The sequence below is a fragment of the Melospiza melodia genome, chromosome 11 (assembly GCF_035770615.1).
Source record: "Melospiza melodia melodia isolate bMelMel2 chromosome 11, bMelMel2.pri, whole genome shotgun sequence".
Lineage (NCBI taxonomy): Eukaryota > Metazoa > Chordata > Aves > Passeriformes > Passerellidae > Melospiza > Melospiza melodia.
This window is the reverse complement of record NC_086204.1, coordinates 31,031,121-31,315,095: the sequence shown is the minus strand read 5'-3', so window position 1 is coordinate 31,315,095 and position 283,975 is coordinate 31,031,121. Positions and strand designations below refer to the sequence as shown.

The window sequence follows — 283,975 nt, the reverse complement described above, 5'->3', positions numbered from 1 at the left end:
TGGGAAAGGACATTGTCCCCCCAGAGCTGGAATTTGCAGTTTGGCTGGAGGGGTAAAAAATTCACCTCTGGGATTTGGGCTGGGAAGGGAAAGGTGTTACCAATGAAAAGGGAATCGCAGTTGTAGCCCAGATGACACCCATGAAGGCTGCAGGCAGGGGAAGGGAAGCAGCACCAGTGTGCTGCTGGAGCAGCCACAATGCACACACTGGGGCTGAGCCCAGCTGGCAGCTCCCTGGCATGGGACAGCTCATGGAAATGGAGGGGTGGGCGATCTGAGAGGGCTCATCCTGGAGACCAGACCCCTGGGCTTGGCCTTGGCACAGGAGGGGTCCCAGGGGCTGGTGCTGGGTAGGAGCTGGACTCGGTGATGCTCAGCTCTCCCCTGATTCTGTGGTTCTGTGGTGGCGGTGTCCCTTTATCTCAGCTTCCTCTCCGTGTTCTCGCCCAGGGAAGTGACTGGCAGGTAGGTAAGAAGGAGCCCCACCGTTCTGCAATGTGTGTTCTCACCTCTTTTGTTTCCCTTCCCACTCTCCCGCGCTCCTCACACTGAGTGGGCTTTTCCCCCTTTCCATTTAAAATGTAAAAGTTTGAGAAGTTGTTTTCCTGCAAATAATTAATCATGTTCATGCATTCCTGGGTCTTCACCTCTTGTCACAGAAAAAACAAAATGGAAAATATAACCATATGGAGGAGGCAGTAATAGCAGCATAAAATATCGCTGACCTCTTCATGCCTTCACTTGAAATTAGCATTTATTTTTTTCCTTGTTTGATGCTCTGTCATTACAGGGTATGTGTGTGTTTTAGTTTTTTATTAATAAACATGGTAATTTAACAAGCAGGTTAATGGTGGTTTTAATGAGAAAGAATATTAATTGGACAGGCTGAGGGGATCTTGGGGCAGCTGCAGCTTTTTCCTTCGAATCCCACTCACCCCATCCCTGAAAATACCCAGCATATGTGCCAGGGGCTGGGGGTTGTTTCCATGTTGACAGTTAATGCCCACAGCTTGTACTATTTTGTTTCGTTTCACAGAGCCTCTTGCACAAATGGGGTTTTGGGCTGCCCCAGCCTGGGATTTGCACATTGCCAAATCTTCAAAGGTTTGCATAAACAGGAGCCTTTCTCTGGGTAAGGCAGACAATGCGGCCATCTGCCTTTCTTCTGCAGCCAAATGGAAATGACGGCAACTGTGGGGCTTGTCAGCTAAAGCAGAGCCCTGGCTGCCTCTCCTCTCCCTCTCCTGTCCGGGACAGGGCGCAGTGGTGGCTTTGGGGACAGGGGTCAGTGTAGGGACAGGGCGCAGTGGTGGCTTTGGGGACAGGGGTCAGTGTTGGGACAGGGCTCAGTGGTGGCTTTGGGGACAGGGGTCAGTGTTGGGACAGGGCTCAGGGACGGCTTTGGGGACAGGGGTCAGTGTTGGGACAGGGCTCAGTGGTGGCTTTGGGGACAGGGGTCAGTGTTGGGACAGGGCCCAGTGGTGGCTTTGGGGACAGGGGTCAGTGTAGGGACAGGGCTCAGTGGCGGCTTTGGGGACAGGGGTCAGTGTTGGGACAGGGCTCAGGGACGGCTTTGGGGACAGGGGTCAGTGTAGGGACAGGGCGCAGTGGTGGCTTTGGGGACAGGGGTCAGTGTAGGGACAGGGCTCAGTGGTGGCTTTGGGGACAGGGGTCAGTGTTGGGACAGGGCTCAGTGGTGGCTTTGGGGACAGGGCTCAGTGTTGGGACAGGGCCCAGTGGTGGCTTTGGGGACAGGGGTCAGTGTAGGGACAGGGCTCAGTGGTGGCTTTGGGGACAGGGCTCAGTGTTGGGACAGGGCTCAGCGGCGGCCCTGGCGGTGCTGGGCGATGTTTGTACTCCATGGGGACGGTTCCAAAATTAACAATTTTCTGGTTCCTCGATTCTCCGGTGGCTCGGTGAGCCAGGGCAGGGCGTGGGGCAGTGACCGCTTGCGGCAGGTGAGCTCAGGGCTGTGGCTGTGTCCGTCTGTCCCTGTCCGTGGTCCTGCTGCTCCACAGACACCTCCAGCTCTTTCTCTGCCTCTCTCCTTGTCTCACCCTGGCCCTGGCTGCATCCCTGCTCCACGCTGGTCCCTAGAGAGGACAACCCCTGCCTTGCTTTGCACCAGTTCGCTCCAGAAAGCTCTGTGTCCAAATGGAAATAAAACCAAACCCCTCCCTCCGCATCAGATTTATGGAGCTGTTTGCTTTCCAGAGGTGCTGAACGGACAGCAACAAGTCAGACCTACATGGAGATACTCCTGCAGAAAACGAGCTTTCTGCAGTGGAACAGGGAATCCCCATCTCCTAAAAGCAGCTTGCAAAATGAGCAGATTTACGGTGATTGTGTGATAACAGCGCACAGTTTATTCTGTACAGCAGTTTTACAACATTGCCTTAATGCTGCCATCAGCGCGCCACAGCCCCCGATGGGCTCCCAGGCTCTCCATAAATCTCCCAGGGCTGATAGGGCTGGGGCTGGAGATTCACCACGCACAGCAATTCCTGGGGAGGGCTGGCTCATTATCCCAGGATGGCTGTGCACGGGAAACGCCCAGGGCCTGCGTGCACCATTCCTGTCACCGCACAGGGGACGTGGAGAGGCCACGGCCTCCTCCCCTCTCCCCATCATTACCCGATTGTCCGGTCTTGGTGTGCTGCTGCAGCAGGTGCCTTGTGCTGACAGCTCACCCAGACACGGGCTGCATCATTGCTGAGATACCAGGGCTCTTCACATCTTAATAACAACAATAATGCTATACATATATTATAATATATATAATTATACGTATCGGGACATCAGATAGCAGGACTCTTCAAATCATTAATAACAATAATAATACTATCTATTATTATATATATAATTATATATATGTCAGGATATCAGGACTCTTCAAATCATTAATAACAATAATAATGCAATATATTTATATGTTAATATGATATATGATATATGATAAATATGATATATGATATATGATAATTGTGTATATTCATTAATTATAATAATTGCAAATAATAGTAATAGTAGTAGTAGTAGTAGTAGTAATAATAATAATAATAATAATAATAATAATAGCAATAATAATAATAATAATAGCTATCTCCAGGTCCTCTCTCATTCCCACTCATGGTGCCAGTGCTGCTGGGTGTGCAGGCCCCACCTGAGTTTAACCCCGCCGGCACTGAGCACCTGCAGCCCCGGTGCACTTCAGGGAGGCAGAAGTGCCTGGTTTTGTTATCCCCAGCTCCCCTGCTGCCGCTGGACCCTGCCTCTGCCCACGTCCCGTCCCACTGGTCTGGTGTGGACAGGGTTCTGCATCCCTGGCACAGAGAGCTGTGGCTGCCCCTGGGTCCCTGGAATTGTCCCAGGCCAGGCTGGATGGGCCTGGAGCAGCCTGGGACATGGCAGGGTGGGATGATATGAGATCTAAGGTCTGTTTCAATCCAAACCATTGCAGGGTTTTATGGCATGCTCCTCCGTGTGAAGAGCTCTTGAGTGCAGCAGCAGGGCACCTGCCTGCAATCAGGTCATCTCCCAGGTGTTGTGAGACAAGGGAACCTTTCTTTTCCATCACCCAAGTGTTTGTGCTGACATTTTGCTGTGAAATACAGAGAAAATTATGTAATGAAACAGTAAATAATGCAAAGCCTTCTGAACTCATCCAAAGTCTTCTGAATTCATCCAAAGCAGATCTATTTCACTTCAGCCTAACCCAGGTTTTCTCATTTGCTTTCAGAGCTGGAAAAACCCTCCAGTTTGCTGCAGACCACTTCAGATGTGTTCCTGTTTCCCACCTGTGCTGAAGATGGTCTCTGTAGCACCCTACACATCTCCCAGGCAACCCAGCCCTGCGAGGGGAACGTGGAGAGGGAAGCATGAACCTGCTTCTCCAGGACCTGTTCACAGCAGCCCACTGTGGGAATTTACAAAATTGGAGGGGAAATTGGAGAGTTTCAGGGAAAGCTGCAAAAGGCAGGTTTCAGAGGCAGCAGAACTGTGAGCAGAGCCGAGCAGCAGCCATGAGATTGGTCAGCAGAAAAATTATTTAAACTGTAGAAAAGCAAGGGCAAATAGAACAATGGTCTGTATTCTGGCTAGAATAACTCTAAGCTACAGAAAGTTTAACTAGCAAGATATTAGGAAGGTTAAAGCTTAATAATGGAGCTCTGTGCGTTGTGTTTAAGGCTCACAAGCAGGTATTGTATTTGAAATAAGTAACCATTGTTTAACCAAAGGTACCTGTGCTTATAGTGGCCGGATAGAACTACTGTCAATATAGAATATATACTATACAGATACAAATACTGTCAGTGGGCTTTTGCTCTGTGTGATTGGTCAAGAAGCTCATAAAGTGAGTTGTGACGTTGAGTTGTGTGCCTGCTGCCTGGGATGTGAGCTGCTGCTGCTGGCATCTTCCCGTTGCCATCACCATGGAATGAGAGTGATGCTGGCTGATGCTGAGGGACCCCTTTTCCCCCTGCAGGTGCCCACCCCCAGCCAACACCTGCGATGCTGCCCCAGCAGAGCCAGGGAGCCTGGCAGGGCACCCAGGGCCCTCAGAGCAGCCAAAGCTCCTCTGGAGACACAACCCTGCTGTGGCAGGGAAAGGCACTGCCCAAAGGAGCTGGTTCTCTTTGGGCAGGGCTTCCAGTGGCACTGTCTCAGCAATCCCTGTTTTAATCCAGGAGAGGATCCCCTTCAAAGCCTGGCTGTCTCCTGAGCTCCAGAATCAAAGCAGACTCGCCATTTCGGCTGATCAGAAGGCAAGGAAGCAGCTTCAAGTGAAATGCCCAGAAAATTAGATTAATCAGAGGTGATAAGAATCAAGTGAGACAATTCTGCAGTGTGAATCCGAATGAAAATTGTGTGATAACAGATAAGGTATTCCAATGGCAATATCTGATTAAAATAAACAAGTTATTATTTTCACAATAATTTGTTTGGCGCTGTCACACCATGCTCTGAATGAGGAAAGACAAAAGCAGCTTTGTGATCTAATTACTTTAAAAAATCCTATTAGCAGAACAATTTGATTCAACCCTTTTGGAGATGTCCCTGTTTAGAGCATTCATTCCTATGACAACTGAACCCTTTCTTAAATGTTTCAATTATTTTGGGGCAGGAAATCTTTTGAAGGTGATGTTCTGCTGTGGTATGAAAAAAGTCTGGCAGCAGCTTAGGAGAAAAATAAAGTTCATAAAATCCTCTGTAAATGGCTCTGAGTCTGGGACAAAACATGCCCAATATTCCTGCAGGTCACAGTTAGAAAATATGATAAATATTAGGTTTTAAAAACATATTTTTAACAAAATATCATGTGGAAATGTGGCTTGGGGCACTGCCAGGTAGTAAATAATGTTTAATTACTTATTTCTTAAATACATGCAAATTAAATATGTGTAACATTTTCTATTCTTACCATTTTTCTCCTAACATTTCCACGGATAGATATTCCATTGGAAATCCACAATATGATGCTTTAACACTTTATTTTGAGGATCTCTGAAGTAAAAGTTCAATTTTCGGCTGGAGATTAATCATGTCGACTCTTTTTTCCCCCCAGAAAAGACAGGAGAAAAGGCCAAAGCAACAAAATGTAATTTCCAGCCCTTTAAATACAAATCCTGAAGCTCATCAGCTTCACAAAGAGGGGCCATAAAATGAGGGGAGCCTCAAGGTCAGCGAGCCCTGGCGCTCAGTGATGCAGTGCCACCCTGCCCAGGTGCCAGGGTTGTGCCAGGGATGGGCGCTCAGCGATGCAGTGCCGCCCTGCCCCGGTGCCAGGGCTGTGCCAGGGATGGGCGCTCAGCGATGCCCAGCCAGGGCAGCACCTGAGGAGGAGCAGCAGGTGCAGCGGCTCCGTCTGCCCCCGAGCAGCCCCTCCCTGGGCACCAGGCCCATCAGAGGGGTTCTGTCACCCCTGTGAGACTCTCCCTTCTCCCCGTGACCTTCTCCACAAGCCAGCTCTCATTAGCTGCCCCAGCTGGGAGGTAGATGATCATTGTTGGCTGTGTTTGGGTTCCTGCAGCTCGTTCATTGCCTGCTGTTTCATCTGCCTGCAGCAGAGGACGGGAGGTGCTCCCAGCTGAGCGTGGTGGGGCGCAGGGAGGTGGCACAGGGAGGGACAGGGACAGCTCCAGCGCCCTGTTGGCCTGGGTCTGCGTTCCGCTGGGGAGATCGGGCCCGTAGAAATGAAAAATAAAAAAGTCACATTTGTTCTTCAAAGCTGAGAAGGGCTTGTGAAGAAAAACCATAAAATGAGTGGTGAAAATGCCCGTAAAATGACCAGGGAAATTCCAGAACCTATTAGGGAAAATGTACCAAGACGATAAATTAATCTTTGTGAGCATGTCACTACGTGCTGCTTTTATTGTGAGGGTGAGGAGGGACTTTGGAGCTGTGTTTGGGAATCCAAAAACCACCAGTGACTGACTCCTCTGACCTGAGTCACCTGAGCCCTGAGCGTGGGGCAGAGCCCGTGCCAGCCCTGTGGGTCACAGCCTGTGCCAGCCCCGTGGGGCAGATATGAGCCCTGAGCGTGGGGCACACCCTGTGCCAGCCCCGTGGGTCAGAGCCTGTGAGCCCTGAGCGTGGGGCACACCCTGTGCCAGCCCCGTGGGTCACAGCCTGTGCCAGCCCCGTGGGTCACAGCCTGTGAGCCCTGAGTGTGGGTCACACCCTGTGCCAGCCCCGTGGGGCAGAGCCTGTGAGCCCTGAGCGTGGGGCACACCCTGTGCCAGCCCTGTGGGTCACAGCCGGCCCCTCTGCAGCTCCCAGGGAGCAGCAGGAGCCTGCCCAGCTGTGCTCCAGCTGTAATTGCTGTTTGCAGAGCCTGCCCTGGCTGCCGTGCTCCTCTCACAGCCCCTGCACTGGAGCTGCTCGCCTTGGACACTGAGGGGTCTCTCCCCTCTCCTGCCCAGACCTTTGGCTTTTAGGGCATGGACAATTTGCCAAGAACGCCCCCAGATGCCACATTCAAATGCGGGAAATGTGCTGTTATTGATGTGTTATCTTCTAGAGCCTGCTTGCCCAGGGTGAGTGTGGCACAGTGCAGACACAGCTGGTCAGGCTGCTGGGGCAGCTCCCGTTCCCTGGGCACACAGCTCTTTGAACAAGGGTGGAAAACCAAGGGGAGGAGAGCAGGTTGGCTGGCGGGGGCTGCTCTGGCCATGGAGCCCATGGGTCCCACACGAGCCTGGTGCAGCGGGACCCCCAGTCTCCCCCGAGGGGCTCAGGGAGGGGCTGAGGGCCAGGGGACAGCCCCAGCAGTGCACATCCCTGCGCCTCCTGTGAGCCCTGCAGCCCTGAGGTAGCAGCAGCAGCAGCAGCAGCAGCCTCTGCTCTCCCCCTCTGTGGCTGGGAGCACAGCTCCAGCCCTGCTGGCTGCCCTGCTGGGGAGAGGAGCAGGGTGAATCCCTGCTGCGGCGCCGGGACCGGCTCCGTGCACTCACTTCTGCCAGATTAGGTTGATTTACAATGTGCTTTAATGAAGTGTGTTGCTATGGTGAGGCTGGTTTCAAGGGTGTCTGTTTAAAAAAAAAGCAGCAGACGAGTAAATTGTCCAAATCAGATCAATAAGTGCCCGTTTCCAGCAGTGCAGCGTTGTTTTTGCCAGTTTGGCCTCAGCTGAAGGAGGGGCAGCCCTGGTTCCAGCAGGAGATGATGTGCTGGGGGCAGCAGTGGGGCCAGGCCAGGCTGCAGCAGGGTGTCCAGCTGGGACCTGCTGGGCCATGGGGATCCTCCTGGTGTCCCTCCAGCCCAGCACCCCCAGTTCCTGCTCCCGGGGCTGCTCTCAGTGTGCTCACCCTGTGCCAGGGCCAGGGGCTGCCTGACCCAGGGCTGGCACCTTGCACGCTCCTCATTGACCCTGCTGAGGCTCCCTGGGCCCATTCCTGGAGCTGCCTGGGTGCCTCTGGATGTGCCCACAGCCCCCTGGCCATGCCCATGGCCCTCTGGCTGTGCCCATGGCCCTCTGCATGTGCCCATGGCCCTCTGCATGTGCCCATGGCCCTCTGGCTGTGCCCACAGCTCTCTGGATGTGCCCACAGCCCCCTGGCCATGCCCACAGCCCCCTGGCCATGCCCATGGCCCTCTGGCTGTGCCCATGGCCCTCTGGCTGTGCCCAGGGCCCTCTGGCTGTGCCCATGGCCCTCTGGATGTGCCCAGGGCCCCCTGGCCATGCCCATGGCCCTCTGGATGTGCCCATGGCCCTCTGACCATTCCCAGGACCCTCTCTGGATGTGCCCAGGACCCTCTGCATGTGCCCAGGATGTTCTGCCTGTGCCAGAACCCTCTGGTCCTGCCCAGGGCACTCTGGATGTGACTATCCAAGCAATTCCTCGCCCACAAACAGCCCAGGCACCAAATCCCTCTGTCTGGAGTTTCCAGGGAAGGCAGTTGAGCAGGCCTGTGTCACAGCCCTGGAGAGGCCCAGAGATGGCACCTGCAGCTCTCCCCTTACCCACTGCTGGAGTCGTTCTGTCCTAGAAGGCCATCAGGTCCAGGTGCCTTAATTAACTTTGCTGTTGTGTACCTTGATTGAATTACTTTTCTGCCTCTGGGCTACTTCTCCCAGTCTACAGCCTCCTTAAAATGCGGCTGCAGAGCTTACTCTAAACCATCCAGCAGAATGGAAATTGGTTTTAGCAGTTTCTCTGGAGCTTTAGAACACCCTCCTTGCTGCACCTGATGCCGGCAGAGGAGAAATGAGAGGGATGCAGGCAAATCTGGGTGTGAGCAGCCCCCTCCCCGACCCCTGGGAGATGGGAATGGGGGCTGGACAGGTGGGCAGGAGCTGCACCTGGATGGGAGACAGAGGTAAAGAGCAGGGAGGTGTCTGCCTGACATGGCCCACATTAGCTTGACAAAAAACCAAAAAACCAAGAAGCAAAACAACAAAAAAACAAACAAAAAACTCAAAACAAAACCAACATCAACAAAGAAAAAAACCAAAACCAAATCAAACCAAACAAAAAACAAACCAAACAAAAAAAAAAAAAAAAAAAAAAAAAAAAAAAAAAAAAGAAAATCTTTGATTTAGTATCCAAACTTCCAGCATTACTTTGTCACCTGGTCAAACTAATCATAGAGGTCAGGGCATTTGCAACATAAAAGAGCAAATATCAATGTCAGAGAACACAGGAAAGGAAAGGAAAGGAAAGGAAAGGAAAGGAAAGGAAAGGAAAGGAAAGGAAAGGAAAGGAAAGGAAAGGAAAGGAAAGGAAAGGAAAAAGGAAAAGGAAAAAGGAAAAGGAAAGGAAAGGAAAGGAAAGGAAAGGAAAGGAAAGGAAAGGAAAGGAAAGGAAAGGAAAGGAAAGGAAAGGAAAGGAAAGGAAAGGAAAGGAAAGGAAAGGAAAGGAAAGGAAAGGAAAGGAAAGGAAAGGAAAGGAAAGGAAAGGAAAGGAAAAAGGAAAGGAAAAAGGAAAGGAAAAAGGAAAGGAAAGGAAAGGAAAGGAAAGGAAAGGAAAGGAAAGGAAAGGAAAGGAAAGGAAAGGAAAGGAAAGGAAAGGAAAGGAAAGGAAAGGAAAGGAAAGGAAAGGAAAGGAAAGGAAAGGAAAGGAAAGGAAAGGAAAGGAAAGGAAAGGAAAGGAAGAAAAAGAAGGAAGGACCCATCACCGTCTGCAATTCCAGCAGGTGCAATTGAAAATCCCACTGAGGCATTTGCTACCCTGACAATATAATTTCTCACTTTTTGGTCACAAGCTCCATCTAATTCACTCTGGCTGGGGCTGGCAGGCAGCACACCGTGGCAGGGCTGTTTCCAGCTGTGTCCTTTATGCTTTTTCCCATGCTCCACTGAAGGGCTCAGACTGTTTTTTCCCTCTTGTGCTTTCTTGCGTAGTGGAACCATTATAACAGAGCAGGTACCCCTTCCATGGGCACCCCTTCCCTGGGCTCCCCACCCCAGCCCTGCTCATCACGCACGTCCTGGGAGCATCCCGTGGTCTGTAAAGTGAGCACAACAAAGAAAAAACAAGTTTAAATAAATTATAAATCCCCAAAAGTGAGTATTTATTCAGAGTGAGAAAACAAGAGCTGGTGAATGGAGGTGTTGAAGCTCAGGAGCACAGCTGAGAGCAGGAGCTGCTTCAGAAAACTGACATGGAGAGACAATACAGGAGTGAAAATCTGGAAACTACAGATTTGGGTCAACAAATCTCAGTTCAGTAAGAGAGCTGGGTTTCCATAAAGCACCGTGATTCCTCCACTTAGGGATAATAATCTACATTGGTTCTTAAAAGGCAGGATGTCAGCAGCACAAACCAAATAATAGACCCTTCTTAGGCAGCGAGAGGATAATGGCTCCCAAGACAAAAGGAGAATTTATTTATCATAAAATACTCTTGAGAATCAGGTAGTCACCTGGTGTTTAATGCAGACATTGCAGACCCAAAGGAATTTTGCTGGAGTGTGACAGGGAGTGGGAAAGGTTTCTGTCTCATGAAAATTCATTGAAAATTACAATAATGCTGCTGGGAAGGCGACGGCATCCAGCGGGAAGGGAGGCACTGCCTCATCCATATGGATCCCCTGTGCTGAGGGCTCAGCTGTGCCTGCTGATGGTCCCGTCCCATCCAGGGCCCACTGAGGAGACCAGGAGCAGCCCCGTGTGGGCTGGGGTGCTGCTGGGCCCCAGGATGGACCCACCCAGTGCAGGGAGCCCCATTGCTACCAGCAGCACCCGCAGGGGCTCTGCTGGCACCATCCTGGCTGCAGGGACCATGGATGGGGCCCTTTGCTGCAGGACAGTCCCCTAGGAGCTCTGCAGGCTGAAATGCCTCAGTGCTCTGGCACAGACAGCTTTTATGGAAAATCCTTTCCTTGGGATTGTTCCTCCTGAGAAGCTGGGAGGCCTCAGGAACAAAATGCAAACAATGGTTATCTGCTGCTGTGGGATGCAACAGGTGCATCTGGGATTGGGCTCATGGGTTGTTTCTGATTAATGGCCAATCACAGTCAGCTGGCTGGGACACAGAGCTGAGACTCAAACCTTTGTTATCATTCTTTGCTATTCTATGCTTAGCCAGCCTTCTGATGAAATCCTTTCTTCTGTTCTTTTAGTATAGTTTTAATGTAATATATACCATAAAATAATCAATCAGCCTTCTGAAACACGGAGTCAGATCCTCATCTGTCCCCTCACCCAAGAGCCTGTGAGCACCAGCACAGTGCTTCTCCTCGATGTGCCCAGTGGGCAGCAGGTCCTGCATCCCTGGACATCTCTGGACATCCCAGGGGCTCTCAGTGGTCACTGTGGGTGGCAGCAGGAAGCCTCCAAGAGCAGATCATCAATACCAATAAATCAGGATTGGAAAAACAGCGTGCACATGCTGCACCCATTTCATAGGCCAATGATTTTCATTTTGAGATGCCCACAGTGTTTGATTTGCTGTCTTTGCAGGAAGGCAGACAGGAAGGTAGGGTGCTGCTGCCATCACCCCCTGCACTGCATCACCCACAGCACAGCACAGCACCACGAAGGACATTCAAGAGCACTCCTGTTCTTCTGTCTGTTGGTTCTTTTCCTGCATTTCTTCTCAAAAGACTTGTTTATACCTGACTTTCCTGATCAGATACAGGAAACAATGATCTATTATTAACCAATCAATCTAAACCTGTATTTGCAGGTTCTGTTGAATTCCTGGCTTTGCTCCTGCCTTGAGAGAATTCCAAACACCTGCTGTGCACCTAAAGCACAATCCAGGCAGCACTGCTGCCACACAGCCACTGCTGACCACTGCTGACCACTGCTGATCCCTGCTGACCACTGCTGACCACTGCTGACCACTGCTCATCCCTGCTGATCCCTGCTGATCCCTGCTGGCCACTGCTGACCACTGCCTCATCCCTGCTGATCCCTGCTGACCACTGCTGATCCCTGCTGACCACTGCTGACCATGCTGACCACTGCTGACCACTGCTGATCCCTGCTGACCACTGCTGACCACTGCTGACCACTGCTCATCCTGCTGATCCCTGCTGGCCACTGCTGATCCCTGCTGACCACTGCTGACCACTGGGCCCCTTGCCTCCCCCATGGCTGGGAAAGCAGCAGGAAAGGCTGCGTGGCCTTCATCCCCAGCTTGGTGTCACTGCTGGCGTCCCCTCCTCCTCCCACTTTCTGTCTCCTGCTCCTCTTTGTGTCACCAGCGAAGCGTCACTGGCCCTTCCTGATGTCCCCATGGTACACAGTGCAATGAGTGACAGGGACACAAAATGGCCTTTTGGAGGTAATTGCTGTTTCCTCTCGAGAGGATGGACACGTGTAGGAAGGAAGGACATGCACCAAGCTGTGTGTGCATCTCCCCACTCCACATAGCCCCTAGTTTTATTTTTTTTTCTGTCTTTTTAAATGAAAAAATGGCATATTCTGCTGTGTGAAATCAGTACATATGTATATGATACATAAAGGAAAACAAAAATGGAAGGGCTGCAATGCAGATGTTGAGTAAAGCCAACCACTAACCAAATGCCCCCAAAGATGCAGTGACTGACAGTGAGAAGCACCAGCATTGTCTGATTTCTTGGCAAAGGGGGGCAATCTCCAGGAGTGGAGTCCTCCAAGCAGAGAGTTTGCCCAGCTGTGCAGCAGCTGGAGGCAGCCCCAGTCAGAACCTGCCCAGTGCATGGACACTGATAATCGATACGGATCAATATGGATCAATACGGATCAGCAGGAGGGTGCAGGGAGCTCTCAGCGCTGATGCCCAGGCATTATCCTGTCATAAAATGCATCCTCGTGCCCAGGAGTTTCTGTTTCGCTCCTGCTGTGTCTGCAAGGAGCTCCTGCCCTGAGCAGCTGTGATTGCCTTCAGTGCAGCCAGCCCACCCCGCACCAGCACACGGAACAGAGGGCTGGGAAGGGGAGCCCTGACCTCCCTCTGCTCTCCAAACCCCCACCAGCCCTCTCCAAATCACACCCCGAGCTTAGAATTCACCGTGTGTGCAGAGGCACTGAACCCACCAACACTCAACGGCACAAATCAGCAAACACTGCGGTGCATTATCAAATTAAAGATCAGAAATTGAAACGTTTCTTGTAAAGTATGATCATCGCCTTGATCTGTGCGTTTGGAAAAATCAATAAAATAATGTGCAACAACCATGCAAGGTTTCTTTTAATGACTTGCGTCTTAATAAATACCATATTCATTACAGACCTCCATCAAAATATATTATCTGCACTTGCCCACGCTGCTGCTCCTTGATTGGAAAGCTTCACCTTGCTACGGCATGAAAAATGGATAAGAATGGAATGGAATACAAAAGGGCCACTTATTATTTGTCAGCTGGCAGTGTTGCCCTTTTAAAGAAGATATCCAAATTTGAAATGTGATCTCGTGGCAGCAGCAGGTTTCTGCTGGAGTGCCCGTGGCAGCGCGGGGAGGTGAGGAGCCCTCGGACAGCGCTGGATTAATGTCAGAAACAGAATGGCTGTGCTGGAGCGAGGAACACACTGAGGAACACACTGAGGAACACATTGAGGAACACACTGAGGAACACATCGAGGAACACACTGAGGAACACGTCTGCAGGAGCTAATGCCAGCGGGGCAATCAGTGCTTCCCCAGAGCCTTAAAGGTGCAGGGACAGTCCCTGTGCACTGCACACCCTGCGCAGCTGTGTCTCATCGCAGAGAGCCGTGACGGGAGAGCTGGGCTGGAGGGACAGGGCTGTGCTCAGGGTCACGCCGTGGGAGCCCTGATCAATCCCATCCCTGGGAATCTGGGGGCTCCAGGGAAGAGCTTGCAGGGCTCGCTGCAAGGGGCTCCTCCCTGCCGTGCTGTGGCTCCTCGTGCAGGTGATGCATCTCCAGGTTTGTTTTCATGTTGTGCACAAGGTGTTTGTGCCTGGAGCCCTTCCTGCTCTCCTGGAACCAGCCGTGTGTCCTGGCTCCCTGCTGCTGTTGGTTTATTTATTTATTCACCCCATCCTTGCCCCTGAAATAAACTCTCCCTGTTTGCTTACCTGGAAACCATCTGACTCTGTCTTTCTCTCCTTGATCCGTGAGCACAAAACACTAGGAGAACCTAATTTCTTCAAGATATTTACCAAAAGATTTAATAATGATTGGATTGGATTTATTGTAGAGAGAGATGGCATTTTTTATCTCAAACAGTACCAAGACCCTTCTCCCAGCTGCCGAAGCCAATTGATCAATATTAAATTCCACAAAATGAGCAAACTGCCAATATCGCTATGTACAAAACCCCAACTGCCCTCCCGAAATATTAGCAGCTAATTAAAATTAAACATTATTGCTACCCACATAGCGCTACTGCCTTCATCAGGAAGGTCCTTTGGGGACATTCCCCCCCTCCCTGCCTAGGGGATGGGCTGTTTTGTGTGGAGGAGGAAAACACCCAATTTATGTCAGATATGGAGTCACCGTGTGGCAGCTGAGCCCCACAAGGCCCGGCTGAGCTCTCTGACCTTGACCTTCACTTTGTGCCCCACAGGGATGGGATGGGATGGGATGGGATGGGATGGATGGGATGGGATGGATGGGATGGGATGGGATGGGATGGGATGGGATGGGATGGGATGGGATGGGATGGGATGGGATGGGATGGGATGGGATGGGATGGGATGGGATGGGGTGGGATGGGATGGGATGGGGTGGGATGGGATGGGATGGGATGGGATGGGATGGGATGGGGTGGGATGGGGTGGGATGGGATGGGATGGGATGGGGTGGGATGGGATGGATGGGATGGGATGGGATGGGATGGGATGGGATGGGATGGGATGAGATGAGATGGGATGGGATGGGATGGGATGGGATGGGATGGGATGGGATGGGATGGGATGGGATGGGATGGGATGGGATGGGATCCATGGGATGGGATGGGATGGGATGGGATGGGATGGGATGGGATGGGATGGGATGGGATGGGATGGGGTGGGCTCTCCTCACAAGCCCTGCTGGGGTTCCCTGAGAAGCCACAAACTGCCGCTTCCCTCTGTTCCTCATCCCAGGGAGCGGAATTTAGATGTACAAATGTGAGGCTGGCCACGCGCAAGGAACGCTGTGGTGCAAATTCAGCAGGAATTGCCCAGTCCAGCCTCCAGCCTGGCTCTGTGTGAGCCCGTGAGCCCTGCATGGAGCTGCTCCTGGGGCAGGTCAGCTGCAGGAGAGGGTGGGCAGCACCCACACCCTGGGATCTGCTGCACATCGCTCTGACACCTGCCCAAACCTTCTCCAAAGCGGTTTTCAAACATCTGAACAAGTCTGTGAAAAGGAAAATGCAAATAAACAGAGTTGGTTTTTTTTTCCAAGGCGTTGAAGGGGATTAGTGAGAGTCCCACCCTCTCTGCTCCCATTTGCATTCGGTGTTCCGACAGCACTTGACTCTGAAATCATTCCAGTAAAGCGGAAAATTAATATTCTAATATGCCTGCTTCTCCAGCAGCCCCAAATAAGTAAAGTGGAAGTAGTAAAGAAAGTGTTTTAGCATTAACTCTGGGTATGAATATTTATTGTAACTTGCCCTCAGCCACCTGCCCATCCTGTCCCTGCTCGCTGGCAGGAGCCCCAGCAGGAATTATTTCCACGTTGTTTATCCAAGAGTGGAACAGCTCCTTTCTGAGAGGCCTTTGATTGTCTTTTAGAGAGGGTTCTGCTCAGGTAATTGTGGTCACTGGCCAGGCTGGGAGGGGTCAGACCCGTGGCTGTCCCAGAGCGGGGGGCTGTGGGCACGGGGGGGCCTGGGGGTCCCCAAAGCTGCACCTGGGCAGGGCAGGGGGCACCGACAGACAGGTGAGGGGGGCATTCTGGGATGGAATTAGGGATCCATTCTGTACTGTGATTGAATTAGGGATCTGTTCCTTCCTCTGTAGAATTAGGGATCCATTCTGTGCCGTTGTGGAATTAGGGATCTGTCCCCTGCTCTGCTGGAATTAGGGATCCATTCTGTGCCACGCTGGAAGCAGGCATGCATTCTGTACTGTGATTGAATTAGGGATCCATTCTGTGCCATGGGATCCATTCCCTCCTCTGTTGGATTTAGGGATGCATTCTGTGCTGTGATTGAATTAGGGATCCATTCTGTGCCATGGGATCCATTCCCTCCTCTGTTGGATTTAGGGATGCATTCTGTGCTGTGATTGAATTAGGGATCCGTTCCTTCCTCTGCTGGAATCAGGGATCCACTCAGTGCTCTGCTGGAATTAGGGATCCACACTGTATTCTGCTGGAATTAGGGATCCATTCTGTGCTGGAATTAGGGATCTGTTCCCTGCTCTGCTGGAAATAGGGATCCATTCATTGCCATGATGGAATTAGAGATCCATTCTGTGTCGTGCTGGAATTAGGGATCCATTCCCTCCTCTGCTGGAATCAGGGATCTGCTCCCTACTCTGCTGGAATTAGGGATCCATTCCGTGCTCTGCTGGAATCAGGGATGGTTCCCCACTGTCAGGATGCTGAAATCGTGGTGCATGCCCACTGTTGTGTTTGTGTAGAGAGAGAACTTCCCAGTGAAAATTGAGGTTCCAGGGCTGTCTGGCTGAGGGTCACCCTCAGGCCCTGCCTTCAGCCCCAGACATCCCCAGCTGGCCCCAGGCACTGCCTGCTCGTGGCTGGCACCAGCTCAGGACACAACACCTGCACTCTCAGGTATGTCATCATCAAAACATAACCTAAAAAATTCCAGCCTTGTGACAACATTAAATAATTATGGCTTATTCCCATTTTTTCCCTATTTTTGTGCCTGCAGTCTGCGATGACTGAATATACAGGAGGAGTGAATCACTCATTTCCAAGTATAAAACTTGCATACTGTAAGCCTGAATTATTCATATTATTCCTGGCCAGCCCTACCGCTATTTACACTCTTGATGCTGAAAAATATTCATCAAAGAGGAATTTTTGCAATTAAAATTTAAAGATGGAGTTTGACAACGCCGGTGATTGAACCGAAAATTCAGGGTGTGACTGGTGTCAGGTGGGGCACAGTTTTCTGGAGTGAATTTAGCCCAAAATTTAATGCTCTTTTGGGTTTTGTTGGTTTTGGTTTTTTGGGTTTTTCTTCCTTCATTTTTTGTGGTTTTTGTGGGTTTTTTTTTGTTGTTGTTGTTTTTTGGTTTTGGTTTTTTGGGGGGCTTTTTGTTGGTTTTTTTTGTGTGTTTCGTTTTTGTTTGTTTGTTTGTTTATTTTTTTGTTTGTTTGTTGGTGTTTTTTGTTGGTGTTTTTTTTTGTTTTTTTTTTGTTTTTGGGGGGTTTTTTGGGGTTTTTTGGTTTTTTTTTGTTTGGGTTTTTTTGTTTTTTATTTTTGTTGTTGTTGTTGTTTTTGGGGGGTTTTTTGTTTTGGGGTTTGGGTTTGTTTTGTTTTGTTTTGTTTGGGGTTTTTGCTTTTTGTTTTTTTTTTGTTTTTTTTTTTTTTTGTTTGTTTGTTTGTTTTTTGTTTTGGTTTTTTTTTTTTTTGTGTTGTTTTGGTTTTTTTTTAAATTTTCCCTGGTATTCTCCTGAGCTGGAAGCCAAGCAGTCTCCGTGCAGCACACAAAGGGAGTTTTGGCATCTGTCAGCATCCCTGGCGGCAGAGCCCACAGCCCCGCATGTGCCACAGACGCATCCCTCCTTTCCTGCTCTCCTGCTTTCCCACCCAAACAGACTCCTCTGCTTCCCCATCACCAGCAGGCGTTTGCTGCTCAGGCTTTTTTACATCTCCATCACAACGTTAAGAAACACCGAAATCTCTCTATTTAAATTGCTCTGGCGGAGTACAATGCATTAATCATAAATATTTTATATGAATCCGTCCCTTTTTTTGGGCACATCTCAGCAGTGCCTTAGTAACGTCCTTTCCACAGAACTTTAATCTGTGTTCCTATGGAAGCATAAATAGAGGGGAGACATCCGGGTGAGCGTTCGCTCCGTGTCTCCCGCTGAATGGAGCAGTCCCGGGAGGTTTCCCCAGCCCGGCCGGTAATTTTGGGCTGCAGGCTGTCCCGGGCTGCCCTGGGGCGATGATGGGGCCGGATCCCATCTCGGGACATGATGCGGCCGTGCCGGCGATAGCGAATGGCAGCCCGCCCATGGAGCATTCCGCTCCGCCGCACGGGAACAGCCAGGTGTAATTTTAATTCATTTTCTGCCGTTTTATCCTTTCCGCCGGATCGTTTACAGCCCACCGCTTCCCTCCCCCTGCCCGGGCCGCTGGTGCCGCTCTGCAGCCCCGGGGATCGGGAATGGCTGGGCCAGGCAGCATAAACCTTAATGCTGATCGTCCTGGATTGTCAGCACCCATTGCTTGGTGTGACCCCTTAAACCCCTCACAGCAGGGGCGTGAAACGCCTTTTATCTCCCATCACGGCAGGACTGCATCCCTGAGAGCCACATCCCTCCATCCCTGGGAGCAACATCCCTGCATCCCTGGGATCAGCATCCCTCCATCCCCGGAACACCATCCCTCCATCCCTGGGAGCAACATCCCTCCATCCCTGTGATCACCATCCCTCCATCCCTGGGAGCAACATCCCTGCATCCCTGTGATCAGCATTCCTCCATCCCTGGGATCACCATCCCTCCATCCCTGGGAGCAACATCCCTCCATCCCTGTGATCAGCATCCCCCCATCCCTGTGATCAGCATCCCTCCATCCCTGGGATCACCATCCCTCCATCCCTGGGATCACCATCCCTCCATCCCTGGGATCACCATCCCCCCATCCCAGGGATCACCATCCCTCCATCCCTGTGATCAGCATCCCCCCATCCCTGTGATCAGCATCCCTCCATCCCTGTGATCACCATCCCTCCATTCCTGGGATCACCATCCCTCCATCCCTGTGATCACCATCCCTCCATCCCTGGGATCACCATCCCTCCCTCCATTCCTGTGATCACCATCCCTCCATCCCTGTGATCACCATCCCTCCATCCCTGGGATCACCATCCCTCCATCCCTGTGATCACCATCCCTCCATCCCTGTGATCACCATCCCTCCCTCCAAACCCATCCTTGTCCCCAGGGCAGAGCTCCCCCAGCGCACAGAGACAGAGACTCCCCAGCCTGGAAAATGGCTATTCCCTTTCCTTTAAGTGGTATCAAAGGTTTCATTTTGGTGTGGGGCATTTCCTCAGAGTGAGGACATTTCTGAAAGGCAGCCCTTCCTTCCCAGAAAATAATCCAGGTTTTGGCAAGCTGCACTGCAGAGCATCCATGGCCTTTATGCACAAAGCCTTGGGGATGACAAGTCCCCGTGGAGAAGTCAGGGCTGGAAATTTCCAGCAGAGCTGGGGCAAGAGAGAGGTTTTTTGTGCTTGTGAGTTTCTGAGGCACTTTGACAGACCCTAAGTTGGAGACCTGAACTTTGTTTTCTTTCTATAATACCAACAGTGAAAGAACAAAAAAGTAAAACAAAAAAAAAATTCCAGTCTTTAAGTCTTCAGAACTATTCTTTAGCCAGCAACAGTGGGAGTTGTGCACTGAGGTGGAGAATAGGGGGTGATCTAAGAGTACGTTTTAAATAGCTTCTGAAACACAGGCAACCCTAATTAACATTTTATGGTACTGGAATTATAACAAGAAAAGCAATTTAGTCTGTGAAACTCTATTTGTAACAATGGCAATGATAAACAAAGGGAGAAAACGTTCAGGGAAGAGCAGAAGATGAAATGGAGAAGAAGTAAAGGTGGAGGAGATGCAGCTCCAGCAGTTAATAAGTGACTGAAAGAGATATTTTTGGAGAATGAGGGAGACACAGTAAAACCAAATGACCAGTGAAGAAGCTGGGCAAGTGGGGAATGCCTCCCTCTCTGAGCTGTTTCTCCTGAGCAATGCTTTAATTCAGGTCTGCTCCCTCCTAATCTTCACACACACTGAAACAGCAATGCAAGGAAACCAAAGCAGCTCTAATCCTCAGTTGATGAGCAGCCCTGCATCAGCCTTGGAGCTCTCTGCAAAGCTTTCCTTCATTGGCTCTGAGCAGCTCCAGGGACACCAGGGCCTCCAAAGCCAGGGAATTGCATCCAAACAAGGATCCCTGCATCTAAACAACTGCATCCAAACAAGGATCCCTGCATCCAAACAACTGCATCCAAACAAGGATCCCTGCATCCAAATAACTGCATCCAAACAGGGATCCCTGCATCCAAACAATTGCATCCAAACAAGGATCCCTGCATCCAAAAACCTGCATCCAAACAAGGATCCCTGCATCCAAACAATTGCATCCAAACAAGGATCCCTGCATCCAAACAACTGCATCCAAACAGGGATCCCTGCATCCAAACAATTGCATCCAAACAAGGATCCCTGCATCCAAAAACCTGCATCCAAACAAGGATCCCTGCATCCAAACAATTGCATCCAAACAAGGATCCCTGCCTCCAGCAGGGCTGGGAGAGGCTGCCCAGGGAATTGCATCCAAACAAGGATCCCTGTGTCCAAACAATTGCATCCAAACAAGGATCCCTGCACCTAAACAACTGCATCCAAACAAGGATCCCTGCACCTAAACAACTGCATCCAAACAAGGATCCCTGCATCCAAACAATTGCATCCAAACAAGGATCCCTGCCTCCAGCAGGGCTGGGACAGGCTGCCCAGGGCTGCAGGGACCACAGCGGCCAGCACAGGGAGCCACAGCAGCTGCACATCAATTCTTCAACCCCAAGAGGCACGAATTATGCTACTCAAACACATTTTCTTTTTACTTTGTTGGGGGTTTTTTGTTTTGTTTTGTTTTTTGTTTGATTTTTTTTTTTTCTGTGAGCGTGGCTTCAATTCCTCTTGCTCTCAGGCTCCACTGTCCTGAATTTTTTGTCACCTGATGGCTGGACTGCAAAAGGAAAAGTGGGGACTCCTACACAGATTTTGGGACATTTCTCACAGCGAGCTCCCTCTGAAGTGCAGGGATCCGCTCTGATAAGGAAACTGCCTGATAAGCAGGGGAGATGCAGCCTCAGATCCTCGGGCAAAGCCACCTCTGATTCCCCAACACTGCATTTCAGCAGGACACAGCTCTGGGAAACACCAAAACCCTCCAGCTCCATGGCTCAGAGCAGAACATCTGCCCCAAAAAGCACCTTGGATCTGATGTCACGTCCTGGAGAGGCTTTGGTGCTCTGGGGGCCAATTACTGAGCATCTCAGGTTTCCTTCAGTGACCATTGATTTTCCCCTCTAATTTGCATCTATAGAATAATGTTTGTCGGCGCGAACATGCAGGAAAAATAAGAAATTGGGGGTATTTTTAGTTTGCCTAACGAGGCACCACAGGCATGATGAGAGCTCTGAACACGGCAGTAATCACAGGTTAATGATCTCATCCTCGCCATCGGGTTAATCATGCAGACAAATAGCAAGGCAAATCCTGGAATATTTATTCACTGCTGGAACAGTGGAAGAGACAGAGTTGGCTTCCCAGAATGCTGCGTTCAAAATAAAGCCTGCCATCAAGGTGCCTGTTGGTTGGGTTTCTATGATTCCTGTTTTACTGTGGAATTGGTATCTGAAAAGATTCCTATTTATTGTTTTGTAGGTTGGAAATTAATTTACATCTATTACTGCAAAGAAGTCCCCATTGGTGAGGCACTTGCTAGGTAAAGGTTATTTGTAATGACCAAATTTGTCACTGTTTGGGATCTCATAAAGGTCACAGTGGAAGGTTTTCTCTTGCTTTAAATAAAAATCTGTATTTTAAAAAGAAATGTGCTTAACTTTCATTTCATAGAAATATCAAACCTGTTTGCACTATAATTTACTTTTGGAGCTCTTGACATTTACGCAGCTGCCTGTCTTTGGAGAACAATCTCTTGATTTGGCTGGGAGTGCTCGCAGGGAAACAGGGAGGGATGGGAATGGAGAGTGCCCAGGGACCCTGCCCTGGCTCAGGGGCACCCACATGGGCACAGGGCTGGCACTGCCATGGTGGGCACAGCCAGAGCACAGGGCTGGCACTGCCCCCTGGGAGCTGGCAGTGCCACCCAGCAGCTGGAAAGGGGTGGGAAGGCTGGAAAGCCATGGTGGGCATTGCACCCAGGGAACAGCAGCTTGTGCAGCATCACCCTGTGTGCTGCTCACACACACACAGAGCCCTGTGCCCAGGCACATCCCGGGCAGGGACAGCAGCCACTGGCACCTCCTGCTGCCTGGCAAGGAGCCCTTGGGCCAGGGGCGATGGTAAATCCTGAATTTCTTTTCCTTGCAGACACAAAACCCCATAGGTTGTAGCGGGGAGAGCTCAACCCTCTGCAGGTTATCCCACTGTTTGCTCCTTTCCTTATCCAGCTGCTGGGGTCCAGTTTAAATTACAGCTTTTTGGGGTAACCAAGGAGTTTACAGCAGATTGAGCATTTCATTTCACTTTATTTGCATGCCATTTCTGTTTCAGTGGGACACTCAGACCATTTGGGCACTCCTGGTACCAGAGCTGGGTGCCTGGGGGGACAGAGGGGATGGAGGGGCTGAGCACAGCATCCCACAGAGGGGACGGAGGGGCACAGCATCCCACAGAGGGGACAGGAGCAGCCCTGGGGAGGGCACTGAGCTGCTCTGGGTGGGAAGGCATTCCTCTTCCTCTCTGGGTTATCTCTCAGGGAACCTGAGCCCTGCAGGGGCACAGGGGGTGGATGTGCCAGGGCTCAAACCCCAGCACCCATGTGAGACTGCCCAGGTCACTCACGGCCCAGGCAGGCCAAGGAAGCAGCTGAGCTAATGGGGAATTATTGAAATGGCAGAGGCAGCAGAGAGAACGGGATCAGCCCAGGTAATGCCAGACACACCTGAAGCAGCTGAGCTAATGGAGAATTATTGAAATGGCAGGGGCAGCAGAGAGAACGGGGTCAGTCCAGTCAATGCCAGACACACCCGTGTGAGGTCTCCATCAGCCAACGAGGGGGAACAGAAGGGCTCTGCCACTACCCTGCCCCTGCAGTGCCAAAACCCCCGTTGTGTTTGGGAAGGAGCTGGGACCGGCTGCTGGTTAACCCTTGCAGGGCCGTGTGCCAGCAGCCTTGGCCCGGGCGGAGCCCCCAGCCCCAGGTGTTGTGCATTATCAGGATCACGCCCTGCCCCAGCCCTGCTCTTCTCCTCAGCTCTCTGCCCCACACTCGAGCCAGCTGTGGGTCATTAGGCTGATTGAAGAGGCCATAAATTGGGGTGGGGAGGGCTGGGGCAGGAGCTCTGTGTGACTGGGGACGTGGAAGGTGCGACCCAGACATCTGCAATGTGAGTGCTGTGTTTTCTGATTTGTTAATCTGTGGTTAGCCAGACTAATCAGGGGGCCCAAGAAGGATTCTGATGAATGTTTTAATTGCTCTCTCCTTGCTTAAAGGAAACCTTTGTCACTGTGTGTGCGTGAAAGATGTCAGTAAAATGGCAACCATGGTCTGGGTTTGGGGTGTGTTTTGGGCTGTAACTGTGTTATATCAACACGTGGGGCTGTGTGTGCTGGCTGCAGCCCTGCTCTCTCTGCTGCAGAGTTTGTGAAGCAGTGGCATGTTCCTGTCCTGGTTTAACCCTGAGAGGGAGGGATTGGCCTGAGTTTGGGTGGTGCAATGCTGGGAAGTGGCACACAAGGTGCTGTAATGTCAGTTCAGCCTTTGGCAGTGTCCCAAAGGGTGAACAAGGATTGTGGAGCACACGGAGCAGGCAAAGGGAGCTCCAGCCTTTTGTTATCAGTGGCTGAGGGAGCTCGGGGAAAGCAGGGCCAGCCTGGGCGTGGGGATTACACAGAGGCAGATTTTGTGCTTGTACTGCCACTGCCTCGAGCCATATTAGATTCCTGTGCTTTGATAAAAACGGCTTTGCTGGTTTGTTTTAATGTTTACTGGCGTGAGTAAAATCCCCTGAGCTCTGCGCAGTATTTCCGTGTGAGGCTGAGCTGGGATGCTCTGAATTGCTCTGAACTTTGATATAAGATGGGATGCTCTGAATTTCCATGTGAGGCTGAGCTGGGATGCTCTGAATTGCTCTGAACTTTGATATAAGATGGGATGCTCTGAATTTCCGTGTGAGGCTGAGCTGGGATGCTCTGAATTTCTGGTCCACTCCGTGTGAGTGTGTTCCTGCAGCTCTTGCCCTGCCCATAAGAGGCTCTGAGGTTTGGGTTCTAACCAGGCACCTGAGAACTTCTTATAAGCATAATTCTGCAGCAAACAAACCAATGCAGGCTCTCAGCTTTAAAGTCTGTGTGTGTGTGTCTCTGTAATGTACATCTTGTGTGTTTGTGTGCATTAAAATCATGGCCCTGAAGCTGTTCAGGCACTCGGGAATTCCAATATAAATATTTATTGAGAATTTCTCCTCTTTGAGATCAAGCACGCGACAGCTCCTGCTGCATCCTGCCTTGCATGTGCTTTTATTTTGTTGTACACGAGTTGTTGAGCAGAACTTTGCATTTGCAGCTGTGGAATGCTGTTTGGGAAGGTGGAGAAACACTACTGACAAGGAGGGATGGCTTCCACTGCCAGAGGGAAGGGAGGGATGGGATATTGGGAATTAGAAATTGTTCCTGGCAGGGTGGGGATGCCCTGGAATAGAATGTGCTGAGGAGAGGGAAGGGAGAGCAGAGCCCAAGCCCCTGTGTGTCCCCAGGCTGTTCCCCTGAGCTCCTCCATGCACAAAAAGCAGCAATTTTAATGCCATGCAGCAAGGCCATCAAATGCTGAGTGCATTATCCCCCCCACTTCTAAATGAATGTGAAAATCTGCTCGGTTCATAACCACCAAGCTACAGCTGCAAAAAAAGTCCTGACAAGTTGGTAATGACATCCTCAATCTAATAATTGCAGGAACAAAGCCAATAAAAAAGGGGCTTGTCATTGTTTTGAACAACACAAATTTAATATATTGGGAATTAAAGTTTGAGCTTAATGAGGAAAAGTAATTTAGATGTAAACAACCGGTCTGAGTCAAAAGCCTGGGGATTTCAGCAGGCCATTATGCAGCACAGAGTGCTTTTAGAGCTGGCTGAGCTGTCAGAGGCTCTCCTGCATCTTCAGGCTGTGTGTGCCCCAGCATGGGCAGGGGAGACCAGCCTGGGGCATGGGAATGGCACGGGGACAGGGGCACACAGATGATGGCACAGGGACACACAGCGGGTGTGACAGGGACACACACAGGGACACAGAGCTGGCCCATCCCCACCTCCCAAATTCAGGGCCAGCAGCCTGACCCAGCTCATCCAGGGCCTCTTTGCTCTCCTTCCTCTCAGTCCAGCAGTCTGTTCATCTCTCTATCTCATTATTTTAGAGCAGGAAGTTTAGGGGAAATGATGAGCTAATTATAGCTCTGCTTCACATCTCCATCTTGAGACTGTTACACTCAGGAATAAGAGTGTCAAACTTATGTTGAGGGATGAGAATGTGTCACAGGAAAAGAGCTCTTCCTCGCACACTTTTTATATAAAATGTGTGTTTCCTAAGTCATCGTTCTGGCTGAGAAAATGATCCCTTAATGCTTTGCCTCAAGGGGAAATAAGTGAAGGTTTATGGGTGAAGCAATGACAAAAGCCTGGGTGCCAGGGTGGGATGAGTTGTTTCATCAATGCAGAAATTCCTCAGCGCAGGAGTGGCCACCAAAAGCCCTTGAAAGAATGGCTGCAGGAACGAAAATACAAAAATGTTGTGTTAGGAGTTAAATGGGCTGGTGGTCAGGGTGGGCTCTTCTCCATGGGCACAGCTATTGAGGCTGGGGGAGTCTGCCTGGTTCCTGGGTGCTGACATTTTTATTCCTTGATATGGAGGTGTTCTCCTCATCTGCTCAGTGGTTTACACAATAGAATGGGATCTAGGGAAGAGTTTCTCAGAGATTTTATGTTCAGAGCCAGTTAACTTTCATTGCAGTGTTTGGGCACACATGCTCAGCTGGGAGGAGGGCTGGGATGGGTGCTGTGGGGTGGTTTGTGTTAGAGCCTAAATGAGAGATGTGGGACTCCTGGTGTCCATCCAAAATGCAGTTTATTGCATCCAAAATGCAGTTTATTGTATCCAAGATGTCACAGCAGCCCAGGGTAGTGGGTGACAGAGCTGTGCCCACAGCTGTCAGCTCCAGCTGCAGGCAGGCCTGGAGACCCTTTGGCTTTGGTTCCAATGCATTCTATACTTTGCTTTTGGTTCCAATGCATTCTATACTTTTCTTTGGTTACATTGCATTATATACTTTTCTTTGCTGAGCATCTTCATACAGCACGACCAATCCACACCTTCACTTTTACCTACAGCCCATCATAACTACTGTGATTACCATATTCATGTCACTGTTCTCCAATCACTCAAAGTCAGTACATTACAGTTTAAGCCAGAAGTTGTTTTTCAGTTTCCTTGCAGTGGAAAATTCTGAGACCTTTTTTCTGCTTGCCACATTTGCTGCCTTGTTTGCCTGTGCTCTCTGCTATCTTCTTGTTTGGGGTGGGTTTCTCCTTTGCTCTAAGCCATAAAACCCCTTCTAACTCACACACCCTTTGCCTCCTTGGTTATCCAGTGAGACTGGCCCAGCAATTCTTTTCTTCTCTATCAAAGCTTGCTGCCATCTCAATTCCTTCATTTACAAATCTTTCTGCCAAGCACACACATATCTGTGAGACTTTCTTGCCAACCTTCCCAACAGGTTTGGATTGGGAGGGAGCTCAAATCCCACCCTGCAGTGCCCCCCTGCCATGGCAGGGACCCCTCCCACTGTCCCAGGGGCTCCAGCCCCAGTGCCCAGCCTGGCCTTGGATGTGAGCTCACCACTTGTCTGAACTTGCAATGGAGTTTGGTTTCTCCTCTCCATGAGATGTCTGAGTGTTTGTAACTCCTCCTCCTGCAAGCAGAGCACTTGACCAAGAGTGGGTCAGCTCCTCTAAGCTTCTGCTGGTATTTGAGAGAATGGCGCTGTGTTGAATAAACTTTGCATGATAAACGCTGAGAATGAGCCTGGAGTCACCCGGTCTTGCCCTAAGGCACAAGTACAATGAAGCTGCTGTGGTGTCTCTTTAAAGAGCTCCAGAAAACCCTTCAGCCCTGATCCTTGCGGTTCCTGCTGCTCAAGGGGACTTGGCAAGGCAGGGATGTGATTGGGCACTTTTCTGTACTCTCAGGGCTGGTTTTGTAAATATTTCTTTGGTATAAAACACTTACAATTTGCACCCATTATCAGTGCTCTCTGCAAATCCATATCTGCTATTCATCTCTGCTGGGGTAATTCCCACACTGCTGCGGGGAGCCCAGGGCTCCAATTCCCGTTTTTATGTTTATGGGTTGCTGTATGGCTTTCCAGCCGCATGTTTTTATGGAAGTGGAATAAATATGTACAGCTGAGAGCTCTAAATACTTGAAAGGCTGAAGTACCTGACTCCTGCTCTGGTGAGAGCAGTTTCTGCCTGAGTAAATGCATTTTGTTCTCTGGGCTGTGGCAGAGGAGGAGAGGGGCTAGCACCCTGAAACTGCTGCATAATGCACAGGGGACACCACTCAGGATGGCTTTGGGGCTGCTTCCAAGGAAAAGTGCTGCAGAAAGAGGCTTTTATGGCTCCATCGCTGGCGCAGACACATCCTGGAGCACTCGGAGAGGGTTTCCAGGCTGCCAGGGCTGGAGGCAGAGCAGCTCTAGGGTAGGGAGGGAGCCCAGAGCCCCCTCGGAGCCCTGGAAGGGCTGCCCGGGACAGGCACAGCCCGTGAGGAGGATGAAGGTGCTCCTGAGCCCCTGCCCTCCTCTCAATGGGTGTGAGACGCAGGCAGGGCTGGGGCGGGCACGGCCCCTTCCTCTGCTGAGAAAATGGGGCTGCAGCTCCCATTCCTGCCTCTGGGACAGGGACAGGGACAGGGGGCTCTGCCAGGGGGGTCAGGGTGGGTTTGGGGACAGGCTCGTCCCCAGAGGGTGCTGGCACGGCCCTGAGGCTGCCAGAGCAGCTCCAGGAGGGTTTGGGCAGCGCTGCCAGGGATGCCCAGGGTGGGATCTGGGGTCTGTGCAGGGCCAGGGGCTGGATCAATGATCCTTGCATGGATCCTCATGGGCTGGGTGTTTCTCAGGTTGTTTTCCCAACTCAGGATGTTTTCTATAGCTCTCTCTTTTTTCTTTTTTTTTTTTTTTTTTTTTTTTTTTTTTTTTTTAATCTGGGGATAACAAACTTATTCAAATCAGTTCCAGGGAACAATTGCGGCAATCCGTTGCTTGTGTTGTAAGGTGGGGCTTTGGCACTCCTTGGGTTTGGTGCTCTCGGCCTTCAGCCAGGCAGAAAAGGCTCTTGCACAATTCCTTCGCACCCACCAGCCAAAGGGATGATGAATAAACAACCCCAGTCTTTTAAACTGGGTCTATTTGTGTGGGGCTGCCCTGTGGTTAGTGCCCAGCTCCATCCTTCTCCTGCTGCAGTGCCTTGCAGGGAGTGGGGTAAACCCAAAGGGATTCAGGTCCACCACTTAAATACCCTTTGTGTGCCCCAAAACAAGGAGTGGGAGCTGTTGGCAGGTTCCCTTCCGCATCTGCATCACCAACACTGGCACTGCAGCAAAGTTTAAAATACAACCAGCACCCAGGTGTGATGGTGTTTACAGGGCTTCTTGGATGAGGAAAGATGAGGATCTGACCCCATGTTTCAGAAGGCTGAGTCATTATTTTATGATATATTTTATATTAAAACTATACTAAAAGAACAGAAGAAAGGATTTCATCAGAAGGCTGGCTAAGCATAGAATAGCAAAGAATGATAACAAAGGTTTGTGGCTCAGGTTCTGTGTCCGAGCCAGCTGAGTGTGATTGGCCATTAATCAGAAACAACCCCATGAGCCCAATCCCAGATGCACCTGTTGCATCCCACAGCAGCAGATAACCATTGTTTGCATTTTGTTCCTGAGGCCTCTCAGCTTCTCAGGAGGAAAACTCCTAAGGGAAGGATTTTCATAGGCAGATCATGAAAATAATCTCATTTGCAGGAGCTGGTGCCATCCCAGCTCGGCCGGGGCCTGCTCAGGGTGTGGGGGATGCTGATCTCAGTGCGCTCCTGCCTAGCCTGCAATAGGAACAAACTCTCTGTGATTACAGGGTTTGTGTGATAAAAGCCCTCCTGTTGCTGCTTCAGTGCAGTTTCTGTGGGAAGGCTCTTTGTGCTGCACCATCCTGAGATGTGTGGAGGAACCCCAGCAGCCTCAGCCCTCCTCCCCTGTCTGAGGGGCTTGCTCAGTGCCCGGGGAGATGAACAAAGGGGTTTGACAAAGCAATTGGGGACAGGGGAAGTTGTTTCTTGTTATCCCAACATCACTGATCAGAAGGAATTTTCCTCCTTCATTAGAGCTGTTCCAGATGCTGAAAGAGGCCACAGGTGAGGGACGCAGTATGTACTGCAGGGCCAGAGATGGAGCCAAAGGGGGGGAAACGGACCAAAATTTGGGCTTTAATTTGATTTATTGTTTTAATGGTCAAGTTACATCATTTGAAATCCAAGTGTGAAAATAAGCCACCCCAAAATCATTATTTTATGGGAAAAACAAACATCATTTTTCTTGTAACATCTTCCACCCTCATGCAGCAGCTTTGCCTTTAATCTCACTATTTTCCAGCACTTGTGAGAATGGTGTGAGGTGTGCTCGGAGTGTAGCAAGCAGCTCAGATCTCTGCTCAGGTTAAACTCAATTTTCAGGCAGGAGTGGTGTGAAATACCTGCAGTCCCCAGCCCCTCTTTTCTGTGTGCTCATTTTAGATCTGCTTTGTGTTAAATGATGAGCCCATCCCTGCTCCTGAAGGTCAGGCACAGCAGCTGTGTGACAAAACAGGGCCCATAATTATGGTGAGGGCTTTGCACACTCTGCAAACCCAAAACCAGCTCTGGGTGTGTTTCACAAGGGCCCTGGTGCTTCCAGAGGCAGCCACTGCTCCGTGGGTAGCTCTGTGTAACCCGGGAGCGTGGGCTTGTTCAGCCACCTCCTCATCATCATTCACTCATCCAGCAAACTTCGACTTATCTTGGATTTAATGACTTGGGAGTAATCAGGACAATCTGCATCTTTGGCATAGAGAAATGAAGATGGGAGTTTTTTCTTTTTTTTATTTTAAATCCAGGGTGTGTTCTCAGTGGTGTACCTGAGGTGTTGGTGGTTCCCCTCTCCCTGCAGCTGAGGTGAGGCAGGTGTGGTGTGCATTTGGCAGGATCTCACCTGTCAGGGTGAAATCCTGGGCTGGGCTGGCTTGGGGGGACCCCAAACCCACCAAACCCACCCAGTGCCAGCCCTGCCATGGCAGGGACACCTTCCCCTGGCGCTGGGCAGTGCCAGGCAGCCCCACAGCCTGGGGTGGTTTCAGTGGTGGGATATCCACGCCCTGGCATGAGAATGTTTATTGCAACCAGCACCACCTCTTCAGAGGGGCCGTGAAGTAATAAATTGCATTAATCCCAGGCTGTTATGACACTTGGAAGTGCCCTGCAATTACTCATGCTGTTAATTGACTGCGAGGAGTGTGCTTTGGCAATTAGTCATCAGCACTGCCAACTGCTCGAGAGGGCAGGCAGTGAGCTGTGCTGGTGGGACTGGGGTCCCCCTGGGCCTGGCAGCACAAGGAGCCCCAAGGAGTCACTGCAGGCTGAAGGCTGCTCCTCATCCTCCTCCTGAGCGCCTGCATGGGGTCTGGGGGGTGACCATGTCTGCAGGGGTCTCAGACTGAGGATCTGACTCCATGTTTCAGAAGGCTGATTTATTATTTTATGATATATTAAATTTTTATATTAAATATAATTATATTAAAAGAAACTTATATATTAAAAAAAGAAATAGAGGAAAAGGATTTCATCAGAAAGCTAGCAAAGAAAAGAATGATAACAAAACCTTGTGACTGCTCACAGCCTGGACACGGGTGGTTGTCACTGGTCATCAAGTGAAAACAATTCACATAATGGGTAAACAATTCTTCAAATCACATTCCAAAGCAGCAAAGCATGGAGAGGCTGAAGGTTCCCAGCTTCTCAAGAGAAAAGACCCTAAGAAAAGTATTTTACAGCAAATATGTCCGTGCCACCCTTGCTCGGGGCTGTGCTCACAGTGCCACAGCCACGGGGACACTTTGATGTCTGCACCAGTGATTAATGGCCGTAACCTACACTTTAAAGTGCAAAGGCAATTAAATAAATCTTTTTATGCTCGCTCCCTTTCCTATGAACCAATAGATGTAAAAGTGTCTCCAAAGCCTTATTTATCTTGCATTAAATCAGCTGTAATTGTAAAAATATTCCAGGGCATCTGTGATCCAAATGCTGCTGCTGGTTTGATCCTTTCCAGCGCCAGGCTCAGCTTTTCTCCTGAGCCCTGCTGGCCCTGGGAGTGACCATTACCCAAAAACTGCAGAGTGGGACAGAGGGAAGCATGGGATGCGCTGTTTATGTGGTGATTTTAGGGCCTGGTGAGATGAAATGTAATCAGTTTGGGCTGTTGATCCGAGCTGTTGAGGTCCTGCTGGTGTTACGGAGCACGGCGCTGCCCCCGGGGCAGGTGTGCCAGACCCCAGTGGGGCTGGAAAGCCCTCCCAGAGCCAGCCCAGCAGCTCCCAGCCCTGCTCTGTGTCCCGCCTGGAGGGCTCCTCTTCACTTCCCAGCCCTGGGCTGGGGCTGGCCCCCCGAGTTAAAGGGTTTGCATTATGCACAATGTCAATTATTTTCTGGAGAGTTCCATTAAAAATTACAGGTTGTTTCAACCCTCTCTGGGCCACAGTCCAGGAAGGATGGACATTGAGTTGGCTGTACCTTTCTCCTCTGAGATGCCCATGGCTCTGAAGTCAGTGAGTTCAGGCACCACAAGCCCCTGGAGATCAGGGCTGGAGCTGATTTTGTAAACAATATCACTCATATGTTTATTTTAGGGTGAAAATATTCTGCAATAAGAGATACCCACCACAATTTAGGTTGTGGTGGTAACTGACTTCCTTTTGTGGCGCCCACAAATTGAAGCACTGCAGATTTTATGGGGATGAGACACAAACTGGGGCTCTGAGGAGAAAGCTGGTGGGTTTGTCTCATGGAAGGCTTTGAGCAGAGATCGCTCCCCACCTCTCTGCCTGCCCACAGCACCTTGGGCAGCAGGTTTGGGTTTCTGGGCTCCGGGGCAGAGGCTGCAGGCTGGAATAGAGATTCACAATTTGATGTGCTCAGTGAACACCTTCACATGTCTCAGGAATGAGGTTATTGGGTTATTGCTTCTGCCTCTCCTGGCAGTGCTCTCCCGGTGCAGGCATGTGGGAAGCTCAGTGAATGAATTACAGAAAAACCTCTCACATTTGTGTGGACTGACTCACCAAATGCTTCGTTTCTGTACTAGCAAAACCACTCTGTTTCCATGAAAAACCCTCCAGTCCTGCTCAGCTGGGAGCTCCATGGGCCTGGTGTGGAGTGGGTGATGAGCAAGGATTTCATGGGTAATGGCTTAATCAATTTAGGATGAATGAAGGATGTCAGTGGAACTTACACCCCTGTGCACTACTGAAAGTTACTCAAACCCTTGCTCAGGTGAGGAGGTGACCTGGCTATGGGAAAATGCTCCTAATTCAAAGAGAACTGTTTGGGACAGTTGGAAGGAAGCCCTGTGGCTGTGCAGGGACAGCGATTGCTTGGCCAGGTGCAGTTTGGGGCTCATGGCCCCAAGGACCTCAACCCCCTTCTCCTGAGTTTGTGGGACTGGAGGGGCTCAGAAAACAAGGGAGGAGAAGAAATCCCATCAGCAGGAGCCCCGTGCTGCCCTGGGGGAGCACCCTGGGCATTGGTGATGGGGTAAATGAGGCTGGAACAGATTGCCTGCAGCTGAGACTGCTGCTCAAACTTCCATGTCTTCAGATGCTTTCATTTATCTGCTGTGTTTATTTTCTGTGCCCAAAGAGCCAGAGCTGCCCCAGCTTCCCTGCAGCTGCTGACACCCAGGGAGCTCACTGGGTTACCCTGCCCCAACAGTCCCTGTGTGGAGAGAGCTCTGTCTGCAGGCTGCTCTGGAATGGCTTTGCTTTGCTGCTGTCGCGGTGCTTTGATTATTTGTTTATTTATTTGTCATCAAAACGTCCAGTGACTTTGTGTTTGTGGCCTCTGAGAGGGCTGTGAAGGGCAGAGCTGGTTGGGAATGGAGTTACTGAGCCAGGCCCAAAGGGAGGGCTGGGTCTGGGTGGGTTTGCTCTGTGCTGATGGGATGCAGCAGTGTTGGGCACAGAGGGCTGAGCTGCAGCACTGGGAATGGCCCGTGCCATCTTCCCGTGTTTAATTTGCGTGACAGCGTGCCAAGATATCTGTGATTTGGCTTTTTAACATGTAGGTTATTCGCTGGGACCATGAATTCAGCTGCAAAGCCGGGGAGGGCTGTTTCCTGTGGGCTCCCCCGAGGGCCTGGCCTGCCCTTGGCATCCTCGCCTGGGGCAGCTCAGCCTGGGCTCCCAGCACAGCAAAATCCCAAACTGGAGCTGAGGGAAAGGCCAGGGGCTTGCAGCAGCCCCTCTGCCCTGCTCTGCACCCCGGGCAGGCTGGAGCTGTGGTGGTGTGTGAGGGTCCCCAGGACGAGGGGAGGGATGAGGATCTGACTCCGTGTTTCAGATATGTTATTATATTAAAAGAAAATGATATATTAAAACTGTACTAAAGAGAGAGAATACATCAGAAGGCTAGAAAAGAATGAATAATAAAATCTTGTGAGTGACCAGAGCCTGACGCAGCTGGACTGGGATTGGCCATCAAGTAAAAACAATCATCTTCTGGATAATGAAATTCCAGCTGTGGAATTTCACACCTCTGTGCTTGTCATCAGCCTTCATGGTAAAAAAAACCCAAAAGTTTAATCGTTACTTGTTTCATTGCAAGGAAAACCATAGCAGTGGAGAGCTTTACAAGTTTCCCAGATTTGCTGTCTTTACCTGTGGATTCCCAGCTGTTCCTGCAGTGGGATTGGATCTATCAATTGATGATCTAATTGTTCTAACAATTGATGTGGATGTGCCAGGATAATTTTCCTGGATTTCCCTGAGTGCCCCTCATTCTGTGCCTCGTGGAGTAGCTTTGTTTTATCTCTTGGATGATAATTGCAATCCCTTCCTCATGTGTTCATCATTCTTATGGGTTTGCTCAAATCCATCTCAGGCTGCTGAAGCTTTTCCCTCCAAAGCTGATGTGAACTAAAAGCCTACTTTAGCTGTCTAAGGCTAAATTACATTTGGTGATCCAGATAAAATCTTTTCTCTCTTTAAACCAATTTTGGGAAATAAATAATACTTATCTATTGCTAGGTGGGTTTTTTTTCCCCTGTTTGCTACTCTTAGATGTGTTTTCCCTGAAAATCCTGGAGGATGCTCAGCTGATTCTCCTGATATTAAACATTCCTGTTAAAAGCTTTTGGTTTTATAAAAGGGAAAATGAAGGTAATATTGCAAACAGGGTAATGGGGAAGAGGATAATAACAGGAAAGGAAAAGGAATGAGATAATAAAGTCTTGTGACTGACCAGACAGTCTGAGCCAGCTGACTGTGATTGGCCATTAATTAGAAACAACCCCATGAGACCAATCCCAGATGCACCTGTTGCATTCCACAGATAACCATTGTTTGCATTTTGTTCCTGAGGCCTCCCAGCTTCTCAGGAGAAAAATCCTGGAAAAAGGATTTTTCATAAAATAGATGGCTACAATATTGAACACAGAAGAAGATTTATGGTATTGTAATGGGAACTTTGCTCTCTGACCCTCTTACTCACTCTCTCATATCCTCTTTACCTCTCTCTTTACTTCTATTTGGGGCTTGCCCCGAGCTGTGTCCGTTTACATTCCTGTAGCAAACTTTCTCACACACTTTGTGTAAATAACTCATTGTTCTGCATTCTTTTATAGAAGAAATCTGATGGACTGTTGGTTTGTGCAGTGTCACTGGAGAGGTGGCACTGTCACCCTCCAACCCACTGTCACTTTTGGAAATCTATAAATGTTGGAGTCAGAAAATAAACTTCAATTTTCTTCACCTTGAGAGCAGCAGTGCGTGCTCGTGTTGTTTGGTGTCCTGCAGTGACAGGATCAGGAGCAAACAAAAGCAGGTTTGCACCTGCCCAGACAAATGTGGGTCATCACAAACCTGGTGCTCCTCACCCACGTGGGGAGAAACAAGACAGCACAACCCAGCCAGGAATGCAGGGCAACAAATCAGGGAGAAAATAACTCATTGGCTCCTCTTTGGAATGGGTTTTATTAAAAATGGCTTTTAATCTTGCTCTTGATAAGGGAAAGTAATGGCAGCTGTATACTATGTGTGCTGCTCAAAATCCACATTTAGAGGGCACGGAGAGGGGGGAGCCCTTGGTAGCTGATATTTTCTGTCCAGTGCTTGTCCTGGTGCTGTTGGCAATCAAACTCAATTGCTGCCTCCATGGCTGGAGGGATGCTCTGGGGAGAGCAGCAGTCTGTGCTCTGTGCCATCCCTGGGCTGTATTTGATACCCCGGGTAAAGCTCACCCTGCTTCCTCCTGCAGGTCGCTATCAGCCAGCCTTGGCCTGCGTTTTCCATGGGTTTTGTACAAAATCCTGCAGCTTTGTTTTATTTCAGGATCTCCTCCCCTGGGCCTGCTCTGTAGGGCAGCATTTAAACCCCAGTGTGAATGGTGTGAATGAGCAGTTGTGCTCTTGCTCTGCTCCCTGGGTGTGGCAGGAAAGCAGATTGTCCTCAGCTCAGAGTGCTGCTCAAACTTCCACGTCTTCAGATGCTCTCATTTATCTGCTGTGTTCATTTCCTGTGCCCAAAGACCCAGCTTATGTTCTTATGGATCATTTCTGGGGCTGTTCCTGCGCTGCTTGGGGTCAGTAACCCCTCTTGGGTCCATCAGGGGTTTATGAGGTCTGTGCCAGGCTCCCTTTGTGATTGTTTTTGTTGGGCAGTATTAAACACAGGGATAAAATCTGTGTGAAGCCACCCCAAAGGCAGAGCTGCTGTGGCAGCCCTGGTGTGCCCAAACCTGCTCAGCTCAGCAGCTCTGCAGGTGCTCCAGGCCCCAACATGGGACACAGCAATTGCTTTTCCAAGGGATTTGGTTTCTTTCCCCCCTAATTAAAATAATTAAATGGTATTTAATTGTAAGCCTTCATCTGCGCCTTTGTTCCATCTCGTTAAGTGATTTGTTTGGATTATCACACGTGTTTCCACCTTGTGGAGCAGGAGCAGCCCCCAGTTCCTCTGCCATGGCAGGGACACCTTCCCCTGTCCCAGGTGCTACAAACCCTGTCCAGCCTGGCCCTGGGCACTGCAGGGATCCAGGGCAGCCACAGCAAATCTGGGAATCCTGTCCCAGGGCCTGCCCAACCTCACAGGGAAGAGTTTTTTTCATAATATCCAATCTAAACCTACTCTTTCCTTTATACAGGTCTGATTTCAGTACACCTTGCAAAACCCCATCTATGACAGCAAAGAGTTTCCAGCAGAAATGAAATGAATTTTTTAAATGAATTCTGGCATTTAAAAAAAATTTCCTTAAAAGTTCTCTTTTTAGGCCATTATTTCTATATCATATTGCATAAGCTTGCACTTCTCAATTTGTAAAAAAGAAATTACTTTCCAGGTGTCCATAGTTCAAATCTCTAGTAAAATCATGATACATTTATATTAAATAGCTTAAATCTCTAGTGAAGTCATGATACATTTATATTAAATAAACATTGACATCAGTGATTATTTTATTTTAATTGGATATTAAGAGTTTATCACCCTGGTTTGTTCTGTTGCTGTTTGGGGCTGCCCATTGAGGAGAAAATGTGGCATCCTGGTGCTTTCCAGTGCATTCCACCTCTCTCTCTCCTGGCTCCCCCATTTTCCTGTGCTGGGGTCAATGCTGTGAGCCAAGCCATCCCTGGGCATGTCCCTCACACGTGTTGCTGCTTTTCAGGTTGGAGTTGTGGCTAAAAGAGAAGAAAAAAAAATCATCCCTGCATTTATATACATAGCTCTTTCTGCTGTTTTAGAGGATCAGGGGTTTTTCAGGCCTCACGTTGTGTTTTGAAAAGATGAGGCTGAAGCACCTGCTGAAGGCTCAGAAGGAGCTGAGGGCTCCCAGCAAGCCTGCTGGAATTAAGAATAGCTTAAATGATGGAGTCAGGGTTAGAGACAAAGACAATTTTCCATGCAGTCTGTCCAAGTTCTTTGCAGGAAGCAGGAAAACGATAATTCTAGGTTTTTATCTCCCTGGCTGACTGGCTGTTCCTCCTGAAACAGTTCTGGCACTGAGTGGCTGTGCCTTGTTTGCTCCCCAGGACCCCAAGGCTCAGGTTTTTTGGATGGGTATGTCACATTTGCTGCACCTGTGCTGCTGCTTTCTGCTGCTCATGGAGCACCTCCCCAGCCAAGATGCATTTAAAGGATTATTGATGGAGCCCTGGTGACCTTTCCTGTGGTTTGCTGATGTGTGTTGATCTGGCTGAGAAATGGAGCCAGCACTGGATTTCCCCCATCTCTCCCACCACGGATCAGAGTGGTGGGATGGTTTGGGAGGGACCTTAAATAAATCCCAGCCAGAGCCACCCCAGCCATGGCAGGGACACCTTCCCCTGTCCCAGGGCTCCAAACCCCAATGCCCAACCCGGCCCTGGGCACTGCAGGGATCCCGGGCAGCCACAGCTGCTCTGGCAGGTGACACACGTGGCAATGGGTGAATCCAAGTGTAAAAAACTCTTTGCAATGGATCATGAACAAAGGCTGCTGGGGAAGGGACACGTCCTGATCCGCTCAGTCTCGTTCCGATCACAGTTCATCTGCTGAGAAGGAGTTGGAAGATAAATGTCACAGGAGAAGTGCAACAACTCCCAGGGCTTTGAATGATCAAAGGCTCCCTTGAAAAGCCTGGTGTCAACTCTCGACGCCGTGTCACAACTCTTTGTGTCAGTCCTGGAGGAAAAACAAAATAGAGCTGATTTTTGGCGATGCAAGCAGAATCATCCATATCGAGTAGGTAGGAACACAGCTGCTTATTAGGAGGGTTTTTTCCCCCCCTAAAATGTCTTTTAAGTGTCTGGTTACAGTGTTATGGCTGCAGGCAACACGGGATCTGCACATATTGCATTGCCTCTGGCTAGCAAATGTTTCTGGGGTTTGTAATATTTTAAGCAGGTAGCACGGAGCAAGGCTGCGAGTCAATCTGGCTACAGCCAATCAATTATTCACAGTGCACTCCCAGCAAAATCATTTAAAGGAAAACTCTCCTGCCAGTCACTAACAGGCGTGCACACAAAGAAATGATGTCTGTAGCAAAAATAAGCAGCTTACAGTGTGATTGCCAATAAAAATATCAAACCTAGCTCCCTAGAAAGAACTCCACCTGCTTGCTAAAAAATCTGTCCATTGAATATGTTTTTAATAAGGGGATGGATTTGATGACTCAGAGCTGTGGCTTGGAAGGAGTTTGAGTTTCAGCTGACCCAGACTCTGCATCTGAATTTGGCCAAGGTAAGCATTTTGCCATGCCCTGAGGAAAATGCTGCTCCTGTGGAGGGGTCCCAAAGGACCCTGGAGCCCCTCTCCTTCCACCCTGCTGCCAAGGGCAGCTCCTCCCACCCCAAACCCCTCTGGGCTCTGTGCCTTTGATTTATTAAAAGAAGATGGATATTGATCTGGTACCGATATCCAACTGTGATGGGCAAAAACTCTCTAAGAGTTTAAAGCTAGAAACTGTATGTTTATTGTGAGATAACTCCCAAATACACACTGCAATTTACAGGTGATTGCAGAGTCCTTTTATCTGTACAAGTATTGAATACCCAAAATACAAATGCATATTCATGACTTTGGTACATCCCATTCCCAATATGGATATTGATCCAGTACCAGTATCCTAAAACTCCCTAACAGTTTAGAGTTAGAAAGTGTGTGTTTATTGTGGGATAGCTCCCAAATACACACTGTGATTTACAGGTGATTACAGAGCCCTTTTATCTGTACAAGTATTGAATACCCAAAATACAAATGCATATTTGTAACTTTGGTAATTAGTTCAAAATCCATTAGGCATGTGTAGCTTGTTCCTCAAAATGAGTCGGTGGTCCCTTTCATGGGGAGGGGCCCCAAAATGAGGAAGTAAATGAAGTCTTCCTCGTTCTGACCTTTTTAACTTTTAAATGCAGATATGACAAATGGACCCTTGGTAGAACTCCTATTCCCGTCTTCAATTGGTTTCAGAACAGAGGAGGCCACAATTGTCTCATGTTCCTAAAAGCTATTTATCAGTTTCTGTATTCTTCATTATAAACCCAGCTAACCAAACATTGTGCTGACAAGCAATCAATTATTAGTTAACCACTAACTCTTGACTTCATCAAGGCCCACCCATTTATTTTAATTAACTCCAATACAGCTTATGTCTAACTAATATCTTAGTTCCTTGAAAAATCTCTAAATTCCTTGAAGTTTATGTCTCACTTTTTATTTATCTATATGTTATTAATCTCTTCTATGCTGTTTTCCCTGGTGTAGCTGCAGATTTCTCTCTTTTTTTTCTGCAAAGATTCTCTGCATTCCCCAAGGAATGTGACCCCTGTGCTGTTCCTGGAAGGGCTCTCCTGTCACTGCTGGAAATACTCAAATACAGGGAGGGGTTTGCCCAAAGCAGCCAAGATTTGTGTGGGACTGTAGCCAGGAGGGATCCCTGATCCCCAGGGGTTATTTGTGGGGCCAGAGATAAAATTACAGTTCCATATTTCGGATACAATTACAAAAAAATTATATATTTATGGCTCCTTTCACTTTATTTATTGGCCATTCCTGCAATGAGAATACTATCAATCAAAGTGCTGAACTGAATGTGGATTTGGGCTTAATTCCCCTGGTTTTAGTTTTCCCTCACTGGGATCCTTCCTGAGTAAGGTGGTTCATAGTTTACTTCCATCCTTTCCCAGCTTCTCCTGAAATAACCAAAACCGCCGGATCAGATTCTTTATTACTTCTTTCTTCCAGTGAAACCTTTTTTCCTGTGTAAGTTCTCCGCCGAAAGAAAGGAAATAACTTGTCATTTAGTTTAATAAAGGATGGATTTATTTTCTGCCACTTAATCATGTTTGAAGCGCACGTCGATGTCAAAGATCAAAATCTTTCAGGAGTTTGGGGCGGGGAGAATAATCCATTTTGAGCTTCCCCTGCCAAACACTCCTAGCCTGTGGGGCCTCATGAAATGTGAATTTGATGGGAGCTGAGTGGCACCTGGGAGAGGCAGGAGCAGCGTTGACCCCTGCAGGATCAGGGGCTGACTCCTCAGTTCTGGGCTTCAGCAAACAGCTCCACCTCTTCTGCAACAGGCAAACACTCCCTTGGTGCCAGCCCCGCACTAATCAAAGGGAGAGGAGAACTTCAGCAATATTTTTTAATTTTTTAAGTGTTTTTATTTTTGCTCTTTAGACGCCTCATACAAGACAAGAAAGGGACAGCTGGAGCATAAAGCCAGCAGCAGATAATGTTGGCAGTGTGGAAGAAAACCCCATTCACAGGTGCATAGGCAGCCCTGCCAATGAGACTGCAGCCAGAGCACCTCATTCAGGTGCAGAACAGAATGAAATAAAGAAAGCAGTGCTTGTGCTGGGAGCTGATAACCTGCAGCGAGAGGGGCTGGGCAGGAGGGGTGGCACTGCCCTGCCCACTCTGTGCCTGGTGCCACTGTGCCCCCAGGGTGACACTCTGCACCTGTGGCCTCGCCCTCCCGACTGCTCCAGACTTTTTTTACTTAAATTATTACTTTTTTTTTTTTTTTTTCCGTACGTGCCATTAAAATTTGTAACAATCTTCATCAAAATGTCAGTTTTTGTTAGAAATCATTTTCCCTAAAAGGGCAAGCCACCTCTATTTTATGTTGGAGCTGCCTCGTGTTCATGTAAATCGTTCCCATTGATTTACCCTCGGCGCTCCTTGGAAAAAAGAGATTTTATTTTCTGAGTCTCTGTAACCCCGACTGCTGGGCAGCGTGGCTGGGTTTATATTTCATAAATATACTGCAGGGATTATTTTGTGCTAAGGGTCAGCTACATATCCACAAATGGCAGATTTAAATGTCTCAAACGTGGCTGAGATTTATCCAGCTGAAATATTAAACAGCTAAATTTCAGCTTTTAGCTGGAATAATGGGGAAAATCAGAGGCCTGGGATTGTGCTGGCCATAAACATCAGTGAGACCTTTTCTTCTTGTTTCCTGTTGCTTTGCTTTGGTATTTATATTTGCCTTTTCTAAAGTAGTGCAGCACCCTATATTAAGGGTTGACAACTTAATTATATGTGATTGATCTGCTTATTTTGAGTGAGTTGTTAGCAGAATGCAAATGGCAAGCGTTGTTCTTTGCCTGTGTTTGCTGTCTGCGAGGAGGGGCAGGGCAGGGAGGTGGCTCCTGCAGGGACAGCCAGCCCAGAGTGACACTGGTGCCACTCAGGGACACTTGGGTGGGAAAAGCCCTTTGGGAGCATCCTGTGACCCAGCTCACAGCAACCCTGCCTTTCCACGAATCAGAACTGATGGGCGCCTGGACCTTCCAGCTGGGGTGGGTCAGCACTGGGGCTCCATGTGGGAGATGGCTTGCTCCAAACTGCTGGGAATAATTGCTGGCAAATGGTGGGAATTTGGGCATCAGTTCCCAGTTCCTGCTCGGGCAGAGCCACTTCCCAGCACTGCTGGGGTTTGTTTCCTGCAGTTGTCAAAAGCTGCTGGCAATGCTTGCACTTGCTCATTCTTGTGCACAGATAAACCACAATTGGTTCTGGGGTTTCAATTAAGCATTGAAATTATGTCCCGGATTGCTTCAAATCATCTCTCTTGCATTGTTTAAAATGTTTTTTCCTTGTTGGTGTGTCAGACACAAACATTTGAGATGTTCGCCAGTAGAATATCTCTGCCTCTACACCCAAAAATTACATTGCTGCTTCAAGTGTATTGAGAATGCTTGTTTTATTGCTTTATTATTTCCTTGATTGTTTTTATTGCTTTATTCTTGATTAGACTTAGTTTGGACTCAATTCTGGACTCAGCACGCCTACATATCAGACTTGACTCTCTGTGCTGGTAATTCTGTCCTGATGCTTTCCAGAATCTCTGGCCATGAAAGCCAAGAGCTCTTTCTGAGAGCCCAAGAGGTGAATGCTGAATATGAGTCTCCCTTCTCATTTAAATATCTATAAATCTCTGGTTAAAAAGCCCAAGGTTCTGCTGCGCCAGTGTGTGTGCCTGTGCAGGTGGGACCTGCAGCTCTGAGTGCTGGGCCATGGCAGCGGGGCTTGGACTGAAAATAAACACCAAAAGTTGGAAAAACATAAATAATGATGGCACAGACTGGTTCAAGCACTGAAAGATCTGCCTTGGCAATTGCAAGCTTAAAGGGGAAGGTGAAATGTTGATTATTGCCCACCAGGACCTCTGTGAAGAGATTTCTGTGGGCATCACAATTCCTCACGGAAAGGTGTGGCAGGAGCAGGCCAGAAGACATTCCAGAAAGTTTTGGGCATGTCACACCTACCTAGGGACATCTCAGATTCTCAGACCCAGCTGTTTTTGAATTATTTACAATGCAGATTTAATGTCTTTGTTGGTCACAGCCTGTGACTCAGCATTTCAGGGCTGAATTCTGGTGGCTGATAAAGGACAGGCTCGTGGTGCATAATTTCTCTCCGATGGGGCACTAATGGAGTGTCCCTGGTTCCTGAATCTCACCGTGTGACAGCAGCAAATTCTCATTCAGACCTTTGTGTCCAGCCTGGCTGGAGTCACCCAGGGGCTGCAGAGCTCTCCGGGGTGGGTGGGCACAGAACCAAAACAGGGCTGGGGCCAGCAGCCTCACTGGCTTAAAAACCAGGAATTATTCCTGCTGAAGTGTAATAAATAGACTTGCGCTTGATTGAAAACGTATTTTCATGCTAAGGTCAGGCGTTTCATTGGTATTTCAGTTTGAAAAAATAGTAATTAAAAAAATTCTAGGTAAGTCACCAGATGTTTGCTTTTGGGGCGATAGTATCTGACTGACTCATTTAATGTTGCTCTGATTTGGATTAGTATTTAAAAAGTGCAAATGAGCATTCCCTGGGCAGGCCTCAGAGCTGATCTTTGAGCAGCTTTTGGAATGCCTAAAGATCAGGACTGTAAGTGGATGTTGGAAGGTTTCCCTTGCAAATGTACCCTTGGAAGCAGATGGCTCTGTCCCTGCCGCCCCAGCCGCGGTCCCTGGTGCAGGGCAAGGAGAATTGCTGGGGCTGGGTCTCTCCATCAGTGCAGGGACGTGTTTGTGTGTGCACAGACACTTCGTGTCCCAGAAACCACGAGTGTGTGCAGCAGCAAGGAGTGCTTCCCCGAGCAGCTGAGCTTATTTTAGAAATCTATCATCTCCCAGCAGACCGAGGGTCATCTCGTGCAGTTATTCAATTTATTTGACAGGTACAGGCTCTTTTTCAAATGCCACTCTGAGGATGGAGGGGGAATATTCAAACTCTGAGCTGCGTGGCGTTGCTCTGAGATGGGGGAGATAAATCACATTCTGAAGTGGTTGGTTTGTGTTTTTCCTGCTGTTCCACCTCCTCTCACACCAACCTTTCTGTGTTTGGGAGGATAATTGGTCTGTGATAATGTGACTGTGAAAATCCATTTGTCCTTGGCCAGGAGCATGGCTAAAGCTGACTTTATTTTTGTGTATTCACCCTTTTTCACTTATAATGGCCAAGCTTGGAGGACCTTTGGCTCTGCACAGCTCCTGACAGGAGGGGACAGCCAGGGGACAGTCAGGGAGCAGGGACAGGAGGAGAGGGAATGGCCCTGAGTTGTGTTGGGGGAGAATTGGGCTGGACATCAGCAGGAATTCCCCATGGAAAGGGGGATCAGGCACTGGAACTGCCCAGGGAGGGTTGGAGTGCCCATCCCTGGAGGTGGCACTCAGAGCCCTGGGCTGGGGACAGGGTGGGCATCGGGCACAGCTTGGTCAGTGATCCTGCAGGGCTTTTCCAGCCTCACTGGGATCCTGCCTGCATTCTCATTTTTGGCCCCAGAAGCACAGGTGCCTTTCCCTTGCCAGCCCTGCGAGCAGCAGAGATGGGTTTTGGGAGCAGGGATGAACCTCTCTGCTCTGCTCTCTGCCCAGCACTCGCTGCTTCCCCAGCCCCTGTTGTTAGTCAAAGGAAATGACTGATATGCAAATGCTGTTTCCTACAAACTCCAGCAGTGCTGTGATTCCAGCATCAATTATGGAAGCGCTATAAGGCACGGCTCTGCAGCATCGCTCCGAGAGTTACAAAGGCACTGTCTGGAGATTCCTCAGGTTTTTAATCTCAGCACCCTAGGAGGAAACATGCAGTCCACACAGCCTCCCCACCCGATATTTTATTAATGAGATTAAATGAGTAAGTAAATTATACATGTAAATCAAACAGAAAACAGAACGGGATAATATGAAGTCAGCACATTAATCAATTTATCAGCTTGGTTTGTTTGATGTGCTGTGATCAGCAATCTTTGTACCCTCCAACCACTGTGCTGCATACCAAAAATAAAGAGCAAAAACCCCTCACCTCCTTTAAAACCTCCCTTCACATCATGCAGATATTCCAGAACCATCTGTGGTCCTGTGCTCTCGGATGAGCTGGGACTGTCACACACATCTTTTATGGAAAATCCATCCCTTAGGATTTTTCCTCCTGAGAGGCTGAGAGGCTCAGGAACAAAATGCAAACAATGGTTATCTGCTGCTGTGGAATGCAACAGGTGCATCTGGGATTGGTCTCATGTGGTTGTTTCTAATTAATGGCCAATCACAGCTGGCTTGGAGAGAGAGCCTGAGACACAAATCTTTGTTATCATTCCTTATTATTCTATTCTTAGCTTAGCCAGCCTTCTGATGAAATCCTATATATTACATTCAAACTATTAATATAGTTTGAATGTAATATATACCATAAAATAATCAATCAGCCTTCTGAACCATGGAGTCAGACCCTCGTCTCTCCCCTCATCCTGCAACCCCTGTGAGCACTGTCACACTGGGAGCACTGTGGGCACTTCCAGCCTCAGCCCTGCTGGGATTCTGGGATTCCACTGGGGCAGGATCTCAATGTTCCAGGGAACTCGTGCTCTCTTCGGGGTGCTTTAAAAGGAAAAACCCAGGGGTGCTGTGGCAATGTGCTGGAGGTGACTTTGTCCCAAGGGCGGGAGTGTGTCACAGCCCAGGACAGAAAACATTCTTGTTTTCACTTGTTGGGATGGGATGCCCTGGGGGCAGTGCTGAGGGCAGGGCAGGCTGTGCCCGGCTGTGCTGCTGCCCTGCCTGGCTCAGCCAGCCCCGTTCTCTCCTCCGGCCCAGGCAGGTGTGGGAGGCTGCAGGACAATCCCTGGTGAGTAAATGAAACCCTGCTGGGCAGAGCTGAGCTGGGATTCACACATTGTTCACGCTTGTAGAGCTCTGACACAGCACTAAACAGAGTGCATGAGGGATCCCCACCAGGACACTGTAAATGTGGAATGTCTTGGTTAAGAAGTTATTTAAAATCCCATCAGTTTTGGTAAGGACTGTTCTGCACCTCTCTGGGCACTGGAGGAACCACTGTGGTTTGGGATACACTGCATGTAAAGCCCTTGGGCTCTAACGTGGCTCTGTGTGTGCTGCAGGGAGCCTTGGAAAGCTGTTGGTGCCCTTTTCAATGTTCGGAGAGCATTTCTTTTAGGCAATTCACCCCTCTCTTACGAGAAGTGATCTGGGTTGGCTCCAGGGTGCAGAGCTGCAAACTGCTGCAATTCTCTACCCTGTGGCCCCAACAGGGAGGAGGTTTGCCCACCACAGAACAGCCACCAGCACCAGATGTTGTTTCTGGGGCAGCAGGATGCTCAGCTGCCTTCACTCCCTGCCTCTTTCCCTGCATTTGCTCAAAGCCAGCCCTTGGCCAGGGCAGGGATTGTCCCCTTGTGCTGGGACACCTCCCAGTGCTGGGGTCAGTTCTGGGCCAAGACAGACCCTGAAGGGCTGGAGAGTGTCCAGGGAAGGGAATGGAGTTGGGCAGGGGCTGCAGAATCCCTGAGGGAGCTGGGCAGGGGCTGCAGAATCCCTGAGGAGCTGGGCAGGGGCTGCAGAATCCCTGAGGAGCTGGGCAGGGGCTGCAGAATCCCTGAGGAGCTGGGCAGGGGCTGCAGAATCCCTGAGGAGCCGGGCAGGGGCTGCAGAATCCCCGAGGAGCTGGGCAGGGGCTGCAGAATCCCTGAGGAGCTGGGCAGGGGCTGCAGAATCCCTGAGGAGCTGGGCAGGGGCTGCAGAATCCCTGAGGGAGCTGGGCAGGGGCTGCAGAATCCCTGAGGAGCCGGGCAGGGGCTGCAGAATCCCTGAGGGAGCCGGGCAGGGGCTGCAGAATCCCTGAGGAGCTGGGCAGGGGCTGCAGAATCCCTGAGGAGCTGGGCAGGGGCTCAGCCTGGAGCAAAGGAGGCTCAGGGGCCCTTGTGGCTCTGCACAGCTCCTGACAGGAGGGCACAGCCAGGGGACAGTCAGGGAACAGGGACAGGGGGAGAGGGAACGGCCTGGAGGAAGGGTCAGGGTGGACATCAGCAGGAATTTCCCCATGGAAAGGGGGCTCAGGCCTTGGCACTGCCCAGGGAGGGTTGGGGTGCCCATCCCTGGAGGTGGCACTCAGAGCCCTGGGCTGGTGCCAAAGTGGGCATCGGGCACAGCTGGGACCCGGTGACCTCGGAGGGCTTTTCCGAGAGGAACAATTCTGTGATTCTTTGCTCAGCAAACTCCTCCCTCTCCTTCGGATCAGAGAACAGCTCCTTTGAGCAGCGAGCCCCCGGGCTCCCAGCCTGGGGGATGAGTGCTGGTGCCGTTTCAGCCCGGAACTCCCGGTGGATGTTTTCAAACCGCGCCCGCTCGCACCTCCTAAAATAGGGAGCGGTGGGCTGGGGGAGCTGACAGCACTCCCTGCCTTTGGCACCAATATTAGCGAGCTGCTGCCTTTGGCAATTATTTTCATCCCGCTCCATATGGTGAGGAAACTGTTTTCATCCTCATCACACAGCAGTGCAGCCTTGCTGTGCACCCTGTGCTGGGTGCAGGGCGTCCCTGCTGCGGCCACAGCCCTGCTGTGCTCCTGCCAGGACCTGCCTGGGCTTTGGGGCTGCTCTGGGTCAGGGCACGGTGTCCATGCTGCTCTTGGGGGGGAAAAGCTGTTTTGGGAGGTGCTGGGACAGTGCTGCTGGTTCTGAGGCCTCTGTTGAGGCTAAAGAGGGAATTGTTCACTGTTTCTCTATGGAAAAGGTGGTTGGACATTGGCTGACCAGGGCGGTGCTGCACTGATTGCCCTGGAAGGTGACCAAGGAAGGCCTGGATGTGGCACTCTGGGCTGGTGACAGGCTGGGGACCAGCCCCAGGCTGGACTTGCTGGTCTGGACCTCTTTCCTCAGTGATTCTGTGAATTTTGGTTTTGGTGTTGAGCCTTGCTGCTCAGAAGGAGCTGTCTGCCCGGGCAGGGCTGGGTGCCTACCCTGGAGGGACTCCAAGGCCGTGTGCACATGGCACCTGGGGACATGGGGCAGTATGGCACTTACTTGGGGACGTGAGGCAGTGGTGGGACATGGAGACATGGGGCAGTGGTGGCACCTGGGGACACGTGGCAGTGTGACACTTACCTGGGGACATGGGGCAGTGCTGGGACGTGGGGCAATGGTGGTATGGGGATGTGGGGCAGTGGTGGTGCTGGGAACATGAGGCAGTGTGGCTCCTGGGGATGTGGGGCAGTGCAGCCGTGGCAGCGCTGGGATGATGGGCTCCATGGTCTCAGGGTTTCCCACCCTGAGGGATGTGAGTGATGGGCACGAGGTGGGAGCAGCTCTGCCTCCTGTTTCAGCACAGGGCATGTGGCACCAGTGCCATCCTCCCAGGCAGGACTGAGCACGATGACATTCCCAGGGTTGGAGCACAGTAATTAATTAGAGCCTGTGCTTTATAAACAGGCACCCCTGGGCCTGCTCCTCCTGCGAGAGCTCCTTGTTATCCGTGTGCTCTGTGCCTGCTGCGGGCTGAGCTGCTCTGCGGCCTTGTTCTGTCAGGCTGAAACCTCGAACCAGAACCCTCAGATGTTCGAGGTTCTGTCACTGTGAAACCTCGAACCAGACCCTCAGATCTGTCAGGCTGAAACCTTGAACCAGGCCCTCAGATCTGTGCCGATGATGGGCTGGTTCTGTCACTGTGAAACCTCGAACCAGACCCCTCAGATCTGTCAGGCTGAAACCTCGAACCAGAACCCTCAGATCTGTGCCATGGAGGAGCTGGTTCTGTCAGGCTGAAACCTTGAACCAGACCCCTCAGACCTGTGAGACCGAAACCTCAAACCAGGCCCTCAGATCTGTGCCTGTGAGGAGCTGATCCTGAGCTGGAGCTGCCAGCCTGGATGGGAGCACAGCAGGGCTCCCCTGGGGTTGGGAGTATGGGAAATAATTCCCTATTTCACTGCACACGTGGTTGTGTCATAGATTATGCAGGAAATGGAGAGTGCGTTTTATGGAGATTTTGGCATTTGCTTTCAATCCTATTAGCAGAAAACCCCACCTTTGTGTCAGGAATGCTGAAGTCATTGGTGACAGAGGCACTTAAAAGGAAATTTCTGTTGATTCCAATGCTTGACAAAATCACTCTTTTCATTTTTCACATGTAAGAGATTAAAATAATCATAAGGAATAAGAAAAAGGAGACAGATAAAAACTTCCCTTTTAAAATCTCAGGGTCCTGGGTATGTGTTTTCAGAGCTTTATCCTGTGACTTATCTGCATCTTCCACCCCTTTCCCAAATGGAATTTTCAGGGAGTGCTTTTGAAAAGCCTTTTCAGGCTCTGACTGATGATCCAGTGGGATTGGCCTGGGTGAGCTCTTTTCCATAACTTCTGATGGCAGAACCATCAGAAACTGCTCTTGGAAAACTAAAGCTGACAAATTATTAGGGTGCCCTGGGTTGTTTGTGTAAATTTTGGGCAGCTTGAGACTCTTTTGAAGAACACTGCGTGCTGGCCAGGTGCTCCTTGGAAGGGTTTGTGCTGCAGCACAGGAGCAAAGTGTTGTCCTCATTTCTGTGGTGTTTTTGCTCCAGGAGAAAAAACAGAATGCAGCTGTATTAGAGATTATTACCTGAGAGTTCCAAGGCCAGTTGGAATTATTACCTTTTTCCTTCCCTCAAAGATATTAAAATAATATTTAAAAACTAGTTTTACCTCCAGGAGCACTTTATTGATTTCCTCTACGATTCTACTGCTCTTTGGTCATTGTGGAAACATTTAAACCTCCCAAAGTTTCTGCGAATTTGGATGTAAGCCACAACTCTTCAAATTCTGTGTAGCGTGGGTGTTTTTTTGGATTTATTTGTTTGTTTGTTTGGTGGTTGTTGTTGTTGCTGCGTCCCCTCCTGTTCCTGTCACCTCATCTGGGACCTCAAAGCCTCAAAGCCCAGGCAGGGACAGGTGTCCCATGTGGCAGGGACACCTCCCACTGTCCCAGGCTGCTCCAGCCCCAGTGTCCAACCTGGCCTTGGGCACTGCCAGGGATCCAGGGGCAGCCACAGCTGTGTCCTGGTGGGATGGACACTGTCCTGGTGGGATGGACACTGTCCTGGAGGGATGGACACTGTCCTGGAGGGATGGACACTGTACCAGCGGGATGGACACTGTCCTGGTGGGATGGACACTGTCCCAGCGGGATGGACACTGTACCAGCGGGATGGACACTGTCCCAGTGGGATGGACACTGTCCTGGTGGGATGGACACTGTGGCCAGTGCTCTGCTCTCAGGCAGGTGCCAGCCCAGGGGCACGCTGCCTCTGTTGCTGTGCCCTGTTCCCCTGCGCCATGCTGGCTGTGGGACACAGACCCAAAGCACTCATTCTCCTGGAGTTTATTTTAGTCATCCAACTCCCATCTTGTGTCGCCAGCGGGAGGGAACGGGTGCAGGAGAGTTAAACACACAGAAGGAAACGAAGCAAAAAGCCAAGTGTGAAGTCTGGGAATCAGTCTTGAGTATTTGTGCAAACTGTTGAACGAATACTTGCAAACAACAACTAAATTTAGCTTTTTGAAATGGTTCTAAACAAAAACATGCAGCTGAATTACAGGGAATTATCATATGGCGTTAGCAGGGCTGGGCTGGGGGGACCTGGTGCTAAAGCAGCCAAAGGCAGTCAGGGGAGCTGGAGGTGCCTGCCGGCCCACGGGAGCGCTCACTTGCCAGCCCTGTGCCCTGTGCAAAGGCCGGGGACAGCCTGGCATGGGGCAGCAGCACTGGGCACTGTGCCCCTGCGCTGGCACTGTGGGGCACACTGGGCTCAATGGGCTGGGAGGGCTGTTCCAACCCCAGGCATTCTGTGAAACCCTTTTTCTATGTGTGCACACATCTGGTGGCAGATTTTCCCTCTTTTATTCTTTTTTTTCCCCCCCACTACAATCTCCCCGGGCTTGGGGAGGAGGTGGGGCAGGTTCAGATGAAAGAATTCAGTTTCCAGACCAGCCCTGACTGGTACAACTGCTCTGGCCCCTGACCTGCTCATTTTCCCATTGATCTACGAATAACATTAAAGGCAAAACAGGAATATAAAAATGAACAAAACAAAACAAAAAGCTTCATCTTTGCTACCGTTGATTGAGATTTATAGGATCTTTTGCAAGGTGATTAAATGGTGCTGGGCAGAGATGCCTTTTGTCCTGCTCATTCAAAGAGGAGCAAATGATTTGATTGTTTGCTAAGGTCAAGCGAGAGGAACATCATTGGACTCATTAAAGGCTCAGAGCTCTCCCTGAAACGTGATGTGCACGGTTACACTCTGGATGATCTGAGCGCTGGGCGGACCAGGGCACTCCAAGGGCTCCTCACGCGTGACAGCTCTGTGAAGCTGGTCACATCCAGGCCCCAGATCCATGCTCTGGATGGGGTCTGCAGGGATTGCCTGCAGCTCAAAGTGGTGCTCCCCAAAGTCTGTGCAAGAGCACAGCATTGGTGAATGTTGTGCCTCAGAAGTGGATGCGCTTGGCAGATGTGTGATGAGCTGTTCCAGCTGTGCAGGTATGGTGGAGGAATCACCATGTTCCACTCAGGATTTCTGCTCTGAGAGACCAGAATCCACTCTGAGGGATCGGAGCTCTCATGGGATGCACCCCTTTTTGTTAAAGAGTTGGTTGTAAATGGAATTATCTCGTTGGGTGAATCCCACGGTGGGATGGAAGGAGGAGCAGAAAGCTCTGAGGAGCAGCTGTGGGGTTTTGCTGCTCCCCTTGTCACCACATGCCCTTGTCTGGGTTCCCGAAGCCCTTCAGGACCCTTCCCTTTCCAGCTGCCTGCTGTGGGGTGTGTTTGGTTGTTCCCTGGAGAGGCCAAGGGAGAGGCGGTTGTGAATCTCTGAGTGGTGGGTGGTGGTGCAGGCTGAGGGGTGGGACAGCTCCACCTCTGTGAACGCCTCAGTGTGGGTGAGGGCACCTGATACCCTGTGTGTCAGTTCCCATTGCACGCAGCATTCCCAGCGATATTTTGGCACTTGGTGCTCCATGGTGCCAGTGAGCAGCTCTGAGGGCTGGGCACTGCAGGCTGCGGCACGGGTGTGTCACTGGGCACTTGTGTCTGCTCTCAAAGGAGCTCTGTGCCCTCCCTGCCACCCGGGGAGCCAGCCTGGCTCTCCCCCTCTCCTTCCCCACCAAGGAGGCTCTGCAGCCTCGCTGCTGCAGGAGAAAGGGAAGAATTCCCTTTTGTGCACGCTCGGGTTTCTTCTGGCAGCTGGGAGCATCTAATGGGATGTGGTAATGGAGGGAGCAGCTTCCAGGAACGGGGATGGGGCTTCCCGAAAGAGCCAGCCTGGCTGTTCCAGACCCGCTCCAACTGGAACGTTCTGCTCCCCAGTCCTGATGCAAACCGTGGGCAGGGGAGGAGGGCACGCAGAGCCATGCACGCCCTGGCAGGGCACGAGAGGGAGACGGGCAGGGACAGTGGCACAACTGGGACATTGTGTGGGCCAGATGTGCCTGAATCACTCTGGAACAGCCCCAGCGCAGCGTTCCTGCAATTCCTGTTCCACAGCAGCCCTTGTGCAACCCCTGTGGAGCCCCAGAGAGAGGGATTCCTGCAGGGATGGGGCTGAGCAGGCAGGGCGCACCGCGGGTCTGGTGTGGGTGCTGAACAGGGCAGTGCCCAGCCTGGAATGTTTACCTGGAAAAGGGGACAGAGGGTGACCAAGGGCAGCAAACAGAGCGGAACCCCCTGCTCTGTGTGCCTGCACAGCCTGCCAGGGCTCTGTGTGTGCTGGGGAGGACCCCAGGGGAAAAGAGGCCGCTCATTCCTGGCTGTCTGCAGTGAGTGTGGCTGCCAGGGGATTTTGTGCTTTTTTGAAGGGCTCGAGGTGTCCCAGTAGAATTTTGGAAATAATCTGTCAGTGGGTTTATGTTCCTTGGGGAAAGGCTCCTCATGGCCTGGTGGAATCTGTCAGGCAGGCTCTCCAGATGCCCTCCCTGCTGGAATCCTGGGCAGAAATGTGGGTGGTTTGTCCCTCCTTGGTGTGAAAAGGTCTCTGGCTGTCCCGGTGGAATTTTGGGAAATAATCTGTCAATGGATTTTTGCTCCTTGGCAGAGGCTTCTCAACATCCTGGAAGAATCTTTCAGTGGATTTTAGGTCCTTGGCAAAGGTCTGGTAGAATTCTGGGAAATAACAGAGCAGTGGGTTTTAGCTCCTTGGTGAAGATCTCTGAGTGTCTTAGGTCAATTCTAGGAAATAATCTGATGGTGATTTTTCTTTCTCCTTGGTAAAGGTCTCTGGCTTTCCTGGTAGAATTTGGGGAAATAACCTGCCAGTGGTTTATTTGCTCTTTGGAGAAGGTCTGTAGCCTAGAATCTTTTTTTCTAGGTAGCATATTAGGAAGTGAAGGTACCAGAGCGGGCAGCCCTCCGCTCCAGAAAGGTCTGGAGCTTCCAGCACGTCCCGGGGGCCGCTGGCCGGAGCTGCCGGTGCCGTTCCGGCGCTGCCGCGGGCGCTCCGCTCTTGGCAAGGCGGCCGATTTTCACTCCGTGCTCCGGGGGGCGGGTCGCGGGGGGCTGGGGCCGCGGGGAGGGCGGAGCGGGGAGCCCGGCAAAGAGGGCCGAGCATCCTCCGCCGCCGGGCCGGTTGCCAAGGCGACGGCTGCGTGGCAACGGGCTGGCAGCGGGGACCGCCCGCCGCCGCGCCGAGCCGTGCCGTGCCGAGCGGAGCCGAGCGGAGCCGCGCCGAGCCGAGCGGAGCCGAGCGGAGCCGAGCCGAGCGGAGCGGGCGCGCTGCCCTCCGCCCGCGCTGGATGCTGCGGCGGCCGCCCGGGAGCAGCCGCGCTCCGCCGCCCGCCGCCAGCGCAGCCCGGGCCGCCCTCGCCGGCAGCAGCAGCAGCGCTCGCCCGCTCCCCGGGGCCGGCGCGGAGCGGAGATGCTGCCGCCGCCGCGGGGCTCCCACCAGTGGCTGGCCGTCGTGCTGCTCGGCCTCTGCTGGTTCCTGCCTCCCGGGAGATTGGCCGCGCCGGGCGGAGACTTCCCGGGCTCTGCCGTGGACAACCTGGTGGTCAGGAAAGGGGACACGGCCGTGCTGAGGTAGGAGGCGGCCGCGGGCGGGCGGGATGCGCTGCCGCAGCATCCATCCATCCGTCCATTCGCGCATCCATCCGTGCATCCGTCCGTGCCGGGCTGCCCAGGGAGGCTCCGGCCGAGCCCCTGGCTGGCGGGGATGCTGCGGCCCGCGGGTGCCCCGGGGGTGCCCCGGAATGCAGGAGCTCGTCCCAGCGCCGGCCGGTACCCGCAGCCCTGAGCCCCGGGCCGCCCGCCGGCTCCCGGCGCGGTTCGTTCCGCGGTTTGCCCTTTTCCACTCTACTGAGAAGCCCTGGCTATTGCTGGAAGTTTAGGAATGGGCTGTTGGGGTGAAATGATGCAGTTTTGGCTTCCGGGGCTCTGCAGAGCGAGCAGCGCGGGGCTGTGGCAGGGAGAGGACGATTAAGCCCTGCCGGGAGCATTACCATCGGCATTATTTATTTTGATACACAGTTCTATATTTCCCAACGATCGGAGCGCTGGCTCCGTGCCACGAGGAGGTTTTGTGCTTGCCGTGGCTCCGTTCCTGCCTCTCCTAATGGACCCCGTGCTCCCGGATCTCCTGTCTCTTGACTGGAGCAAAATTTGTTTACCGGCAGTCAGACACCACAATCCGCTCGAACCTTTCCTCCTGGTTCGTGTTCAGCAATCCTCTGCCCTGATTTAATTACCCCCAGCCCCCACTCCAACTTTTTATCCGTGTGTTGTACTTTGCCTTGATCTACTACAGTTCAAACCCCCATTTTCTCCCTCTCTGGAATACGGTTGAAGCTCCTGGCTGGTGAGAAATCTGATTTAATTAGCAGCACTTCTCAGCTATGAAGTCTCTGGCTGTATTGTTTTTTGCTGGGCTGCCACGGAAATCTCCAGGTTGCAATGCATTTTATCCATAAGCGTTTTTAGTGATCCAGGAGTCTGCTGTAAAATGCTGCGTGAGGCATTTTCGGTAGGGATTTGGAAGCGTTTTTAGGCTGCTCCTGTTGTAGTAGCTCCTGAAAATACAGTAGATGTCTATGTAGGGCAGCTGACAAGTGGTTTTTATGTGTACCTCAATTATCCTCTGTATTTTGAGACGTGCTCAGGTCCTCGTGCTTTCCGTGGCACGAATGGAGAATCAGAGGAAATAATAATTAAAAAGCGGTTTATTTGTACCGTTGCAGGGAAGGTAACTCGGTGGGTTCTCAGGCTGTCAGACCCACTCAGGCACTATTAAGCGTTGTTAGTACCCAGATACGTTCCAGAGTGCCTTTTTGGGGACGGCTGCGATTGCTCCAAGGCGGGCTCGGCTGGAGCCCATCCCGGCTGCCAGGCCTGTCCGCAGCTCGCTGGGGTTACATAAACGGCTTGGAGCTGGGGCTGGGAGCATCCCCGGGGAGGGCCGGGCTGTGCTTGTGCCGAGGCTGCTGCGGGGAGCGCCGAGCAGGGCGCCGGGATGCGGGCATGTCCGTGCTGCTGGGGTGGGATGGGGGAATGTCCGTGCTGGGGTGGGATGCGGGAATGTCCGTGCTGCTGGGGTGGGATGGGGGAATGTCCGTGCTCCGGTGGGATGCGGGCATGTCCGTGCTGCTGGGGTGGGATGGGGGAATGTCCGTGCTGGGGTGGGATGCGGGAATGTCCGTGCTGCTGGGGTGGGATGGGGGAATGTCCGTGCTCCGGTGGGATGCGGGCATGTCCGTGCTGCTGGGGTGGGATGGGGGAATGTCCGTGCTCCGGTGGGATGCGGGCATGTCCGTGCTGCAGCTGGATCTGCTCCTAGTGCCCTCTGAGCATTCCTCTCGTTCCCCGTGCCCCCTGACCCGCTCCTCTCGCTCCTGTGCCCCCTGACCAGCTCCTTTCGTTCCTGTGCCCTCTGACCAGCCCCTCTCATTCCCTGTGCCCTCTGACCAGCTCTCGTTCCCTGTGCTCTCTGACGATCTCCTCTCGCTCCCGTGCCCTCGGCAGGCTCGCTTTAATCGGGGTTATTCCCTCCAGAGAGGGGAAATGCGGGACGGCAGCGTGAGCAGCGCCCAGGCTCTGCAGCCCTCTGCTCCTCCGGGTGTCCCTGGCTGCAGGCGCTGTGAATGTACCTCAATGCACATTACGGTGTTTGCTCTAGCTGTCGGAACTGTCGGCAATGGGCTCTTGTTTGAGCTCCAGGGGCTGCAGAAGCCATCTGCAGTTTGCTCCCGCCGCTCGGAGCCGCCCGAGCCCAGCCGTGCCCGCAGCACCGGGGCGGGCTGCGCTGCGCCGTTCTGCATCCCGGAGCATGGCCGGGGCTCCCCGGGCCAGCACGGGCTGCTTCCCCTCTCTGCTGAGGGCTCAGCCTCCCTGTGCCACATTCACCGCATTCCCCGGCCGCGGGGGCGAGGGCCGCAGCTCCCTCTGTGAGCTCCCGCGGGGACACGGGCGGCGCTCCCCGGCTCCGAGGCGGCATTTCCAGCCCCAGGGTCATCTCCGGGCTGGGCCGGGCTGCAGCCGTGCCGAGCCGGGCCCGGGGCTGCCCTCGCCGGGCACACGGCCCCGGGGCTCCGGCTGCAGCTGGGCACATCTGCCCGTGCCCCGAGGGTGGGAGCGCAGGGACAAACCTCCACCCCAGAGCCTCGTTCTGTGCCCATGTGCCAGGGGAGAAGGCACAGAGCCCCCCTCGGGATGAGCCCAGGCCAGGCTGAGCTGGCTCCCGGCCCCAGCTCTCACACCGGGGCTCCATTGTCCGCCCCAAGATGGGCAGTAAAGGCTCCTTGGGCTGCTGGGGCTCTCCAGGAGAAGCCTCTGTGTGGTAACACGGTAAAAAAGTTCTGCTCCCTCATTTTTAATGGTTAATCCACGTCTCAGTGCAATCAATCCATTTTGGATCTAGCACACCGAGTTTTCTTGAGGATCATTCCCTCGCTGTCCCCATGCTCCTGGAACACAGCTCCCTGCATGCTGCTGCTGCTGCCCAGCCAGACCCCAGCCCTCACCCATGGCCCCTGGGGTGGCTGCCCTCCCCACCCTGTGCCAGGCTGTGCTGGGGCTGGATGGCACCCTGCTGCTGCTGCCCAGGTGGCACAGGGCGCTGGGACTGTCCCCAGGTGGCACTGGGATACTGCGATTGTCCCCAGGTGACACAGGATGCTGGGATTGTCCCCAATGGCACAGGTGGCACAGGGTGCTGGGACTGTCCCCAAGTGGCACAGGTGACACAGGATACTGTGATTGTCCCCAATGGCACAGGTGGCACAGGGTGCTGGGACTGTCCCCAAGTGGCACAGGTGGCACAGGATACTGCGATTGTCCCCAGGTGACACAGGTGACACAGGGTGCTGGGACTGTCCCCAGGTGGCACTGGGATACTGGGATTGTCCCCAGGTGGCACAGGTGGCACAGGGTGCTGGGATTGTCCCCAAGTGGCACAGTGACACAGGATACTGGGATTGTCCCCAAGTGGCACAGGTGGCACAGGGTGCTGGGACTGTCCCCAGGTGGCACTGGGATACTGCGATTGTCCCCAGGTGGCACTGGGATACTGCGATTGTCCCCAAGTGGCGCAGGTGACACAGGGTGCTGGGATTGTCCCCAAGTGGCACAGGTGGCACAGGATACTGCGATTGTCCCCAAGTGGCGCAGGTGACACAGGGTGCTGAGACTGTCCCGTGGCTCCCAGGCCAGCACTCCAACAGCAGCAGTCACAGTGCCCACGTGTCCCTTCCCGAGGCTCTGACAGAAGAGAAGGTTTGCCAAGGCTGTCACTGGGCACCTGTTTTGGTGCAGAAGCTCCCCAGCACAGGATTTTAAAGGAAACCCCTCCTTAGCTGGGGAGCTGGGCTGTGATGAGTTATTTCTGCAGCCTCAGTAATTAAAGCTGCTCCCCTTTGTTTGGTTTCAATGGGTGATGGATCCCCGCAGCCCCAACTGTTTGTGTCTGTTGGAGTTAGGAGAAATTCTGTCAGCAACGCAGTTGTTTTGCATGGCAGAACAATTCTGGGAAGGCGCTGATTTTCAGCAGTAGAATTCCATCCTGCATCCTTTCTGCATTTTTCCCAGGCAGCTGGTTAAGATTTTATGAGAACACACGAGGAAGGAGAGCGAGTTCTGAAGCCGTGGTTTTATTAAAAGAATAAATTGCTGTGTTGTGCACTGGTAGGAGTTCAGGAAGCAGGCTGGGTGTTCAGAACCAGAACCAGGCTTTGCTGTGGTCCCCTGTCAGGAGAGGGGTCACGCTCTGCTCCATCACCCTGTGCTCCATCACCCTGTGCTACTGCACATCCATCTCACTGACAGCACAAGGGGCAATTTCGGGAGAGGAGTGGCTCGGGAGAGGTGACAAATGTGGGGGAGCCAGCAGGGCCAGCCCTGTCGCCTCCTGTGTCCCCTCCCTCCCTGCCTGAGCAGGGCTGGGTACCCAGGGGAAACAGAGCCCCCCTCCAGCTGTTTCGGGGGCTGCTCCCCCTTCCTGGCAGGTGCACGGGGATGTGGGGAGGGCAGGGAGAGCTCACCTGGGCATGGCAGCAGGAGGCACTGGGAAAAGCAGGAATTGCCCTTTTCCCGAGCTGGAGCTGCCCCAGGAACTCATATCCCCTGCACTTTGGAACTCATATCCCCCCTTGGAGATCAGAACGTGCACAGCTGAAGATGATCAAAAGTGTTTTTCTAGCGAGTCAAGGTTTTTATTGTGTGTTTTGTTTTCCTGAAAGCTCCTGGGTAATGAAGCCAAGTGTGAGTGAGAGCACCTTTATAGTACCTGTGCGTTGTGTCAGCGCAGCAAATTGGGCTTTGGAGGCTGTCAGGGCTTTTAAAGAAGCACGAGATCTTTCAGCAGTGTGTGGTTCCAGAGGAGTTTGGGATGGTGTGCTCTGCGGTCTGGGACCAGCTCAGCATCCAGGGGCTCCAAATAAAACCACAGCGTGAAGGTGAAGGTCAGCCCCTGGGATTTACTCTGGGAGCTCTGGGCATCCTGCCCCAGCTGTGGATCCCGTGGAATCCTGAGGTCCTGGGAATGGCTGGGGAGCCTGTGGGGCTGGGGCACCTCTGCCAGGCAAACCTGGCACCCACAGCTGAGCAGCTCCTCAGGGGCATGGGGTGCCCAATTCATAATTAAATTAAATTAAATTACTGAGGGGCCAGTGACTGTTGGAGATTGGGATTCACCAGTTTTGCCTTCTTTTCCAAGAAGAGCCATCCTTTATAGCTGAGAGGCCTTGCCCAAGGAGCGATGGTGTCCTGGGAAAGCTGTGGCTATCTGTCAGACCCCCACCCAGTGTCATTTGTGTTACTGAGAGCCAGCGTTTGGAAAGGAGATCTGCAGCAGGAGGAGAGCAAGTGGGCAGTGAGTCCATGCAGCAATTGGAATTTTGGGATACTCTAATTTTTGGATGCATCCCAGTCTCCGCAGTGCCTGCCCAGGGCTGGGCATGCCTGTGAGCACAGGCACTGGTAGAGTGTAATAAATATAGTAAATATATATAAATAGTAAATATTTATAATATTTATTTATATTATAATAAATATAAATAAATAGTCTGTGCAGAGTGTAACAAATACAAAAGTCCCCTTCTTTCCTTTATGATTTCTAAAGGTTCACTTCTTGACTTCCATCCCCTTGATATTGTGGTGTAATTTGGGTCATAAATCCTTCGGCTCCGTGGGGTTTCATTGCTGAAATGTGACCTGCAGGCCCCTGTGCACACCCCAGTAGATGTTGTTGTTGTTTGCATAAGAATTTCCTCTTCCCAATCCCTGCCAATTATTAAACAAGCACATTATGGCACTTGCCTCTTGTCTGCGTGGCAATAATAAATAAATTCAGCGCAAATTAAAATAATTTATCATTTTAAATGATGGCGAATGTTTCAGCTGCTCTGCAGAGGAACTAACAAAACAAGGAGTCAGTAAGGGATGCAAACTGGGATTTGTTCCAAGGGGCTGTTGTGTTGAGCAGCAAACAGAGCCTTAATGGCTTTCTCCTTGTCACCGAGTGTGACAGAGCGGCTGATGTCCCAGGGCAGGGATCCTGGGAAGGCTCAGCCTGGCCTGGGAGCTGCCCCATCACCTGTCCTGCGGTAATTGTGGTGTCACCTGGCTCCAGAGGGAGCTGGAGCTGCAGCATGGCCAGGTCAGGGTGCTGAACATGGCAGCTGACACGGGGTGAGTGGCTCAGGGGATGGAGCTGTGACAGCGCCCAGCACCAGCTGCCATGGCATCAGAGCCTCCCTGCCCAAATCCCCTGGGCAGGGCTGGACTCTGAGCACTGACCAAGGAGCTGGAACTGCCATTTGGAGCCCCAGTTCCTGTCCCAGCCCTTGCCAGCAGGGGACTGGGGTGGCCAATGCCTCCTGAATCTCTGCCCCTGCTTTTCCAGCCCTGCACCTGCCAGCTCTGAGTGTCCATGGGCACACCTGGTGTCCCTGCAGCATCCCCTGGTCCACGGCCTGGCCAGCCTGGCTGGGTGCCCTCCCTCTGCTGCTGAGCTCCCTCACAGGGCCCAGGGCTGTGATGGTGTACACGGGGGTTTTCAGGCTGGGGAACAGACGAGGATCTGACTCCATGGCTCAGAAGGCTTGATTTACTATTTTATGATATATATTGTATTAAAACTATACTAAAAGAATAGAAGAAAGGATTTCATCAGAAGGCTGGCTAAGAATAGAATAGCAAGGAATGATAACAAAGGTTTGTGTCTCAGCTCTCTGTCCGAGCCAGCTGACTGTGATTGGCCATTAATCAGAAACAACCCCATGAGCCCAATCCCAGATGCACCTGTAGCATCCCACAGCAGCAGATAACCATTGTTTGCATTTTGTTCCTGAGGCCTCCCAGCTTCTCAGGAGGAACAATCCTAAGGAGAGGAATTTCCATAAAAGACATGTGTGACACAGGTGGGGCTGCAGAGAGCTGGGGCTGAGCAGAGGCTGCAGTGCTCACTCAGGGGCTCAGTGAGATGATCTCTGGGTGCTCAGAGCTCCTTCCAGCCCAAACCCCTCCCGGAGAGACCCCTCTGGGCAGGTTCTGTGCAGGCTTTGATGCTGTGCCCATGGGCCAGGGCAGGGCTGGGCAGGGACTGTGCCCCAGCTCCAGGCGCAGAGTCCAGGCCACATCCACGGCACGAGGGGCAGCAGCAAATCTGTTATGAAAGTGGCCTAATTATAACGAGCAGCTTTCCCCCTGGCTGGAACAAGCGGACTAGAAAATTGTACTAGACTTTTCATTCAGAGACTATTAAACAGCAGAGGAAGGGAGAACAAAATATAGCTTTTGTCACAGCTCTTTTTATTTCCTTTTTTTTTTTTTTTTTTTTTAATAGAGTCCTGCACATGGTCAGAAATTAGTTTCAAATTAATTTAACTATGGCATTTAGTATTTGGTTTGTGATTTTTTTTTTTTTTTACCTGCATAAGCCCCCTTGGTGTTACATTTCTGGTGGCTCCAGGGAGGGGAGAGATCAGGCTGGGGGCAGAGGGGATCCCAGGGCATCGTGCAGGAACCAGGGGCTGGAGCAGGGCAGGTTTGCATGGGGCATTGGGAAGAAATTCTTCAACCCAAATAAGTCTCTGGTTCTCTGGGTTTCACACAAACTCAGGTTTTGTGACCTGCTCCAGCTTTGGTCTCTTGGAGTGGGTTTGGTTTCTGCACCCACAGTTCCAAGCATCAGCCCACAATATTTACCCTGAGCTGTTCTCAGAGGGGTGCTCATGGTTCCCCCATGATTTATTGGAGCTGTGCTGACCACGTCAACCCCCCAAGCACCTCTGGGGCTCCATGAACTCCTCCTGAGTGTTCCCTTCCCCTTTCTGCATTCCTGGCTCCTGGTCTGGCTCTGGCCTGAGTCACAGCCACCTCAGCCCACAGAGATAAAGAAATGCACTGAGTCATCCTTAACCTTCCATTCCACTCTTTAATCTGCATTAGTACCTCAAAACAATATCCCTTCTGAGCCCTCCCTCAGCTAATCTTGCGAGAGGAAAACGGATTTGGACATGTATAAAACATGGAAAGTCACAGAACCAAAAAAGTGGATGAAATTCACAGCAATCAAGCTTTTCAAGGCAGCCAGCCCAGAACCATCACGCTGGAATTAAAAATAAATTTGGCTACAGGAAATCATTCTCCTGCTCTGCTCCCCTCGGTGGGCTGGTGTAGGAGGGCAGGACGCGCAGAGCCCGAGGCTGGGGGAGCTCAGCAGGGCTGGGTGCAGTGCCAAGCACAGAGAGCAGTGCCCAGGGCACAAGGGGAGCTCAGCAGGGCTGGGTGCAGCCCCAAACACACACACAGCAGTGCCCAGGGTCAGCTGGGCTCCCAGTTGGAGTGGAGTCCTGTGGGCTGGGAGAGACAGGAGGGAGGGACAGGGACACTGCTGGGGACAGGGGACAGCCATGGGGACAGGGGCACTGCTGGGCAACAGGTTGGGTGTGGAAGAGAAATGGACTGGAACAGAATTCCCAGATTTGCTGTGGCTGCCCCTGGATCCCTGGCAGTGCCCAAGGCCAGGTTGGACACTGGGGTTTGAAGCACCTGGGACAGTGGGAGGTGTCCCAGCCATGGCAGGGGAACGGAATGAGATGAGATTTCAAGTCCCTGCCAACCCAAACCAGTCTGTGCATTTCTCCCCCGTAAGAATTCTGTGCTTGTAGAATTGTTTTGTTTGTTTGGGTTGGTTTTGTTTTGGTTTGGTGTTTTTCCTTGCTTTGTTTGCTGTTACTTTTCCCTTTTGTTTAGCTCTGTTTGGGGTGGCATGTTCTGCTCTGGCGGCTGCTGCAGCATCCCAGATTCTGTGATTTGCTGGGGATGTTGGCCCAGGCTGCCCCCAGCCCTGGTGTGGTGCTTCCCTCCCAGCAGAGTCCACACCCTGACCCTGTTCTGGGGGAGCTTTTTAACATTCCTGGGCCTCAACAAAACAGGCACTGTTCCTGTCGTGCTTCCAAAAACATTTTCACCAGTAAGAAATTCTTTAAATAGTCCTCACAGAGTGAGGCTGCTAATTTGCATGACAGCTTGATTAAACGTAACCTGCTTCCACACTTAATTTATTTTGAAACTGCCCAACGTTTTCATTCCATGCCATTAATTTTACATTAGTAGACTGGCTTGATTATTTAAGAAGGAAGGTAATTTTATCATCTTCGTTGGTGTAAGTTCAAACCCATAGTGAAAAATGGTCTGAAAGTGGTTATAAATAACAAAAGCCTTTGCTCCACATAAAGATCTGTTGGACCTGGTGGTGTGATGCAGAAGGAAATGAAGATTTAGGTGCTTTAGTGATCATCTTTGGCTTCAGCAGAGCTTGGCTCCGTGTGGCAATGTCTATTCTGAGCGTGTGGGTTTGGGGACCCAAAGAGGGAATGTTTGAGGGCGCCTCTTGCACAGGTGCTCCATTTTCCCCAGGAAGTGATATTTTTAGGGAAATGCAGTCTCAGAGGCTCGGCAGAGCTGTGGCACTTCCCCCTTGCAGGATCTGCTCCAGGAATGGGCACAGCTCTGCTTTCCAGGATGCTGGGGAGCCCCTCGTTGTGCCAAGTCCTGCAGGAAAGGGCCCAGGCAAGATCCCCTAAAACTCATTTCTACTCTAATCATCTTCTCTTTCCAGGGCAAGACTAGTACAGAAACAGAATTTTTCAGATTTCTTGCAAAACTGGAGCCTGAACTAAAAATTATTTAGGTTATCGACCATCTGTTCTCAAAGGATGGTTTCATGAATATGGCTGTGAATGCAATTTTTAGGTAAAACTCATGAAATTCCTCTTTTTTTTTCAATTTTTTTTGTTCCCTTTTGAACATTCCCATTACCCCACACTTTTGCCCTGCAGGCAGCGTTTGGATCCTTCTGGGTCCCCTTGGTTACTCCCTCATTTCCTCTCTCTCTGCTCTTGGAAGCGCAGCTCGCAGTCTCCATGAGGGTGGCACAGAGATGTTTTCTATTTCAGATTTGCAAACTGAAATGTTCACTTTACCTGCTGAACTGTCCCTGTAGATTCCTACCAAGGAGCTGACTAAAAGAGGATAAAATCCCTTCTGACTCATTTAATCCCCAGGAAATGATTCTTCTGCCTCGGGCATCTCCCTGGGCAGCTGTGCCAAGGCCTGAGCACCTTTCCAGGGGGAAATTCCTGCTGGCACTTTCAGGGATGAGAGGAAGGGGAGATTACAAAGAGGAAGCTGCTCACAGGGACATCCCAATAAGCTGGGTCTGTTTCAAAACCAGGCTTTATGCTGGGCCTAAGTCAACAGCAGGGCAAAGATCCAGAGGTGTGCACAGCTGGGCATGGAGGAGAACCCAAAGCTTTGCTGATGTGGAAACGTGCTGGGACCTGCTTTCCCAAAGCTGCCGGCAGAGCAGAAAGGGGCAGAGCAGGGACAGAAATATTGTGTGGGAAATAAAGAATGTTTACGGGCAGAAGCTTCAGGAGCCCTGGCTAATTAGCCTGGCAGAGCGGCATTAGGCGCCCTCATTGTGCTGGAGAATGTTTTAATGTCAGAAACCTCCCAAAACCCAATCTTGGCAAAAAACCCATAGTGCAAACTAATGACTAAAAGCTGAAAGTGAACAATTCCAACTTAACTGTGAAGGGAGGGTTTTAGAGGCAATTAGCTGCTGTTTTCTCATTTCTCCATATTTCTCTTGTCTCCATGTTTTCTCATTTCTCTATGTTCTCTCATTTCTCCATATTTATTTTCTCACGTCTCCATGTTTTCTCATTTCGCCATGTTTATTTTCTCACGTCTCCGTGTTTTCTCTGGGAGCTCTCAGGATGTTTCAGACAACACCCCAAGGGCCTGGGGTGGGTGCCAGATGCGTGTGGGTCCTGCCAGGCTCCCAGGGGTGTTCCAGGGTGATGGGAATCTGCCTGCCCGGGTTTAATGAAGATATCCCCATCTTTGGGATCTAATTTACTGACTGTCACTGTTCATGAAATCTCTCCCAGTAAAACTCAGGGTCTGACGTTGCCAGGGACAGAGACAGAATCCATTTCAGGTGAGCACAGAAATTCAGCCTGTGAGGTACCTTCGACTGTCACAGGTGAAAATCTCTGCTAATGAACTGTGTATTAGTGGGAGACAGGAAGAGAACTCCCTCGGTCTCTTAATTTACTTTGAATAATTCATTAGCTCGCACTCCTCACCCATGGCAGCCGTGGGTAAATCCCACTCTGGAGCTGCTAATTAAAGTTGCAGGATGAAGGGAAGCTACTAATGAGATGCGAGACAAGTCCTCCAACAATGCAGAGGCACTTGTAGGCACACCAAGTTTATTGTTGGCTTTCACAGGAGGGCACGGAGCGCTGAGGAGTTCACAGCAGGACTGGGTCACTGCACAGCCCCTGACAGGAGGGAGAGGGACAGGAGCACGGGGAGCAGCTCAGGCTGGGCCAGGGGAGGGTCTGGATGGACATCAGCAGGAATTTCCCCATGGAAAGGGGGTCAGGCACTGGAACTGCCCAGGGAGGGTTGGAGAGCCCATCCCTGGAGGTGGCACTGAATGCTCCGGGCTGGGGACAAGGGGGAAATTGGGCACAGCTGGGACTCAATGGCCTGGAAAGGCTTTTCCAGCCTCAGGGATGCTGAGAGGAGTAGGAATTACCTGTGGCACCAAGATGGGTCCTTAGTGGTCACCCAAACACATGGAGATGGAAAACAGTGCAGTATTTCACATTTTTATGAGATATAAAAGAATAGAGACAATAAATCTGTGCGGACTTTACCAGACACTTTTATGGATAAATACACTGCTAAAATATCACCTCTGTACCAGGTCATGTTTTATAGGTTATAGCAAACCCTTGTTACCTGAGTGAGGGTCTGGGTGTGCCATGTGGTCAAGGGTGTGGATCTCACGGGATGAAAAACACAGCAACAGCTTTGCACGGTAGAAATTAATATTTCTGCTGTTTGCTGCTACAGTGTAGGATGCAGAAATTGAATGCCGTGTGCATAGTAAACAAAATTGCCTTTTTGTGGTTGGTGTTGTCTGGTTTGCTCACTACACAGAAATTTGTGATGTTGCAACACATTTAAATGTGTTTTCTGCTGGTTGGGAATGAGATATCCAGAGATCTGTGTGGGGACATGGAGAGGGACAAAAATACATTTTTAATGATTATTTTCAATGTACAAATTGCAGCTTGCTGCTCAGACAAATTCAGCTGAGTTCAAGCACTTTATCTTACTCAAGAAAACATCTCCCAGAGAAACAGAGCAGCAGAGCTCCCCTGAGCCCAGGCCAGAAGGGTGAGAAACCCTGGGAAAGCTTTTCTGGAACAGCTGCTTTCCTGTGCAAACAGGGAAATGCTAACTGCACCTTCCTAACACAGCAAATTGAGCTGGAGCTGAAGCACACGTAGCTGCGATTTAAAATGCAAGCCACCTCTGCAAATCAATATGAGCTCTATAAAAAGGGTTCAAAACGATGATGCAAATGAATGCTGAGGTGCAATATTCCTGTCAGGCACAACACACTGATCCCTGCCACTCACAGGCTGCTGCTGTCTGTCTGTGCACTGTGACAGAGCCAGGACTGGGAGGGAGGGCAGCTCCCAGCTTGGACCCAGCACAAAGCTGGGTTAAAGCTCTGACAAAGCCTCAGCAGCAGCAGGGTCCTCTGGGTGTCCTGTGGGTGTCCTGTGGGTGTCCTGTGGGTGTCCTATGGGTGTCCTGAGGGTGTCCTGTGGGTGTCCTGTGGGTGTCCTCTGGGTGTCCTGTGGGTGTCCTCTGGGTGTCCTGAGGGTGTCCTATGGGTGTCCTGAGGGTGTCCTGAGGGTGTCCTATGGGTGTCCTGAGGGTGTCCTGAGGGTGCCCTGGTGCCTGGGGAGCTCCTGGAACCCCCCTCCTGCAGCCTGTGTGGGGTTTGCAGCTTTGAATGAGAAAGGGGAGCTTCCTTGTTATACACAGTGACAGATAATCTGCACAAGGACTCATTAGCAGAACGTGTAATTATTGCATCTTGCATTGAAAATTGCTTAAACCTCTATTCTTGACAAATAAAGCAGCTGACCCTTGATTAAAGGAGATGATGGGTGTGAGTAATTAAGGCCACACTAAATGTAATACATCTTCAAAGCAGCCCTGTGCAATTTGTCTTCTCTTGCCTCTTTTGAAAGCTTCCCTTACTTGTTTGAGGCTGTTCCTCCAAGGATTCTGAGTAACTGAATTATTTTGCTGGTTGGTGAATTGGAAAATAATTTCCTAACCTTGATCATAAAAGTTCTGGGAAGCACCTGGGCTTCTTCACGGCATGAGAAATCCACTTAGTGGCAGAACAACTGTCATTTGAAAAAAGTGTTCCCTGGGAGTTGTTGGAGAGGAAGGTGAGCATAGTTTCTATTTTAACCTTATGTTATAACTTAAAACTGTATTTAACACACTACTTAAGAAATTTATCACAGCATAACTTTCTAACACAACACATATAACATACATTTTAATATTTGTGAAAAGCCAATCATAAAATACACATTTTCCACACACTGCAATGCTTTTGCTTTTACAACACATATTTTTTTGTGTGGTACGAAACCTTGGCTTTCCATTTGGTAATTTAAATCTGTACAGGTCACAGAACCATTGAGGGGGGGTTCATCTTTTCCTGATCTGAAATGGTTCTCTTGCTGTAAATCAAATACACATCGATGTGTTTGTGTTCATGAATTAATTAATTCCTCTCACAGTGATATAAAATCAGTGTTCCATAATCACTCTTCTGCCGTTCTGGAGGCTGCCATGATGGAATCTTTATGCCATGGAAATCCCAAGGGCACAGGACTCTGCCATCAGATTCTATAAGCTGTGGAAATCTTTGTTCCTCAGATTAGAAATCCAAAGGCTTTCAGATTAAAGGAAAAGGAAATTTTCCCCTCTCCCTGTCATCTGGGAATGCCAAGGAGCTGGATCTACCTCACGTGTGGACAGGACACGACAAAAAATCCAAACCTGGAACCACGGAACTGTGCAATCTGCTGAGCCGACAGGACGCAGCAGGGCCCAGAACTGCTCCTGCTTTCTCTGGCACAAACAGGAATGAAGCGCTGCAGCCTGGCTGGAGAGGGCCAGACCTTGCCACGGGCAGGGCAGAGCTGCAGCTGGTGCCAGCAGAGCCAGATCTGCTGCTCCAGCCACTGCCAGGGGAGCGCGAACCACGCCAAGGGCTGCAACAGCAGCTGGTTTGTGCCCAGGGCCAAAGCAGGGCAGGGGATGGCTCAGGAGATGGGAGTTCAGTCCTGGGAGGCTCCAGCGAGCTGCTCCAGCTTCCCAGGGCGATCCATTTTGGATGGGAAAACAGATCCGAGGTCCCTGTTACCTTTTCCTGACGAGATCTCACTCATTCAGTGTATCATGGGGAAAACAGGGCATGGTGGGTGCCTGTGCTGTGAGGCACCCCCTGGGACTGGATTTATATAGCAGAGATGGCCTTTGAGTCCTAGTAAAACACCAGTGTTGTACCTGAATATCTGTACACAGGCCCTGCCCCGGTGTGTCCCGGTTGTTCCTGATGGGCTGCAGCTGTGATGTCCTTCACTGGGCTGCAGCTGTGGCTGGTGAAGATAGCTGGGATAAAGGGGCTGGGTTGGCCAGGCAGGGAGAGCCTGGAAGGAACCACATGCAGCAGAAGGAGTCTGTGCTGTGAAGATCTGCAGCCATAAGAAAACACCGAGAGAAGGTATGGGACTCTAGAAATCTAATAACAACAGTATGGGGCTCTAGAAATATGAATACAACAGATTTACAGCCCTGGAGCTGCAGCTGCCCCAGCCTGGCTGCCCCTGGCTCTCCCTCCTGTGCTCCTGCATAAAGTGGGGCTTCGCTCCAGAGCTGCTTCCAGAGGGAGACAGACACCTCTTCTCTTCCTGAGAGTTGTCTCAGTGACTAATTTGTGCTATTTTGGTGATAAATTAGTCAATATTGCTGAGTAGCCACGTCTTAAATCCTGTTTTTGTTTCCTTGGGCCCTTCAGGAGTCATTTTTAGTCTGGCCACGAATGTTGTCTGTAGAGAAAAACTGCCAGCAGTGAGGCTGGCCCTGGAATGTGTCTGTGCTTTCCTTGCCACCTGAATTTTCCATTTCCTTCCCACAAATGAGAGTGAAGTTTGGTAACACAAGTGGGAGTTGTGACTTCTATCAGAATTAGAGAATAGATTCACCTGGTTCTTTTCATCTGAGCCCACAGGCAGGCTCTGCACATCCGAGTTCCCATCTCCTGCTCTAATTTCCCAGGCAATCTCAGCAATCTGGAGCAAGTGTGGTTTTATTTAAGGTGGGTGCTGCTGACATGACCATAAACACTCCCCAAAGCTCTCACCCAGCCCGGTGATTGCTTTGTGTGAGCAACAGGCAGAGAATAAATATGAAGAGCAGGACTTTGAGGCAACTTAATAAAGCTGCACTGCTGTCAATGCAGCGAGGGCAATTTCTGTGGTTTAGACGGTGAATGAGTGTAAAATATTAGATGAGGCTGTGCTGCCAGTGTGGGACAGGCTGCAGGCAGAGATGGATGTGAGCTGAGCTCGGGGGTCTGCCATCCCCCATTCTCCACCCACACGCTCGTTTATTTTCATTTAATGTGTTTTAATACCAGCATTTGGATCTGCACGCAGTTTGAACTGCATTATCTGCATAGAAATGTCTGGGTGGCAGCTGAGAGTCCTCAGGGATGTTTGTGAATCTGGAGACAGATTTATTATTCCTGTTAGTGTCACAGGACCCCAGATTGGGTTGTGTTGGGAGGGACCTCGAAGCTGGTCCCATTGCTCTGTTCCATGGCAGGGACACCTCCCACTGTCCCAGGGTGCCCCAATGTCCAGCCTGGCCTTGGGCACTGCCAGGGATCCAGGGGCAGCCACAGCTGCTCTGGGAATTCTATTCCAGAGAACAGAACAATTCCCAATTGCCAGGGACCAATTGCCAGTCTCCCATCCATGCCTGCCCTCCGGCCATTGCCTGTGTCCTGTGTGACTAACCCTGAGGTGTTTGTGCCTGGCTTGGCTTTAGCCTTGCTGTGGGGCAGCAAGGATTGCCATGGGGAGCTGTCACTGTGAGCTTTCCAGAGAACCCCACACCCCCTTGCTTTGATAAATCAAATTATTCCTCTTGTGATGTGAGTGAGATCCATGGGATGCAGGAAAAGAGGAGTGGGGTTTAATTCCCCCCTTGGCATTGCAGGGTGCTGTCAGTGCCTGCTCCAGCTTGCTCTGCACTAGCAATGAGAACAGCCCTGCACGGCTGAGAAAGCCTCTCCTGTCACTGAGAGGAGCCCTCCTGGGCTGTGGGGAGCTGTGACAGAGCAGAGCTGCAGCCAGGAGGAGGAGGAGTGTGATGGCGTTCACAGGGGTCTGAGGATGAGGGAAGAGACATGGATCTGACCCCATGGTTCAGAAGGCTTGATTTGTTATTTTATGATATATATTACATTAAAACTATACTAAAAAAAACAGAAGAAAAGGTTTCATCAGAAGGCTGGCTAAGAATAGAATAGAAAGGAAAGAATGATAACAAGGGCAGCTGTCTCAGACATCCTATAGAGGGACAAACCATCTTGAATAGCCACAAGAATCTATTAGAGAGGCACAGAACCCTTGGCCAGAGCCCTCCCCAGCCCTGGGGTGTTGTCTGGGTGGGAACAGGGCGAATGAAGCCCTGGGATGGGGCAGTGTTTCTGGGAAAAGCCTGAGCTTTGGTGGATTTTCCAGAAGTGCTCACAAATAGTTTCAGTGTGTGCAGCGCTTCCTCTGACCCCTCCCGTGGTTACCCTTGGGTCATCTGCTTTCCTGGCAGGACACTCCAAACCCCACAAGGGTTTGACATCGGCAGCTCCAGCTGGTTTCCAGCACACACTCAAATCAGGTTTTCCTTCAAGATCACTGGCCTGGAGGAGCTGTGCTGATACCTGGCTGCAGGGCTGTGTTGGGGTTACTGAGTTTTAATGGATTACAAAGCACTCAGTGGCCAACTCTCTGGAATTGTTTTTCTCAGCTACCAAATATTTCTCTATATTTTAGGAGAAGTTAAGTCTCTTTTATTTTCACCTTTACTTGAAGCATGATTAAAAAAAAAAATTGTGGATTGTGGAATGAAGGCAAGCAAGAAAAATACTTGTTTCTCTCCTCTTCTCCTCAAAATAGGATTTTTCTTTGTTTAACTTTCTTTCCCAGCTGAACACTTTGGGAGATTTAGAAGCGTTTTTGATGCAGCGTGGTAGCGAGCAGCGTTATCAGCAAATGGCCTGTTGCTTCAGCATCAATATCATCCCTGCAGCAGCACCTGCCCCTGCAGGAGGGGAGCAGCTGCTGGGCTGGGAGCACAAATGAAACCTTGATGGGTTCACAGCCGGTTCCCGTTCCCATGCTCATTCCCTCTGTGCTGCTCTGGCTCAGCCCCAGTGCCAGGGGGAAGCAGAGCCCCCCTGGATTGGTGTGCAGGTTTCTGTGCTGCGAATGGAGAGGGAGGCTGCAGTGAGATGGACTTGTGTCCTGGGCAGTGGGGACAGGGATGGAGGGACAGGACACAGGGAATGGCTCCCAGTGCCAGAGGGCAGGGCTGGGTGGGACATTGGGAATTGGGAATTGTTCCTGGGGAGAGCTGGGATGGAATTCCCAGAGCAGCTGTGGGGAAACACTGCCCTCGATGAATGGCTCTGCAGCCTTGTGTTCTCTGCTCAAACCCCCAGATCCATTCTGACAGGCTCTGATATGAGCAAATGTGGCCAAAAAAGAGATTTTTCCTCATTGGGGCAGTGCCTCATTCCTTTTCTGTTGCTTTTATAGCTTGCTCTGAGAAGATTGAGATGTTTTATTCCTACTCCATTAGAAAATAAAACACTGGTGCAAACAAAATGTTAGTTTGAGAAACAAAGTGTGAGAAATCGGCTGTGATTACACTGTGGTGGAAAATCTTCCTGTTTTATTGAGACATAATCAGTGTGGATCAGTTCTGCTGGGAAGAGCAAGCTGCTGTGACCAGAGCAGCTCAGGGACCTACAGCCAGAGGGAAAATGTGTGTGCAAAGGCTGCTCACCCTGCCCAGAAACTCACCCACGTGTGACCTCACATCTTCCTGATAGGGACTTAGAAAATGTTCTCCTTTGAATCCCTTCTCTGCAATTCCCATAAACCTGGGGAGTGCAAAGATTTCCTATTCCAGTCACTTACCCCTCCAGCATTAATGGAGAAACCTCGGCCAGAATTCTTTTCTCATTATGCATTCCTTAAAAACACAAACCTCAAACCCACAACTGAAGAGCTTTTTCTTTCCGAGTCCAAGTGTGTCAGCTCCAAATTCATGGGATGGTTGCAGGTGGAAAGGTTTGTTCCTCCTGACAGCTGTCAGCTTCACTGGGGATGCAAATTAATATTGAAGGGCAACAAATGAATGGCAGGAGAAATCTTGAAAATCTCCTCAGCCCGAGACATTCAGGTGCAGACTTTTAATGCACTAAAATATTAATTGCAAGTAGGCAAACTACTGGGGGATTCAGAGGGTTGGTTTGTGAGGGGAAGGAGCAGATCCCTCTGACAGGCCCAGAGGAGACAAAGCAAAGCATGTCAGAGCCCACCTGGACAAACAGACACTGGGGGAACTTGGGCACTTCAGTGGAGGAAATCGAATTTCTGTCATTATCACTCAGTTGTTGCTTACATCTTTCCACAGCTAAATTACTTTACAAACGTTGGCCTCTCCTGTTTGATGAGAGGAAACAGCCTTGTGTTGTGTCAGGGGAGGCATGGTCACATACACCCTGGTTTTTTGGCTGTGAATTTTTAATTCTTGCCCCAGCATCCCTGGGAGAAGCTGCAGTTGTCAGAGTATTGGTTGTAAAGATTTACTTCTGTTGGAGTGCTGTGGTACTTTGTGCTATAAACCTCGGGACTGGAGAGCAGCACGGGAAAATTTGGGCAGAGTAATTTTTCCGGATCAATAAATGCATCCGTGAGCAGAAGGGGCTGGAGGCTGAGCCCTCATCCATCACTGGCCCTGGAACCCAGTCAGGCCCAGAGCTTTGTCATCCCAGCCCTGGCGCTGGGCACAGCGCAGCCGTTGCTCACAGAAAATGAATTTATTGACAGCTGGGCCAGGATCGATGACAGCCCGGCTCTTCCTTGGGCAGGAGTTCTCCTGTTGGTGAGCAAGGAAAGGCTGGGGATGGGAGCTGGAGCAGGGATGGGTGCAGGGACGGCCCAGCAGGAGCAGGGCAGGGATTTGTTCCACAGACAGCCCTGGGCACCTGGCAGATCCACAGCTCCAGGGTCAGCACTCCAGAGAGTTTCCATTGCATGCTGTGTGCAATGGAGCAGACCAATAAATAATTAATAATTAACAGCCAATAACAGGAAAGGTTCCTGCCCACTGCCAGGCTCTGGAGCTGTCCCTGGCTATTCCCACACGCCAGCTCCCTGTCCCAGCTTCCCACTGGGGCTGGGGGTAGAATATTGCACTGGGGCAGGAATTTCTGCTTCTGTTCTCCAAAAGAGATCCATTTGCAAGAGGTCGGTTTCACACAGCATTCCCTGAGTGATCTGTTTAGCTTTTCCTGATGCATTTTTTCCTGATATATTTTTAGTTGCATTTTTAGGTATAACTCTTGATTTGCTTCTGGTCAACAACACTCCCTTCTCAGTGCTGGTTATCTTTTATATGTCATAGAGTGAATTAATTATAGCAGGGGAAAAACCTCTTGGAATGCAGTTTGTGCATGTGTTTGTCACAGTGATCTGTTTAGTGAGACACAATTAAATCAAGGGAAATCTAATGGGATAGAAAATCAGACCTCCCCAAGGGAACTGCTTTAGTTCCTTGGCAGCTCAACGGGAACATGTGCATGATAATCCCAAGGGTTTAGAAATACACAGAAATAAAGTTATTGCTGCTCCCATGGGAAGGGGCTGCCGGGGCAGTCACTGTCCCTGCAGGTATTCAGAAAATGTGTGGCAGTGGCGCTCTGTGGTGTCCCTGTGGGCGTGTGTAGACAGTCTGCACTTGAGGATCCCAGATCCTTCCCAATCCTCCCAGTTCTGGGATTCTGGGATTCGTTCTCCTGCTGGGGTCAGGCTGGCTGGTGGTCACTGGGAGCATCTCCAGGTGTTGGGAAGTGTGCTCTGGAACTGTGGATCCCCGCAGGGATTTGGCTCAGGAGGGCTCCAAAAAGAGAAGCACAGAACTATTGAGGCTATTGGAAAAGGGACTCAGCCAGCCCAGGTTCTGCTCAGGTGCCACCACCCCACTGAGCAGCTCCACTGTGAGCCCTCCTGTCCCCTCCTGTCCCTGCAGTGGTTATCTCCTTGTCCTTCTGCAATGAGCACACCTGTTCTGGGCTGCGGTGTTGGATGGGTTGTTTTGTGGGGCACGTCTCTCCAGCAGGGCCTGGCTGAGATCCCCACAGCCCCAGCAGGATGGAGAGCCCACCCCGGGGATGTGCTGGGCTGCCAGGAAAGGTTTGATTTCCCCTGCATCTCCTGGTGCTTTAGCACTGAACTTCTGGGAAACTGAGAACCTGGTGGTCAGGTCATTCCCTTCCTTCAGCAGATAGGAATGTTCCCACCCCTGGAATGTTCCCATCCCCTGGAATAACCCTGCAATCCCTGCGGGAAGGGCCCAGCTCCGATCACATTGCATATGCAAATCGGGTAATTAGTCAGTAGCTCACACAATTGCACATTTTGCATGGGTAATTCTGCAGACCGGGCCTCAGGTGCGGAGTGCTCATCGTTTTCCACACGTGCCACTCATTGATTTATTTCAATGCCTCTTTTCACACCCAGATCTCTGTGTGCCCTGAGCAGCAGAAGCTCTCGTCCCTTGGAAAGGCAGGGCTGTGCTGGATTGCAATTTCCCAGGGGAGGGGAGAACAGTTCTCTTCATTTTCACTCCATAGTTTGTTTATAATGGGAATCCGCTCTTGGTAGAATATTTGCAATAAAAAGCTTTGAAATTGATTAAATGCCTGAGGTTCCTCTTGGCCATTAACCAAAGCTGGCAGCCATTTATTGCTCTGAGCAGAGCAGGCAGCAGAGATAATCCCCTCAATGTAATCAGTCCCTGCAAGAGAATGAAGTGTAAACAGCAGCGGGGTGATGTCAAAGTTCGGGATTTGGGGAATGATGCGGGAATATCACATTACCAGCACCAGGAGCTTTCCTGCAGCCCTGGGACACTGGCAGCCTCCCTGGGCTCCCCAGGAAGCATCACCCACACCCCAAACTGCCCAGTTCCTGTCCAGCTGTGGACAAAAAAATCTATTTCTGGAACACGCACCTGAGTTCATTTTTCACTGGAGCTCTGGGTTTTTCTAGGCCACCTGCTTACCCTAAATATTCTCCCTCTGCAGTCTCTGCCTGTGTACAACAGACCCAATTAGTCAGACCTCAATCAGCCCCAGCCCGGGTTTAATGAAGGCTCCTTTGAAGCTGCATCCTTGGGGCTGAGGCAGTTCCCTGTCCCCTCCTTGGGAGAGCTGCTCCACTTCTCCTGCCAGTGTTTGCTCTCTGCCTTCCCAAGGCTGCTGGTGCTTGGCCAGGACACTGGGACGGGGGTTGGGGTCTGCTGTGGCAGGTCAGACCCTCCAGGGAACCATGGTGGAGTTATGGGGTGGAGATGGTCCATGACAGGAGCTCCTTCTGCTCCCAGCTCCTGTGGTGAGCCCAGCCCTGCAGGAGCCCCTGGTGGGCTGACATGCCAATCCCTTCAGGACAGGGTGTCTGGCGTGGCCCTGGTGTGTCTCCGTGTTCTCCTAAAGTTCTTCTAAGCCTTCTGTTGTTTACATTTTTTGTAATGGAGTTTCTCACACACTTTTCATGTAAATAATGATTGTTTTGCATTCCTTTCTGGAAGAGGAGAGAATTGATGAACTGTTAGTTTGACTAGTGGAGAAGTGACAACTTCATCTTCCAATCCAGGATCACTTTTGGAATTCTATGAATATCAGGGTCCAGAAACAAACTGCCCTTTTTTTGCCTTGGACATCTCAGAGTGGGAGTGTCATTCATACTGCAGCACTGGTGGGCTGAGATCCCAATCCCTTCAGCACAGGGTGTGTGTGGGGTGTCCCTGGCCCTGCAGGAGGTGCCCAGGCTCACAGGGATGTTTTGGAGCCTGTTGTGGCTCTCAGGGATGTTTTGGGTCACAGGGATGTTTTGGAGCCTGTTGTGGCTCACAGGGATGTTCTGGGGCCTGTTTTGGCTCACAGGGATGTTTTGGGTCACAGGGATGTTGTGAGCCCTGTTTTGGGTCACAGGGATGTTTTGGGTCACAGGGATGTTCTGGGCCCTGTTGTGGCTCTCAGGGATGTTTTGGGGCCTGTTTTGGGTCACAGGGATGTTTGGGGCTTGTTGTGGCTCACAGGGATGTTGTGGGCCCTGTTTTGGGTCACAGGGATGTTTTGGGGCATGTTGTGGCTCTCAGGGATGTTTTGGGGCCTGTTTTGGGTCACAGGGATGTTTTGGGGCCTGTTGTGGCTCACAGGGATGTTCTGGGCCCTGTTTTGGCTCACAGGGATGTTTTGGGTCACAGGGATGTTCTGGGGCCTGTTGTGGCTCACAGGGATGTTGTGGGGCTGGGCTGGGACCAGGGGTCCCTCCCTGGCAGGGGCTGAAGGGCTCGGGGTGTCCCCAGGCCAGGAGCTGCCTCTGCTCGTGGCAGGGCTTTGCTCTGCCTGCTGCCTTCTGCTCTGGGCTCTGCCACGCAACAGCCCGGCCCTGGGACACAAGTTTCCAGAATTCATCTTTTGCTGATCCTCTCCTTGCCAAACACATGCCTCCCTTCAGACCTGAGTGCTGGCTGGCAGCATGGATATTGTCCTGGAGCTTTAGAGATGGCAAACGTGTGGGTTCCAGGTCCAGGAGATCCTTGGGAAAGCTTCAGAGGTGCTTGTCTGAGAAATTAAAGTCATCACCTGGAAAGGACAATATTTACAGTATCTCTCTGCTTCCATTTCACAGCCTCAGTGTAAATCCTGACTTCCACACAAATTTATTATTTACCTTTGTCATTGGAGACCTTGTCTGGAGTTATTTATCATATATATTGTATGTGATTATATTTCAACTTCAAATTACCACTGGCAGACACGACCATGCCTTGGCATCTCTCTTTATTACACTTTGTGCTCAGCAATTCATTTTGCCTGATGGAGCCAGGGTGTCACACGGGCAGGTTCCATGATTTATTGCTGTGCTTCCAGACTTTTTGTCTTGAGCCTCCACCTGTTCCCCAGCTGTTATTGGAGCATGTGTCTCACTTTGGGAGGCTTGGAGCTGTGTCTATTGCAATTCCTCTCTGTAATCCCACTGATTACATGGGGCTCTGTAATCAGCACTGGAAATCTGCTCTTCTCCCTTGTTCTGGGTGTGTGTACAACCCACAGCAGATTGCAAATGCTGCTTGCTCTGCTCAGCTGGGACATCAAAGCAAACTCTGATTTAAGCCTAGGTAGCTCAGAGGTCAAAATCAACAGCACTGAGGTGTGCAGGAACCAGTGAGCAGTGGCACTGTGGGATCAGGGAATTGCAGGCTGGGCTGGGAGGGACCCTAAACCCACCTGCTGAGATGCATTTGTTAAAGGGCATCCACTTTATTTGGGGTATAATGCTAACACTGGACTGTGTCTAGTTGTTCTTCCTAATTCAATCTGTGGCATGTTCAAGGAATTGTTCATAACAGGAAGATTTTCTTCCCTCTCCAAGTGTTTCATAATTCTGATAGCATCAGCTCCTGTACAGCCACACTGCCAAATCTGTGCCTTCAGTGAACACCTGGCACCACACCAGTGGCACACCTCAGGGCTGCTGCCACGCCTGACCAAAAGCTGATTGAGTTTTCTCCAGGGCTTTCTGCTGCTTGTCCCTGTGACGCCAGGGTGGGGTTTTTCAGGTCAGGGCTGACTGAGCAACAAGAGGCAAGAATCTGCTTTGCCATGAGGTATCTCCACCATCCCAGGCTGCAGTAACTGCGTTGGGATTTGGTGTTTGGGTTCCATGGGGAATGGGAGGACTGGGACAAGATGACCCTTAAGGTCCCAAGCCTTCACTCTGGGATCAGGGTGAAGTTGTCTCTTCACAGCTTTATAACAGCAATGTTAATTATTTTCAGCCACACAGTCTGTAAAAGAGCAGAGGGTTCCCAGCCAGTTTTGTGTCTGTGCAGCAGCAGGGCTGGGCAGGGGCTGCTCCACTTTGGGATTCATTTCTGTGGGGTCCCATCCTGGACATGGGATTGGGGTGTGGGGAGGGATTTGGGCTGAGCCTCAGCCCTCCTCAGCAGTGTTTGGCCTTGAGGCAATGCTGGCTTCACTCACGTCTGGGGAAATGGGCTCAAAGACAGATTTTGCGTCCATTTCTGCTGGAAATTTGCAGCAAAAAATGGCATTTTCCACTGGGCAGTAAATGGCATTTGGTCCCTAAGTAAATGGCATTTCATTTGGTCTCCATTTAGGACTGTTCCTAGTGCCATGTGTTTCCTTTAGGATGGTTCCTATGGCCAGGTGTTTCATTTAGGACCATTTCTAGTTCCAGGTGTTTCCTTTAGGATCATTCCTCTGGCCAGATGTTTCCTTTAAGATTGTTCCTAGTCCCAGGTGTTTCCTTTAGGATCCATCCTGGTGCCAGGTGTTTCCTTTAGGATCGATCCTGGTCCCAGGTGTTTCCTTTAGGATCCATCCCATGGCCAGATGTTTCCTTTAGGATGGTTCCTAGTCCCAGGTGTTTCCTTTAGGATCCATCCTGGTGCCAGGTGTTTCCTTTAGGATTGCTCCTAGTCCCAGGTGTTTCCTTTAGGATCCATCCCATGGCCAGATGTTTCCTTTAGGATTGATCCTAGTGCCAGGTGTTTCCTTTAGGATCATTTCAATGGCCAGATGTTTCCTTCAGGATCGTTTTTAGGGCCAGGTGTCTCCTTTAGGATCTCTCCTAGTTCCAGGTTTGATTGCCCCGGTAGCATTCCCAGGCTCTGCCAGGTGGATTTTGGGGCAGGCAGGGACAGAACCCAGAGCACCCAGCCCCATCCCGAGGAGCCGAGCATCGCGGCTGCTCTGGAAGAGTCAGAGCTCCCTCTGCTTGCAGGCAATTAGTGTTAATTGCACAGGCACACCGAGGGCAGGGCTGGATCTGCATGTCCCTGCAAACCAGGCTGTGTGTGCTGCTTGCGATGGGGTGTGGGCAGGACGGTCTCCAGTATGTGTGAGGGCTTCCAGTAAATCTGAAACATGGAGAAAAATTCCTCTCCTTCTCTGTGATTTCTTAGTTTATTTATTTATCTCTTAGTAATAGAAATTATATTACTGTGAGAGACAACTGTCCATCTATATCATTACTTATCATTTTAGATATATGTGTACATACATATACAATGATAATACAGGGATGCAAATAATATTAAAAGCAATATATTGCTTCAGTCGATTTAAATTGGCAGGTTTAAACTCAAGTCTGGTGTGAATCCCTGGCTTTGCTGATATGTTGCTTAACACCAGCTCAGGGTACTGCCCCAGATTTCCCAAGTCAGGGATTCTTTCTCCTTCTCCGAGGAGGAGAGGGAAATATCATGTGGAAACAACCTTGTTGCAGCAGATAGGAACTGACTGGTGCATTACACTTATGAGAGGAGCCTTTCTGGGGTTTAATTGCACAAAGGCGGGGTGCTGTCACTCTGTGCTGGGTGCAGGGGCTCCTCTGCATGGCTGTGCCAGTAAAGGGCCAGTAATTGGGCAGGGATTGCACAATTGGCAGGGCAGGCACAGCCGTTCCCCTGGTTCAGCCAGCTCTGCAAAGGTGTTTCTGTGATAAGCACGGGTTTGTTCAGAGGGCTGGGGCTGTGGGGCTCTGGGAGTGCCTGCAGGGCCATTGCCTGCAAAGAGCATCCCAGGGATCCCCTACCTGGGATGGAGGAGCAGGTGCTCCTAGAGCTGGGAATGCTCCAGGAGAGCCCTGCAGAGGGGTCAGAGCAGCCAGGAGCTGCAGCTGAGAATGGCTGAGTTCACTTGTTCTGCTAAGCCTGAGGGCAGGGGGTAAGGAATGCACCTGTGTGCACAGCGACAGCCTCTCCCTGGCTGCAGAGAGAGAGCTGGAAATGAGGATATTGCTCTCCTCCTGCCCTTCCCCACCCAGGGCAGCTTGGGGCTGGCAGCAGCTCCAGAGATGCTGGTCTGTAGAACAGTTGTTCACTGACAGACAAAGCAGGTCCCTTGTCATGACATAAAAACCCCGGCACAGATAAAACAAAAAAACCCACAAACACACAAAAAACCCCAGCAAAAGTCAACAAACAGAGAAACAACCAACCAATATCAAACCCAGCAAGCAAACAAGAAATAAAGGCAGGGAGACAGAGGGAAAAGGCTCCCAGGTGTGTTGTCAGCAGGAGGGGGACGCAGCCCCTCCTGCTCCTGCCTGTGCCAGGGGATGGTGGCTGTGGTAATTCAGATTAGGATCATTGCACCCTCATCCCACAGCATCAGAGCACTCCTGGCACAGCATTACCCCAAGGGATACCCTTGGGAACTGGGAAGCCACACTGGATTTAACTGGAGGTAACCTGCTGTCCCTGGTGTGAGGTTGGTGGGCTCCTGGCAGTTTGGGGGGTGGAGGCTCTGTGTGCAGTGGGGAAGGAAAGGAGCTGCAGTAAATGAGGGAAATGCTGAGAAAATTCCTCTGTCCAGGCTTAGGAACTGAGTGCCAGGGAGTTAAATGCATCCTTGATCTTGCAGCACGCAGCAGTGAGGCTGTGAAACGCTGTGAAACACGGATGTGGGGTGTGTGTGAGCTGAATGGGAATGTCCTGGAGCAGCTGAGGCCAGCAGCCTGCCCTGGCACCGAGCTGAGGGGACACCCAAGTGCTGGGAGGCAGCACTTCCCTCCCCATGGCAATGCAGGTCAGGATTCAACAAAAGAGCAGCAACGGGCACAGTCCAGCAGCACGGGGTGGGAGAGCTGCTCCCACTGCAGAGGGGGACAGGGACTGCCCACAGCCCTCACCAGAGCGTGCAGTGCCTGCTCATATCCATATTTATAATGGCTATCAACTGCCCGGTTGGTAACCAAATTCACCTAACCCCAGTGTGGTGGTCGGTCAATTAATGAGGTTATAACTGATCTGCACTGGGAGATATTGGAACGGGGCAAAGGAAAGGTAAGGTTAGCAGAAACCTGTGTCCTGCAAGTGTTGCTGTCCATAAGTTTTTGCATATTCAGCTGTGTAGCCACAGTGAACAAGGGCTGGGGGGATGCTCGTAGGAGCAGCAATAAACCTCCAAAACAGGAAAAGCTTCCCAAACCATTCCAGTTACAAACAGGTGCTCATACTGGTTTGATTTAACTTAGTTTCTCCATTCTGAAATACTTGCAGTGCTGCTACAAACCAGCTATTTGATTTACCTGTGCCTTCTTGCCATCTGCAGAAGCTGATGTACATCAGAGCTGCAAAGGGAAGTCTCTTGGAATGCTGTCTAATTTCCAGCTGGCCACTGTGGACAGGGGGAGGATGCAGGGAGGGTTCTCCTCTGCTCTGCTGGGCTCCAAGGCTTTCCAAAGAGCCCGGGAAGATGCAGGGCACAGCTCCTTCCAGAGCCCTATCACACTGAACCTCTGAGGCCTCAAGTCAGCAAACCAGGGAATAACCACAGTGCCTGTGAGCTTTTCTATAGGCAGGGCAGTGTCTGCCTCTCGGGACACCCTGTGCCAGGGCCTTCTTTCCCAAAATCCCAGCCAAACCCACTCCCATTTGAAAGTCACCCTTCCTTGCGTCTGCCAGTTTCCTCTTCTCTTAATGGGTGAAATAATAAATACAAGTTTGTGTGAGTGTGGTGGCCACAGGTATTTGCTGCACAAGCAAAGATTCCTGGAAAAATTCTTAAATGTTGCCAATGGACATCCCTGAGCTTTCTGAGGAGAAAAAACCCCGATTTTTAGGCCGGTTTAATTGTTCTCTGAGTGGTTGTTAGTGAAGAGGTAATTCAGGCTGAGCTGGAGGAGGCTGAGCACAGAGCAGTTATTTGCCATGGTTACCCTGGCCTGAATGAAGGGACAATTATTCTGAGAGGGGCTGGAGATCCTGCTTGCTCTGCCCTCCTTCACAAGTGCTTTTCCCACTCCTTTGTGCCAGCAGCCAAAAAGGCAATTCGGTGCATTTATCCAATTTTAGAGCACGGTGTTTGTAATTAAAGAGTTTGCTGCGGGCCGGGCCTGGGGTGAGGGGTGCCAGGAGGTGCTGGAGGCTGGCATGCAAAATCCTAGTGCTTCCCAGCCCCAGGCCTGCAGGAAGGGCTGCTCTGATCCTGTGTGTCCCAACCATCCAGGGATCCCCTAAATCCTGTCCCCAACCTGTATTCAATTACTGGTTTGCACATGTTGGTCCCATCAATTTGGGAGTCCCACAAATCCTGTACCCTAAACCTGTATTCTCTTATTGTCTGCACATGTTGGTCCCATCAATTTGGGGATCCCCTTAATCCTGTACCTAACCTGAATTCTCTTATTGTTTGCAAATGTTGGTCCCATCAGTTTGGGGATCCCCTAAATCCTGTACCCAGCCTGTGTTCTCTTACTGGTTTGCACATGTTGGTGCCATCAATTTGGGGATTCCCTAAATCCTGTACCCCACCTGTATTCAATTACTGGTTTGCACATGTTGGTCCCATCAGTTTGGGGATCCCCTAAATCCTGTACCCAGCCTGTATTCAATTACTGGTTTGCACATGTTGGTCCCATCAATTTGGGGATCCCACAAATCCTGTACCCAGCCTGTATTCTCTTAGTGTCTGCACATGTTGGGCCCATCATTCATTTTAATAGTTGTGAAAAGCCACTCATAAAATACACATTTTTCACAGGATGAAACCCCTTAACACCAAGGAGAGCAGGGCCATGGGCAGGGCTGGGAATGGCTGGACTCGATGCTCTGAGAGGGCCTTTCCATCCTGCATGTCTCTGGGGTCTGTGCTTGTTCTTGGGCTCTTTCTCAGGTTGTTGTGAGGTTTGCAGCCCCCAGCACCAGCTGCTGTGTTTGAGGTCTCCCTCTTTGTGCCCTTCCCCATGGAATCCTGCTGTGTTCTCCTGGAGGAGCAGGTTCCTGTTCCTCACACCTCCAGCCCAGCCTGGAATTCCTGCTCTCTTCTGTCTGCCTCTCCCTCCCTGCTCCTCTCCCATTCCCAATCCAGTGCCTGGAGCTCCTGGGAAGGGCAGAGCCAGCTCTGGGTGCTCCTGGCTGTGCTGAGAGAGGCTCAAGGCAAGCAATGATCTATGAAAGCTCTCCTGGGGCACTTTGCCACTGAACACAGAGCCTTCAATTTGGGCAGAGGCTTCACAGAATTTACCTTCCTCTTGTCTTGCACCCATGTTCAATAGAATGGGTTTGATCAGGGTCACTGCACAGAGAGAAATACAAGGAGCTTATTTTTCTGAAAGAGAAAAAATTAAATTCATTGTGTAGGAGCAGGTAAGGGGCAGGATTTCAAAGGAGCTGCTCCCCTTGGTGACTCCTCCTCTTCCTTCTGTGCATGTTCTAGTCAGAAACAGAGAAAAGGAAGATGAATTTGTCAAGCAAATCTGAATTATTGGGTTCTGTGTTCTCTCAGACAACAGGAACTCGGTGGTTTAATGCTGTAATTAAGTCCCGTTCTTGTCCTTTGGTTTTTCCCAAGTGCCCAGGCCGCTCCTGTTACAAAATGCTCCGAGACAGAACCGCGTAAAACATTAGAATGGGTGGTGACTTCTGCTTGGCTTTTATCTTTGAGAAGTTTAGCTTTAATATTTAACAATATTTTAATATTTCATAGATGTGGAGCTGTTCCTGCAGCTCGTTCCGCTGGCCCCTCCGGTGCTGTGCTGAGCTAATGGCATTGTTAGGATGGTTGATGGTTTGTTGTTGGCCTGTTACTGATGGGGCTGTCTGGGGGCAGAGCAGGCAGGGCCCCCAGGGGCTGCTCCTGCTTCCCAAAGCTCCTCCTCAGCCTCCTCTGACAGGTCTGGGCTTCTGACAAAAGGTGTGAACAAAACCGGGGCTGTTCTGTCCTGGCTTATCAAAGGTCACTGATAAAACAGTGCTCCTGGAGGTGTGTGGGGATAATTCCTGCCTGGAAAACCAGGACATCCCAGCCTGATTTGGGTGGGAAGGGACATTAAATCCCCTCCAGTGCCACCCCTGCCATGGCAGGGACACCTCCCACTGTCCCAGGCTGCTCCAGCCTCAATGTCCAGCCTGGCCTTGGGCACTGCCAGGGATCCAGGGGCAGCCACAGCAAATCTGGGAATTGTATTCCAGGGCCTGCCCACCCTGCCAGGAACAATTCCCAATATCCCATCCATCCCTGCCCTCTGGCAGTGGGAGTAATTTCCTCCTTGCAGGAATGATCAGGGCTTGTTCTCCTTGTTATCCTGGTTCTCCTGGTTCTCCTGGTTCTCTTGTTCCTGAGTGTTTCCTGAGCTGGGTTCCCTCCTGTGCAGAGCTGCCCATGGAGCTCTGCCAGCTCCTCCTGCCTGGGGAAAGCCCAGGCACTTCCCCACAAACCAGAGTTCTGGCACAATAAAGGGATTATCAGCAGTTTGTGGCCTGGTTTCTCAGGTTTGTGGGGTCAGGGGCTGCCCTTCTGTGTCCCAAGGGCTTTTGGCTGGGGAGAGGCTGCTCTCCAGCTGCTGGGGTTTGTGTGGCAGACTCATGGATAAAAGGAATTATGCACCCCAGAAATCATCCCCCAAGCACTCCTGGCTGTTTCACCCCTTTCCAGAGGATCTCCCTGAGCTCCTGCCCTGCTCCCTTCCTCCTGCTCTGTGGCTGGAAGCTCAGGGAGCTGTGAGGGATCATTCCTTCTCAGCCAGGCTGGTTTAAAATGGCACCCCCAGGATTTAGAGCACATTCCTAGCCCTGCTGCTTCATGTGTGGTGGAGACAAAAATCTTCCATTCTGGAAGTGGCACAGCCACGAGCCATTTAAATATCATTGACTGGGAGGAACTCCAGGAGTGAGCTCCGTCTGACAGTTCCAGGCTTAACTCATTTCAAGCAGTTTAAGCCTATATTCTATTCCCCAGATATGGAATATAGAACTAATTTCAACTGATTTCAAATAGTTTAAGCATCTATTTTAATCCCCAGGTGTGGCAAAGAGAGAAAACTACAAACAGTTGTTATTTAAAATGCAATTGAAAATAAAGCTAAAATAATAGTAATGACAATAATGTTCAGTTTTATAAGGATTATGTGCATAATAGCACAATAAATCTTCAATTTTAGAGAGTTTGCTCTTATTTTCTGATTTAAGATTATTGATGTTTTTTTGGAATAACACATGTCTTGAACTGACATAGGCAAGTGCAAGCAGAGAAGTGCACAGGAGAGCACAGAGAACGCACAAGATAATGGCAATGAAAATCACAATTATTGGAGGCTCTCCTGCCCCTTCCCAGCTCTGGGCACAGACACACCAGGAGTGGCTCCTCCCCAGTGCTTCCCACTGCAGACTCCCCGTGCTTCTCCTCTCCAAAATATGAAATGGTTTTCCTCCTTGACTTGTAACAAGCCATTCTCAAATCTCCCTTACAGTCAATTAAATTCATTAATTAAAAGCAGATAAAGATCAGCGAGTAAAGGCTGAGCTAATATATGCCTAATATATTGTTGTATCATGCTTTGTCAAACATACCAGTAATTGCTCATTTAATTTATTCAGCATTACTGATTTAAATATCTTTCTGGACGTTTTGGAGTCAGTTGTCATTTGCTTAATGTCTTCTGGTTGCATATCAAAATGTCACTTTATTATTTCAATACATTATCTATGACTTTGGTTTCCTTAAAGCCTCTAATTGCTGTGACAGTGCTCACAGAAACACAGGCCTGATCTGAGAATTATCTCAATCTTAATGTGAGCAGGCAGCTCCCCTTGCCAGGAGGGTTTGTTTCTGTGTCACCTTTGCATAACTGCAGTGTCGTGGGGATTGTTGTACCCTGGCAGGGCTGCAGAAGGCAGGGCAGTCCTGCAGGGCTCGGGAGGGGCAGTCCTGCAGGAATTCTGCTGCCAGGTGTCACCAAGCTGTGTGACTGCCCTGGCTCCCTGGGGGTGTGCAGAGAGCAGGAACCAGCGGCTGTTGGACGGTTGGGTGTTTGCAGGGTTGGGTGTTTGAAGGGTTGGATGTTTGAGGTTGGGTGTTTTAGGGGTTGGGTGTTTGAAAAGTTGGATATTTGGAGGATTTGTGTTTGAGGGTTGGGTGTTTGCAGGGTTGGGTGTTTGAAGGGTTGGGTGTTTGGGCTTGGGTGTTTGCGGGGTTGGGTGTTTGCGGGGTTGGGTGTTTGAGGGGTTGGGTGTTTGCAGGGTTGGGTGTTTGAGGGGTTGGGTGTTTGAGGGGTTGGGTGTTTGCGGGGTTGGGTGTTTGCGGGGTTGGGTGTTTGGGCTTGGGTGTTTGCGGGGTTGGGTGTTTGCGGGGTTGGGTGTTTGAGGGGTTGGGTGTTTGCGGGGTTGGGTGTTTGAGGGGTTGGGTGTTTGCAGGGTTGGGTGTTTGAGGGTTGGGTGTTTGCGGGGTTGGGTGTTTGAGGGGTTGGGTGTTTGCAGGGTTGGGTGTTTGAGGGGTTGGGTGTTTGAGGGGTTGGGTGTTTGAGGGGTTGGGTGTTTGAGGGGTTGGGTGTTTGAGGGGTTGGGTGTTTGCGGGGTTGGGTGTTTGAGGGGTTGGGTGTTTGCGGGGTTGGGTGTTTGCGGGGTTGGGTGTTTGAGGGGTTGGGTGTTTGAGGGGTTGGGTGTTTGCGGGGTTGGGTGTTTGAGGGGTTGGGTGTTTGAGGGGTTGGGTGTTTGCGGGGTTGGGTGTTTGCGGGGTTGGGTGTTTGCAGGGTTGGGTGTTTGCAGGGTTGGGTGTTTGAGGGTTGGGTGTTTGCGGGGTTGGGTGTTTGAGGGGTTGGGTGTTTGCGGGGTTGGGTGTTTGAGGGGTTGGGTGTTTGAAAAGTTGGATATTTGGAGGATTTGTGTTTGCAGAGTTGGGTGTTTGAGGGTTGGGTGTTTGCAGGGATTGAGTGTTTGCGGGGTTGGGTGTTGGCGGGGTTGGGTGTTGGCGGGGTTGGGTGTTGGCGGGGTTGGGTGTTGGCGGGGTTGGGTGTTGGCGGGGTTGGGTGTTGGCGGGGTTGGGTGTTGGCGGGGTTGGGTGTTGGCGGGGTTGGGTGTTGGCGGGGTTGGGTGTTGGCGGGGTTGGGTGTTGGCGGGGTTGGGTGTTTGCGGGGTTGGGTGTTTGCGGGGTTGGGTGTTTGCGGGGTTGGGTGTTTGCGGGGTTGGGTGTTTGCGGGGTTGGGTGTTTGCGGGGTTGGGTGTTTGGAGGATTTGTGTTTGCAGGGTTGGGTGTTTGCGGGGTTGGGTGTTTGCGGGGTTGGGTGTTTGCGGGGTTGGGTGTTTGAGGGGTTGGGTGTTTGGGGTTGGGTGTTCGAGGGGTTGTGTATGTTTGAATGTGGGAGAGAAGACAAAACAAAAACAATAGCAACAAAAGTTTCAGTGAATTCTTTCAGTCCTCATGAAACCTGGAAGTGAAGAGAATTGCACTGGCACCTCTGAATTATAATGATCTGAAAAGTTTTAATTAAGTGTATAAACTGGGGGGAGAGCTGCCTTGTGCTGGAAGAACCAGAGAATCCCACAATGGCTTGGGCTCACAGGGACCTCAAACTCACCCAGTGCCACCCCTGCCATGGCAGGGACACCTCCCCCTGTCCCAGTGTCCAGCCTGGCCTTGGGCACTGCCAGGGCTCCAGGGGCAGCCACAGCTGCTCTGGGAATTCCATCCCAGCCCCTGCCCACCCTGCCAGGAACAATTCCCAATTCCCAATCTCCCATCCAGCCCTGCCCTCTGGCAGTGGGAGCCATTCCCTGTGTCCTGTCCCTCCATCCCTCGTTGTTGTCTCAAATGCCAGATCCCATCCCAGCCTCAGAACAAATCCACCAAAAACCCAGCCCGTGACAAAAGACTTTACCCAAAATGTTAAAACAATTATTTTTGCAGGATATAAAAGTAAAAAAAGGATTAAATATTTGGTGAAATGTCAATTTCTAAAGGTCTGCAGACAAATCAATGGCTCGAGCTCAGCAGTTCAGTGGGGGAGCCAGTGGTGGGCAGACTCAGAGGCCAGCTTTAGGACAGCAGTCAATCTAAATTCCATATCCCCTCATAGGTTTTCATAGAAGGATTTGATTATAAAACTCCATCCAGAGGTTGTGAAACTCTGTGTGTGTGTACAGATACAGAAATGGATGCACAAATTGTATTTCCTGTGCTCAGTCCCTGATGCTTTGCATGGTATCCAGCACTGATTTTAGCCCATCAACTTCCCTGCCTGGGGTTTTGTAGAGCTCTGTGAAGCCCTCAGGATAGCAGAATAGCTGGTAGGAGTTGTCAGGCACAGCAAAATATTTCAGCAGTTGGAACTAATTAACTATTGAAGAGGGGGTTTGTTAACAGTCAATGGTGGTGCTTTATTCATGCTCAAATTTTTAAGATAGTTTTTTTTTTTTTCCAAGTCCCACACAAATGTAGATAAAGCAGTTACCAATAACTGTTACAGGAACAGTTTGGACGGCTGTCAGTTTGGATGGAATGCCATATGCCCGCTCAGCTGCTGGTGTAATCCTCTCTAGCTCTCCTCAGAATTTACTGCACTGAGAAATGGGCTTGGCTTGGGTTTTACTGGCCACAGGAGCACTTGGGAGAGGAGCAGTGGCGTTGAAGGAACTGTCCCAAGAACATGTATTTTTTCACAAATGTTTATGAGAGAAAAAGAAGAATTTTGCCATTGAAAGGAGTCTGTGGTGGTGAGGGAAGCACTGGAAATGAGCCCCAGCTCAGGTGACCCTCTGAGCACCAGTGCCACAAGGGAACCTACAGGAAAGCTGGATATTTCCTGTGATATATTCAGGTTCTGGACAAATCCAAGTCTTATCCAAATGGATAACATTTTGTATGAAATCTTGGGGAAAGGTTCAGAAGGGATTACAAGTATCTAAACCCAGATTGTGCCATGGTTCCTGTGCTTGGACTCCATTAACCTCAGCAATTTCCATTTGTTCTTTGACATTTTCAAGTCACTTCTAAGCTTCTGATTAGCAACACTGGGCTTTTAGAGAAGGAACCAGTGAGATCGGTGCTCTATCCGTGCTGAGGGAAGTGTGCTTGGCCCCAAGAGAGCAGCGGGGGAATGAGGGGCCAGCACCAGGGCAGGAGCACAGCCAGGGTCCCTGCCCAGCCATCCCAGCCCGTGCTGGGGGCAGCTCAGCTGGGGCAGGGGCACTGAGACCTGCTGGCACTGGCAGGCTGTGCTGGACAGAGCTGGGCTGTGACACTTCCTGCAGTGCTGGGCACAGGTGTGACAATTTGTGCTGTCCTGGGCACAGGTGGGACAGTTCCTCGTGTCCTGGGCACAGGTGTGACAGTTCCTGCTGTTCTGGGCACAGGTGGGACAGTTCCTGCTGTCCTGGGCACAGGTGTGACAGTTCCTGCTGTTCTGGGCACTGATGTGACAGTTCCCCCTGTCCTGGGCACAGGTGTGACAGTTCCCCCTGTCCTGGGCACAGGTGGGACAGTTCCCCCTGTCCTGGGCACAGGTGTGACAGTTCCCCCTGTCCTGGGCACAGGTGTGACAGTTCCCGCTGTCCTGGGCACAGGTGGGACAGTTCCTGCTGTTCTGGGCACAGGTGGGACAGTTCCTGCTGTTCTGGGCACTGATGTGACAGTTCCCCCTGTCCTGGGCACAGGTGTGACAGTTCCCCCTGTCCTGGGCTCAGGTGTGACAGTTCCTGCTGTTCTGGGCACAGGTGGGACAGTTCCTGCAGTGCTGGGCACAGATGGGACAGTTCCTCGTGTCCTGGGCACAGGTGTGACAGTTCCTGCTGTCCTGGGCACAGGTGGGACAGTTCCTGCTGTCCTGGGCACAGGTGGGACAGTTCCTGCTGTCCTGGGCACAGGTGTGACAGTTCCTGCTGTTCTGGGCACAGGTTTGACAGTTCCTGCTGTCCTGGGCACAGGTGTGACAGTTCCTGCTGTTCTGGGCACAGGTGTGACAGTTCCTGCTGTTCTGGGCACAGGTTTGACAGTTCCTGCTATCCTGGGCTCAGATGGGACAGTTCCTGCTGTCCTGGGCGCAGGTGTGACAGTTCCCCCTGTCCTGGGCTCAGGTGTGACAGTTCCCCCTGTCCTGGGCTCAGATGGGACAGTTCCTGCGGTGCTGGGCACGGAGCAGTCCTGCAGCCAGGGCTGAGCCACCAGGGCTTGTTTTGCCATCCCAGTGATTGATACACACCTCTTGCACCTTGATTTCAGTGTCTGGGGGGTGGATTGCCCCCAAGGTCACCGTCACCCTGAAGGGTTTGCTCGCAGAGTATTTTATTTTTCTCTTTCACCACTGCTTGTCTTAATCTGTTTCCTATTAAACCCAAGCATACCCCCTCCCCTGCCTCTTTTCCTTTGAAATTGGCAGTGAACTACCACTGGAAAAATAAGAACATTCAGAAATCCGCTTGGAAGTGTGAACACTTTGTTCTCTCCGCTGCAAACACAGCATTTGTGTTATTTTTGTTCTAATTCTCACTTCACTCCTATTAAGGAGCAATTTCAGCACATTCACTTCACGTTGCTGCCAATTTTCGTGGCATTTCAAAGAAGCAACAAACAGGTGCAGACCTTGCAGGAGTCAGTGCAGTTGGCTCGTGGCTTAAATTGGTTTCATGGAGTTCTACATATTTTTGGGAATTCTGCTGGTGGATTTGGAGAGTCATCCTTCCGCCCCACGGGGAGTGTGTCCTGCGCAGGGCTGAGCTCCCACTGTGCTCAGCATCGGGCTGCTCATGGCTGGGTGAGAAGTGATTTCCTGAGGATGGGCTTGGAGTGGGCAGCCAAAGGCACTTGGCCACCTCATCCCCTGTCAGGGATGCATTTCACCAGGAAAGGCTCATTCCACACCAGGTGAGGCCCTTCGTCCTCTGCTCCTTCCTCCTTCCATTGGAACACTCTCAGTTTCTTCCTTGTGATCATTCTCACCCTCTTTTCCATGGGATTTTCCCATTGGGAAGAGATGCTTCAGTCTGGGAATGCTGGGATCAGGAGGTGCTGGGGTCAGGAGGGGCTGGGACTGGGAAGTGCTGGGCTCAGGAGATGCTGAGATCAGGAGATGCTGGGATCAGGAGCAGGGCCAAACACTGCCAGGAGCTGGCTGCTGTTTCCCTGCTAAAGGTACGAGATAATGCAGAAATTCCTTCCACAAATCACAGCAGGATTTCCATAGATATTCTGGGGTGTGTTTGGGTTAGGCCATCCCATCCTGGCCACATAAAGCCAGATGTGAATTGGTGAAATCACAGAATCCCTGAGGCTGGAGAAGTCCCCCCAGAGCGTGGAGTCCAAGCTGTGGCTGATCCCCAGCTGGGCACCAGCCCAGAGCCCTGAGTGCCACATTCCCTGAGTGAGGAAAGTGCAGCCCATGGGTTGAGAGGAAAGTGCAGCCCATGGATGTCAGGCACTGCCCTGAGCAGGAGGAGGATCCCAAACATTACATCCTGCTCAGGGGCTGCTCCCAAGCCCAGAGTGGCTGTGGAGCTCCTTCCCTGGAACGAAAATCTGCTGGGTTAACCACAGAGACACTGAAGTTTGGCATTTCAGATGAAACCACATGGAAGAATTAAAGGTTTAATCCAAATATGAAGAATGGAGTTTATTTTGCCAGGATAGTTTTCAGTGTAATTGGCTAAATGGCTTTTCTTCGGTGCTTCATGGGGTCAAATGCTGCATGAAGCGTTTCAAAGGGCTGATTTTTAAATTAATCACTCTTGATGGAAAATATGCCATTTGTATAACACATTTTGGTGTGCTACACTGAAACAACAAGACGCTGCGTGAGTGTGACTAGCGGGGAGCACATTTTGGGGCCACCAAAGCCACTCCTTGTGGGACTCATGGTTCTGGCATTCCAGAAGACAAAAGTGTCCCTGTGTCCCAAGCCTGGCAGTGCAGCAGGGCTGACCTTTGATGAGGGGAGTTCCTGGTGCTGCAGGGAGATCACTCCACAGCTTCGTCTTTATGTCCCTCTTCTCAAAGGGGGCCAAATCCTTCCCTTTTGTCTTTGAAGTGCTTTTAGAGAGATCTGAGCTTAAAAACTAGCGGAAATCTCCTCCCTACAAAGGCTCTCGGTGTTTGATGTCCTCATCTGATCCCTTCAGAAATGACATCCCCACCTTGCAGAGGGGCAGCCAAGGGCACGGGGGCCTCACTTTGGGGAGCAAACTTCAGAGAAAGGAGAAGGGCATGAAGAAATGAGCTTATCATGGACATGCACAGGTCTTTGGGAAAGCAAATACCGGGTTTGATTTTACACAGATCCTGCCCTCGGCCTCACAGGTGGAAACACGCAGAGGGATTGGTGGTGGAGGGCAGAAATGCATGGGATGCAGTGAGAAGTGATGGAAATGTGACAGCCCAGATCCTGGCAGAGGGGTGGGGTGGGACACTGGGGGAGCTTAGAGCCAGCTGGAAAACAGAGAGGAGATATTTTTTACATTCAATATTATTTATGTTATAATATAAATGTAATACTATAAATATCATAAAATATAATATAATTTTTACATTCAATATTATTTATAATATGATATAAACAGAATAGTATAAATAATAAACTACAATATTATTATAATAAAATATAGTATTATTTTTTACATTCAATATTAAGTGAGGACTACTCTTTCCAGGGAGGAAAAGAGAACAGATAAAACCAAGAGCAGGGCAGCAGGAGGACACCCCAGGGGAAGGTGCAGGAGGGCAGCAGCCCCAGCACCTGGAGGAGTTTCTGTGGGCTGTGCAGAGATTTCCCTCAGCCCTGAGCTGTCACAGCCCCAGCTCCTGGAAGCACTGGGGGATTCATCCCCAGCCAGGCAAGTTCCTGAGATTGCCTTGGATCCATTTCTGTCAGGGAACATGCTCAGACCTGGCCCACACCAGGCAATTATGCTAATGAGGGACGTGAGAAACTAATTTCAGACATAAATAATGTATTATTGACCATAAGATTTCCCTCAAGCTTCCATTTCATTCCTTCTTCATCACTTTGCTGCCGAGGCAAATTAGCCTTATGGAAGGGATCGTTTGGGTCCCTTTGGGATCCTGGGCTCTGTGAGGAATGAGTCAGTGCCACCTTCCCAGCAACTCCAGGCATCATTGGAGGGAGATAAAGCTCTGGACAAATGGCTCTGCCCTTGGAGGGTAAGGGGATGAGCTCCCACAGTGCCTGCAGAGCTGCCGGCTCCAGCTCATGCCTTGTCCACAGCTCCTTCCCCAGGGAAGGGACCTGAGCCAGGCCCTGTCCCGTGGGAATGGGCCCACGGTGCGCCAGGGGAAATAACAGGATTGCCAGGGAATGTGTGGCCAGCACCTGGAAACTGGAAATCATTTGCTCTAGACCGTGTGAATGCTTCTTTTCATGCAGGAATCCCATCTTTAATTACCCACAAAGGTGTGTGCACACGCCCCACCATGGTTTTGTCGATATAAAGACGCTTTTGGGGCTGTACTGTGGTGTTTTTATGAATGTTCCCTTCTCACTCAGCATTTGTGGATGCCCATCGATTCCCTGCTGGAAAGGAGAGGATCCCTGCGATGCCCTCCCCGGGGCAAAGGGCAGAAGGCTCTGGAGGAGCTCCCTCTGCCAGGGCAGCTCAGTGCCCCCTTGTAGGAGCACTGCGGGATGGGATGGTTGCATGAACGGAGAGCAGAGACCTCTGCAGCCAGGGCTGGAACCTGGGGTTCATTGCACAGGGCCTGGGTGCAGGGCCCTGCTGGGATTTGGGGTTTATTCAGAGGGTCTGGGTGCGGGGCCCTGCTGGGATTTGGGGTTCATTGCACAGGGCCTGGGTGCAGGGCCCTGCTGGGATTTGGGGTTTATTGCACAGGGTCTGGGTGCGGGGCCCTGCTGGGATTTGGGGTTTATTCAGAGGGTCTGGGTGCGGGGCCCTGCTGGGATTTGGGGTTCATTGCAAAGGGTCTAATTACTTCAGACCATCAGGCAGACAGAAAGTGCTCAGGGCTGGGTTTGCCTTTCCAGCAGCCTGTGCAACTCCATCCCAAAAGTGCCTGATGGACCCATCAGGGCATGGCACCACCTTAGAGAGCCCAGGGCTAGAGGGGGCTCAGTCCTGGCTTAGACCACCTGAATTCCAGAAGCAGAAGGAGCCTTTGTTATCCCCCTGGGGCCCAGGCTGTGTGCCCTGCTACCAGAGAGCAGCTCAGTTCATGGATCCCATCTCACCCTGCCTTCCTGAGTCCTGTCAGTCATTAAACCCTGGGATATCCTGAGCTATAGGGACCCCAAAGATCTCCCAGCCCAGCCCCTGGCCCTGCACAGACCCCAAATCCCACCCTGGGCATCCCTGGCAGAGCTGTCCAAACCCTCCTGGAGCTGCTCTGGCAGCCTCAGGGCCGTGCCCATTCCCTGGGGATCTGGGCAGTGCCAGCACCCTCTGGGGATGAACCTGTCCTGATCCCCCTGGTTAAACCCACTATGATGCTGAATATTCCAGCAGGAGGACTGGAAGCACACGCTCTGTGTTGGATCAGTCCAGGTTTCTTTCCTGCCATGGTGGCTTTGAGCAGAACTCACCTGGGTTCTTTAGGGACCCTCCCAGAACCAGGGTTCAGGTTTGGGTGTCACATTCCTACTCCTGAAGAGCATTTCAGCTTTTATTGACTGCCTGAAACTTCTGCTCATGTTCTGGAAAAACTTTTGCCAGTCTTTTGGAATGGTTTGCTAATTTCTCCCTACCTAGCTCATCACTAGTGGTGTGACCAGGTTAAACTGCACCAGGATAATTCCCAAAGGTGATGATAATGCACCCCAGATCCTGCAGGTCTGGCTGGGAATCAGCCTGTCGGCCCCCCAGGCTCTGAAGCTCAGGGGCTGGGATCTGTGCATTTGAAATCAAAGCTTTGCAGTGCTAGAAATGTCATTCCAATCTCCTCTTTTTTGATATTTTCTTTAGGAAAGAATTCCATTCAAACAGAAATGTTCCAGAGAACAAGAATGAAATGTCATCTTTTATATCTTTTAAAGCCCTATATTGTGAGCTTGTAATACAGCCAGTACAACCCTTCAGAGGCAGAGAGTTGCTGCACATCAGAGTTTTGCCCTGGAACATTGGATATTGTCTTCCCCAAATGTCACCCTTTGTGCACTCGGGCCGGGCCGAGCAGGAAAACGTGGAAGGGCTGAATTAATATTTCATTTGATGTTCCTGGTAATTACAACCAGGATTAATTCCTCCAGCCTGAGAGCAGGTTCTGGGCATTCTGGGCACTGTAAATTATTGATTTGTGAGTGGCAGAAGGAGCGTGGCTGAACCAGAATCCAGACTGGTGTGGGCTGAGAGGGACCTCAAATCCCAGCCAGTGCCATGGCAGGGACGCCTCCCACTGTGCCAGGTGCTCCAGCCCCAGTGTCCAACCTGGCATTGGGCACTGCCAGGGATCCAGGGGCAGCCACAGCTGCTCTGGGCACCTGTGCCAGGGCATCAGCACAGAACCCCAGAATCACAGTGTAGGAGCATTGTGGGGTAGGATGGTGGGGATGGAGAGCAGAGATCTCTGCAGCCAGGGCTGGAACCTGGGGTTCATTGCACAGGGCCTGGGTGCAGGGCCCTGCTGGGATTTGGGGTTTATTGCAAAGGGCCTGGGTGCAGGGCCCTGCTGGGATTTGGGGTTCATTGCACAGGGCCTGGGTGCGGGGCCCTGCTGGGATTTGGGGTTTATTGCAGAGGGCCTGGGTGCAGGGCCCTGCTGGGAGCTGCAGCCACAGCTGGAGCAGGACTGAGAGAAGAGAGGGGCAGAGAGGATGAGAGGATGAGAGGGTAGAAGTGTAAGAGAGCAAAGTTCCCATTCCAATACAATAAATCATCTTCTGTGTTGAATATTCTGATTCTCACTAACCAATCCAGTACAAGATACAAATCCTATAGCATTTATATACAGCCTAGAAGAATCATTACATTCCCATACTGTGTTACATTTTAAACCCTAAAAACTCCTCTTTGGGCCCTTCTGCCAAGCTGCAGGGTCTGCTCTGACCCTTGGAGCTGTCTGCAAGCAGAGGGTGTTGTTCCATCAAAAGGGGATCACCTTCAGCTGGCCATGCCATTGTTTTCCAGTTGTTCAGTAACTGAGGGATCTCAAAGCTTGCTTTCATTTCAATATCGCTTACAGTTTCCATATTCTCACAATCTTTTGCCGGACAATCATATTGATAAGGCTTTCCCATTCCATCTTCCCCAGCACCCTGGCACACCCTGGCACACCTGCAGCAGCCCCAGCTCTGCACACCCTCAGCACAGCAGCATCTGCAGAGCAAGCAGAAAAGGCTCAATTTGCCCCAAATCCTCCTGCTGCAGTCACAGCTCAGGGCTGCAGCTCTTTGGGGAGCACCGTGGGCACAGGGAAAGCTGCAATATGAAACACAGCCATTACAAGGGAAATTTCAATTTTGCCAGGGCTGGAAAGCAGCATTAAGCTGTAATTAAAAAGTTATTGCAAACCTCCACAAGGCTCCAATTCCATTTAATGGCTGCAGCTCTCTGTCCATCATCAGGATGAGCCACTTCAGGGGGACACAAACCTGGATTTTGCCTGTTTAATGCTGGGTGTAATTAACATTTGCTCATTTCCATCCCACAAGTGGAAATTATACAAAACTGGAATATTTACATTTTATGCACTGAAGTTCTGCTTCAAATCAGGAGATGACCCAACTTGTGCAGGCCTGCAAATTAATTTTAAGAAAAGTAATTATGCTGTTGAAGCCAAAAATGAAACCCACACTTGCTGAGTACAAACCCAAATACACAGAACTTAGTGGGAGCATTTTAAATTTATTTATTTATTCCTAACAACATTGCAGCGATGTTAGAAAAAACTGTCAGAACCTTTTACATGGCAGATCTGTGAAAAGCTTTACAAAATTAAGTTTTATCTGTATATAATATAAAATCAATGGAACTGTTTAGAAAATCAGAGGTACCACTGTGAGGACAAAAAACTAATCAGAAATAAAACCTTTTGTTTAGCTTAAATTAGAGAATACAACTGGTGGGCAGGTGTTTGCGTTTGTGTCTTTATGCACCCTTTTCCTGCCGTGGCTTTGCAAGGCACAGAACTGGAATGGGTTTGGGAATGATGGGAAGGGCAGAGCTTGGGATGTTTGTGGAAGCAGGAGGTTTGCCAGAAGCAGGGTTTCACATTGCACATCTTCATTGTTCAGTCTCAGAGCCAGCTCCTCCTGCTGGAATTTACAAACTCAGATAAAAGTACCCAAAGGCCAACGTGCTTGAGTGAAAGATGCTCATGTGCACAGGCAGGGCTGTGCAGCTGCAGTTTCTCCTGCCCTGTTTTGGTTTTGGTTTTGTTTTTCAGTGGTGCTGCAGAAGGGTTTGCATTCAGCCCTCCTCACCTGGGCAGAGCACAGTGTCAGGAACCCAGCACCGACACTCACTGTTATTTTATTCCTGTGTAAATTCTGAATCACAAAACAAACACTTTGGAATTCAACATCAATCTTTAAATGTGGCAGATGAACCCAAGCTGTAATTTTTTCCCCCAGGTGAAAACCCATCAGCACAATAACAGAGTGCAGGGTTTGGGCTCTGCTGGGGATGCTGGGATCTCTCACTGCCACCAGGAAAGATTGAAAACTGCAAAATTCTTTTCCTTTTCCTTTTCCTTTTCCTTTTCCTTTTCCTTTTCCTTTTCCTTTTCCTTTTCCTTTTCCTTTTCCTTTTCCTTTTCTTCCCTTCTGCCACAGAACAAAAAGCAGGAGAGGGGAAACACCCCAGCTGGGCCAGGGGAGCTCAGCTTGGGTGCTGGGTGCAGGGACACAAATCCCTGGATGTGGCACTGGGGACATGGGGCACTGGTGGCCTTGGCAGTGCCAGGGGCTCCATGGGCTCAGTGGGGTTTGCCAGCCTGGGCCATTTTGGGATTCAGGCACTCAGCTGAAGTCTTTAACAGCCAGGAAAGGTCTCATTTCCGCAGGTGCTGGAGTTTTCCAAGCTGGTATTTCCATGATTCTTTGTGAGCGCTCACCGTTCACGTATAACCCCTCTGGTGCTCAGTGAGGGTCTCCTTTCCCTTTGTGGTGACACCTGGCTGTCTCAGGGAGATCCAGGTGTCCCATCCCTGCCCATTCCCACCATCCCTGCCCATCCCTGCCCATTCCAGCTCTGGAAATGGCATTTCCCACATAACCAGGGGAGCAGAGAGGTGCTGCTGCTGCTGCTGCTGTGGGTTTGTCAATAGTCTCCCATCCACGGCTTTGTGTTTAATAGGCTTTGATGGACTTTTCTTCCATTAATTTGTCTAATTGCCTTTCAAATCCATTTATGCGTCTGGCTCCCACGGCATCCTGTGGTAATGAGTTCCACACTTTAATTATGCACTATGTGAAAAATTACTTTCTTTTCTTTGTTTTGCACCCACTCTCTAATTATTTTCTGACAAGCCTTTGTTCCTGCGTTTTTAGAAACAACAAATAATCGTTGGCCACTTCACACTTGTGCTGCCACCCTGGTTCTCTCTGCTGCTCCTCCTGCCTGAGCTGAGCTGGCTTCAGTGTTCTTTGATCAGAACCTCTTCTCCCTGGGCTGGGAGATGTGGCAGAGGAGCCCAGAGCAGCTGTGGCTGCCCCTGGATCCCTGGCAGTGCCCGAGGCCAGGCTGGACACTGGGACAGGGGGAGGTGTCCCTGCCATGGCAGGGGGGCACTGGGTGGGATTTATGCTCCCCCCCAGAACAAGCCTGTGTGGGATCCTGGGATCCCATCACATTCTCCATACCTTCTTTAGGTCTCCTGACCCTTTATTGAGGCAGGATGCCAGAGATGCAGGCTCCCTGTCCATCAGGGAGTGTCCCTGTCCATCAGGGATTGTCCCTGTCCCTGTCCCTGTCCATACCAGGAGTGTTCCTGTCCATCAGGGAGCGTCCCTGTCCATGCAAGATACCTTTCAATTTTGATGATTCTCTGGTTTTATGATCTATGACATCTCCCCGTGTTCCCCTAGCTCTGAAAGGAGCCGCACAGATCTTTGAGGTTTGTACTCTGCATCAGAGGGCAGTGGGGTGGAGCTGCCCGGGCTGTCCCTGTGTCCCTGGAGCTGGAAGGGTGTGCCCAGCTCCCTGATCCCATTTCCATTCCCATTTTGGTGGGCTGGAGCTGCCTCAGCTGCCCAGCACAGCCAGAGGTGACAGCCTGGAGGGCAAGGGGTTAACTGGTGACAGCCTGGAGGGCAAAGGGTTAACTGGGCTGGCCCCTGTTCCCGGGCAGGCAGCTGTAAATACCACATTTATGAAAGCTGGCTGTAAATAATGCAGATATCTCATGAGGTGCTCCAGGCAGGCAGCAGGACGTGGGCTCACTTGGGGACATTACAGGCTGAGCTGGAGGGTGATGCTCTTCTGGTCCCATAACAAAGTTCCCTGGCAGGGCAGGGCAGGGCAGGGCAGCCTGGGGATCTCAGGCATGCTGGGCTTTGCCATGGGGTAACCCTGGGCAGCCCCTCTGTCCCCAGCAGCCCCAGGAGCCCAGCCCCGGGAGGCTCCTGGGGCACTGCCCCGCTGCCAGCCCTGCCCTGTGTGGCCTCCCCGGCTCTGTTCCTGCCTCTCAGAGCTCTTCTGCACCAGGCTGAGCTCATTCCGCAGCCTTTGGAGAGAGGAGTGTCACACACAGCTTTTATGGAAAATCTTTTCTTTGGGATTGTTCCTCCTGAGAAGCTGGGAGGCCTCAGGAACAAAATGCAAACAATGGTTATCTGCTGCTGTGGGATGCAACAGGTGCATCTGGGATTGGGCTCATGGGGTTGTTTCTAATTGATGGCCAATCACAGTCAGCTGGCTCAGGCAGAGAGCTGAGCCACACGCCTTTGTTATCATTCTTTGCTATTCTATTCTTAGCCAGCCTTCTGATGAAATCCTTTCTTCTATTATTTTAGTATGGTTTTAATGTAATATAAATAATAAAATGATCAATCAGCCTTCTGAACCACGGAGTCAGATCCTCGTCTCTGCCCTCATCCTCAGACCCCTGTGAGCGCCGTCACAGAGGAGGAGGCAGGATGAGCAAAGTGCTTCCCATCCTTTCCCCCACCCTTTGTTCCCAGCCCCTCTCCTCACAGCTGACAGATTCCCTGGTCATTTCCAGCTCTGTGCCTTGAAACCCACAGCTTCAGAAGGGCTCTGGGATTGTTAGGGCTCAATTAGTAACAAATAATCAGTGAAGCAAACCCAGCTCCAGATCCTAATCAATACCATGACCTCTCTGCCCCATCCCTGCAGAGGGATGGGGTTCCCTCCTGCTCTGCTCCTAATCTGGGCTTTAATCCTGGGCCAGGGTTTGATCCTAATGAGATCAGAGCCTGGCAGGGCTGCAGTGTGTAACAGCCAGGCAAGTCCTGTAACCATGGTTTCCTTCACGTGCTGCCTTCAGCGCCGAGGGATGTGTGTGCAGGAGGCTGCATGGGGGTCTGTCCGTGCTTCCTTCTGCACACCCTGCAGGGGACAGAGCCACAGAGCCACAGAGGCACAGCCCTGGGCCAGCAGGAGCCCCGGGATGTGTGTGCAGGAGGCTGGGATGGGGGTCTGTCCGTGCTTCCTTCTGCACACCCTGCAGGGGACAGAGCCCCAGAGGCACAGCCCTGGGCCAGCAGGAGCCCTGGAGGGGCAGCCTGAGCTGTGTCTGCCCATCCAGACACACCTGGGAGCCTTGGCTCTGCACCTGCAGAGTGTGTGCTCACCGGGCTGGGGGCACCTCTCACACAGCTCTGGGGGGCTCAGGGTGCCCTCTCATACAGCCCCGGGGGGCTCTGGGGGGCTCAGGGTCCCCTCTTACACAGCTCTCAGTGAGTTGGGAGCCCTGGGCCCCTGAGCTGGCCCTGGCACAGGTGCCCAGAGCAGCCATGGCTGCCCCTGGATCCCTGGCAGTGCCCAAGGCCAGGCTGGACACTGGGGCTGGGACAGTGGGAGGGGTCCCTGCCATGGCAGGGGTGGAACAGGATGGGATTTGGGGTCCCTCACACCCAGCCCACGCCCTGCTGACGTGTTGGGGATGTGCTGTGGGGGTTCCCAGAGCTGCCTGGGGCTCCCTGGATGCCAGGGGCTGGAAGGGGCAGTGGGGCTGGGCAGGGCAGGGCAGGCAGGGAGCCCTGGCATGGGGAGTGCTGGGTGTGGGTGTTCCCCCTGGGGCAGCCCCCCGAGGGGCTGAGGGACACAGGGGACACCTTGGGGGCCAGTTTGGGGCTGGGGGTCTGGGCAGGGCCCCACCACCCCTGAGGGTGCCTCCATGATTCTTCCTAATCCAATCGAGTTATTTGCATAACTACCCGATTTCCAGTGTTCTATTTGCATTAGAATACGGGAATAAATATGCATAAATAAAAGTTATGTTCAAAGAAAATGAAGGCAGCAACGATTCCTTCCCAGCGTTCCAAAGCAATTAAAAAGTTAGACACATGTATGGCTGCTTTTCCATACAAGAACTGTCTGAAAGACCTTCAAAATCTATTTAAATTCTGGCTTGTGTATTATATTAGTTCATTATAAAGCCTTTTAGTTAATTCACTTTATCCTTAAAGGCTTAAAATTCTAATTAAATTTTATATCATACCCCACATTCATTAATATATTCCTTTAAAAGCGTTTATAATTCATTGTCTTTATCACTCTTACAATTAAAATCGTTACTCTAGTTTGGATCTCAGGAACAGGCAGCAGCTGCCTCTGCAAGCAGTGCTGAAAAGGCACAGAGGAACTCATCTGAACTTTTGTGTTTGCTCCCTGTGTGCCAGTGCTGCCTGCAGGGGTGGCAGTGGCCCACCAGGGGTCTGTCCCTTCCTGCAGGGACATGTTGCAGGCATCTTTAATGGAAAACCCTTTCCTTGGGATTGTTCCTCCTGAGAAGCTGGGAGGCCTCAGGAACAAAATGCAAACAATGGTTATCTGCTGCTGTGGGATGCAACAGGTGCATCTGGGATTGGGCTCATGGGGTTGTTTCTGATTAATGGCCAATCACAGTCAGCTGGCTCGGAATCTCTGTCTGAGACACAAACCTTTGTTATCATTCTTTCTGATTCTACTCTTAGCTTAGCCAGCCTTCTGATGAAATCCTTTCTTCTGTTCTTTTAGCATAGTTTTAATGTAATATATACCATAAAATAATCAATCAGCCTTCTGAAGCATGGAGTCAGATCCTCGTCTCTTCCCCCATCCAAGAACCCTGTGAGCACCGTCACAGGGACACCCCTCCCCTGCCAGTGCTGCCATTCCCAAAGCCATGGGGCACTGGCAGCAGGCAGCTGATGGATTCTCCAGGCAAACAGATGATTGAGAGGATTATTCTGCAAACCTGCTCTTTGCCTGACCATTCTGGAGTGGCTCTGCCCTGTCTGGGGTGGCTCCGCAGCTGCTCAGGCCCTGGCCAGGACTCCATTTGCATTATTAATGTGTTTTTAACAAATGATCTATAAGGAGCAAGCTGTGACTATCGAGCACAATTACCACTCAAATGAGAGTTTTAATATTGCAGCATCTGCTGCTCTTGCCAGTGGCCAGCTCACAGCCTCCCAGCAAGGCAGATCTGTGCAGCCACCAGGGTTCCTGAGCTGGGAGTCCTGGAGCAAAGCAAGGAAGGGTGTGCAAGTCTTTTGTTGGGTACAGAAAAAACCCCCAAGAATTCCTGGATAAATTTTAATGTAGAAGGTTCTGGGCTAGATGAAAATATTCTGGGTTTAATTGTGAAATTCAGAAGCAGAGCCAAGGCTGGGACATTTGTGTCCCTGTCCTGAAGGGATGAGGGGGAACAGGGATTTCCCATCCACACCCTCCAGTTCTACCAGGAGCCTCTCCCAGCAGGGTTCCTCATCCTCATCCTCATCCTCATCCTCATCCTCATCCTCATCCTCATCCTCATCCTCATCCTCATCCTCATCCTCATCCTCATCCTCCCAGATCCCACAGACCTGGGCTCCTCAGTCTCCTTTTCTGAGCCACCAGACCTTCAAAGCTGTTTTTCTCCACAGATCTATCGAGGCAACACTTTCAGTGCTGTGCTCCAGAATCTGGTTTCCCAAAATCCCAGAACCCCTGGGTGGGTTGGGTTGGAATAGACCTCAAATCCCACCCAGTGCCACCCCTGCCATGGCAGTGCCACCTCTCACTGTCCCAGGTGCTGCCAGCCCCAATGTCCAGGGACACTGCCAGGGATCCAGGGGCAGCCACAGCTGCTCTGGCACCCTGATTGTAATTATATCAATAATCACAACTGCAATTCCTAGACTGGAGCTGAAGGGACCACCCTGAGCCCACCTGGAATCTCCTCCCAGGCTCCTGTCAGGTAAGGATGCAGGTGCTGGCCCCCACCTTCCCTCTCAGCCTGCAGTGAGTCACTGCAGAGCCCAGGGCTGTGGTTTTACCCTTCATTTTCTCCCAGATTTTGTTTGGGTTTGTTGTAGGTTTTAGCTGTCATCAACCCCTCAGTTGTATAACCCTTTTCCCAGGCTTTTTTGTTATTTTCTCCTTTGCTGCATTAGGATGCAATTATGTACTTCAGCTAATTGCCAGTTACTTAGTGTCAAAATGCATAATGTGTCTGAAATGTCCTCGCCTTCTCTGTCAGGATCCTGTGCAGAGCAGGAACAAATACAAGCTATTACTCTTGTCAAGAATTTACCTGAAAATGCTTTTTTTTCCTGCTCCATCACATTTTTGGGTGCAGCGTTGTGATTGCAGGCATTTAAAATGTATCAACTTTCTATTTACAAATGATTAGTTCTTGAGGCAGTTTTCGTGCAGGACTTATTTACTCAGAATTATAAATTCACATTTGGTTTGGCACGGGCTTGGGGCTGATAAATCTGGAAACGTTTTTACAGACTAATGTAACTGGACAGCAGCAAGTGCCAGAAAGCATTAGGAAAATGGAAATCTGCTTCACAGCTGAATTTACCCTCTTAGAGACACCGAATGCATTTGAATATTTTATCTCAGATATGTGTGAGGTGGTTGGGAAAAGGTTTAAATTTTAAAAATGGCATAATTAATGGCAGAGCTAATAATGGCACACCTGGCTGAGGTGTGTTTGCTGCTATAAAAGGAGCTTTTTCTGTTCACATTGGCAGACTGCCGGGTTTCTCCTTCAGAGCTCTTAAGTCACATCATTTTTGGCACATGAGAATTATTTTTAAAAGAAAATTAGAAAGATCCAGAGTCAGTCTGCAGGCAAGGGAATACTGGAGGAGGGGGCTTGGGGCAATGTGAGCCTCAGAGAGGCAGTGGGGCTCCACCAGGCAGGTTTTGGTGTCTTTTCTGGAGAGGAAACTCTCCCCCAGTGAAAATAATCTGTTTACTTCTGTGGCTTCATGAAAAGTTACTGGAAATCTGCAGAATCTGGCATTGCGCAGCTTTTTGCATCTGAGCTGCCGGGTCATGAAAAGTTTAACGAGCAGCTTACCTAAAACCATGAACCAAACTAAAAGCACAGGGGGAGAGATTGTGCCCCAACCCTCCCTCACTCAGCTGTGCAGCTGATCTGGGTGGCGTCTGTGCGAGGAAACAGTCACAAACGTGGGTTTGCCTACAGCTCTGTGCTGGAGCTGCCGTGGAAAGGGATTATTTATTGAAATGCTGAGAGGAGCCGTCCCTCGCAGGAGGTTCTGGGGCTCCGTGGCCAGGGGAGTGAGGGCAGCCAGGCAGTAAATCACACACCACGCTGGGCTCTTCCTGCTCTAGGACTGGCAATCCCACAGAATCACAAACTGTCACCAACTGAGCCCAGGACAGGCTCTGTGTCAGGGCCGGGCGAGGAGGGGTTAGTGAAAATGGTAGGAAAATTAATGCACAAACACCAGAGGTTCATGTCCAAACAGGAGGCAGAGGAGCCCTTTTGCTTTATTCTAATAAAGGGGGAGGCCATGGGGCATCCCCCGGGGTCTCTCAGATTTTTGGAGCACACAGCCTCCTTTTTATCCCAATTTCCCAGCCACATTTCCCTTCTCTTTTTCCCCATTTCTGAGGTACTGAGAGTTTCAGACTCCCTGATACACCTGGTACCAAAGATTTCCCCCTAATGTATAACTCTCCCTTTTCATTTTTAGTTCTTATGAAATTTAGGGGTTTTTCCCCATTTCTGAGGTACTTGAGAGGTTCAGACTTCCCAGAACACCTGATCCCAAAGATTCCCCTCTAGTGTATAACTCTCCCTTTTAACTTTTAATTCTTATGGAATTTAGGGGTTTTTCTTCCCCATGTTTCTTTCATCTCTCAATGTCTAATTTCATTTATCAGCAAACCTACAGTTTCGTCAATCAGTGGAACCCTTCCCATTGTTTCTTTTATCTCCCAGTGCTGGTTTTATCTACCAGCAGACCCACAGCTGGTTTGGACAGACAAATCCACCATTCCTCTCAAAAATCAGCCCAAAAGAGGAACCCCCAGAGCCTGCACAAATGGGTAACTCACTGCAGATTGGGATTTTCCCCACTGGGCTTGAGCAGAGGGCTGGGAATCATAGGGACAACAGCTCATCCATCCCTTATCCATGTGGGAAAAGGTTAATTGCTGAGAAATGTGCTTTCCTCCCCATTCCTATCCTGGGGTGTGCAGGGAGAGCCTGGCCTCTGAGCAAATCCTTGGTAATTACCAGCACCACAGTATCTGAATGTGAAATTCAACCTTCATCATTTGCTAAATAACTCCAGATTCCTCCACTTGAATCTGCCTTAGGGAAGCTTGAACTAATACAGCTTTTTCCTTAATTTTCCTGAAACATCCTTTTCTTTGAGGGATATGAGCTTCCTGCTCATCCAGCTTACCTCGTGAAAATGAGATGAAAGCACTCCAGCCACTCTTCCCAGGCTGCATTATGCAAATATGATTTGTACAGAGCCATTCCCTTGGGAACCAAGTCCCAAAAACCTCTAAAGTGACAGAAACTTCCTCAGCACTTGGCTTTTCCAGCCCTGCCATCACCGGGTGGCTGGATCCTTGCATGGGGAATTCTGTGGGGCTGTGGCAGGAGGCTGCAAGGAGAAGGGTTTGGTGGCTAAAACCAGGATTTTTAGGTCAGGCTGCCACAGGGAGAAATGGTTTGGTGGCTAAACCCAGGATTTTTAGGTCATTAGCTGGCAAGGAGAAGGGTTTGGTGCCTGAAACCAAGATTTTTAGGTCCCCCAGGTCCATCAGGGAATGCCAGGGAGGGATGAGCAGCACAGGGATTTGGGTAAAGGGATGTGGGGAGGACCAGCGCAAAGCTTGACAAGAATTAAGATAAGTGTTCTTAGTGTGGTACTCCTGAATTTGAATCTTAATTATGAATTCTGAGTGTCCTTTAAATGAAAGAAAACCATAGACAATGATTAAACACCATAAAACACTGCAGAGGTTGGAAAATGGCTTCTCTGATTTCTCCTCTCTGTTTTTCCTCCTTCTCTGTGTTTTCTCCTCTCTGTCTGGTCCTGTCCTGTGACATTGGTGGGGTTTTTGCAGAGGAAAGTTTGGGATGTGCTGGTGCTCTCTGGGAACTGAGGAAATTGCAGTTGTAATCATTTGTCAAGGGCAGCCAGAATCTCAGCAATGTGCTACTCTGTGTTTCGTAGGCTGCAATGGAAATAAATAAATGGGGCTGAGAGCTCAAATGAGTGCCTGCACAGTGGGCAGCAGCACTTCAAATGCTTGGGAGCACGGGGAGGCTGGAACGTGTTCCAGCAGCATATTGAACAATGGGAACCTCATCTGGAGCCTCGCAGCCAATTCCGTTTGCCTCCCCTCAGCTCTAATTAAGATTGACAAGGTTATCCAGAGCAGGAGAACAAATATTACAGAAATTGGAGGTGTGTTGACACACGACTAAAGAACTACGTGAAATTAAATTTCCAGACAGGAAATATGAGCACAATTAAGACAAGGCTACTTGAGGAAATGCAGGGAATATTCGTGCAGGATTTCTCGGGCTTTGAGCTCTTGGGCTGTTTTTTGTGCCATTCTCACAGAATTCTGGAATGGTTTGGGTTGGAATGGACCTCAAAGCCATCCATTCCCACTCCTGCCATGGCAGGGCCACCTCCCACTGCCCCAGGTGCTCCCAGTGTCCAGCCTGGCCCTGGGCACTGCCAGGGATCCAGGGGCAGCCACAGCTGCTCTGGGCACCCTGTGCCAGGGCTGCCCACCCTGCCAGGAACAATTCCCAATTCCCAATGTCCCATCCAGCCCTGCCAGGGAACAATTCCCAATTCCCAATGTCCCATTCCGCCTTCACCAGGAACAATTCCCAATTCCCAGTATCCCATCCAGCCCTGCCCCTGGCAGTGGGATCCATCCCCCCCTTGTCCCCTGTGAACAGATTCTTTCCATCTGTCCTGAAGCTCCTTCAGGTCCTGGAAAGCCACAGTTGGGTCTCCCCAAAGCTTCTCTTCTCCAGTTGTTGAAGGAAGGTCTTTGACACTTATTCTTGCATAAAAGTAAAATACCAGGACTGGCACAGGGTGCCCAGAGCAGCTGTGGCTGCCCCTGGATCCCTGGCAGTGCCCAAGGCCAGGCTGGACACTGGGACACCCTGGGACAGTGGGATGTGTCCCTGCCATGAGAATGGAATGAGCTTTAAGGTCCTTTTCAACCCAAACTATTCCATGATTTAACCTAAAATAAAAGTTTGCAGCTGTTTGGTGTAAAGGTGATTTTTCATGTGTGTTTTGTTTGACATAAATATGAATTTGTCGTGTGTTTTCCAGTGTGGTTTCAGGGCATGGTTCCCAGCTGTTAACACACCCAGCATCCTTCCACACCTCACACAGAGATTATCAATAATCAGTGATCGATACAGTTTATAAAAGTCTGTTCTGAAGGGAAATTGCTGCATTTCAAAGGATGGGATTCTATCTTCCCCTCTCTTCTCCAAGTAAAATGAACAGCCATGTTATGAACAAAACTTACTTTGAACATGAATAAGGAGACGGGGCATGCTTTCTTCAAAGGGAAAGCATAAAGAGAAAGGAGAATTCCCACTGGTTGCTGCTATTAAAAAGCTATTTATAGGTGAAGTGCTCAAGGAAAGGGCTCCAGAGCAGCCCCCTGGTTCAGGGGTTGTGCCAATGTTGTCAGTGCCCGAGGCAGTGCAGGAAGGGGAATGGCCTGAGAAGGGACTCCGGGCACCCAGGGCTTCCCCAGGAGTGACAAAACCTGTGAGACCAGACAGAGGCACTTTGGGCAGGCAGCGAGGGGGTCTGGTGACCACTGATTGTTCAGGAGCTCAGTGTGTGAGTACTCAGCGTTTAGGGGCTCAATGTTTGTGCGCTCAATGTTTGTGTGCTCAATATTTGTGTGCTCAATATTTGTGCGCTCAATATTTGTGTGCTCAATGTTTGTTTAAGTGCTCAATGTTTGTGTGCTCAATATTTGTTTCAGTGCTCAGTGATTGTTTAGGTGCTCAAGGACTTTTTAAGTGCTCAGTGTTTAGGTGCTCAGTGTTTAGGTGCTCAATGTTTAGGTTCTCAATGTTTAGGTTCTCAATGTTTAGGTTCTCAGTGTTTAAGTGCTCAGTATTTAAGTGCTCAATGTTTGTTTAGATGTTCTATGTTTAAGTGCTCAGTGTTTGGTTGCTCTGTGTTTGTTTAAGTGCTCAATGACCATTTAGGTGCTCAATGTTTAGGTGCTGAGTGTTTGTTTAGGTGCTCATTGATTGTTTAAGTGCTCATTGTTTGTTTAGGTGCTCATTGATAATTTAAGTGCTCAATGACTGTTTAAGGGGTCAATGATTGTTTAAGTGCTTAATGTTTAAGTGCTCCATATGTAAGTGCCCAGTGTTTGTGTAGGTTCTCAATGTTTGGGTGCTCACTGTTTGGGTGTCAAACATTGTTTAAGTGCTCAGTGTTTGTTTAAGTGCTCAATGATTTTTTAGGTGCTCAGAGTTTAAGTGCTCAGTGTTAGTTTGGGTCAATGATTGTTCAGGTGCTCAATAATTATTTAAGCACTCAGTGTTTCAGTGTTCAATGTTTGTTTGGGTGCCCAATGTTTGTTTAGGTGCTCAGTGTTGGTTTGGGTGTTCAGCGGTTAAGTGCCCAATGTTAGTTTGGGTGTTCAATGATTGTTTACGTGCTCAATGTTCAAGTGCTTAATGTTTGTTTGGGTGTTTAAGAATTGTTTAAGAGGCCAGTGTTTGTTTGTGTGGTCAGTCAGGACTGTTCCTTTAGAAAGGCAGCCGGTGAAGGTTTCTTTGGGTAGTCCCAAAGGTAGGAAAGTTTGTTTGTGTTGTGCAATCGGTTTGTTTGGGTTGTCCGGGAATGTTTGTTTGTGTTTGTTTGGGTAGTCCAGGAATGTCTGCTTGGGTTGTGCAAACAAACCCAAACACCTGTTTGTTTGTTTGTTTGTTTGTTTGTTTGTTTGTTTGTTTGGGTTGTGGGTGCAATGTTGCTTGGGAAGGTCGCTCCTCCTTCCTGAGTGCAGCCCCAAACCCCTGTGCTGGCATTGCCACTTGTCTCAAGCAGCACTGGGGGTGTTTAATATCGGTCAGAGGGAACTCAAACTCCCCATTTGGGTCCCTTCTCCTCAAAAGGCTGGGCCGGGTGCCTCTCGAGGGGTCTGAGGGGCTCAGGGCACAGAGGCACCCGCGGCTGAGTGAGCCCTGGCCCTGCCTGCTGGGCAGGGAGAGCTCGGTGAGCTCCCCTCCATCTAGCCCCAGGACCCCTCCCCATCCATCCCTGGGCCCCCTCCCCATCCATCCCAGGACCCCTCCCCATCCATCCCTGGGCCCCCTCCCCATCCATCCCCAGGACCCTTCCCCATCCATCCCCAGGACCCCTCCCCATCCATCCCTGGGCCCCCTCCCCATCCATCCCCAGGACCCTTCCCCATCCATCCCCAGGACCCCTCCCCATCCATCCCTGGGACCCCTCCCCACCCAGCCCAGGACCCCTCCCCATCCATCCCTGGGACCCCTCCCCATCCATCCCTGGACCCCTCCTCATCCATCCCCGGGACCCCTCCCCACCCAGCCCAGGACCCCTCCCCAGTGCTGCCCTGCTGGGCTGGTCCAGGGGGGCTCCTTCCCTCCTTCCCACCAGGATGTGCCCCCCAGGAGCTGCTCAATAGTGTTGTTATTAATGCACTCACTTGTCTGGAGCAGGCAGCTGGGAGGTTCATCCAGAAATCTGACTGTTGCTGGCAAACACAGCCCCAGCCATCTGTGCCAAGGCCCTGTATTTACATCATCCATCCACAACCAGCTCCTGCTCTTGTAAATCAAGAGATCATTGTGATTCTCCTGAAAGATTCATTGTGGTGGGAGACTGCAGCACAATTAAATTTGCCTTCTTTTATTATTTATCACTAATATTCCAACCAGTGGCATATCAACAAAGTAAATGTTCCCGGAGATAAGCCCAGATGAAATCATGGATCAGCCCTGGTGGAAGGGAGACAAATGGAGTCATTCAGTCATCGGTTTGGGCAGGAATTCTATTTCCTGGGAGCCTTTGGTGTTTTGAAATTTTGTTTTCATTCCGCCGGGGGCTGGAGATCGCTTCTGAAATATTCTGGCAAAAATGGAATTGCAGAAGCGCCAGCAGCACCGTGTGACACAGATTGTTATCTAGTGACCTGCTGGGGGACACTGGTGGGGAATGTGCTCTGCCTGCCACAGAGCAGGGATGTGCCGTGGATCCCCTGCCTTGGAGCAGCAGCCAGCCTGGGCCTGGGGCAGGAGCTGCTCCTGCCCTGCCTGGGGCTGATTTCCACCAGCCCCTCACACAGCTCCAGACCTCTCATTCTGCTCCTGCCCTGCCTGGGGTTGACTTCCACCAGCCCCTCACACAGCTCCAAACCTCTCATTCTGCTCCTGCCCTGCCTGGGGCTGATCTCCACCAGCCCCTCACACAGCTCCAAACCTCTCATTCCGCTCCTGCCCTGCCTGGGGCTGATTCCCGTGGGCTGGAGGGCAGCAGAGGGGTCCCAGCACATCCTCTGGGAGCAGTGACACAGCAGCACCCCTGAATGGAAGCGTTTGGGTGGGACTGGCGCTCCTCTGGGCTGTTCTCAGCCAGCTTTGGAGGTTTCTGCACCAGGAGCTGCTTGGTCAGACGTGTGGTACCTTTGGGGCTGGTTATTTATTTATAAACCTGCTGTCTCTGCTATAAAAAGCCTCGCAATAGCCCAGTAATAAATGCATTCATCACCGCATCTGCCGTAATCACTGCAGCTCCTGAGCTGCTATTTGGCTCTCATTAGCTGCAACTCCCATTCACCTATAATTTTGGAGAACACACAATTATGTGTTATCACTCCTTCAAGTGATTACTACACTGGATGTTTTTAAGATAATGGCGTGGAACACGCCGTGATGAATTGCACCTCTCCAGGTAGCTTTGTTTCTGTCATTAACTCTATTATTTTATTTAAACCAGCCTGGAGGAGCTGTGGGGCAGGGCTGCCATCACCTGCTCGGGGAAGGGCCCCGGGTCAAGGCTGATCCGATAAAGGACACAACCCAGCGCACAATTATCTCCCTGCTGCCTGTCCTCCCCACTCACACTGCAGATATTATTATGAGGAGACTGAAAACCCAACCTGTTTGCACATGGAAAGGTCCTTTTTTCATTGAGCTTTGATAGTGATAAAAGCCTTTCCAGGGAGAAGGAGCAGCCACAGCTCTACCTAGAGAAGGGGCTGCAGAATCCCTGAGGAGCCGGGCAGGGGCTGCAGAATCCCTGAGGAGCCGGGCAGGGGCTGCAGAATCCCTGAGGAGCTGGGCAGGGGCTGCAGAATCCCTGAGGGAGTTGGGCAGGGGCTGCAGAATCCCTGAGGGAGCCGGGCAGGGGCTGCAGGCACTTACTGGCTGCTCCAATCCAGCTGGATACTCCAGGGTGCCAAAAGCCCTCAGCAACATGCTGGGATATTGGAAATTTGGGAAGTAACAGGAAATGTTTTCTCATTCCCCAGACCTTTGCCTTGCTTTGGTCTCTGAGCTTATTCTTGCTTTTTTTTTTCTTTTTTTTTTTTTTTCCTTTAATTTTGTTTCAGTGTTGTGTGGTAAAAAAGAGTCAGAAAAACCTCTGACATTGGTGGTCTTATAAAATAAACACAATCAACCCCCAAAATTACCAAGACCCTTTCCCTGAGGAATAATGCAAAACCAGAAGGCAAAGCCAGGTCATGAATTGTTTCCTTACCTCTCTGCATTGGTAATGTCTTCTTTGTAATCTCTGGAAGTCAGTGTTTCTGTATCATAAATCCCCAGGAATTAATAAATATCAAAAGCAGCAGCCAGACCCTTTTTAATATTGCAAATAATGTGATGAATTTGGGAGTTACTCTCTGAAGCTGGAACCAGGGCTCTCACACCAACAGTGGTGTGGGATATTATTTCTGAGCCTTCAAACAGAAAATAATGTGGTCTCCCATGAAGGAAGTGATTAATGACTAAAAATCCTGAGCTTTACACTGCAGTGTTTTGTCCATTTTAGTATGAAAAATACATCTGTGAAAGGGAGAGGGGGGAAATAATTTTGTATAATTAAAACCAAATGGATTTATTGCAGTTGTGGCAGCAGCGTTTTCTCCGTCCTTGCCATGGGGAAAAATCCATTTCCTGGTGGCAGGAGGGAAACACCCACTAAGGGCATGGCTGGGGTGCTGTGCCAGGAACCCCTGGGAATGTGGAAACCCCAGGAAAATGGGATTTCTCCCATTGGATGGGCTGGCAGGTGCTGAGGGTGGAAGCACAGAGATTAAAGGGCACGCGGCATCGGCTGTAGGGAAATTGCACTCCAAATCCTGCAGAGGAACAAACACTTTTGCTCTTAATTACTAATATTGGGCTGGTTCTCTGTTGGGAGAGGTTCAGATGGAGGGGTGAATCGCTGGTTATCTGCAGACAGATTTCCTGCTGGGGCATCCCAAGGCAGATGTGATTATGAGCCAGCCCAGCAGCTGGAGATGCCCCGTGTCCTGTGTCCTGTGTCCTGTGCTGGTGTCCCCTGCGTGGTGCCACCACAGCAATCTGACTCCCTTGCCAGTGAGCAGCCCCTGGGCAGGAGCAGGAGGGGTTAATGATGCTAGAATTACTCAGAAGCAGAATCACGGGTTTGGAGCGACGGCCAATGTGAGAAAGTGAATTCTGAACGCAAAAGCAAAAGGATCAATAACGTAAATAAATCTAAACTGAAAGGAGGCAGGGTTAGACTGGAGATTAGGGACAAATCCTTCCCTGTCAGGGTGGGCAGCCCTGGCACAGGTGCCCAGAGCAGCCCCTGGATCCCTGGCAGTGCCCAAGGCCAGGCTGGACACTGGGACAGTGGCAGTGTCCCTGCCATGGCAGGGTGGGATTTATTTGAGGTCCATTCCAACCCAAACCATTGCAGAAATGGGAGATTTTTCTCCTCCCAAGCACTGCCCAACACCTTCCTTGGACACAGGCTCCTTGGACACAGGATGTCTTCCATTCCTGGGGTTTCTACAGCAGGACTAGGCTGGGGAGCATTCCAGGCAATTCCAAGCAATTCCAGGCAGTTCCAGGCAATTCCAGGCAATTCCAAGAAATTCTAGGTAATTCCAGGCAGTTCCAGACCATTCCTGTCCTTCAGGGCAGCCAGGTGGGATCCCAGCCCATGGAGGCTCCTGGAGCAGAGCCCCTGTGCAGTTTTAATTAAGCAAGTGCAAGAGCTGTGTTTTTTACAAAGATTAATGGATCTCTGTTTTAATTACGGTGGAATAATAGACTAGAGAGCTGGGAAAGTGGGAGGCATTAAAAAAAAGAGGATTAAAAACTTGAGGGAAGCTGGGTGAGACTATATTTTTCCGTACTTACAAATTACAGAAGATCATCCCCATTAATAATGATTGGAAAAATAATAAAGTGCCCTCAGCCGTGTATGACAGTTAACATTAAAATCTATTTTTTATGCTTGTTGTGTGGGGAATTTCTGATTACAATCATCAGTTAAAAAAGAAACTGTGCTTCTTTCCAATCTCCCAAATTTAAATACAGAAGAATTCTCTGCTGAGTTCAGCTATGGTTTCATCAATACTTTTCCAAGCAATGGCAAGGTAAAAAGAGCAAAAGTCACTTTTATTTAATGCCTGTTATGCTTACTTTAGTTGTGCTGCAGCATTATCATTAATTGCTAAAAATAATTGTTTCTGTGCATAGATTTTGAAAATTTCATTGCAGGAAATGCTGCTGGGGTGTACAGGGAGTTTAATAGGAACAGAATTTAGGGAAAGAGAGGAAAAGGAAAAGAGAGGAAAGGGAAAGAGAGGAAGGGGAAAAGCAAGGGAAGGCCCCTGATATTTGCAGTTTTTACTGTTGGTCATCCTTTTAATGAATGATTTCCCGGAGATTGCTGCAGGAAGGGTTTTATTGTTATTATTTTTGTTAAAGCTCCTCGTGCTCTGCTGGAATCGCAGAGGCACAGTGGCACACGAACTCTATGGGGAAAAACTGCTCTTCCTTGGGAAATTGTAAAGGTTTGGGATGAAAGGGAAAGGAAAAGGAAAAGGAAAAGGAAAAGGAAAAGGAAAAGGAAAAGGAAAAGGAAAAGGAAAAGGAAAAGGAAAAGGAAAAGGTTCCCTTAAACAGTAAAAACCCCTGGATTTCCCTGTTTCTGCTCCCCTACAGAAATCCGTCTCAGGCTGTGCTGCTCAGAGCTCAGTGGGAGGAGGTGAGCTCTGGGCAGTGACAGGGACTCCAGGCCTGCGAGGGGATTTACAAACAGCCAGGGATTAAATCTGTTAGCTTGGAAAACATTTCTGAGATGAATCATCTGATTGCTGCTTCCGTGGGGTAAACATGCACTTTATCCATCACATCCCACGTGGGTGCTGGGGAAGCACAGGGTATTGGCTGCTGCTGAAAACTGTCACAGACATCTTTCATGAAAAATCCTTTCCTTAAGTTAAGAATAGAATGATAACAAGGGTTTGTGGCTTGGCTCTCTGTCCGAGCCAGCTGACTGTGATTGGCCATTAATTAGAAACAACCCCATGAGCCCAATCCCAGATGCACCTGTTGCATCCCACAGCAGCAGATAACCATTGTTTGCATTTTGTTCCTGAGGCCTCCCAGCTTCTCAGGAAGAAAAATCCTAAAGAAAAGATTTTTCATAAAAGATGTCTGAGACACCATCCTGAGATCCTGGAGGTCTTTTGCAGCCCCAGTGATTCTGTGAATTCTTTTCTGATTTTTCTTCTTTCCTGGCAAGCCACACAGACGGCAGGGAGTTGGTGGAGTGGTGGAGCTGGGTTTTTATGCTGGGAGAGGAGGAGGATGAGGATGCTTTTCTCTCCTTGGGGAAGAATTCACAGAGCTGAGGCTTCCCTCCAAGGTTTGGATGTGCGAGTGTGAATAAACAGTGGGAGAGTGGAATTAATGGAGTGGTAAATGCTCACTGAACCACAGGCTACCTGCAGAAATGCTGATTTGTAATTCCTGGATTCCCAGGGTGGTTTGGGGTGGGAAGGACCCTAAATCTGCTGCCACTGCAGCCCAGCCGCGGGCAGGGACAGCTCCCTGCTCAGCTGTGCTGGATGGACTGCATCCAGCTGCTGCAGAAAGCCCCTGGGAAAGGAACACGTGCTAGAAAAACCTCCGTGAATTGGGGCTTTCTCTGCCTCTCCCACCCCGCTGTTCATTAGAATCGAGTTCAAAACGTTCTCAGGACTTTGAAAGAGGCTCCTTGCCTTCCCTGGATGGGACCAGACCCTGCACAGCTCCTCCTGCAGGGATGCCAACCTCAAAGTGCCACTTCCCGGTGACATCCCAATTCTCTGCTCTATAAATGGGGATATTTTAGCCCTCAGAACCCTTTCAGATTTAATGTTGAGATCATTAATTAAATGAATGGTTATTCTCTTGCTTTGTTTCTGAACCATTTCAGCCTGATGTTTCCAGTTCCTTATTCCTGAATGGAATGTCATTTTCCACTTAAACAATACTGCCAGATGCTTAAGGCACCAAATCACCATTTTCTCCCTCCAGTTTCTATGGTTGTGCTATTTTATGTTTCATCAAAGGGATGAGCTCTATTGCATTCCCTTCTTCTCCTGGATTTCCTTCATGTAGAAAGCTCTTTATGAGATAAAATGTCCCATTAGTCTGTTGCACTTTGTATTATCCTCCTTCCCACCTTCCTCCAGCTTTTAAAACTGTTTCAAAGCCTTAAATTCCAAGGTGGCCATGGATGGGGGGAGAGTCTAAAATTTGCCTAATTTCGTTCTCCACGTTTCCTGAAGAGTTGTTAACTTGTGGAGGGAAATGCAGGTTTCCTGGTGCCACAGCATCACTTCCCGATGGCTGCTGGCTCTGCAGCTCCTGCTCTCAGCCCTGAGCCCGTGCAGCTTTTCCTGGGCCCTTATTCCATCAGCTGCTCCTCCTTTTCCCACGTGCTGGCTGTGGGAAATGGAGCACAGCGCTGTTGGGCCCGGCTTAGGCATCCTCCACCCCTCAGGCTGGCTCAGACCCCTCAACAGCTCGTGGAATAAAGCTGTTCCTAAATCTCCTCCCTGTCCTGGGACCCCTCACTGCAGCCCCCGAGGGAGAGGGGCTCCTGGGATAATGGGGTGGGGCAGTGGGGTGGGAAAATGGGGTGGAATAACAGGATGGAGTAATGGGATGGGGTAATGGGGTGGGATAATGGGATGGGATCATGGGATAATGGGGGAATGGGATGGGCTGCCAGGTCCCTTCCCACCCAACCCATTGGGGAATTCTGGCTTCTGTGACCCCTCTGAAAAGAAGCTGGTTTGGGTTCTCTGATGTCCCAATGGTTTTCCTTGGAGAAGTCTCTTGGCTCCTGAGCTCAGCAGTGCAAGGGGCTGTGCCTCAGGAACAGGGCAGGAATTTTCCATGGAGCACACGGTGCTGCTGACCCTCAGGGCTGAGGCTGCAGCACAAAGGGCTGGAATAATAACTGAGGCTCTCCTCCCAGTGCTCCTGCAGCAGAGCAGGGCAGGCAGACACACCTGTGGCTCTGTAGGCTGGGCCATGGGGTTTAGGATGGCTCTGAGCTAACAGAGATCCCTGGCGTGGGGTTTATCCTCTGATAAACCCCGGCTGTGCTCAGCCCGAACGCAGCAGCGAGCGGCACCAGGGCAGCTCCCCCAGCCCCGTGCTCAGGGTTTCCCTTCTCCCCAGGTGCTACCTGGAAGATGGAGCCTCCAAGGGGGCCTGGCTGAACCGCTCCAGCATCATCTTCGCGGGCGGCGACAAGTGGTCGGTGGACCCGCCGCGTGTCCATCGCACGGCCAACCGCCGCGAGTACAGCCTGCAGATCCAGGACGTGGACGTGACCGACGACGGCCCCTACACCTGCTCCGTGCAGACCCAGCACACGCCCAGGACCATGCAGGTGCACCTCACCGTGCAAGGTAGGCCAGCGCTGCCCTGGCGGTACAGATTTTTGGGGTTTTTTTTGTTGGTTTTTTTTTGGGTTTAGTTGAGTTTTATTTTCAGAAGGTTAATTGATTACTTCATTATACTATATTATTCTATATTGTATTACACTATATTATATTACATTATATACACTATATTATATTACACGTTACATCTAAACTGAATCTGTCAAGCACTCAGCTCTGCACACAACTGCACAGTATCTCATGACTGTCAGTGACAGTCCCAACACACACACCTGCACCTGGCAGGCCAAGGAAGCAAAGCACCATCACCCTGGGAAAACAATCTCCACATTGCATTCTACTTTTGCCAAACACAGGCACAGCAAATGGTAAGAATTGTGTTTTCTTTCTCTGAGGTTCAGAGAATGCGAAAACCCAGAAATATTCCAGGGAAGAACTGTGCCTTGCTTTTCTCTGTGAAGAGAAATGTGGTGACATGGCATGGCAAATTGCAACGCCTTCAGAGTCCCCTTTCCTTTCCTTTCCTTTCCTTTCCTTTCCTTTCCTTTCCTTTCCTTTCCTTTCCTTTCCTTTCCTTTCCTTTCCTTTCCTTTCCTTTCCTTTCCTTTCCTTTCCTTTCCTTTCCTTTCCTTTCCTTTCCTTTCCTTTCCTTTCCTTTCTTTCCTTTCCTTTCCTTTCCTTTCCTTTCCTTTCCTTTCCTTTCCTTTCCTTTCCTTTCCTTTCCTTTCCTTTCCTTTCCTGTCAGTTTCCACATGGATTTAATATTTATTGTATTGTTCCAGGGTGAACAATTCTTGGTTTTGATTGTCTTCCCAATAATTAATGCCCCCATGCAAGGGCTAAAAAAACAAGTTGGAAATTAATTGTGTGTATAAAATACATCAACAGGAGCTTAAAATTAATTAGGCTAACTAGGAGCATATAGAGAAATAATAACTCAATAGTTAAAAATATGCATAATTATTAAGCAATTGCATTTATATCTTCAGAAATGCAAAGTATAACCTAAGGCTTTAACTTATTAGTCTTTGGTGCAATCATCATTAACATTTTCTTTTGCATTTTTATGAGTAATAAAGCAATGAATATAGAGGAGAAGAATTGAGCTGGCAATCCCCATTAATACATGTGGCACATGGAAATCCCTTAGAAATAACAGGGTGAGCCACCTCCCACACCAATTGTCCTTAGTCACGGGAATCCTGCGGTAATGTTGGGCTGGAGCTCTGAGCTCAGTGTGTGTGCTTTATTAAAATATCATGGAGCCATTTTTGCGATGCTGGTGAGAGGCCTCAGGACGCTCAGGCTCGGTTTGGGGCACGTGCAGGGACACAGGGACAGGGACAGAGGAGAGGGAGCAGCTCAGGCTGGGCCAGGGCAGCTCAGGGTGGGCACAGCAGGAATTTCCCCCATGGAAAGGGGGTCAGGAACTGCCCAGGGAGGGTTGGGGTGCCCATCCCTGCACGTGGCACCTGGAGCTGGCACTCAGAGCCCTGGGTGGGGGACACGGTGGGGAGCAGTGCTTGGGAAGGGCTGGTCCTGTGCCCCCCAGTGCCTGCCTTTGTGCAGGGACGCCCTGACACCCACTTGTGATGCCAGTGGGACCCCGAGGTCACTGCTGGGAGGGACTGGGACAGCCCCTTCTGCTCCAGAGGGCTTAATCCTGGCATCACACAGGCAGCTGTCAGCGGGGACACAGGGAGTTACCAGGGCATGACACAAGCAGCTGTCCTTGGATCACACAGGCAGTTATCCTGGGATCACACAAGGAGTTATCCTGGGATCACACAGGGAGATATCTCAGGATCACACAGGCAGTTATCCGGGGATCACACAGGGAGTTATCCTGGGATCACATAGAGAGATATCCCAGGATCACACAGGAATTATCCCGTGATCACACAGGGAGTTATCCTGGGGTCACACAGGGAGTCATCCCGTGAGCACACAGCAGTTATCCTGGGATCACCAGGGAGTTATCCTGGGATCACATAGAGAGATATCCCAGGATCACACAGGAATTATCCCGGGATCACACAGGAGTTATCCCAGGATCACACAGGAGTTATCCCAGGATCACACAGCAGTTATCCTGGGATCACCAGGGAGTTATCCCGGGTTCACACAGGGAGTTATCCTGGGATCACACAGGGAGATATCCTGGGAGCACCTTTAGGTTTCTCTGTAAGTTCTTCCCTAGCTGGGTAATCTGGAGGTTAGGAACAACCTCTGTTATGGGCAGAAATGAGTGAGGACGAAGCAAACTGCTCCCAAATCCCTGTGCCAAAGCCAGCACAGCACCTGAAGGACACCAGCAGGTACAGCCTTGGTCACTGTTACTCACTGAAGTTACTCCCTTTTGTAGCAGGGAAATTAACTGAGGTTTTTGATAAAAAAGAAAATAGAACTTGTGTCTTCAGCCCACATTTACATCTGTGAAGGAAAAAACACACGAAAGAGAGGAAGATAATCCAGTTAACTTAATTTCAGTCATCTTATTAAAAAGAAGTGAGAATTCTGAAATAATTAATTGGAAGTTTAGATGGCAGCAGTCTGTAATCACCTCAATCTCCCTCAGGTTCGGGACAGCAGGGACACAGCTCAGAGACACCCCAGCCCCAAAAGGGACACAGGAACTTACGACAGGGCTCAGAGGGACCCCAGCCCCAAAAGTGACACAGAACAGGGCTCAGAGGGACCCCAGACCCAAACAGGGACACAGGGCAGGGCTCAGAGAGACCCCAGCCCCAGCCCAGCTCCATGCTGCCCTCCCAGCTCCCCCTCAGCCTGCAGGAATCTGCTCCCGACACGGGAGCTGTAAATAATTCAGTTATCCTTGGAAATGCCTTTTACAGATTCAGTCAGGAACCACAACCTCGGGTTTTTATTTAAACATGTATAATGTTCCCAAAGTAATACTCTAGGCCCTTTTTCTGTTTAATAAACCCCCTTAATGTCCCCTAAATATTAATGTATTGATTTAGTCTTTGCAATGTTTGCAAAGTCTAATTTGTTTCCTCAGCCGGGCCAAGAGGGACTTGCATTTGAAGCTAACGAGATAAATCTTCCCCAAATTTATTTAAAGTGGGACAAAATAAATATGCAAAAGACTTTAAAATCATCTAACAACCACTTCCCAGCTAAAACTGACAATCCATTACTCTTTTAAATTGCCAGCACTCGAGCAGGGTGTCAGTTCCCTTTATAAAATTAACTTGCTGGTGCCAGCCGCTGTTATCATCCTGTCCCTGCTCAGCACGGGGAGAAAAAGACTTGGAAAAACATTTCTGTGGAGAGGGGGGGCAGCCACGGGAGCTTGCTGTGTGATGGAGACCCCCAAAGGGTCCCTGTCCCTGTCCCTGTCCCTGTCCCACCAGCAGCATCCCTGCCTTGCATTGCTGCTCCCACTCGCTTCAAGGTGCCAGCAGCGGCTGGTCCCAGAGCTCTCTGCAGGATTTGTGCTCCACATCTCACACTGCCAGGGGGCTATTTACAGATCTGACACTCACAGGGGTCTGTGTACAGATCACAAACAGGACAGGACTGCTGGGAATGGGCCTTGAGCTGTTTGATTTTCCAGCATCACTCTCATTCCATGGTGATGGCAACGGGAAGATGCCAGCAGCAGCAGCAGCTCACATCCCAGGCAGCAGGCACACAACTCAACGTCACAACTCACTTTATGAGCTTCTTGACCAATCACACAGAGCAAAAGCACACTGACAGTATTTATATCTGTATAGTATATATTCTATATTGACAATAGTTCTATCCGGCCACTATAAGCGCAGGTACCTTTGTTAAACAATGCTGCTTATTTCAAATACAATACCTGCTTGTGAGCCTTAAAACACAACGCACAGAGCTCCATTATTAAGTGTGACCGTGTTCACAGGGGTCCAAGGATGAGGGAAGAGACGAGGATCTGACTCCATGTTTCAGAAGGCTGATTTATTATTTTATGATATATATTACATTAAAACTATAATAAAAGAATAGAAGAAAGGATTTCATCAGAAGGCTGGCTAAGAATAGAATAGCAAGGAATGATAACAAAGGTTTGTGGCTCAGCTCTGTGTCTGAGCCAGCTGACTGTGATTGGCCATTAATCAGAAACAACCCCATGAGACCAATCCCAGATGCACCTGTTGCATCCCACAGCAGCAGATAACCATTGTTTGCATTTTGTTCCTGAGGCCTCCAGCTTCTCAAGAGGAACAATCCTAAGGAAAGGATTTTTCATAAAATGTCTGCAACAGCAGACTCCTGGCACCTACAGCCCGTGCTGCTGCTCCTCTCCAGGCACAGGGATGTGCAGGGAGTTTGTCTGTTCCTGCCTTTAAGCTCCTGTCAGCCTGAGAGATGGGATTGTTCCCCTGAGCAGCACAGGCACCCTGATTGATGCTGCTGGTGCCAGCTGTGCCTCAGCAAAGGCAGCTGCAGGATTTGTTCTGAGGAGCTGGTGCTGTGGGATGGTTCTGCACGTTTACAGAGAGAATGCGAGGGCCTGGAAAGCAGGGACTGTTTAGGAGGTCTGTGCTCTTAGTGGCACTAAATAGGCTGAAAGCTAGTAGCAGGTGTCACCTGAAGTGACATCTGGTGTGGAGCTCCCTCCCAGAGCTGGCTGGGCATGGCGAGGCTGGAGTGCCCTGCTCTGCTGAGCAGCTCATTCACAAACCACAAACAGCAGAGGGGCAGGGAGCTCCCTGGGAAATGCAGAAGAAAGAGCAGAAATGCACAGACCTGAAGCACTTTCACAACCTGGGATTGAGCCAGGGAAAATGAACGTTTAGGCTCAGAGGCTGTGCTGGAAAACAGGGAGCGGTGTCCTGGAAAGGTTCTGGGAGGGCACAGCACCCTCAGGATTTACCCGCTGGGAAAGAGGGGCTGGGGACAGAGCTGTGCATTGCAAAGGTGATTTCTGAAACTGGAAACAACAGCAGTGCATCCTCTCCCTAAACCCACTTCAAGTGTGAGGATGCCATTGTTCCATTGGGATTTACTCCATGGTACATGTTGGATTCCTGAGCTGGGAACTCGGAGAAGAGAATCGTTCAGTGCTCTGAGCTGGGTTTGTGGCTCTGGAGAAGCACCAGGGGTGGGATGGCTCTGGCTCAGCAGCCTCTCCTCACACTCCACACACAAGGAGCATTTCCTCCTGTTCTGCATCACTCCTTATTCCCAAACCCCCACGGCTCCATTTCCATTCCATAGCCTCAGAGAGGGTGAAGGGAGGAGGATGACAATATCTGATATTTGCAAGCAGCCAACTCCACCAGTTGGAAGGAGCAGAACCAAATGCCTGTCTTTAAAAAGAATGTATGGAGCTAATTTAGGAAAACTTCTGGAGACGACTGAAAAAACAACTGAGAAGTAAAGTGGCAGATTCATCCTGCGCGATTGAATTGTGAGGAATTTGACAGGCAGCTTTAGAGGACTGGGATTGAATGTTTCCTGCCTGGAAAATCTCCATTTGAAGGAGTGGATCTTTGATTGTACAGCTTTCCTAGAGGTGTGAAGAAAACTTCAGTTGTCCATCTAAATCCTCCAGGGAAGCAAATCCCATGGTTCCCTTCCCTGGCAGGGGTGCAGGGACACAGGAGGGGACAGGGAACAGGGGACAGGACAGGAGGAAAGGGCCACAGGCTGGGCCAGGGGAGGTTGGAGTTGGTGTCCAGGTTGGAACAGAGAGGTGTCTGCTAAGGAAGGCAGGAGCTTCCCTCAGAATGGAAAATGTAAACCCCCTCCCTTTGAGTTATTATAATTTTGAAATAAGGGGCTCAGGCAAATGTATGAAAGCAGGAATAACAGGTCCTTATTAGGGAAAAAATAAAAATAAAATGAAAATGCAGCAATACAAAACAAACCCCTGCCAGAGTGAGAGCAGGAGCTGCCCCCTGTGTGTCAGGGTGGTGGCACAGTCCCATGCCATGGTGGCTCAGCCCTCCTGGATGGGCCCGGGCTCCCTCTGGGAATGCAGGGGGCAAAGGCTGTTTCTGCTGTCCCAAACCTCAGATTGTACCCAGGTAGGAATGCTTGGCTCCTCCCCTGGGCGGAGCATCTCCCCATGGGATGATGGGATTGGATCAGCCATGCAGGGACACTCACTGGCCATGGAGAGCAGGTAATTAATAATTAATGGCCCATGAACAGCAGAGATCTCCTGGAGGGAGGGTTGGCTGTGGGAGAAATAAAGAAAGCTGCCCAATGAACAGAGATAACTGCCCCACCTCTGACAGATGGGGACAGAACACACACCCCAGCCACATCCTGCATTTCCAGCCTCAGAGAGTTGCAGATCAGGAGAAGTTCTGCCTGGAAGGGCTGTCCAGCCCTGGCACAGCTGCCCAGGGCAGGCCTGAGTCCCCAAGCCAGGAGGGGTTGCAAAGCTGGGTGCATGTGGCACTTGGGGACATGGTTGGGGTGGCCTTGGCAGTTCTGGGGAATGGTTGGACTCCATGGTGTGGGAGGGCTTTTCCAACATGAAGGACTCTGTGATTCCCTGATTTTCTCTGCCTTTTGCTGAGTGCCTGACACTGATGTTGTTTCCTTTGATCCCAGCCCTGTAACATTCCGTGCTGGTTTCTGGGAGCAGAGCTTGCAGGGAGATGTTCTGAGGAGTTTCCTCACAGGAACCTCACAATGCAAACCCTGAGACTGAAATTACTGGGGCTCCATTTCCTGCACGGTGTCATTTGTGAGGCAGGAACAAGGATAATAAATAGCACAAGATCTTTAGCTCCAGACGAGGAAACGACTGCAAAATCAAACCACACGGCATTGATTCGTAATACAATCCCGTAATATGACTCCAACTCCTATTATACCCACTTATCACAGGTCTTTTATCCCAGCTATTCAGATAAAAGCTCGGGAATTTGTGCAGGCAGCACGGCACAGCCCCATGGGTGAATTTTGAATGCTGTGCTCAAGGAGATGCACGCACAGAATCTCTTCTTCCCTTCTTTTACTGTAGGTTTTGGCATCTTTTTTTTCTTCTTTTTTTTTCTCTTTTTTTTTTTTTTTTTTCCACCTGATGTTTTGAACATTTCTCCCTTCAGGTTAATATGTTCATTTATAAGGAAAGGATTAAACAGAAATCTCACGAGAGAGACATGAACTTGAATGTGAGTGTGCAGATTTGAATGGATAAAGAGGCACTTGAGGAGCTGGATAAAACCAGAGCGTTCCTAAGCCTCTGATTCCAAACCTGCCTCAAGGCCAGCAGCGCTGAAGACATTACAGGGAGCAGAATAAACAGCTAAAAATTGCTTACTTATAGAAAGCTTTGTAATACCAAAGGCTCAAGTAGAGAATTGTAAGTGAGTTATTCTGTTGACCCCCGTGGATTACTTGTTTTGTTGTCTCTAGGATTCAGAAATGTTCTTATTTTATTTAGACTGAAATTTTAATCATCCCCACTTTGCATTTAAAATATGATATTATTTCCCCTTCTATCATCTGTAAGAGAAAATGGGGAAATTTCCTTAATAGTTGGCAGATTAGCTTTGTTATGTAAAACAGATCCTGGCAAAAGGAATTATAATTAACACAAGCGTTCCATTACACAGTGAAAGGGTTGGTTTAAAGTCTCTCTGTTCCAAACACTTCAAAGCAGAGGCTTTGTTTTGTGCTCCCACTGAATTGGATGTAGTTAGCACGCCCAAATATTTTGCCCATAAATATTCCCAAATCGCTGGATGTGATAACAGCAATCTCTGAGTGAACTCTCCTCAGCCCAGGTTTGGGGTTTGAGAGCTATGGCAAATCATTTCCTTCACAACCCTGCTCAGCACAGGTACCCAGAGCCCTTTAGGAACAAGAAATCATTCCTTGCTCAAAGCTCCCATCGATTTATGGAAACAAGCTCACTCACAGGGTGGGCAACAACCTCCAGCACACATCCTGGCATCCCTGAGATCCTGTGGAAATCATTATCTATGTGCTGCGTGGTTTCCACTTCCTCACGGACATGTTTTCATTGCCTTTGTTATTTGGGGGGATTTTTGGGAACAATGTGATTGTGACATCCCTTTTCTGGCAGGGTGGGCAGGGGCTGGGCTGGAATTCCCAGATTTGCTGTGGCTGCCCCTGGATCCCTGGCAGTGCCCAAGGCCAGGCTGGACGCTGGGACACCCTGGGACAGGGGGAGGTGTCCCTGCCATGGCAGGGGTGGCACTGGGTGGATTTTGGGGTCCCTCACACCCAGACCCATGTGGATCCCGTGATTCTGGGTGCCCAGGGAGCTGTGAGTGCAGCAGGATGGGGCTGCTGTGGCTCACTCAGGGCTGTCCTGTGGCTCCCTCCTCACGGATCACACAGAGTAATTCCCCATGGAGCTCCTGTCCAGGGGGGACAAAGCACAAAGTGCAGTTTGAGCACTTCCACTGGGGCTCCTGACATTCTGTGTCCCAGGGGAGTCCTGGCGCCCAGCACTGCCTGTGCTGAGTGGCTTTTAACTTCCAGTTACCATGAGCTGATTGAGATTTTATTTATTCATTTATTCATTTCTGGCTGCTGAGGCTGTGATGTCCCAGCAGAGAGAATTGAGATATTTATTTATTTATTTATTTATTTATTTATTTATTTATTTATTTATTCATTTATTCATTTATTAATTTCTGGGTGCCCAGGCCATGGTGCCCCAGAACGGAGAATAGGTATTTTATTTATTTATTTATTCATTTATTTATTCATTTACTAATTTCTGTGTGGTGCCGTGGGGCCTCAGCACAGAGAATAGAGATTTTTATTTATTTATTCATTCATTCATTGACTAATTTCTGGGTGCCCAGGCTGTGGTGCCCAGGCATAGGGAGTAGATATTTTATTTATTTATTTACTCACTTATTAGTTTCTGGGTGCCCAGGCCATGATGCCCCAGCACAGAGAATAGAGATTTTATTTGTTTGTTTATTTATTTCTTTATTTATTCACTCACTTATTAATTTCTGGGTGCCCAGGCCATCATGACCCAGCACAAAGAATAGAGATTTTATTTATTTATTCGTGTAGTAATTTGTGGGTGTTGAGGCTGTGGTGCCCCAGCACAGAAAATAGAGATTTTTATTTATTTATTCATTCATTGATTTATTTCTGGCTGCTGAGGCCATGGTGCCCTGGTGCAGAGAATTGAGATTTTATTTATTTATTTGTTTGTTTGTTTGTTTATTCATCTATTAATTTGTGGATGCCCAGGCCGTGATGCCCCAGCACAGAGAATGGAGATTTTATTTATTTATTCATTTATTAATTTGTGGGTGTTGAGGCCGTGGTTTCCCAGCACAGAGAATAGAGATTTTTATTTATTTATTTATTTATTCATTCATTTATTAATTTGTGGGCACCCAGGCCGTGATGCCCCGGCACAGAGAATAAAGATTTCATTTATTTATTTATTTATTTATTTATTTATTTATTTATTTATTTATTTATTTATTTATTTCTGGGTGCCTCCTGGCATGGAGAAACCCCTGCTGTCTCTCTCCCCTCCAATGGACAGAGCTGCTCTGCAGGACCAGGGCAGGGTGATTAACTGGGCACTGAACCCCTAATGAAGGAGAGTCATTAGCTGGGCACCGAGCCCCTAATTAGGCAGGGTCATTAGCTGGGCCCTGAGCCTCTAGTTAAGCAGGGTTTGGAGTGCTCAGCCCTGGCTGCCAGTGATCCTCCTGCAGATTTGATTTATCCCTTGTTAGTGGAGTCCCCAGTCCCCAGAGTAATTTATACCCAGTAATTTATACCCGATAATTCATACCCGGTAATTTATACCCTGTAATTCATACCCAGTGATTTATACCTGATGATTTATACCCAGTGGTTTATACCCGTTATAATTTATACCCGGTGGTTTATACCCGGTAATTCACAGGGGCAGGATCCGTGCCCGTTTTCACCCGCCCGGATTTGTGCCAACAGGGCCATTCCAGGTGCCCATGGGGCTGGGTCTGCCATCCCAGGCTGGATAATTCTCTGATAATCAGGGCATGGTTTTCTCCTGGTTAGTCCAGCACACCCTGCGAGGGAGCTGCTGTTCTCTCTGCACCTCCCCACGGCCATCACCGGCGGGCTGGCCGCTAAAATCCCAATTTACCGGGATTTCACAGCACAATGCCCTGCAACGTGCCACAGAGCCATCCCATCAGCATCTCGGGGCTGGCTGGGACCCTTTGGGGAAGAAATGGAATCCAGCTCGTTTTCCTGCAGAGAAATGAGGGCGGAACTCTGTGCCCTGTCTGTGGCCAGGCATCCCAAACTGCCGGGCAGGCAGCGGGGCGATGGCAATTCACTGCTAACTGTCTGTAGAATATGAATATTAATAACGCCATTAATCCCCATTAATCCCAGCAGTTCCCATGCCACTGCAGTGTCAGGAAGATTAAATCACACCACTCCCCACGCGTTTCCGTGGGATGGGGGCAGCTCTGCAGCAGCTCAAGAGGAGGAATTAATAATGTGGAAAGCAATTCCAGGTTTCAGTGTTAGATAATCATTACTAATTTCTAGGCTTTGTGGTGAGAACAAAAATAAATACTGAATAAATTTTTATCCGCTGACTTAATCCAGGGAAGAAGCCTGTCCTCCCTTGGACTGAGTGAAGGAGTGGAAACTTGCTCAGGATATATGTCACAGACATCTTTTATAAAAATCTTTTTTTTAGGATTGTTCCTCTTGAGAGGCTGAGAGGCCTCAGGAACAAAATGCAAACAATGGTTATCTGCTGCTGTGGAATGCAACAGGTGCATCTGGGATTGGTCTCATGGGGTTGTTTCTAATTAATGGCCAATCACAGTCAGCTGGCTTAAACTCTCTGTCCGAGACACAAGCTTTTGTTATTATTCTTTCTTTTTCTGTTCTTAACTAGCTTTTTGATTAATTTTTTTTCTATTCTTTTAATATAGTTTTAATATAACATATATCATAAAATAATCAATCAACCTTCTGAAACATGGAGTCAGATCCTCATCTCTTCCCTCATCCAAGAACCCCTGTGAACACGGTCACAGATATATTTGTGTTCAGTTCGAGCAGAGAGCCATCATCTCATAAACCATCCCAGGGACACAGGGCTGAGTGAGCTCCAAACCAATCCCAAAGTGCCACCATCACAGCAGGAGATGGAGGCCAAGAAGAAGAAGAAGAAGGAGAAAGGCCGGGAATGCCCAGATCCCTCCATCTTGCCCCCTGAAGCCCCATTCTAAAAACCCCAAAAATTTATTTTTCACCCCATGACAAACTAATTATTACTTTACTTATAGTTTTGTGGCTTGCAGATCCTCATATAAGGTTGGTAATTTGCTCCAGGGGTCATAATCAAAGTCACAGGTGTCTTGGGCTCTATAAAATTCTTTAGCCAAAGTCCTTCCAGCAGGACAGGCAGAGGCACTCTGCCTGCCCCAGGGTCCGAGGGACCATGGGGAGGGTGGGATCCTTTCCCTGGGATCTCCAGTGAGATGAGGAGAAAGGGATAGGGCAGGTGGTGACATCCAAAGGGAATTGTGTAATTGAGCTGCAGGATCACAAAATCCCAGCCTGGGCTGGGCTCATAGAGACCTTAAATCCCATCTCATCCCATTCCCTTGCCATGGCAGGGACACTTCCACTGTCCCAGGGTGTCCCAGTGCCCAGCCTGGCCTTGGGCACTGCCAGGGATCCAGGGGCAGCCACAGCTGCTCTGGCAATTCCAGTCCAGTCAGGAACAATTCCCAATTCCCAATCTCCCACCCAGCCCTGCCCTCTGGCAGTGGGAGCCATTCCCTGTGTGCTGTCCCTCCATCCCTGTCCCCAGCCCCTCTGCAGCTCTCCTGGAGCCCCTTCAGGCCCTGCCAGGGGCTCTGGGCTCTCCCTGGAGCCTTCTCCTCTCCAGGCTGGGCATTCCCAGCTCTCCCAGCCTGGCTGCAGAGGGGCTCCAGCCCTGCAGCAGCTCCATGGTGGAATTCCCTGAGGATTTGGAGTCAGTGGTCCCTGGGGGTCCCTTTTAGCTCTGAATATTCTGTGGGGCTGTGCTCCAGAGAGAGCTGGGGCTGAGAGGGAAGGACCAGGAGCTGCTTTTCACACCGGAGCAAAACGCTTAAGATGGGGAGTTAGCAGAGCCATATGGCTGGGATGCAGAGAAGGGGGAGTGATGCAGCCAGAGAACTGTCAAGGGAAATTATTTTAATAACTATCTTGGGAATACGATGTAAATCTGTCATTCAGGCTCGCTGGAGAGAGACTGAACCTGTAGAGTTCTCCAAAAGGAAAAATGCAGAGTTACAAGAAATCATCTCAAATCATTACAGCTCTTTTATTTAGTTCCTGTGACAGCGTGAGCAGCAACAGGTATATCACTGTTTACCTGTCACAACCCTCTAATATTCTCATTTTGCCTGTAAGGAGCAGTGATGAGGTTTTACCTCTAATTTTCCAGTCCAGAACTCTTTTCCTGGTGCTTCTTGTGTGGCAGGAATGCTTCAGTGAAAATCCCTTTGCCCACGTACATTGGAATTTGTGTTTAAATGATGCACATCCCTATTTGAGTGTACAAACTCCATCCTCTGGGACAGGGACAGGGACAGGGACAGGGACAGGGACAGGGACAGGGACAGGGGTGGCTGGAGCTGGGCCAGGGGAGGTTTAGGTTGGATTTTAGGGAAAGGTTCTTCCCTAAATATCCTGGGATATTCCCAGGATATGGGACTGGGACTGATGATCCAACCCAGGATATTCCATAATTCCATGGGTTTCTGACTCCAGACTTGCACAGCCCCTTCAGCAGCCCCTGCACACCCTGGGTGCAGCTCTTCCTTTGTCTGCGAGGATAAAGAAAGGGAAATCCGAGTTTATTTTGAATTATTACATTTTATTGCTTTTCTGGCTGAGCAAACAGCGGCGCTCTCGCTGCTGGCTGGAAATCGAACCTTGCAGGATTTAGGTTGGGCTGGAAAGGGGAGCAGAGGGGTTTTAAGGGGATAATGTGTGTGTGTCCTTGTGTAATAATAGCAGATCTTTGACACTTTCAGGAGGAGCAGGGCCAGGGTGGCCTGAGGAAGGTGGAGGCGTTTGCTGGGATATTTACGGGGTTTTGCTGCTTTTTCGTTGGCCTCCTTTACTCTGCAGCTCCTTCAGGAGCTTCCTGGGACCAGGAGCTTTTGGAGATGTTCAGACTGTTTATTCACATTTATCCAGGCCCTGTTCAACTGACCAGTGTTCATCCTGTCCCACCAAGTTGTCCCTTTCTTACCCTGGGCAAACTCTTCTCGTCTTGCCTTAGTGAGGTTATAAACTGAATCCAGGGGAGTGCTGGTTTTACCAGATAAAATCTTGTATTATTTTAACCTTTGACTATTTTCATAGTTATGACCATTCCTCTCCAGCCCCATCCAGCCTGGCCTTGGGCATTCCAGGGGCAGCCACAGCTTCTCAGAGCAGCCTGTGCCGGTGCTCAGGAAACAATTCACAGCCTCCTCCTTTGCTCGTGCTGCCTGGAGAGCCATCCCTGCTTTTTCAGAGCCCAAGAAACCATTCACAGCCTCTGTGCTGGTGCTGGTTGGAGAGCCATCCCTGCATCCCTGCCTTTCCAGAGCCCAGGAAACCATTCACAGCCTCACCTCTCCTTGCTGATGCTGGTTAGAAAGCCATCCCTGCCTTCCCAGAGCCCAGTCCCAGCCCTGGGCATTCATGAGCCCCAGCGACGGGGCCCTGCCCAGCCAGCAATCAGCGCCCAGCTGGGAGGGCTTTGGCTCCAGCCACCAGGAGGTTGCTTTTTTTTAATCATTATTTTTGCCCTTTATGACTTTTTGGCTCCATTTCCATGATTAAACAGTTGGCAGAGCTTTGATTGCAGAGTGCTGCTCGCTGGAAGGGGCTCGTGGAGTGTCTGAAAGCTTTTCCAGGGAGTGGGAAAGGCTGAGCTGCACCTCCTGCTCCTCGTGCTCTGGGCTGCTGGAGCGTCCCACTGGGACAGACAGACATCCCGGGAGTGGGGACAGATGGACATCCCAGCAGTATCCCACTGGGACAGAGGAACTGCCCAGGAGTGGGGACAGATGGACACCTCAGGATGGAGTGTCCCACAGGGACAGATGGACATCCCAGGAGTGGGGACAGACGGACACTCCAGCAGTGTCCCACTGGGACAGAGGAACTGCCCAGGAATGTCCCACAGGGACAGACAGACATCCCAGGAGTGGGGACAGATGGCCACCCCTGGAGTGGGGACAGATGGACACCCCAGCAGTGTCCCACTGGGACAGATGGACACCCCAGGAGTGTCCCTTGGGACAGATGGACATCCTAGGAATGGGGACAGACAGACATCCCAGGAATGTCCCAGTGGGACAGACGGACACCCCAGGAGTGTCCCAGTGGGACAGATGGACATCCCAGGATGGAGTGTCCGACTAGGACAGATGGACACCCCAGGAGTGTCCCAGTGGAACGGCTGAGCTGCCCTGGCAGAGGAAGGGTGGAGAGGCACAACCCACACACACTCAGGTCCCACCCCAGTGGTGCAGAATTCCCAAACAGGATCGTTCCTTTTCCACCCACGCCCTGGCAATATCTCGGATTGGTCTCAGGTAAGCTGAGCACAGCAAACAGGTGGAGACAGAGTTCTGAACAGCAGTGACACCCCATGAATTTCCAGAGATGATGGTGACTGCCACAGATCCCAGGGAGGGAGAAGATCCCTCCCCAGCTTAGGCAAGTGCCACTTGTGTGAGTCCCTGTGTCACGCCTCGGCGCTGGCAGGAATTGGAAATAAATGAAGGCTGCAGATGAAACCATTTCTCTTCCCAGCCCACCCATCATTTATTTCCTCAGCCCCACTTTGCCAAAGCTGCCGTGTTTGAGACAAATTGTGTTTAATTAGGAGGAGGTGGAGACCTTTAGGCAACGCTCTTCAATCAAAGTGCCTCGAGGAACTAATCATGGAAATGCAAAAGCAGAGGGGCTGGGAGCTGTCCCCGCTGGTGACTGATTGTCAGAGGGGAGGGCTCCTGCTGCAAAAGCTCTCCTCATTTAAACCATGCTCAGCACACTCTGGAAATGCTGTTTGTGGTGGGGGCATTGCACTGCTCTGCAAATATTGAGCTCATCTGAGTATGGAATGAAAAAAAATATATAAAAAGTATGAAAAACAGAGCAATTTTCAGTAAGTATTGATAAAAAATGTTACTACCCTAAAAAGCACAATTATCTTTTTTTATGATCGATACTTAGGATGCAAGATGTTCAACCACACAAAGGAGTTTGCTGGAAATGATTATTGGAGATGTTTAGGGTTGGTTTTAGTTTGAAATCAGGGATTTGGGGTGTGGCATTCAGTGTTCAGGGGATCAGTGCAGTTTCCAGGGCTGAGGATGGAAACTGTGCCTGGGTTTGCCAGGCAGGTGAGGATTTATTTTAGCAGGGATGGAGGGACAGGACACAGGGAATGGCTCCCAGTGCCAGAGGGCAGGGATGGGTGGGAATTGATTGAGGAATTCAGTGGAGAATAAATTGTGGAATTGATTGTGGAATTCGTTGTGGAATTCATTGTGGAACTGTGGAATTGTGGAATTCATTATGGAATTGTGGAATTCATTGTGGAATTCACTGTGGAATTAATTGAGGAATTGTGAAATTAATTTTAGAATTGGTCTGGGCAGCTCCTGCTGCTGCCGAGGATGGGCTGCTGGAGGGAATTGATTGTGGAATTCACTGGGGAATTGTGGAATTCATTATGGAATTGTGGAATTCATTGGGGAATTGTGGAATTCATTGTGGAATTCATTATGGAATTGTGGAATTCATTGTGGAATTCATTATGGAATTGTGGAATTCATTGGGAAATTGTGGAATTCATTGGGGAATTGTGGAATTCATTGTGGAATTCGTTATGGAATTGTGGAATTCATTATGGAATTGTGGAATTCATTGTGGAATTCATTATGGAATTGTGGAATTCATTGGGAAATTGTGGAATTCATTGGGGAATTGTGGAATTCATTGTGGAATTCGTTATGGAATTGTGGAATTCATTGGGAAATTGTGGAATTCATTGTGGAATTCATTGTGGAATTGTGACATTCATTGTGGAATTCACTGTGGAATTAATAGAGGCATTGTGGAATTAATTGTGGAATTGTGGAACTGGGGGCTGTCAGCCCATCCAGGACCTCCTGAGCCACATCCCTGACTAAAATCTCCAACCCCTCCCCACACACTGGGCTGCACTGGGGAGGGGTCTCCACCTGCTTTAACCCTGTAAATCCTGGAGCCAGGTGAGCCCAGGTCCCTCTGAGCCTTCTTTTCCCCTGGCTGAGCATCCCTGGTTCCCTCAGCCTCCTCCTGCAGCTGCTCCCCAGCCTGTGGTCACACACCCTGTCCAAAAAGGGAAGGTTTAGATTAAAAACATTGCGCAAAAAGGGAAGGGTTTACTTTAAAACACTAACATTAACATTAATGTTTTAATTTAACATTAAAAAAGAAAAAGCCAAATGACTGCAAAGCACTTTCCATGCTGGACCCCCGCGCCAAATTTCCTTGGGAGTTTAATTCCTCTCTCCCCCTTGTTTATTATCTCATTTCTCTGGCCTTCTGTTAATCCATTTCCTGAATAAATGTTTATTTGCTGCTTTATTTAATTTTTCCCCTGACCTTCTCAGCTCCACGTGATCTGGGTGGGAGGCATGAGCTGCTGAAGTGGGGAGTCGCTCTGTGATGGGTTTAATGTGCACTCCAGGCTCAGCAGAGCAGATTTTAAATGCCAAATCTGCTCCTAGATCAGAGTCTTCGGAGGTGTGGGAAGAAACACGGATGCAAAACAAACATTTTTAAATTCCTAATAAATATTAACATTCCATTGTGATGCCGCACGCATATTGGAGGCGTAATTAATAAATTCCGCAGATTTTAGTGATCTGAATGTAATGATCCCTATCAGGCAGTAAATAGCAGAAAAATTAGCAGCATACTGATACAGCACAAATCCTGATTTGTCTCAAACTGTGAGGCTCCAGAAATGCAGTGGGAGCCAATTTCTATCCCTGGCAGGACGGTGTTCCTGGGAAATCACTGCCAATAATAACATCCACGGTTTGCCATCAGCCCCAGATCAGACTGCATGGCTTGTGTCATCTGACAGGATTACACTCAGCAGCAGGGCTGCAGCTCCCCGCCTATTTGGGGGTTATTTTAATTAATGGACCTCGCAGATCCATCCCTTGTCTAATTCTGCTTTGGAAATGCATCGGCGCTGTGACCTGCTCAGTGTCATTCTAACAGGACTTACAGACATCCTCAACGAGCTTTGATTTAATTTCCTCGCTGTAAAGCCCAGATTAAAGGAGAGCCCAGTCAATTAGGAATGGAACAAAGCTCGTACTTAAGAGGAAATCACTTAATCTGCGCTCTGTAAGTCTGGAAAATTCTGCACCTTCTACCATGTCACAGCTCCAATCTCCCCTCAGAAAGACTGGAAAGTTCCTGGTGGGAAGCCCCAGAATGCAGCAAAAGCCTGCACAGTTCCTGTGGTCAGATCTTCGTGGCTTCAGCAAAACCAGGGAGAGAAAGCCCAGCTGGAGAGCGCTTGGGTTAGGGGAATGGAGGAGCCCCAAAGCAGCAGGAAACAACACAATAAATGTGGTGTAGTCCTCTCTGTGAGCAGCTCCGCTCCTCCGGGTGCACACAGAGTGGCTGGAACAGCATCATTAATTTTTAAAAGCACCAGAAAAACCCAATTTTGTCTCCTTTGCAAACTGCCAGGAGCAAGCTCAGCCTTGCCTTGAGCAGGAGCATCCATCTTCCAGGAGCTCTCTGCACACACAGAGGAAAATGCTGTTGTGCACTCACACAGGAAAATGCTGCTCTGCACACACACACAGGGAAATGCTGCTCTGCATTCACACACACACAGGGAAATGCTGCTCTGCACACACACAGGGAAATGCTGCTCTGCACACACACACAGGGAAATGCTGCTCTGCATTCACACACACAGGGAAATGCTGCTCTGCACACACACAGGAAAATGCTGCTCTGCACACACACACACAGGGAAATGCTGCTCTGCACACACACACAGGGAAATGCTGCTCTGCATTCACACACAGGGAAATGCTGCTCTGCACACACACACAGGGAAATGCTGCTCTGCATTCACACACAGGGAAATGCTGCTCTGCACACACACACAGGGAAATGCTGCTCTGCACACACACAGGGAAATGCTGCTCTGCACACACACACAGGGAAATGCTGCTCTGCATTCACACACAGGGAAATGCTGCTCTGCACACACACACAGGGAAATGCTGCTCTGCATTCACACACAGGGAAATGCTGCTCTGCACACACACACAGGGAAATGCTGCTCTGCACACACACAGGGAAATGCTGCTTTTGCTTGTGGGGTCTGGGACCCAGGGGAGGCTCTGCAATGTCCCCTGGGCCCTGTGTGTGCTGTGTCCCTGCTGGTGGCCCCTGTGATGCTGTTCAAGGGGGTTCCTGCATTGGGGAGGAGACGAGGATCTGACTCCATGTTTCAGAAGGCTGATTGATTATTTTATTATATATATTACATTAAAACTATACTAAAAGAAGAGAAAAGGTTTCATCAGAAGGCTGGCTAAGAATAGAATAAGAAAGAATGATAACAAAGGCTCTGTTTTGACTCTCTGTCCGAGCCAGCTGGCTGTGATTGGCCATTAATTAGAAACAACCCCATGAGCCCAATCCCAGATGCACCTGTTGCATCCCACAGCAGCAGATAACCATTGTTTGCATTTTGTTCCTGAGGCCTCCCAGCTTCTCAGGAGGAACAACCCTAAGGAAAGGATTTTCCATAACATGTCTGCTGGTGGCCCCAGCCCGCTGACAGCCCTGTCCCTCTCGTTGCAGTGTCCCCCAAGATATTCCGGATCTCCAGCGACATCGTGGTGAATGAGGGCAGCAACGTCACCCTGGTGTGCCTGGCCACGGGGAAACCAGAGCCCTCCATCTCCTGGAGACACATCTCCCCCTCTGGTGAGTGCCTGGGCACAGGGACAGGGACACCAGGGCTGTGCCACCCCTGTGCCCTGAGTGAGCTCTGGGCTGGGGCTGGCAGGGCTGGGATGGTGCCTTGAGGGGCTCCTGGAGCAGAGCTGGGCAGAGGTACAGGAATAAAGTGGGGATTTATTAAAGGCCTTTGAAGAATACACCTTGGGCAGTGCAAGAGCCTGGCCAGGGCTTTACATCAAGATGGACCCAAGCTGGGCTCTGAGTCAGGAGTTTTCACCCTTTTATAAGTTTTGGTCCATTTCCATGTTGGGGTTCAGTGTCCAAGCTCCAGGTTGTGCAGTCCCACCCTCCCTGATTGTTCTCCTCCATTCCCTGCTGTTTGCACTTTTTGGGGCTGGAGCTGCAGCGGTGCCCTTGGTTCTGGGCTGGAAAAGGATTGAGAGTGAGCCTGAGGAGAGGAAAAGGATTGTTCTGTGTGACTGAGCTGGGAGGAGACCTTGCTAACATTTATATGAAGTTCAGAGTTACACACCAATGCAGGGCAGAGTCTGGGAAACATGAAAGCTCAAGCTGAAGGCATCACCACAACACAGGAATGAGGACAGAGCACCCTAAATATGGATAGATGTCCCTGCATGTGCTGTAATCACAGTCATGGATCAAACAATTCCAGTTAAAATCCCAGCTAGGATGAATTGAGGAGCACACAGGGCTCCCTAGAAATGGGAAATTAGAGTTAAACACAGGAACAGGCCATGCAGTAGGTTTGGTTTATTCTCATTTCTTCCACTGCTACAGGGTGGGATTTTTGGGGTGTCAGGGTTGGGATTTATGGTCCTGGTGGGTCCCTCCCTCAGGAAATTCCATGGTACAGTTTATCATTATGGTTTTGCTGAACGAATTAAATGATGCATGTAAAAAATTGTGAAAAAAATGGCAACTGAGAGCATCCCTGCTGTTGGATATTTCCATGCATCCCTTTGGCTCCTCGTAGCACACTGAAAGGAAAGGTTTGGCCAATGTCAGGGCCACTGCAGCTGCTCCCCGTGAGCAAAGCAGGGCCATGGGGAGATCCCTGCCCTGGCAATGAGGGTTTTGTGCTCCCCAGCTCTGTCCCAGGCCCTGCCTCTGTCGCTGGGATTTTGCACTGAGAGCTTTGCAGTGAGGGATTGCTCTGCTCCCCCAGCCTGTGTAAATCCTGTAATTACAGACCAGAAGGGTTCCGTGGGCTGCCACGGCCTCTCGTCATCCCGAGGAGCAGTTGGCTTTACAAAGCAAGATCTGGGAAAAAACCCTCACTTCTGACCTTTAAAACAATGACAATGAATTCGGCCTGAAGTGTCCGTCAAGGGACTAGAGGAAAAATTCAGTTGTAGCAGAAAATGGATTTTAACTAAATGTCAAATAAAATTTTATTGGAAACCCTGGTGATACTTTGGATTAATGGCTTAAAGCATTTGAGTGGCTGCAGGAAGGAGCTGGGGTGATGCTTCTGGAGAGGGAGGAGAGAAAAGGAGAATTATTGCACTCAGGCTGCAGCAGGGGCCGAGGGGGAGCAGAGCATCCTCATCTGGAGCTCAGGAAAAATAAATAAATGCAGAGGTGGCACCTGGGGACACGGCCAGGTGCATCCAGGGGCTCAGAGGCACTTCCCAACCCAAATGAACCTGTGGAGATTAGTGCAGGGACTCAGAGGGGCTGGCAGTGACCCCCTGGATGTGCTCCTTTCTCCCAACCCCATCCAACCCCACTCTGGACATTTCCACCATGCCAGATGTGGGATTCTGTGCCCTGGGGATGCACAGACACAGCAGGGGCTGGGGAGGGAGAGCACAGGCTCCAAAGGGCTCAGAAATCCTGTTGGATGTGAAGGGAGCAAGCCCAGTGCTCATGTAAATCAAAGTGACTCTGACGAAGGCGAGAAAATGATGAGGAGACTCCATGGGTATTTTAGAGGGCTAATTAATTACTTTATTATACTATACTATATACATTTCATCTAAACTGGGTCTGCCCAGCACTCGCTCTGCACACACTGCCCAGAATCTCCCAACACACACACACAGCTGGCCCTGATAGCCAAGGAAATAAAACAGCACCACTGGATAAACAACCTCCGCATTGCATTCTGCTTTGGCACAGCACAGTGATAAGAACTGTGTTTTCCCTTTCTCAGAGAACGTGAATCTCAGAAAGGCTTGGGAAGAGCTGTGCCTTGCTTTTCTCTGTGGAGAGAAACGTGGCAGCAAGGGCTGGCAGGGGCTGAGGTGTGCCCAGAGGAGGCTCAGTGCCCAGGGCACACAGGTACAGGTGCGCACAGGTGTACACACGCCACAGGTGCAGCGCAGCCCTCCCAGCAAACCCAGCCTGGCTCCACCAAGCCGGGAGAAATCTGAGAGCCCCGTGGTGTTGGTATTCTGCCCACAGCTCCTCTCCTCCCTCTGCCTCATCTGCACTCGCTAATTCCTGCCCGTTCTGGCTGTAATTCCCAGCGGCACTAATGAGGCTCCCGGGCAGGCAGCGCATCTCCCATCCAGCACTAAATTATATTAACCAAGCATATTTAGAATATTCTCAAATTGTTTGTCAAAGCTGCTGCTAAAAGATAAGGAACTGAAATCTCTGAATACAAATGACTCAATGTAGACTAATTCCAGGATATGATCATGATTTACATCAACACAGCCTCGACTCGCATGAGGTCGGATTCAATTTTTCTGAACAAGAGATAAATTGAACCTTTCGTAGGAATAAAAATAAAATGCATTTCAAGGTGATTTTTAAACTTAGTCCGTAAATTATTGGCCCAGAATCTTTATTGTGCATGTTTAACTTGCAGTCATTATGTAAATGCTGGCGTTCTATAAATATTCATTACACAGCCCCATTATGTAAATCCAGCAAATCTCCCTACTCAGCGTAACAGCGCCGGGCTGCGGGTTGTAATCTCCAAATCTGTATTGTTGAAATGTCACCCGAATAAATTGCAGGTATTACTTATTTTGTTCTGACATTTCCCAGCAAAGTGCAGCATCGATAGTTTAGCAATGGAGGCAGAATGCTAAAGGATGAAGCTCTGCCAGGGCAGAACTGCAGCTCTGCCGTGTCCCACCAGAGCCTGGTGCTGCTCTTTGAGAGAGGGATTGAGCAAAGCCTCCCCGAATCCCGAGCAGCAAACCCGGCCCTGCCAGAGCCCCCCTGCCCCTGGCAGAGAGGAGAAGGGCTCTGCTGGAGTGCCAGTGCTTCAAGCCTGCATCTCCAGCCTGCAAATCCCCAGCTGACAGGAATTATTATCGGATTTGCAGGGCTTTGCCTGTGTACAGAGGGCCAACCCTTCAAATGCTCCCTCTCCTGCTTACAGATGGCTTTAAAGCTGGAAGTTTTAGAAGGAAGTTTCTGGCTTGGTTCTTTTTTCTTGTTGAGTCCCAAGCAGGGAGCAGGTATTGCTGGGGAGGATGTTGGTGTTGCTTTCCCTCAGACCAGATCAATTGTGCACTGTGGGTCTCTGAGCAGAGAGGAGCTGCTCTGCCCCCTTTAAAAATATTAACATTAAATTAGTATTTTAATTTAACATTAAAAAGGAAAAATGTCAGGCACATGAGCACACCTTTGGAGGAAGCTCTGGTCAGCTGGAGGCATGGATGAGCAATATGCCCTGGAAAACACCCAAAACCTGCATTCCCTGGGATGTGGGACTGTGACAGTGCTCACAGGGGTGCCAGGATGAGGGGAGAGACGAGGATCTGACTCCATGGTTCAGAAGGCTGATTGATTATTTTATTATATGCTACATTAAAACTGTACTAAAAGAATAGAAGAAAGGATTTCATCAGAAGGCTGGCTAAGCTAAGAATAGAATAGCAAAGAATGATAACAAAGGTTTGTGGCTCAGCTCTGTGGCCGAGCCAGCTGACTGTGATTGGCCATTAATCAGAAACAACCCCATGAGCCCAATCCCAGATGCACCTGTTGCATCCCACAGCAGCAGATAACCACTGTTTGCATTTTGTTCCTGAGGCCTCCCAGCCTCTCAGGAGGAACAATCCCAAGGAAAGGATTTTCCATAAAGGTGTCTGTGGCAGTGGGACGGCTCAGGAGGCCTTGGCTCCCCCAGCAGCCCTTGCTGGGAGCAGTGACATTCATGGGGCCCTGCTGGTGCCCTGCCTGGGTCAGCCCTCCTGCAGCCTCTCGGGGAGCTCAGGGTTTTTATGAGTGTTTGATAAGAATTTCATGGCCCGCTGCTTATCCTGGAGGGATTGTTCAGCTGGTGAAGGCATGGCTTGTCATTAAATCAATGGTGCCTGCTATCCAACACGGGCATTAATTAACAGCTTAAAGACAGCAGAGCCCCCAACAGACACGGCTGGGTGGGATTCCTCCCTTTGCCTGTGGATCAGCAATAAAATCACTCCCAGCACGGCCTCCCAAGCCACAGCTCTGTGTGGAAAAGGCCACGTCCCCTGGGCTCCGCTGTGGGGATTTTGGCCTTTTCCTTTTAACGGGACTGGCAGGTACCGGCCTCGGGAGGGTTGGTATCAGGCTCCAGTTCAGTGACATCCAGAGCCACTGCTCTGGTGAGGTGACATTCCCCTGCAGCTGGGGTGTCCCTCCAAACGGGCCCTTTCTGCCAGGACATTGCAGACCTTTGAGCATCCCTTCAGGAACAATTAAAGGCATTCCTAGAAATCCTCTGGCCTTCTTGAAATCCTTTACAGAATTCTCTTTAAATACACTTGTCAGGAGAAGAATACTCCAGCTAAGATGGTCAAATAATTGGGGCTTTGTGGAGGAACTGAGAGACAAGAGTGAGATCAAAATCTTAGTGAGACACAAACTAAAACTGCCCAAAAGCGTGGCACAGAAATGAGCAGGATCTTTTTCTTTTTGACAGTTTTATGATAAATGGGAAGCATTTCTTGCTTTTCAATAAAAGCAGATGAACTCATTAATAACTAATAGAATGCAATGAAAATGAGAGTTTTAAATGCAGGCTGAGCTCATTCCCACAGATATCAGCTCATTTTTACCTGAGAAATATTGCACTTTTGAAGGAGCAGCGTGTGGGTCTCGGGAGATATATCCAGAGCTCCAATTATCAGAGCCAACCCAATGTTTCCCCTCTTTCCAGAGGCAGCCAAGCCCAGGCTTGTGCAGATGCACCAATAATTCACCCTTGATAGCCAGGACGTAACAGCTCTGCCTTGTCCCCACTGCCCTCGTGGGTTGCTCCCCAAGGCACAGTTATTAACAGCCAATTAAAGGCTTTCAGGCTGGGAGAACACTTCCAGCAAGGCTTTTAAACCCTCAGACCTATAATTTCCAGCACCTGTGGTGGTGGCTGCTGTGAGAGCTATGCTGCAGTAATGATGGCACTGATCTTTTTGGGGTTTGTGGTGTGGTGAGCGCCTTGGGAGGAACCCAAACCTGAAAATTGGCCATGGAGAGGCTGTGAGCACAGCTGGGAGCAGGAGCAGCTCCAGGTGAGGGACACCAAACACTCCCTGCCAGGGAATGGTAGGGGCTGGGATTTCGGGAGCTGGGGAAGCGCCTCTGCCCTTGTCAGGGGGGAGCAGATGTGTTCTGGGACAATTCCTGATGGGTTCCAGTGTTCTGGAACAATTCCTGATGGGCTCCAGTGTTCCTGAAACAATTCCTGATGGGCTCCAGTGTTCTGGGACAATTCCTGATGGGTTCCAGTGTTCTGGAACAATTCCTGATGGGCTCCAGTGTTCCTGAAACAATTCCTGATGGGCTCCAGTGTTCTGGGACAATTCCTGATGGGTTCCAGTGTTCTGGAACAATTCCTGATGGGCTCCAGTGTTCCTGGAGCTGGGTCAGTGTAGTGGGACAATTCCTGATGGGCTCCAGTATTCCTGAAACAATTCCTGATGGGTTCCAGTGTTCTGGAACAATTCCCAGTGGGTTCCAGTGTTCCTGGAGCTGGGTCAGTGTACTGGGACAATTCCTGATGGGTTCCAGTGTTCCTGGAACAATTCCTGATGGGTTCCAATGTTCCTGGAACAATTCCCAGTGGGTTCCAGCTGAGCTGGGCCAGTGCTCCTGGCTGTGAACAATTCCCAGGGTGCTCCAGCCTGGCCTGGGACACTTCTGGGGCAGCCAGCTCTGTTCTGTGGCACCCATCAGGTGCAAATTACCCTGGTGTGTCTCAGGGCTGTTGAGCTTCTCTGTGGAGCTGGGTCAGGAGAGAGCCTCTGGCCGGCCCCAGGAGTCTGGGGCTGTCACCTGTGTGGAGAGTTTAGTCCCCTTTGCTTCAATACACCTGCCCTTGGGGCTGGGGCTGCTGCAGTGGCTGAGCGTGTCAAACTCTGGCTGCTGTGCACGTGTTGGGTTTCAGGGGCCGTGTGCCCAGCCTGCAGTAATCTCCTCCTGTGGCTATCTCATTGCAGCCAAGCCCTTTGAGAGCGGGCAGTACCTGGACATCTACGGCATCACCAGGGACCAGGCTGGCGAGTACGAGTGCAGCGCGGAGAACGATGTCTCGGTGCCCGACGTGAGGAAAGTCAAAGTCACAGTCAACTGTAAGTGCTGCCCTTTGTTACTGCCTCCTGCGGTGCACAAGGAGAGGCTGCAGCAGGCTGGAGCTGCTGGCTGGTCACAGCGGCTGAGGGGGCTCTGCTCTGTCACCCAGGTGTCACCAAGCGAGACTGTCGCTCTGGGCGATGATCCGAGCAGCTGCTGGTGGCTGCTCTGCGTGTTGGGCTGGGCCCTCTCTGGTTTTTCTTGTGATGATGATGCTGTAAGTGATGTGAGGGGAGGAGAGGCTCTGTTTGGGTCCCTGGATGGGGCCTGACCTCCATGGAGTGTGAACTGTTCCCTGAGAAGGGACAGAGGGACCCTGCTGTGGGGACCTGCTGGGTGCTGGTGCCAGCAGCAGCTCTGCCCTGCTGGGATCTCCACACCAGGGAGGTGCTCTCAGCTTGGGTCTGAGTCTGATGGAGCACTCAGCATGACATGAAATGTTCTTTTTCCCTCCAACATGTGAGAAAACTCAGGCACGACGATGTGAATACTTTCTCTTGTTTGTTCTGACAGTTTTCTTTGGTTAACCTCAATTACCCAGCGTGTGATTTGTTTCTGGTTTCGGAGTCGCTGTGGCACTTTATTGGTCACAAATATGAGATGTCAGCGTTGTGTCTCCCCCAGAGGCCCCGTCCCAGCTGCTGTGAGAGCAAAGCCCCTCATGCCCTGTCACTGTGGGGCCACTGCTGTCACCTGGGCATTCCCTGCTGCCCACACTGCTCTGGTTCATGGGACCAGGGCTCCTGGGGCACGGGGGACAGTGCAGTGACACTTCTGGAGGAGCTGGATGGTGCTCCAGGGCTCCTGGGGCACAGGGGACAGTGCAGTAGAGTTTCATTTCCACAACAAACTGGTAAGAGCAAGGCTCTCCCCCCAGAAATTCCATCCTTTTATTTGGTGCCTGTGGATGGATGTGGGTCAGTGGTGGCTTTGGCAGTGCTGGGGGAAGCTTGGACTTGATGTCTTGGGGGGCTTTTCCAACCTAAGCAAATTCTGTGAGTTCTTTTCCTCTGCTGCTGCTCTCACCCACCCCTGGTGCCATTCTGTGACTGTATTCCTGCTGCCAGTCCATGATGGTGCTCCTGGTGCCATTCAATTATTGCGCTCCTGGTGCCATTCCACGACTTTTCCTGGTGCCATCCCAGGGCTCCCCTCCTGGTGCAGGGAGCTGTTGGCACCTGGATGCTCACGGCACACAGAGGCTGCTCAGCCACCCAGGCAGGGACACAAAGTGCCCAGGTGTAGATGACTCTGTGAATTTCAGGTTTCTGGGCTGGGCAGCTTCCAGCCCTGCACAACCACGGAGCTCCTGGCACACGTGGTGCCTCTAATGGCTTACAGGGGGTCCATTACACTGCCCCATACACCAGCAGCTGCATTTTCTACTCATTTGTGTCTGCCCTCCCTAATTTCCCTTGGAAGAAGGGTGGCCTGAGAATCTGCCTGAACCCCAAATGTCTGGGGGAGGCAGAAAAGGAGAGGAGCCATTGGAGCTGCTGGTTGGTGCTGAAGGAATGCTCCACCAAATCAAGTTAAAATAGATAAGATGTAATCCAATTTCGTTTCACAAGTAAATCCTATTAGCATTTTCTATTACATTTTGCAAAGCAAATACTGATTTATAGATTATAATATTGAACCCTGCTTTGAATGAACCAGTGTGTGGATTTAATGTGTCATCTGAAAGCTGGTCTGAAACTCTCCAGGTGCTGCTGTCACTGTGCTCGTTCTCTCCTGCTCTATTACTGTCATGCTTGAAAAAATATCAAAGGCAGCTGCTAAATCCTAGAATTTCCACTAGAGCTGAGGCCACAGCGAGGGGATGAGGAATGGGATGTGTGCCTCAGGAAACTGGCATTTATTTGCATTTATTTCAAAGTGTCAGCTGTCTAAATAAATAGAAAATGTGGGTTTACAGCGGAGTGGCATTGCAGAATTCCCTTTTGTTAGGATAATCCATGTGAAGGGTCAGTTTGCCTGTAATTGTACCTTGGACAGCTCTGTTGCAGCCGGAGCTGTCAGACTTGACTGAATCAAGCTCCAGTGGTGGCTTTGGGGAGGGAAGGGATGTTCCTGGGTGGTTTTGTCCAGTTTTCAGGCTACATTTTCCATTTCCCTGGGTGGTTTTGGGGTTCTCGGCTCCGGCTGTGTGTCCCTGAGCCCTGCCCAGCAGAGCAGGGGGGAGCAGGGCAGAGCAGGGCCTGGCACAGCCCGTGCCCCCCTGAAGGCACTCTGAGCCCAGACCCAGCTGCAGTGCTGGGCTGGCCCAGTCCCTCCTGGGATCCTGCTGGCCAAGCTGCTCTCCTCACTGTGCTGCAGGTGCTCTGCACCCCTGTCACAGCATGTCCAGGGCTGTGCCTGGCACTCCCTGCCTGCCTGGCACTGCTTCACCCTGGCAAAGCTGCGCTGCCTGCCCCGGACTCACCTGCAGCCCTGCATTTGCTTAATGCAGCCTTTTAGGGAGTTTCTGAAGCTCGTTGGGCTGACTTAGCTCGAATCAGTTTGGTTTGTCCAGGTGTTCACTGCGTTGTTCCTGCCTTGTCCTAACCTGGGGCACAAGCCAAAGGGTTGGGGTCACTGGGTTGGTGAAATCCTGTCTTTGGGATGATTTTGGAAATGCTCTCAGGAAAAGCTTGTGGGGGTGTCCTGTGCAGGGCTCGTGGCTGACCATGATCCCATGGATCCCTCAGCTCAGCAGATTCTGTGATTTAGCCCTTCCCTTTACATGCACGTGCTTTGTGTCCAGCAAATCACCTCAGTCTGGGGTTTGGGAGCTTTATTCCCAACCTCATCGGGTTTTCCTGTGCCTCTGGAGCCTTGGCTGTGTGCTGGGAGCCGGTTCCTCATTCCCTGGGATGTCCCAGCCCTTCCAGGAGCTCTCAGCCAGCCCAAGGTGGGGTTTGGGGGTCTGTTACAGAGGCAGGTCCTGAGCCCTTCCCGTGGGATGCTTGCATCGATCAGGGATTGCTCTGGGATGCTTTGATTGATCAGGGATTGCTCTTGGATGCTTTGATTGATCAGGGTTTTCTCTGGGATGCTTTGATCAGGGATTCCTCTGGGATGCTTTGATCAGGGATTGCTCTGGGATGCTTTGATTGATCAGGGATTCCTCTGGGATTGTTTGATCAATCAGGAATTCCTCTGGGATGCTTTGATCAGGAATTTCCCTGGGATAGTTTGATCAGGAATTTCCCTGGGATTGTTTGATCAGGAATTTCTCTGGGATGGTTTGATCAGGAATTCCTCTGGGATTGTTTGATCAGGAATTTCTCTGGGATTGTTTGATCAGGGATTCCTCTGGGATGCTTTGATCAGGAATTTCTCTGGGATTGTTTGATCAGGGATTGCTCTGGGATGCTTTGATTGATCAGGGATTCCTCTGGGATTGTTTGATCAATCAGGAATTCCTCTAGGATGCTTTGATCAGGAATTTCCCTGGGATAGTTTGATCAGGAATTCCTCTGGGATTGTTTGATCAGGGATTCCTCTGGCATTGTTTGATCAATCAGGAATTCCTCTGGGATGGTTTGATCAGGAATATCCCTGGGATGGTTTGATCAGGAATTCCTCTGGGATGGTTTGATCAGGAATTTCCCTGGGATGGTTTGATCAGGGATTCCTCTGGGATGGTTTGATCAGGAATTCCTCTGGGATTGTTTGATCAGGGATTTCTCTGGGATGCTTGGATAAGGCATTTCTGGCAGTGGGGTTTTGCTGGTGCAGGCATGTGTGAGTTCTTGTTAGGAATTTTAAGTGGGGTGTTTGTTTTCGCTTGGCCAGGCCGGGCTGTGCTGAACAGCTCCCCTCATTAGCATTTCTCCTCTCATTAGCATTTCTCCCCTCATTAGCATTTCTTCGAAGGCTCCTCGCTGTTGCTATGGTGCTTTGCATAACATTATGGATAATGCTGCGATTTTACTTTGAAATCAGGCATCCCGTACGAGCCACGCCGGCCTAATTAAATCTGTAACCTCAAATCTCCTGGGGAAGAGCCCTGCAGGACCTGGGGCTTGCTGGGCTGCCAGTCCCTTGGACATGGCACTGAGGCTTTGCCCAGGAGGTGTGCCCCATTCCTGACCCGGGACCAGCATTTCCTGGGCAGGGCCTTGAGTTTGGATCCAAGAAGGAAAATTGCCTCGGTTAAATTATTAAGTGTGAAGGCAAAGCCCACATATTTTCTGGAGGTCTCGGTCCTCCTCTGCTTTGGCACCAAGTATAAAATTGCTCTGAGCAATTTAATTTTAATTCCCACTTTAATAAAAGAGAGGAGAGGAGGAGGAGGCTTCGCTTGAAGCAGAAATCAAGAACTCTGATTCTTTCTGGTTTTAATGGCTCCTGATTTGTTGCTCCATGTTTACATCCCCGATTTTGGGCTTTGGGGTTAAGGTCAGTCCTGGCTTTAGGAGCCAAGCCCCACTGCCAGGGGTTTTGCTGCTTCCCCAGGGCTCAGCAGCATTCCAGAGGGGAATGAGTGGCCCTGGGAGCACTGAGTGGCACTGGGGGCACTGAGTGGCACTGGGGGCTCCTGGCACTCTGCTCGTGGCTGGTGCTCTCCATGGAGCAGAGCAGGGGCTCAGTGCCCAGTGCCCAGTGGGGTTTGCCCTGCTCTGGGCTGTGTGGGTGCTGCTGGGCACACACCCAGGCACCAGCCCTGCCCCTGCCCGTGCCAGCTGTGCCAGGGCGCGGCCCCAGCCTGCCCTGGGTGCACGCAGGCTCTGGGGTGCTGTGGGAAGGCAGCTGAGAGGGCTGGCCCCTGTGTCTGGGGTTCTGTCCTGGCTGCTGCAGCCCTGGGCAGTGCAGTGCCCTCCCTGCTGCTCGTCCCACCCAAAAACATCTGCAGGAGAGCACAGCTGGAGCTGGGCTGCTGCTCTGAGCGGGGACAGGGCTGGCTCCTGCGTGGGACAGTGCCAACCCGGTGGCACATTGCTGGGGACAGTGGCACTGTGCGGTGCCAACCCGGTGGCACATTGCTGGGGACAGAGGATGGCTGCTGCATGGGACAGTGGCACCATAGCCAGGCTGGGAGGGCTGTGGCTGTGCAGGTTTTTCTGGAATGGCTGTGGCTGTGCAGGCTCTCCTGTGGCTGTGCAGGTGGTTTTGGGATGGCTGTGGCCGTGCAGGCTCTCCTGTGGCCGTGCAGGCTCTCCTGTGGCTGTGCAGGTTTTTCTGGGATGGCTGTGGCTGTGCAGGCTCTCCTGTGGCCGTGCAGGCTCTCCTGGAAGGCTGTGTGTTCTCCTCTCAGCCCAGCCCAGCTCCTGGCTCGCTCCTGCTCCACACCACCCTGATTGTGCAGATGGGACCCTGTGCAGCTGCTGCACCCTGAGAGCTCACACTGGAGACCCTGCTGCAGTTAGAGAGTGTGGGGACACCTTTCCTGCAGCACATCCCACCCAGCAGGAGCAGGGAATCACCCGGGGCTGTGTCTGTGGGCACAGGCTGGGAGCGCCGAGCTGCCCACTGGGCTGAGGGAGGGGCGGGGGCAGCACAGCCCTGGGGTAAATTCAGGCTGTCTGAGTTCAAATCAAGGCCAGCAGGGCTGGGTCTGGCTGCAGCCCCAGCCAAGGGCTGCCAGCAAAATATTTCAGGTGAAACCAGTGCAAATAACAGGCTTGGGTTCTTGGTTTTTTACATAAGATAAAGGTCTTTGGAGAATTCCTGCAATCCTATAAATTGGAGATTTTGTTAATGCACAATGTCATCGGTTGAAGTTTTTATTTTTTCTTTTTGCTTTTTGGGTTTTGTCTTGTTATTTTTGGTCACCATTAGGACTAAATTGTTATTTAGCTCATTTGCAAGCTGGCCTCATTGCTGAAAACCTATGTGAGCTGTGTGATGTGCTATCTCATAGCAACACAATGGAAAACAGCTCACACCAATTCCATGAGAGCTGCTCTGGCAATTAAAGTCACCTCAACTGCTTGGTGAGGAGCAATGCTGCTGCTTTGAAGAAAACATTTCCCTCAACTGGTGGGGAAGGAAGTGTCCTATAAAGCAGTGGTTGTCATTTAATGTCCTTCAGGTGCTTTTATTAACATTTCAGGAGTCAGATTAAAACAGTCATTCAGGTTTGGGACTGGAGCGCAGTTTGGCTCTTGAATTCCCATTGATTTCTTTGGGGGGATGGTTTGTGCAGTTTGGCTCTTGAATTCCCATTGATTTCTTTGGGGGGATGGTTTGTGCAGTTTGGCTCTTGAATTCCCATTGATTTCTTTGGGGGGATGGTTTGTGCAGGGGTTCTGCCAGCTCTGGGTGGATCCCTGGAGATCCCTGCAGATCCCTGCAGATCCCCTGCCCATCCCTGCTCGTGTGGCAGGGCTGCTGCTGTCCCTGCTGGGCAGGGGCACTGTGCTGGCACAGCTCCTCGCAGGGGTTTGGCAGAGCCACAGGAGCTGCAGGGTCAGGGCTCACATCTCCTGGAACATAAGGAGATGGTTTGCACCTGCCTGAGAAGCCTCTGCTGCTCTGCCAGGAGGCGTTGGTTGGGAGCCAGCGGTGCCAGGGTGGGACAGGTGTGCCAGGACAGTGAGGGCTGCTGTCCTCAGAGTGCCAGGACCTTTGATGCCTTGAGAGCATCACCACCTCAAAGTTACGGGCACAAAATGGGGATTTATTAAATAAAGGCCTTCAAAGGACACACCTTGGGCAGTGCAAGGGCCAGGCCACGGCTACACCCAAGATTGACCCCAAGTTAGGAGTTTTCACACTTGTAAAAGTTTTATTCCATTTCCATGTTGGGGTTCGCTGTCCAATCCCAGCTCCAGGTTCTGCAGTCCCACCCTCCCAGTTTGCTCTCCCCCATTCCCTGTTGTTTGCACTTTTTGGGGCTGGAGCTGCAGTGTTGTCCTTGGTTCTGGGCTGGAAAAGGATTGTTCTGTGTGCCTGAGGAGAGGAAAAGGATTGTTCTGTGTGCCTGAGCTGTGAGGAGAGCTGCTGACATTTATGTGGAGTTCGGAGTCACACACCAATGCAGGGCAGAGCCTGGGAAATGTGAAACGCCTCAAAGGCAGCTGGGGCAGGGTGGGTTGGGTATCAGGGAATGTTCCCCATGGAAAGGGGCGTCAGGCACTGGCAGAGGTTTGCAGTGCCCATCTCTGGAGGTGCCCTCAGAGCTCTGGGCTGGGGACAGGGCACAGCTGGGACTCGGTGACTTTGGAGATCATCCCCCACCTGATTCTGTGAGATGATGGAGCAGCCATGAGACACTGCCCCAAAATGGGTGGAAAATGCTGTAATCAGTGTATTGCTGGTTTTTACAAAGACACCTTGTGAAGCTTTCAGGCCATGGCTGGTGAAAGTGTGGCACCAGCCCCTGGATCTGTGGGCAGGACAATGCACAGAAGGGTTTTTGGGAGGTTTTATCTGCTGCCCTGCTCTTGCTGTCACTTTAAAGCTAAAGGAAGGTTCCAGTGGGGCTCTGGACACCTCTGTACATCTGAGTCTGCTGGAGGAATGAACTCCTGTGACCGTGTTCACAGGGTTCTTGGACTGGGGAAGAGACGAGGGTCTGACCCCATGGTTCAGAAGGCTGAGTCATTATTTTATGATATATATTACATTAAAACTATACTAAAAGAATAGAAGAAAGGATTTCATCAGAAGGCTGGCTAAGAATAGAATAGCAAAGAATGATAACAAAGGTTTGTGGCTCAGGTTCTGTGTCCGAGCCAGCTGACTGTGATTGGCCATTAATTAGAAACAACCCCATGAGCCCAATCCCAGATGCACCTGTTGCATCCCACAGCAGCAGATAACCATTGTTTGCATTTTGTTCCTGAGGCCTCCCAGCTCCTCAGGAGGAACAATCCCAAGGAAAGAATTTTCCATAAAAGATGTCTGTGCCAGTGCTCCCCCCAGGGCTTTGGCCCCCTGAAGGCTCTGTGTGCAGCTCCCCCCATCCCAGAGGTGCTGGGTCCCATTTGGGGGTCCCATCTGGGGGCTGTGGAGCCCCCAGGGCCGGGCAGGGGCTCCCTGGCAGCCAGCCCTGCCTGCAGCAGGTGGGATCGGTGCCTTTCCCCCTGCCAGACCCAGCCTCCAGGTCATCCCACTTTAACCACCAGTGAAAATACAGCCCTGGAAATTGAGCCTTTAATGGAAATGAGTCATCTCCAAAGAGCTGCTGTGTTGGAAGCAGCAATTTGGAGCAGAGCTGTGTTAGACTCCGGGCTAGAGCCAAAATTAATGGAGAGCTCTCCAGCTTCCAGGAGTGTTCCCCTGCCCAGATCGCTCTTCAGCAAAAAACAATTACTTAAAATATTTCCTAATAGTCAACAGAGTGCAGAGCAATATTTCTGCCTGTGATTGCATTGTGCCTGGCTGCTGTGGGGCCAGGCTGAGGGCTCCTGTCCCTTGCAGAGCTTTGAGGTGATGGTCAGAGGGGTCTGAGAGCAGCTGCTGGGGCCACAAAAAGCCAGGTCTGAGCAGTGTCAGCCCAGTGCAACTTCCCATCCCTTGATATTTTATTTTTCATGTTTTTTTTTTTTTTTTTTTTTTTTATCCCAGTAATTGCAGTGTGAAATGGCTCTGCACTAGGAATGTGCTGTAAAGACATTATTACGGCCTGATTTTTCCTGGGGTTCAAGTACCTGCTGTGGTGGCAAAGGTGTGGTGGAGGCAGCAGATGGGAGCCACAGGAGCTTTGAGAAGTCCCCTCTTGCTTTTATGTTTAAAACAAAGCTGTGCTAAGAATAGAAAGGAATGATAACAAAGGCTTGTGGCTCAGCTCTCTGTCTGAGCCAGCTGACTGTGATTGGCCATTAATTAGAAACAACCACATGAGACCAATCCCAGATGCACCTGTTGCATTCCACAGCAGCAGATAACCATTGTTTGCATTTTGTTCCTGAGGCCTCCCAGCTCCTCAGGAGGAACAATCCTAAGGAGAGGATTTTCCATAGAAGCTGTCTGTGACACCTCAGACCCTACCTAGCGTGAAATCCTTCCTGCTCTCAGAGAGCCCCTGAGGCTGTGGCCGTGTCCCTGTCACCTCCCTGTCCCTGTCACCTCCCTGCAGAGCTGGGGAGCGCAGCCCAGCCCTCCCTCTATGCAAACTGAACTCCTTTTAATACAGAGCGAGAGCTTCGAGACCTTTCATGGCTCCCTCTCATTCTTCATGAGCTACATATGTACATCAGCTCCAACACTCTGTCAGGGAACAGGGGTTTTCAATCAAAAAGACTGTCAGGAAAGCTGATTCACTAACAAGAAAGCTGTCAAGCTGTGACAGCTGCTGTCTTTGCAACCCCAAACAATCTGTTCAGTGCTAACTGTGACTTATGCTTGCATTTATTATCGGCAGTAATGAGTGCTGGCCTCGGCAGCAGCGCCGGGCTCACCTGGCTGCCTGGGATGCAATCTCAGCGAGCTGGATGGGAGCCCCGTGCTGCCCAAAGCTCTGCCTCTGCTCCTGAGCTCTACCCAAACCCCAGTGCAGCCCTGTCCTTGCTTTAGTGGCTCAGCGTGGGTCTGGGGGTTCCACCACTGCTGGGAGATAACGAGGGTGGGATTCCTCATTTCCCCCTTTGTGCTCAGTAATGGATTTCAGTTTAAACACAACGTGTTTATCCACAGAAACCAGTGAAGAAATTTGGGCTGGTGCTTATTATCCCAGCACCTCAGAGACCCCAAAATTCCCAGGAAGGGAAGGGAAGATCCTGAGGGCTTAGGCAGGTGCTGCTGTCCAGGTGTCAGCACTCACCCTGTCAGCTTCTAAAATGAGAAAAGAGCGAGAGCACCTTGACATGTCCCTCAAGCAAAGTCTTCCAGCTCAGTCTCACCATCCCCTGCTCTGCTTTGCTGCAGCTCTGGCTGATTGCTGCCAGCCTGGCCATGGCAGAGCAGCGCTGGAGCTGGTTCCTCCTCCCCGCCATGCTGCATGCTCAGTGCTGCATCCCCTCCTGCAGCCATGCTGGGCCAAATTCCCTCTGTCCCCTGCACCTGGGGAGCTCCAGCTGTGCCCAGTGCTGCCTGGCCCCGCAGCAGGAGGTTTGCTGTGGGTAACCAGTGTGTGGGGCACCTCCGGGAGCCCCATGCTCACTGCGACCCCAGGTGTGATCCCAATAAATCCATCAGGGAGCTGCAGGGTGGGCACAGGTGTGTGCTGGTGGCTGTGCTGGGTTTGGGGGGCACAGCCAGGCCCCAGCTGGGTGTTTGGGGCTGGGGGACCCCAGCAGGGTCTCTGTCCCATGAAGGTGCCCTGGGCTGGTTTGTGCCATGGCAGGGGCACTGTGCAGGGGGACCCCAGCAGTGTCCCTATGCCCAGGAAGGTGCCCCTGGGGTGGTTTGGCCGTGGGGCTGCAGCAGGGCTCTGCCTGCATTGCCCCCCTACCCTCAGGGACTTGGCTCCTTGCTTCCCAGCTTTCTTTGCTTGGAAAGCCACCAGCTTGCTGCAGTTCATCTTCTCCCCAGCTTTGCTGCCAAAAGATGCACTCAGTAATTCCTGGAAGCCGTTGGAGGCCATTGCCTGTACCTTCCCCAGAGGGAGGGAGGGAAGCAGCCGAGGCAGGGCCTGGTGTGGGCTCCCTGCCAGGCCCAGGGCCGGCTCTCCCTGCAGGCTGGCACAGCTCTGTGGCACCGTCCTGTCCCTGCCCCTCAGCGCCACTCTGATGTTTTCCACCCACATACCAATCACCCGTGGGTTATGAGCTTTGTGCCCAGACCCTCAGAGAGGTTTCCTGTCCAAACCCAGAAATGGCTCAGCAGGCAGGGATTTGGGGGCTCCAGTGCAATCCATGAGCTGGACTGAGGGAGGAGATGTGACATCCCTGTGACATCCCTGTGACATCCCAGATCCCACCAGGGAATGCCTGAGGCTGCTCTCTCCGGAGGGGATGGCACCATTGTTCAGTTAATCCATGAGGGAATGGCACCATTGCTCAATTAATCCATGAGGGGATGGCACCATTGCTCAATTAATCCACCTTGAAAGTACAGGGCTGGTAAAGGGAAGGCCTGAGTGGGAAAGGCAAAGCTGAAGGAAGGCACATTTAGATTTACTGGGGACATGGGGAGGGATTCCTGGCTGGGATGGCATTGCCAGAGCAGCTGTGGCTGCCCCTGGATCCCTGGCAGTGCCCAAGGCCAGGCTGGACACTGGGAGATGTCCGTGCCATGGCAGGGGTGGGAATGGGATGGGATTTAAGCTCTCTCCCAACCCAAACCAGCCTGGTATTCATCGAAAAGCTCAAAAGAGCCCCTGTGTTCCATCCAGAACTGAATTCTTACCCCATCTCCTGTGTTTGCATGTACAATGTATGGAAATGTGTGTGTCAGGATGGCAGCGAGTCCAGATGCTGATAAGTGATGGAGAAAAGCTGGAATAAATCAGCCTGCAACTTGCTGAGCCCAGTGGTTGTTCCAGCCGTGTCTCTCCAATGTTTCTGCACGGCAGAGAAGGTTCTGACACAAGGAGCCATTATGGAACCACTCCATTAATCTGGGCAGAGGGAGGGCTGCTGCGCTGAATAAATTAGAAAAATTAAATAATCCAGAGTGTCGAAAGCCCATCTTAATTATTTAAAGTACAAGTAACGCTGTCTGGCTTGTTACTGCGTTGGTAAAACACTCGGAGGGTGCGTATACAGAAAAGAATATATTTGAATATCGCTGATATCTGTTCTTCTGAGCACAAAACACATCTCAGAAAACCTGCTCTCTTACCTGGAATTTTTTATCTTAACACCCTGGAAAGCAATTTCACTAACAAAAGATGGCATTAGGATGCCAAATTAAAAGCTGATGAAAACAGGGAAAATAAAAGATCTTTTTTTTCTTGACATTTACAATTAATGCCACAGATATGTTGGTTTAATCAGACAATATGGGGGCTCAAAAGGTGAAATTGGAAGTTTCCAGCCCTGAATGCTCGTGTAAAAGTTAATAAATTCAGCTCGTAATCATTATGCACATGCTAGTTATAATAATTTACTGTCCATACCAAATCTTTATAAGCATTGTAATTAAATATAAAATGCACATTAGAATTATAATGAGTAATTAGGGCAACATAACTAATGTGCCTAAAAGTCCCGAAGCTCATTAAAATGTTAAAAGATGAAACCTGCTGGGGCTGGGGCTGGAGCATTCCCTGTGCCCAGGAATGCCATGGGTCTGACTCTCCCTTTAGACACTTGGAAGCACAATGGAGATAGTTGGGATGGGACCATGTCCAACAGGTCTTTGGGCTGGTCTTGGGGACCATGTCCAACAGGTCTTTGGGCTGGTTTTGATTGCATGGCCTGGGAATGTCATGGGTCTGACTCTCCCTTTAGACACTTGGAAGCACAATGGAGATAGTTGGGATGGGACCATGTCCAACAGGTCTTTGGGTTGGTTTTGATTGCATGGCCTGGAATGCCATGGGTCTGACTCTTCTTTTAGACCTTTGGAAGCAGAATGGAAATAGTTGGGATGGGACCAGGTCCAGCAGGTCTTTGGGCTGGTTTGGAGCAGAACCTCGGGGGCTAAGTTTGGGTTTCCATGCAAAGGTGTTGGGGAGATGCAGAGTGAGAGCCAGGGGCTGGTTGGGTTGGGATCCCATCTCATCCCACCCCTGTCATGGCAGGGACCCCGTCCATAGCCCAGGTCCCGTTCAGCCTGGCCTGGGCACTGCTCTGTGTGGGGTGACACCTGTGTGGGTCCCAGGTGTGACACCGAGCCCTTGGGGACACCTGGCACCAACTCTGGGGCGCGCTGAGCCCAGCTCTCCTCCCTGCTGTCAGAGCCCAGAACACCTGTGGGTTTGATTATGACTCATGGAGCAAGTTACCAGCTTTGTATGAGGACCTGAAAGCCACAGAAGTTTAAGTAGTGTAATAATAAAATTATCACTGGGTGAAAAAGTAGATTTTGGGGTTTTTAGAATAAGAGTTTTGGGGACAAGATGGAGGGACTTGGGTGTGTCCAGCCTTTCTTCTCCTTCTTCTCTACCTCCATTTTCTGCAGTGATGTTGGCACTTTTGGATTGGTTTAGAGTAGAAGCTCACTGTCTGACATAGGTGATTGGAAAATTTGTAATTATAAATATGTCATACATAGTTTGTAGTATAAAGAGATAACACCGCCCCGGGGGCAGTCAGTGTGCCTGGAATTGTCCAGCTGGACGGACCTCGGCAGGGCAGGAGAAAAAATTTTATAGATGAGATACAATAAACAACTCTGAGACCGAGAAATGAAGAACTCCGACTCATTCTTTGAGCGTGCGGGCGAAACAGAGACTGTTCATGTGTCTCAGGGCTGCAGTAAACTGCAGCCTTCGAGCCCCTGCCACCCTCCTGCCCAGCCCCTGCTGTGGGGTGCACAGATCTGTGTTTTGGGGACAGTAAATGTGAGCTGTGGCCAGCAGCAGTCCCCGCCCGCCGTGTCGCAGGGACAGACAGACGTGCAGGACAGGGGGATGCTCTGCGCGGCTCCAGCCCCCACCCCAAAAGCCTTTCCCAGCAAGGCACTTAGAGCCCGCGGGGAAATCGCTGCCCAGCAGTTCCTGTAACTCATTTCCAAGGCAGGAATTGGGCTTGGTTTGAAGTGCCCTGCTCGGCAGGGATGAGCCACGGGAGGGGATTGAACAAGGAGCCACTGTGGGGACAGAAACCTCCGGATCTGAGTCACAGGAGCCGGCGCTGCCGACAGACACGGATAATCGCATTTTCCCTCTGTCATTTTATTTAACCGTTATTTAGCGGACCCAGAAATGACAAATACATTTTAAATTATTAGTTTTACGCCAGGTTTGCTTGTTAAGATCCCCGTTAGGTTTTATTGCGGTGTCTCTCTCGGCCGTTGATTTGTCTGGGTAACACTGCCCTGGGAGATGTGGGGGGCTGGCACCCCTTCCCTCCTCGTGCAGCCTCCCTCAGCCTTCCCTTCCAGCTTTCCTCCCTCCTGCTGCCCATCCCTGAGCCGGGGTGTGATTTCCTCGCTGGTGTTTATTGCTGTTTGTGCTGGGTGCCAGCAGGAATCAATCCCTCCGTCACACCTGCCATGGAGATGCTCCAGCTGTGGGGTGTAAGGGAGGGCTGGAGCTGGGGTCTCGCTGCTCCCACTCCTCCCTTCGGCCCCAGCTTCTCTTTAACCACATTTCTGCTCCCTGTGCTTGTCTCTGCCCCTTCAGGGCAGCCCTGGGCAGGTGAGCAGCAGGTCTGGGTGTGGAATCTCACCTGCAGCTTGCAGGGCTGATGGATTTCTGGCTCCTTAATTAGAGCTCCAGGAGCACAGCTGCACCCCACAGTTTGTCTTTGGAGTAGAAGCCATAAAATAAGCTGACAGTGATAAATCCAGGAGATGGTGGCTCCAGCAATCTCCGCTTTGTGTTTCCATGCCTGTACTAACCAGGGATTTCCTGGAGCAGGGAACATTGATTTCCATTCTTGTTCCGAACAAACAGGAGCTGAAATCCTCCTCAAAGGGAGATCTGAGAAAATTTCCTCCTCAGAAGTTTTCCAGTAGTTTCCAAGCCAGCAGCAGAGCCTGGAATTGTTATTTGGAGCTGGGATGCAGCTGGCATCCCCATCCCAGCTGCCCATGAAGCAGCAGAAAGCTGCAGGGCTTTATGCACCAGCTCATCCTGAAACACATTGTCAGGGATGTTCTGCCTTTGTGTAAAGAACAGCCAGCCAAGCAAGACAGAAATATCCCCAAAACAGCAAGGGGAAGGTGAGCAGGCCCGGGGGGAAGCAGCAAGGTGGTGCCTCTGAGGAGCTGGGCTTGGGACGTGACTCAGGCCTTCCTCATCTCTTATTTCTCCTCCAGGGGTCACATCTTCGACACAGCTGGGGAAGGAGTGGGAATGTTTCACCTGTCCCTGTTGATTTTATGGAGTGACAAAAACAATCTGTATTTCTTCTTATGCAGATTATGAAGGAGTCACGCAAATTGCTTATGCATGTATTATCCCCTTCAGTCGTTGATGTTCCCGGGTGAAAGCTAATGGATTTATGGATTGGTTTGCTGCAGTCATTGCATGAGGAGGCTGGAGGCAAGGGCTGAGAGGCTTGTGAGGGAGGATGGAGGAGGGAGCAGCAGCCCTGCTTTAGCCCCAGGGGAAACTCCCCCTCCCAGTTTGGTTAAAATCAGGGGTTGAGCTGAGGGCTGTGTTTGCTGTGCCTGGCCATGGCAGCTGTGTTCCCAGCAGATTCCCTTCCTGCAGAGTGGGACAGACCCTGCTGGGAGGGGACACTGGCTGCCACTGCCCTGAGGGTCACAGAGAACATCCCCACCTGTGTCAGTGACCACCTCCCAAGGAATGGCTAACGCAGGGGGATTTGGGCACAGGAGCCTTTGCAGAGCTGGATGCGGGCACTGCCACGGCAAAGCACACAAAGGAAAATCCCTCAGAAGGGTCTGGGATGATCCACAGAGGATTTGGCAGTGCAGAAGGCAGTGCAAAGGACAGGGATGCAGAGATAAGGCTGCACAAGGGCTTAGCGGTGCTCAGTCGTTGAGTGTTTCAGATTTACAAAGCGATTTGGTGGGGTAACAAATCAGTTTATTGTAATTACAGCAAAGCTCAGCTACAGAGCTGGGATAGCTGCACCGATCCATAATCGACTCACACTCAGGTAAAACCTGGTGTGCACCTGTTTCCAGGTGTGGAAATAGCCTCTCCAAGACTCCCTGTGCCTCAGTGAGACATTCCCATCCCATCCCTTGGGGTTTGCACCTGGAGGAGGTGGGGATGGGTCGGGGTCACTCAGCCCTGCTGCTCTGGGGCTGAAGGTGTTCCTGTGGCCACCACCAAGCTCCATCCAAGCCAGCACCTCCTGGGCTTCTTCCCAGTTTTTCTGAGAGCTCCTGGCTGGCCAGGCTCGGCTGGGGTGGTCCCAGGACCCCTCAGCACTCCGTGGTTCAGCTCCTGGATCCGGGCTGGGGGAGCAGCATCACGCAACGTGAGGGGAGCAGAGCGAGGCAGGCAGAGCTCCAGGGGCCCATAAACACCTTAGAGCAACATCTGGAGAGCTGCTCGGGAAAAAATAAACAGATTTTTATTTATAAGTGATGTGGTTTGGTTTTTACAGCGTTTTGATGATGCACATAAATTATTGTTTAAAACCAGAGGACGTAAAAAGTTCCAGGAGGAGGCAGTTGTTGCCTTTGATAATCTCTTTCCTGAGGAATTTGCTGTGTTTTATTTTCAGCTGGTGGTTCCTTCTGCAGGCAACTGGAAAACCTGACAATTGCTTTTCATCTTTATTTGTGTCTGTAGTTCTAAGCTCAAAAAGTTTATTCCTATTTACAGTGTTTACTATTTAAAAAGACAAAATGTACTTACTGAAACAACTCAACATGCGGCGGAATGATGGGAAAATCACTTTTCTCTGATATTTGTGGTTGGCTCATCACTTTGGAGGTTCACTCTGTTAGTTGGAGACCTCAGAGGTTTGGGGGTGTGTGCAGCCGATCCAGGAGATCAGGGACCTGTCAGTGACAGGGTCCCCCAGTTCTGGGGGCTCCTGTGCCTTTTCCAGTGCTCAGGATTTAAACCCTGATGGCTAATTAAAGAATACTATGGCTTGTGTTTGGGGACTGACAAGCAGCTTTTTGCAGGACTGCATAGCTGTGTCTCCACGTCTCAGCTGGGTTCCCACACCATGCACACGGAGCAGGATGTGCAGTGTGGGATGTGCAGGGTAAGATGTGCAGTGTGGGATGTGCAGTGTGGGATGTGCAGTGTGTACCAGGCACACACAGCAGGACATGCAGTGTGGGATGTGTAGTGTGGGATGTGCAGTGTGTACCAGAGCAGGATGTGCAGAGTGGGATGTGCAGAGTGGGATGTGCAGTGTGTACCAGGCACACACAGCAGGAAATGCAGTGTGGGATGTGCAGTGTGGGATGTGCAGGGTAAGATGTTCAGTGTGGGATGTGCAATGTGCACCAGAGCAGGACATGCAGTGTGGGATGTGCAGTGTGGGATCTTCAGTGTGGGATGTTCAGTGTGGGATGTGCAGGGTAAGATGTTCAGTGTGGGATGTGCAGTGTGAGATGTGCAGTGTGAGATGTGCAGTGTGGGATGTGCAGTGTGCACCAGGCACACACAGCAGGACATGCAGTGTGGGATGTTCAGTGTGGGATGTGCAGGGTAAGATGTTCAGTGTGGGATGTGCAGTGTGTACCAGGCACACACAGCAGGATGAGCAGTGTGGGATGTGCAGAGTGGGATGTGCAGTGTGCACCAGGCACACACAGCAGGACATGCAGTGTGGGATGTTTCCCCTCTGTGGATGCACACAGTGCTGGCACGTGCCTCAGGCTGGAGCGAAGCCCCTGGAGGGGCCGAGAGGAGCAGCGGCGTTGGGTGACCTGCCTGTCCAGATGCCAATGTCCATCTCTTTCACAATTCTTATTTTGCAGTTGTCCCCACAATTCAGGAACTTAAATCCAGCGGTGTGATGCTTGGAGGGAACGGCCTGATCCGGTGCGAAGGTGCAGGAGTGCCTGCCCCGGACTTTGTGTGGTACAAAGGAGAGAGGAAGTAAGTAGCCCCTGCTCGCCCACCCCTCGTGTGCCAGGGCTGCTGCCAGGCTGGGGCTGCCCGGGGGCCCATTCCAGCACCTTCCCAGCCCCAGCAGCCGTGCTTGGAGCTCGTACCAGTGTGCCTGGTACACACCGCTTGGTGCTGGAGCTGCCCCGTGGCTCCTGTTGTGGCAGAGGGGAAATGGCACAGCCTGACATCCAAAGGAGCTGCAGGAGCTCCAGCCTTTGGAGGGTGACAGCCAGCAAAGCACTGGGAAAAGCTGCAGAGAGGATTTCTGTTTAATTTGCCATCCTCACCTTTGAGAGCAAGGCTTTGAGGCAGGGTGAGTGGTGCCCTGGTTGTGCTCCCTGGGGTGAGCCCTGCAGGTCGCTGCAGCCAAGGGGTCAGGGGAGCTCTGAACCCTAAAGCCTGGCCTATGTTCTGGGTTTGTGGGGCCCTTCTGGGTCAGCAGCAGCACCTCTGCAGAGCCCCTGTGTTCCCAAGAGAGCTCATTAAACAGGAAGGTGTTTGCTTTCCAGCAGGACATTTTACAGGCTCCTGGGCCTTTGCAGGAGCTCGTTTCTCTTGGGCTCGCAGGCTGCAGAAGCAGGTGGATATTGTCCCTTGGAGCTGGGGAGCTTCAGGAATTTCCCAGCCTCCAAGCGCTGGGTTTGTCAGCTCGAACATCCCATTAAACCTGGAGCTGGCAGGAGAATATTAATGACCCTTTTTCACAGAAAGCCATCTGTCAGCTCCCTCCTCAGCTGCTCCCCTCCTGCAGCACGAGCTGCTGTCCTCCTCCCTCTGCTGAGCCATGGCATCCCACCGTGTCCTGCAGCTTCTCTGCAGCTGATCTTCCCTGCAAGGACAGGAGTGTTTCTCTGTGCTGGTGGGATCCACCTGCACCCCATTTCCATGCTGTGCTGCTGTGCCCATCCCAGGGCCATTGCAGCACAAACACCCTTTCTGTGGCAGTATTTCAGAGCAGGTGGGCACTCCAGGTTCAGTTAGCAGCTCCCAGCATGCTGATCACCTTTCTGTTTGTAGCTCTGCCCAAACTCCTCCCTGCTGAGCACATCCATGGCAGCAGCAGGAGAGGCCAAGCAGAGCATTTCAGGACACCAGGCTGTGCATTTCGGGGCACCCAGGTGTGCCTCTGCTCCTGTGCTGGTGGAGTTTCACCTCTGCAGGAAATCTCTGTGCTGCTGGCTCCTGCTGCTCAAATCCTGGGTTCAGTCTGGTGCTCCATCCTTTCAGGAACTGGGCTCTGGGGATCCTCGGGGTCCCTTCCAGCTCAGGGCATCCTGTGAGCTCCTGCTGGGGATCTCTGAGCCCCATCCCTTGCAGGAAAGGGGAAAATACCCAGTGTCGCTGTAGGACATGAAAGAACACAAGCGCACACGGCTGCTCTCAAGGTGAAGGAAAAGGGAAGTTTAATTTCTGACTCCAACATTTATAGATTTCCAGAAGTGACAGCGGATTGGAGGGTGACACCTCTCCAATGACACTGGACAAACCAACAGTGCATCAGATTTCTCCTCCTCCATAAAGGAATGCAAAACAATGAGTTATTTACAGAAAGTGTGTGAGAAAGTTCACAACAAGAATATAAACATCAGAAGGCTTAGAAAAACTTAAAAAACCAGGGTGACAACCCAGAGGTGTTTCTTTGCTGGTTTTGGATCCAATGTCTCCCTCTGCCTCTGGATGGTGGGCAGCCAGCTCAGGATGGGCCTTGGCTAGCTCAGGGTGAGCCATGGCCAGCTCAGGCACTGCTTTCAGCTCTCAGAGAGCGTCTCCATTACCCTGCAGATAATTTCCAGCTGTGCTCCACAGCTGGATTTGCTCCCTGGGAGTGCACACCCTGCTGGATTCTCGGCTAACACAATAGAGAGGATCCCATTTATGTCAGATGCTCTTGGGCTGGGACTCCTCTTTGTTAGAAATCGGGATGGATTGTTCAATAAATTAGCAGTGGGAGTTAGTCCTGCAATCATAAGTGTGTGTGCAGTGCCTGAAACAAGGCTTTTGGGGGTGGAAATTGCATTGTTGTTACTGAGATTGATGTGAATCCAAAAGCACCATTCCCAGGCTCCAGGGATCACCTCATCATAAAATACCCATTAAAGCTAAACACAGAGGCAGTAACAGACTGCACTGAGTTAAAGTTATTGCTCTTTGAGGCAGGGAGGGCTGGTTCTGCTAATCACTGCCTTCCCAGGAGCTCTGTTCAGCAAATTCCCACAGGAGCTGGTGCACAGGGTGGGGAGAGCTGGAGAAAATTTGGGGGAGAAGTTAATAAATCATCTCAAAACTGTCCTAGAAACATCACATGGTTGGGTTGGAGGGGATCTTGAAGTTGATTCCATTCCAACCCCCTTCCTCTGTGCCAGGGGGCTCCAGGGTGGGTCCAGGGGCACTTCCAGGGATGGGTGTAGGAATGTGTGTGGCTTCGGAGATTGCTGGGGATCCCCTGTGCAGAGCACCATGGCTTCACTGTGCCAGCTCTGAACCCAGGCTGTGTGCTGGGCTTGCAGCAATTAGAGCTCAGACATTAAACAGCCACAGGGAAGGAGCCCAGAAGTCACCTAAATGAAATATTAAAGTATTCATTCCCTTTTCCCTCTCAAAGCAAACAAGGCTTACACGTGGAATGACAAAGCTCACCACCATGGTTCCATCAAGTACAGCACGGTGCAGGTGCTCTGGGATGGAGGCAGAGGCAGGGCCTGGGGCTGGCACTGGGGGAGCTGGGGGTGCCAGGGGCCCATCCCTGCAATGAGGAGGGGCTGGCACTGCCCTGGGTGCACAGAGCAGGGGGAAGGGGCGTGCAGGGCGGCTGCACACACCCAGAGTGCTGCTGTGCACACCCAGAGTGCTGCTGTGCACACCCAGAGTCTGTTGTACACACCCAGAGTGCTGCTGTGCACACCCAGAGTCTGTTGTGCACACCCAGAGTGCTGCTGTGCACACCCAGAACATTATTGTGCACACCCAGAGTGCTGTTGTACACTCCTGGGACACTGTTGTGCACACCAGGAGTGCTGCTGTGCACACCCAGAGTCTGTTGCACACACACAGAGTGCTGCTGTGCACACCCAGAACATTATTGTACACCCCAGAATGCTGTTGTGCCCACCCAGAGTCTGTTGTACACCCCAGAGTGCTGTTGTACGCTCCCAGGACACTGTTGTGCACACCCAGAGTGCTGCTGTGCACACCCAGAGTGCTGCTGTGCACACCCCAGGATGCTGTTGCACACCCCTCAGGATGCTGTTTCAGCCTGGCAGTCACTGGGTGAGGCCCAGCAATAAATGATTACATAATAAACGCTTATATAATAAATGATTATACAATAAATGATAAATGTGAGCTCAGTGCTGAGCGTGGCCAAGCCTTGCACAGAGCAGCAAACTCTCCAGGAACAGTTCTTGCTCCTGCAGCTGCACACGGACACCCTGGCCAGCCCCTGCTCTGGGAATGGTGTGCTCATCCATCTGCACTCCTGTCCAGCCCCATTTGCCCCAGGATCCCAGCCCTGGGCCCCCAGTGCCAGGCCTGTGCCCGCAGGGCTGCAGGGACACAGCGGGCAGGCACTGTCCCTTGTCTGGAGGCAGGTGTCACCCGGCACAGGGCATGGTGACAGCAAAGAGGCTCTGCAATCCCATTTCTCTGTGTTTTATGCCCACGGGGTGTGACACGTCCTCCCCCCAGCCCTGGGCTGGAGGAGCAGGGTCCTTCACAGCAGCACAGCCTGCCCAGGGAGCAGAAATCCCCTGTGAGCAGCACCTGCAGGGCCCCCATGGAACAGGGGCACCCCATGGCAATGAGCAGCGCTCACTGCACAGCCTGCACAAGTGCAATTAATGGCAGGTTTGCCAAGGTTTGCAGACAGAACGGTGGAAGATGGCACTAATTCCCAGGATATATGATTATATCCTTCAATATAGCCGACAAAAATTGCATTCTTAATCCAAAACTCTGCTCCTTATGGGAAATGGAAGGAATTATGAGTAATAACTGTGGCGAGTTTTTAATAACACGGTTCCCCTTCTCGTCTCCTTGTTTGATCAGACGTGGCTTGCCTAGGACAACATCATTAAATGGGTTCTCCTGCTTTGTCCTGGTGCCCAGCAGTGCTCCTGGCACGGCTTTGGGAGCACTATCCACACACCTGCATTTTCCCTGTGACTTTGGGGTGGGCATCTCCGAGCTGGGTGAGAAGAGCCCCGATTTGGCTTTTTTCTGTGCTTCATTACCTGCTCCTGCCCAGGCTGCTGCCTCAGCAGTGCTGCTGGAGCGTTTTGTCCCTAATTGCAAGGCTCATTTGCAGCTGTGGAGCCCCATAAACAAAACCACGGCCACAATCCTGGCTCCTAATCCTCCCCTGCCACCAGCCAGAGCTGTGACAGCACACAGCAACCTCCAGAGCCTGAAAAGACCCTCTTGAAATGACTCTCTTAGAAAGGCTTACCAGGACCCTTTCTGCCCCAGGGGGCTATTTCAATTCCCAGTTGGCTTTGCCCAGTTTAAAACCCAAGTTGTGCATCCAGGGTTTGTGTCCAGCACAGGCAGCTCACAAAGAGCTCACCGTGCTCCAGGGGCTGGCTGTGAAACCAGGAAAGAAAAGAGAGCTGTGAATAAAAAAGAAATAAAATAAATCTTGGTTGCGGTATATGAGTTATAGACATTTTCTTTTTGCTTTCTAGACTGATCAATGGTCAACAAGGAATCACTATTAAAAATTATAGTACAAGATCCCTTCTTACTGTTACCAATGTGACAGAAGAGCACTTTGGCAACTATACTTGTGTCGCTGCCAACAAGCTAGGGACGACCAATGCCAGCCTGCCTCTCAACCGTAAGTAACGGGGACGTGGGGCCAGAGCTCTGCTTGCCTCCTGCCAGCCCCGCGGCTCCCACGGCCACAGGAGCCGAGTGTTGGTTCCCCCCGAGCCCCCGGAGGTGCCCCTGTGCCCGCCGGGGCTCGGCGTTCCGCGAGCTCTGACCGTGGGCTCTGGGCTTGGGGCCCGAGCGTGGGGTCTGTAACTGGGGTCTGTAACTGGGGTCTGTGCTGAGTTTGGGGCGTCAGGGGCTGGGGCTCTGCCAGCAATCCCAGCTAACCCTCCCTGCCGTGGCGGTGCACAATGGGCATGGGCACAGCTTCCCGTGATTCTGTGATCCTGCTATCCTGTGATCCTGCTATCCTGTGACTCTGTCATTCTGTGGATCTGTGACTCTGTCATTCTGTGGTTCAGTGACTCTGGTTCCTGCTCCCAGCAGCAGCCCCGGGTCCCTATGGGGGCACTGCCAACAGGGGCAGAGATTTCCCAGTGCATCCCCAGGGGCAGCCTGAGCTGCAGAGCTGGGCCGTGCCAGGGCTCTGTCCCACCTGGCTCTGGCAGGGGTTGGTGCAGAGGCACAGTGGGCACAGGCACAGCTTCCTGTGATTCTGTGATTCTGTGATTCTGTGACTCTGTGATTCTGCAATTCTGCTATTCTGTGACTCTGTGACTCTGTGACTCTGGTTCCTGCTCCCAGCAGCAGCCCCAGATGCCTACAGGGGCAATGCCAGCCAAGGACAGAGATTTCCCAGCGCATTCCCAGGGGCAGCCTGAGCTGCAGAGCTGGGCCGTGCCAGGGCTCTGTCCCACCTGGCTCTGGCAGGGGTCGGTGCAGAGCAGAGCAGTCTCTTGGAGAAAAGCAGTGTGAGAGGTGATGGATGCTCGGTGTGGAGGCTGCCCAAAAGGGGCCCAAGGTGCTGTTGGGGAGGGATTTTTGTCTGTGCCTTGGTGGCATTTCAGTGCTGCTGGGTCCAAAGGTGCTCCTGGTGCAGCTCTGGTGCTGCTCTCTTGTTCTGATGGTGATAAAAGAGAGACAAAACTCCTACACTTAAATATATTCCTCACCGCGTGGAAATGCAGAGTAGCTCAAATCCCACAATTATTGCCTTCCTGCCATGAAATTTCCTCCTGAACCTGCTCCCCATATGATGAGTGTTGTCAGAGGTTCTGAATTCCTGCAGGAGAGATGTAACAGGCACAAAATAACAGGGAGCCTTTGCTGCCATTTATTTAATATTTGAGGGATCATTACCAAAGCGGGAACGACATTACACTTATTTTAAACAGAAAATGCAAGTGAAAACAAAGGAATATTAAGGCAGAAGGAGCTGGAATTTGGTGTATTTGCAATTCAGAGCAGGTAGAAGGAAGGTCTGGCTTCATTTGAACAGAGCAGAGCTGAATCTGTCTCTGAGCTGCTGCCAGGGTTTTTTCCATCTTAAATTGTAAGGTGCCTTGCAGCCACCCTTACAAAGCACTTTGAGAGGCAGAGGTTGAAAATGTCACAGAAGTACCAAGTGCACCCGTACAAATCATAAAAATAGATGTTCTCCATCATGAAAGGAAGGGGAGGTGAGAAGCAGAATGGTCTGAGAGAAAATTCTGGAAATCTGGGTCTGCTCCTGACCTCGGGAGGGAAATGGGGGGGTGTTGGCTCAGAGGTCTGACCCAAAGAGCAAGCTGAAATGTCTTATTTTATACTGTGGTTGTTTTAATGCTAAAGGTGGTGATCTGGATCTTGGTTGAGAGTGAGGATCATTTGGAGAAGTGTTTCCTTTGCTTATAATTTACATTAATATTATCTAGAAGCATTATCCCTTTAAAAAAATGACCAAAAAAAAGTAACAATAGTTCTCTTATTTTATACTGTGGTTGTTTTAATCCAGCTCTCCAAGCAAGGAGAGCTGTCCTAAAGGTGGTGATCTGGATTTTGGTTGGGAGTGAGGATCATTTGGTGAAGTTTTTCCTCTGCTTATAATTTACATTACTATTATCTAGAAGCATTATGCCTTTAAAAAAAAAAAGACAAAAATAAAGTAACAATAATTCTCGGGGTAGCAACTCGCTAAGCGTGGACTCCTTAATGCCCCAGTGAGAATGCTGTGCTGTGAAGCTCTTGCATTTCATTCAGCTGGCAGGGAGAGTGGCCATATGTGCAGGTTCAGGTGTGTGTGAGGGGGCTCTGCCCTCCCGCCTCAGGAACCAAACGTGGGCTCAGGGCAGCTCCATTTGCTACCAGAGAGCAGCAAATGGAATAGAACTGGCGCCCTATTGCAGGGCCTGGGGCTGCTCTGGGGCCACACAGCCTGAGTGAGGTTCTTTACAAAACCTGGCAATCCGCAGGAAGCATCCTTTCCTAACAGCTGCCAGAGAAATTGCTTTTTCCGTGGCTGGTTCTGTGATCCAGAGGTGTTCCTGATGTCCAGGTTCACACAGAATCCTTGGATATGCTGCCAGTACCTATGAAAAAATGTAAATAATCGTGAGAAGCTGCCCAAGAGGTCAGGAGTGACGTTGGGAAGGAGAAGGAGAGGGATGTGGTGGTGTTTTCTGTGCTGATTCCATCACACGAGGAGTTGGTAAGGAGAAGGAGCCGTGTGACAATGATGTGGTGGTGTTTTCTGTGCTGATTCCATCACACGAGGAGTTGGGAAGGAGAAGGAGCCGTGTGACAGGGATGTGGTGGTGTTTTCTGTGCTGATTCCGTCACACAAGGAGTTGGTAAGGAGAAGGAGAGGGATGTGGTGGTGTTTTCTGTGCTGATTCCATCACACAAGGAGTTGGTAAGGAGAAGGAGCCGTGTGACAATGATGTGGTGGTGTTTTCTGTGCTGATTCCGCCACACAAGGACTCCACTGAGCCAGCAGCTGCCCGTGCCCTCCTGGCTGGTGGCACACGTGTGGAATCGTGTCTCCACACTGCAGAGGCACCAGACCATGCCCTCAATTTCCACGTGCTGCTTGCCTCGTGAGCTGCCATGAGGAGGAGAGCTCTGGGGGTTTCTGTCAGAGCCTCTCTTTCCCACCCTGAGACTGAAGAAGGAGTCAGGATTCTCTGGCTGTGGTTTCCAAGGTTGTTGATTCTCTGTTACCTATAACATTCTTTCTCTGACCTGCTGAAGTCTGCCTAGCAAGTTGGTCCATGGCACACTGACCACCCCACAGGCAGTGTTATTTTCTTATACTAAAAACTGCCTGTATATTATTTACAATAATTTCCCAATGCCTATCACCTATGTTAGACTCTGTGTTTCTACTCTAAACCAATCCAAAAATGCCACCATCACCTGTCACTGTAACCAAACAACACAAGCACACACCGCTGCTCTCAAGGTGAAGGAAAAAGGGAAGTTTATTTCCTGACTCCAACATTTATAGATTTCCAAAAGTTACAACGGATTGGAGGGTGACAGTGCCACCTCTCCAATGACACTGGACAAACCTTCTGCTCAGTCTTGGCTCCACAGCTTTGCCTGGCCCACCAAATCTGACATTTCTGGAGAGAAATGCACTCTTCAGGGAAATTCCCTTTGTGTCCACAGCTTCTGCTGTTGTCCAATTACCTAAGAAAGATTTTGCTATTTTATCTCTCAAATACCGGCCTGGAAAGCAAATCAAATTTCAATTTGCATAGTTCTGTCTCAGCCAGGAGGGCTGGTCTGCGTCAGAAAATATAATAGAAAAAGTGCCTGTAGGTATATATATATATATATTTATAAGCTTAAATGAAAATTCCTGTTCTCATTAGGAGCCTGCTGCAAGCCTGCTGCAGTCAGTCAGAGGACAGATATGGATTTAGCAAGGTTTGGGTGCAGCCCAAGGTCTCCAGGAGCCATCAGTGTGCAGAGAACTGGAGCCCTGCAGCTCATTGTCCCTTCACCCCTCCCTGGGTGCTGTCCTGAGCTCATGTGGCTGTTTCTAATTGATGGCAAATCACAGCTGGCTCAGACTCTTTGTCTGGGCCACAAACCTTTGTTATCATTCCTTCCTATTCTGAGGGCACCCATGTGACCGTGTTCACAGGGATGCCAGGATGGGGGAAGAGACGAGGATCTGACCCCATGGTTCAGAAGGCTGGTTTATTATTTTATGGTATATATTACATTAAAACTATACTAAAAGAATTGAAGAAAGGATTTCATCAGAAGGCTGGCTAAGAATAGAATAACAAGGAATGATAACAAAGGTTTGTGTCTCAGATCTGTGTCCGAGCCAGCTGACTGTGATTGGCCATTAATTAGAAACAACCCCATGAGCCCAATCCCAGATGCACCTGTTGCATTCCACAGCAGCAGATAACCATTGTTTGCATTTTGTTCCTGAGGCCTCCCAGCTTCTCAGGAGGAGAAATCCTAAGGAAAGAATTTTTCATAAAATACCATAACTACACATCCACTCCACAGTGAAATGCTCCCGGAGTCCAACAAGCTGGTGAGAATTGGGAGCAGCAGGGCTGTGAATGCACAGATTTACAGCCACTTCCCTCAGAGACCCAGGGCATTGATGGAGCGCTGCTGTTCCAATGGGAAACAGCTCTGAGAGCGGCCAGCCAGCCCCAGAATTCCCAGATTCTGGCATTGCCATCCAGGCAAACCTCCCTGCCCTCCCCTGTGCCCTGGCACAGCGGCTCAGCTGAGCCAGAGCCCCCTGCCCTGGCAGGGCTGCTCCAGAGCACATTGCTGCAACTCTGCACCTCGGATTCATGTATCCCAGAGAATGAGATAAATGGCCAAATCCCCCATTTGTGCAAGTCATAACAATTCTGTTAAACGCTGGGTTCGAGCTCCTTCCATATGGATGCCAACTGCTGCTCCAGGTAACAATTACCGAGAGTTATGGAGGAATTTTCTCTAAATCCATTTTCCAGCTTGAGCTTTATTATGAATTATATGACAATAAGTGACTGAGATGGGATGAGGCAGAAATAACCCGTTTGAGCAAGGCCAGGAACACAAGTTTCTCCTTGACGTGTAGAGGAAATTTAAAGCCTGAGAGTGGATCAGGGAAAAATCAAACAAAAATCAAAGACAAGCCGAGAGATCTTTGCTGTGGGTTTTTGCTGAAGTTGTTCCAATGCTCTGGTTTGTTCCATTTGTGTTTATATGCACAAATTGTGCAGTTACCCACAGCTCACAGGGTTCAGACCCCTCTTCTTGCCCACCTGCTTAAATCAGAGGGGTTGAGGCATGGCCAAATCTTCATCTCAATTATCAGTTAGTTATTATAAAATCCTGGAATATCCTGGGTGGGGAGGGACCCACAGCAATTCCTGACCCACCTCCTGGCCCTGCACACACCCCACAGTCCCCCCTGCCCCTCAGAGTGTGCTCCAAGCAATGATTAAAACATTCCACGGAATTTAAAATTTTAAATTTAATTTAAAAATTCCATGGAATTTAATCCCCTGCCTGTGCCCCCTCAGGGTGAGAGGCACCCGTGGGCAGAGCTCGCTGTACCTCGAGTTCCTTCTCAGAGTACAAAACCTCACAGGAAATTTTTAAAAAAATTGAAAATACAAAGAATTTGTATTTAAGCAAATAATCTAACGGGTTGGAAAATGCCAAAACTGAAATAATTTCCCAGACAAATTCTGGGTTAATTGACAAAAGCATTTGCTTAAACCCAAACATCTACCTGTAAAGTTTGTGTGCTTCTACCGAGCCAGGTGTTTGTAATTTGGGGATTACCAGAAGATGCAGAGAAATGGTGATTCCAGAGCTTCACTGCACTTCCCTGGGAGCTGCTGTGAGCTCTGGGCACTTGGGCAGCTGAATGAAAGGAGGAAGGGGAAAAATAAATACTTTTTAATTTTTTTTTTTTTTTTGGCTGCAAGAAAGCTAAAAATAACTTCAGAGGTTTAAAAAACAAGAGGTTTTCAGCGAGCCCACACCAGAGCACTAATTAACCTCTGTGCTGAACCACAGAGGTAACAAAATGCTGAGGTGCCTCAACGAGCCTCAAAAATCAAGAGCTCAATTACTGCTGGCCTTAATTCCTCCTCCAGGTTTGTGTGTGGAGATTTGGACTGGATTTACAATAATAAATTGAGCATAAAAGCTTTCCCTTCTCGGGGCTCTTCCAAGCCTCTGGCATCAGAGGCTTTGATTTGTGATATCAGAACTATTCACAGAAAAGCGTCTGTAATGAATTTTTCAGAAACTTCCTTTTCCCCCCATGTATCTAAAGTAACAAAGCTGATTTCCTGACTTTTAAATGTCCTGCATGAAGCACCTAGAGAAATAACTTGAATTTTACTGTGGGAAGCACCTAGAGAAATAACCTGAATTTTACTGTGGGTGAAGGTGATGTTCCTATAGAGACCATTCTTCATAAATCGCCCTGATATTCAGATTTTTAGGCTTGGCAGTATTTGGATTCACTAACTTTATTCAAAAATAAAACGCAAGCATGAGGACTGGATCATTTAAATTCTGTTAATTTATTCAGTTAAAATTATATTCCAAGGGAAGGAAGAGAAATTTTAAATTGCTGGGGATGTGAGGAAGGAAGGAGCAAATCTCACGGAGTGGCTGCACCCTATGACGATGTAGCAGCTTTAATTTAGGCAATAAATGGTCCATTTTTCGCCAGCCCTTTTTCTGAGGTGCTGAGCTGTCCAGGGTGCTGCAGGTACGTGAGGAAATGCCTGTAGGATGGGAAATCTGAGTCAGGATCAAACTGTGGTTTATCTGAATAAAGGGGGACATAAATGTGGGTTTTGTTGGGTTATTTTGTTGGGGTTTTTAAATGTAATTTTACAGCCAGAGGTAGTTCTGTGCATTTCTTCATCTTCTCCATCAAGATAATTCAATTTACTCATCTCAATCAAGCGCAGAGTTTAAAAAACTGGCTCCTGTCGGTATCAGAGCAGGATGTTGTATGAAGGATGCCTGGTTCCAAGCTGTGCTTTTGGAACTGCCTTTGCAGAGCCCTGAGGGTTTCCCCAGGCCTGGTTCCGAGCAGGCTCTGCCCATCCCTGCTCTGTTTCCAGGACAGCTGTGCCTCCCTGGGGCTCACCTGGCCCTGCACTAAAACCCACACCAGGGTTCACTGCTGGGCTCCTCTCCGCTCCCTGCCCCGCTGCACTGCAACTGGAAATGAAAAATGGAAAATACAAAGAGTACCTTGTGTAACAAATGGGATGAAGACAAGATGTGCTGTAAATAGCACTATAAATAATGATATAGATTTATTGCACAGACTGGAACACAAACTGGCCTCAAAATGTGGGGAGGAGGGAGGGAGGAGGCTCAGAAAGGGGAGACAGGAACAGAGGAGGGAACAGTCCCCAGGTAAGGCACTGAAGGCAATTCCTGTCTCTCCGGGGCAGGAAAAGTGGGTTATTGCAATATTGCTGGGGCTGCATCAGGAAGTTTTCTCATAAGCCAGGCCCAGGAGAGAGTCACTCACACTGATCAGAGGCCAATCCTCCACCCAATGCAAAGCCCTCCTTCATTAGAGGGTTATTAAGTGCAGAACTTATTTTCATATCCAGTTGTTGAGCAAAGCTCAGGTGGCTTTACAAATGAATTAGATATTGATCAGGGATATCCCGAGTTTTCAGAGAGATCAGAAAATACATTTTAAACACACAGGGGACACCAAGGGACACCCAGGGCTGAGGTCCCTCTCCCTGGGGCTCCTCTCCAGGCTGAGCAGCCCCAGCTCCCTCAGCCTTTCCTGGGCACCGAGATGCTCCAGGCCCTTGCTCAGCTCCAGGAGCTCCTGTCCCTGCTGTGCTGAGGATCCAGAGCTGGACACAGCACCCAGAGGTGTCCCCAGGGCTGGGCACAGCAGCCAGAGGTGTCCCCAGGGATGGGCATACAGCAGCATAATCTGCTCCTTCTTAAACTCTAACTCCATCTTAATTAATCTCCTTTCACAGAAACTGTAGTCATTTCATGAATCTCATCATGACATGGGCACATCTCCCGTGTAATTTATAGAGATTGTAATGATTCATTTGATAGGCATTGTCTGTGGATTTCGGCTCGTCAGGGATCAGCAGAGCTATAATTACACAGTAATTACTAAATAACTTATTCACAAATTGCTGTGCCAGTGAAAGCAAATAGCAGAGCACTTGAAGAGTTTCCAGTTCTGGGCACGTGTTCGGCCCGTGCAGGGGCTGGGGCATGAGGTGTTGGGAATCCACAGAAAATGAGGGAGAGCTGCTGGGAATCCATGGAGAATGAGGGAGACAGGGCTAGGAATCCATGGAGAATGAGGAGAGGGTGTTGGGAATCCATGGAGCATGAGGGAGAGCTGCTGGAATCCATGGAGCATGAGGGAAACAGGGCTGGGAATCCATGGATCCCATGGCTGGGACACTGGGCAGTGATGCCCTGAAGAGCTGGAGCAGAGACTAGATGGAGTTAAGAGAAATAAATTGGATATTTATGCAAGGGCCTCCAAAGGCCTCACCCTGGCAGTACCCGAGCCACAGCCATGGCTCTGTCTGGATGGCTCCAAGATGGGAGCAAAAGAGGCCATGAAATCTCACATTTTATAAGTTTCAGTCCACTTGCATGCAGGAGCCAACTGTCAAATTAATAGCTTCAAATGATGAAGTTTCACCCTCCTTTCTTGCCTGCCTGCCTGCTGTTGTTTATGCTTTGGGCCTGAAGCTTGAAGAGATTGTCCTTGAGTCTCCAGCTGGAGCAGGATTGTTGTGTGAAGAGATCCTAGTGACATTAAAACAAAGCTAAAAGCTGCACACCAAAACAGACCAGAAAAACTTAAACCCCAAGGTACCAATTTGGGCAGAATTGTTCCCTGGCAGGGTGGGCAGGGGCTGGGATGGAATTCCCAGATTTGCTGTGGCTGCCCCTGGATCCCTGGCAGTGCCCAAGGCCAGGCTGGACGCTGGGTTTGGAGCACCCTGGGATGATGGAAGGTGTCCCTTGCCATGGCAGGGGTGGAATTGTTAGCGTTCAAAAACACATAATCACATAAGCGATTATATGCGGTGCTTTTTATTAAGAGCTCTGGGAATGGGGGTATTACAACCCAAATCTGACTCCGGCCATACATCCGAGATGAACGTGTTTTTATATTCTATCCTTATATAACTTTCATGTTAATTATTAAACTTTTATTGTTCTATTGTATACATAGATTTCAGCCAAACATAGCCCCCCTTAAATTTCCAACATAGTTTCTCATGATTCTTCCTATGATTATATAATAATTACATTTAACTACTAAACAATCATCACATCTAACAATTATATCTTTGATCATACTGCTTGTGCAGGTGCAGTGATCTGAGAAAACACAAAGCCCAACATTTTCAGAGTCTGTCTTTAGCATTTCCCAGGGCTGCGCTGTCAGAATGGATGGGATCGGAGTCCCTCCAGCCCCTGGTGAGCTGCTGGGTCACCTGTGCAGGTGGGCTTGGCACTGCCCTGGGCAGTGACACACGAGTGCCTGTGCCACCTGCCCTCACGGGTGGCCCCTGTGCCGTGTTCGTCCCCAGAAATACAGCGACAGTTGTGCGGATTTGGAGAGTGACCTCTGAGAACAGGAATATCGTTGCTGGGAGTCAGAGCAGTGCTAATCATATGTTTCTGAGCAGGAAAAATGCTAGCAGATTTCCAGGTCTGCATTATTCATGAGCTTCCGTTTATCCATATGAATGAAGGACCGGGCTCAAAGGACACGGACAACTTTGTCACTTTCTCTTCATTCTGTTACGGTCTCAACAGCTGTAAAAATCATTAAAGCAGCAGTTTTCCCTGGAAGAATGTGAAATGGGGAATGAGGACCAGTGAGCAAATACTGTTTATCATTTAGAACAGTGTACTTTGAATAACTAAATCAAAGCATTGTCTTTCACGTCCCTTTGGTGATACAGACACTTCCAAATGTGTGAAATTCAGTGGTTTTCCCTCTTCCTGACCTGCTCTGGTTTAGGTTTTCTCTGAGTTGTGCCTCTCCAGGCACACCAAGGTGGGGTGCAAGTGCTGGGGGTCCTTCTGAAACCTGTAAAGATCTCACTGCTCACACTTATTTCTCAAATCTGACAAAATCCATGGATAATATAGTACATTTTTTCTTTCTATGTTGCATATTTTCATTTTTAATGGTTTGGTGCCGTAAATACTGATGCAAATGTGCCCTCACATTATTGGGGATATTTTCACGATACACAAAAAATGGCCTGCAAATGAATGGCTGCTTTTGCCAGCATCCATTTGCTGAGGACAGTGTTCCCTGATTTATTCATTTATTCAAAATACAGGCAGTCCTGCGAAAGGTAAAGCCTTGAACATATACCAGTGTCTTATAGATGTGAAATTGTTGTGAGAGTGAGGAAGGAAACTGCATATTTTTACTGCCAAGAGAATCAAATGTGTGACCTTCTATTAAAATGTTATTTTGAATGTTTTAATTAAAATATAAATTTGTCTGTTGCTGGTTCACACACACACATAACACCGCCCCTCACATTTAAATTAAATTAAATTTAATTTAACTAAATTAAATTAAATTAAATTAAATTAAATTTTTTTTTCCTATGAAATCATTCATCCTACATAAAACATGACTGTTCACTCTGGAACTCATTAAAAATAAATAAATAAAAATATTTTGGTAGACTGGAGCATTAAAACAATGTGTTTAATATCTTTCTCTGCCTTTCCATCAAGAAATCAAATTTCATCTGAATTTAAGTCAAATTTGAGATCCATCCCTTTGTGCTGCCAGGTGAGAACAAGTCTGAAACTCAGGGCTGGAATCCACAAACCTGGAGGCTTTAAAAATTGCCTTCCATTGGACTTCTTTTACAACAGGGCACAAAAAGCTGTCAATAATGTGGTTTTCTACACCCTTAGAAACATTTGAATATTTATTGAGAAGCCCCTGCTATCAGGCAAAACAATCAGCCGGAGGTGTAGAGGATGGAGCGAGAAAACTCCCTGGCAATTTCAGCCCTCAAACTTCAAGTTCACAATTATTATTTTTTTAACGTCTCACCGGTGTAGCACTATTAAATATTTATCATGCTGTAATAAAAGAATAAAACATTTAAATAAAATAAACCATTATGAGGCAATTAAGGTGTAATAACTCAAACCTGCAGAAAAGCTCTAATTGTAATTGCAAAATATTAAGGGTGAGAGAGAGACACAGAATAAATTAAGGTCACGTCTCTGCCCCATCCACTCAGAGTTTCCATCCCAAAGATTTATTATGAAGTGTTTTTCCATTTTTCGTGGTACTCCAACAGGCTCTGGCTTCCCTGGGCTTAAAGACCTCGATTTCACAATAAATCATTAATCTTTAACAAAGCTGATGAAGCCTGGGGGAGATTAGCTTAAATAAACCCAGTTAATTATCAGAGGTCATAAATGGAAGCAGTTATGAGCATTTTTTTAATTAACTAATGAGTTGGTATTTAACAGTCAGTTGTGTTTTGGTCCAGCTATTGATTCCTCCAAGTCAAAATATCAAAGTCAAACAATTGCACTGACGCAGATGGAAATGAAAGAAGCTTTTTGCATTCTCCAGCTGGGAAATATTCCCCTTGGGACCCTCCCAGCAATGCCACCCTGGGCACCCCAGGGCTGCGACGGGCTGGGGAAGGTGCCCGTTCCCTGGGCAGTGCCAGAGCCAGGACCTCACCTGGTGCCCGCCCTGAACCTGCCCTGACACAGCCCTGAGGGTGGCAGAGACCACAGTCACCACTGAGGGGCTGCACAAAGCCCTGGAACATTCCAGAGCCTCTGCTCCTTGGGAAACAGGCTGGGTTTTCTGACACTGAAACAGAGGAGAATTCATTGCACTGAGAATTCATTGCAGCGTTGCTGTTTTGTTCCCCAAGCCAGAAGTTAGGCGTGGCTTTACTCACAGTAAAGCACATTTTTCACTTTTAAAACCTGGTGTCCCCCTAGCAGCTTTAATTGCTCCAAGCACAACAGTTTGCTTTTGGACCTGCTGCAGGGTGATAAAATAAGGTGCCAGTGTAACAGAAAGTTTGGTAGCTTTGACTCTAGACCTGGTCCCAGGGATGGGCTGGTGCTGAGCTGGGGCTGGGAGGGGGCTGCAGGGAAATGGAAAAGGGAACAAGCCTTTGGAATGGGAATGGGATGGAATGGAATGGAATGGAATGGAATGGGAATAGGAATGGGTAGATGGGATGGGAAGGAGCTGTGATGCCCTGGGCAGTGCCCAGGCTGCTGTGGCTCTGCTGGGAGCTGCTCCTGGCATGGATGTCTCTGGGGCACAGGCTGAGATCACTGCGGGGCCCTTTGCTGAGCTCCCCCTCCTCTCTGGGGATGAAATCTGGGTTTTTCCATGGACAGGAGCCGGGGGCAGTGCTCTGCTCCCTCGGGTAATCCCTGCCCAGGTTTCCCCCTCGCGGGAGCTGGGGTTTGTTTCAGGAGCTCCAAGGAGCAGTGTGAGCACAGCCACGAGAGGTGCCCATCCCCACCCGAGTTCTGGAGGAATCTGCCCTGAATTTGTTCCCTTTGCTGTGCAAACAGGGGCTGAGGAATCGCTGCCTTCCTCACCACCTACAAGGATTCTTGCTGGGCAAATAATTACAAGTAATTGGCCCCTGGTAAACTGAAGTCAGGGTTTATTTACTTGCTTGTTTTTACCTGCCTGTATCCCCTAATAGCTCCTTGCAGCTCATATTTTTCCCAAGCCCTGGATGTCAGGAAGCTGCAGCTGTGGGTCCTGCCCTCCTGGAACACGTCTGTAATTCTCAGCCCCGCTGTCCTCCCCTGCCTGGGAATTTACTGTTGTTTTGACAATTTTATGTGCAAACATATTTAAATCCCTCTGACCTCAGCCTCCTGAGCTGATTGAATTTTGCTTTAACTTTGGTCTGGCAATTTCCATTCCCATGTTTTTATGCAGAGTGCCGGGGTTTCAGCTTGTGATAAAGCTGAGACAAAAATAGGTGTGGGTCCTGAATTCCTGTGTGTGAGCAGAGGGGCTCTCGTTTCTCTCGGGACACCTCATTCCCTCACTGTGTGGTTGGGTGGGCATGGTGCTGTTTAACTTTGTGGTCTGAGGTCTCTTCCAGCCTTGGGGATGGTGCAGTCTCTGGGGGCAGGGAGTGCCTCCCTCAGGTTTGCTTTGTGGTTCTCTCCCTGTTCTGGCTTTCCCAGACAGGGCCTTTTTGCAGCCAATTCCTTTTATTCCCTGTAATTTGCCTCCTTGTGCGCCCTTTCATGGGACGGTGTCCCACTCTGATAAGAGGTTTTCTCTGCCAGCTCTTTTCTGCCATTCCTTTATGGTAGGAATTTCTGGATACAATCTCTGTGCCTTTGGTGAAAGGCAGTGCTGAACGTCCTTGACATTTAACCTCACTCCCTGGCCAGCTGTCTGTAGTGCGTACACTCTCCAGAGGTTTCCCTTCTGAGGATTAGAGCTGCAGCTGCAAATCCCCGGGGTTTATCCTCCCTCTGCATTTAAACCCTCTCAGCTGCTGCCTGTCTGGGTCATTTCCAGCGTTAGATCCGGCTCACCATCCCCAAACAGAACTGATTTTAAGGAGCACAGCAGCCTTTACTGCTTCCCATGGCAAGGTGCTGGGGATTCCTGCACCCACATTTCCCAGCAGGGCTGGGCTGCCACACCAGCACCGATGCCAGAGCATTTCCCTGTGCTCCAGGGCAGGTTTAGTTTGGATGCGAGGGAAAATTCCTTCCCTGAGGACTTCAGGCCAGGACGTGTGTCGGTGCTCACAGGGGTCTTGGGATGAGGGAAGAGATGGAGATCTGACTTTATATTTCAGAAGGCTTGATTTATTATTTTATTATATATATTACATCAAAACTATACTAAAAGAATAGAAGAAATTATTTCATCAGAAGGCTGGCTAAGCTAAGAATAGAAAGAATGATAACAAAGGTTTGTGGCTCGACTCTCTGTCCGAGCCAGCTGACTGTGATTGGCCATTAATCAGAAACAACCCCATGAGCCCAATCCCAGATGCACCTGTTGCATCCCACAGCAGCAGATAACCATTGTTTGCATTTTGTTCCTGAGGCCTCCCAGCTTCTCAGGAGGAGAAATCCTAAGGAAAGGATTTTCATGAGAAGATGTCTGCGACAGAAGTCAATCAGGAGCTTGGTGCATTGAGAGCTGGGCAGAAATCCCCAATTCTCCAGGTGTGTTTGGCAGCCAGGGATGCTGTGCCAGTATCTCCATACCCAGAACATTCCTGGTTTTGAGTTTTTGAGCCCAGCCTGACCTAAAGCTCTGCTTTGAAGCAGCGAGCTGGGTCTGGCTGTGCTGTGCCCGGGGGAGGTGGCTCTGCAGGGCACCCAGCTCCTGCCCACCCAGCCCCAGCTCTGCCAGGGCACAGCAGCAGCTGCTGGGCACTCACTGCTCCCCCAGAGCCCCAGGGTTCAGCTCCGGGAGAACTTGTGAGCCACAGGAATGGCACACAAACTCCCGGGTTTCCATTAGACTTGCAGATCCCTTCTCCACAAGCAGCCCTGGAAATGTGAGCAGCCCTGGCACCGTAGGACGGGGTCTCAGGAAGGCGCAGTGCAGATAGTGCCGCTCTTGCCCACGCATCCCTGCCTCCCCGTGCTCCCGAGCAGTCATCAACAAATTTTAATTTGAATGAACCAGCCTAGCGTGCTCCTGCAGAACCAGCTGGTTTTGTTTTCTCTCCATAGACCTGAACATTTTCATGAATAAAGATTTGCAAAGAGTTTCAGAACTTGAAACTAGAAATAGATCCGTCTCTCCAATGCCTTGATCTAATAATGTGTTTAAAAATGAGATTTTTTTGCAAGAATAATACGTGAAATCACCGCCCTCGCTTCCACCCTCAGTGCTGGCAGGAATCTGTGACTTTATGCTACCTTAAGCACCTATAATTAAGTCTAGATCTGACGTTTCCTGGGGAGACACGATCCCAGCACAACCCCTGCTGGTTTGGGTAGGGTACTTGCTTTTTAATGAAATATTGTACTGACTGGTTGTGTTAATTTGCCTGATTGTTGGAAAGAATGGTGTTCATCTGCAGCAAGAGGAACTTTTCCAGGAAGCCACAGTCTGAGGATGAGTCCTAAATTCTCAAGAAAAAGATGCTGTTAACCTAAGGTAGCCAGAAAAATAACTTTTTTCATCATTGCACAACGCATTTGAGCCAGTTTGGGAATTATCCATGAGGAGCAGGCTGTAATTGCTCAGAACATGAAGGTTTGGGAGAAGTTAAGGAGAATTAAATCAAATTATTGTCACACTTTTAAAACAACCATTAAAATACAAAATCAATGAAATCTTGATAGGTTTTTGCTTTCTCTGAGTCTCTTGTTGGACCCCAATTCCTGTTTCTCATGCTGAAGGCAGGGTTGGTCTGTGCAGGAGCACAGCCTCCTTTCCCAGGGGAGCATTTTGGGGTGGGAGCATTTGCTGTGCTGAGTTTCCCTTTTCCCCTCATGTTGAATTTTCCTTTTTCCCTCATGTTGAGTTTCCTTTTCCCCTTGTGTGGAATTTTCCTTTTTCCCTCACATTGAGTTTCCCTTTTTCCCTGTGTTTTTTCCCTTCTTCTCTCACATTGAATTTCCCTTTTTCCCTCATGTTGACTTTCCCTTTTCCCTCACATTGAGTTTCCCTTTTTCCCTGTGATGTTTCCCTTTTTCCCTCAGGTTGAATTTCCCTTTTTGCCTCATGCTGACTGATGCGGGATATCAGGGACAGACCCATCTGTCCACAGTATTTCCACTGCTCCTGCACTGGGATGGGAAACCTGAAACCCTTTTCATGCTGAAGGAGTCTCCAACTTCATGGATTTTAATGCCAATTAAAAGTGTAACGCAGCTCAAATTCCATTTCACTTTTAAGACGTGCTTTGGGTTCATCAGCACCCACGGTGTGTTTGTCAAGGTGCTGAGTAATTGGCTTTAAGGTTGGAAACATTCATCTGCATTAGCACAAGTTTAGCAGCTGGCTAAAGAAACTTCATAACTTTTTATTTGGGGAAATATTTGTCTGCTATTTCTCTTGGACTGGTGTTTGCACAGTATTAACCTGAAAAGCAATTTTAGGTGGAAAAAAAAATACCCTCAAAATTGGCCAGGAGCTGGTGTGTGCTCAGCCATTCCCTGCACATCCCTGCTTGTCAACTCGCTCTCATTTTTTTTCATTAGTTTCTTGTTATAGTCAAGATATGGTCAATGATCTTTTGAGCTTGGTAATTTTGTTAAACCTTTTTTATGAGCAGTATTGAATTGCTGCATTGAGATGGGAGCTTGCTTCCGTGCAAGATTAATTGGGACCGGTATTTCATTTTGCATAGCGCTATTCAAAGCTAATAAAAAGGCCCAGAATAATGAATTCTAAAGTCAAATTATAATGAAAAGCCACAGGTGATTGTTTCATTAGGCAGGATGCAGGAGAACTGTGTCTTCTCTTAACTTTGCCTGTTTGTATTGGTTGCCCTGGGGGAAGTAAACAACTTCCAAATGGGTTTGATGTTTCTGAGAAATGTTCTCTTCTGGAAAGACTTCAATAATTAAAAAGATGTGCCTTCTTAAAAGTTCACCCAAGCACAAAACTATTGCCTTAAAACATTCTTTGTTCAAAACCGTTACCCTGACTGATATTCACGGGAGGAAATTGCCTGCACCGGAGTGGGCACAGCCCTTCCCTCAGCCAGGTGCCAGTGGCTCCCTGGAGGATGCTTTGGAGCTGGAGGGCCCAGGGCAGCAGCCTGGCTGGTGCTGGTGCTGGTGGTGTGCACAGCCGTGGCGGTGAGAGCAGTGCTGGCTGCAGCTCCAGCACAGAGCTCTGTCCAGCCCCACGCCAGGTTAAACTGCGCTGTCTCTTGCATGATGTTTGCTGTCTCATTCTGTACTTGTCTTCCATGTGTGATTAACTCCCAAATGTTCTCTTTTTTTTTTTTTTTTCTTTTTTTTTCCTTTTCCCTTTTTGTAGAAATTATTGAGCCTACTACCTCTAGTCGTGTGTCAAGCCCAGGTCAGTATCCCCCGAGGAGGGTCGGTGCCCCGTTGCCATCGGTGCCCGGGGCTGGCCCGGGCTGCTGTGTCGTGGTAGTGCTGGGCTGTCCCTGTCGTTGTGCTTCCATTGGTGTGTCTCCCCGCAGCCTGTGTGTCTTGTCCTCTTTCTCCCTGTTTGGAGCAGCTCTCCCATCGCTGTGCCTGCCATGGTGTGTCCCGGTGGGGCTGGGCAGGGCACTGCTCCGTGTCAGCAATCCCCTGCTCTGGAACCACCTCACCCCCGACTCCTTGCTGGTGTTGTGGCCCATGTGGATGTTGGTTTGAGGATGTGCAGATTTCTCGCTGTCTCGTCTCCGACTGGCCGTGGGACGGAGCCAGGAGCTGTTGGGAGGTGTTTGCACTGCCAGTGCCAGGAGGGGATGGAGGGAACTGAATCCCTCTGTGTGCCTGGAGGGTGTTCACAGCTCCTGACGGCTCCTGCTGCATCCCCGTTCTCTCCTGTTGCTGCAGGACACCCTCAGTGGAGCTGGTCACAGAACTGTGGAATGGTTTGGGTTGGGAGGGACCTCAAATCCCACCCAGTGCCACCCCTGCCATGGCAGGGACAGCTCCCACTGTCCCAGGGTGCTCCAGCCCAGCCTTGGGGACTGCCAGGGATCCAGGGGCAGCCCCCGCTGCTCTGGGCACCTGTGCCAGGGCCTGCCCACACTCACAGCGAACAATTCCTTCCCAATATCCCATCTGGGAGACAAAAACAAGCAGAATTTTCCTCTGGCAAAACCTTCACCAGATGTGCGCTTTTATTTCCTAACTGAGATTAAAAGATTGGGAGGACTGTGCCAGAAAGCCACAGCAGCGAGGTGATAAACCAAGTGAGGCAGGTTAAACCAAGGGCTGCAGAAGGAAAGGCAGGCACAGGTGATTCCAGCACCCCCAGACCTACAGGAGCAGCAAGACAAGTGTTTAAATCTGCAGAGCTTTAATCAAAGCGCTTAGGGAGGGCAAGCTCCAGTGTCACTCCGGGGGCAGAGGTGCTGCCCCCCTGCCCTCCCAGGGAGCTTCCCAAAGCTCTCCATACCCTCTAGGGCAGAATCACTGCCCTGTCTCCATCTCCAGGGCAGAGATTGTCCTGTGCCTGCAGCCAGAGCCGCAGCAAAACCTCTGCATGACATCTCCATCCAAACCCACGGCATGGGAGGGTGGACTGGGCTGCAGAAAGCTGATAGTGCCTGCAATAAAAGTCCCTGTCCTTGGCATTTCCACAGTTGCTTTGGAGTGCCAAGCAGTTGGAAACAAGCTGGGAATTATTATTTGAGTTAAGAGAGGCTGAGAAGAAGGAAAGGGTCGCCGCTGCACTGGTCGTGCAAAGCGGCGATAGGAGAGCCCCACTCTGGTGCTGTTTAACTCGGGGGTTTGTAACTCCTGAAAAAGGGCTCTCAGCCTGATCCTCTTCCAGCTCTGTCTGGGAAAGAGGGGTAATGCTGGGGGGTTGCAGCTGGAATGGGCTCCAGTAGCATTTCTGGGTTTGATCTGCATAAGTGAGTGCTCCAACAGAGTCACAGTTGTTCCTCATTTTCAAAAGCTGCTGTTCAAGTAACACAGCTTTGAGAAGTGTTTGAATTCTTGTCTGCAGAAATTTGCACCAAATGAGCAAAATTATGTGTATTTCTGGGAGCGGCATGGAGATGGGGGGGTGGAAAGGAATAGAGGCCTTTAATAATGATCCGTCTCTTAATTCTGAAAGCTCAGTGCTAAATAGAGAGGGCCTTTTACAAACATGAAATTGAGAATATGAAAACCTCTGAACACAATAGTGGAAAAATTTAGGAGCCATTAAAGTTGCAATAGTTATAAACTACATGAGCAAATCAAACTTTAAATTACCAAGGAAAGCACTGAGCTCAGTTTGCAGTTGAAAACCAACATCTGTTCTGCTGAAAGACAACAGAAAAGGGGAGGAGGGCTTAAAGACAGTTCTCAAAATGGTTGCAAATTTATTATTGAGTCTTTCCTCCTGGAAATCAGCCCTGGTAGCAGCAGTGACATTGCAATGAACTGTTCTGTTTGCCTTCCATAATTAAATAACACTGTGATAGTCCCTCTACTCAGCTAATTTTAGCCTGGTAAATAGCTGGAAAATGCCAGCACTATTGTAACCAAGTTATTCAGCTGCAGAGGCAATGAGAACCTTCCCAGAGTGCTGGGAACTGAGTCCCTCATGTGTGCAGCACCAGCAGTGGAGGCAGCACGTTGGGCTGGGAGATGGAGGCAGAAAACCTGGGTTACTGTCCACAGCTGCTTATGACTGTAAAATTAGAATTACCATGAATCACAGAATGATTTGGGCTGGAAGGGGCCTTAAAACCATCTCATTCCACCCCTGCCATGAGCAGGGCCAACGTTTCTGGCTTTGCTCAAATCCTCCCGGGAGGCTTTGGCCAGGAGCCCTTTGGGTCTGCCTGCCCTGCTTCCCTCATGCAGGAATACCAACCATGGATAATCCATAGGAACTCATTTTAGCCTCGTGTCTCACATCAGTCACAAACCAGAGCATCAGCTGCTTCCTGCTCAGTCAGGGCTGTGCAGCTAATTAGCTAATTACCACCATCCTTCAGCTCCTGAGCACAGCTTCAGGGGGTGTGCTGTGCTCCCTGGAGAAGGCTTGGCTGCTGCAGGACACAGACCCTTGCTGGGGTTTCAGTGCTGAGCCAGAGCACCCCAAAGGGGACCAAGGCTCCCCAGAAGTGCAGGAAGCTCCTGACAGGATGCTCAGGGTCCCATCAGCACTGCCTGAGCCCCCGGGGTCATCCTCAAGGACCAGCCTTGGGAGTGACTCTCTGAGGAATCTGCAGCAGCCCTGCAGAACTTTCAGCATCCCCCCAGTTCCCAGCAGGGCACAGAGCATTTAAGACATTTCTAATTCATGCAAAGCAGCGCCGTGTTGGAGAGCCCTGGTGACACATTTGTGCCTTTCCCTGCTGGAGCCCCTTTCCACACATTTGGGGATTTACTCTCCTAATTTGGAGCGACGGTGCTTCAAGCATGTAGAATTAGCTGCAGAAAGTTACAAAATTGGGGCCACGGTCGGTATCTGTGTTGTCAGCCAGCGCCAGGAGCTGCAGCTCCTTACAAATCTTCCCTCCTTCAGCATAATTAGTTCACAGGTGGTGTCTTGGAAAGCCTTTGAAGATGTTGCTGAATTCTTAACGCTGACTAAACAAGTAACTGTGACAGGTCAGAGAGAATAATTGAGGAATCTTCTTTAATTAATGACTTCACATCTTATGAGGCACTTTTATAAAAATTGGAGTGGGAGAGAGAAGGACCTTAAGTTATTTAATTTTCTCAGGAACAAAAGCGTGTGTTTAAATGAGCACTTGGGCAGGTTGGACAACTCCTTGAACCCCAGTTGCTTCTCCCTGCTCTGCCTTTCTGCATATCTTACACATTTAATACGCCAGGATACCAAACAATACCTCATTTCAAGCAGGTTCTGTTTGTTCCATGGGAAACCTGCCAACCCCTCCAGTTTTTTCTCCTCTTATGCAGTCGCAAATCCCATTTACATCAATCAGTGGTTTTGTGTAAGGAGAATCCGCAGGGTTGGACTCAGAATTTCGGGATTTGCAGTGCTCTTTCCTGCCATTATTTCTGTCTGTTGGTGAGGAAAGCAGCGTGTTCCTGCAGCTGGGGGGCTCTGCATGGCAGCAGGAGATGCTGGTGCAGCAAACCCTGGAGCAGGGAAGGGCCTGGGGCAAGAGGCAGGGCCAGCTGTGCCATAACCCAGCTGCTCTTCCTTATCCCTGCTCCTGCAATTCCTCCCAAAACTATAAAGGACTCTGGAAAGGTGATTCACATTTTGGGCAGCAGATCCTGGATCATGGCAAGTTTAACTTCTAAATTCTGTTAGAAGCAGATGTGTGACTGTGCTCACAGGGGTTCTTGGATGAGGGAAGAGACGAGGATCTGACTCCATGGTTCAGAAGGCTGATTGATTATTTTATGATATATATTACATTAGAACTATACTAAAAGAATAGAAGAAAATGTTTCATCAGAAGGGTAGCTAAGAATAGAATAGAAAGGAATGACAACAAAGGTTTGTGCCTTGGACAGAGAGTCCAAGCCAGCTGACTGTGATTGGCCATTAATTAGAAACAACCCCATGAGCCCAATCCCAGATGCACCTGTTGCATTCCACAGCAGCAGATAACCATTGTTTGCGTTTTGTTCCTGAGGCCTCCCAGCTTCTCAGGAGGAGAAATCCCAAGGAAAGGATTTTCCATAAAAGATGTGTGCGACAGATGTGTGTTTGCTCCAAGAGCTTTGGATGCTTGGTGGCCGCTTTGGTGCCCCCAAATCCCCCTCCTGGGATCCCATCTCCATCAGCTGCTGGGAATCACCCTCCAGCACCCAGCCCCAGAGGTTCTCCTGTCCCAGTAACAGACACAGGACTGATACAGGGCTACCAGGCCTTGCTGTGAGTAGTTTGGCATCAAACGGGTGAATATCTCGAAAATATCCATATATTAAACCTCCTTGTTAGTCAGCTGACAGCTCTGTGTTCAGAGCACATCGTGGGCATTGTTGCTGCATGCCAGAGCCCAGGCAGGTGTGAAATTCAGGCAAAGCTGGTGTCTGCATGCAGCCAGCTCCGTGCACCTGCACCGTTAATTCTGGGTTTCTGGGGCCCAGCCACACTGGGAATTATCTCCTGGGGGAAATAGCTGCCTTCCAGTGCTGCAGTCACCTGCTGCTTCAAGCAGGTGAACTCTGTGCTTGTGAATCTTCCCGGGAAGGCACATCCTCCCAGTGAATGTGTGGAATTAGGTAAACATTCCTGTTTAAGCTGAACGAGCGTCTCAGGGTGTGCTCAGTGACATTCGGCGTGCTCAGAGCCTGCATCATCATTCCAGCAGAATGTTTGAACACACTAAATCGTATTATTCACTGCTTGCTGAAGAGATGCATTATTTAATATCAAGAGAGCTGCTTTCTATCAGCTGAAAAATAGGACTAGAACTAGGTCGTTTTTAGTCCATTGATTCCCACTCTCTAAGCCAGCATGTAAAATACAAGAATGTTTTTTTCCTGATGCTGTATTGCCTACAAGCCTTCTGTCAGTGGGGATTTCAATATTAATGAGTTTTCCCACGAATATGAGAAGCCCACTTAGGAGAAGAAGCTGCTCTGAGAATCCTGAATATTTTACAATATCACACATCGATCAGTTGGCTGGAATTTCACATCTTAACCAAGGAGTGCTTCTGAGAGATGCCAGGAAAGCAGAGCAGGGCCAGGTGTGAAATGGCTCCTGGAGGCTGTGAGAAGGGTGGAGGATGTGGAGGCTGGGGAGATGCTCAGCCTCCTGCTGCTGCTTTCTCCCACTGGTGTGTTTGCAGTGCCAGGGGGGAACCAGGAGCTTCCTCCCATCTCTCAGTGAGATTCTCAGCATCCAGGGATCCTGTCCTTGCTGCTGGGTGTGTGTCAGTGTCCAGATACATTCCTGGTTCTGTCAGGTGTGTGTTGTGTATGAGCCAGGGGGTTCCTCCCATCTCTCAGTGAGATTCTCAGCATCCAGGGATCCTGTCCTTGCTGCTGGGTGTGTGTCAGTGTGCAGATCAATTCCTGTTTCTGTCAGGTGTGTGTTGTGTGTGAACCAGGAGGTTCCTCCCATCCCTGAAGGATCCTTTCCTTAGGATTTTTCCTCCTGAGAAGCTGAGAGAAAATGCAAACAATGGTTATCTGCTGCTGTGGAATGCAACAGGTGCATCTGGGATTGGGTTCATGGGGTTGTTTCTAATTAATGGCCAATCACAGTCAGCTGGCTTGGACAGAGAGCTGAGCCACAAACCTTTGTTATCATTCTTGGCTATTCTATTCTTAGCCAGCCTTCTGATGAAATCCTTTCTTCTATTCTTTTAGTGTAGTTTTAATGTAATATATACCATAAAATAATCAATCAGCCTTCTGAACCACGGAGTCAGATCCTCGTCTCTTCCCTCATCCAAGAACCCCTGTGAGCACGGTCACAGCCGTGCCCATTCCCTGGGCATCTGGACAGTGCCAGCACCCTCTGGGGATGAACCTGTCCCCAAACCCACCCTAAACCCACCCTAAACCCCCTGGCCAGCTCCAGCTGTTCCCCTGCTCTTTACACAACCTACTTACACCTTCCCCAGACTGAGACGAGCCCCAACTCTGACTGAGAGAAGACAAGCAGGAGATTCCAGAATGTGATTCACCAGCAGGAAGAGAGCAGTCCGTGTTTTTATTTATCACAGAAGGATATGTTTTAAGTGAAGGTTTGATCAGCCAGAACTGGCTGACTACAGGAGTTGTACAGGAATAAATATGCATATATCCATCTCGATGAGATGGGTGCCCATGTGCAGGGATTTGAAATGTACATAGAGCTGAGGATCCAGAACCTCAGGGAGGGCCCAGCTCCGTGTGGAACTCGGAGGAGCCTGCAGCTACAGCTGGCAGGGAAGGATCTGACAAACTTGGGTTGTTGAGGGAGGGAAGGCTTGGGGGATTAGGGGACTTGTCAGAAAAAGCCTGTTTGAAAACTCCATGAATATGTCAGTTTTAAAGAAATTCAAATAAAGGCCTGTTGAGTTTTGAGTGGGAAAAAAATAGGTTGGCTTCCTTCCAGGCTCCCCATCTCATTCCAGGCAACACTTCTTCTTTTTTTGTCTTTTCCCTGTCTGAATTTCACACCAAATGGAAATTTCAGTTCCATGCCAGCTGCATTTAGAGTATCTGTGCAACATGGACATTTTGATGGAGTTGCCAACAATATTTCCAGCCAGGATGGAAAACAACATCCCAGGATGACACAGGATCAGCCATTTCCTCACTCTGAACCTGGTGTTTCAGAGCTGCATCTTTTCCTTCCCCTCACTACAAACAATTGCAAGGCCCAGCCTGCTGAGGTGGAGTTTAAGCTGGGTTTTGTCCTCCTTTAAACTTTCCAGATGAGCTCTTAGCGTGTCACCAGGCAACCATGGAAGGCTGAGAGTGGGTTTTTCCAGGAGGCTCTCTGGGTTAAAGAAAGCAGCACCAAAATCTGTAGGGTTAGCATTGCTGCTGAGCCAGGCCTGCATCCTTCAGGAGCAGGGTGGGAGCAGTTCAAGCAGCAGCTCTGAACAATTAAATAAATACTCTTTTATCACTGGCACCTGCTCCTGCTCGTGGTTTTCAGGAAGCCCAGATTTCAACCGAGCCTCTGAATCCACAGAACAGTGTGGAGCCATCTGATTAAAATTTTAAAGATGCTTTTCATTAAGATGGAAGCTGTGCACAACATTTTCCCGTTTCCAGCTGCTGAGTCAGGCGGCTCCGTAAGAAAGTGCTGCTGGCACGAGGAAGACGAGCTCAGTGAGGGGGTGGCAGCCTGCTCCACACTGGGCCAGGGCCTGGGGTGGCGCTGGGTGACACTGGGTGACACTGGGTGGCGCTGGGTGGCGCTGGGTGACACTGGGTGACACTGGGTGGCGCTGGGTGGCGCTGGGTGACACTGGGTGACACTGGGTGGCGCTGGGTGGCACTGGGTGGCGCTGGGTGACACTGGGTGACACTGGGTGACGCTGGGTGGCGCTGGGTGGCGCTGGGTGGCGCTGGGTGGCACTGGGTGGCACTGGGTGGCGCTGGGTGGCACTGGGACAGCCAGCAGCGCCTGTCACTGCACACTCAGGGTGAAATGATTGACCTGGGCCCCTTTTGTGCCCCTCACCTGGAGATCCGTGGCTGAGCTCTGTGTTTCTCTGTCCATCGTGCCCCTGTCTGTGCAGTGAGCATTGTCACTCACCCTTCCTCTGTCCCTGATGGCTCTGCAGTGTCTGTCCCCTTCTCAGAGGGAGCTCTCTGCAAAGCCAGGCAGCTCAGAGACCAGCTGCCTTTGGGAAGCTCAGGAGGATCAAACAGGGTGTGGATTTTGGAATGGGAAAACAGGGAGAGATGTGAATAACCCAGAGCAGAGAGCTCTGCTCAGAGAGACCCTGCAGGAATGAGCAATGCCTGCCTGGAAGGATCCCAAAGCTGCTCTGCCCTTCCCTCCCACAGCCACCTTCAGTGCCAAATTTTCCAGAACCACAGAATATCCTGGGCTGGAAGGGACCCCCAGGAGCAGTGCAGCTGCCAGCAGAAGGAGCAGGGTTTTACAGAGAGGTGGAAATCCCACCCTGCTCAATGCAGGCTAGCACTGTCCAATTCCCAGGCAGGTGCTGGACAAACCTGAAGGGTTTTAGTGCTTAGGGGTTATACATGGCACAAACTAGGAAAAACAGATTGGTTTTGAGGCAGAATGTGTCTTCCCGCACGTGTCTCCAAGGCTATCAGAGCCAGTTTGAGGCATCCATCTCTGTCCCAAAAGCACCAAGATACTGCACTAATTGACAGAGATTTTCAAAGGCATGGCTCTTAGCAGAACCTGCCTGCCTAAAGCTCCCAGCCAGCTTTGAGAAATCTCAGCTGTTGGGGGTTTTTTCCTCTCTTCTGTGTAATAACATATGCAAAGCTGAGCCATAATGTCTCCAAAATCCTCAGGATTAAGCTGAAAAGCGAGTGGGGCAGGCGGGGCCATGAAAAGCTTCCTGATGCAAAATCCCCCAGCAGCAGGAAAACCTGCAGAGCAGCAGCAGGCAGGAAGGGTGAGGGGCTCTGCAGAGGCACCCCCAGCAGAAATCCCAGCCCCAAATGGCTCTGGAAGGGGGGGATCATTCCCTCTCCCCCACGGGCAGCTGCAAGAGCTCAGAGTCCTCCCAACAGCAAATCAGCTCCGGCTGCAATCCCAAATAACTCATCCCAGGCAGCAGGGACTGGGGGAAAATGGAACCACAGAAACTCAGAATGGCCTGGGTTGGGAGGGACCTTACATAAATCCCACCCAGTGCCACCCCTGCCATGGCAGGGACGCCTCCCACTGCCCCAAATGCTCCCAGCCCCAGTGCCCAGCCTGGCCTTGGGCACTGCAGGGATCCAGGGGCAGCCACAGCAAATCTGGGCACCTGTGCCAGGGCTGCCCATTCTAACAAAAGGATCCCTCAGTGGGGTCAGTGCTGGGAGATGGATCCCTAACCTGGAGCCACCCCCAGGGAGCCGCAGGTGGCAGAGGCTGTGTTCAGGGTGGCAAATCACTAAATCACTGCATTAAAAGGTGCAGGCACTGAATCCCATGTGCCCCACTGCTCTGGAGGGTCAGCTGCGAGGAGGAGGAGGAGGCAGGGAATGATGGCTCCCAGCCCAGCACCTGGGCACTGCATCCCTGAGCACCTGGGCACTCTGGGCATTCCTCAGCACCTGGGCACTCTGGCATTGCTGAGCACCTGGGCACTGGTATTCCTGGGCACTCTGGGCATTCCTGAGCACTTGGGCACTGCCATTCCAGAGCCCCTGGGCACTGTGGCATTTCTGAGCCCCTGGGCACCCCTGAGCACCTGGGCACTGCATCCCTGAGCACCTGGGCACTCTGGCACTCCTGAGCACCCGGGCATTGCTGAGCGCCTGGTCACTCCTGCACTCCTGCCGTGTGAGAGCCCCGTGCTGGCTGCAGCCGAGCCTGGCTTGGGGAAGATCTCAATCAAGTTGAAAAGTAGCAACAGTTTTGCCGGGGCAGTGTTTGAACACTGCGGAGCGCCATGAATAGTTAATGTCACGTCAGGGGCTGCAGACAAACGCCGCTGGCTCTGAGGAGCCAATAGCTCAGGCTGCTGTGAGTGATGCTCGTTCCCTGCACACACAGCCCTGTGGAAATTGCAATCATCCCTCATGAGGGGCTCGGTGCTGCTCACTGCAGCCCAGGAGGGGTGGCCTCTGCCTGGCTGCTGCTCTGGGAATGGCCAGGCAGCATGCTGTGTCCTCCCTGCTGCTGGGCACACACAGTTGTGCAGAAATGGCTCTGGGGGAGTCCAGGTGCATCCCTGCATGGAGGGGACTCTCCCTGTGCCCCTCAGTTTGTGCCTGTCACCAAGGACAGGGCAGCCCTGGGAGCTGGCACAGCTGTCAGTCACCCAGTCCCAAATCCAGGGGGTTAGAAAAGCCTCCCCAGATCACTGAATCCACTCCCTGACACATCCCCACCCTGTACCCACCCTGTCACTGAGTGCCACCTCCGGGTGACACCTCCAGGATGGGCTCTCCAACCCTCCGTGGGCAGTTCCAGTGCCTGACCCCCTTTCCATGGGGAAATTCCTGCTGGGGTGTGACCGTGTTCACAGGGGTCTGAGGGTGAGCGAAGAGACGAGGATCTGACCCCATGGTTCAGAAGGCTGATTTATTATTTTATGATATATATTACATTAAAACTATACTAATAGAATAGAAGAAAGGATTTCATCAGAAGGCTGGCTAAGCTAAGAATAGAATAGAATCAGAAAGAATGATAACAAAGGTTTGTGGCTCAGCTCTCTGAGCCAGCTGACTGTGATTGGCCATTAATTAGAAACAACCCCATGAGCCCAATCCCAGATGCACCTGTTGCATCCCACAGCAGCAGATAACCATTGTTTGCATTTTGTTCCTGAGGCCTCCCAGCTTCTCAGGAGGAAAACTCCTAAGGAAAGGATTTCCATAAAAGATGTGCCCTCTATGACACTGTGCCCACCCTGAGCTCCCCTGAGGCTGTTAGGATGCAAGGAGCCGCTGTAACTTCTGAAATCAGCAAACAGTTGGACTTTGTGGTTTATTTCATCCACCACCTTCTTCCAGTCAAAACACTATTGATGATTAATTCCTTGGCTATATGGGCACAGTTTGGGGATAAATTTCCATGGGTTATGGGCTTTTAATATTCCTATAAAAAGAGAGGAATATATGCACTATGCAGAGATGTGACCAAGAGGAACCCACCAGAAATGCTTAAGAAAATCAACAGAAATCTGAATAAACCCCACATCTTAGAAATCATCTGCCAGGCACCTCAGTGGAAGATTTGCTGAAAGGCTACCAGCGCTTCCAGCCAAAAACTTCCTTCCTCATCCACCCAAAAGGGGACAGAAATCATGTTCCAACCTGCCTAGCTCCACATCCTTTGTCAAGAGCACAAGAATGATGTGGAAACCGTGCAGAAACTGGAAAGCTCAGTGTAAAAAATTATCATTCACGCTGCTGTATGACATTGCTTCAACACAGCAGAACCAACAAAGTCTCCCTGATATATGAGAACTATCAGAGATTGCCACTGAACACGGAGATTTAATGTGCTGCTTAATTCAAGAGCTTATTTACAATGTCACACGTCACTTGGAGAAAAATGGCTCTGACAACCAATCATTTAAAATATAGGAAGGATGTTTAACAAAAGGTCAGAAGTACAAATATTTTACATATTAACTACTAATAAATTCATTTCCTCTCAAAGTTAGGAGGATCAGCAAATGTCTCCAAAGCCATTTGCAATATTTCAGCACAAGGCCCAACCTCTAATTACCAATGTAAGTTGTAAATAATTGTCAAGCATGCAGATGAGCCAAAAATTCTCTCAAATTAAAGTAATTAGCTCCCAAGTCAAATTTTTCTGTCACATTAATGCGCTTTTCCTTGTCTCCAGTGTGACACTTACAAATGAGAGCCACATTGTCAGGGAAGCAGTTATTGTAGGCTGCCAGAATGATGCCTGAGGAACCTGAGCTTCCCAGCAGTGCAGGTTTTCCCTTTTTTCTGTGCTGCTCACCCCACGTGGGAGTGGGGAATTTATTTATCCAGCAATTTATCCAGCTGGAACCCTGGCAGGTGGCTCCCGAGATTCCTTGGTGTGGGAATGTCCCTCGTGGAGATCCTCAGGGCTTGGCTCTTCCTGCTCCTCCTTCCCTGAGGAACCTTCCAGAACTCCTGGGGTGGGACACAGGGATGGGGGAAAGGGAATGGGAGTGGGAATGGGAATGGGGATGAGAGAATGGGGAGAGGGAATGGGGATGGGAATGGGAATGAGCAGCTTGCTCCTCCCAGTGCTTTCTCTGGCACCTTCATGGTTTATTCTCAATGTCCTCTCAACCAAAGCTGTGTTTGCCCCATCCAGTGGAGGACCCTGATCTCTGAGCTGTTTTCCTGTTTAATTTTGGGTTCCCAGGCAGGGCCCAGAGTCAGGCTTGGTTTCCATTTAACTTCAGGCTAAACAAGGTTGGGTTTGCTGCAGGTGAACCCAAAATCAGGGCAGGTGTGGGGAGGATGGAGTCCCAGCCTTGAGCACGTGCCATCCCAAGCCAGCTGTGTGCAGAGGGCTGCACAGAGCCCTGAAATAGCAAGGACTGGCCTGAGCCCTTCCAGAGATCCCTTCCTGTGGCTGCTCCCCCCAACAGTTGCTGCTATCCCACTTTTCCTAGGCAAGCCAGCAGGGTTCAGACTCACACATCCAGGCTGGATGTGTGGTTTGCTTTGCCCTGGGTGTGCCAGGAGCAGTAAATGCGGAGGATGCGTGAAGGGAGGGACAGGCTGAGCCTCACCCGGCACCTCAGGATTGGGGCTGGAGTCAGGAAAGGCTCACCCCGGAGGGTGCTGGCACTGCCCGGGCTCCCAGGGAATGGGCACACTCCCAAACCTGCCCCAGGAGTGCTTGGGCAGGGCAGGAAGGGCCAGGGGCCGGGATTTGGGACTGTGGGTGATGGGTGTGCTCCTGCTGCCCAGAGCCAGCGAGCCCCTCTCCCTTGGCTGATTCCTGCCTTCTCTTTGCTGGTTAAAAGGGCACGAGGTGGTGATCCCACAGGTCCAGCCCAGGGCTGGGTGAATCTCCTCTGTCTGACCAAGCCAGCTCCTCCTCAGGGCTGTTCCCGTCTGTGAAAAACATCAATCACTTGTTTTTAAACATTTAAAAGTTTAATAGTAATAAAACAGTTATAAAAATAGTAATACAATTAGAGTAATAACAATTTGGACAATTAGGATTAGGACAATATGAGACAATAGAGACAAAGAGTTACAGACAGTCCGGGTACCTATTCTGGGCAGCATGAACCCGAAAAAGGACCCACGTTAGCAGAGGATTAACCCTTAAAAACAATAGCCTGTTGCATATTCATACCCCTCATACATGATGTATAAATTCCATTCAAACACAGGATTCTGTCTGGGCAGTGTCAACTTCTTCCTCCAAATCCTAACAGCGCCTTCAAGGCAGGAAGAAGTTAGTTTCTTCTGATAATGGAGCAATAAATTCTCTTTCTCTGACAGATTTAGGTGTCCTGTGGCTGCTATCTCAGTGTAAGTCCTTTCTTTAAAAAAGTATCTTACATAGCATAGTTTCTATTTTAACATTTTGTTCTAACCCAAAACTATATTTACCACACTACTTAAGAGAATTAACACAGCATAACTTTCTAACACAGCACATATAATATTCATTTTAATATTTGTTAAAAGTCAATCATGAAGTACACATAAAGTACATTTTTCACACATCTGTCACTCTAGAGCTCCCCAGGGATGTTCCATCCGTCATTCCAGAGCTCCTCAGGGATGTTCCATTTCCCCAACACCACTGCACTCCTCAGCCACACAAAGAAATGGGACACGGCTGCAGTATCAAGGATGATATATAAAGCCAAATTTCCCTCTGTTCCCTCGCAGTAATTTCCCCATAAATACTCCTGGGGGCTGTGAAGTGTTCCTTGCAGCAGGATGGGAGTCCATCAGGGCTGTGCTATTTCATCCTGCTCAGCTCTCTGTGCTTCATTCATCCCAGGCAGGCGTCACAGGGACTCTGTGCCCTGCACGATTTCAGGGAAGGTGCTTCTCTTTGATACCTCCAGCTCTATCTCTGCCTGCACAAAACTGCACCGAAACACACCTGAGCAGAGAGTGAAGGCTGAAAATGGGGGGTGTTTCACTAAAGCTTGTCCTGCCCTGTCACTGTCACCCCTGCTCTGATCCTGGCACACACAGGGACGCATCCACAGGATCCTGGAATCATTTGGTATGGAAAGGACCTTGAAGCCCATCCCATTCCACCCCTGCCATGGCAGGGACACCTCCCACTGTCACAGGGTGTCCCAATGTCCAGCCTGGCCTTGGGATCCAGGGGCATCCACAGCTGCTCTGGAAATTCCATCCCAGCCAGGAACAATTCCCAATTCCCAATCTCCCACCCATCCCTGCCCTCTGGCACTGGGAGCCATTCCCTGTGTGCTGTCCCTCCATCCCTGTCCCCAGCCCCTCTGCAGCTCTCCTGGAGCCCCTTCAGGCCCTGCCAGGGGCTCTGGGCTCTCCCTGGATCCTTCTCCTCTCCAGGTGTGGTTCCAGCAGGAACCACAGTGGGATCTACAAAGGGACCAGGAACTGCAGGGATTTTTAGTGAGGAACCACTCAGTGCTCTTGAGCAGTTGGTGAATTGGGAAATGCTCTGTTCCAGAGGTGATTTGAGACTCTCATCCCGCTCTGTCCCCCGAGCCCCATCCCAGCCCTGCTGTCCCTCTGTGCCAGGGCTGGCAGCCCTCGTGGAACAGCTCTGCTTTGACCCACACCACCCTCACCAGCAAAAGCGATCTGAAATCTCCAGGGCTGGGTGTATTTTTAGCAGTGTGAGATGAGTCTGTGGCTGTTTGCAGTGTTTAGCACGAGTTATTTGTTGGGGAAAGGTGACTCTGACTGCTGTGGAGGGTGGGCAGGGGGTGTGGGTCTCCCTCTGCCTCCCCCAGCCAGGGAGCCCCAGTTCCAGGCAGAGATCCCCACAATTCAGGGTTACACAGCTGGTGGCCATGGTTACCGTGTGTTCGTTGCTTGGGTGGTTTTTTTCAACCTGTAAATATCGTATTTTACATTTTACCTCAGTCAGAATCAGCACCAGGATCGGTTTTGCATTGGACACAGGGCACATCCCGAGTGGGGTCTTCATGACTGGAACAAGAAATGCCTCTGACTCATTTTCTGTGCGTACACAAACACAGGCTGGGATAATATTTCACTTTAAGGCATTGCTGGTGGCACGTCTCAAGTGTTTAAATTACTAAGCTTTCAGATTTTAGCACGGCAAACAGCTGATTTTTACTTATGCAGTTCTAGTAATCGTATTCTAGCCCTTGTTTTCCCATTTTAAGACTCACAGAATGCTTTTTTATTAATTTAAATTTGAAATAAGGACAAATCAGCATTTCATCTCCCAGCTCCTGCCCTGCCAGCAGCCCTGTGTGAATGCTGATGGACAGGCCCTGATAACAGCCCTCTCTTATCAACACCATCACTCTTCTGGGGCTCATCTCCTGGATCTTCCTGCCAACACTCCCATCCCAGAGGATGATAAAGCCCCTCAGTTAAGCACCTGGCACTTCCAGCTTTATCCTGCCCAGCCCTGGCTTATCCCTGGGCAGAGCCAGCTCTTGGACAGCTCCTGCAATATTCCGTGTCCTTCCTCAAGGATTTTCGGAGAGATTTGTCTGAGCAGTGCTGAGCTCTGCTTGACAGATAATGCACAAAGCAAGGTTTGACTGCAGCCCCACCACGCAGGGATGGGCTGAGCCAGATCTGTGCCCTGGGCTGGGGCAGCTCCTGGGGAGGATGCTGTGGGACAGGGATGCTCACAGGACATTCCTGCCAGAATCCTCATCCCTGCAGCCTCCAGCCCTGCCCTGGCTAGCTGGGCCAGGCTGGGCAGCCTTTCCAGGGAGGGATTTTCCCTAAAATCCTACCCAGAGCTGGTCCAGAACTGACCCAGAGCTGCCCCAGAGCTGACCCAGAGCTGGAAGTGCCCAGAGCTGACCCCAGCACAGGAGGGATGTCTTGAAGCAGACCAGGCCAGAGGAACAGGGGGCTGGAGAGAACCTCCATGCCCCCATGCCTGCTCCAGAGGCATTTCCACATTTGTGGAATTCCCAGCCTTCCCCAGGTGCTGCCATGGTGGCCAGGGCTCTGTTTAGCTCCAGCCTCCAGCTGGAATTCAGAGTGATCCATTTGCCTCACTCCTGCCTCTCCCACCCCAGTGCAGCTCCTCAGCCTCAGCGTGATTGCATTTGCATGAGACTAAACAAATCCCCTCATCCATTTGCAGACAAGGCTTCCAGTTTTTCTCTCCCAAGGCCAAGCTTTGCCCTGGCCTCCAAGGAGGTTTCTGTGCTGCCCATTCCCCTGGCCATGGGAGCTGGTTCCAGCTCTGAGGACCCTGTGCCCATCACCACTGCTGCTCCCTGACAGAGCCTTTACCGACTGCCCACCTCCTCCTGCACAGCCATAAATCCTCCAGCAGCTTCAAGTGGAACAAAATGTAGAGATGTTATCCCCAGGCCTCGCCCCAGCCTTCTGAGGCCCATTATCTCCCCATCTTTTCTTCTAAAAGAGCCTTATTTGACAGCCTAGCCTTTCTCATCTTTCTTTTTGCCTTACTGCTCTGACCTTGAGTTAGTTTATTCCTTCCCTCTCTGTATGTTTTAAACGTTGCACCAAAAAATCCAATTTATTAAGGCTTTCCTTTAGTAAATGATTAACCTGAATATGGTTAAATGAAATGCTTATTAACATCTCCCTGCATAATCCATTTAACAGAATTAGTCTTGCTTATTCAGACAACCTAAAGGGGTCTCTGCTTTTGTCTACACAGCATCAGCATTAAAGCTTATAATTATTTCTGGTTAATGCAGCCCTTGGTGCTAGGAAATGCTGGTTTGTGTGTTCCAGCATAGCACTTCTCCTAATCTCTTGTATTAATTAGAGATACTGATATAATATTACTTTGTTCCTTTCTATTCAGCACCAGGAGAGATGTCTGAATATAATCCTATCTGTGCTAAGGGTGTCTTAAATATTTCCACGAGTGCCGGCTGGTGTAAAACATTAGGATTAGGTCCAGTAATCCCTAAACTGGAAGAAAGGAGGGCTCACAAAGGCACGTGAGCACAGGAGGTGTGCCATGGCCAGGCAGGGATTTCTCCTCACCCTGAGGGGACATTTAAGGTCCCCTCCAACATCAGTTTCCACCCCAAGCCCCTGTGGGTCCCTTCCCATCCCTGATGATGCTCTGAGTGTGCCCCCATTCCCTTTCCCTTTCCCAGAGGGATGCAGCCACTCCGGCTCTGAGCAAAATTTGACTTACACAGCAGCACAAAAGTAAATTATTGCCCCTCAGTGGCTGCAGCTGACATTTTAAACTCATTGTGCCCTGTAAATCCTGGGTCATTTGGTATTTCAGACATCAGGCTGCTCGTGGAGCTCGTTTTAATCTTTTCCTGGATGGAAATTCACTTTCTTCTCAGGCATTTCAAGGTGTCACCCCCACAGGCTCTGAATTTGCAGCACCAGATCATAAAGTCATGGAATTGTTTAGGCTGGAAAAGCCCTCCCAGAGCAGGGAGTCCAACCATGGCCAGCACTGCCAAGGCCACCCCTGGGCCATGTCCCAAGTGTCACATGCACTTTGAGATGCCCCTGGGGATGGGGAACTGTGAAAAACACCCATCACTTGTTTGGAAAATTGTAAAAGCTTAATGGTAATAAAATGGTTATAAAAATAGTGATACAATTAGAGTAATGATAATTTGGACAATTTGGATTAGGACAATGCGAGACAATAGAGACAAAGAGTTATGGACAGTCCAGGTACCTCTTTCTGGGCAGCACAAGCTGGAAAAAGGACACAGTTAACAGAGGATTAACCCTTAAAAGCAACAGCCTGTTGCATATTCATACACTTCATACATGGTGCATAAATTCCATTCAAACACATGATTCTGTCTGGTCGGTGTCAGCTTCTTCCTCTGAATCCTGACAGAACCTTCAAGGTGGGAAGAAGTTAGTTTCTTCTGATAAGGGAGCAATAAATTCTCTTTCTCTGAAAGATTCAGGTGTCCTGTGGCTGCTATCAGTGTGAGTCCTTTCTTTAAAAAGGTATCCTACATAGCATCATTTCTATTTTAACATTTTGTATAACCTAAACCTATATTTACCACACTACTTAAGAGAATTAATACAGCATAGCTTTCTAACACAACACATATGACTTCATTTTAATATTTGCAAAAAGCCAATAATAAAATACATGCATTTTTCACAGGAACCCAAACCTCCCTGGGCACTGTGCCAGGGCTGGGCAGCCATTCCCTGGAGAAACTCCTGAAGCCCATCCTGACCCTCCCTGGGCACGGCTCTCCTTCCCTCTGGGCACCCAAACCCTCTGAAATCAGCTCTGTGTCACGCTGGGGATGGGGCCTGTGGAAATGCCCAGCATGGCTGCAGGTGTAATCACAGACTCTAATAATTCCAGCTTTTATTTAAAGCCTAATCACACATTCCTCCACCATTACCTCCCTGCATAAATATTAAGACTGGGAGCTCATGAGTGTGTATGTATGTGAGTGTATGTGAAACAATGGCATGGTAATATTTCAGCAGGGGAAAAAAAGGCAGCTGGTTTCTGCTGCTCTCAAACATTTAAACCTTCTCATTTTCCCCTAAACTGAGGGCTTATTCTGACACTTTTGGAACCATCCTGTAGTGCTTTGAAAAATACCAAGTCCAAGAACAAAGTGACCTTGCATGGCCTTGCACAGGAAAGCAAGGACTGCTCAGTGCTTACCAAAATAATTACTCAGAGTAGATCAAGGACTGAGCAGACCATGCTAAGAGTCTTTAAATTTTAAAGGTGTGTTTGTTTTAAAAGTTTATACATCAGCACAAAGCTGTGAAATTTTATTAATATCCAGCAACAGCAATTTGCTGGCCAGCAATGAATTCAGGGAGCCACAGGAAAAAGAAATGAAAATTCTGAGGGGGAGAAGAAAGAGTCTGCAGGAGATTATTAATTTTTAAGGATTTTTAAGAGTCTAAGCCAATATTTTAAACTATGTGTCATCCAGTAGGCCTCGTGTGACATCATAATTGATAATTAAACTTCTCCAGGTTTGCTTCTCCTTCAGGTTTCTTTTCCATCCAATTCTCCTGCTTAGGCAGCTTTGGGAACTGTAACTTTTCTATTATCTCCCAAGTCAGTGCATTTTCCTCCCATTAACTCCCCTCTTGCCTTTATGCAGAAACAATCCAGGTATGATTTAATAAGCCCTGGAAAGACAGAGCTGGTTCATATGCAGGAAATCAGATTTACATAATTTTCCGCTGGCTTTTATATCTACTGTAGTTCAAATTATCCTTAAGTTGGGGAAACTCTCTTCATAGCATAAAATGAAATAGCACCTGTGTTATGCTTCAGCTTCCCCACCCGGCCCTCGTAATAAATTAAAGGTTGATTTGTCATCCTGACTTAGCACACAAAGTCCTTTTGGAATGAGAGGAGAGGAAGGGCCCTGGCCTGCAGTTAGTCACAGTCATCAGTCACCAAACTAAGCGTCAACACCAAGTTTAATCTTGTTTTGTTTTGGGTTTATTACCTGAGCCTTTCTGCACGGGGGGAAAGCAGAGGATTTGGGGCTGTGTCACACTCTCTGCGCCAAGTGAAATGTCACACACTGCAAGGGGAGCTGCAGAGGGCTGTACAGAAACCAAGGGGATGCTGGTGGTTGGGATTTGATCCAGGATTTGGGCTGAGCAGGGCTCGGGATTGGAGGCTGCATCCTGGGAAAGCAAACAGGATTTGGTGCAGGGTGAGGGAGCAGCTCCTTTGTCCTCCCCTTCCAAGAGCAAAGCCATGGCTTTCACAGGATCCTGGCATGGGTTGGCTTGGGAAGCACCTCAAACCCACCCAGTGCCACCCCTGCCATGGCAGGGACACCTCCCACTGTCCCAGTGTCCAGCCTGGCCTTGGGCACTGCCAGGGATCCAGGGGCAGCCACAGCTGCTCTGGGAATTCTATTCCAGGGCCTGCCCACCCTGTCAGGAACAATTCCTGCCCAATATCCCATCTAAATCAACTCTCATCCAGCTTAAGGCAGTTCCCCTGCCCTGTCAGGGACAGGGTTTCTGCCAGGTGCCGAGGCACAGCTGGGACACTCCCAGTCCCAGGGACCAGCTCCTCCCTTGCTCCTCAGCACTGATTTCTTTCTCTTTGCACTTTGTGTGCATTTACCCAGGAATTCGAGAAGGGCTTTGTGGTAAACAAATAAATACAATTTCTTCCAAATGAGTATTAATGTCTATAGCTGAGCACCATTGTCAAACTCTGGCTTCTGGAGTTGGGCAGAAAATGAGCCGTTTCCCACAAGGGCTTCATCCAGTCCCCTCTCATTGATTGCACTGCAGATCTTCATGCTCAGTAACCTAAAAATGGATCGATTATTCAGCTGGTTAAAAACGAAGCACTCCCATTTCCAAGTGCTTGCCTTAAAAACAATTCCAGCTGCTGGAGCGAGCGGGGCTGTTCCCTGGGTGGGGTGGCAGCAGGGCTGGGTGTGCTCACAGCCTTCATCTGCTGCCCAGAGCAATCCTGCTGCTGCCCTGAGAGGGGAAAAATCCTTACCCATGGAGAAGGGTGGAATGTGGGGGTCTGAGAGAGGGAATTGCCACTGACCCCTGTGCTTGCCTTGCAGCTCCCAGCACAGCCCAGTACGGCATCACCGGGCACGCCGAGGTGCTCTTCTCCTGCTGGTCCCTGGTGCTGACGCTCTCCTCCCTCAGCAGCATATTCTACCTGAAGAACATCCTTCTGCACTAAATGTAAAGACCCATAAAAGGCTTTTAAGGATTCTCTGAAAGTGCTGATGACTGGATCCAATCTGGTAGAGTTTGTTAAAAGCGGCGTGGGATATAATCAGTGCTTACATGGGGATGATCGCCTTCTGTAGAATTGCTCATTATGTAAATACTTTAATTCGACTCCTTTTCTTTGATTAGCTGCATTACCTTGTGGAGCAGTACACATTGTCCTTTTTTAAGACGTGAGAACTCTGAAATTACTTTTAGAGGATATTAATTGTGATTTCATGTTTGTAATCGACAAGTTTTCAGAAGCATTCAGTCATGGTCTGCTGACTCGCAGACTGTAGTTTACAAAAAAAGGATATTGCAGTAAAAATGTGCTTCTTTAAGGCTGCAATACAAACATTCAGTTCCCTCCTCAATTAGCATTCTATCCAAACTTACACAAAAAACATTCGTTCTTTTTTGAGTAAAAAAAAAAAATCTCAAATAATATTGCCTTCAAAATACTTCTTCAAAATATTACACATATCTAGATTTTCTTCTAGCATGATATTCAGGTTTCAAGAATGAGCCTTGTACTATAACTGCGTTGCGCAGTACCGCTTTTGTTCTCTTCCCTCCTTCCTGCCAGTTCAGCATGGTTGTGCCTTCATGAAACACGACTTTCCTCTTCCTCTCCAACCGGTCTGGAATGTGTTCTGGGAAATGCTGGAGCATCCTTTGGAGCGTAGGAGATGTCTGGGTGAGGCCAGAGGGGCCCGGGCTCCCAGCAAAGGCTCCTGTCCCCCTGCAGGAGCTGCTCCAGGGCAGGGCTCAGCTCAAGGGCAGCACCAGCTCCTTCCTGTCCCTCCCTCCACCACCACTGAGCAGTAGGTGACCTCTGTAAAAACGACATTTCCCGTTAGGAAACAGAGCTCCAACGATTTTGTGGCACCTTTTGAATGTCGGAATGTTCCCCCAAAGCCAAATTCCCACCTGGCTGCAAATGTCAGGACCGTCCCTTTTGTATTGCTGGCAAAGCCGACGTGAATTGGTATTTTTCTTGCACTCAATTTTGTACTGGTTTGGCTGATTTAGCAATGATAAAGGATGCTTTGAACCATGAGACACCTGCAAATTCCTGGAGTATCAATTTTCTATCTCCACATATCCGTGTGGCAGCAGCGAGGCTGCTCCTGCTGGGGGCACATGGCTGTGCTTGGGGAGCCACCTGGGCAGGCAGGGCTTGGGGAGCTGCTCCCCTGGCCAGGGCTGTCCCTCCAGCCCCACACACCATCCCATGGAGGGGACCCTGCTGGCACACCCTGAGGGATCCGCCCAGCAATCCTGTGCAATGGTGCTCCATCCTTCACAGCCCTGCACGGCGCTGGTGTGAAGTGCTGCTCACACAGAGCTGCCCCCTGTGCCGCTCACTGGGGTGGCCGTGGCCAGCAGCCCTTGGGCACCACATCCCCTGGTGGCCCCAAGAGCTCCTGACCTGCTCACCAACAACTACGGACAGCAGGAATAAGAAAATCCTTATCACAGAATCCTGGGCTGGGCTGGGAGGGACAGAGCACATCCCATCCCACCCCTGCCAGGGACAGGCACAGGAACATCTCCACTATCCCAGGGACAGGGACACCTCCACTATCCCAGGGACACCTCCACTATCCCATCCTGCTCCAAGCCCCGTCCAGCCTGGCCTTGGGTGGGCAGCACCACTTTCACTGTGATCATCACTGCCAGGCTCTGAGTTTGAGCTCCAGCAGGTGGCTGGAATTTCCCAGTTCCCCACTTTTCCTGCTCGTGGCAGGTGCTGGCAGTGAGCAGCCCCAGCCTTGGGAATACTCAGCAGTCCCAAAATCCCCATTTTTCCAGCAAGGAGGGCTTGGAGCTGGCTGGGCTCAGTATGAGCTGTCCCAGGCCAGTGCACAGCCAGGAGGTGCAGTGCCTCTGCTGTCCCTGCTGAGAGAACAGAGATGTTCACTCCAACAGATGGCAATAAAACACTCTGGGTCACTCTGCATGTGGTCAGTGACAGGCTGCATTATTTCTCTTATGATTTACAGCCATGTGCCAAGCAGTTGCTGTTATCAGAAATGTGGCATTTTTTAAAACCTGGAATAACATGAACGAACCCATTCTGCAAGGAAAGCGTACAAACTCACCTCAAATGAGTTTATCAGTCCTGATACCCCCATGTCTCTTGTATTGCAGCTTTAAAGTGCTCTATTTTAGAATCCATTCACTAGAAACAGTGGTGCTGCAGGAAGTCTTGTGTCAGTGCAGTTTTCTGAAGGGAGAAATGAGGCTGTGGATAACCCCACCCATGTGTGTAAAACTGGGAGAGGGTTCTATGCTGTGGCTGGATCAAACCCTGCGTTCCAGTGATTCCTGACATTTGGAACCTGATCTTTCCAGCAACAGAATAGAATGAGCAGCAGCTTGATTAAACATGAAAAGCAGAACATTCAGTGAAGTGTTGAATGTTTGCATTCGCACCAGGGAGAGCCACTGGGTGGCATGGACTGGAGGTCCTGTCCCACATTTGATTTTCACTTGGGGGAAACACCCCAGAAAGAAACCTCCATACCCACAGGAGGAGCAGCAGAACTGGGAGCCATGTCTGGGTGCCAGGGGTGATTTTGTGAGGCAGGGGAGTGCTGGGGGTGTGAGGGGCTGAGAGGCCCTGCAGGGTTTGTGAGGCAGGAGATGCTGGGGGTATGAGAGGCTGAGGGGCTCTGCAGGGTTTGTGAGGGACGGGAGTGCTGGGGATGAGAGGGTCCCTGCAGGGTTTGTGAGGCAGGAGAGTGCTGGGGGTGTGAGGGGCCTGAGGGGCTCTGTAGGATTTCTGAGGGGCAGGTTTGTGAGGGGCAGGGGGCTGAGGGGCCCTGCAGGATTTCTGAGGGGCAGGGGGCTGAGGGGCCCTGCAGGGTTTGTGAGGGGCAGGGGGCTGAGGGGCCCTGCAGAGTTTGGGCAGGCCTGGAGCCGCAGCAGAGGGCCCAGGGGCACACACCTGGCTGGGGTGAGCTGGGCTGGGGTCTGTGCTCCCAAAGAGGCAGCAGAGTGAGCACAGCCACTCCAGGGCTGCAGGATGGGAGAGTGCTCAGGGCTGGTTCCAGCCCCTCATTTTGGGGGCACTTTGGGCAGCTGTTGGAAGGTTTGTCCTGTGCTTCCCTGTTCTGTCTGCCGGCCAGGCCGGCTCTGTGCGTTCCATCCTTCCCAACACAAAAATGTTCAGCTGAGCATTTCCAGCAGGCTGCTGGAGCCCCCAGGCTGGGAGGGCTCCTGTGCAGTGCCTCAGGGCTGTCCCCACACTGTGACACTGCTGTCACACGGCTGCTGGCCCTGGCACTGAGCTGACACTCAGCTGAGCGTGTCTCACAACTCAGAGTTGAACAAACGCAGCTTCTCAAGGGTTTGTGTCTTGGCAGGATCCTCCAGAGCCAGACAGCTTTTTTTAAACTTTTCAATAGGTTTTTTTTTAGAATTGATGCTGTTTTTGAGATCCAGGAGTGTTAAACCCATCCCAGTGACAGCTGCTTTTTTTGCACATTTTCTGAGCAAGTGTTCAAAATAGACAATGGCAAATGTTCTGCTACCAAAACCTCCACAGAGCCCACAGAACTGTGTTATGAAGAATGTGTATACCAAAATATGTATTTACATGGATAAATATGCCTTAAAGACTAAATATGCATTTACTTCTAAGGCTGGATCAGCCCCGTGCCCAGTCTGGAGGTAAATAATCCATATTTCACAGCTGCCATGGAGGGGGGTGTTCTCTGGAGGAAAAAAAAAATGAAAAGGGGAGGGTGGGGAAGCATTTCTTTTAAAAGAATCTTCAGTAGTTTTAAAATCCTTGCATGAACTGCCATGTGTGAGGAGGAGTGGGGAGAGGATGGAGTTGAGCCTGGCGCTCCAGCACTGCAGGGTTGGCTGTGGGGCTGGCAGGTGCCACCACAAACTGCCACATCCTCTCCCATGTGCCCCCACACACCCAAATCCCTCTGAGGGGGGACAGAGTGAGGGGTCTGGGTGTTTCCCAGTCCCACAGGGCTGTGGAAATGGGACCACCAACCCGCAGCCTCTCCTGCTGCAGCTGACAACACAGGAACCTGGGAAATGGGGAAATGTTGGCAAAAAAAAGGGAATTTAAAACCCAGGAATTAAAAATTCTCCATTCTGCCTTAGCATTGAGAGCAGAGGGATGAGTGCTGGCAGGGCAGGGAGGAGCTGGCCCTGGGTTTGGCCAAGAGCGAGGGGGACATGGCAGGACAGGGACCCTGGCCATGCTGTGCTGTGCTGGGGCTGGCTCCTGGTTTGTGCTGCTGCCCTGAGCTCCAGGGGCAGGGCAGGGATTTGCTCTGCAGCCAGGAAAGTCCATAATCCCCCTGGAAACAGCCAGGGCAAGGCAGTGGCACCGGGGCTGCTGGGGAAGGGATTCTCAGCAAATCCCCCTCTCGGAGCTCTGTGTGAGCAAGGCTTTGCTGGGGCACCTTCAGCGCTGTTTGCTCTGGCTCCTGATGCCTAATTCATGAAGGGCTCCCAGGCTCCTTCTTATTAGAAAATTCTCATGCTAAAAAACGCGGAGATCAGCATATTTGCCACCTCTCATAAGCTGAGCTCTCAGTCATTCATATTCCAGGGCAGTGGGAGCGTTCCTGTCAGCGGCAGGGTGAAAATCTGCATTAAGGGATGGGGAGGAGCAGTTCCAGATGCCCTGTCCTTGGCTGGGACAGGCCCTGGGGCTCAGGGGGTGCAGATCAGCCCCAGTGCTGATCTGGGCTCCATCATCCCCCCCAGGGTTTATCCAGTTTATTCCACAGCCATCCGGGGATGGGAGCAGTGTGACAGCCACCTCGGCTCCCTCCCTGCACAAACCTGGGCTGGGCTCTCCCACAGGGAGCTCAGAACCCTCCAGGAGCAGCAGCGACAACCAGCCCAGCCCAAAGTGTCCCCAGGTTCCCAGCCCAGCATGGGGACAGCAGAAATGTCCCCTCTGCAGCAGCGAGGACAGCGAGGGGACAGCACAGTGCTGCTCCAGCCGCAGGAGCTCCCCTCATCAGCCAGGGGCTGGAACACTCATCACCCCCATTTTCTTGTTTCCCAGCTCACAGGCTGCCTGCAGGGACGCTCTTTATTCCAGTCAGTATCCAGAGGGGGAAATGTGCTCCCTCCGTTTAGGGTTTCTCAGCAAACCCAGCACAGCTGGCACAGACACCCTGTGATTTCATCAGCTGTCCCCCTCCCAGCCCCATTAGAGGCACGCTGGTCCCATTAATCCCCACGACAGGCACTTAAATGTGAGCCCCGGGTGAGAACAGCCCTGCAGGCCGAGATGGAGCAGCAGCAGCCTGGTTTTCCAGCGGGTGGCTGAGGGTGGGATGGCAGGGCCAGCCTCCCCTCCCTCTGTTTTGTGGCTTTTTTGATATAAATCATCCTTTCCTCATTGGAGGGTGGGTAATTCTGGATGGAGAGGCAGCCTTTGAGGGATGCTCAGCATTTGGGATGTGTCCCTTCAGCTGGGGCCAGGCAGGAGCTGATCCATCCCACCAATGGGCCTGGTCCTTGCAGGAATTAGGGTTTGAGGAGGCAGCATGCTTCATTAGGCTGGCAAAGCCCTCAAACCTTGGAGGAGCTGCTTTTCCTCCTCCCCTGTTTCAGTGAGCTGCTAAAAGCGCTGAGCTGTTCTTCCAGAGCATTTCAAATTCACTGCTCTTTCATTATCCTTGACCTTTTCACATGTTTTACCATAAGTGGGGGGAAAATTAACTTTGGAGTAAATTACTGCAAATCCCTCCCCAAAAACATTCAAAAACAGAGCCTAGGAGGCTGGGGAGCAATGGCTCTTGCTTGCCACTGTTTTCTGTGTAAAGAGGATTTAATGTCTGTTTGCCAAAAATTATGGATTCTAAATGCCTGTGGCTCATTTAGAAATGACTTTTAGCAGCACAGGTGCACATATCCTCCCCTGTACTTTGTGTTAGGAGTGGCAGAAAGACAGAGTGTGTGATGGGACAGGGCACCTTCCTGTGTGCTGCTCCTGAAGCCTTGCACTCTGGGGCTTGGTCCCTGGGTTTTTATCCCCGTCTCTTCATGCCCATCTCTTGGTCCCTGTCTCTTGGTCCCTGTCTCTTGGTCCCTGGTCCCTGTCTCTTCATGCCCATCTCTTGGTCCCTGTCTCTTGATCCCCTCTGTTGGTCCCCGTCTCTTGGGCCCCTTCTCTTGGTTCTCTTCTTTCCCATGTCTTAGTCCCCTTCTCTTGGTCCCTTTCTCTCCTTTCCCATCTCTTGGCCCCCATTTCTTCTTGGTCCCCATCTCTTGGTTCCTTTCTCTCTTTCCCATCTCTTGGTCCCTTTCTCTCCTTTCCGTCTCTTGGTCCCTATTTCCTGGTCCCTATTTCTTGGTCCCTATTTCTTGATCCCCATCTCTTGGTGCCCATCTCTCCCCAGAGGGGGAAGGGGAAGGCAGGGAGCAGGATGCAGCCCAGGCTGGGCTCCCAGCCCATTCCCTGCACCCTACAGAAGCCGTCAGACCCAGACAACAGCAGAGACCCCCCTGGTGCTCAGGGCCTGAGCTCCCCCTTCTTCCCTGGCTCCCAGCTCCACCTGAACAGACATGATGTCACACGGAGCAGCTGATGTCACACGGAGGGGCTGATGTCACACAGGGAGAAGCTGATGTCACATAGAACAGTTGATGCAACAGGGAGAAGCTGATATCACACAGGGACAGCTGATGTCACACAGAGGATATAATGTCACACAGAACTGCTGATGTCACAGAATGGCTGATGTCACACAGAGTGTCTGATGTCATATGGAAGAGCTGATGTCACACAGAACTGCTGATGTCACAGAGAACAGCTGATGTCACACAGAGGGGCGGGTGTCACAGGGAACAGCTGATGTCACACAGAACTGCAGATGTCACAGGGACTGGGAGAGGCTCCCAAGCCTTGCCCCGCTCCCTGCTCTCCCCCAGCCCTGCTGGGTGTCCCCCAGCCCCAGTGAGCCCTGCTCCATGCAGCCCCAGCAGCTCTGTGCAGAGCCCGGCTCTCAGATCTCATTTCAGAATTAATTTCAGCGTTAATCACCCCAGGCTGCTCTCCCTATGTGGGGAGGCACAGCACAGTGAGGGGCCCTGAGAGCTCTCCTGCCGCAGCACTTCTCTGCACGAGATTGCAGATCACACTTTTAATGCCTCGGGAAAATCACAGCTGAGGGCTTTGACCTTCTGCTGGAGCACAGCAGAGCACTCCAGCAAAGGTTAATGAGCACGAGCAGGGAGAGGGGATTGAGCACTGAGCACTCTGAGACGGGATCCAGCACACGCAGGGCTGCTCAGGCAGCAGGACAGGCTCCCCAGGGAAAGGAGAAAAGAGGAGAGGAGGATTTCCCAGAGGATGGGGGAACAGGGCTCCACTGCAGGCCTGGGCTTTGTTCTCAGCTGAGATCCCCAGGGGACCTGGCTCAGAGCATCCCAAATGTGTTCATTTCTCTGAGAACTGTGATCCTGAGTTAAATTCCTCTCCCTGCCTCCTCATCCAGCTGGTGCTGGAGTAGAGGAATCCTTTTGCCACGTGGGGGAAGGTGTTAGGGTTGCTGTCAGGCTCTTCCCCTCTCATTTTTTTTGGACTGGTTTGGCCAGCCCAAAAAACAACCCAGCTTTTCCCCCATTGCAAAACTTCCTCCATTTCTAATCCTCTCCCACCCAAAATCATGGCATCACTGCTGTACATGACAAAGCAGATAAATACTGGGGGTGACCTCAAATGAATGTCAAGAATTCGGGCTGCTCCAATTTAATAATCACTTTGTTGCGTTCATTACCTCTGTCACTAAAGGCACCTTACCTGAATTTAATGCTCAGGCCTCTGGAAAAACCTGGGAGTTCTGACAAGTGCTTTAATATTCCAGTCAGGTGACTGAGGGGCAAAGAGAGACTTGCACCAAAAACAGCCTTAGGGAAAATGCTGGGATCAGCTCAGCTCTGCCCTCCCCCTTCTCCACCAGGGCATCTTCCTGCTTGTTCCCTCCATGGGATGAATTCCTGGGAATGACAGGGATAACGTCCTGTCCCAGTGTCCCTACAAACCCAACCTTGGTGTCCCCTGCTCCCTGGGAAGGGGGGCCTCTCCAGGGCCCAGCACCCTCCCAGTCAATCAGAGATGCAAATGCACTCAGCAAAGTGCTCCTGCAGATGTTCTTAATTAAAGCAGCCCACCCCGAGCCCACACGGAGCCATCACCCCCCAAAACGCCTTCCTGCTCTCAGATGTTCCCAATCACTGCTGCAGGATCCTGCAGGAATATTATTTTTGTAGGAGTAAACCATTTGCTAAATAGGCCACCTGTTAAATAAACACTCCCACTCTCCAAATATTGTTATTTTGTTTTCCAGCCAATGCACAATCTGGATTTATTTTAGATGAAAAAAGATAATCACTAAAGCACAAAAACGCCCAAAAAACAGTATTTTGACTATTTGCAACTATCCATCTTGTGAGCACATCTGCTCCTTTGCAAGCTGGCAGAGCTGCTGCACTCAAAGAGATTCACAGCTCCTTATTCAGCCGGGAGCTGATGAATTTCCATCAGAGGCCTCGGCACTCTTCCCTTCTTTGTCACTTCTTCAAGCCTGAATTGCTCCCGCTCCCCAGCCTCCCTTTCCCGAGCTGCCTCTTCCCTCAGGGACAATCCCCCATCCAGCATGGCTTCAGCAAAGTGCCACAGGACAAGGGACAGGGTGTGCCTCCAGTTCTGCTATAAAATCACATTTTCTGAGCTTTCAAAGCCACCTCGAGCTGCACAGGAACATCCACAGCCCCCGGAGAGCAGCGGGGTGAGCATCGTCAGGAAAAGGGGGATGGAATGGAATGGAATGGAATGGAATGGAATGGAATGGAATGGAATGGAATGGAATGGAATGGAATGGAGTGGGATATTTCCCTGGAAGGGATCTACAACAGCTGCAGGATTTAAAAACAGCACCACTGCCATCAGAGCTGACACCCAGCCCCTTCTCCTTTGCGATGAATGGGATACATCCCATGGAACCACGGAGCTGTTCAGGCTGGAAAAGCCAGGATACATCCCATGGAACCATGGAGCTGTTCATGCTGGAAAAGCCAGGATACATCCCATGGAACCATGGAGCTGTTCAGGCTGGAAAAGCCAGGATACATCCCATGGAACCATGGAGCCATTCATGCTGGAAAAGCCAGGATACATCCCATGGAACCATGGAGCTGTTCAGGCTGGAAAAGGCCTCTGAGATCCTCAAATGCAGCCATGCCCAGCACTGCCCAAGCCACCACTGCTCTGTGTCCCCAAGTGCCACATGCCCAGGCTGTTCAATCCCCCAGGGATGGGCTCTCACCCCTGCCATGGGCAGCTGCTCCAGTGCCTGACATTTTCCATGAACACTCTGCCAGCAGCCAAGCTGAAGGAGCCCTGCACAGCCTCAATCCATGCTGCCCTCCTGTCCCTGGCCCCTGGAGCACAGCCCCATTCCCAGCCAGCTCCAGGAGCCCTTGGAGTGCACACCTGGCAGGGTTACAGCACCTCAGGGATTCCATTCCCACATCTGACACGAGAGCATCCCCCTTGGCACACGGAGTGGCTGAGCCCACAGGGAGGGACATCCCTGGGGACAGCCACAGCCCTGAGCTGGGGCAGCAGGAGCTGGGAGGGAACATCTGAGAGCACAAATGTGGCCATGAGGAGCTCTGGCACTGGGAAAGGGCAGCAGCAGCAGGGCTGGGCCACGCTGCTGTTCCCAGCCTTCATCCCCATGTGTCCCACAGCCTCTGTGCCCATCCCTGTGTCTCCCAAGCTGCTTCTCTCAGCCTTCATCCCCATGTGCCCCACAGTTGCCCATCCCTGTGCTGCTGCTGTTCCTCGTCACACTCATCCTCTGGCTCTTTGGCAGCAGCCCTCCAGCCTGGCCCCACACCTCTGGGGTTTCTGTGCTTGAGATGACCCCCAGGTATTAAAAAGTCTCTTTTTTTCCCAGCCCCACACTCAAAGAAGTCGAGATTCCTCAGCTCTGCTTTTCAGTGTTGTTTATTTTCTCTTATCTATTCCATTCTTTCTCTGACCTGCTGAGATCTGTCCAGCAGGTTGGTTTGTGGCACAGCCCCTGCCCTTGGGGTGGTGTTGGCTTTTTAAACCAAGAACTATGTGTACTTTATTTACAATAATGTTCCAATACCTATCACCTATGTTAGACAGTCTGTCTCTACTCTAAACCAATACAGAAGTGCCACCAGCACAGCAGAGGATGGAGGACAAGGAGGAAAAGGACAGGACATGCCCAGATTCCTCCATCTTGCCTCTTGAACCCCCATTCTAAATCCCCAAAATTCTACTTTTTCACCCTGTGACAAATTAACTTTTATTCTGTTCAAACTCTTGTGGCTTGTAACTCTTCACATGAAGTTGGTAATTGTTTCCGTGGGCTAAAATAGAAGGCACAGGTGTTTGTGACTCTGTGCCAAGGTCTCTGAGCCCCCTGCCACGGTCTGAAGCCATCCAGGGCAGCCAGAGCAATGTCCTGGGTTCTGACACACCCTGCAGGGCTTTTTCCTTTCCCTCTGGCTGAGGGAGAGCTCTCCAGGCTCACCTCACCCTCCATCCTTACACTGAGCCTGCCAATTCCCATGCTCAGCCAGCTCCAGGCTCCCCTGCAGCCTCTGAACGCTGAACCCCAGCAGCTTCCAGACTTTTCCAACTGCTTTTGTGCTTTTTGACTCTGTCTTGGTTTGAAAAGGAAGTGAGTTTAATGTAGGTTCTTAAATAATTTCACAAATCCACTCGTTTCATTTCCGAGTGCAGCTCCCAAATTAATGGTGTGTGTTAATTGGGCAGCTAATCCCCCTCCCAGAAGAAGGAAAAACAAACTTAGAAATTATCATAATGCTTCTCATTTTTGGTGCTGTGCTGCAAACGTGTTTAAGATGTTTTAATAAATGAGAGGCCTTAATTAGAGCAGAGTGAGCCCTACAGTGCCCCTCCACATAAAATACACATGTGTAGGATGAGAGAAGGAAGAGTTGGGTCCTTTCAAGGCAGACCCTTTCCTCAACCCTCCATCTCAGCCTTCTCCATAAAGAAATCCAGGATTCCTTTCATTCAAAGCAAAGACTTTAAATTCCTGCACCCATCTCAGGGCACTATTAAATATTAAAGCCAGATATTAAATTTTCAAGGGACCTAAATTAAACCGGAGGTACTCAAAAATAAGCGTTGCTGAATATTTAATGGCAAAGATTTCGTAATTAACTTTAGAAATCTCTCACACCCAGGCAGAGAGGAGCTGCCCAGTGCAATGTGACCATCCCAGTGGCCTTCCAGGGGGCTGCAGCAGGTGCTCCCCTCAAAGATTCAGGTTTCTTGGGCTCTATGGAATTCCTGTGGCTTCCCAAGGAAGCCTTGCCAGCCCTCCTCGTTCCCAAAAATCAAAACCATCTAGTGGAAAAATCAACCTCACTCAAAAATTAGATTTGCACTTAGACAAATTATGCATCTGGTGGAATTCTTTCCTAAAAGTGAAGAATTCATTTTTAAGGACAGGAGCCCTATTTTGTGTAAAGCAATGCTCGCTGTAGGACTGTAACACACAGAATTATTTCAGCTTCCTAAGTGTCTCAGACAGGGTGAAGTGGTTTGTGAGGAATGTGTGGCACAAACTGCATTTCCAGGATAAAACTGATATTGGAGCACCCCAACAGCCCCATCCTCCTGCAGGGCTCCCTGGGGCTGCTCTCCCAGCCCAGGCTGATCAGGAGATCTCGGTTGTGGCTCCCTCAGCCTCCAGTGTGCTGAGAAAGGCTCCTGGAATTCTGAGGGAGCAACCCAGGTCAGCCATAAAATCACATTTTCTGAGCTTCCAAAGCCCACACGGAGATGAAGCCCAACCCCAAATGGAGCTGGGGTTTGGAGCAGCTTTTCCTTCATCATTCAGGGTATCTGGAATATAGTCAGGGTATCTGGAATATAATCAGGATATGCTGCTCAAATATGATCCAGTGACATCACCTATGAGCTAACTGTTCTTTTACAAACGGGCTTTACCTGGTGGAGCCAGAGCTGTGAGACACATCCCACCCCAACCTCTGTGAAAGATTAGGGCAAGGACAGAATATGGAATATCCCAGACTGGTTTGGATTGGGAGGGACCTCAAATCCCACCCAGTGCCACCCCTGCCATGGCAGGAACACCTCCCACTGTCCCAGCCCCGGTGTCCAGCCTGGCCTTGGGCACTGCCAGGGATCCAGGGGCAGCCACAGCAAATCTGGGAATCCCATCCCACCCTGCCTGGGAGGATTTCTCCCCAGTTTCCCATCCCAATCCCTCCTTCACCTGCAGTGCCCCTCTGCTCAAGCACAGCCCATCTCTGAGAGCCTGCAGCTCTCCATTCTCCCTCTGCCTTGGCAGAGTTTGGGATTTTCCCTCCTGTTTTCCATCAGGGAGCTGAGAATGGGACACAGCCCCACCCTGAGCACAAACTCCTCTTGTCCTGGGCTGTAAGAGCTGAAATGAGGGATGTGGGACTCCAGGGACTCTCCAAAATGCAGTTTATTGTATACAAAATGCAGTTTATTGTATCCATGAGTTACAGCAGTCCAGGGTGACAGAGCTGTGCCTACAGCTGTCAGCTCCAGCTGCAGACAAGTCTGGAGATCCTTTAGCTTTGGTTACAAATGCATTATAGACTTTGTTTTTGGTTCCAATGCATTATTTACTTTTCTTTGCTGAGCATCTTCATACAGCAGAACCAATCCACACCTTAACTTTTACCTACAGCCCATCATAACTACTGTGATTACCATATTCATGTCACTGTTCTCCAATCACTCAAAGTCAGTACATTACAGTTTAAGCCAGAAGTTGTTTTTCAGTTTTCTTGCAGTGGAAAATTCTGAGACCTTTTTTCTGCTTGCCACATTTGCTGCCTTGTTTGCCTGTGCTCTCTGCTATCTTCTTGTTTGGGGTGGGTTTCTCCTTTGCTCTAAGCCATAAAACCCCTTCTAACTAACACACCCTTTGCCTCCTTGGTTATCCAGTGAGACTGGCCAGCAATTCTTTTCTTCTCTATCAAAACTTCCTTCCATCTCTATTCCTTCATCAGACTCTGCATTTAAAAATCTTTCTGCCAAGCACACACATATCTGTGAGACTTTCTTGTCAAACTCTCATCCTTCCCAGCACGGGGCACCTTGCTGGGGTGTGAATCCCTCTGCTCACTGGGAAAGGTGTGCAGAGCACACCTGGGGCACACCTGGGGCACACCCACCTGCTCCCACCCCACAGCATCCCTTCCCTGAGCACAGGGCTGGGGCCAGCACCACCCCCCCAGACAATCCCAAGGAATAAATGAATAAACCCCAAACATCCAGCTCAGCGCTGAGCAGCCCACACACAGCAACACCTGAATGATGCAGCAGAGATCAGAGCCAAAAATAGCCCAGGAAAACAAAAATACTCGCAGACAAGTAATGAAAGTGTGGTTTTGAGGTGATTTATTAGGGATTATGAGGCAGTGCTGGCGTTATGCTGAGCTGTGAGCAGTAAAATTGGAATAAACACAATAATCTCACTGTGTTAATAACTCACCCCAACACCCCTGGATGTTTCACAGGGGAAAACAGGGACAGGATCTGGAGGAGAGGTTTTGTTAAAAATCTTTATTTCACCAGAAAAAGCAGTGGGGAGGAGGCAGCTCCACCTGTGCAGGGCAGCCCTGGGAAAGGGAGAATCCAGGCAAAGGCATTTCTGGGGGAAAAACTGCAGATCAGGACAGGGAAATGGGCACTGTTTGCACAGCTGAGGAACCAAGAGCCATTTCCCCCTTCCCTGTGCAGGCTGACCCCTGCCTGGCACACCAAGGGCAGTCTGGAGCTCTCCAGGGAACTGACACTGCCCAACAGCAGGGCCTGGCTCAGGGGTTTGAAATAGGAAAATAAAATAAAATAAAATAAAATAAAATAAAATAAAATAAAATAAAATAAAATAAAATAAAATAAAATAAAATAAAATAAAATAAAATAAAATAAAATAAAATAAAATAAAATAAAATAAACCTCTGTCTCTGCCCACCATCCATTCCATGCTGCTGGAATTCCACAGATCACATGGCCAATGCCCAAACAATTCAATATTCCAAAGCTGCTCCCTCTTCTTTTTAGAATCCCAGACTGGGCTGGTTTGGAGGGACCCTAAATCCCACCCAGGGCTTTGGGGGACTCTAAATCCCACCATCCCAGGCTGCTCCAAGCCCATCCAGCCTGGCCTTGCCTCTGCTTGCAGAGATGTCCACACTCCCTGGGAGCCCCTCCAGGGCAGGGAAATGGGGAAATAATGGGGAAATGGGGAAATAATGGGGAAATGGGGAAATCCCACCCAGGACAGGAAAATGGGGAAATGGGAAAATAATGGGGAAATGGGGAAATCCCATCCAGGGTAGGGAATGGGGAAATGGGGAAATAATAGGGAAATGGGGAAATCCCATTCATGGCAGGGAAATGGGGAAATAATGGGGAAATGGGGAAATTCCATCCAGGGCAGGGAAATGGGGAAATGAGGAAATGGGGAAATGGGGCAATCCCACCCAGGACAGGGAAATGGGGAAATGGGGAAACGGGGCAATCCCACCCAGCTGGGGCAGCCTGGCTGGCCAGGTGGGACTCAGAGCCACAGCAGCACAGGAGCTGTGTCTGGAGCTGCTTCCCTCGCTCTGGAATTAGCTAATTCTCCTCTGGAATTGGCTCCCTCTGCTCCACGCCTGCTCCCCGATGGATTTCCCCGTTGCCCTCAGCAGCAGCCCAGCAGTCTGTGCTCCCTGCTCTCTCCCTTTGTTCCCCGGGGTAAATCCATGAACTGTGACCAAGTGTGACTTTGTTAGCAGCGGGCTGCGGGGAGAGGATGGAGCAGCCATCGGGAATCCTGTCAGCAGCATGGGTGGCTGTGACAGGGCACAAGGGCTTTCCCAGGGACTGGGTTCCCCCTTCCCTCCCTGATGGCTGTGGGGCTGTCCATGGGATGTCAGCGTTGGCTCAGCAGCTCCCAGTCCTGCACTTCTGCATCCCCCCAGCGACCATCCCATCATATTGCCTGGGAAAGCTCAATCAGGGCCCATTTACAGGAGGCTGATAAATGAAAACCTGTGTTTCCCACTCATTTCCATCCCTGAAGTGCTGAAAAAGCCCCTTGGCAGAAGCCCAGCGTTCTTTTCCTGCAGAATGAAGGGCTGAGGTGAATCCAGCCCAAAGCCATCCTGTCAGAAAGCAACCTGCCAGGGTTGACACGTGTGCTCTGAGAGGCAGCCACCCACAGCCATCAATGCTCTTATTAAAATAAACACAGAATCAGAGAGGTTCAGCCCTCGGTGCTTTAAACAAAGCAAACCCTGCTGGGTCTGTGTAGCTGAGAGGGAGGGCTGGCCCTGGCTGTTGACTTATGAATTTCCATTTTCATTCATGGCAAATATTGGCCTCCCCTTCTCCTTCCCTGCAGAAAGTGAGGCAGAACCATTAATGAAATAAGGGAAAGAATAAAATCAAGCTGAAAATGGAGGGGTTTGATTGGGGTCCACAGTGAAGAAAGCCAGGTAATCCTAAACAAATCCAGAATATTTCCATAGCTGAGCCAGTGCCACACCAGTGATCCAAGGAAAGCAAAGACACATGGAATGCTCTGTCACAAATATAAAAAACTCCAGATATGCTCCAGCCTCTAAAGAATATCCCACACACGCACCTTAACTGTAAAAAAAATAAATTATTGAATTCCCAAAGCTCAGCTTAGTTAAATAAATTTATTCTGATTTTATTAATGATGGGGCTGAAGGAAACCAGAGCCAAACCAGCCACCAGAGCCAACCCTTAATGAGCTGCAGGTCTGTGAGCTGAGGGGGGGTGAGAGCCACAAACACTCCTGGGTTTATCTCAGACAATCCCACACACCAGAGAAAGGCAAAGCCAAGCCCCAGCCCTGTGGGAGCACAGGCAGCTCCCTCACAGGTGAATTCTTGCCCGAACTCCTAATAAATCCAGGAGTAATCACAAAGTCATGGAATGCTTTGGGCTGGGAGGGACCTTAAAGCCCACCCAGTTCCTCTCCCCTGCTCCTCCCACTGTCCCAGGTGCTCCCAGTGCCAATCCCAGCCTGGCCTTGGGCACTGCCAGGGATGCAGGGCAGCCACAGCTGCTCTGGATCATCAGCCTGGAAGTGTTCCTGTAAAATGTGCAATTCTCAGCATTCCAGAGCCATCATTCCATCACATTCCGGGCGATGCCCACCGCCCGTCCCTGCCAGAATCCCTCTTCCAGCCCCACATCCAGCAGTCTGTTTGGAAGGATCACATCCTGCATTTGTCTGCTGGCTTGTTTACAGCTGACAGCAGCACAAGCCAAGCGAATCCAAGGAAATCAAATCCCTGGCAGTGCCCTGCTCACCCCTGCACTGCTGCAGACATCTATTCCCACAGCCGGGGCCGCTCCAACTGCATCAAATTCCACTCAAACTCCATCAGCCGTGCAGAAACACATCCCAGGGCTCCTGGCAGGGCTGCAGGAGCAGGGCAGGCTCCCACCGGGGGCACCTGGGGCTGGCAATTCCTCACCAGCCCAGCCAGGGCCGGGAGCGGGTTCTGTGCGTGCCCATCCCTCTGTCAGCCCCGCCATCCAGCACGGGGGCTGGCTGCAGGGAGCTGCATCCTCACTCCAGGGAGGGTTTGATCCTCATTCCCAGGGAGGGCTGCATCCTCACTCCAGGGAGGAGATGATCCTCACTCCAAGGAGGGTTTGATCCTTGCTAATAAGGAGGATTTGATCCTGACTCCAGTAAGGATTTGGTCCTCCCTCACTCCCAGCGAGGATTTAATCCATCCTCCAGTAAGCATTTGATCCTCTCTCACAGGGAGGGTCTGACCCTCATTCCCAGTAAGGATTTTATCCTTGTTCCCATTAAGGATTTGATCCTTGCTCCCAGTGAGGATTTGATCCTTGCTCACAGGGACGGTTTGATCCTCACTCCAGTAAGGATTTGATCCTCATTCCCAGTAAGGATTTTATCCTTGTTCCAATTAAGGATTTGATCTTATTCCCAGTAAGGATCTGATCCTCATTCCCAGTGAGGATTTGATCCTCATTCCCAGTGAGGATTTGATCCTCCCTTGTTCCCATTAAGGATTTGATCCTCATTCCCATTGAGGATTTGATCCTCATTCCCATTGAGGATCTGATCCTCATTCCCAGTGAGGATGTGGCTCCATAGGAGGAACCTGGGGGTGCAGAACCCCTGAGCTGCCCTGAGCTCCCCGAGGGACCCCGAGCCCCAGAGAGGACAAAGCCATTGAACCCAGTAAGTGCACGAACAACGGGAGGTGTTGAGCCCCTTTTCCCTCTGTTTCTGCCCAGGATTGTATTTTATTCCCAAATCAGGTTCAGATTGTACATTGTGTTACAATTAGCAAAGGATAATTATATATATATATATACAAATATATATTTTACTCTTTTTTATTCATTTCTAAATGAGTCCCCTCGGGGTGCCAGGACACGGTGAGGATTTTCGTTTTTCACAAGCGGTTTACAGTAACCCAACTCAACGGATGCCTTATTCCTGAGGATGGCAGGAGGTTCTGGAAGAGGAACAAGCCCCTGTTCCCAGGTCCTGGCAGGATGCCTGGGCAGGAAGGGTGTTTCTGTGGGGAGCAGAGGGAGGAGCTGGGGTGTGAGAGGCGCCTTGGGACCCCCGGCTTGGGCTGACCTTGCCAGATCCAGGCACTGCTGAGCCCCCCGAGCCCTCAGAAGAGGCTGGTGCCTTTTGGGGGTCTCAGGCCAGGGCAGATCATTACAGGCCCAATGCTGCAGCACACAGAGTGTCTGTGCCCATGTCCCACAGATCTCCCTCCCTGCAATTCCATAAAATCCTCTTTAAAATACGCAGAGATTTTTCCAAAGCCACTCGTTGACTTCCCCTCACTGCTGTTCCACGGGCAGGGAGGAAAATCCCTTTCCCAGAAGTTATTCCTTTGGTTAAGAGCAGAGCTTCTCCTCTCCAGGATTAAACCACGGTGACATTTCCTATTCCCTTTTCTTTGATCTGTCTCACCTGAGGTTGGCAGAGTCCCGAGCTCACCCCAGGTTCACTCCAGCCCTTAGGGTGAGTGCATTTATTGCTGCATCTGTTCTCCACACTCCATCCCAAACCATCCAGTGGTTCCTGCGGGGCTCCCAGGGAGCCTCCTGCTGATCCAGAGCTGTTCCCACACCTCTTCCACCCCTCCCGGGTTTGTCCTGGTGGTTGGGGCACCCAGCACCACGGCCGGGCTCCACTGGCTCTGTGTGCCAGGGTTTCCCCTGGTTCCCCTGGATCCAGAGTTCCACTGGGGTCAGGGCAGCTTTGGGGTGACCCACCGTGGTGTTGTGCCCCCAAACCCCCGTCCTGGCACAGGAACACCCCGGGAGGGCTTTCCTGGCAGCTGAACCCCAGGAAGGGCCGCCAGAGCCGCGCTCGCCCCTGCCCAAAGTCCCTTCTTCTGACCCAAAAATCCGCCAATCCGAAAGATCCGCTGACCCCAAAAATCCGCCAATCCGAAAAATCCATCAATTCCAAAAATTGACGGACTCCAAAAATCCGCTGACCCCAAAAAACTACTGATCCCAAAAATCTACTGACCCTGAAAATCCACTGACTCCAAAAATCCATCCACCCCAAAAATCCACTGACTCCAAAAATCCATCCACCCCAAAAATCTGACAATCCCAAAAATCCACCCACCCCAAAAATCCATCGACCCCAAAAATCCTCCAATCCCAAAAATTCAACCACTCCAAAAATCCACCAACCCCAAAACTCCACCAACCCCAAAAATCTACAACCCCAAAAATCCACCAACCCCAAAACTCCACCAACCCCAAAAAATGCACAGACCCCAAAAATCAAGTAACCCCAAAAATCCCTGACCCCAAAAATCCACCAACCCCAGCAGTGTGGAGCATGGGGCCCTGGGGCCAGGAGGAGCAGGGTTCCCGCAGCCACAGCCCTGGGACAGCCCCGAGTGTGTCCTGGACAGCCCCGAGTGTGTCCTGGGACAGTCCTGGGACAGCCCTGGGACAGCCCTGGGACAGCCCCGAGTGTGTCCTGGACAGCCCCGAGTGTGTCCCGGGACAGTCCTGGGACAGTCCTGGGACAGTCCCGGGACAGCCCCGAGTGTGTCTCGCTTCGTGTGCTCTTGTGTGGGGTAGAGAAGGTGGCCCTGTCGTGTTGTTCGTGAGCTGTTCTTCCCCAGAGAGGTGTCCCATGTAAAATACGTCAGTGCAAAGTGTATATTTTATGTGAGAGGAAAATACATTTTAATAAAGGTAAAGCTTTGTTTAGCTGTAAAAAATGGCAACTGTTCAAGTGTACAGTAACTTCTTACTAATGTATGAAAATCTGTGATATTTTTGATTTGATTGTATTTGTATTGCCCAAATAAAACATTTTGGCTGTATTGTTCCTAACTCTTACCTTTCCTTTTTAAGGGGGGGAAGGGTATTTATTTCACAATAATTGACTTTATTCGGGGAGAGAGAAAGAGGAATGACCAAATTTTCCACAGTGAATTACCAGCTGCCCTGAGCAAACATCGTCCCTCTTGTGCTGCAGCTCCTACAATGAATTCCTGGATGGATTTTCCCCACACGTTGCTGTTTATTGGCAAGAAAGGAACAATTCTTCAACTCAGGGAGAGCCCTCAAGGGCTCTGTGAGGGGAACCCTGCAGGGCTGAGCAGGAAGGGATGGTGGCATTTCAGACTTAGGGCAAAAGGGAGACAACTCCCACTGCCCGAGGGCAGGGATGGATGGGATGTTGGGCAGGAATTGTTCCCTGGGAGGGTGAGGAGGGGCTGGGATGGAATTCCAGATTTGCTGTGGCTGCCCCTGGATCCCCAGCATTCATTCCCGGGGCACAGAGCAGAGAGCCAGCTCCAGAGCATCCCCAGCATTCATTCCTGGGTCGCAGAGCACAGAGCCACCTCCAGAGCATCCCCAGCATCCCGCGTTTCCATGGCAACCCCGCCGAGAAGCAGCTCCCGCCCGGATCGTCCCTGTGGCAGGAGCAGCTGATGGGAAACGGGGCTGGGAAAGCGCTGCCATCTCCAAAGGGCCTGGGAACGCCTCGGGAGCATTGACACAATCCTGAACTGCTCCAGCTGCCGCTGACCCGAGGCTGGGAGCCGGGGCAGGAATACCCTGGGAATATCCTGGGAATATCCCGGGAACATCCTGGGAATATCCTGGGAGTATCCTGAGAATATCCCGGGAATATCCTGAGAATATCCTGGGAGTATCCTGGGAGTATCCTGGGAATATCCTGGGAATATCCTGAGAATATCCTGGGAATATCCTGGGAATACCCTGGGAATATCCTGAGAATATCCTGGGAATATCCCGGGAATATCCTGGGAGTATCCTGGGAGTATCCTGGGAATATCCTGGGAATATCCCGGGAATATCCTGGGAATATCCTGGGAGTATCCTGGGAATATCCCGGGAACATCCTGGGAATATCCTGGGAATATCCTGGGAACATCCTGGGAATATCCTGGGAACATCCTGGGAATATCCCAGGAATATCCTGGGAATATCCTGGGAATATCCCGGGAATATCCCGGGAATATCCTGGGAGTATCCTGGGAATATCCTGGGAATATCCCTCTGCCAGCACTGCTGGAGCGGGAGCTGGGATCAGGAATATCCCAGGAATATCCTGGATTCCCTTTGCTTTTCCCAGAGCCCAGCCTGGATTCCCTGCCCTGCCCAGCAGAGCCTCCTCCCCACCAGGAAGGAGAAACCCAGGGAATTTTAATCAGAGGGTTTCCATTCTGATCACTGCTGCCCTACTCGGCTTTATGGTTCCCATAAACCCTTAAAGAGAGTATCAGGCTGGATTTATTTTGATGGATTGCCCCTGCCCACTCTGTTGCATTTTAAGGTGCCTCATTACTGGGTGTTGGAGGATTTAATTTCTGAGCATGTGTAATAAACCTTGTACTCCGGCCACTTAATTGGCTCGGCAGTGCTGCTGTGCCCGGGTGCAAAGCCAATAAAGGGAGCACGGAAAAGGAGAATATGAACAGCTCTGACTTTGTACAGATAAGCTCAGCAGACAGGCCACGCTTTAATTAATACATGGAGAGCAAGGAACGCTGCCTTAAAGAGAGATTAAAGAATTCCTTGAGATTATTTATTTTTTAATTCATTTTTGTGTCCCACGCTTGTTTAACCATCTGTGTCCCTTACAGGATCTGCAGCTCTGAGTTCATGCACCCCTAGAAAAAGGCACCTTGCACATTAAATTCTGGAGGAGTGCAAAGTGCCCCAGAACACTTTAATCATCACCTTTACCAGAGGATCCTCTCTAGTAATTATCCTTACTTAGATTTAAATACTTACTTGGGGTTAAACTGACCGAGAATTAAATTCATTGCTCAATTTCTCCCAGCACAGATCTTTGCAAACAGAATTCAAAAGGATTTGAAAGGGTGGGGTTGGCCACTCTGAGGTTCTCAGTGGGGATAACAAAAATGTGCTTGGTGTGCAGGGAGTTAAATGGGGATCATATATAAATATTATACACGTATATATAAATTATAAACAGAAGTGAATTTTGCTGCAAGATACATTTTTCTGGGCGATTTTGCTTCTTGCATATGGCAATTCCAGCAAGCACCTGGCCTGGCACCGGCAGCTCTTCCCTCCCAGGGCTGGGAACAGAGTTGGGATGGGGCTGCAGAATCCCTGAGGAGCTGGGCAGGGGCTGCAGAATCCCTGAGGAGCCGGGCAGGGGCTGCAGAATCCCTGAGGGAGCCGGGCAGGGGCTGCAGAATCCCTGAGGAGCTGGGCAGGGGCTGCAGAATCCCTGAGGAGCCGGGCAGGGGCTGCAGAATCCCTGAGGAGCTGGGCAGGGGCTGCAGAATCCCTGAGGAGCCGGGCAGGGGCTGCAGAATCCCTGAGGAGCTGGGCAGGGGCTGCAGAATCCCTGAGGAGCTGGGCAGGGGCTGCAGAATCCCTGAGGAGCCGGGCAGGGGCTGCAGAATCCCTGAGGAGCCGGGCAGCCCCAGCTCCTCCTGGATGTGCCACAGGGCCCAGCTTGCCTTTGCTCCCAACAAACACCCCCTCTGGAACATGCATTTCCCTGCTTACCCCACCTGCAAATGCCAGCAGGAATTTTAATGGGATATTTGACTGCCTTGAACAAATGCAGCCTTCATTAGCTGTTATTTTTCCCGGCGATAGGCGCTGGTAAATCCCACACCAGACTCTTGTGACTGTGTCTAATAAATGTTGCCTCGAGGCCTGGCGCTGTCTTTAATAAGCACAAATCTTGCTGCTACGCTGCTTTCCTGGCCTTTCTTCCCAAACAGAAATCTCTGCTGCTGCTGCTGCCTCGTGCTCCCACCCTCCCTTTGTTGGCAGAAAGGAGCATTGCTTCCAAGGTTCTGAATGGAGATTGTTTTCTACACTTTAAAAAAAGAGACCAAAACAACACAAAAAAAGCCCTTTCTCTTTATTTTGCTGCCTTTTTCTTAGGAAAAGGAAAAGCCAGTGACATTTGGAGCGCTGGGGGAGCCCAGAACCGTTCCATGCTTCTATGATCATATGGAGGAAGGAAATGCATCCTCGAGTTGACTGCAATCATCTCCTACCCTCCCTGAACTTCCTTTATGTTCTTCCTTACATTTTATAAACCCTTTTTTGCCAAAACCCCGAAGCTGAAGGCCAAGGTCACCCAGGCAGCCCTTTCTCTGTGAGTGTGTCCCTCCCCAGTGAAAATTATACCCAGGAAAATGTAATTTAATCACTGATGGGGACCCATAAAGCAAAGTCAGGCATTGTGGGTGCAGAGTTATTTATGGCCCTGGAGTGTCACTGGGCGCAGCCATAAATCCAGGATGGATCCCTGGGGAAGGGGACGGCGCAGTAAATCCACAGCAGCACAGGTGGGGATGGCTCTGCCGTTCCTGTGGGCTGGAGGCACCCACAGGGACCACGGACCCATCTCCTGGCCCTGCTCAGACCCCAGCCATCCCACCCTGTGCTGGGAGCCTTGTCAAGCCCTCCTGATGCAGGGGCTCCCAAACACAATGTGTAATTTCTGGGTGCAGGCACTCCTCTGCCTCTCCCCCTTCTGTCATTCTTGTGGGATCCAGTCTGTTTTCCTGAATTTCAGGCTGGGTTGTGCCCCCGCCGCACGGGCAGGTCACGGATGAGCAGGATCATCCCGGGAACACCCGGCAGGGCCGTGTGCAGGTGAACGGTTCCCCCTGCTGCACCGAGCTGTGCCGCCCGTGCCAGAGCCTCCCGGGACCCCTGGGCAGGTCCTCACAATGTCCCTGCTCTGGGAGTGTCCCTGCACTCACCTGGGCAGGTCCTCACAATGTCCCTGCTCTGGGAGTGTCCCTGCCCTCACCTGGGCAGGTGCAGCAGCCCGTGCTCACACCAGAACATTCCAGGGGTGTCCTCCTGCAGCCCCCCCAGCCCTGCCTTTGTCCCAGGCTGCAGAGGCACCAACAGCTCTGCTGCATCTGGCTTGGATTTCCCTGCAAACCCCCTTTTTAGTTGGGGCCTTTCCCCTCAGTTCTCCCAGTAAATCCCATTTGTTCCCACTCTGTGCCAGGGTGGGCTTCAGGGGCAGGAGCTGATTTACCCAACCTGATAAAGCACAATAAATGCAAATAAACTGCAAATAATAACCCACCCTGGGCTCCTTAGGAACCAGAACCTCACCAGCTGGGAGCACAGAACCAGGAATGGGCAGGGAGGGTGTTTGGTCCAGAGAGCTGAAGGTTCTGTGATCCAAATAAAGTTTATTGTTTAAACACAGCTTTGAGAGCTTTAAGGGAGAAAAAAATGGAATTTTGTTCCTTCTCCCTCCTGCAGAGGATAAAGTTTTACATCCCAGGAATTGTCCAAGGATCAGCCAAATAAAAATACAGGATTTGTGATTGCACTGGCTCTCCTCAGCAAACACCTCCCACAATTTAAAATTCCCATTTTCCACCCGGCTCCTCGCTTTGGAGCATCCTTTCAGAGCATGGGTAGGTGCTCTTCCCCCCGTTATTCCTTCCTTCCTTCCTTCCTTCCTTCCTTCCTTCCTTCCTTCCTTCCTTCCTTCCTTCCTTCCTTCCTTCCTTCCTTCCTTCCTTCCTTCCTTCCTTCCTTCCTTCCTTCCTTCCTTCCTTCCTTCCTTCCTTCCTTCCTTCCTTCCTTCCTTCCTTCCTTCCTTCCTTCCTTCCTTCCTTCCTTCCTTCCTTCCTTCCTTCCTTCCTTCCTTCCTTCCTTCCTTCCTTCCTTCCTTCTTTTACTGGTCCATTTTGCTCTGGCAGTGTGAAATTCCTGTTTTTATCAGTGCAAGGCAGCCTTGCTGAGACGTGCTGGGTTCGGAGTGGGAGCGATAAACCCACGGACACCCAGAGATAATGGCAGAATTTGCCTTCTGCATTTTCCTTCTTCGCCTTCTGCCAAGTTTGAAATGCAAATTGCAGGGGCCTGTGGTGTAGTGCTTCAAGCCAAACAAATGCAGCTTCAAGTCAAAAACCTCCTAAAGAGCCAGGAGAGGCTCTGAGGATTCCCAGGCTGGGCTGGAGCTGGGAAATGCCACGGGAGGCACATTGCATCTGGAATGTGACGTGTCAGGACAATCCAGGCAGCAAATTAACTGCCAGGATGGCTCTGGGACATTTACCTCAGGTGCCCACTGCCCACTGGCCCTTTCTGCCCCTCATTGTGCTCCCTGCTCAGCCCCGATAGTATTCCTGCTGGTTTTGGTACCCTGCATCTCGCTGTGTCCCAGCTGCCAGGCTGGGAGTTCCCATCAGCTGTGGGAGCCCAGGAAATCCCTCTGGCTGCCCTGGAGGGCTCCAGCCCCTGCCCAGGGGGCTCAGAGGCCTCAGCACAGAGCCCAAGGACCCTGTGCCTTTGGCCTTGATCCATGGAAAAACAATTGCCAACCTTGTGTGAAGGATTACAAGTCAAAAGAGTTTAAGTAGAATGATACTGAATTTATCACAGGGTGAAAAATCGATTTTTGGGGGTTTAGAATGGGAGTTCAGGGGGCAAGATGGAGGAATCTGGGTGTGTCCAGTCCTTTCTCCTTCTTCTTCTTCTTGGCCTCCATCTCCTGCTGTGATGGTGGCACTTTGGGATTGGTTTAGAGTAGAACTCACTGTCTGACATAGGTGATGGGTATTGGGAAGTTATGGTAAATATTGTACAGGTAGTTTTTAGTATAAAAAGATAACACTGCCCTGGGGCAGGCAGTGTGCCTCTGACTGTCCTGCTGAACAGACCTCAGCTGGACAGGAGAAAGAATTTTATACATAAGGAACAATAAACAACCTTGAGAATGAGAAAAGAAGAGCTCTGACTCCTTCTTTGAGCACCAGGCGGGCAAAAGAGAATCCCTGGAGGTGTCCCAGGAACCCCTGGAGGTGGCACCCAGAGCCCTGGGCTGGGGACAGGCTGGGTGGGATCAGCCCCAGGCTGGGCTCAGTGACCCTGGCAGGGTTTCCCAGCTCAGGAGGTTCTCTGGGGTTCTCCATTGGGGTTCTCTGGGGTTCTCTGGGTTCTCTGGGGTTCTCTGGGTTCTCTGGGGTTCACTGGGGTTCTCTGGGGTTCTCTGGGTTCTCTGGGGTTCACTGGGGTTCTCTGGGATTCATTGGGGTTCTCTGGGGTTCTCTGGGTTCTCTGGGGTTCACTGGGGTTCTCTGGGATTCATTGGGGTTCTCTGGGGTTCTCTGGGTTCTCTGGGGTTCACTGGGGTTCTCTGGGATTCATTGGGGTTCTCTGGGGTTCTCTGGGTTCTCTGGGGTTCTCTGGGGTTCTCTGGGGTTCATTGGGGTTCTCTGGGGTTCTCTGGGTTCTCTGGGGCTCTCTGGGTTCTCTGGGGTTCTCTGGGTTCTCTGGGGTTCACTGGGGTTCTCTGGGATTCATTGGGGTTCTCTGGGGTTCTCTGGGTTCTCTGGGGTTCACTGGGGTTCTCTGGGATTCATTGGGGTTCTCTGGGGTTCTCTGGGGTTCATTGGGGTTCTCTGGGGCTCTCTGGGGTTCTCTGGGGTTCTCTGGGGCTCTCTGGGTTCTCTGGGGTTCTCTGGGGTTCTCTGGGGCTCTCTGGGATTCATTGGGGCTCTCTGGGGTTCTCTGGGGTTCTCTGGGGCTCTCTGGGGTTCTCTGGGATTCATTGGGGTTCTCTGGGATTCTCTGGGGTTCTCTGGGGCTCTCTGGGGTTCTCTGGGGTTCATTGGGGCTCTCTGGGGTTCTCTGGGGTTCATTGGGGCTCTCTGGGGTTCACTGGGGTTCTCTGGGGCTCTCTGGGGTTCATTGGGGTTCTCTGGGGTTCTCTGGGGTTCTCTGGGTTCTCTGGGGCTCTCTGGGGTTCTCTGGGTTCTCTGGGTTCTCTGGGGCTCTCTGGGGTTCTCTGGGGTTCACTGGGGTTCTCTGGGATTCATTGGGGTTCTCTGGGATTCATTGGGGCTCTCTGGGGTTCTCTGGGGTTCTCTGGGGCTCTCTGCTCTGGGGTCCTGCCCAGGGCAGGCAGGGACTGGGGCAGGGGATCCTTTCCCTGCTGCTGCCAGGCACCAACGCCAGCCTTGGAACCAGAATTCCCCTCCAGCTCCCAACCCGGGATTCTCTTTCAGCACTGGGATGACGCCGAGGTCAGAAGCCGCCGCTCTCATTTCCATCTGCCTCCCGTGCTCCTTTGGAGATGGAAGAGCTCAACCTTTCAGCTGCCCCCACACCTCTGTGGCTCCGTCTCCTTTTCTGAGGATTGCTCAATGGTTACAAATCCGATTTCTCCTCGGCAGCCGGCGACGTTCTGCTTCTTAGAAATACTTAAGAAGAAAGGAATCATAAAATATTGAACATATCACACGAGAGCTGCATGTAGGACTCCAGTCACTCTGAAATAGACTTTTTTTTTTTTCTCTCCTGAACAGAAACTCATAGTAAGGAACGAGAACATAAAAGGAGCAATAACAGATAACACAGAGCTGAAAAATTGTTTCTCTGAATATTAGAGGAATGTCCTTATGATAAATGATCCTTCCCTGGTATTGTCTGCCCCAGAAAAATCTGCCAAGTTAAATCCCAGCGTTTTCCTGCCCAGCTTTGAGAAGGGGATTCTGCAGCCCCTTCCCAGCTCCTCAGGGGTTCTGCAGCTCCATCCCCTGCCCTGGGCACTCTCCATCCCCTTCTCCCATCTCTCGTCCTGATGGTCCCAAAGTGCCCCCATTTTAACCCTGCCAGCTCTCCTGGAGCAGCCCCATGCTCAGGTTTCCCCAGTCTCAGCAGCACAGAGGTCATTGGGAGGTGGAAATTCCTCTCCAGCAGCAACGTGAGCCCAGGAGAAGAAAACAAAAATGCATGAAGCTGCAGATGAAGAAGAAATAGTGCTAAAAAGATCATCCAACTCTTCCCCCTTTCCTTCTCCCACTTCATAAATCACTTTGTTTATGTAAGGGAGAACAATAAAGCAGGCCAGATTTAGAAAACATTTTTTCCTGTCAACGAGCAGAATGATTGATGCTGTGCAAAACCAGTATCTAAGTAGGAAAAAAAAAAGCTTTCAGGGATGATTTACTGAAACCCACCGAACAATTGGATTTGGATGCTGAAAAACAGCAACTCCTGAGACTAAATTAATTAATGAAATATTTGGGAATGGCCTTGAATAGTTAGAACTAAACAGAAGTGGGGAGGGGAAGGGGACTGCATGAGATTGTGCTCAATTCCAACCTACTCACCACATTATAAAGGAAATTATTTAAGAATAACAATGCAGAATAACAATAACTTCTGTCTCCAAATATCTGGCGACAGCAGAGGAGCCTTGAGCAGTGGAGCCTTATCAGGAGGCCTTGGTGGCTTGGTGACAAGGTGTGAGTGGCTCTGGGGTGCCAGGTCCCTGCTGGCAGCTCTGGGACTGTCCCACATTGTCCCCGTGCCCTGCATTGCTGGGAAAGAGCTCGGGGATGCATGGAGAGGCTGCAGGGTGGCAGGACAAGGATTTCCCTCATCCAGGGAAGGGGAGAGGGACATTTCCCTCTCCTGGGATGGCTGGGGATGCCTGTTGTGAAAAATGCGTCTTTTATGATTGTTTTTTTGCAAATATTAAAATGAATATTATATGTGTTGTGTTAGAAAGCAATGCTGTATTAATTCTCTTAAGTAGTGTGTTAAATAGAGTTTTAGGTTATAAAAATTGTTAAAATAGAAACTGTGCTGTGTCGGATACTTTTTTAACAGGTGCATCTGGGATTGGTCTCATGGGGTTGTTTCTGATTAATGGCCAATCACAGTCAGCTGGCTCAGACACAGAGCTGAGCCACAAACCTTTGTTATCATTCTTTGCTATTCTATTCTTAGCCAGCCTTCTGATGAAATCCTTTCTTCTATTCTTTTAGTATAGTTTTAATGTAATATATATCATAAAATAACAATAAGCCTTCTGGAACATGGAGTCAGATCCTCATTCTTCCCCAATTAGAGACCCCTGTGAACACGGTCACAGGGATGTGGGTGATGTGCATTTCAATGGGAAAACACAGATAAAATCCAGCAGCAGGGATACAGTGCAGGTAAAGGGAATCAATGGGCATTCTGAGACATATCCATAGCACAGGGCTCAGCCTAGAAAGGGGATTTAGGGCTGGTTGCTTGCTCCAGAGCTGGTTTAACTGGTGAGATCCCAGAACCCCAGAATCCCAGACTGGTTTGGGTTGGGAGGGACCTTATATCCCATTCAGTGATGGGATGGGATTTAATCCCACCCCTGCCATGGCAGGGACACCTCCCACTGTCCCAGTGTCCAGCCTGGCCTTGGTCACTGCAGGGATCCAGGGGCAGCCACAGCTGCTCTGGGAGTTCCAGGTTCTGCCCACCCTCCCAGCCAGGAATTCCTTCCCAAGAAGTTTCCTCTTGTATTCCTCACCCCTGGATCCCAACACCACCCTTGGCTTATGATAAATTTCCATGCATTAATTAAACCCAGACTCATTATTCATTTTAGCTCCTTCCCACGGATCCTGGGACGGTTTTTAATGAGTTCCTGAGCTGTGCAGGTGCAGTTTGGTTGCTCACCCACAGCACCAGCAGCACGGAGCAGCCTGGAGCGAGCAGCTCACACAGAGAAAGTGGGTTTTGGATTTTCTCATATGGGCAAGGGGGGTTGGCCAGGTTTGGGGCATTCAGGGGCCTTGGTTGTGTGGGTCTCTGCTGCTCTGTGCATTCCCACACACAGTGTGCTGCAGCTTTCCCCACAGACCCTTCATCACCCTCACACAGCCCACAAACCCCAGAATTTATTTATCCATCCATTCCCACCAGTGATGCTCGGCACCTCCTGCAAACAACATTTATTTTCATTTTTTAGCAGTTTCTCAGCACTGTAACATTTCCCAGGGTTAACACCACCAGCAGCAGCAACTGTAAATGCTGGTGAGGAGCCAGAGTTCAGCCCTTCTGCTTCAGCACATGGAATTTATTTCCCTGTTCCCAGCCCTGTCCTGCCCAGAATCACAGAGCTAATGGATTAGCAGGGCAGGAACAGCTAATTACTGGAACATCAATATCTCCATGCTTTGGAGGATCAGAGGTCACAGAGAAATAGATGTGGGTTTAAATCAAGGCTTTGATTGTGAGCTCATCCTAAAGAGTAATTAGCAGTGTGTGTTAGTGCATGCAACAACCGTTAATTATGGGCTGTGGGGGGGACAAAACTTCTGCTCCAGCAAGAAACTTCAGCCCTGCAGCTCCTGGATTTGAGATCAGCTGGTCCTGACGGAATCACAGGATCATCCAGGTTGGAAAATTCCCTGTCCCAGCCCCAGTGCCCAGCCTGGCCTTGGGCACTGCAGGGATGCAGGGCAGCCACAGATCCCATGGAAGATTCCTCTGGAGGAAGCTCTGGTCACCTGGAAGTGTCTGGCACAAGTCAAGACTCCCATTGATTTCCTCAGTAAATGAATCAGATCTGTGGAGTGCAAATTGATCCAGATATTGGGATTTTCCTATGTAAATGTCAGGACTCTACAAACAGCAATTAATGAAAGGCAGGGTGAGCACAGCTTGGGGGTTATAGAGGCATTTTGGGGCAATAAATGGGAATAGCAGGCATTGCTGTGCAGGGAGCTGCCCTGCTGGGAGCTCAGCCTCTGCCCGTGGCTCTGGGCGGGTGGGCAGTGAGCCCTGGAGCTGCTGGGGGAAAAGAGAGGGGAAATGGGAGCAAAGGAAGAACAGGCCGAAAGAAAGAGAGTAATCGTGAGCAAGAACATTCCCATTGGAAATGGAACACGAAGAACTGCACAGGACAAGGGTTTTGTTCTGAACATGAGATGAAACCTGAAATTACTCACATCTTTACATTTTCTATCAATGGCCTTAATACACTTTGCCATTTAACTGTATAAAGCCATCCTTTACAAGAGTATCTGTACTTTTTAAAATAAACCGTGCTTTTAATTTAAAAACCCTCAACATCCCATGAAAAGCTACAGATGGAGTTTGCACAGAGAGCTGTGTGAGTCCTCCTCCCGTTGAACACGCCCTCAGCAGAGCCCTGCTGCACCTGCAGCTTTGCCTCTCTGAATATTCACGGTCCAGCCCGAGCAGGGGCCGGGGGCTGTCCCAGCACGGGGAGGGGTCCCAGGCCTGGGGGCGCCCATCCCACCCAGCCCAGCCGGTCCCTCTGCTCAGCCCAGGGGCTGTGGCCAGCGGGGGAGCCCTCCTGGAGCAGGAGAGACCCTGGCATGGCATTCCCAGAGCAGCTGTGGCTGCCCAGGATCCCTGGCAGTGCCCAAGGCCAGGCTGGACACCCTGGGACAGTGGGAGGGGTCCCTGACATGGCAGGGGGGCTCTGGGTGGGATTTGGGGTCCCTCATGCCCAAACCAGCCATGACTCTGATTTTATGAGCTCCACCTCCTTGGCCTTCACTTGGAATTGTTTTATTGATTTTTTTTTAGTGAGGGTAAAACCAGAGCTCGCTGTGACCCTGCCGTGTTTGTATGGGAGCAGCATCCCAGAGAATGCAGGGACCCAAAGGATCCAGAGGGATCAAGAGGGATCCAGAGGGATCCAGGGGACCCAGAGTATTCCATGACCAAGAGGATCCGGGGATGCAGAGGGATCCAAGGACCCAGAGGGATCCAGGCACTCAGAGGATCCAGGGGCCCAGAGGGATCTGGGGACCCAAAGGATCTGGGGACCCAGAGGATCCAGGAAGCCAGAGGATTCAGGAACCCAGAGGATCCAGGAACCCAGAGGATTCAGGAACCCAGAGGGACCCAGATGGATCTGGGAACCCAGAGGATTCAGGTACCCAGAGGATCCAGGGACCCAAAGATTCCAGGAACCCAGAGGATCCAGGTACCCAGAGGGACCCAGAGGGATCTGGAAACCCAGAGGCTTCAGGAACCCAGAGAATTCAGGAACCCAGAGGATCCAGATGGATCTGGGAACCCAGAGGATCCAGGAACCCAGATGATCCAGGGACCCTGGGCCCGCCCTGTCCAGCAGTGGTGCCTCTGTTGGGAGGCCGCTCCAACACAAGGATAAATCCTCACGTGGCCATTTATTACAAATTCCAATGCAAACAGAGACAGGGGTTTTTATTTCTCCCTCCCGAGCATATGTAGAATTCTAACACAAGCGTTTTATTAAAATCAGAGCTATGAATCATTCATGGCCAACAAGTGACTCCCACTCGTTGGCTGAGTGACCCAGGCTTGGCTCCTCACTGACAACAAATAAAGCAGTGCCTAATGAGCCCAGACAGGTTGTTCTGAAGGCACGGGAGAAGCAAAATCAGGTGGATTTTTAGGATTCAAATAAAATGATATATTTTGTCAGCATCTCACTGGGTAGGGGTTTTTTTTTCCTTTTTTGAATAATGAATGGAGTTGTTTCAAGGCAGTGCTGATGCTGGAGTGCAGGTGAGGGATTCAATGGGGAGGCTGTCAGGGCTCTGCTGCTCCTCTGACAAGGCTGTCATGTCCCTGTGACACCTGACGGGCACAGCCACGGCTGCAAGATGGAATTGTCACTCTGCATTACCTGGCACCTGCAATTACCTGGGGAGAAGAGAGAAGAAGGAAAGGAAAGGAAAGGAGAGGAAAGGAAAGGAAAGGAAAGGAGAGGAAAGGGAAGGGAAGGGAAGGGAAGGGAAGGGAAGGGAAAGGAAAGGAAAGGAAAGGAAAGGAAAGGAAAGGAAAGGAAAGGAAAGGAAAGGAAAGGAAAGGAAAGGAAAGGAAAGGAAAGGAAAGGAAAGGAAAGGAAAGGAAAGGAAAGGAAAGGAAAGGAAAGGAAAGGAAAGGAAAGGAAAGGAAAGGAAAGGAAAGGAAAGGAAAGGAAAGGAAAGGAAAGGAAAGGAAAGGAAAGGAAAGGAAAGGAAAGGAAAGGAAAGGAAAGGAAAGGAAAGGAAAGGAAAGGAAAGGAAAGGAAAGGAAAGGAAAGGAAAGGAAAGGAAAGGAAAGGAAAGGAAAGGAAAGGAAAGGAAAGGAAAGGAAAGGAAAGGAAAGGAAAGGAAAGGACCTGCCTTGCTGCTGGGCTCGGCTCTGCCATAGCCATGGCAACGTGGGCTGGCAGCATCAGCGCAGTGTGACACGGGCACAGCCACACCCTGGGGCCGGGCAGGGACCTGGGCACGGAGGGCAGCGGGGTCACACGGAGCCGCGGGGAGCTGCTCGGTTCCTTCAGCCAAACCCCTCCTCTTTGGTTGGTTGGTCGTTGTTTTATTTTGTTAGAACACAATTTGGAGAAGGAGGCAAATATTTCCTGTTAGAAAGATGCAAAAAGCAGAGAGCAGCAGCAGTGAAATTCAGGTGTAAGGAGTCACTTCAGCACCCAGAGGAGCCAAATTCTGCCCCAGAGTTTGGTGCAACTCAACGCCTCCAACAAGAACAGGGCTCAGAGTAATAATATTTGAGTTAAAATTACTGCAAAAACTTGCTGCTGCAGTTTCTTCTGGAATTGTTCCTTACCCTTTAAATGTTCAGCTGGCACATTCCCATGCACTGGGATCCGTGTGAACAGACTGCAGCACTTGTTTGTGGAGGCACATTGCCAGGGGAAGAGATGCTTTGGCAAATACACTCCATTTACAAGAACAAAGTACAAAATTGTGGTTCAAATCGACAGCTGTGAAGGGGTTAATTATTTCTGAGCCCGAGTCACACTTTGGTCGACTTCACACCAAATTTCAAGGAGTAAACTTGAAATTGCAGGAGTGGCTGGAGCTGCAAAGCCTGGCAGGGAGCACTGCTGGTCCTGCCATGGGCAGAGGGGGAAAGCCAAAGGTGAGGAGGGTCTGAAAGGCAAAGGTGAGGAGGGTCTGGAAGGCAAAGGTGAGGAGGGTCTGAAAGCACAGAAACCTCCCCAGGAACAGCTGCAGCCTCCAGGGATGGACATTCCTGGAGGTGGGAATTCCAGGAACTCCTGGTTAGTGGTGGAGTGAGCAGAGCAGGACAGGAGCAGCACCCACCACAGCTTGTTTGACAACCACTCCCCAAATGATGAGCCTTTTCCAACCTGCCTTTTACAAGTATATATATATTAGATCTTCTTTTTACCTGCCTCACCTTTACTCCTACACCTGCCCATTAAAGAAATTTGTGATCAAAACCAGGTCCTTTGAAGCGCAGTAATTAACACTGTTGTTTATCCTTCATCTCACCTCTGGGGTCCAAGCACACCTTTGAAATGTACAAATATTGGCTTTTCTCTGTGTGTTTTTTGGGAACACACACTCAGGGAGCAGGTTTGGAGAGCAGGATTCCTGCTTTTCCTGCTGGGAATGGAAACTGTGCCCCTCAGCCCCATTCCCCAGCATCCCACAGGGGCTGGAACCCATCCCTGCCCACCTGCACTGGAATGCTGGAGGAGCCTTTTGGAATACCAGAGTGCTGGGAAGGATGAGAGTTTGACAAGAAAGATATGTGTGTGCTTGGCAGAAAGATTTGTAAATGCAGAGTCTGATGAAGGAGTAGAGATGGAAGCAAGTTTTGATAGAGAAGAAAAGAATTGCTGGGCCAGTCTCACTGGATAACCAAGGAGGCAAAGGGTGTGTTAGTTAGAAGGGGTTTTATGGCTTAGAGCAAAGGATAAACCCACCCCAAACAAGAAGATAGCAGAGAGCACAGGCAAACAAGGCAGCAAATGTGGCAAGCAGAAAAAAGGTCTCAGAATTTTCCACTGCAAGAAAACTGAAAAACAACTTCTGGTTTAAACTGTAACGTACTGACTTTGAGTGATTGGAGAACAGTGACATGAATATGGTAATCACAGTAGTTATGATGGGCTAGAGATAATAGTTAAGGTATGGATTGGTTCTGCTGTATTTAGATGGTCAGCAAAGAAAAGTATATAATGCATTGGAACCAAAGAAAAGTATAGAATGCATTGTAACCAAAACCAAAGGGTCTCTGACAGCTGTCACCCAAAACCCTGGGCTGCTGTGACATCTTGGGTACAATAAACTGCATTTTGGATACAATAAGCTGCCTTTTGGAGAGCTGCTGGGAGTCCCATGTCCCTCATTTCAGCTCTCACACCGGAGGAGGAGGCTTTGCTGTCCTCAGGGAATGATCTGCACCATGCTGGAACAAATGACAAGGTTTTGTGCTGTTTCTCCTGTCTGACAGCCTCCTCTGAGGGGAATCCTGCAGTCCTCTCCTGAAAGGCAGCCCAGAGGAGGGGAACAGAAGGAAAATGAGAGCAGTTTCTTGGATAAGCTCAGAAGCACAGGCTGGTGTGGCTTGGGAGAGGCCTCAGTGACTTCTCCTGAAATGAGCAAAACTTGGCTTCATTTCATCTGGCTTTGAAGACTGAGATAAAATCCTAAACCCTGTGGCTCCAGGGGATCCTAGGCTGAGCTGCCAAGGCCAAGAGAACTGAGGGCAAACCCGGTTTGGATACTCCTGTCAGAGGAGTGAGGAGCATCCTGATCCCTGAGCGAGCCCAGCCCTGCAGCAGCTCCTGCCAGGGGGGATTTGCTGGAGAAAATCCCAGCTCTCCATCAAACTGAGGCTGCAGGAGGGCTCTGTCAGGGATGGAGGCAGGGGGGAACGCGCTGCTGCTGTTTGGGAGCAGGACTGATGAGATGTGATCCCTTACCTGCTGAAATCCCGTGTTATCCTGGGATCAGGGGCTGGGCAGAGCAGAGCTCTGAGCTGAGCACAGGGCCAGCTGGGAGGGCTCCTCTGGCACACACAGCTTTTATGGAAAATCCTTTCCTTAGGATTGTTCCTCCTGAGAAGCTGGGAGGCCTCAGGAACAAAATGCAAACAATGGTTATCTGCTGCTGTGGAATGCAACAGGTGCATCTGGGATTGGGCTCATGGGGTTGTTTCTAATTAATGGCCAATCACAGTCAGCTGGCTCGGACACAGAGCCGAGCCACAAACCTTTGTTATCATTCTTTCTATTTCTATTCTTAGCTTAGCCAGCCTTCTGATGAAATCCTTTCTTCTGTTCTTTTAGTATGGTTTTAATGTAATACATATCATAAAATAATCAATCAGCCTTCTGGAACATGGAGTCAGATCCTCGTCTCTTCCCTCATCCTCGGACCCCTGTGAACACTGTCACAGGGATCCACATCCCCCTGGGAATCACCTGGGCCCTGGGCTGTGTGACACATGTGTGTGACATGTGTGTGATGTGTGTGACACGTGTGTGTGATGTGTGTGACACATGAGTGACATGCGATGTGTGTGACCCCTTTGTGGCCTGTGTTTGAGGACACCCTCCCCCACAGAACCAGGGCTCAGTGGACACTTGCCAGCTCTACCCTGACTAAAATACATTGAAATATCATTTCAGGTATTTCTGTTGTGATTCGATGTGAGCCCAGCCATCTTGAATCGTTCCTTTAATTATTAAATGAATGAATGCCACGCAGGAACTGACTTCTGCACGGGTCACAGGTTGGAGGAGATCATTCCAAAAGCTCAACAGCTGGGGATTATCAGGGAATCCTGGGTGGATGGGGTTGGAGGAACCTCAGAATTCATCCATGGGCAGGGACACCTCCCACTGTCCCAGGGTGTCCCAATGTCCAGCCTGGCCTGGGCACTGCCAGGGATCCAGGGGCAGCCACAGCAAACCTGGGCACCTGTGCCAGGGCTGCCCACCCTGCCAGGAACACTTCCCAATTCCCAATCTCCCATCCCACCCTGCCAGGAACAATTCCTCATTCCCAATATCCCATCCCACCCTGCCAGGGAACAATTCCCATTTCCCAATATCCCATCCTACTCTCCCAGTAACAATTCCTAATTCCCAATATCCCATCCCACCCTCACAGGGAACAATTCCCAATATCCCATCCCACCCTCCCAGGGAACAATTCCCAATTCCCAATATCCCATCCCACCCTGCCAGGAACAATTCCCAATTCCCAATATCCCATCCCACCCTCCCAGGGAGCAATTCCTGATGCCCAATCTCTGCTCTAAATCCAAACCTCCCCACTTGCTCGGCAAGCTCCACACCCAAAGGTGTCCCCAGACCAAAGCACGGCTGACCAGCTGTCCATGGGCATCCCACACCCCTCTGGGGTCCCACACCAAGCCCACCCAGCCCTGGGGGTGTCTCTGGGCTCTGTGGCCCCTGCAGTGCCCAGCACACCCCACATCCCACACCGTGCTTATCCCAGGAGCTTCCCTTGCTCGGTGCAATCCCAGCAGCTCAGAGCAGGCCCACAGCTGGAAGCACTGCTCTCCTTTAACTCCCAGAGCTGAAATTATTATTATTATTGTGTCTTGGAAGGCATCAACAGCGTATTAAGTGCTTTAAAGTGATGCTTAAAGAGCGGGGAGCCCTGGGCCGCTGAGTGAAGAGCGCGGCGGAGGCAGCGCCCCGGGAAGGGCTGGGAAGGGCTGCCGGCACCACCTGCCTTTAATTACCTGCCTTTGATCCTCCTGCCCTTTGTGCCATTTAGTTTTTCTTCGGGAAACTGATTTCCAGGGCTCGCTGGTAGGAACTGGCTGCCTAGAGCCGGGCCAATTAAACAGTTTTCTGCACATTGATTCATTCTCAACTGCTCGCTTTCATTACGCTAAAATGATGGCTGATGTATTTCTCATTTACCGGGTTATTATCAATTCCTCAGCCTCGTCTGAAGGCCAAATGCGCTGTGATAGAAACAGGAATCCAATAAAAGTGTTCACAAGCTATTGGGATACGAGGGGAAGAGATTTAAATGGAGCTTTGTGGGAGGAACAGGGAAAAGAGGAGCAGCGCAATGGAAATCCGAGAGCAAAGCTGCTCCTTCAGTAAAGGGAATATCCTGGACGGACACAGGATTGTGTCTGGGAACTCCAGGTCCCCCCTTGTCCACCTGGGCTTTGATTTTGTCATAAATTTAGAAGTCTGGGGCTATTTTTCAGTTCCCAGTTGGCTTTCAAGCTTTTATCAGAGCTGTGGCTGCCCCTGCATCCCTGGCAGTGCCCAGGGCCAGGCTGGACACTGGGGCTGGGAACAAACTGGGACATGGGAGGTGTCCCTGCCATGGCAGGGTGGCACTGGGTGGCATTTAATGTCCTTCCCAGCCCAAACTGCTCTGCAATGCCATTACATCTCCTAAATATTAGATGAGAAGAGTTCAGCAAATTTCGTTCCAACATTCCTGCTCGGCCAACATTTTTTGGTACAGAGAAGAAGAATCCCTTCTCTCCCTCATTAATTTACACCCCAGGCTGGTTTGCTCTCCCTGGCACGGCACTTTCTGATGGATATTCCCCCTTTTATGTAAGGCTTTTCCCTAAAGGCACCCAGGAATGGATCAGCCCCAGGTTCTTCCCTCCCTGGAGCCCTCGGGAGCAGCTGGGTGGTGCCTGTGGGTCCGGAGCAGGCAGGGAATACTGGCAATATACCACGGCCAGAGTAAAATTTAGTTACATTTCTTTCATAGGAAAGAGCTTTGAATAAGAAGAGATTATTAAAATGGATAAATGGCTTGCATTGGTATGGTAAAGAAGATAGTTTGTCTAGTTGGCTTAAACTGAGGTGGTTTTTAGCCAACTGTCAGGCAGCTCCTTTTCCATAGACCCTTTTTTTGTTGATTACCTAGGATTTTCAGCTGCATTGCATGAGCAAAATTAATAATAAGAACAAAATTAATATAAAGAATATATTAAAGAATATATATATAAAAAGAATTATAATAAGAATAACATTTATAGTTTTGCAGAATAAGACTAATAGCTTTGCAGAATAAAATTAATAGTTTTGCAGAATAAAACTAATAGCTTTGCAGAATAAAACAAATCGTTTTGCAGAATAAGACTAATCATTTTGCGGAATAAAATGAATAGTTTTGCTGCTGCTGCTGCATCCAACAGCTCCTGTCCTGTGCCAGGAGCAGCCCGAGGTCAGTCCATGCTCGGTGCCAGTGCCAGCCCCTCACGGTGACGCTGGTGGTGTTTCTTATTGATGGCTGATATTTAAAACACCCCCTGGAAAAGCAGATTTTTCCATGGAAATAGGCGTTCCTCAAGTGCCACCTGCTGTACCGGCTGCAGCAGGACAAGGACTGGGGAATCCCTCCAGCAGCCTCATTGCAAATTCCAGCCCTGGCAGCAGGAAAACACAGCCCTGTCCTCCCTGATTACCGGGGACATTCCCTAGGTGGGAATTTACACGGCCCCCTGCCCAGGCGCCCCAGCTCTGCTTTACACTTGTATAAATAAACACCAACAGCACTGTCATCTCCTTATCGCCCTGAGAGGCACTGATGGAAACCAGCTCCACAGGCAGATCCCAGATGATTTTTCCACAGGATGTGGCTGCAAGAAGGAGAGAGAGAATAAAAACTGTCATTTGCTGCCAACAAACACACAGCAGGGATGTGGTTTGGGAATGCTGGGCCACCCAAGCACTGCAGATCCTGGCAGATCACACCCAGGCCAGGGAAAAGCAGGAAGGGAATATCAGAGATGGTTTGAAAGGAGATATTGAGGATGGGCACAGCCCTGGCACCCTGGGGACACCCAGGGTACAGGGGACAATGTCCCAGTGCTGGCACAGGCCCACCCACAAACCATGGCGTGGTCATTAATCCAAATAAAAATATTTATTTAAATAATGGATTGGCTCAAACACTCCCACACTGATTGTTATCCCAAAGATATTGGGACAGGGTCATCCCCAGAGGGTGCTGGCACTGCCCAGATCCCCGGGGAATGGGCACAGCCCTGAGGCTGCCACAGCAGCTCCAGGAGGGGTTTGGGCAGCGCTGCCAGGGATGCCCAGGGTGGGATTTGGGGTGTGTGCAGGGCCAGGGGCTGGGCTGGGAGATCTTTGGGGTCTGTACAGCTCAGGACATTCCCTGACTGTGACTCTGTGATACCTGAGTGTCCCTGTCCCCTTCAGATGTCACTGGCACCATGCCCAAGGAGAGCCAGCCCAGCCCAGCCTGGCCTAGCGTGTCTGTGGGTTTAGGAGGGTTTAGGATTAGGGTGGGATTTGGGGTGTGTACAGGGCCAGGGGCTGGATCAATGATCCTTGTGAGTCCCTCCAGCCCAGGACATTCCCTGACTGTGACTCTGTGACACCTGAGCGCTCCCTGTCCCCTCGGGATGTCACTGGCACCGTGGCCAAGGAGAACCAGCCCAGCCCGGCCCGGTGTGTCTGTGGCAAGGAGGGTTTGTGGGGTGGCTGCTCAGAGCCCTCAGCAGCCGGGGCACTGTGGGGCTGCTCTGCTGGGAGGGAACAGCCCGGAGCTCCCGTGGGGGACGGGCAGCTGTGAGACAGGGCACAGACAGACACACAGAGCGGCTGGGGGCACAGGAGATTAAACCCCTTAAATCCACCCAGTGCCATGGCAGGGACACCTCCCATTGCACCAGGTGCTCCAGCCTGGCCTTGGGCACTGCCAGGCATCCAGGGGCAGCCACAGCTGCTCGGGGCACCTGTGCCAGGGCCTGCCCACCCTCACACGGCCCCGTCCTGCCCCGCTCCTGTTCCCTTTTCTTGTTCCCTTTTCCTTTCCCATTCCCGTTCCCATTCCCGTTCCCATTCCTTTTTCTCTTTTCCCTTTTTCTTTTTTCCCCTTTTCCGTTTCTCTTTTCTTTTTCCCTTTCCCTTTGCTCTTTTTCCTTTTCCCTTTTTCTCTTTTCCCTTCACTTTTCCCTTTTTCTTTTTCTTTTTCTTTTTCTTTTTCTTTTTCTTTTTCTTTTTCTTTTTCTTTTTCTTTTTCTTTTTCTTTTTCTTTTTCTTTCTTTTTCTTTTCTTTTCCCGCCGCCTGCCCTCCCCTCCGCCAGGGGGCGCTCGGGCCCCGCTCCCCCCCCACCCTGCGGCCGAGGCGTCCGCGTCGCTGCCTGAGCGGAAGGCGCGCGGGCGGGACGGGGCGGGGCGGGGCAGGGCGCAGGCGCGCGGCGGGCAGCCCGCGCGGCGCAGGGCCCGGGTCCTGCGTGTGGCGGCGGCGCTCGGCCCGGCCCGGCTCGGCCCGAGATGGCGACCAAGAACTTCCGCGTGAGCGACGGCGACTGGATCTGCCCCGACAAGAAGTGAGGGCACGGCCGGGAGCGGGCCGGGCAGCGGGGCAGGCAGCGGCGGTGCGGCCGGGGAGCGGGAGCGGGGCTCGGGGGGCACACGGGCCCGGTCTCACGGAGCCGGCTCTCGGTGTGGGACGGGGTCGGGGTAAATCGCGGCGCTCGGCTCGGGGTGAGCCCCCGGCGCTGGAGCGGGTTCCGGCCCCCGTTAATGCCGGCCCTCGTGCTCTGCTCCGTGCCCAGGTGTGGGAACGTGAACTTCGCCAGGAGGACGAGCTGTAACAGATGCGGCAGAGGTGAGTTCCCGGCTCACGCACACCTCTTCCCCCCGTCTCCTTCTGCCCCGTAAAACTGCTCTAAAAATTCCTCTCGAACCTCAAACTGTTCGAGAAGTTCATTTATTTGTGTTTAAAAGACTCTGCAATGTTTCCGGTGAGTTCCGGGCTGCCGTTTCAGGCGCTCTTGTGTCTCTCCCCGCAGAGAAGACGACGGAGGCCAAGATGATGAAGGCGGGGGGAACGGAGATCGGGAAGACGCTGGCCGAGAAGAGCCGGGGGCTGTTCAGCGCCAACGACTGGCAGTGCAAAACGTAGGCACCGACCCACGGCTGCTGCCTGTCCCTGGGAACTCCCTGTGCTGCCGAACAGCGGGGCTGCGGGCCACGGCCCCGGGCTGTGCTCTGGGAGCAGCGCTCCTTGGCTGCACGTTAATTAATAGAGCAGCAGAAACGGCAGCACTGCCCAGCAGAAAGGCCAGGTTTGCTAAGCTGGGACACTGCCCTGGTTTGGAGGGAATGTGGGGATGGCACTGCCACCCTCATGGCATTGGGAGGTGCTGCCTTCCCTGGCACAGGTGCCCAGAGCAGCTGTGGCTGCCCCTGGATCCCTGGCAGTGCCCGAGGCCAGGCTGGACACTGGGACAGTGGGAGGTGTCCCTGCCATGGCAGGGTGGCACTGGGTGGGCTGTGATGTCCCTTCACACCCAGACCAGCTGTGGCTCTGGGATTCTTGGATGTGGCAATTCCAGCAAGCACCTGGCCTGGCACCAGCAGCTCTTCCCCTGCAGGGCAGGGAACAGAGCTGGGAAGGGGCTGGAGCCCCAGGAGAGGCTGAGGGAGCTGGGAAAGAGCTCTTCTGTGCAGCTGTGCTCCTGCCCATTGATTTGACATCTTCCCCACGTTTGTCCAGTGCTGTCACCTTCCCCAGTGCTGTGTCCCCACCCTTGTATTCCCAGACTGAAGGGAAACCTTTTAGCCCCAGTCTGAAGGATAACATTCCCAATCCAAGGATAACCTTTTATTCTGACTGAATAAAAGGTTATCCTTGAAGGGTAAGGTTTTATTCCCATCTGAAGGATGTTTTATCCCCAGTCTGAGGGATGCTTAATCCCCAGTCTGAAAGATAAGGTTTTATTCCTATCTGAAGGATGTTTTATTCCCATCTAAAGGATGTTTAATCCCCAGTCTGAAGGGTAAGGTTTTATTCCCATCTGAAGGATGTTTAATCCCCAGTCTGAGGGATGTTTTATTCCCAGTCTGAGGGATAAGGTTTTATTCCCTCTGAAGGGTAAGGTTTTATTCCCATCTGAAGGGTAAGGTTTTATGCCCATCTGAAGGATTAGGTTTTATTCCCATCTGAAGGGTAAGGTTTTATTCCCATTTGAAGGGTAAGGTTTTATTCCCAGTCTGAGGGATCAGGTTTTATTCCCATTTGAAGGGTAAGGTTTTATTCCAGTTTGAAGGGTAAGGTTTTATGCCCATCTGAAGGGTAAGGTTTTATTCCCATCTGAAGGGTAAGGTTTTATTCCCATCTGAAGGGTAAGATTTTATTCCCATCTGAAGGGTAAGGTTTTATTTCCTCTGAAGGGTAAGGTTTTATTCCCATCTGAAGGGTAAGGTTTTATGCCCATCTGAAGGGTAAGGTTTTATTCCCTCTGAAGGGTAAGGTTTTATTCCCATCTGAAGGGTAAGGTTTTATTCCCATCTGAAGGGTAAGGTTTTATGCCCATCTGAAGGGTAAGGTTTTATGCCCATCTGAAGGGTAAGGTTTTATGCCCATCTGAAGGATTAGGTTTTACTCCCATCTGAAGGGTAAGGTTTTATTCCCATCTGAAGGGTAAGGTTTTATTCCCTCTGAAGGGTAAGGTTTTATTCCCATCTGAAGGGTAAGGTTTTATTCCCATCTGAAGGGTAAGGTTTCCGTGTCTGTGTCCCTGCAGCTGTGGCAATGTGAACTGGGCGCGGCGCTCGGAGTGTAACATGTGCAACACCCCCAAGTACGCCAAGCTGGAGGAGAGGACAGGTGAGCTGGGGGTGCCTCAGTGCTGGCACTGCTGGCAGAAGGGGCTCTGGCAATCAGAGTGGGCATTCCTTGTGTTCCCTGGACTGGCACAGTTCATACAAGGTGCAGGTTCTTGGACTCAGTGAGTTTCGGTGCTGAGGGAAGTGGTGGCTCCGAGTGGGAAATCAGCCTGAGCTGCCCCTGTGTTGGATTTTGATGTCAAGACTTTGGAAGCCATGTTTAATTAATCAGCTGAGGCCTCCCGTGGGCTGGCCACGTACAGATAAGGCTGTTATCTGCTCAGGAGGGCTGGGGCTCAGTTTCAGCTCTCCTGAGGGAACATGAGCCCAGAGGGAACTGGGGCAGGATCTCCTTACAGCTCCTGCGCTCTCCCCTGTGCACCTGGGATCAGGCAGGGAATGCACTGCAGGACTGGAGCAGGGCAGGGACTTTGGAGCACAGGGTGGAACTCAGAGGCACAGAAATAAAGGAGCCTGGAGAAAAGCACAGAACTAGTTACTCAAAAGGAAAAAAAAATTGAGTATTGTGAAAATAGTAAAGGATATTAAATAATATAATCATATTTCATATAATGATTATAATTGTAAATAATATATCCACGTATTTATTATTTAAATAAGTTACTGAAGTACTTAGTACTTAATTAAGTTGATAAATACTTTTAGTGTTCCTAATCCATTATTTTAATTGGATTTGTGAGAAACTGCATTTAATAAACGTGCATGGGAACAATTCCTGTTCCTCCTGAGATCCTGTTACATCCTTATGGCAGATTTGTGATCCCCTGAGGGTTTCCAGAGCCCCTGTGGAGGTTTCTGTGCTGCAGGCAGCTGAAGGCATTGTGTTGTTTTGCCCCTTTCTCAAGGCTATGGAGGAGGATTCAATGAGCGGGAGAACGTGGAGTACATAGAGCGGGAGGAGTCCGACGGGGAGTATGATGAGGTAAGGGAGGGCAGGGATTGCTCTGGGCACACTCTTGTTGTGTTTAAGGATATCCCATAAAATTGAAATGCAGAATGCTCACATTCCCATTCATCTCTGTGGAGGCCCATTGTCCCCAAGACAAGCATCTCTTTAAAAGTTCTGTGTTGCTAATTGATGTTCCATAGTGCTCCCCTTTCCCTTGGGGCAAGATCCTACTTAAAATTGATGATTATTTATTTTCTTATAGTAGTGTTATCAAAATTACAGTTGGCGATTTATTTTTGATTAAATCCTGTTCTAATCCTGGCACAAAATTCCTCAGTTTGGGCGCAAAAAGAAAAAGTACCGGGGGAAGCCAGTGGGCCCTGCCTCCATCCTGAAGGAAGTGGAAGATAAGGAGTCTGAGGGGGAGGATGAGGACGATGAGGATGAAGATCTCTCCAAGTATAAATTGGATGAGGTAGGATGGTTTGTTGTCTTGAAGCGGTTTTTAGTCATGATTTCAGGGCTGCCCAGAAGCAGAAGGGCTGGTCAGTGTTTTCAGCTGCCTTTAGAGCGGAACTCTGGCAGTAATGGTGCCCAGAGCTGCTGGAAGAGATGTGCACAAGCTCTGCTTTGTTCTAAATACCTGCACTCAAAAATGGGCAGTCTTAAATCATCAGTGACAAGGCTGAGATCAGAACCCAGAACTCCAAGATGTTTATTTGGAACCTGGGTGTGTGGTTACCATGTATAGCATGTGCTCTTGAGTTTTTCCTAGGCTTTTCAAACCACATCAGATTTATTTTTTATAAAATGAAATAAAATATTCTGAGGGTTTTTCCATCTTTTCTGAGCTATGTGAGTATCATTTATTGGATTTTCCACATCTTTGGGCAGCAGCCTTGCAGAGACGTGCAGATGGTGCTGTTTTACACAGCCATCACCAAACTTTGCATATGAGATCTGTCTCTGCAGAGTTGGGCTTTGCTTAGAGATTCTGAGGGTGAAAATTCATTTAAGTGGTAAAATTGTGTCTGTGTGCTCATTAACTCTATTAAATAATGGGGGGTTTGATTCAATACCAATTTTCAGTCACTCTTTACTGCTTAAAATTGTGGGGTCTCATTAAATTCCATTCAGTTTTCAAAGGCCGGGAAAGAACATGAAATAAAGTCTGAGATACGTAGAAACTGAAGGGGAGCTGAAAGCATTGCCTGAGTGTGCTGTGCTGTGCCTGTGCAGGATGAGGATGAAGATGATGCTGACCTGTCCAAGTACAACCTGGATGCCAGTGAGGAGGAGGACACCAACAAGAAGAAGAAGGCGCCGAGGCGCAGCCGCTCCAAGTCCCGCTCCTCCCACTCGCGCTCGTCCTCGCGCTCATCCTCTCACTCGAGCTCAAGGTCTAGGTCCAGGTAAACGGGTACAGGTCCAGGGTAACGCCAGGCAAAATGTCAGTATCTGACTTCCTTATTTACTTTGTTTCATTGCCTTACAGTTGTGTGATGATGTGAATAACTCTCCCTTTACAGAGGTGGTGATGCTCTGCTTGAGCTGCAGCAGGGAGGCTCTCTGGGGCTTCTTTAGTGATTTAAGTTGATATTTAGTGAAATCCTTCAGAGAAATGGAATAATGTAATTTATTTTCAGGTTTTCAGGCTCGTTGGCCATGTGTGGTTCTCTTGTTGGACAGAGGGGGGCACTGCTGGAGTGGGAAGAGGTGGCAGAAGAGGCAGTGACAGTGCAGCCCAGGCAGATTCAGGGAAAGGACACAGTGGGAATATCCTGGGAATAAAGACAAGAAACTTGAACTTGAGTTAATGACAAGTAACAAAGTTTTAAATGCAATGGCGATGTTGTCAGAACCTTCCTATCCCTGGAACTGTTCAAGGCCAGGCTGGACAGAATTGAGATGAGCTTTAAGGTCCCTCCCAACACAAAGCACTCTGGAATTCTCTAATAACACTGAAGGTTTATAGGGGACCTCACAAAGGTCTGCTGGGCAGGCTTAAGCTCTCTCATTGCTATTTAAATTCGGTAATAAATGAACAGTTCAGTCAGTGCTTTGAAATTGGGTGATGTCAATATTGGAGCTTTTGAGCTGCCTTACAGCTCATGCAAGGAGGATCCTCATTATTCAGAACAAGCTCCCAGGGTCATTTATTAAATTCACATCTGTAAAGTTCAAGTTTCTTCTAATCTTCCCAGCTTCATCATTGCCCCTCTGTGCTCTCAGTGCTGTCACTGCCCAAATTCTGCAGCCCCAGCCTCTGGCTTGGCTTCTCCCCATCACTGTTGACTCTTGCTCCTGCTGCCTCTTCTGTTCCTCAGCCTCCCCTGCTTCCCACTGCTCAGAGCAGTGTGAGTGCAGTGCTTGGCTGGGAGGCTCCAAGGACACTCTACAACCTCACCTGCCCATAACTTTGGTCATTAATTCACAAATATTAACAGTGAAGTAGAAAGTAACATGTCCTGAGATTTCAACTTCCTCTTGAACTTTTTGCTTTTAGCTACAGATAATTAGAAATATCAGTTGCCATTTGTGGATGCCTTTTTTGTGGTTTTTGAAAAGGTTTAAATGCAATTTCCTAGCTAGGAAATGTTCATACTACTGTGTCCTGCGCAGTAAAATGAGAAATCTGTGGTAACAGTATAAACTCAGAGGCTGACAGCAAGTAGAATATATTTTACCTGAAAATGTTATTAGAATTTGTTTTCAATGCTTTTGTTTCCAGTGGTTGCTGGAGTGTGCTCTCATTGTTAAATTCCTCTTGTGGTTTGTGCTTTAGAGAAAATCCATCAGTGAAAAACTGGGAAATAATTGTGGCCAGTTGCAAGTTGTGTTGGATATGGCAGTATTTTAGCCCCAAATTAACCACTTAATTTATAATGCAGGGGAAAATCTTTATGAAAATTCGAAGGTGGTTACAAAGTGCTTGTGAGAACTGGCTGGGGGAAATTGAACTGCCCAATCCTAATGCTCTCATCTGCTCTGCCTCTGAAGGAAACTGATGGGTTTCCAGTTAAGGCACAAATTAAAACATTGATTTCATTAAATAATGAACAGATAGGAAGTTATTTCTTTTTGCCAGATAACTGCAATCCTGTTTAATTGTTGTGCTTTGTTTTAGGAGCCATAATCTAAAGCTGCCTTTGTAATGTTTTTAATGCCGTGTAGAAGTGTCTGGTTTTAAGTGTGTTGTGGTGATGCTGGGGGCAGGAGGGGATTGGCATTTTCAGACTCAGACTGTGTTGCTGCCTCGTGTCTGCTGCTCTCAGGAGCAGTAACTCTGCTAAATGCAAGTCAGACACTGGAAAAAGATCTCCCGTGTTGTTGCAGGTCCCATTCCAGGAGTTCTTCCAGCTCCAGATCGAGATCCCGCTCCAGCTCCAGGGAACAGTCGCGGTCCCGTGGGTCCAAATCCAGGTGAATGAGGTACCGGCCTGTCCCTGCACAGACACAGGGCGCAGGCTGCAGCTGCTCTGGCCCCACCGTGAGGCTGTGCTGCTCAGACAAACATTAACTGCTTTTTGTCTTGGAAGTCAGCCCTGCTGGGTCTCTGCACCGGGTGTTGCCACCACAGCTGAGTTCACTGAGGAGCAGAGGCTTTGGTGCGAGAGGTTAAGTCTGGCCTAAGCCGGACGAGCGGACGCCACCGAGCTGCAGTGGAGGAAGAAGGATTTCAGTGCATGGTTCCCTGCTGCAGGCATTTGGGTGCCTTTCCTGTTTCCACTGGGGCTGCTTGAGCTGGAGGAGCGTTAGAAATGCCACTGTCCTTCTGGTTTTGTGTTCAGTGAGAATTCTGCACCTTCCATGAGACGGGGCAGCCATTCCTGTATAAACCTGGGGTATCATAGGAACCTGTTGGTAGGAAATGGTGGGAGAGGCTAAGAGCAGTCAGAGTGATTTGTGTAGAGCACCACTGAGCTGGGCACAGGAACAAAAGCGTGTTTGAGGTGTCCTTGCACAGGCATTCCATTGGCAGAACATTGCCTCTCTGATGGAATGAAGGGCTGTCCCTTCTCCATGCATGCAGAGAGTCCCAAAATTCTAAATGAGGTTGGGAAGGACAATCACAAATGGTGCAATCACCTCTTGGGGGCAGGGACGTGCTGTGGATTATCCCATGAGGGTCAGCACAGGGTGGAATCCATGCTTTTGGGAAGAGGAAAGGTGTCCCTGTGCCCCACCAGTGGGGTACTGTGTTCCAAGAGATGCTTTTATATATTCTGGCTCTATTCTGAAAGGTTTTTTGTAGTGTTTTGGTTGAGGAAGGTTTTAGTCTCTTCACAAATGTAGTTTGAGATCTGTAAATATAACAGCTGGATTTGTTACTGTTTGGTCAGATGAACATGCGGTGTGAAATGTCCACTAGGATAAAGTGAACCATGGTAAATCAGCTTTAGATCTCTGGTTTCCAGGTTATTCTGATGTGTGAATTTACCTGCTGAGGAAGGTCCTTACAGAGGCACTTCCCAGCAGTTGCCAGTGCTTTTTTCCCAAAATGGCTCATTTTGGTGAAGGCTGGGGAGAGCTTTCCAAACCATTGGTGGTCCATTTACCAGGAAACACTACTTAGCAGAATTTCTTAGGCAAGCTGCCCTGGCAGTAGCAGTGTTCTTGGCAGAGTAAGTATGGAAGCCTCTCATGTTTATTTTCCATACCCTTGGAGAAAATAGAGTAGTGAATGTTGATGAAAACTGTCTCTGCTTGTTCTGTCTTTGTGCCTTCTCCATGGTCCCAGAATTAAATATGGTTTATTTCTCAATCAATAAAGATCCAGCTCCAGGTCCTACAGGGGGTCTTCCACCCCAAGGAAAAGATCTGGCTCCAGCTCTCGCTCCTCGTCTTCCCCCGAGAGAGGCAAGAAGCGAAGCCGCTCTAGATCCTCTTCCTCTGGTGATCGCAAAAAAAGGCGCTCGAGATCACGGTCACCCGAAAGGTTTGGGTTTATGTAGAATAAGAATGGCTGTATTGACATGTGTGATGGTTTATTGTAGTTATCCAAGGACTGAGGTTCACTGGGAAGCTATTGAATCCGAGCAGTTACTCTCATAGTAAAAGTAGTTTCCTCACTTGCCCTACTCTTACTTTTGTTCACCGCTTTGTAATTGCTTTTTTTAATAATTTCCCCCCCCCTTCCCCCCATGAAAGCCCTCCTGGTAGGAGCATGTTCTGTATAAAGACCTGGCTCACCCTTCTTTCAGTGTGTGACAGTGTTAATGTGTTCATTAATGAATTATTTTCTTAAATACTGCATTGAAATAGAAACTGTATTCTACTCTCAGCATTAAACTTAGACTTTTAGTGTTAAATTAGATGCTTAAAGTTACTTGTATATTCTTGTAAGGCCCCCATGAGATATACTTGGCTTCCAGCTATGGTAGGATGCTGCTCAGAGTGGGTGCCAGGATGAATCTGAGCTCATTTCTGTGCATGCTTTCTCCATTTGTATCTTGCAGACGCCGCAGATCTTCCTCCGGATCCTCCCATTCTGGTTCCCGTACGAGTTCTAAAAAGAAATAATGTGTAAAAGCTCACACTTACAAAAACCCACCAAAATTCCAGTCAGTGCATGAGACATTTTTAAGAAGTTGGTGTCTTACTTGGTCAGAAGTGCTCAATCTGCTAGTAGAGGTGCATGTCTGTCCTGGCTTTCTGGCAAACTGCAGCTTTGTTCATCCATCACCCAAACCCGCAGTAGCATTTTAAGCCATAAACTCCCCGGCACAGGGGGAAGTTCTGTGGTGTGGGGGGGTTTTGTTATTTTTCAAGATCAGTTCCTCCATTGCTGGCTCCCTCAGCTGGAGGAGCAGGTTGGGAATGCCCTGGCACAGCTCTTTGTGCGAGGAGAAGCCGTGAGTTTTGCAGAGCAGGATGGAGCTCCCGTGGGACCACAGCAGGGGCAGGGCTGGGGGACCTGGGCCAGCAGTGGGGCCTCGGGCTGAGCAGTTTTTGTTTTGCCACGTAGCAGTGCCAGTGCAGATGGACACCCCTCTCTAGCAGCTCAAACCCCTGGTCCATCATGATTCCAGAGGGAATTAGCCTCATTCCTGGCGAGGGAGGACGTTTGCAGCCAGCACAGTGTTGTGGCTGTGGTGGCTTCCAGAGCCCGGACTCCGGGATCCCTCCTTCCAAACGGAGCGGTTGGGATCTGCTCTTGGGCTGGAGGAGTGTGGAACTGGCTCCTTGGAATCAAGGGAAGCTTCTGCAGGCCGCCTGTAAAATTTCCTTTGGGGCTGACTAAAATTTTCAAGGTATCTTAATTTTATTTTTCTTTAAAATTGAGAATTAATAAACTGTGTAGAAAGTTCTGGCATCTTCAACGTCTTCTTCATCGATCATTCTTTTTCCCTTCAACATAATTTATGGCTTAAAATGCTTTATGGAATCCATTTGAGTACAAAACTTGGTCTCTCTTGAGCTCCGTTTGGTTAAGAAAGGTTTAAGTTTCTTCAGTGCCATCACAAGGTAAGTATGGTAAGGAAAACTCTTCTTCTTAAGCAAGCAAAGAGCAATATACCTTCATTTATTTCAGTAATAAAACTGCCAGATTTGCTGCTTGTTTTGATAAACTGCACAGAAACAAACGGAGCAAAATCGAAAAACTCCATTCTGCTTTATTTTTCTCTTTTTTTCCTTTTTTTTGAGCCATGTCTTTTGGACTGGTGTAGAAGCAAAATGTTTTTGGTGTAGAGGTATTTTGATAAATCTCTTTGCAGAAAAAATGCAGTTCCTTCCTTAATGCTTTCTTTTCTCTCTAATTTCCATGCTAAATGTGTGTAGGTTGCACAAGAGCAGGTTAGTCTGTAACTGTGCCTCTGACTTCAACGTCCAACTAAACTGTAAAACCAGATCAAGTAGACGCTCTGTTGTTAGCCTTGGGTTTTCTTGTGCTTTGTATTCCAATTGTTGCTGTACTTAACAGATGGGAGGTTTTAAAGTTAGCAACTGATAGGCCACAGGCAAAGGAGGAGGAGGATGGTTCATTTGGCTTAGAGAACGTGTAAGGCAAAATGATGCTGTAGACAAGTGTAAATAAAACCTGTGAGTCAGCCGTGCTCGAGTGCTTTGTCTTGGGGCCACTCAGACTTATCTGTCACCTTCACTGACCCTGATCCCTGTCACCTCCACCTACCCTGGTTCCCTGTCACCTGCCCTGACCCTGTGAGTCAGCTTACCTGGCCCATGGCTCCCATACATTGACAGTGTTGCAATCCTTTAACTCTTAAAAACAAGTTTTAATTTCGACAGCAAAAGACTTAAAAAACTTCCAGGTGTTTTCAGAGAAGCATGGAATATCTTGGGCTGGATGAGACCCACAGGGATCGTTGACCCAGACCCCCAACAATCCCACCCTGGGCATCCCTGGCAGCATCCAAACTGTCCTGGAGCTCTGGTAGCGTCGGGGCCCGTGCCCTGGGGAGCCTGGGCACTGCCCAGCACCCTCTGGGGAAAGAACCATTCCCAAAATCCACCCTGAGCTGCCCTGGCCCAGCCTGAGGCCGTTCCCTCTGCTCCTGTCCCTGGAGCACAGCCCGACCCCCCCGGCTGTGCCCTCCTGTCAGGAGCTGTGCAGAGCCACAAGGGCCCCTGAGCCTCCTTTGCTCCCGGCTGAGCCCCTGCCCAGCTCCTCAGGGATTCTGCAGCCCCTGCCCAGCTCCCTCAGGGATTCTGCAGCCCCTTCCCAGCTCCCTCAGGGATTCTGCAGCCCCTGCCCAGCTCCCTCAGGGATTCTGCAGCCCCTTCCCAGCTCCTCAGGGATTCTGCAGCCCCATCCCAGCTCCGTTCCCTGCCCAGCCCGGTTTCCGCTCCCTTCCCACGGGCTCTGCCCGCTCTCGCTCCCGCTCCTCCCCGGGGCGGGTCCCGCCCGTCCCTCCCTCACATAAAGCGGCGGCGGGGCGCTGCCGGCTCCGTGCCCGCTCCGTGGTCGCTGCGCGCGGGCTCTGCCGGCTCCGTGCCCGCTCCGTGCCCGCTCCATGCGGGCTCTGCCGGCTCCGGGATGAGCCCGTGGCAGCAGCGCCCGCCCAACGGCAGCGCGGCCGGCGGGCCGGGCCCGCGGGGCAACGGCACGGGCCGGGCGGAGCGCGGCAGCGCCGTGTCCGTGGCCATCCCGCTGACCATGATGCTGACGGGCGTCGCGGGCAACGCGCTGGCCATGCTGCTCGTGTCCCGCAGCTACCGCGCCAAGGGCAGCCGCAGGAAGCGCTCCTTCCTGCTGTGCATCGGCTCCCTGGCGCTCACCGACATGCTGGGCCAGCTGCTCACCAGCCCCGTCGTCATCTCCGTGTACCTGTCTGGCCGGCCCTGGGCGGCCATGGACCCCTCGGGCCGCCTCTGCGACTTCTTCGGCTTCAGCATGACGGTGTTCGGGCTGTGCCCGCTGCTGATCGCCAGCGCCATGGCCGTGGAGCGGGCGCTGGCCATCCGCGCCCCGCACTGGTACGCCAGCCACATGAGCCCGCGGGCCACCGAGCGCGGCCTGGCCGCCATCTGGGCCGCCGGCGTGGCCTTCGCGCTGCTGCCGCTGGCCGGGCTGGGCCGCTACGCGCTGCAGTGGCCCGGCACCTGGTGCTTCATCAGCACGGCCGGCGGCAGCGCCTTCGCCGCCGCCTTCGCCGCGCTGGGGCTGCTGTCCCTCGTGGTGACCGGCGCCTGCAACCTGGCCACCATCGAGGCGCTGGTGTCGCGCTGCCGAGCCAAGGCCGGCGCGCCTCAGCCCGGCTCGCGCTGGGGCCGCATCGCCACCGAGACGCTGCTGCAGCTGCTGGGCATCATGTGCGTGCTCTCGGCCTGCTGGGCACCGCTGCTGGTAGGTGAGCCCCTACCCGGGCTGCCCTCCGCGCCCTCGGGGGCGGGAGCGGCGGGGCCGGCACGGGGAGGCTCCGGGGACATCCATGGACTGCGGGCACAGGGGTGGGGATCAGGGTGCGGAGCGTGGGACGGCTGTAGGAGAGGAGCTGGGAGAGGCCCCAGAGGAGGACATCCATGGACAGCCCCTAGGGAGGACAGCAGGGACAGGGACAGGGGTGCAGAGCATGGGACAAGTGTAGGAGAGGAGCTGCGAGAGGCCCCAGAGGAGAGTCCAGTGCAGGCAAACCAGCTGCAGCAACCGGAGACAAAAGGAGAAGAACAAGGTTCTTGTGCAGAGAGAAAAGGGGGATGTGGCAGAGGCTCTGGGAGCAGGACGCTGCAGCCGGATAGGATTTAGGGTTTTTGTTTGCTCCCACCTTGCAGCCAAACTTCTGGCAGTGTTTTATGAGAAAACGCACAAGCCGTGACTTGTGAGTGCCTTGTGGCTGGCAGCCCGCTGTGTTTGATTTACAGCAGCCTTCAGGGCTTGTCCGGCCTGCTCTTTAAGGAACATTGCATTGCTTTCCACTATTTTATTATTCCTTCCTTCAGAACCCCTCCTCGTGATGCAGGAGTGGGGGAGGCAGAATGCACATCTCTGCTGAGTGGGACCAGGGCACACCTGGGGGCTGGAATCCCAAAAGCCTGGGTTATTCTGTCAAGGACTAGTAGGATTTTAGGAGAATTTGTTCTCGGGCTCTCTGAGCACAATGGGCTGAAGCTGGTTGAGGAAATGCTGAGGTTATGTGAAAGGTTCTTTCTGCCTGGAGAAGGAGTTTTCTTCATGTCCTGTCACCCCTGAGGGTTCCACCAGCCTTGCAGCATGAGAGGAGAGCCCTGAGGTGGGGGAGGCATTTCCTCCTCCCTCATAACCAGGTAAACCAGTGAGGAAGCATGGATTCCGCTTGGTGGTTTGGTGCCCTGGGCATTTCTGTGGTTTCAGAGGCAGGAGTGAAGCCACAGGCACGAAGGGTTTCAGCAGCACTTCCCTTCCCTCTGCGGCAGCAGCAACACTTGGAGGTGCGGAACTTCTTCTGTGGAGTTCTCACAATCCAGACTCATGTTTGCGGGGGTATTTTTACAAATACACCTCCATTTTTATACATAAAACTCCGTTTACGTGCTCCCCAGCTTGTTCTGTACACCCCTGAGGTGCAGGTCAGGAATTAGAGACCAGACTTTTGGAGAAGTGGCCACAGAGAATGCAAACGCCTTTTCAGTGAAAGCCAGCTTGTAGCAATCATTTAACCCGTAGCTGCAGCACTCAGCAGTTGTAAGAAACAGCTGAAATGGAAATCTGGCACTTTGCAGAGGAGGTTTTTTTGTTTCTGTGTTTTTTTAAAGACATCTGAGTTTTGTAACCGAGAACTAATGGATCCTGGCAGCTGCTGCTGCGAGGTAAACAGCGTCCTCGCCACACACGGTATTTTTAGAGCTGATCTGTTGATGGAAACGACAAAATCAAATGTGATTTAGGGGCAGAAGGAAAGCTCTGACATGTGGCTGTGCTCTGGAGGGCTCTTGCAGTGTCCTGCACGTCTGGCTCTCTGCTGCCTTGGGAAGGAGGAAGGAGAGCAGGCAGAGCAGGAATTGTTCCCTTTTTCCAAGGGAGCACCTGGGAGAGCACCCCACTCCAGGGTGGCGTTGCTGGTTCCCAGTTCACACTGAGCTGTTTGCTTTGGAGCCTGCACTGACGGGACTCAGGGCATGGCTTCCCAGAGGGCAGGGTTAGAGTCAGAGGGGATGTTGGAAGGAATTCCTGGCACAGGGTGTCCACAGCAGCTGTGGCTGCCCTGGATCCCTGGCCAGGCTGGACATCGGGCTGGGAGCAGCCTGGGACAGTGGGAGGTGTCCCTGCCATGGCACTGGCAGGGATTTAAGGTCCCTCCTTTCCCAAACCAGTCTGGGATTCTGGAATAGCCCCTGAGCTGGCGGGAAGCAGACAAATGACCCCGAGGTGAAATGGAGCAAGCTGGATTTCACAGAAACGCCGCTGCAGCACAACCTGGAATTATAATAATAATAATAATAATAATTTTGGAGTTCCAGCTACAAAATTATTTCTTCCCAGAGTTGTTCCCGAGTTATTTAAAGCTAAAATGCTCAGAAGTTCTGCTGCTCTTCCTGTTAAAATACTTCTGCTCCTTATCCCTCCTGGCAGACAGAAATTACAGACGTATAAAACCACACTCATGATAATGGTAAAGTTTTGGCTGCTCTTGTTGAATAAATCCAATCATCAGCATTTTGAGCCAGATTTTTAATGGCATGAATTATGTTGACTATTCCACCTGATGTTGTTCCTCTGCCTTGTGCAGGCTTTTAATCCATTTAGAAGACCAATACAGGCCATGATAAACAACCTCTAATGATATCAAACAAACAAAATTTCCAGTAGAGCAGCTGTTGGCCCAACAACTACTCCAATAAAGGGATATTACGTAATAAAACCAGAAAAGAGCAGCAGTGTTGTGCTTGGGAACTGTATTTTTATTAGCCTGGTGGTTTTGGAGCTCCATCGGAAAAAGAGAGGGCACAGTCTGGACAGGGCCAGTGTGTGAGGAGCCAGGGAAGTGGTCAGGTTCAGGCGGTGTGGGTCTGGTGCTCCAGTGGCTCCCAATGAGCTCTGGGTCTGTGTCCATGTTTGTACAAAGCTCTGCATCCCTGTTTTCACAGGGCTCTATCCGTGGCCACTTCGGTCAATGAAATGTCGTGGGTAGAATCCTCAGCTGCTTCTGTTTAAAGAAACAAAAACAATCCCGTGCTGTCCACGCTGCCCTGCCCTCCAGACTCAGCCCAGGCTTTCCAAGGTCAACACATGGTTATTGATCTGGCCCCCAGAATATCTCTTTGAGTGGAAAAATCCTCCCTGGAGCCTCGGCTCCTGGTCACCGCGGCTCCGGCTGTCCCTGCTGCGGGGACAGCAGCAGCCCAGCTGGGACCTTTGTGGTGACACAGCTCTGAGGAGCCTTCCTGTGGCAGTGCAGGTCGCCTCTTTCCAGGGGCTGGCAGTGATTCCCAGCGGGTCTGCTCCCTCGGGCTGTTCCCAGCAGTTCTGGGGCTGGCTGCTGGTTTGGCTGGGGCTGGAAGGGCTGGGGCTGCTGGGCAGGGCTGGGGCTGCATCCATTGCCCTGGCACTGGGAGCACACACAGCAGGATGGACAGACAGCCCCACTGGGAGCACACACAGCAGGATGGACAGATGGACAGACAGCCCCACTGGGAGCACACACAGGAGGATGGACACACAGCCCCACTGGGAGCACACACAGCAGGATGGACAGATGGACAGACAGCCCCACTGGGAGCACACACAGGAGGATGGACACACAGCCCCACTGGGAGCACACACAGCACAATGGGCAGCCCTGTTCCGCAGGGACCCCAGGCAGCAGGCTCAGACAGCTGGGGCCTCCAGGTCATGTCCAGGAAAGATTTGTGAGCGGATAAAGGACCCATTCAGGAAAACCAGGTGTTCAGGAGCCCTCCCACAGAATCCCATACAGGCTGGAGTTGGGAGAGACCTTAAGCTCATGCAGTTCCACGGGCAGGGACACCTTCCTCCATCCCCAGCTGCCTCAATCCCTGTCTGGGACACTTAAGGGAATGCAGGGCAGCCCCAGGCTCTCTGTGGTGGCACACAGCCCTGACCCTGTCCCCCTGCAGGTGACCATGCTGCAGATGGTGTCGGAGCCCTGTCAGGGACATTGCAGGGATGCAGGGCAGCCCCAGGCTCTCTGTGGTGGCACACAGCCCTCACCATGTCCCCTCACTGTCCCCCTGCAGGTGACCATGCTGCGGATGGTGTCGGAGCCCTGTCTGGGACACTGCAGGGATGCAGGGCAACCCCAGGCTCTCTGTGGTGGCACACAGCCCTCACCATGTCCCATTCCCCTGTCCCCCCTGCAAGTGACCATGCTGCGGATGGTGTCGGAGCCTTGTCAGGGACACTGCAGGGCAGCCCCAGGCTCTCTGTGGTGGCACACAGCCCTGGCCCTGTCCCCTCCCTGTCCCCCTGCAGGTGACCATGCTGCGGATGGTGTCGGAGCCCTGTCAGGGACACTGCAGGGGGAGCCCCAGGCTCTCTGTGGTGGCACACAGCCCTGACCCTGTCCCCTCGCTGTCCCCCTGCAGGTGACCATGCTGCAGATGGTGTCGGAGCCCCCGGCCGGGCCGTGCCGGGGCTGGCAGCGCTGGGAGCCGCGCAGGGAGTGCAACCTGCCGCTGACGGCCGTGCGCCTGGCCTCGCTCAACCAGATCCTGGACCCCTGGGTGTACCTGCTGCTGCGCCGCATCCTGCTGCGCAAGTGCCGCCAGGCCGCCAGCGCCGTGTCACACTGCCCCAACGGCGCCGAGTGCAGGGACAGCCACACGGACAGGGCCCTCACCCTGTCCCGCGACACCCGCCGCACCGCCGCCTGACGGGTGCTCACAACGGCCTGGGGACACCACTGCGGCCTGGGGACACCACAGCGGCCTGGGGGACATCCCACTGCGGCCTGGGGGACATCCCACAGCGGCCTGGGGACACCACTGCGGCCTGGGGGACATCCCACAATGGCCTGGGTGACAGTGCACTGCAGCCTGGGGACACCACTGCGGCCTGCGGGACATCCCACTGCGGCCTGGGGACACCACTGCGGCCTGGGGACACTACAGTGGCCTGGGGACACCACTGCGGCCTGGGGGACATCCCACAGCGGCCTGGGGACACCACTGCGGCCTGGGGACACCACAGCGGCCTGGGGGACATCCCACAATGGCCTGGGTGACAGTGCACTGCAGCCTGGGGGACATCCCACAGCGGCCTGATGAATGCTGCACAATGGCCTGGGGACACCACAGCGGCCTAGGGGACATTGCAGTGGCCTGGGGGACATCCCACAATTGCCTGGGGACACCACAGTGGCCTGGGGGACACTACAGTGGCTCTGCAGTGGCCTAAGGGACACTGCACCGTGGCCTGAGGGACATCCCACAATGGCTTGAAGGGACACTCCACTGCAGCCTGAGGGAACATTCCCACAATGGCCTGAGGGACACTGCACAGCAGCCTGGGGGACACTCCATAATGACCTGAGGGACATCCCACAATGGCCTGGGAGGACATCTCACTGTGGCCTGAGGAAAATGTGCTGAGGGGACATTCCCACAGCTCCAGGATCCGCAGCTGCCTGGAAACCCTCCTGGGAATCTGCTCCATGCTGGCACCCCATCATGGTGTCGCTGCTTGGACCCAGAGTGCCAAATTCTTCCTGCAGGGTGCCAAAAGTGCTGGGATACAGCAGGACAGGACACTCCCTCTGTGGTCACTGGTGGCTGAGCTGCACAACGGGATGGGGACATCCCATGGTCCCTGCAGAACGAGATAAGGACATTCCACAGTCACTGCAGACAGCATGAGGACATCCCACGGTCACTGCCACTCCTGGCTGAGCTGCAGAATGGGATGAGGACATTCCCTGGTCACTGCAGACAGGATGAGGATATTCCATGGCCACTGCCACTCGCAGCTGAGATGCACAGTGGGAAGTCTTGTGGGCCTGAAGAAGAGCCTGAGGGGACTTCTCTTGCTTTAAGGTGGAAAAAATTTCTTTCCTGACAACCAACAGATTCTAGAGATGGAATTACTGAGGGGACTCACTCCTGAGAATGTTTAACACTGACATCTTCAGAGAGTCCTTCCTCCTCCTTTCTGGAGGGGCAAAAGGAGACAGGGAGAAAAACCACAAGGAATAAGGAAAAAAAAATGAAATTTGATTGGATTTCAGTGTCTTAAAGCTGAGCAGGGGTGGTGGCAGTGATGGAACACCCATGCCTTCCAGGAACTGAAGGCAGCACGAGTCTCCTGAGTCACAGACGTGTCCTGATAAACTCTCGCCCGTCCCTGTGGCAGCTGAGAGAGCTTGAGGAGGATTAGCAAGGGGCAAGGGGAGAAACCCCAGATACATCCCTGTGGAATGCCCAGACAGGCTGGCATTGCTGGAATTGCTGCTTGCACAGCACCCTCAGAGCTGCTGGGGCAGAGGGAGAGGGGCTGGAGCAGGCACTGCTGCTCATTCCCCTGGATCAGTGGCAGGGGCACCAGCAGCACAAAGCTGTGTGAGGAATGGGGATGGCACTGTGATCCTGCAGTGCCCCACAGAGTGCCCAGAACAGCACCCAAAGAGTTCAGCTCCTCCAGAAACACAAATGTGGCAGCTCAGGCAGGTTTTAAACTGCGGCACACTGGAAGCAGGGGGTGGGAGTGTGTGAATTTGTCAGGTCTTTTCCCAAAGAAACTTCCATGGTTTAGTTACAAACTCAGTTCCAATCCATTTGTGCCACATCTGAAGATTTTTTAAAAAAAAAAAAGCTGTGTCTTAATGCATTTTCTTCACCCTTTTGGAGCTGACAGCCTCCCATGTCTCCTGTTTTGTGGCCTTTGGGGTGAAGTTAAATGCAAATACAATAAAATACAGCTGATATTCCATGTGCCAGGCACTGTGGAATTCAGGGGTCTTACAGGCAAATGAAGTCCTGAATCTGTGAGGAATTTCTTGCACAAAACTTTATTTTACTCTATTTAATTTGTTTATAAAAGTAACTCCTCAGTGAAGAATCTGTGCCATCATCTTTGTTCTGCATTGTCCGATTCCTGTCCACATAAATCTGATTTTATCCAGGTGATGTCTGAGTCCAGCCTAAAAGCCAAGGTTTAGCTTTAATTGAAGACCCAGCCTAAAACTAATGGATTAAATCTTTTTTTTTAGTTAGAGTTGCTGGACCCTCCTCTGTGCTGAGCTGCTCCTGGGTGTAACAACTACAGGTTCATCTGTGCTTCAGCTACTGGGTGGTGCTTTAAGGGAAAATCCGGGTTCTTTCTGCTTTAAAAAGCGCCTTGCTGGAGTCAGACTGCCTCGTTGGAACGCTTAGGGGCTGGAAAAAGCCCGTGGTGTGCCGAGGATCCCTTTTGTTCCCTCTGTGTACTTTTCCTTTGGGAAAGAGCTCAGCAGAGGCGCTCACTTGTGAAATATGTCGGGATGACCTCGGGCGCCTGCTTCAGCACTGGCCAGCACATTCCTGGCTCCCAGATTGTCTGGGATCAGGCTGGGATGGAGGGGAGCTCTGGGAGGGAGAGGCAATCCACCCCTGTGCTCTGCTCCCTTATAGGAGGAGCAGGCTGCTGTGTCTCTGAGCACCACGGATCCCTCGTGGAAAACCAGGAATGTCACCTTGGGAAGGGTTCTCCGACAGGCTGAGGGCTGCTGGTGCTTAATATGGGCTGGAGTGCTTTCACCCCAGTTCCCATCAAACAGTGCCTTTGTCGTGAATATTCGGTGTTTGGGGTGGGCACTTCTGTCCCTCCCTGCTGGGGTAAAGGGAAGGAAGCTGCTTCATCAAAATGGGAAGGGATGGGAGCTTTGTCCAGGTGGGAAGGGACGGGAGTTTCCCATTTGTTTCCAGGAGGGGAGGAGTGGGAGCCGAGCCCTCCAGGCTGGGCTCTGTCAGGGGCTGCCCTTCCTGGGGCTGATCCAAGGAGCTGAGGTGCCCCTGGGAGCTCCCATTCCACGGCTGTGGCACGGGCAGCTGTGTTTCTGGCGTGTCTCTTTAACCAGCCTTTGCAGCCTGCTCCCTCTGTGTTGTCCCTCCACTCGAGGCACTTTGGGAGCTGCAGGTACAGAGGATGCACCTGGGGATGATGGAGTGCCTGCAAGCCACCTGTGTGTGTCCCCAGGTGAGACCAGGAGAGAATAAAACCAGAGTGACCCTGGTGTGTGCTGGTTTCTGCAGCAGCTGCTGGGTGGGGCCAGAGCAGATTTTATCTGCCCAGTGATCCAGGAACTGCCTGTGGCAGCTGCTCTGCTGGGAATTCCAGCCAGGGATCCATGGGGAGCACAGCACCTGCACCCCAAACCAGCCAGGGATCCATGGGGAGCACAGCACCTGCACCCCAAACCCAAACCAGCCAGGGATCCATGGGGAGCACAGCACCTGCACCTCAAACCAGCCAGGGATCCATGGGGAGCACAGCACCTGCACCCCAAACCCAAACCAGCCAGGGATCCATGGGGAGCACAGCACCTGCACCTGCACCCCAAACCAGCCAGGGATCCATGGGGAGCACAGCACCTGCACCCCAAACCAGCCAGGGATCCATGGGGAGCACAGGACCTGCACCCCAAACCCAAACCAGCCAGGGATCCATGGGGAGCACAGCACCTGCACCCCAAACCCAAACCCAGCTGAGGCTCTGCAGTATCCCAGCCGAGGAGAATCATCTGCAGCCCCCCTGCCAATGCTGTTCCCATGTTTTTATCCCTTTTTTCCTATTATTTTACTGGTTTTTTGCATTTTGGAATTTAACAGGAAGTTTTTGAGCTCCTTGGGCAGGTTGACACAGGGGAGCAGCCCTGGGATGGGCACCCCAGGCCAGCCCAGCCCAGCAGAATGGGAAATCCCTGACTGCCACGGGGTCTGAACTAACACAGGAGTCCCAGGCAGGCAAATCCCAGAATCCCTGAGGCTGGAAAAGCCCTCCCAAACCACTGAGTCCAACCTGTGAGCAATGCCCTGCTTGTCACCAGAGCACTGAGTGCCACATCCAGGCCTTCCTGGGACACCTCTGGGGATGGGGACTCTGCAAAATCCCAAATTACATTTCCCAGGTGATGGCAGGAACACCTCAGAGCCAGCTCCAGCCCGCACTGAACAGCTGGGTTTGGGTTTCCCTTTATCAGTTTGATCTCAGTTTTTAAAAAAATCAAACATAAGGTTGTTTGAACCCTGTCAGAACCCGGGTTTGAAAATGAGCAGAGCACAGGGGAGCTGTGAGGGCAGAGCCAGAGCTGGGAGCACAAAAGGCAGATCTCTCTGATCTTCAGCAGCAGGAAGAGCCTGATCTGATGGGTTTGGTTGCCCAGAGACAGCAGAGAGCTCCCCAGAATTGTGTTAATTGTGCTGCCAGGACAAAGAGCTGCTTCAAGATGCACCCGGCTCTGCCCAGGGTTACAGGAGCCTTGCAGGGATCCCACAGCATCCCAGGCTGGGCTGGGCTGGGAGGGAGCTCAAATCCCAGCCAGTGCCACCCTGCCATGGCAGGGACACCTCCCACTGTCCCCAGTGTCCAGCCTGGCCTTGGGCACTGCAGGGATCCAGGGGCAGCCACAGCACATCTGGGAATTCTATTGCAGGGCCTCAAACCCTCACAAGGAGGGATTCCTCCCCATCTCCCACCCATCCCTGTGCTTTCCAGGATCACACCCTGCTCCAGGTCCTTCATGGAGTTCCCACCCCCGCAGTCCCTTTTCTGGCACATTTCCCAGCCTTGCTGAGGGCTGCAGGGCTGGCCAGGTGTGCCCAGGCTGGGCCCTGCAGCTCCTCAGGGCTTTCTGGGGAGCAGCTCCACAGCTCAGGCTCTGCAGGCTCCTGTGGGCACCATAAACTGCAGCTTTTCCCTGCACAGCCTGGCTTACAAATTAACTCTGCTGCTGCTGCTGCTGCACAGCTCGGCTGCCCCGGGCAGAAGGAAGCGTGGGCAGTGCCTGGGCTGTGCCTGGGCAGCACCTGGGCATCACCTCGACAGCACCTGGGCAGCGCTGGGAGGGTCTGTGCTGCTCCTGCTGCTGCAGCTCCAACCCAGCCCTGCATCCCAAGGACTTGCCCTGCTCTCCGTGGGCAGTTCTGCCCTTCCCAGCCCTGCTGCCATCCCCAGGGAGCCCTGGGGTGTCCCCTGGGTGTCCCCCTGGATGTCCCCCTGGATGTTTGTCCCCTTGAATGTCCCCCTGGGTGTTCCCTGGGTGTCCCCCTGGGTGTCCCCTGGCTGTCCCCCTGGATGTTTGTCCCCCTGGGTGTCCCCCTGGGTGTCCCCCTGCTCCCTGCTGCACACACTGTCCGTCCTTAGCCAGACCCCAGGCAGGCCCTGGCTCCCTCCAGCTCCGCCTTCCCTCGCAGCATTTCGGGTTTTTCGGGGCTGAAGCCAAAAGGAGAATTAATCCTGAGCTGGGCCAGGCTTGTGAGCAAGACAGAGCAGCCTGAGCAGGGAGGGGGGAGCAGGAGCTGAGCCCCCCCTGCACTCCAGGGCACAGCATGAAAGGGCTGCTCTGAATACGAAATATGTCAAATATGCCCAAAGGCGCTTTGTAAAAGACAATGTATTTATGTTTGGGGCTGCTTTGTTTGAAGAATCCATCACGGGCAGGGATAGCAGCCCCGGTTATTTCTGTTTCTGTAAACACAGTGCTCGGACAGACCTTGCCCCCCCCGTTTGCTCTGCCATGCATCCATCAGGACACGTCAGCTCAGCGTCTGTGAGGGCTCTGGGCTGGCAGATGAAAGGGAGTGTCCATCCCCCTTGGAGTGCCTTGCAGTGCAGGGTGTCCTCCCAGCCCTCCGTGCTCTGTGTGACAGGCTGGACTGTGCCCGATGCCTTTGGAGCTCCCTGGCTCTGAGCAGGGACAAACACAGGCTGGAAACCCTCTGCCCACATTTGGGCACGGCTTTGTCCCGTCCTGGCCTCAGGGGGAGGTCAGAGCTGGGCAGTGCCACCAGGGAGCTGTGCCCAGCCCCAGCCCCAGCCCCAGGGAGCTGCACATCTCACCAGCACCCAGGGCTGCACAATGCCCAGCCCAGGGAGGGCTCGCTGAGCCAGGGGGCTGCACACGCTGGGGTTTGGGCTGGGGGTGCCCTGGCACAGAGCCCAACCACCCCAGAGCATCACCCTGTGAGGGGAATGCTCCAAACCCACCTGGATGCCAGCCTCCCTCCAGCCCTCCCCAGGACAGGCACTGGGGCTGGGTGGGATCTGCAACCTCTAAGGGACACAGCTTTAAGCGTTCAGACCCAAAGGAAGGGTCTGGGGACCTGTAAATACCACAACTTCAAACATTCAAACCCAAAGGGAGGGTCTGGGGACCTGTAAATACCACAACTTCAAACATTCAAACCCAAAGGGAGGGCCGGGGGACAAGGTGGGGATAGGCCAAACTTGGGCTCAGTGATCCTGGAGGTCTTTTCCAACCCAGATAACCCAGTGATTCTGTGGCTCTGTCACTGATCAGCCATGGCACACACGTGTCCCAGCTCTGTGCAGGACGTGTCCCCTGGCAGAGGGAAAGCCATCCAGATAACTCTGTGGCTCTCTGAAGCACTGATCAGCCGTGGCACACACCTGTCAGATCTGTGCAGGACGTGTCCCCTGGCTGAGTGGAAGCCAGCAGGGCCCAGTGTCCCGGAGCAGACCCAGCCCCGCTGCCCAGCTCCTCCCCAGGGGTGTTCACACTGTGACAGCCAAGAACGCCCTGTCCCTGTGTCCCCTGTGCTGGTGACAGCCGGGACACGCCGGGTGCCCGCAGCAGGGCCCGCTGGTGGCAGAGGAGCTGCCAGGGCTGGCAGGGACAGGCTCCCTCCAGGTGCCACCTTGGCAGGGCTCCTGCTGGAGGTGGCTCTGTCCCACCCCTCCGCTGGGGACATCACTCCCAGCAGTGTGAACGTGGCACGTCCCATAAAAATATGGGATTGAAAATAGGATTTTCTCTAAGGATACAATGGAAAGAGAGCCCAGAGCATAAAGATCAGCCCCAGGCTGAATTTGTTCAGGTCACCTTAGCTCAGGTCCTTCAGAGTGGATGGGTAAAGGCCGTGCTCAGGGGATCACACCTCGGCTGGTGGAGATGCCCTGTGACCATGGGCAGGGCTCCATCACCCCAGCAGGAGCCCCGGGCAATGCCAGGGACAGGATCCATGCACAGACGGCAGGGCTGCTTTCCCGGGGCTGCTCGGGAACGCCATCCTCGATGCCATGGGGACTCCTGAGGTGGGGACCCGGCCGTCCGTCTGTCCGTCCCGCACGGGTTTCACAGGGCTGCACAGCCCCTGCGGGATGCTCACACACGCAGCGGCTCCCGTCAGCTCCCCCACGTTAATGTGTGAAAGCTGAGGCAGATCCCTGTGGCTGTTTGTCCCCGTTCCCTGGTGGCACAGCCCCCAGGTCCATGTCGCTGTGTGTCCCCGTTTGTCCCCGTTCCCTGCTGGCACAGCCCCCGGCCGCGCTGGCACGGAGCGGTGCCGGTGTGAGCAGGGAGGTTTTCCCAACAATGGCACGGTTAATGATTCAGCCGCTGCCCCCGCAGCCGTGCCACCGCGGGCACTCACAGCAAACAGCTCCGCAAGGGACACCGCTGTCACCGCTGTCACCGCTGTCCCCGGTATTCCCGGTATTCTCAGCATCCCCAGTGTCCCCTGTATCCCCTGTGTCCCCTGTATCCCCTGTATCCCCGGTATTCCTGGTATTCCCAGTGTCCCCAATGTCCTCACTGTCCCCACTGTCCCCGTTGTCCCAGTGTCCCCTGTGTCCCCAGGATCCCTGGTATCCCTGGTATTCTCAGTGTCCCCACTGTCCCCACTGTCCCGGTGCCCCCAGTGCCCCCACTGTCCCTGGTGTCCGCAGTATCCCCACTATCCCCAGCATCTCCACTATCCCCAGTGTTCCCAGTGTCCCCAGTATCCCCGGTGTCCCAGTGTCCACAGTGTCCCCAGTATCCCCAGTGCCTTCACTGTCCCCACTGTCCCCAGCGTCTCCACTGTCCCATTATCTCCGGTATCCCCCCTGTCCCCAGTGTCCCTGGCATCCCCAGTATCCCCAGTGCCCCCAGTGTCCCTGGTGTCCCCCCTGTCCCCAGTGTCCCCGGTGTCCTGCATGGCTGGCAGCCAGCACAGAGCTGTTCCCCAGGGCTGGGAATCCTGAGCCCTGTTGGGTTTGGAGGAAGAGCACGGCAGGAGCCTCTGGAGCAGCAGCTGCTCCCACTGACAGAACAAGCATTTAGCAACGCCTGGCACCCCCAGGGCCTTTCCCTTCCCAAAGCACCCGGGCCGAGCAACACCCCAAAAATGAGAGCGGCTCTCCCACATCAGAGGGGTTTGTGCAAGCGTGACCCTGGATTGCACAGCAGGCACGGGGGGCCCACGGGACGTTCCCGAGCTGCTTCCCAGCACTGCCCCTCAGGAGACTGGCCCTGGATCACAGCAGGCACGGCCTTTCCCACAATGGGAGCTGCCACCGTTGGGAAAGGCTGGTGAGAGTGCGAGGGCTGCTTGCCAAGGGCTGATGCTGTTCCAGGGGCTGGGGTGCCATGGGCTGGCATTTCAGGGGCTGGCATTCCAAGGATTGGCATCCCAGGGGCTGCTGCTCCAGGGGCTGGTGTGCCACCACCAGCAGCGAGGGCTTCATTCCCAAAGCCCTTGGGTTTGTGCATGCCCAGTTGTCAGCACGTGCTCTCACACCCAGCCCGCTGGGGACACCAGAGCTGCAGTGCCACCTGTGCCCTTCCCTGCCGGAATTCAGCACATCCCCCTGACTGTCCTGGACCCTGCCAGGGGGCTCAGAGACCCTGCACAGAGCCCAAGGCACCTGTGACTTTGATTGTGACCCATGGAAAAAATTACCAACCTTATATGAGGATCTGCAAGTCACAAAAGTCTAAGTAGAATAATAATTGGTTCATCATGGGGTGAAAAAATAGATTTTTTGGGGTTTTTAGAATGGGGATTCAGGGAGCAAGATAAAGGAATCTTGGTGTGTCCAGCCTTTCTCCTTCTTCTTCTTGGCCTCCATCTCCTGCTGGGATGGTGGCACTTTGGGATTGGTTTAGAGTAGAAGCTCAGTGTCTGACATAGGTGATGGGTATTGGGAAGTTATGGTAAATATTGTACAAGTAGTTTTTAGTATAAAAAGATAACACTGCCCTGGGGCAGGCAGAGTGCCTCTGTCTGTCCTGCTGAGCGCATCTCAGCTGGACAGGAGAGAGAATTTTATAGTTAAGAGACAATAAACAACCTTGAGACCGAGAAATGAAGAGCTCTGCCTCCTTCTTCGAGCGCTGGGCTGGGAAAAGAGACTTTCTAACATATCTCAGGGTCACTTTGAGCAGCTAAAGCCCTGAGAATTCCCACCAATTCTCCTTTCTTTTTGTGTCAGCAGCACAGAGCTGCAGCCAGAGCCCCATCAGCTCCCTGCTGGATGTCCCTCAGGTGCCCAAGCCCTGCTCTGGGTTGAGCTCTGTGGGTGCTGCTGTCACTGCTGACCTGGCGGGGATTTACCTGCGGCAGGTGAGCCCTGCCAGGGGGTTTGGGCACAGCAGCAGTGACCCTGAGCTGCCTTTGGGGTCTGGTTTGTAGCTGCAGCTGCTGTGGCTGATCCTCCCGCCTGAGCACACGGGGTTACCCTGGCACAGGAGCCCTGCTGAAATCCTGCAGAGGTTTCCCAAGATCTGGCAGCCTCGGCAGGGTTGTGCAATGCCGGGGACATCACTCAGTGTCTGTCACAGGGAGGGCACAGCTCCCTGCTCCTGCTGGTGTCCTGGCACATGGAATGAGGTGGGCTCTGCTCCCTTTCCAGCCCAGCCCAGCCCAGGGACATCACTCAGTGTCTGTGTCACAGAGAGGGCACAGCTCCCTGCTCCTGCTGGTGTCCTGACACACGGAACGAGGTGGGCTCTGCCAGAACCCTTCCAGCCCAGCCCAGGCACATCACTCAGTGTCTGTCACAGGGAGGGCACAGCTCCCTGCTCCTGCTGGTGTCCTGGCACATGGAATGAGGTGGGCTCTGCAGCCCTTCCAGCCCAGCCCAGCCCAGGCTGTGACTCTGGGTTAGAAATCCACGGGGGTCTCACTGATTTCCCCTCTCACTGGGTGCTATCCCTCCTGCCCCTGTCCCGTTTAAGGCCTGCCTTCAGCAGCAGTTCCCGTTTTCTGCGGAATCCCAGCGCCATTCCCAACACCCTGTGTGCCCTGGGAGCTGCTCCTGGCAGGGCCACGGGCACAGCCCAGCCCCAGGGCTGCACCTTGCGCTTCCCAGCACTGTAAATTAAGCACAAGAGCCACAATTTATTCCTTTTTTGGGAAGCTCGCACGTCTCCTCCAAAACATCCCCGCTGCAAATCCTCCCCCTCCAGGGCACGGGGGAACCCAGCCCACGAGGGCTGACCCGAGGCAGCACAGGCTTCATTTGTGCTCACTTAATACCCAAGTCAGTTTAATTTCCCTGAGTTCCCAGTGAGGCTGTCCAAGGCAGAGCAGCCCAGGGGCTCCCAGCTGGATCCACAGCCACAAAATGCCCTTTTCTGCCCCATTCTGTGGCCACGCTGAAAATCGATGGTTTTATCCCGATCTCACCTGTTTATTTGTTTTTTCCTTTTTCCCCCTCAGTCTCAAGCGTCTGCTGAGAGCTGGGTGAGCTCGTTCCCCATTCCAGTGCAGCCATTCCCTGGGAACAGCCCAGAATTGCATCCCTTCCACGGCACCCCGGGCCCAAAGCCACCAGGGAGCTGCTCCAGAGGCTCCGTGCGAGGGCAGCTGAGCACCTGGGCAGAGCCTGGCCTGCCTGAGCCTCACAGGCACCAGATCAGGGCTGGCCCCTCGTGTCAGGGCCTCGGCTGAGCACGGGGAGCGTGAGCACAGCCTGAAAAAGGAGGGGAAAAGCTTTTAAAATAAACATAAAATATAAAAAAGCAGAAAATCTACTTCTGCCAGAGCTTTGTCCAACTTCCAACACTACTTCCAGTTCCAAGTTGAGTTTAAATCCACCCAGTCCTGGGAAAAGGGGAAACGCTGAGCCCTGCAGGGGCATTTTTCCAGGGAAGAGAAGAGAAGGGGGGACCCAGACATTCCATGGCAAAGAGTGAGTCACGGTGATGTCACTGTGATGTCACAATGGTAGTGATGTCACTGTGATGTCACAGTGATGATATGGTGATGTCACTGTGAATCACTGCAATTTACTATGATGTCACAATGACGTCACTGTGATGGCATAGTGAAATAGTGGTGATGTTATGGTGATGTCACTGTGATGTCATTGTGGTGACAGTGTGATGTCATGGTGATGTCACAGTGATTTATGGCAATGCCACTGCAGATGCCCCTTCCAGCACCTCTTCCCAAGACCCTGTGGGGTTTGGATAGCATGTTGGTTTTCATTTCCAGTTGGGTTTGGATTCCACTTGGGGTTGGTTTCCAGTTGGGTTTAATTTCCAGTTGTATTTCATTTCCAGTTGGGTTTAGATTCCAGTTGGGTTTGGATTCCATTTAGGTTTCATTTCCAGTTGGATTTAATTTCCAGTTGGGTTTGGTTTCCAGTTGGGTTTGGTTTCCAGTTGGGTTTGGTTTCCCTGCTGGATCTGAGCATCCCCCACATTTTGTGGGGCACAACCCCACCAATGACATTTGATGTCTGTCCCTTGTTTTCGCACTGTTTCAGGAAGATTTTCTTCCAGGGGTTTCTGCACAGGGGCTTTGGGAAAAGCTGCCTCTCCCAGGAGCTGGAGCTGCTGGGCAGCGCTCGGAGCTCCAGCCTGGAGTGATGCTCCAGGGATGGGATGGGCCCTGGGACCCTGCCCTGCTCCTGGCAGCCCCACAGGCTCTGGGAGACAGGGCAGGTGGCCCTGGAGGGGAAAGAGATTGGAACCTTTCCCATTTCCCAACAGGAAGGGCAGCTCAGGGAAATTCAGCCCCTGCTCCTCTGAATTATTCCCTGGGCTGGTTTCTGCAGAACACAAATAGCACATTTACCCCCATAAAGACATTAATAACTCCACAGGCTAGAGAATGAAAGGTGTTTCTTTTATTCTAAGTGTTTGCAGAGCGAAATTAAACTGCTGCAAGCACTGAAGAAAGGTAATTTATTTTTGTTTCCATTTTCCCTTTCAACCGTGGCATTAAATATTAACCGAGGCGTATTTTACCAAGCACATCAATTCATTTCCTGAGGGGGCAGAACCAAGCGGCCTCCACGGGAGCTCTGCTGGCCTTAATGGAGCCGTGCATTAATCAGAGCAGTGGAGCAGGCCCTGGGCAGTGACCCTGGGTGGGAAGAGCCCCCAGCACCCCGATTTCCCTGGGGCTGCTCTCCTGCCCCCTCAGATCCTCCTTCAGCAGCCTCTGCTGAGGATGAACGGCTGGAACCTGGGCCTTGAGGGGGACACCAGGGGACACGAGGGGGACACGAGCCACTCCTGTGCTCCTCAGGGTCAGCCCCACATGGGACCAACCCCGCAAACCCCCTGAGCCCTCTCGGGGTCTTGGGTTTTGGTTGATAATTGCAGCCCCAAATTGTGTAGGATGTCTCTACTTTGGCCCACACATCTGAAGAACGAGTCTGGACTCTTCACTATTCAGTCTTGAGGTTGTTTATTAATTCTCATCTATAAAATTTTCTTTCTGCCCAGCCGAGGTCTGCGCACAGGCACTCTGACCGCCCCTGAGGCAGTGTTGTCCTTTTATACTGCAAACTACCTACAACATATTTACACTTAATTCCCAATACCCATCACCTATGTTAGACAGTGAGCGTCTATTCTAAATATAACACATTTATAATTACTTTCCAATACTCATCAGCTATGTTAGACAGTGAGCTTCTACCTTAAACCAATCCCAAAGTGCCAACATAGCAGCAGAAAATGGAGGTAGAGAAGAAGAAGAAGAAGAAAGGGCCAGACACACCCAAGTCCCTACATCTTGTCCCCAAAACCCCCATTCTAAAAACCCCCAAATCTACTTTTTCACCCAGTGATAATTTTATTATTACACCACTTAAGCTTCTGGAGAGAAGGAGCAGACCTGGAGCCTCCCTCCAGGGGCATTGGGGTGGCGCTGTGCCCCCTGAGCAGGAATTCAGCCCTGAGGGGACAATGTCCCTTCCCAAAGGACAGCACAGCCTCCAGTGGGGACAGGAGAGAAATCATCATTGTTTTTGGGACAAGCCACAGGAAAGGAAGAACCTGCTAATTCACAGAGTTAATAAAGAGGGAAAAGCTCTTCAAGAGCATCAAAGCCAGCCTCTGACCCAACCTGTCACCAGAGCTCTGAGTGCCACGGCAGGGCCCCACTCCTGTTCCCATCTGGGTTTTATCTGTAACACGTCTGTACATCTCCACACTTCCCAGAGAATGCTGAAGGCTGGCTTGATGGTCCCTGTGGATCCTTTCCAGCTCAGATATTCTGCCATTCTGTGACTCCCCTGGTTCCAGCTGTGCTGTTTCCTCCCAGGCTGGACTGTTAAAGCAAAGCATGAGCAGCAGCACCCTCAAACAGCAACAACAACAAAAGCAGAGTTCCATCTGGCAGGCTTTCTTCCAACCTTCCACAGGGCTGCAAAGTCACAGAAGAGTTTGGCTTGGAAGGGCCCTTTGGGGTTCCTCTAATCCACCCCCCAAAATAGCTCAAAAGAGGGTGGAGGTTGGTTTTGCTTTCCCAGCAGAAATGCACGTGGCTTGCCTGCCATTAACTTATTCTTTGAATTACTATTTTTCTTGCAAAAAGCCCTGACTCAGAGTGCTCTGTAGCAGGACAACTTCCCTTGTTCGAAATAGCCACCACAGTTCTTTGAAAAAAACCAACCTCAAACCACTTCCTTCCCTCTGGTGAGGGTGAAAGCTGCTGGAGCAGGGGTGTCAGGCAGCCCTCGTGGGGCTCAAGGACTGCTGCTGGCTGCAAACCCAGAATTTGGGCACTGCTGCAGCCCCAAGGAGCAGCTGCTGAGGGTGCTGCGGCTGTGCCAGCCTGGCCCCCACCCTTGCAGCTCCCCCAGGTATGGAGAACAAAGGGATTGAGGCAATTCCAGCTGCAGTTTGGCTCCCAGCAGCTCATTCCTCCCTCTGCTCAGCAGCACTTTAACCTGGGGGCAGCAGGAGCAGGCAGTGCCCCCCCACATCCTGGCTTTGCTCACATTTATTTCCTTCCTTTGTTTATTTATTGATCCTTTGGCAGCAGCAGTTGCCATGGCACCAAACACCAGCAGCGCCAGTGCCCTCCTGGTTCATGAACACCAATTATGGCAGAGCAGCTCAGGGCTCTCCATCTGCATCATCCCGTCCAGTGTCTCCCCATCTTCTCTCCACGGGTCATTCCCTGCTTTCTGACCAGGATTTACCTTTCTGAGCCCCTTTATTCCCATTTCCTCAGCCCTGGGCAGGTGTGGGGCCATCCCAGGACCCAGGGCCAGGAGCTGCCTCCAGGCTCCCAGTGGGGCACGGGGAGGGAATGGGAGTGTGGGGATGGGAACGGGGCTGGAGGCAGAGCTGAAGCAGCAAAAAGCATCTGGCAATGTTCAAAAAGAGGGAATTACCCAGAAACAGAGAATTCCAGACTGGTTTGGGCTGGGAGGGGCGTTAGAGATCATCTCAGCCATGGCAGGGACACCTCCCTCTGCCCCAGGTGCTCCAGCCCCAGTGTCCAGCCTGGCCTTGGGCACTGCCAGGGATCCAGGGGCAGCCACAGCAAATCTGGGCACCTGTGCCAGGGCCTCCTTGACTGCCCTTACCCTTCAGCCTGTGTCACGGCTGTGGCCCTGGCCCTGTCCCCGTGTGCCAAAGGAGAATTTCAGTGTGAGATGATGTCCCACAGGAATGTGCTGAGTGGGCAGATGTCCCTCCTGCCCCAGCACTGAGCCCACAACAGCAGCAAAAACCACACTGGTGTTGGTGTCCATTGCCAACATCTCCACGAACGTCCCCTGCCCTTTGCACCTCAGAGCTCTGGGAATGGCCTGATTGAAACCCGGCCTGATGTAAACCCGTGCTGATTGAAACCCAGCCTGATCTAAACCTGGCCTGGTGTAAACCCAGCCTGATCTAAACCTGGCCTGATGTAAACCCGGCCTGATGTAAACCCAGCCTGATTGAAACCCAGCCTGATCTAAACCTGGCCTGGTGTAAACCCAGCCTGATCTAAACCTGGCCTGATGGAAACCCGGCCTGATGTAAACCCAGCCTGATGTAAACCCGGCCTGATGCAAACCCAGCCTGATGGAAACCCAGCCTGATTGAAACCCAGCCTGATCTAAACCTGGCCTGGTGTAAACCCAGCCTGGTGTAAACCCAGCCTGATGTAAACCCAGCCTGATGTAAACCCGGCCTGATGTAAACCCAGCCTGATGTAAACCCAGCCTGATGTAAACCCGGCCTGATGTAAACCTGGCCTGATTGAAACCCAGCCTGATTGAAACCCAGCTTGATCTAAACCTGGCCTGGTGTAAACCCAGCCTGATGTAAACCTGGCCTGATCGAAACCCAGCCTGAATTAAACCCAGCCTGACTTAAGCCCGGCCTGATTTGAATGCGGCTGGTGTAAATCCAGCCTGATTTAAACCCAGCCTGATGTAAACCTGGCCTGATCGAAACCCAGCCTGGTGTAAACTCGGCCTGGTCTGAACCCGGCCTGGAGTAAACCTGGCCTGATGTAAACCCAGTCTGATTTAAACCCAGCCTGATGTAAACCCAGTCTGATTTAAACCCTGGTTTAAAGCCTGATGTAAACCCAGCCACCTGAGCTGTCTGTGCAGTTTATTCCTCCTGGCCAGCCTGGAATTCTAGTGCCTTCTAATTTTGCAAGATGCAGGATGGAGGAGCCTGCAGGATGGCCGTGGTTTGAAGGCTGCTCCCGAGCTGGGTTCTGGGGACATTCAGCACCAGGAGATTGATTGTTTGTGTCCCTGCAAACCTACAGCAGCGTTTGGCTCGGCTGGGTCTGTGTGCAGCACTGGGGATGGAAAGCAGCAGAGGAAGTTGTTTAAAATAAATAAATAGAAAGCAAACAGGAGTTTTTCCCCCACTAGGGAGCCAGGTTTTGCTCTCCCGGGTGTCCTGCCAAGACACACAAACCGTGACAGCCCCAGGAGTGCAGGAGCACCCTGAGCTTGGGGTGGCCTCGGTGTCACAGGGCAGGGGACACCCCTGGGCTGCTGGGGGCAACTGGGGGGGGTCAAACCCGGGGCTGGGGGCCATCCCTGGCACATCTGGGGCTCCCCTGGCACATCTGGAGACTCCCCCTGGTACATCTGGAGCTCTCCCTGGCAGATGAATTCCCCTCACAATGGACCAGCAAGGAAAAACAGCTCCTGGGCCTGTGGGAGGAGTTTCCATGTGCACAAGTTTTCCAGATAAAAAAGACAGGGATTTGTTAACATGTGTCATTTCTCTCTGTGGTTGTATTTCACAGAGGAAAGCTTTCAAAACAACTCTGACTTTTATTAGAGGACACACGTAAAGAACTTTTTTAATTTTTTTTTTTAAATGAATCAGCTGTTCCGTCTCCCCTGAGTCCAGATCCAGAGGGCACCAGGGACAGCTGGTGCTACCAGGGGTGTCCTGACCCTCGGGGCATCATCCCAGTGCCCCCATCCCTGTCCTGGGAGCTCACAGCCCACCCCCAAAACCCCCCATCATGTGCTGCTCATTAACAGACACCCCCCAAAACCCCTCATCATGTGCTGCTCATTAAGAGAAACCCCCCAAAACCCCTCATCATGTGCTGCTCATTAACAGACACCCCCCAAAAACCCCCATCATGTGCTGCTCATTAAGAGACACCCCCCAAAACCCCTCATCGTGTGCTGCTCATTAAGAGAAACCCCCCAAAACCCCTCATCATGTGCTGCTCATTAACAGACACCCCCCAAAACCCCTCATCATGTGCTGCTCATTAACAAGGATCACCTGAGATGAGGCTCACCCTTAATGAGGATCACCTGGGATGAGGCTCACCCTTAATGAGACTCACCTGTGATGAGGATCGCCTTAAATGAGGTTCACCCTTAATGAGGTTCCCCCTTAATGAGGCTCCTGGCCCCACCCACGAAGCTCGTTCCCTTTGTTAAACAAATTCAGCCGAGGGGGTGCCAATATTTGCTCAATATTGATCAAATAAACACCCTGAAGTGGAAAGTGCATTACAGCAAGTGCTTTATGGACATGTTTTAATTAAAAAAAAAAAAAAAAAAAAAAAAAAAAACACCTTAAATCAGTCCAGAGGAGGCTCTGCAGCCAAGGTAGGAGAGCTGGGGGTGCTCACCTGGAGAGGAGAAGGATCCAGGGAGAGCCCAGAGCCCCTGGCAGGGCCTGAAGGGGCTCCAGGAGAGCTGCAGAGGGGCTGGGGACAGGGATGGAGGGACAGCACACAGGGAATGGCTCCCAGTGCCAGAGGGCAGGGATGGGTGGGAGATTGGGAATTGGGAATTGTTCCTGGCACGGTGGAGAGGGACTGGAATAGAATTCCCAGATTTGCTGTGGCTGCCCCTGGATCCCTGGCAGTGCCCAAAGCCAGGAAAGGACAGGGTTTAGAGCACCTGGGACAATGGGAGGTGTCCCTGCCATGGCAGGGGAATGGGATGAGCTTTAGGGAATGTTTTTCAGGGGAATGGAAATGATATAAATTAGAGATGTGAAACAGCTCTTTAAGCAGGGAATTTGATGAATAACAGCTCCTTGGAGCAGTGGAACAGCAGGAATTCAGGGTAGAGCAAATTCTTTCCTGTGGAGGGGAGGTGCAGTGAGGGATGAAAAACAGGGAAAGACACAGCATAAAACACTCCCAGGCACAGGGGGGATGCTGGGGTGTCTGTGCAGGGCAGGAGCTGGATCAGTGATCCCTGGGAGTCCCTTCCACCAGGACATTCCACGATGCTGGGGTAAAACAGCCCGAGCCACAACGCCCATCAGTGCAGGATGACACCCCCAAGCCTCATCCTTTAATCCCTTGTGCTGAGCCAGGCCTAAGCCAAGGGGGGATTGAATTCATGGCTTGGCCTGGCCAGCCCAGGAGCCCGGAATTCCTGAGCAGTCCCCCCGGGTTTGGGGCACACACCGTCCCAAATGAGCGGCGTCATCCCAGCTGGGAGACGTGAGCACAAGTGGGCAGCCCATAAATATCCATTATTGCTCCCTGGCACACAGAAACGCCTGCAGGAACGTGCAGTGGCCCTCAGCAGGAGAGGAGGAACCCTGAGGAGCACAGGAATTATTTGGGGCATGGCAGGAATGTCTCTCCCCTCATTCCACCTCTTTTATCCTTCTCCTGGTCTTTAGGATCCTTCAAACATGAGAGCTGGTGTGGAAAGCAGAGGAATTTCCAGCCCAGCCACAGGGAAAGGTCAGCAGGCTGCTGGGTGGGGTCAGCCACGGAGCTGGATTCCCATGGATTTGGGTTATCAGGGACCTCATTCCAGCATCTCCTCTGCTTCCAAACAAGGCCTGGCGAAAGCAGAGCACGGCATCCACAATCCCTTCCCATCCACAATCCCATCCCATCCCATCCCATCCCCAATCCCTTCCCATCCACAATCCCATCCCCAATCCCATCCCATCCCATCCCATCCCCAATCCCATCCCATCCACAATCCCATCCCTCCCCAATCCCATCCCCAATCCCATCCCATCCCATCCATAATCCCATCCCATCCACAATCCCTTCCCATCCACAATCCCTTCCCATCCACAATCCCATCCCATCCACAATCCCATCCCATCCACAATCCCATCCCATCCCATCCACAATCCCATCCCATCCCATCCACAATCCCTTCCCATCCACAATCCCATCCCCAATCCCATCCCATCCACAATCCCATCCCTCCCCAATCCCATCCCCAATCCCATCCCTTCCCATCCACAATCCCATCCCATCCACAATCCCATCCCATCCCATCCACAATCCCATCCCATCCACAATCCCATCCCTCCCCAATCCCATCCCCAATCCCATCCCATCCCATCCATAATCCCATCCCATCCCATCCACAATCCCTTCCCATCCACAATCCCATCCCATCCACAATCCCATCCCATCCCATCCACAATCCCATCCCATCCCATCCACAATCCCATCCCATCTGGGCTTCCCAGCTCAGAATTCCTGGCTATGGCACCTCTCTGCCCCAGCACAGGGCTGGGGGACAGTGGCACTGTGGGGGACACTCCTGGCAATGTCCAGTGGTGGTGGCAGGAGAGCTGATCCCCCCAACCCCATACACAGAGGGGCTCCAGCTGGTTTGGAGTACCCACAGGGGACAGTTTTGGAGCACCCACATGGGGCAGGTTTGGGGTACCCACTGGGGCAGGTCTGGGGATCCATGTGGCAAGGGCACCTTCCGCAGCCCAGGGTGCTCCAATGACATTTGCATGAATTACCCTGGAGGTTTTTGACAGAGAAAAGATGCAGAAAAGCAGAGTTAAATCTTCCTCCTGTCACAAATCTGCCCAGGGGAGCAGAAACATCCTGTCTGCACTATTATGAGACAATAATGGCATTAAACAGGACATCATTATGGCCTCATTAGTTATGGCCCTACACATTCATTTGGGGGGTTAAATCTCTCTATTCAGACCACAGACTCGACCTGGCCTAAAAATCCCACCAATATTAAAAAGTTTTCCCTTTAAGTAAAGTCTAGGTTAATAAAATCCATGGGTAACCAAACAAACACAATTCCCACCAGGATCTCAGTGCCAGGGCTGTGGCACTTTCCTCCTGGCCACGTGTGACACAGAATCAGGGGATGGTTTGGGTGGAAGGGACCTCAGAGGTCCCCGTGCAGGTCCCTGCAGTCCCTCCCCTGCAATGGCATCTCTCAAATGATATTTATGTCCTGCTCTGGCTTTTTTTAATAAAGGAGGAAAACTTCCCTCCCCTCCCTTCCTCCTCATTTATTACAGGCATTAAGTTAAACATGGTTTCCTCTTAAGCCCGACCTAATCCAATTAATATTAATATTGCCCTGAGCCAGGCTGATCTCATTAGTGTCGATATTTAATATCTTTGCTGCGAGTTGTGCTGAAAATGAGTTTCTTGCTTTCCAGAGACTCTGGAAAGAAGGAGCAGCGTTTTCTTCCATCCAGGAATGAGGATGGGATGGGAAAAGGACCGGCCTGGGGCAGGGGGTGCTGGACCCTGTAGATCCTCTGCACCCCGGGCAGGAAAAGTGGAATCACAAGGAACTGCTGGGATAGAGAGTGCATCCTCCTGGGGCATTGCCAGAACTGTGTCCCAGCCAGAGGAGACCCTGGGGACACCAGTGTGACACCAGCGCTGGTGGCCCTCCCACAGCTCCTCCTGCTCTTGAGTGTCACCCTGATTTTTAAAGTTTTCCTAAACCTTCTGATGCTGACATTCTTGTAACAAACTTTCTCACACCCTTTCTGTAAATAACTCATTGTTCTGCATTCTTTTATTGAGGAGGAGAAATCTGATGGACTGCTGGCTTGTCCAGTGTCATTGCAGAGGTGGCACCATCACCAATCCGCTTTTGGAAATCTATAAATGTTGGAGTCAGAAAATAAACTTCCCTTTTTCCTTCACCTTGAGAGCAGCAGTGTGTTTGTGCTCCTGTTGTTTGGTGTCCTGCAGTGACACTGGAGGGATGCTCTGGGTGCGGCTCATTAACGGGGGGGTCCATGGCTCATTAATGGGGGGATAGCTCATTAACACAGGCTCATTAACACGCCAAAGGTTGAGGACTGGGTTTATTCAGGGCTGGCAAACTGCAGGGCAGCTGAGCTCTGTGCTCAGTGGAATTAAACCCAGAAACCCAGGATTCCTGCAGGCTGCTGTCCCGCAGCACGAGGGGCTCAGCAGGAGCTGCACAAGCCCTTTCAGCCCTGCTCGTGTCCTCTGCTCCCCTTCCCTGCCCTCGGAGCAGCTGCCGGGGTCAGGACAGGGTTTGGAGCAGAATCACCCCCGACTGTGGTTGCAGAATAGCAGTCAGTGAAACAGGATCTCTGCTATTCAGAACAAAATTCCTTTTTTGTTTTGGATCCAGCAGCAAATAATGGGGACCCATGGAATGCCATAAAGGACCTTAAAGAACAAGGTGATCCTATCCAAACCATTCCATAATTTACGATTAATTTCCTTTCATGTGCAGGGCCTGTGGAGATGATGCAATGAAAACTGCCCGGTTCCAGCCCCAGGGCTCAGTGTTGGATGTGTTCATCCTCCTCCTCCCAAACCACAAAATGAATCTTTCCTTGCCATGACCTCCTGGTTTGAGGCCAGGCTGCTTTAGTTCACCCCTGCTCCCTCCCAGCACGTCCTGGCTGGTGCCCAGAGCAGCCCTGGCTTAGCAAGGACAGCTCCATCAGCACTGGCAGGAGCAGCAGCAGCTCCCATCACCTTGGCCCTGCACAGCCCTGCAAACCCATTTTTAGGGAATTAGTGCTGTGTCTCAGCCCCCCAGAACAGGCACACGTGGGGCACATCTGGGACAACCCCACCTGACCCGGGGGAATAATCAGAGTTTTGTTTGTGGCTTTTCATAAAACAGCTGGGTTTGGATTGAGAGGGACGTCAAAGCCACCCGGTACCACCCATGCCAGGGCAGGGACACATCCCACTGTCCCAAGTGCTCCAGCCCCCGTGTCCAGCCGGGCCTTGGGCACTGCCAGGGATCCAGGGGCAGCCACAGCTGCTCTGGGCACCTGTGCCAGGGCCTGCCCACCCTCACAGGGAGGGATTCCTGCCACTGTCCCATCCATCCATGGTGTGCCATCACGAATGGATCCCTGCCCACGGTAAACCCCAGCACCTGGACGACATCCTGAGACTCCCGGGGCCACTTGTGAAACTCGCCCAAATCCCTCAAGTGCCAAAACAGAGCTGGCAGTGGTGGGATTCGAACCCACGCCCCCGCAGGGACTGGAGCCTTAATCCAGCGCCTTAGACCGCTCGGCCACACTACCCTGGCACGGCACTCCCCGGGAACGGGATTCGAGCCGGGATCCGCCCCTGGGCACGGCACCCTGCCCATCCCGGCCCTTCCCTGGCTGCCTTCTCCCGCTGCACTCACAAAGCTGCCCTTCCTTCCTTCCTTCCTTCCAGTGTGGGATTGCTGCTCTGACACCCCCTTCCCTTCCCTTCCCTTCCCCTCCCTTCCCTTCCCTTCCCTTCCCTTCTCTTCCCTTCCCTTCCCTTCCCTTCCCTTCCCTTCCCTTCCCTTCCCTTCCCTTCCCCTCACTCCCACACTCACCCCCACATCTCTTTTCTCAAAGGCTGAGGACAGCCCCTCCGTCCCGTTGGGAACAGGACCAGAATCTGATTTTCCTGCCCTGTCCCAGCCGTGCAGAGGGACCAGGGGCTGGGGTGCCAGTGCCAGTGCCAGAGCCAGCACTGCTGCTCAGTGGCTGTGTGGCCCACAGATCCCACAGTGCCGCTCTGGCATCAGGGAAGGTGCCAAACCCTGCAGGAAAGCTCCTGCCAAGCACCGGGAGCCAGGCCCAGGGAAGTTCTGCAGTCACGTAAATATTTTTGTTCCCCGGTTAAACACAGCCACTCTCTCCTTCCTCAGCACGGCGATAAAAGCACATTTCAATAAACAGGCCTTCAAAGGGATGTTTGCACTTGGCTCCTCTTCCAGCCCTTTTCATTCACTGGAACAGCTCCTGGCTCTGGGAACTGCAGGTGACCCCCCAGCTCCCTCAGCTCCCTCTGGAAACTCAGCACCTTCTCCCAAATCCTCCCATTCCCAGACACGTTCTGATTTAAATTGTAAAATAACCAGTGATAAAAAAGGAGATGTTGTCTGTCATTCCTTGCTCCATGGGTTTTTTGATCCACGTTGCTCCAGCCCTAGGAGTCCCTAGACCCAAATGCTGGCATGGATCCCTGTCACCCTGATTTTTTAGGACTTTCTAAGCCTTCTGATGTTTATATTCTTGTAACAAAACTTCTCCACCCTTTCTGTAAATAATTTATTGGTTTGCATTCTTTTATAGAAGAAAAGAAATCTGATGGACCGTTGGTTTGCCCAGCATCACTGGAGAGGTGGCACTGTCACCCTCCAATCCACGGTCACTTTTGGAAATCTATAAATGTTGGGGTCAGAAATTAAACTTCCCCTTTTTTACCTGGAGAACAGCAGTGCGTGCACATCGTGTTATTTCGTGTCCTAAAGTGACAGATCCCTGTCAGGGATCCCCTGCAGAGATGATGGAACTCCAGGAGCAAATTGGTTATTTGACGATAATAACTGGATTTTCACTAAGGGGTCACTCCCAAACTGCTGCAGATTTCTGAAAATTGATTTATTTCCAGCCAGCAGCTGCCAAATCATTCCCAAATAAATTCCAGCCCCACGGAAGTTTCACAGCCCCATTTGGGATCCCGTGGATCTGGGGACCCTGATCTGCCCCAGGAGAGCTGGGGAAGTGCTGGATTTGAGGCATTTTGCACCTCACTGTGTGGCAGGCATTGGGAAACCTTCCCAATAAACATCCTGCAGTGCTGGGGAGGTTTGGAATTAAACCCCAAACCAAGTTAATAAATCCAATGGGATTATTTCAATTAAAAAGAAGTGATTACAACAGCCCTTATTTTCTTATTAAGGCATTTAAGCAGCCCCTATTAAAAGATTAGAAGATATTGAGCCTTTGTAGGGCTCTCAAAAATATTCTTTGGAATATCCCTGGTTAAAATTATTGCTGTTTAAATACTTCTGCCTAAAAAATACCTTCTTAAAATTGGACATCTCTGTCCAAATTTGGGACAGAGCTTTGAGAAGGCCTGAGACCTCCTTAGGGATCACCCATGGCCATGGAAAACCCACCTGGGTTTGTAGAAATGTTTTTATTCCCCTGAACCAGAAGAAAAACCCCTTCAATATTCCCTGATCTGCTCATTCTTGTGTTCTCCAGCAGCCCAGCCCAGGGCCAGGAGCTGCCAAGAGCAAATGATTCCCATTTCCATAGATGAGGAGATGAATCACTCCTGGTATTTTTAGCAGGTCATTAAGGGCTGGCAGGGATATTTGCAAACTGACTTGTGAGGGTTTGCACTGGCGAGAGCACAACCTCGGAGAGCAAACATCAACTGGGAGTCAGAGCAGAGGGAGTGGGAGGGCTGGGAACTGCACCTCCAGTCTGACACTGACAGGGAGGGATGGCACAAATGGGGTTTGTGGGAGCACGGGCCCCACTCCCCTGAAACAGGGGTAGGGTTTGTCCCACCCCACGGAGAATGTGGGAATCCCAGGCAGGGATATTCACACGCCCTGGGGAGGGATGCTGCAGGCACTGGGACAGCTGGGCCCTGGCCTTGGATGGAAAGGGAGTTCTCCTGCTGCTCTGGGAGCAGGGGAGTTCCGTGGGGGCTCAGAGGGGCATCAGGGCACTCAGAGGAGTCATGGAACGGGTTGGGAGGCACCTGAAATCCCACCTGAAATCCCATCCAGTGCCACCCTGCCATGGCAGGGACACCCCCCACTGTCCCAGGCTGCTCCAACCTGCCCTTGGGCACTGCCAGGGATCCAGGGCCTGCCCACCCTCCCAGCCAGGAATTCCTTCCCAAAATCCCACCTCAATCTCTCCTCTTTAGTTCAAAACCATCCCCTCGTGTCCCATCACCACCTGCCCATGCAGAATTCACTCTCCTGGCACAGGGGAAGAGCTGCTCACCCCTCAGTGGAGCAGAGCTTCCCAAAATGGGCATCTAATAAAGATACTCTACATATTAATATTCATATTTAACAGCTCCTTCTCCTGTTCTGTGCTGTTGGGGTGCGATGAGCACTGCTCAGGGGAAATCCAGGGAATAAATAAATCCAGCTGGAAGGATCCCAGGGAGCCTCTGGCAGCAGGAGGGCAGCTCACACATCCAAGAGGCCAGCT

At 51.0% G+C, this 283,975-nt stretch overlaps 3 protein-coding genes and 1 non-coding gene across 7 annotated transcripts; 3 read left to right on the top strand and 1 right to left on the bottom strand.

The window, feature by feature from the left end:
• Positions 1-53,251: 53,251 nt before the first annotated feature.
• On the top strand, positions 53,252-204,436 carry NEGR1 (neuronal growth regulator 1). 4 transcript variants are annotated; one of them, XM_063166341.1, is made up of 8 exons: positions 53,252-53,461; positions 116,523-116,755; positions 135,611-135,736; positions 142,120-142,251; positions 159,596-159,716; positions 164,408-164,559; positions 181,450-181,491; positions 201,869-204,436. In XM_063166341.1, the coding sequence occupies exons 1-8, from the start codon at positions 53,301-53,303 to the stop codon at positions 201,991-201,993; spliced, it is 1,092 nt and encodes a 363-aa protein (XP_063022411.1). In that variant the 5' UTR covers positions 53,252-53,300; the 3' UTR covers positions 201,994-204,436. The 4 variants fall into 4 exon arrangements, with proteins under 4 accessions (XP_063022411.1, XP_063022414.1, XP_063022412.1 ...); XM_063166344.1 differs by lacking the exon at positions 201,869-204,436 and adding an exon at positions 194,528-194,622; XM_063166342.1 differs by lacking the exon at positions 201,869-204,436 and adding an exon at positions 188,212-188,327.
• A 37,972-nt stretch (positions 204,437-242,408) lies between these two features.
• ZRANB2 (zinc finger RANBP2-type containing 2) lies at positions 242,409-252,771 on the top strand. The gene is made up of 10 exons (XM_063166340.1): positions 242,409-242,523; positions 242,752-242,804; positions 242,989-243,097; positions 244,726-244,808; positions 245,674-245,750; positions 246,055-246,192; positions 246,957-247,129; positions 249,054-249,140; positions 250,492-250,656; positions 251,177-252,771. The coding sequence occupies exons 1-10, from the start codon at positions 242,468-242,470 to the stop codon at positions 251,238-251,240; spliced, it is 1,005 nt and encodes a 334-aa protein (XP_063022410.1). The 5' UTR covers positions 242,409-242,467; the 3' UTR covers positions 251,241-252,771.
• Positions 252,772-253,716: 945 nt separating this feature from the next.
• PTGER3 (prostaglandin E receptor 3) lies at positions 253,717-261,236 on the top strand. The gene is made up of 2 exons (XM_063166339.1): positions 253,717-254,526; positions 258,702-261,236. Exons 1-2 carry the CDS (start codon positions 253,717-253,719, stop codon positions 258,987-258,989), a joined length of 1,098 nt encoding a protein of 365 aa, XP_063022409.1. The 3' UTR covers positions 258,990-261,236.
• Positions 261,237-280,971: 19,735 nt separating this feature from the next.
• Positions 280,972-281,053, bottom strand: TRNAL-AAG (transfer RNA leucine (anticodon AAG)). Its single transcript has one exon. It is a non-coding gene; the product is annotated as a tRNA-Leu (tRNA).
• Between the last annotated feature and the right edge of the window lie 2,922 nt (positions 281,054-283,975).

Excerpts from the sequence above, each read along its gene's own strand:
- PTGER3 (XM_063166339.1), top strand. The coding sequence starts at position 253,717 with ATGAGCCCGTGGCAGCAGCGCCCGCCCAACGGCAGCGCGGCCGGCGGG. Across the intron at positions 254,527-258,701 it reads CCTGCTGGGCACCGCTGCTG|GTGACCATGCTGCAGATGGT; the intron begins GTAGGTGAGCCC and ends GTCCCCCTGCAG.
- ZRANB2 (XM_063166340.1), top strand. The coding sequence starts at position 242,468 with ATGGCGACCAAGAACTTCCGCGTGAGCGACGGCGACTGGATCTGCCCC. Across the intron at positions 243,098-244,725 it reads AACGACTGGCAGTGCAAAAC|CTGTGGCAATGTGAACTGGG; the intron begins GTAGGCACCGAC and ends GTGTCCCTGCAG. Across the intron at positions 250,657-251,176 it reads AGATCACGGTCACCCGAAAG|ACGCCGCAGATCTTCCTCCG; the intron begins GTTTGGGTTTAT and ends TGTATCTTGCAG.
- NEGR1 (XM_063166341.1), top strand. The coding sequence starts at position 53,301 with ATGCTGCCGCCGCCGCGGGGCTCCCACCAGTGGCTGGCCGTCGTGCTG. Across the intron at positions 135,737-142,119 it reads GAGACACATCTCCCCCTCTG|CCAAGCCCTTTGAGAGCGGG; the intron begins GTGAGTGCCTGG and ends ATCTCATTGCAG. Across the intron at positions 142,252-159,595 it reads AGTCAAAGTCACAGTCAACT|TTGTCCCCACAATTCAGGAA; the intron begins GTAAGTGCTGCC and ends CTTATTTTGCAG.